The sequence below is a fragment of the Aphelocoma coerulescens genome, chromosome 10 (genome assembly GCF_041296385.1).
Source record: "Aphelocoma coerulescens isolate FSJ_1873_10779 chromosome 10, UR_Acoe_1.0, whole genome shotgun sequence".
Taxonomy (NCBI): domain Eukaryota; kingdom Metazoa; phylum Chordata; class Aves; order Passeriformes; family Corvidae; genus Aphelocoma; species Aphelocoma coerulescens.
In genome coordinates, this window is record NC_091024.1 from 18672170 (window position 1) to 18901771 (window position 229602).

Sequence of the window (229602 nt, forward strand, 5' to 3'; positions counted from 1 at the left end):
TGTGGAAGATGCATATTATCCCATCTGTTTTCCACAGACCCTCCATCAGGTTGGATGCTTCAAGGTAACAGATCAGACACAATGAATTCCACTGCAGACAACTGCCATGGAGGCATCCTCCTGCTTTGTCACTGCATGTAAAAATTTGACTTAAGAGTAATTTTATTCCTTCACAGCAGGTCATTTAAGCCCTGTCCACACTAGGGAAATTTCTAACTTTGGCTCAGCTCCTTACATGCCGAGGGTTGTCCCTAGCGTGGCGGTTGTCATTAATGTGCCAAGTCACTTCTCTCCAAGCAGGCCTTACAAGACACTGTTCAATCAACAGCAGCCACTGGTGGCCGATTTATTTTTGGGCTGCTGCTACCACTTGTCCAGATGGAGCTGAAATAGTACCAGCCATAGTGAGGCTTCTGGGGAAAATGCAGAGGTGGGAGGTGGGGCAGTGTCTGGAGCACTGGCAATTCCTGCGGCTGGGATGCCCGGCCACTGCGGTGGCAGCCTCCTTGACCAAGTGTGCACCTGCCACACCTGCACTGCTGCTGCAAACCCAGCTGTTCTTGGAATAAAATCTTTTGCTGCACTTGCCACATGCATTTGCCTCAGAAATACATGCTTTTGCCTAATTACCTAGGAAGGGAGAAAAATTAAGCAACTGCAAGTTTGATTTTGAGTGTAATAAAACTAGTTTTATTTACACAGTAACATGAATGCCACAGAGTACACAGCAAAGTACCACAGCAAACCAGAGTGTAACTGCCCCTGATCACAAAGGAAGGCTTGAAGTTTATATACTTATTTATATAAAAATTTGTAAATATCAATATGAAGCACCAGATAAAGCAATGCAACCAGGAATTCCAAATACAAATTACCCACAAGAATGGAACTGAAAAAAAAAAAAATTCCCTTATTCAAGGCATTTAAAGAAATCCCATTTATAAAAGTCCACTGATTTTGGAATCCCTAATTAAAAAATAAATTTCCCCCTTTTATTAAAAACAAGAACATACTCTTAAATGCTCAGCATAATTAAGTTTTAAAAGAAAAAAACCCAAGGATTTCAACTGCAAAACCTTCTAATACCAACAATCCAAAGGACAAGGAAACAGAAGTTTTGAGTCGTTTTTGAAGAGGTGTTATTTATGAAATGACTATATTAAAATTTACACACTCTTAAATATATATTATATATACAATATATAATATATATATTTTCAAGCAAAAAGGGGCAAAGAATACTTTTGGGATACAAAATTAATATACATACATATATATATTAAAACATGCCCATATGCACTCATATATATATGTATGTGTATATATATATATTTATGAACAAATATTTCTTCCATATTAAAAAAGCTCCAACCTCTTCTAAATCCCTGAAATCTTCCCCTTGGATTTATGGAAAAAAAAAATCTTTATAGTCTGAAGTACAAACCAAATTCTCAAATTCTGTAGAGTGGTAAAATGCTTATGTACAGGTAAGTTGAGTATTTCATTTCTCACTGGCAACTCTGCTTGATCTGAAAGCATTCTGTGGTTTCCAGGTAAATGCTGAGTGGAGCACCAATGCAAGGAGACTTACAGGAAATTATTTAAATTACATTCTACACCTACTCAAAATCACCATCCTTCTAATACTGCATCCAGGTGAATGAAAAAATCCATACAAATGTCTACTAGAAATTCTCTGTAACACAGCAGGGAAAAAGACTTGCTCCTTCTTTTGGAGTTGAGGGTGCCTTAAAGAAATTTCTCCTCAGTGTTTTGAAAAGTATTTTTTGTGTATTCTTCTCTTGAAGTCTTTGTAATCCACATGATTGTTTACAGAATATTTCCACAGGTGTATTTTTATAGAGGTACTTAAGATTCTATGCTGTACTTCTCTGATGTTATCTTACTGCATAACTAAATGATAATCACATCTCGCTCTGCGCTGGCTGAAGGGCTCTGATTGTGCTCTAGGTTTTACAGGAGTTTTAGGAGAATCAACACCACTTCCAAAAATCAGAATAAAGCTGATGGTCTAGCCATGCAGTCAAGTACAGTTTGTACTGAGAAACAGCCAATTTGGAGAAAGGGGGAAAAGAAAGTGCATTAAAAGGTCTGACTCAGTTTCTATTGTATCCCTCAGAAAACTTAAAATTGATTTAAATAAAAACAGGACTATTTAATTTATATTTACATATGGATTTGTTATTAAAAACAATGAAAATTAATTTAGATGGGGAATCTCAGCACAAGAATTAAGAAACAGATACATTTTATTTCAGCAGCAAATACATGTTAAAATTAAGGACCTACAGTGTGAAGCTGCTGAATAAATTCTGCAAGTAGCTGAACCCTAACACACATAATTTACTTAAATAATACATTTTTCTCTATAACACATGGGAATTCTCTTGTGTTAACATGTCAAGATGATCCATTCATACCTTGTGGGTGGGATGTGTGGACCATAAAAGATTTAAGGTGGAACATTTTGTAAATGCTACCTGCACTCTTGTTTGTGGGGCAGCAACATGGTATCCTGGCTGGAGTTACTGATTTTATCATGTCTGAATACTGAAATGAGACCAGGCTTCTATATTTGGACATTCCAGGGACTCCAGAAGAAAATTCTGGATTCTCTCATTCCTAAAAATTTGTAGGCAAGCTTTCACTAGTAGAGTCTCTTTATATTCACCTGGTTATGCATATTGACTGGATCAGATCTGAGGTTTGACAGATAATTAGTAAAAAGTAATTCCCATTTAAGAAATACAAAACTAACCCACTTTCCATACCATCTCAGGAGTAGTTCTTTTAGCACTCCTGTTTTACCAGAGGTTTGCATTTCTCACAACAGACCAAAGGTGGTGTGCAGCACCTCCACCACCTACAGCAGGAGCAGCACATTTTACCCTCCGTGCTTCTCCCAGACTAACGCGATCCCTCCCCTCCCCAGCGTGGAGTGTCTGCAGCAGATTGTCAGAGCAATAGGCTTCTCCTGATGCCTGGTCAGTCTGGAACAACTGACTTGTTATCCACTATTATTCTCCCAAATTTGAAAGCCCACAATTGTGTTACTTCAGGTTTATGCTGTACTACAAGCAACTTAAAGGAATCCATTCACACAATCTTATGGAATAGATCAACCCAGTATCATATAAAGTACAGCATTTAATTTTGTAAAGTCTTTTGCATCTTTATGTGGGCAGTATTATTTCTAGGGCTGTTATGAAAAGAGTAAGATTTCCACCAACTGACCAGCTACATTTCAGGTTTTTGACAAGGCACTAAACATTGTGAATCCAATCACTGTGCTCCCTCTGTGATATTAGAGAGGGTTTTAATGGCTCTAAAAGGATCAGAAACCACTCATCATAATTCTTCAAACAAGCATTTGATTTTTCCAGAAATGTTTCCACTGGAAAAATCTTTAGAGTTCATGTTAAAAATATCTGAATGACAGCTTTTATTAATAGAAAAATATATATTTACAGTCAATACTGTTATCTTAGATTTGCAGCTCTTCCTATTTCTTGAGCTCAACTGAAAGTGCGACACTGCTAAAAAAAAATTCAAGATCTGTGCACATATTCAAGTAAGTTCTAACATGCACAGCCAGGGGTTTTGTTCCTGCCATATACAGGATCCTGTTACAAACAGAGCGGGTTTTTTTCCTTTTGCTTAGCAATTATGCTGTAGCATTCTTAGGATTTGTTTACAATCAGTTTAATGCATACATTCTTGTGTATTTACGTGGCACAATCTGGTGCCAGGATGGAGAACCACCACAAACACAGTTGCAATTATCAGTTATGGGCAGATCTGCAAAGTCAGTCTCAAGCTCCTCAAGGAAGAGCTCAGGCCAGATCAGGTTCAACTACATTGACCATTCTTTCTTTTTTAAAGAAAAAAACCACACAACATTACAAATTGCTAAAGTTTACCCAGTGCTGCACAAGAAAGAGGTTGGTAGTGAACATCTATCCATGCTTGATTATACTGCAGAACTAAAATGAGTATTGGTTCATCACAAAAGATACAAACTGAAATTAGATAGCTAGAGATACAAAGGCGTCGGACCAGCTGCATTAATACGTACAGTTGTACAACATTCAAAATCCAACTTTGCATGTGCGTGTTGACATCGAAGCGACACTGGGAACACGCGTCTGTAAACACGGGAACACCCAGAGGCTTCAAGGGATCACCCCAATGCAATGACAAGTGGTCCAAGAGTTACTCCTATGCCTATATGAGTTAGCTGAGAAGTCAGGTGCACACACACTACAGAACGAACACAAAACCAGACCATAGAGAACAAGAAGCCCTACTCGCAGCTCAGCACACTGTCACTAATAGCTAGTAGGTAGTACATGAGTGACTTGCCATGCTTGGCGTATGTGATCTAAGGGAGCATTGCCCTCCTGTGTCCAGATAAAGCAGGGCTGCACTGAACAGGAGATTGTTTGTAAAGGATCTTCTACGAGCTGCTCAGCAATAGTGTAGAAACTTTCTCTCCTGATGTAGTGGAAGTACTTCAACTACATACATTGCACTTGGGCTTTTAATGCACTGTCCTGTTTTTCTGCATCAATGCACCATCCTAACCTTTTTGCCAGAAAGAAAAATATACATATCACATTGAAATATATTATCCTTATCCTTGCCTGATCCTTCACTGATACAGGTGAATCAAACAAAAGAATAATCATCAGAAGTTCAAAAAAAATCTTTAGAAAGGTCACAAAGACAGTCTATACTACGGCACAATCGATGTAGGCTTCCACATGCTATTCAGCTTAGCTCTTGAGAGGTGCCAGAGAAGAATAATGCAGACATGTCAACCCCTTGATGTAGGGCGTGGATCCAGAGCTACTTTCACTGACTTTAAGCCTGCAGGACTGTTTGTTCAGTTTCCATGCATCTGGTCCAAGAATGCATATGCTGTATAAAGTGGCTATTTGTTTCAAGGCTGAATTGATTCCTCACAGTTTTAACAATTAAAATGAAACATCAATCCATAAAAAGAACACATGGATATCTGTGCATTTATGTGCCAGGAAAGTAAAGGAAGGTACTGCAGATCTAGCATCGGGTAAAGGCTGGTGTGTAAAGTGAACACTGTAATGTACAGCTTTAAAAAATAATACAAGAATTGCACATAGATCCATAGGAGAGAAGCACAGGCTCATAACTAGGGCTGTCTGCTTTCCATCACCTGGGTTAGAATATTCGGAATCGCTTTTTCCCCTGCATCCAGATCCATTCTTCAGAGCAACTCAGGAAACAACTCCTAGCCTAGCAATACTGAGCAAAGATATTGTCTGTACAGAGGTTCCATGGGAAACGGCTGTTAGGGCATGGAAGGAAGTCAGCAGTGCCCTCTAAAAGTGAAAAAGCTCTTTCAAGTTGAGTTTTTAAGAATTCTGACTCTTCAATCCTCACTAATTCCTGCTCTAGTCCAAAACTCTGTCTTGTGATGCTCTTTGAGCTCTTCTGACAACACTCCATTTTTAGGGTGTTGTCTACAGCAACATTAGAAAACACTTTTTACAACAGACAAGAGATGGGCAGCCAAGCACTGCTTCAGGAAATGTGGATCATGATGCTGTTGGTCATGAATGCCAAACTTCACAGCTCCCTCAGTAATTAAATAAGTGTTTTTCCCCCCTTGTTTCTACCGTTCAGAGAACTGTGTCTGCAGTAAAAGTGTCTCCATGTTGCCTGTTAGTTAGACACAGACAAGCGCTAAACATTTCTATCTCCTGCCAACAAACCTGCAGAGCCAACTTCAGTCTCACTTTGCAGTATGGCACAAGTGACAATAGCAGACCAAAACAAAACAGAAGAGGTGGCTTTTATTTTCATCCCTGATTCATAGCAGTGATTGTCAGAGAGGGTTATGTACATCCTATCCATTTCAAGTCAGGCTTTAGTGCTTTTTGTGATGGAAGGGGAATGTCAATGGCCCACCATATGTTGTATTTTCTTGTATATATGTGGTTATGGCTACAGTACATCAACAGTTCAGACTGGTGAAAGTTGCCTAGGAAATAGGATAGACAAAGTGTGCATATTCTGCTTTTTAATGCACCAGTCTCAAGCTAAGGGTAATGGTCTGATTAAGGCAGCATTGATGAAATAATGGATCCATGGTTAGAAAGGATATGGGTAGGCAGTGAGGCAGAGGAGGAGGGAAGAGGACTGAACACAGGTGCTTACCATTCACTGACTTTTGCCATGCTCAGCAGGAAAACCACATCTTGGGAGGAAAGTACAGATGGTGTAAAGTGTAAGAGAAAGATCAGAATCTGTTTAGTTGAGACCAGAGGAAAGAGGAGCACAGCCTGCTTGTGGGGGACTGACTAAACTGAGAAGAAATGCATGGTATGTGGAGTGAAAGCAAATGAGTGTTTTGCGGCATGGTGGATCATTCATCTCATTTATCGCTAATCCGTCTCTGCTTATGGTCACTGCTATTCGCTAACCAATGCTACATAGGAAATGACAGAAGCTACCCAGAAGAGGAGGGCAATTTGTTTACTGCAGTGGTAGAAATAGTGGTATCAAAGTTTGCTCTCCTTTTCAGCCAGATATGAATCAAGTTACATACTGTCTGATCCAAATGCAGTAATGTGTATGAGATCAATCTCTAGCAGGCCTGGCAAAAAAGTAAAGTTTCTGTCATACTTGGTACAGGATGCAATTTTCCAATTAGAACCTATTTGCTCAGAGTTGCTGGCTTTGATATCTAGGCTGTTTTGTAACAATTGTACAAAGCGTGAGCCCTAGTGCAGGCTGGAGTGAGGGCTGGGGCAGAGGTGGGGATGCTTCATGAAAAGCAACAGGCTCTACAACTAGTGCTGCTTCATGAGTCTCACAATGCGATGAAGTGAGTCTGTAGTGGCAAAAGCCAGATATTGACAACAAAGCCAGTCTTCCAGAATAATTCCACAGTCCCTCTCCAAGGACTTCTCTGCAAACTTGATCATCAGCAGCGTCCTTTTTATATCAAGCCAGTTCTGAAGTATAGCATCTCTCCGTGAGGGGTTGGAAGATGTACTTAGAGCATGGAACAAATCCTCACGTGGACCCCAAAGCAAACACTGAAGGATTCCTTTGGCTTCTGATATCAAGATCCTCTCTGAAGGGTTGGGATTCAGCAGGCAGCTGGCAAGTTGTTGAAGCCCTTGAGAGTAGAGGGAACGGCAAGGAATCTTCGGGAGATCAGCACAAGTGTACTCCTTCTCTTTCAGCTCTGGATTCTCATCAAAGGGGTTGGGTAAGTGCAGCATTTCATAGATGAGGATGCCAGTCTGGAACTCATCACACTTCTTGTACTGCGTTGCAGTGATGATTTCTGGAGCCAGGCGGGACTGATCCCGTAGGACCTCAGGATCCACCATATGACTCTTCTGCTTGGCCTGGGAGAAGTTGCTCACTATTAATCTGGCTGGGCAGGCAGTGCTGGGGCTGGGTTCTGTGGCCTCGGGGCTCAGGGGGCTGCCTCCCGGTCTGGAGTGAACCAGCAGCAGGTTCTCTAAGCGCAGGTCACAGTGTGTGATGTGATAGGGCTTCAGGTGCTCGAGGCCCAGGCACAGCTGTAAGAGGAGCAGACACACCTGTCTCTCATACAGGTCGGGGCTCTTGGTGTGGCGGGGTGCGGACTCGCGCACAAAGTCGGCCACTGTCAGGTGCGGGACCTCCCGTGTGATCACCACCACACGGCTCCGGGGCTTGCTGATGGTGCCCTGGCTGCCGGAGCTGTCTTTATGGGAGGCCTCTGTGGTGGAAGCAGTGTCTCTGTTCTTCTGCTCAGGTTCTTTCTCCTCTTCTTCCCGCTCTTCTTCCACATCTGGTGTGTCGTCATCCTCCCATGGAAGGAGACGAACTGGCACTTCAGCAAGGAAATGGCCACAGTCTTGTTGGATATTGAAGTTGATAGCCAGGCTCTGCCGGATAGACAGACTGTGATAATACTGCTGGGATTCCTTAGCCTTGCTCTTGCAAATCTGGGGGAAAAAAATAAACAGAAGAGACATAATTCTTAAATTTCTAAATTCTAGATACTTTTTTTAATATGTACTTTGTTGATGGGATCTACAGTCTAGGCCTAAACACCTGAATGAACATTTTTTTAATGAACTTACCTTGGCAGACTATCTTAAGGCGCCCAAACAGTTTTCACTGGCTAGTAAGCAAATGCAGAGCAATACATGTGGGCACCTCTCCCTCTGCATAATGATCCAATGGAAAATACAATTCTGTTTTTTAATCAGAACAGCAGCTGATATATGGCAAATGCACAACAAAGCTTATTTACAGTTACTTGTTTATCCATATCATTTTATTCCAAGTTCTCTCAAGCTTTGTGTGAAGCTTGAACAAGATAAAAATAATCAATAGCAATAGGGGATACAAAGAAATATGCATGAAGTATTTCACCAAATGCTTGTACATGGCTGAATAAGCATGGCATAACAACCCCTGTCAGTTAGGTGGCTGATGTTTGCTCCTTGCCCACTGTAACTGGAAACTGAAATCCATGAGCTGCAGCAGTGTGTCTGCACCGAGGGGTGTATGTATGCATGGCACAGGCTGCTGCCAGGCAGACTTGGCTCAGGTGATGAATGGACAATCATTAGAACATGGTACCTTAATTACTTTCAACCATTTGTCAAGATTCAAAGCATATGGTTTGGTTTTTTGCCACATAAAGCTGTATTTATGTCCAGAAATATCTTATTGATATATACATTATCAACATAGTAATTATCCTTATTAATTGTTTGCACTGCCATAACAACTGGCAGCTCCAACCCCTGACAAAAGTCACTGGACAAGCCCTATTAGGGCCTCTTTTTCTAAGGCATTTACTGACTAAAATTAAAAAAGATACAGCTGTGTTGACCTTTGCGTATTAACCTTAGTTCTACTAAATTCAGAGGGATCATTCAAAGCATGTAAGGTTAAGTGTATGTTTTAATCATTTACATGGTTAGAGTCTAAATATTCACTTGCTGTAATGCACCAACAGGTCTTAAGTGCAAAGCTCAGAGAAGAAAAGAGAGGAAGACATCTCTCTCCAGATGAAGTTACAGCTTCCCTTAGCTCATCTCTGAAACCAAGGAAAGCCAGATAACTAAGGTTAGTACAAGTCAGCACTTGTTATACATAGTCACCACCACCAAGAAACCCAGATCTCATCCTAGCCCTAAGTGTAAGCAACAGGTGACTTTTCTTCCTGTTTCTCATTTTTCCCCTTCTCAGAACTTCTGCAGGTAAGCTATAAACCTACCTTTCACTAATGCACAACACACAAATTTTCATATTTTACATTTTATATGGTTAAGAAACATATAATTGAATGGGGGATTTAATCTTTCATGACAGTTCATCAGAAAAGTGCATTGTCAGATAACCACAGGAATTCAGACAAAAGTTGTACCAACATTTTAATTGTCCTTTTGTCTTTGAGACTGTGCATATTTCCATACTTCACAACCATTTACATTTCCCTACCCATTATGTACACTAAAACAGCCTGTTTATAACTGCCATGAACATGCAAAACAGATTTGAAAAATGCATTTTCTAGTCAATTTTATTTACGAGAGGAATGTTGATCCTTACCCGATATATACAGCGGCTCTTGCTTATGTAAATTTTCAAATGTATTTTACCCTGTTAGAGGTGAAGTGAGTTCTCAATGGAACATGTTGCCCCCTGTTCCCTTCTCTCAAGTGTTATAGAAATCTAAACAAAGACAGCAAAAATATGGCAATAACCTTTGAATTATATAGGAAAAGAAAATGCCAGCTGATTGTCTTTGAGACTAAAGTCCCCAGATTGATTAAATACTTAGTACTGCACAGAAGACAGAACTAGAAAAGCCATACAGACAAAGCCATATATATGTGTTGAATGTACACACATGGTGTGTGTATCAAATCTGACTGGGTGAAGAGCTATTAAGGAAAACAAAATTGTTCCATCTTCTACGCCCTTCGAGTCCATGGCCTTTTTCTTGCACAGCCAGCCATGGGAATATTCAATTCCAACTGTAGAAAAGGTTCAGCATGTTGTAATTCAGCCTTTAGTTTTTAAAAATACTTAAGTGACCTAATAAAAAAACCCCCAAGCCTTATTCTGAAAGAGTTTAAAATTAAAGTCAAGTTTACTTGTTGATAAAAAATGTTGAGAACCACACTTGGCCTTAGCTACCGCACTCTATTTCTTCATCCACAGAGGATTTCTAGTGCCACCAGTCAGCTAAAACTGATATTCTATTAGGAATATATAATCCACAAAGTATGTGCTCTGAAAACAATATACACTTCTCAGTTCGGTAAATATAAGGCTTTTTTTAAAGTTTATGAAAAGGATTTCTCCTTGCCAACAGAAAAAGAAAAGCAAAGGAATGAAGACTTTTTCCTTGTTTCTAATTTTAGCCCTAGGCAGCCTCTTTTTCCTACTTACTTCAGACAATGTTCTCAAACTGACTACTGACATTTCAGTTAAAATTGGAGATAGGATCTGTACCTCTCAAAATGAGCTTTGGTTCCCTCATTTTAGAAAGTATGGCCAATCCCAGAATTGTGAGAGTACAGAAACACGCTTTCATCCATGCTCTGTGGATGTGGTAATGCTTCCTTCTAATTTAGAAATGACTGGCCATCCACATCTGCACCCAGAGGCATCCAGCTGTTGGTGCAGAGGATGTTTTTCCTGAGCCAGTGGCACTGGCCTGCAAGGCCAATCTCATCTGTTTGGCCATCCCTCAGAACCGCCCCTCCAGCCTACTAAACCCATCCCAAAATAGTTACGCTGCTCTGTCTTCTTTGTCTTTCTTCCCACTATTCAATCCTAAGTAAATTTTACTTAAAATTAAAGTGACTTCTCCTTGCTGATTGGCTAAAAATTGATTCCTGATTCTCATCCTTGAACATTATACCTTTACAACTGGGGAAAACTTTAACTTTTCCCATCTTCTTTGTTTTAATTTTGAAAATACCCAGCCCTTACTTCTCCTGTCTTTATTCCTAATCCTCTGATTTGTGTTGCTCTTTTTTGGATTCCGCCTATGTATTACATCTTTCTGAAGAGTGGTACTCTATAATGAACACAGTATTCCAGCGGAGACCTCTCCAGCATTCAGCAGAACAGAGCTTTGTATATAAAGATCCTTGGAACACTTCACAGGAAGAACAAGTTACATTATTAAGTCCATGTGTTCTTGAAAACATTCAGAGCAGTGTCCATTCTAAAGTATGAAGCCATACCAGGGCCAAACTTTACCCATATCAGTTTTTTTGTTTCAGATTCTTCTCTTTATATCAATAAAACAGAATTTAAATTATCAACAAACCAGACATTAAATACTAAATAGTATCATGATTAAAACCAATACCAAAAATGACTGCATTCATTAAAAGAGATTTTCCCTCCTTATTGTGCTGTTAAGGAATCTAACCAATATAGGGAAAAGATCTCTAATCCCACAAATGGCCAATAGTGATGGCTTTTGGACACTTCCAGTTCTCTTAATACAGAGCAGTAGATGGGTACATGAACCTGCATTCAATATCTACAAAGACAAGAGAGTTGAGATCTCATTAGAGATGTAATTTCTGCTTCTTGCTTTTTGTTTACAAACACCATGAAGTGAGAAGTGGAAGAGGCAGCTGGGTTATTTCAGGCTGATTAAATTGCTAGTACACAAACACTAAAATTCGTACACTGGACACTCTGCAATTGTCAAGAGGAAGGGAAAGCTGTGCTGTCTGGAGACAGCACCCAAACTCAGAGTGTGATAACAAATCAGACACCTGCCTGAATTCATAAAACAATTTCTAGAAGACAGATCTTCAGTAATCTGATGTCCCTCTAAGTGTCTGGCTACTCTTCAGGTAAGTCCTGGGGTTTTACATCTCAGTGTTCAGATTCTTTTACATTGCAGCTTCTGCTCAGGACTCTATTTCACACTACCATTTTGCAATAGAGTAGTGAATACTGGTGTTCAATACCACCAATGGGTAATAATTCTCAACCAAGCATTTTGTCCTGGAATAATTCCACTACCACCTAAAACTATCATCTGAATGACCAAGATTTAAAACTTTCAAAATGGTTTGAGTTAGAGTCTAAGTTATGTGACTAAAGTCAGTATTTAGATTTGAAAAAATTTTAGAGAACAAATGGTGAAATTTGTTGGCCTTCCTAGCAAGTACTTTCAACTGCTGGTGATGAATTGCTAAAGGAGTGCACACAGAACTGCTATTCTGCTTGTGGTGGTTAATTCTGTGTCAAAGCTGGGAGAAAATATACAGCCTAGTTTCCTTCGCATTTTAAAGCTTTTGTCTGTTCCAGTCATCTACTCAAAAATATGGAAATCCTGTTGCCTTTTACATATAGAGTATGTTGAATGCCTATTTTTTGGCACAGGAAGAAAAGGTGAAAATACTTTGACTAAAACACTAACACAGAAAGTAGGATCAATCAGTCATTTACCATTTGCTTTAATGAAATACATCCAGCTGAGCTATGAAGATATGGTATGTGAGGACAGCTGAAAGGAAGGTGTTGATAAGGCCAGCCTTATTTCATGAGCTGATAAAGAGCTGGTTATTCAAAAGATGAAGCAATGTTGGTGAAAAGCCCTTCCATATGATGCAAGAAAGCAATGAGAAAAAAGGAGAGTACAAGCAGGAAGGAATGCAGTGTATCCATCTTTCTTTTCACTGGAACACACTGTCATCATGTATCTTTTCTTTAATGCAGGAACTAAACGTCTGTCACGTTTACAGGGACAGAACAGGTTTCTTTATATCCTGCCATTTCAATTTTCCTCAGTGCTCCCAGCGCAAGAAGCAAGATTTGAACATTTCAGAGCTTCTACAAAATGTTCTGCCTTAGCTTTTCTTTTTCCTTTATGAGTCCCATAGCTTACTGTGCCATCAGCTGACTCTCACTTTCCCAGCAGGGAATCTCATTTCCACTCTGTCCTATGCATTTTACAGGGCGTCAGTGAACTTAAAGCACGATGAATATTGTGGGAAATGAATTTACAAGTGCTGAAAATGAGAAACACAGAAGATCACAAAGACGTACCATCTGTGCCACTTTGTTGTATTGCACAGAGGGACAACTGCAAATGAAATTCTGTGTAGAATGAAAGCTTGCTAATCCCAAATTGATAGCTTGTTCTTGGCACAACCTTGTTTTCCAAGGAGGCCAGTTTGATCTCTGATTGACCTCATTTTCTTGATATGACCTTGGAATAGAGCTTTGACTTTTTAACGAGGTGCCAAAACACAGAATTCTATTCTGCTGTGACTGAACTGGGAGTGGGCTGGAAGTTGTATGTACATTGCTTTGTTTTGATCTGAAGCATGAAGTTTTGGGACAACCTTTAATAATGCTTCTGACAGGAAGCTCCACTAGGAAACCAAATTACCAAATAAAACCACCTTAGCACACTAAACATGACTAGAAAATAATTGTCAGCTGCAGTACGAAACTGCCAGCCAAGTTCAGCCCAGTGCTGCCTACTTCTGCATTGCTCTGCTTTATACCTGGGACATGAACCTTACCAGGAATCCCAAGGTTTTACTGCTAGGAGAACTTCTGCTGCCCTGCAGCAATCAAAGCAATAAATTTGAACTGCTCCTCTTGAGCTGTTTGCACCTTTGCAATTCCTGTTACCCCACCTGCCCAGAATTGCAACATGTGCCTGTGGCCAGAGCCAGCTGGGTTTTATGCCTATTGTTCTGTGTGGACTCTGACTCATGGCTTCTATGATTCAGCCTGTGATACTGGACAGTGTTTGCTTTGAGAGTTTAATACTGAAAGTGGAAGTAGTTTATGTCACTGACACAGTTATATTCCCTGTTATTTATTCTGAGTAATCTAATTTATTTATTTATTTTTTAATAAAAGAAGTCCCTGCCATATCAGTGCCTTATTCAGTCTGTGTCAGGACACTGAGAACAGAACTCATCCAATCTGCTGTGTACAAAGAGCTGGTGCTCTGTGCTGCTGTTAATTTGGTGTAACCTTTTTACCACATATTTGGAATTACTGGTAAGACTGTGGTTTCAGGGGAATGTTTATCCATATTATCACAGATCTACCAACTACTTAGAAGGTGGTACTGCACTTAGGTGAAAGAAAAACACCTCGGGGTCTGGAATTTTATGGAAACTTTTTTGAAAGGGAACTTATATTTTTCCATTTGAAAAAGTACTTTTCTGATCACTACTTGTGTACTGGTTTTATTTCTAATGTTTCAGCCAAAATAATTTCCACATGGCTTCCTGCAGCTATTTTTGCACTGGGTGTTTACTAGCAGATTAGGTGAGAGTTGAATCAAAAAGCATAACACAGTGCTGTGAAACAACACACCCCTATGAATGTTTCCTCTTATATCCACCCCAATAGAACAAGTTGTGCTCGTTCTCCACCAAATTTATCAGAGCATCTTTTACTGGTGAAGCCACCAGAATGTAAAAGTGCACTGGTACATTCACCTGCACAAATCATTCATTGTTCTAAATTAAATTCAGCAGTAGTCAAATGGTCAAAGCTGAATTTTTAGCAGTGCTTTTGTAATTCTATTTTTGGAGATAGAATATTAAAATGCCAATTTTATGCATCAAGACTATTAACACTGTTTGGGGGTGAATCTCTAATTTTCTATGAAAAGAATAATAATTAAAAAATCTCATTATGACATTGTTTCTCAGATCTAATATTAAAATCATAAAACCTTAGAACTGTCTGAATTGTTAGACAGTGTTGCTTAGGTAGTTCTACAAAACTCAAAAGAGCTACATTAATTTACACCATCCAAACATGTGGCTCCATATACACTTTCAAAGTGTATTTCTAAGACTTGATCCAAAATAACAGGAAGACTGTATTTTGGATTCAGTAGGCACAGCAGTAATTTTCATCTCACTACATTTTCTATCCTGTTTTGGGGACGACGGATTTAAAGTGGCAGGAAGACATAGATTATTTGTTGAAGGTAGATTACTTTGTAATTTGGCTGACATGAAAAACACCCATGGTAGTAAAACCCAGCATGTTTGTTAAAGCGAAATTCCCCAAATCTCTGTGTAATGTAACAGCAATCTGTGCTTATGAGCTTGTGGACAAATCTGATCCTGGGCCAATGGCTTGTAAGTCAAAGATCAACTTGGTTGGCCAACACCTTTCTCTATCACATTAAGTGCCAGAGGGTTATTTTCAAGAGGAACTTTTCCTCTTATCGTAACAGCACAACAGCTCCTGGTGACCTCCAGCTCAAGGATATTTTGTGGATACTTCACTCACATCTATTACAATGCAATAAACCTTGTTAGTCTGAGAACTATTTTTAAGACACCTGAATTACAAAAAACGAAAATTTAGCACATATTTGACCATGTTACACTGCTGTTCTTTCTTCTCTCTGCCTTTCTACAAGGGAAATACATTTTGGAGAACAAGAGATAACAAAACAATGACATAGGTCTTTCCTGCCAGGGAATACTTTAAAGGCACATCTGTGATGTGCAAAGAGGTATCACATTAGTGATAACTCAAACCTGTCATTATAGAAAAATAGCACTTTGGGGCCTAGAAGCAACCATTTTGCATCATTGTATTAAAGCAAAACCCTCCAAGCCAGCAATGAGCAATGCCAGATGCCGATTCTGAACCGGAGCTGATTGCCAAATACATTCATGGTCTAGTTCTTCCTTGGCTGCTTTGTACCACCGGACATAGCAGCTCCAAGACATCCATATTTCATTTCACATCTTTTCCAATATGAAGTCCTTAATAATTAATGAAATAGAAATGGTTAGGCCCAGAAATCTGCATTAAAATGATACCTTTTCAGGTCTCAGAAAAACATATTAGCTGCACCAATCTTATCTTTCAGTTTTTTATATCTTAATTGTAAACAGTCATGCAGGAGTGGTAACAACATTTTGTTCCCGTGAAGCACCACCCTTGTGAGAATGTCAACTATAAGGAATAACAGCTCAGGCCTCACACATCTGTGTCAGGCAATAATGTTTATCTCAGTTTCAACAAGGAGGAGTCAGAAGTTCAGTGATTTACTCAAGGTCACACAGGAAGCCTGACAGTGCTATGAGTCTCAGCTGTCCTTCTCACTATCTTCCTACCAGATAAGCATCGAGAAATGCAGAGATACGGCACTCAGAAAGAACTAGCTATATAAAAGTCCATGAAATAACAATATCTGGTGAGATAGCTGCCAGCTAGGCATTAATATATTAGCAGTAAATCTAGTAAATCTTATTTCTTTAATGTGTTAGCTGAAGAATTTATAAGGCAAACACTGATGGCTAGGCAGAGATTTTGAAAGGTTGGTAATGAGCACTGGTGAAAATCTAAGACCTTGTATGGGAACAAAAAGAACTTACCCTAGAATTTACATTTGAAATTACATGGCTTTGAAAATGGAGCACTTTTCCATTTTTTAGGAAAACTTTCCTAACTAGGAGTGATGATTTAATTTCCTCTGCATGCTGGTGAATCAAAGGATTTTGTTATTGTGAGTTTCCAAAAAACTGCTGACACACGTTAAATAATACAGCTTTTCCTGTACGTCATTAAGCAATGACCATAGTACAGACTAAGATGTGTTGATTTTCTTTCAATTATTTTGGAGCTGCAATAAAAACATATGCAATTAAACAGCAGATACCAATGCCACACATGGATCTTGACAGAAGGAAGAGCTTGTATCTTGGGAATCCTACTTCTCACACATCTGCCAGCAGTAGGCCCTATCACTACTGGATGTGGTGCAGAGTATGGCTGTTGTCACATTTTGTCACAGATTCCTCAGATCACCATTTCTCAAGCCCCTCTTACCTTGACTGCATAATTGTTGAGAGGATCTTTTGCATAAGACGCGGGGTAGTAAACGGCATCGCCTGCCTCGCAGCATGGCTTGTCACTGGTGAGCCTGAAATCTGACCAGCTGTCCACCCCGAAGCGCAGCTGGTCCTTCTGCCCAGCCATGAACAAGTCTTCACATTTAAGTGCCAGCTTCTTCAGTGAATCAGTGTGAAGGCTCCGGATTTTCCCCACCACCTCCTCTCTGTTCTCGATGCCTCGATAAAGTGCTTGTCTCTGTGGTTTCTGGATGCCTTGGCCCTGCTTGGCCTGCGAGAGGCGCCTCCCCGTCAGGGACTCCATGCTGTTGGAACACCGGTCCTTAATACTGATAGTGGTTAGGCTAGAAACACTGTTAGTTGCTGAGGTGGCTGCCCTTAGTTTCTCTGTTGGCCTGTCCAAGGAATCTCCTGACTCGTTGTCCAGGACCTTGAGCTCCAGGCTGACTGAAGAGCAGGCACTGCTTGCTTCCCAGTTGGTGTCAATGTCATAGGTGGGATTGGCCATGATGCACAGGTTGTTCTCCAGAGCCTGCTTCTGGAGATCTCGGGGAGTTGGCTCTGTGTTAGCTCTCAAAATTGTTTTCTTTGGCAGTGGAGGTGGTGTTGGCTGCAAGTTGTTCACTGTCTCCTGGTCTGCCAGTCCTCCAAAGGCAATGGCATCATCCAAAGCTCCCTTGGGTTGCCTTGGCTGTTTAGGAGGGATCATGGCTGCTCTGGACTGTCCTGTAGATAAAGATAATAGTAAGAGAAGGTTAAAGTACTTTTATGTGCCACTCCTGTTTGCACTCTGCAAAGAAGTTTAAGGCAAAAAAACCCCAAAACCCTGACTAGGAGCCCCCCAACATTTCAAAAAACCCTAGATACGTTTATGAAAAGATGAACTTATTAGAAAGTAAATTACCAAATCAGCATCACATATATTTAATTACATCCAGCCAGTCTTGATCTGACCTTGGCATATATATCGAAATCAGTTTCGGTGCTAGCAAGGCTGCCATTTTACATCCTATCAGATCAATGACAAGAACTACAAGCAAAAACCAAACTTCAGTTTGACACTTTGGCCAAGTCCAGTTTCAGCAATTACACCCAGCATCCTGTAATTTCTTCTGCAGTCAACTGACTGTAATATTATTCCTTGCTTTCTATTCAAATGTGATAAAACTAAGGGTGGATAATAGTCCATAAAACAAATGGGAAATGCACTAGACAGGCTGAAAATCTTATTTCAGAATGGAACCCCGAAACTGCCAGACACAAATAACACAGATGAGATGGTGGTCACATCAGGGAGTCAGGATTGCCCCAGGAGATTCACACAGTGAAATCAAGGAAGTTAAGCCAACTTTCACTCAAGTTGACAGGTGTGTTGCCATCAAGAGTAGGATCATATTTTGACAGCAATAGTTTCTACCTATTAAAACTCACATGCCCTCCCCCGACTGTAACTTCTCTAATGCATTTCCCTTCCTTACTTGCCATGGGTACCTTTGTTGGCAGTATTACATTCAGAGATAACCAGACCTAGTTATTACATTCAGAAATAACCAGAACTTGAGACATTCCAAATGGCAGGTTACACACACACAAGCATGGAATTTCTAGTTTCAGACATCTGTGTGAATCCAGGGAAGATAAACTTCCTGTCATGTGTTTTGGATGGCTTTTATAGAGAGCAATTATGTTTTATAAGTGCCAGAGTCCTTGGAAATGCAGAATAAATAAATGACAATAATATAATGGAGAATAAAAACTAATAAACACACAATACAAATGACCAACTTGCTGCTCTGGGACAATTCAACTGTTGTTACTCATATCAAAATGGGATCTTTCCACTCTTAATAATCAACTGCTATTTTCAGAGAAATTATTTTATAAGCTTTCTACTACTCCTGGGAGGTTCACTGACTATCATAGTAAGGTAGGAAGCCAACTCTGACAGTTGAAAACAGCAGACCTGAAACGGATGCTCTGAATAATTGCAGCTGAGCATCTTTTCTAGTAAGGGAACAGACACTGTAACTATTTGACTGTTTATAATGTGCTGAATCATAAAATCATTTAGGCTGAAAAGACCTTTAAGATCAGAGTCCAACTGTTAACACTGCCAAGCCCACCAAATCCTTGTAAAGAGAGGACTAAATAGGAATGCTGAACCAGACTAGTGGGATCTAAGATTCAGATCTGGATTACATCACTTCATAATTAATAATTAATGACTTTACAGTTTGCAAAAAGAGAAAAATATTAGCTTCCTTTGCATTTTAAGATATGTTGTTACAGTTTTTATGAATACTACAGAACCCAAAATCCACGTGGCCAGGATGTACCAAACCCTGGAATGCAGGGTTAGAATGCTGAAATACACTTTCTAATTTCAGAAGATCAGAGAGGATAGTATTTTTATATGTATCCACAAACAGAACAGCCTTGCACCCTGCTGTCTTAACAATCATTCTCTTTTCAATCGTTCCAAGGAGACAACATCACAAATGAAAGTTCAATCCCTATCTTTTGTTTAAGCTCCAGAAACTCTCAGAAGAGCCTTATGGATTTAATGATAAGCCTGGCTATTCCAGTGTTTAAAAAAACAAGTTTTGAGCAGGAAATTCTATCAGTTTTGTACATACCTGATATTCAGGGAAGACACTGAATTGTTGTAAAGGTTGCTAAAAAAAATTTAACTCTTGGGGGACTCAGGGGGCCCTACTGCTCCTTTGTATTGCAGCAAGTGTTTGCTGTGCTGCAGCATTGAATTTTGGTGCAGCGGGGCATTACAGGAACTCTGTCACGGGGGTTCCTTTTGCAGAGGTAGAGTGTGGTATGATTCCAAGTCAAAAGCAGAATTGATGTCTGCATGCCAGACACACATCCAGATGCCTTTTGCTTAATCCCGAGACAAGTTCACTTCTCCTTTGTATGCAATTGTCTTACTCATCCAAACGTGTCCTCTTCCGCAATTGCTCACTCTTACAAAATCTGTGACCTATGAACTTCTCCCCAGCAACATACTGTGCTAAAGATCACTTGCCTATTTTCTCCTCCTCACCCTCTTCCCCACTCTTCTAAGACAGCCTGACTGCTGGGGTTTGACAGAGATGCTATTCAGGAGGCAGTTTGCTAACGTGCCTTGCTTGTGGGACTTGCTAACCCAGGGATGCACAGGTACTAGAGGGAAACAAGGAAACAAATTAGAGCAAGATGAATATCCCGAGCACCAGCAGAAGCTCTCTCCAAGAAAGGTAAGATTTAAAACAGTGTAACTGCTCAATTCTCTTATTTTCTGTCTGCTTTAATGGCTCTGTCCTTCAAAAGCCATTCACACAGAGGAGGGTGTTGAGACTGCAACCAGTGTTGCTTTTGCATAGCTACTGGCACTGTGACACCCAAGCAGAATTGGAGAAGGTTTTCATAACAAGAAGTTGTTTTTTCAGATGTCTGTAGGGGTGGCAGGATCCAGAGAACTGAATGTACAAGTCATTCTGTAGTTACTGTTTCAAAAATGAGTTTGTATAACCTGCTATGTTACAGTATAGTTTCTTCCCACAAGAACAAGTTTTCCATATTGAAATCTAACCATCTGTATTACACAGTTGAAAAGTTTCATGTCTGCACTGTTTCTATGCCGAGTTCTTAACACTGTACATTTCTTTCATAGCTATTGGTCCTGTCTTTGCAGCTCAGCTTTCTCCAAGCATAGCAGGAAATTACACGGCCCAATTTTTACAAATTCATTGCCTAGCAAGGAAAAGGTTGTCTTAAATGTTGTCCGTGTCAAAGGCACAAGAATGTCCTTTTGCACAGAAATACTGGCATAGCATTTATTTCTTTTTCTTACCTATCCTTTCCTTCTCCCCTTGCATGCTTAAAACCATCGTCTCCTTACCTACTGCACAGACTCTCCAACATTGCAAGTTCAGCCTGAGCCACACTCTTGGGAGGCAAAATGAAAAGGCAGAACAGGGACAATATTAGGCTACCACTTAGAGAGATCTTTGAAGTGGATTCCAGACTGCTCCGTGACAGAAAAGAATTTAACTCTTTACAGAGAGCAGATTTCTAGAGAGCTTTAAATAATTCTACAGTTCAATAAAATCTTCCATTATAGAATCTCACGACACTATTTAAATATTAATGCTTATGTCCCCAGGCACCATGCAGAGTTCTGAAACTCTGAAAGACCTTTGAGAAAGGCATTTAAATTTAATTTTTCTGGGTAACTGATTTATCATCAGACTTTGCATTGCAGCCTATTTATGTTAGATGCTGAAACTATCAAATCTGACATCACTACTTAATAAACACTTATCCTGGCTGATAAAAATAACTGAACCATGAAAAAAACCCACAAATGCATTAAGTACCTTCCAACCACTGCAAAAGCTACCAGCATGCTTCATAGCCCCAATTCCATGTACACCACTGTTCTATAAAATTGTCCTGTACACAGATTTGCATTAAATCCTGCATTGTTTACACATTTGTTGTTAATTTGATATATAAAAATCTTACCAGAATGATGATATATGTTACAGAAAGGAAAGCTAACATTCGTTAAGTAATATTGGCGATGCACCTCCAGTGTCTCAGCAGTAATTTGAGACTGGGCACAAGTCTCTTGTAAGATGCAGGAAAGAGAAGCTTCACCTTGTTTGCTTGGTGACTTGTCAGGTCTTGCTGCCCACCCTGTATTATACCATGTTAAAGACATTACCTGTGTAATTATGTATTATACAAAATGCACCAGACTGATGCTGTAATCACTGTCTGTCACTGAACTGTCAGTTTTACTCAACAATGATCTCATTACCTTATTTACAGCCTGGCTAAAGCACTGTTTACTGCCCTGGTCTAACTGACTGAGGCAATGCCCCATGGCAGATGCTGTGATTAGGATTTTTTTCCAGTGTCAGCAATCACAAAGCCTGGAAACTTAGTCTCCTTTTTTTCACATTTCTTTAGGTGTAAAGAGGAAAACAGCTGATAATGAAATAACCTATTCTTTTTTCAATTGCAAAAATACTATCCTGAGTATATTGAGAATATCTTAATCTACTTACAGCCATGCAAATTCAATCAAGTCAATTTCCCCAACAAATTCAGACAAAGACAGAACAATTTGAGGATTTGTAAGAGAAAGGCTTTTCATTATCTGGTCAATTGTCTTCCTTATCACCAGCTACAGGGCTTACCTGAATTAACTTCTGTAACAATAAAGGAACTCCTTACAAAAGAAACATCCAGGCCCTACCTTACACATTTGAACATTTGCTTCTTCATCTTGATTCAAGTGGCAGCCTCTGGAGTTTGTTAAATAGTTGATACCAGAGGTATCTCTCATCACAATTCTGCTCACCACATGAGCACCCACACTATGATAATGCCAGACTCGGATAAGCTAAACTGATTCAGATTCTGAATTAGTCCCTATGAAGTGCTTGCCACAATACCAGGCATTTGCAAAGCTGTTCTTTAGAGCCTGTACAATTTTGAAAACATTCTTCTTAAACTGTGGGCACCAGGGCTTGACTGTGACTATGGCAGTCAAGAACCTCCCTCCTCCTATTGAAGTTTCCTCCTATTTCTACAGCCAGGAACATACCTTATCCTATCATCATGGTGGGATCTCATAAGAGACCCAACACTTTTATGTTGTAACTGATTCCCGGAGGAGAACCCTCTGTTTTGTAGGGCTTGTCTCTTGGAAGGCCAAACCAAATATATTTGAGGGCAGTACCTGATATAAACTATTACCTGACTGCAGATGAAAAATTACCAAGGCTTGCAGTTATTTCTGTTCATGACATTTCACGTGACACATCAGAACTGAAGATTAGATATTTATCAAAGTAGAGACATATGATCTGCTTTTTAATAAAAAACATAAGAGTATGTATCAGATTAGTTTAAAAAGTGAACATTATGCATTATGCTGCAAATTGAGATGTTCACATGATGTATTTTACAAACTACAAACTGTAGGATGTAGCTCTAATTGCAGCTGAGGCAAGAGTCAAACGTGATGTAACTTCTCATATTATCATTTCTTCCAGTTTCACATACCAGTATTTGTTAATTCTACAAAAGATAAGATTTTGCTGCCTAGGTGATGCAAGATGTGAAAACAAGTAGGAATCATTCTCTGTCCCTACCTAGAAATCTCTCCGTTGCCATCTGAATTGGAAAGTGAGGTTGCTTGAATAAAACAGAACGCCTTTGAAGGGCAGCCAGGGAGCTCAGTGCCATTTAGGGAAGCATTGCTCCTACCAACAGGCAGCTCTCCCAGCCAGAGCCAGGCAAGCCCTAGAGCTAACTTAACTCCTTCATACCAAAAGGTTACTTTGGAGACAGCAAAGCTCAAAGTGAACCAAGGATGAGGGGAAGATTTTAAATAAAGTGCTAAGGGGTTGACTTCTATGGTTTTAAAAAGGAACATTCAAACTTAGGAACAGCACTAACACAGGCTAGGACTGATGGAAGGGATCTCTTGAGATGGTCAGGCAGTGTCAGCTGAAGCAGGTTGTCCAGATCATCTCCACTCCAGGGAGTATCTCCACAGTCAGAGATTCCATAGCTTCTCTGGGCAACCTGCTCCAGTGTTTATAATGGTATTTTGCTGCATGGGATAAATATGGTACAAGTAGTTCTGATGTATCTAGACCTTAACTGCCTGGATTCTGTCTGCAATGTTGCTATCTTCTAAATACACCAAATATAGACATATACCTCACTAAATTGAAAATAATTCATTAGATCTATGAGTAATTCACCATACAGATTTTAGTTTTCCTCCTTAGAGGAAGAGTTTCTTGGTAGATATTAGCATCACGCTTGGATGGGATATTTTTCTCCCTTATGCTTTATAAACAATACCTAATTAATGTTTTAATAGCAGAATGCACTAATAAGCTTGCCACTGATTCACATTTAAGCAAAAAAATGCAACACTCTCACTGAATGTCTAAGGAATGTATGCACCTGAGGGTTTCAAATTTAGTCCTTGATCCCTGAAACCTGTGTGGACATGCTAAACCCCTTGTACTCATGTGCCATCTCAACACAACCAGTTTACTCTTGGCCAAATGCTTAATACGTTGGTGTGTTTACAGGATTGGGATGTTACCAAAAAACGTGTATTCGGATATCCTGGAATATAAATAAATGAGAGATTTTGTTCTCAAAGACCTGGCTGTAGGTATCCCTGAATTCACAGTACTTCAAATTGAAATGCTTCAGAAAATTAGGCTGATAATATTGATACTGTGGAGATGCTGCTTTGTCTTGCTCCCTCATCTTCCAGAGAAGCCCTGCATCCATGTATCTCTTTAATGAGGCAGGAATTCAGTAATCATTGAATAGTACCTTCAGGACATTCATATCTCATTGGGAAGGAGCAAAAGTAAACTCTCAGACTAGGATAAGAACAGTTTCAGCCAACAAAAGATGGGTACAAATGTTTTAGCAGTTATTGATACTCTAAAATAATAAGTTCTATCTTTTGTTGAAGTTTAGAAAAATACTGAATTCTACTTATTCCTTCTAAAGAAATTAGGTAGCTTGCTCTGCATTTTAAACCTCTTTGACAAAAATTCCTCCAAAAAGATAAAACAATGTTTCTTTTAAAAATCATTTGAGATATTTATCACTAAGGACAATTAAAAGACGGTTTTAAATTACAGGAAAACAAACCTTTGAGTTTGTTGAATCTTCATTTTCTTGGTTGTCATCTCTGAATGAGACAATATATCTTTATTTTCTATAAATCAATATTAAACAGGCATTAAAAGCTACCCTTATGAAGATGTATTACGCCGTTCAGAAGAAAAGCCTCTTCACACCCTGGAAAGGTATCCAAGATCTCATCCAGTTCCTGTGTTTTCCTGTGAGAGTTCACTCACCCAAATTGCTGTATGTAGCACTGCAGGTATTCAAGTCAGGAGAATTTGGAGCTGCTTCTTTTTCTTCCTCCCCCGGTGGCCCACGGCTGGAGGACACCGGGATGACTGAGGCGCTGCCCCCATTGTCCTGCTTCACAAACACGGCTCTGGGGACACGAGGGGACAACTCGTCCAGGGTCGGGTCATCAGGCACTTGACTGAAACAAACAAAACAACATCACCTGGAGACCCAAGCTGGGTACTGGATCCTGCTGGCAGAAATGCCAGGTTAGGCACTAAGTATCTTCAGGAAAGGGAATGAACTGGTAAAGACATAAGTTCTTTCACCCTCCTTTTCCAAGAACAATTATCTACAGTTTTTATTTTCCTTAATGAGAAGAAACAACTTGTGACTGAAATAGTAACGTTAGTTACTATTATCATGAGTATAATAATATATAATAGTTCATGCCTTTGATATAGAAGGTGCAATAAAATGCTTTACAGCTCGACTATCATCAACATCTGTACTCATAAATATGTAGGCATAATTCTGAGTAAAGTGTGTGGGACTCAGGACAGCAGCAGAGTTTAAGGTGCTTTTTCCCAGTCCGAACAATTGTGTTTCAAATAAAGATAAGGAGGTATAGCAAGGGGGATTAAGTCCCAATAAATGCATAAAACTTTAGTGATACATTTTCATATACTGGTAGGATTTTGGGAACTGACACTCTGGGAAACAGACCTCATTTAGGCCAGTAATCTCTTTCCCATATAAAATTCTCCTCCATTAAAATCCATCTGCATTAGGCCAACTGCAAAAGGCACTGAAGGCATTCCTCTGTGCCTGCTCTTAGCTATGAAGTTTTAATCAAACTGTGATGACTTATAGCACAAAACTCTGAAAAATCGTGCATTCAGTTGGTTTCCATGGATATATTTATTGCAGTATAATTTAAAAATTATGCATTATATGCATGAAAAAATGCCGAGATTTAATAAACCCCCCCAATCATACTGAAAATATAGCAGCAATTATCAATAATACGCCACAAAAACATGTCAGAGCAAAAATATTTCCATGCCTTTATGTTCTCTCACTTGCAGAAACAAATACTCATTACAGGCCAAATCTCAAGAGCATATGTGCTGTTTGCTAGTTCTCATTACTACAGCCTGATCAAATACAACAGCAAGAATTTTAACTACTTGTGATTTCCATTAGGGACAGAAGTAACACACTTCCATCAAAAAATGGTCAGCACATCATGTATCTGTAGAGATACTTATTTTTTGTAATAAGGATTTAAAACTTCCACAAAGAGTTAACATAAATGATAGGTATATGTCTATGGCAAAGCCAAAATCCTAAAAATCCCGGGACACAATCTTGTAGCAATCCCCGAGTACAAAGATTAAAACATGCCAATGCTCTGCATGACAAGACCCAGGACAGTGCAGTGTGCACATGCTGTTTCTGCTCAGACTCATGAATTTTAACTGCAGGCTGACACAAACCAAACTCATTAGAACTTGTTAGTAAAAGAGAAAAAATGGCGTAAGTTTAAAAAGATGTAATCTTTAATCAGCGTAACATTTTTTGTTCAATTTTAGTACCATGCATAGGAATGGTGTGAAGAACATTCCATGTGCAGTAAATATATCCACATTAAAGAGTTAACCTCTGTAATTTCAGAGTAAAGCAGACATAAAATTAAAGCAGTAACAAGGCTCTCAAGATAATTTAACTAAAGACTTGTAGTTGCTGTAAATAATATACATACCTGCATTCCTCAACAGGAATGTTTTCTTTAAGAAGAAATAGATTCTAATAGCTTCACAGTTCTGTCATTGCCACAAACCAGGAATTATCACATCTCAAGTAACTTTTTAGTATCACTTGGCGAGGTAAGAACATACTCATTCTCCAAACCAGACACATGCAAGCACATACACTAAACCTAAGCTCAGAAGCATTTTGCCAAAGTAAACCAACAGCTAGAAAGGAAGAAAGAAAAAAATACCAACTCACCCACTGTACTCACTCACACAATTCCCCATTAAAGGAAATTCTTTCAGGGCCTTCTTGAGTCTTTTAATCATGTCTTGAAACTCTGGCGAGCCATTGATTCCACAGTGTTCTGGTGTGCTACAAGTTGTGCAAGCTGTGAGCAAGAGGGCTGAACTCTGCACAGAGTGATACACCTACTGCACCTTAGTGTTTACCTTCGGGGGCTGGGCCCTGCCAAGGCCCCAGGAAGCCAGGCAGATCCAGCCCTGCCTTCTTAACTCTTGCACTGCCTCCCTGCAGGGAACACAGGGCACGGGCTGCTGCATCACTGCTCTGGAATGACGGCTATGGCCTTAGTCATGGCTATTGCTCCAGGAAAAGCACGTTCAAGTCTCAAGAGGAGTTTTGGGAAGTAACACTAACCTATTGTTAAGAGTAAGACAGTATCTCAAATCTGTATTCAGTGCCTCAAAAGAATACATTTTAAACCACAGCAATTAAGAGGTCAGGTCATGAAATCGTGGGGAAATGCTTCCCAGTATCTTAACACTGAGGACAAAGAGATCAAGCTTATGTACACAGTGCAAATGTCAACCCCTTCGTTGGCGCTGGCAGGACACAGGAGGAACAAAAGGGGGAACCATTCTCACTCAGGGAGCTGCAAGAACCAAATCCCCAGTTGCTTCATGAACTAAACTAAAAATGACTTCCCTTTTCAAGGGAAGAAGAGCAGCTGATAGACAGGCAGTTCCCTCAAATTAGAACCATTAAAGCCTGATTTTGCATAACTTTCTATCTGCTTGTTGGTAGCAAGTCATACTTAAAGCTATCTCCTTATTTGGGATATTTATAGATATTTTGCCAGGATGGATTCTTTGATGCCTTGCATAAGAGCACATATTTAGCATCTACCATAGTGGGCGCAGCCTCCTCTGTCCAAGTCTTTTTCTCTTCCCTTTTTTATTTCAGAAACAAACTTCATAGAAATTAATTATCTTAGAGAACTCTGCTCCTTGGGCACAAGTGGCTGAAACTAAACAACTATTCAGTTAGTGGAGAAAGCAGCCCTCTGCATGCAGAGAACGTTTGTTTTCCTAAGAAGCTGAGATTATGTGAAGCAAAAAAACCTGCCATAAAAATGACTGTCCTTCAGACAACACCCCACTGAATTCAAGACCTGTCATTCACGTGTGTACAGGCTCAAAACAGTTTAAAAAGTGTTATTTTTTCTGCAGGGACAAATGCCTCTAACTCTTTCCTTCAGGCTCTCCTCCTCCACAGTTTCTGGAGGATAGCCAGAAGATGATGCGGTCTAACTCGCCTGGGTCTTTTGGGAACAGTAGGAATCAGAAAGCTGCCTGCGTAGCGTGTTAATTTTGGTGAGGACACTGGAATCACAGCTCTTGTGTGACCTGTGTTCTCCTCTATTCAGAGCACGCCTGCTCAATTAGAGTGATTAATAAACAGCAATGAATACGAGGGAGATAAAGTGGAATGCTTATAAGAAGTGATTGTGAGAGTGTATTCCTGAATTAGGGTCAGATCCAGAGGTCAAGGTAAGGGAACAGAGTTCTGTGCAAGACAGCACATAATCCCAGTGGCAGGAATCAGTGACAGAAACAGAGAAAAGCTGATGTGGCCTTAGAGCCAGCAGAGACTGTGATCTCCTCCCTGAGTGGACATCAGCAGCAATCAATGGCAGCTGTATAGTTGGAGATGACAAGGAAGATGACTTCGTACACACACAAACCGACTGTGTCATTTGTAGCTATATTCATTTCAAAGACAGCGCTTTGAGATGCCCTCAGACCCTGTACTTTTAAGCTAATAAAGCCAATATAAAGCCTAAACTGACTGAATAATGCTTGAGGAAAAATGCAGAGGTTAATGGCAGGAGGGAGGTCAGAGGCCATCTTACCCAGGAACTTCTCCTCAGAACACAGACCACTTTATTCCTGCAAAACACTGAGCAGAGACAGCCAGTGCCCAGGTTTCAGTCAGAGGGCACTATGGATACAGAAAACATTCCAATGGCTCCTGCAGTTCAGTCCCTCCTCACCACCACAAATAGTCACTGAAGAGGAAAGTGAAACAAACTTCTCAAATGACAACCTGAAACAACTAAGCCATGACGTTCATTCCTAATTCTCATTATTGAGAAGCTGGCTTAGTCCTGAAGCATGAGAATTCGATTTTTTTTTTTAGATCTTGTATAATGCGATGTTTGCACGGATAACGGGAGTACACTTGATAATCCAGTAAAGACATCCTGCTAAGCTCTTTAGTGTCACTGAAACTTAATGACAATGAGTTTCACAGATTAACTGTGCATTATAAAGAATGCATTTTTCTTTATCCATTTTAAGTTCTCAGTCTTTCCATTTTACAGACTGTATTAGAGGAGTTAAGAACAATAATACATGATTTACCATTTCTCAATCTAAATTTATAAAATAATAAACGGTAAAGTCCCTTCTACTTGGATCTTTTACAGTGCTTGGTGTTTACAAGTTCTCACATAAAACGTTACCAAACTTATTGCTTAATGCACATGCAGAATTTCCAAATCTGTTAGAATTGGAAAATGGTCTAGAGAAAAATCTCAGAAGTTTTTAATTGATGAAATGGTAGAAGATAGCTTGTTAATACTTTTAAAAGCACTGCTAAGCACTGCTGAGTAAGGTAGATAAAGCTTGCTGATACCTAGATTAAAAAAACCCTAACATGGATTTGACAAGAAGGGAGAGTTGATCTACTTTAACTTCTCCAGGAGAATTTCTCCTATTTCAGTAGACTTGCTCAAGCAAGACATTTCTTTTCATCTATAACATCCTTGAATTCTCATCAATTTACTTGGGCTGTCCCTAAAAGGTTTTGGATTCACGTGAGAACCGCACCCCAAGAGTTCTATCAGAAGCCCTACAAACTCGGAAGGACTTTGTTTTAAACAGAGCCCTACTGTGATTTGACAGATTTTGTTATCTTCCCAAGCAGTTTCTGAAGCAGCTGTGGAATCTGCAGGACTGGATCAGTCACAATGTGAAAGTGGAATGTGGCAGTGGTGGTTATTCCTGCCTGTCTCTGGATTAAATCCTGATCTTAATGTATGGCTACATTTTTGAAGAACAGTGATTCCCATTGTTTCTACTGAGTGATCTGTCACAACATTCATATTCCTCTATACAGAGCTCAGATCTATCAATTATGAGCTCAAATGCTTTTTGCAAAAATTAACACGATCTTAGGAATTAGATTGGTAAACACAAATTTAGCTATGAAGAAAGGCTTCCTTATCTGAACCAGAACAAAATAAATATACAGACCTCACTACCTGAAGGAAGTATTTCAGGAAAAACAGAGTTTTATCTTCACTTCGTCCAAGACTGGCCCAGAGATCCCATAAAGGAAAGTTATGGCTGACTTGCAGCTGTGAAAGGAAACTCTTGAGTTTAACCTGTAACTGAAATGGAGATGGCTGTGCCCAGATCAGATTAGTTCAGCTCTGATGTGCTTTATGAAGACAGCCAAGGAAGCAGCAGGACACTGTACTGCACTTTGCTTTTAGGAAATGTCTCAATCTAACAAGCTGCTGCTGGGTATGAGCAGTGATGTCTCAATGAAGGAGAGGAGAAGCCTTTATCTTGTGAAACTCCAGCAGCAATGCTCTGATCTCTAACATAACAAAGCCTCTGAAGGATCTTTTTATTCAACTTATGATGAGTGGATTGGATTGCACACTGTGCTGTACCACGTTCATCAGTTACAGTGACTCAGGCCAGAAATATCATGTTATCTTTTGGTCACTTTTAGGTTTTGCCTCAGAACAACTGCTGCTTCATGAACTACAGGTGTTCTCATTCTAATTAATGATAAAGCTGACATGACTGCTGATTTTTAGCAAAATTTAATCTATCTACAAATTTTTGGTAAATTTATCATTATTTGCTAGCTCCTTTTGAACCAGCATATGTGCATCTTGCCATCAAACAGAAACAATCACACTGAGAAATCAAAACCAAGTTCCTTTGTATAACAGAGAGATAATTTTCAGCTTTCCGAAAAACTGGCTATTTTGCATGTGCTGTTTAAAGGGAAAACTGACCTTTCTAGTGATAACTTGAAATACCTTCAGCTGTTTTGTGGTTGTGTATCAATCTTTAGCAGCTTTGTAATCCACTGCAAAGTAAGGAAACACTGTATGTTCATTTAATTTGCTTTCAAGACCCCCCAGTAATCTGACATTTTTAAAGCTTATCTTATTTTCCAGGTCATCAGTTTGTTTTTTCAGAGAGCTTGCTGTTCTTGGCATTCTGAGCTAGGGAAGTGTCCCATTCACTGATTCTATCTTCAGGTCTTCCATTGTCCTCTAAGCCTCTGCAGGCTTAGAACATTCTAAACATCTTTTTCATGCACATATTTTAGCCTGAATTACAGCTAACCTTGTACTAATACCTGAAGGGTTAACACAAAACAAGCATAGCTTCTCATGGGTCATGCCTCCTGCTTGTGCAAAAATGGAATTTGGAAATCCTGATTCTCACCCACCAGGATATTAAAAACAAAAGCCAAACCCCTTAAACAAGAATAAAAACCCCTTCAATTCTGTGGTACTATAAGGTTTCACTTGGTCTCTTTAACAACATTAAAAAGTATTTAAAAACCCCAAATAACTCAAGGCACCAGGAATATAAGAACTGAAACATAAAGCTACCCACTGCCCAGTGCTCCCACAACTCAGCACCTCCGTGTACTTTCCTTGAAATTTGTAGAAACCAGGGAACAATATTGTCAGAAAGAAGAAATTCTAATTCTAACATTTGGAAAATCCCAATTTTCACTGGGGAAAATTCTGAGATACGGTTTTAACCAATATCATTGTGACTTGAAGAAAACGAAAGAGTAAACATGCTTTTTGGAATAAGTGAATGAGAGAACAGTGACCCATTGCCTTCAAAAGGAAGGGCAGAAGGTATCCCAGTCCCAGTGCAAGAACAGGACACGTTCCAACAGCACCATCTCCAGGGCAGTGCAAGAATCCCTGACAGGCTGTTCCTGCCCTCTCACCACCCGGAGAAGCAGCTGCTCCTTCCTGCCCCAGCCCGTCACATCAGCCAGCTGATGTGGCTGAACAATGACTGCGAAGTTCTTTCTCACTTGGATCTCTGCCCTGGTCTGGTTCACCAGAGCACAGGAACTGTCTTGCCAGCACAAGAGCGGGGCACTAGAACAAGAGAATCTCCTGATGGCACTGTAACCAACCTCACCTTCTTCAGCTTCCCCTGGAGACAGGGAAAAAACCAGGTTCCTGTAAAGGGGATTGAGAGCACAAACTCCTGCAATCCTTTAACCTGCCCTCTAAAGTTAGCTACTTCTCACCAATTAATTTAGGGTAAATCTGGAGAGACTGCACTCCTATCAAGGGTTATTCTAGCACTTTCCTTGTATAGACAATGGAGAAAGAAAACCAAGTTATTTTACTTTAGGACATGTGGCAGTCTGTTTATGGTGAGGTCTAACTATGCTCACGCAGAGATTTCTATTAGCTTAAAACTGTTTTAGCTAAAAAACACTGCAGTTTTCTTGTATAGAATATAGAGAAAGAAAACCAAAAAACACTGCCATGATGCATTTTCTGGGGCTCATACTTTACAAAATTTTCAATTTCCTACCATTAGGTTGTTGTTATAATTAATTAAATAATTCAAGTTTGAGGCTACTTTGGAATTGGTATGTGTAATAGTATTGGAAGACAAATTCTAACCCATCCACAGCTGTGGTCAGCAGACAGGGAATTTAACTGTGCCCACGTTACTGACTTCAACTGATGCAACCAGCTCTGCTGGATCCAATACTGTCAGGGGACAAAGCACAGCCACTGCCAAAGGCCTTGCAAGACACAGATAAGACTATTGTATAGGTACTCTAATTCTATGATTACTTTTTTACAAGGTTTATTTTGGGAGTGCTGCAGTGATGTTGCAGTGTGGTTAATTAGCATCTGTCGTATTCTTGGGCATGTGAGGTAAAGTTAGCATAGCACCTTCCATGAGTCACAGATCTCTTAATTTCTATTGTACTTCTCAATAGTTGCCTTCTATTTCTGCTGAGAAATTCTGAAGTTTCCCATAACATAGAAACACTTTCTTAAAGTAGAAATTCAGGAGAATGGATCTGATTCAATGGAACATGGCTATTGTGACATATTCTGGAAGACAAACTCTAAACATCAGGTACTGCTTCTAGTAAATGTTTTACATCTATTCTGATACCTAACATAACAGAACGATTTAAAAATACCTAAAATAAATGTACTTTGAAAAAATTGCTTTAATGTAATAAAACTCCTTAGTCTCTCCCTTTTCAGCAGCATATACAGGACAGTTCACAACTGAATAAGTAACTAAAAAAGCTGAGTGGTACCTGGGGATTTTCTTGGGAGCCTGAGGTGGTGAGGAATGGCTCACTGTGTTCTGTTCCAAGCTCTCTGGAGGCTTTTCCTGCGTTTCTCCCTTGTCTTTCACCAGTGCCTCTGCAATAGCAGACTCCACCCCACCCTTGAGTGGGAGCTCAGCCTTTGACTCCGCTTGTGCTGGTTCACATCTGTACATGAAAACGATTGACGGCTTCTCGCTGGAGTCCGACTTGGCCTCGCTGAACCAGTGGTGCCGCTGGACTGGAGGAGGGGGGAGCATGTGTATAACAGTTCCATCCAGACCCACCAACTTCCCTTTCTCCCTGTCTTTCTCTCTTTCTTCCTCATCGTCAGCTTTCCTGCGTCGGAAGAAGCTCTTGAACGATATCCAGCGTTTGGGTTTTGCATCGGGACGCCGTCCCTCCGAGTGCAGGATGGACTCGGCCTCTGTCGACCTGGTGGGGCTGTTGGGTTTGGTCCAATTGCTGAAATGCCTTTGCAGCAAGTTGCTGGCATGGTAGGGAGAGGAGGTGGAGCGTGGAGGGGGGAATGGCGGTGCCTGCTCTGCCTGTGGACTCGTGGCACTCGGGGTGGCTCGTGCTGGCTTTGGAGAGGGAGTGGCAGCTGCCTGTGAAAGTGGATCTTTCTGCATTTTAATGGCTGTGTTTTCCGTCTTGGAGGACTCCACTTCAGGCTGTGACGTAAACAGAGATTTGGGTCGTACCAAGGTGCTTTTAGTAGCATCTGCCTCAGGGGGTAAGGAGTACAGTTCTTCTACACTACAGGACTTGGGAGCAGACTGAGGTGTTTCTGGAGGAGACTGTGGAGGCTGGATAGAAGCCACAATCTGTGAGAGCACCGTGCTTGCGTTCTCTCTGCCGCCGCTGCTGCCAACAGAACCCTCCGGGGTTACATCTGGTTTTGCTGCAGGCTCTTGCATTGCCTTTTGAACTCTGGATGGGGAGCTGTGGTCAGCACTGTGACTCCTCTGTGGGGATATCTGGCTTTTACCGAGGCAGCTGTTGAACTCTTGGACCTTTTGAGCCACAGAGCCCAGCCTGCACTCGGAGCTATTGGCCACCCCCTTTGCTTGGGACAACTCAGTGGGTTTGCCGCCTATGGCTTCAGTCGCTTTACTTTCAGTTTCTATTTCTTCATAGGTATGGCTTATCACACTTGTAGTTTTATCTTTGACGGACAGCTCCCCACTGGTCCCTAGAAAACTTTTATAGATTGCCAGGTTATCATACGCATTTGGATTGATTACAATAGGAACTTTAATAGCGTTTTTGGAACTCTTAGCATAAGTGGGCTCATCATGAATGATAATAGGAAAAGGTGGCATGCCAGCATTGTTGTAACTGTTGAATTTTATCTCAGATAAATTAGGAGACTTAACTGGGATCGTTTTCGAGGAAATGTTTGTAGCTGTAGGTGAAGTAGGAGCTGACTTGTGGCTTGTCTTCCTGGGAGGAACAGAAGGTCCTGAGCTGTTTCCAATCAGTTCCACCTTAGGTATCTTCTGTCTTGGGCTAGTACTAGAAGTCCACACTTCTTGGTATCTGATTGCACTGGATTTTTTCAGGTTAGCATGTACATGTACAGGTGATGCTGCAGAAGATGCAATAGGTGTGCCTGGGGTTACTGGTGAGCTTGGGTTAGACGATGTCTTTTTGGTTTCTGAGGTTTCAGTCTGATTCTCTTTACATTCACTGGTCATGGCAGCTGATACATCCACTACGGTGTATGGCTTGCACACTGGTTGTTCCATATTCACCACCCTGTAAGGTTTAGCTTGCTCCTCCACAGGCACCAAATTAATAGTTACGGCTTGACCAGCAACATCTGAAGAACTTTTATTCTCCGGCGTATCAGTCTGCACAGCAATTTTGCCATCCTTCTCCTCCAGGCGAAGCGCAAGGACTGCCTTGTGAGTTTCCAGACTTTTCAGAGCATTTCTGGGTGCTTTTGGCACATCCTTCACTTGTTGATTGTCACAAAGACTTTCATATTCTGGTTCAATCACTTTGAGGTCCTGAGGAGTGCTAGGAGATAACCCTCCATTACAGAGCTTCTGGGAAGAACTGCTGGTTGTCCCAGAACGAGACTCTTCTGTCAGAGAAGAATCAGGAGATGTAGAATCAGAGGATACCACGCTCTGCATGCTCTCTTGCCCATAAAGAATCACAGTCTCTTCCCCGTAACCATTTAAAATTTCATCATAACTGTCGTCATAATCCACTGCACAGATCCGCTGGAGAGACTTGTTCCGAAGTGGCACAGTATTCCATTTTTTGTCAACACAGAATGGAACAGGAGACAGGGTGTTAGCTCTGAAATTAGCAAAGCGAGGTTGGCCCCTCATGCGGATTTCCATTGCTAACAACTCTTCATCACTTTCATCCCAGCTCTCATGCTCTTCCTGCATGCTGCCAAAAAACGTGTCATCCTCACTCTCATCTCCACTAGAGAACTCTGGATAACAGAAACGTCCACCTTCATTACTTATGACTTCAGTGCTTCCACTCAGAATAACATGCTTACTCTGTGAATCCTTCATTCCACCCACCATGCAGCTCGGAGGGATCTTCCTTTCTAATGATCTTTTGTAACAATTATTTATCCTTCCCAAGAAGGTTTCTCTTGAGTTTGTTTCATTTCCAGTGAGCTGAGGTGTGGTATCCAAACCTGCAATCTCCTTCAAAACTTCTGTCAGTCCATTATTATTGTTATTTGGTATCTTACCCACGCCCTCGCTGTTGCCATAAGGCCTAGGAACATGGCTGTAACCTTCGATCTCCTCCTCATTATTATTGTTCAGTGGTTTTTTGTTCAAGACTGCCTTGTTACGGTTCCACCCCGCAGGCAGGGGTTTGTTCTCGCACTGATCCAGCACGGTGAGCTCGCCACACAGCCCCTGCCCATCTGCCACCATCATGGTGGGTTTCACAGCTATCGTGGGCTTCTTGGCCACAGGTGGGCGGAAGCTGCCGGTGTTTCTCCCACGCTGGCTGTTACTTTGGTTCGCATTGGGTTTCAGGTTCCCATGCGAGAGGGGCTTTTTTTCCGACACCGGGGGTAACTGGTGCAAGCTCTTGGGCTTGAAGCAGTTCTTACATTCACCGGGTTTCCAGACGTGCTCAGTGAAAGTGTTGCAAGCAGACATTTTCCCAGAGCTCTGCGCTCGATGCCGTGCTGCTCAGTGCATGGTAAGAGTCTCATCCATGCGGTTCCACTCTGTTCACATAGTATGGACGCTTCTTTGAGCAGTTATCATGCTGGAAGAACACAAAACAGAAAGAGGATGAGAATGGGGAAAAATCTGCTTGATCATTATATTTTCCGCACTAGGGACAACATAGAAGGAGCAAGTAGCCTTTTGCTGACATCTTCACTTTTTAACATAAATTTACAAAACTATGTAACTGAAATGCAAAACCAAATTGCCAGTATCATTCTTCTCATACATAAAGAATTAAAACTTTGGCAGCTAAGCCCTATGTTAGTGAAAGCAGAGAGAGGGGAAAATGGCAATGACTGAGAATTTAGAGTAATTCTCTTGACTAGTTCAGGACCATTGACCTTTAATTTTGTCCAATAAAACAAATGCAGGAAGAGGATATAAACTCGAAGATTACCACACATTATGCTTTCACCATAACTACTCAAACATGAGACAGAAAAGTAAGAGTATGTTTACTCTCCCAAATGCAATTGAGATAATTTGTTTTAGCTTTGAATGTGAACAAGCTGAGCTTAAGTGAGAAAATATGTTCAAGCAATTCCAAACTCTGCCATTTTAGCACTTTTTCCATCAGAGTCAAATGATAACTGGAGAGATATTTTGGCTGAACAGATAGGCTGTTCTGATGCCCTGGAAAAGCCAGATAAAAATATAGTGGAAATCTTTCTATAAAGTCATTGTTTTTTCTCCTTTTGCTTACCACAGTGGCAATAAACCATTCTGATATACTCAAAACAAAGCTAAGGATTTTTAGTCCCTGATTTGTTTCACATGTAGCCTTCCTACCTAACCCCTCCAGAAATAACAACTGAAGAAGAACTGAAAATCTCTTTTGAAGTGAATCTTTTTATTTCCTGAAACGATCAGCCTTAAGTAAAAATCAAACATGAATCTGCTGTGCTTTATAGTCACTGGAGTATCCAGGATTTGAGAGTTTCATGAATTAATGCCTGAAGATTTTAAACCTTCTGAGCCAAATCCCCAAGTCTGTTCTCTTCGTCACTGTTGCATAACTCAAATTATCGGAGACATTTTACTGAGGTGAAAGAATCTCTATGTCCACTGCTACTTCTGTAAACACAGGCACTGGAAATCAGTAATTTTCTATTCTTACAGGCCTTGGAGTGCAAATATCCTTGCTGCTCACCCAGGTACACGGAGAGGGCATTGATGACCCTGTGCAGGTACAGATGCAGCTCCCCACAGAGCCCGTGGTGGGAGCTCAGCAGCAGGGAGGCTGTGCTGGAATTCACCACGGGCACCACTGGCTTTCATCAGTGTGGCAAACAACAGGATCATTCGGAGAGCTGACACCAGGAGGGGTTTGTCAGTCTCCTCACGTCCCACTCTGTGTTTTGGCAAGGGCTGTCCTGTGCTGGCAAACCAACAGAGCAATCCCGATCCAACAGCAGATGGGGCTGAAGCCTAACTCTATTAGTGTCTTCAGACACAGCCGTGCTACCAGGGCTATCAGATTTCATATGCTGACTAAATATGTTTCCAGACAAAGCTTTTTGCCAAAAAGCCACTGCCAAAAGCTTTCTCTGTATGACCTAAGAGATAGAAAGTCTGCCAGACTGAGATCTGCCCAAACTTTTAGACTTTGTTTTACATATACAGAGTAAAATGCCCTTGTATGTTTCTTGATCTCCTCACGATTTGTTGCTTCAAGGCCATACACTGTAAGCAGAAAAATTACATTAAGAAATAGTTCTCCTAAAGCCAGAGAGAGAGCATGTACAAGAATTTTATACTCTGGTTAGCTCCCTCTTTTCATGTGTTTAACAAATAAAAGGAGTAAAGTTACATTAATGGGAATCTAAACTAAATGCTTTCTTAGAAAATGTGTTTCTCCATCACATAAAAGCTCTGAACAACCAATTTAAACAAAAGGGTTAGTGCTTGTGTGTGGGTTTTAAAATTTACCTGTGTGATCTTATTTCTCTGAAATTGCATAAGCTGCACTTGCTCTAGAATCCCATCACAAGGCAGGCAGCTTTATGGTGTTCCAGGCTAAGCATTTTCTGCTAGGAACAGGGGAGCACTGAGAAAGCTCTGCACTGCCCGCCTTCCTGTGCCTACATCCTGATGTATCACCACTGGCTGTGTCACAACACACTGTTCACTCTCCTTTGCTCTGACACTGATGCTGACACTTCCTCTAAGCCAAAGGAGGGGTTACACTCAACATGAGAATGGGAACTACAGGAAACTCAGCAGAACCACAGTTCTCCAGGGGGAGTCACAAATACAGCTCTGTACTTGATCCTAAAACACTCCCTGCCATGTAGCAGCAGTGCTGCCTGCAGCAATTTACCTTAACAATCACACACCTGGTGATTGTGGAAATGCAGATGTGGAACCTGTACACAGAATATATGTAAGCCATGTGTAAGTTATTTTAGCTCTTTTAGTCTCCAACAGTCAATAAAACTGGTTTGAACATAGCCTTGATCCCTAGGATGATTTGTGACAGTCTGGAACAGAAGAGTCACTGACTTCCTGGGTCTGTGAACCCCAGCTGGGTTTCCAACTGGCTCGGGCACAGCAGGATGAGCAGTTCCTGTCGCCTGCCCTGACACTGCCTGCAGCTGCACCACAGAGGAAACAGCCACCTTCCAACAAGAGGAAATGGATCTTAAGGAAACAACCCAAACAATTCCAACACTGCGCTACTTTTGTACTTTGAAATCAGAAGCACTCCTACGCTATTTCAAATCAAATCCACAGTGACCTTTGTATGTCGAAGCAAGCATTTGCGTTCTAAAAAAAAAGTCAGTTTCTTCCTTGCTGTACAACTAAAAGCAATCTTTCTGCTGCTTTCCTCTCCTTTAAAAAAGAAAATTTACTTTTTCCACTACAGATTCCCTATTATGAGTGGTAATTATGGTGAGAGTGATTAGGAGTGATAAGAGAAATGAAATCTTTCGGTAGGCTGTTGCTCCCATGGCTGTCATCAGCAGCTGCAGCTTGGCAGGGGGCAGCAGAGGCCATCGAAGGGACTGAAAATGCACACAGATACAAGAAGGAAATCACCCTGACATTGCTCGTTGCTGGATTCCTACACTATTTCCAAAACAAAGCAGGGCAACGAGAGACCCAGCAGGCACACCTCAGATCCCTTCAGCTGCAAGTGACCAAGTATCTTTTCTTCCCTAACTTCCCTGTTTCCACTGACGTTCCATGTACTTGCTAAGGAACAGGAATGTGCACCCTGAAGAACTCCTGGCTCTTCTGAAATGAGTAGTTCAGATGACAAAACTTATTTGAAGACACTCAATCTACGCAAAATCAAGGCAATGACAACCACAGATGTTACTTACAAAACAGCATTAGACTTGTAAGGAAAGTATTAATAGCAAATCTGTAACATCAACAGTCTGCGTTTCATCCCTGTATCTCAAAGCCTTTTATGTAAGTTGATAAACAGAACTATTGACAATTTATACAGGGAACCACTGCAGTGCTGTGACGTTAAGGAACTAAAATTCACCCAGTGAGTCAGTGTCAGGAGCAAGTACAGACAGACAACTTCTGCTCCCAACAGCAGATCGTGATACTTCATTCACTAAATAGTTGAATCAGCACAGATAATTTATCAGCCTTAAAGGCCAAATCATTCTTTGTGTATATGAGACTAATGCTCCTCATTCCAGCAGGTACACAACTGTGGAGGGCTCAGTCTGGCCCTGGTTGAGTTGGTATCAAGCAGGAAGGCAAAAGCATATTTTAGTTTTTGGATCAGAGGGAGAAGATGACAGATTTGTAGCTGCAGTGCAAAGACGAAGCAGAGATCAGCTGAGATAGCCTCATGTCAGGGAGCTTGCACAGCAATGCAGAAGTGTTTCTCTGGCTCTTTTAGTTGTTGACATCATCTTTGCTGAGTGCATGAAGATAGTAATAAACATGCATTTCAGGCATTTTGCCTTTATTCTAGGTAATTTCAGGCTGGCAGGTCTCCTTTGGATGCATGCTGGCTGAATCACAATGACAGCCTTCTCCAGTACTACTTTATACTAAAATAATCCAATTAAAAGGAACTTAATTGGTGTGCAACATTCCCTACAATTTCAACATTTTAAAAATGAATAGTCTCGGTAAGTACCAGATGGTGACATGCACTAATTAATCAGGCCTGCTCAATGAACGAGCATATGAAAATGAATGCACCTATTAGACATGTGTTTGCAATGCTGTGTGCTGTGGAAAACTCCCCCCACTGAAAGGCTGGGATTTTCCTGAGCTGGTAACCAGCACCCTCTGGTCTTTTCTGGGATCACCACGTACTGGTACAGGTTTCCTTTGGTTTGTCCTCCTCCAGGGAAAAGCCATTTACCTTTAGTGCTGCTGTCCCTGACAACAGGGCTGCAATTTTTATGCTGCAGGATAAACTGCATTGATCAGCCTTCTTCGGCACCCGTCCAATCAAGTGCTGCTGCACAACCACAAACCTCTTGCCACTGCCAGGCATGTCCTCAGACTGAAAAAATCAGCAGTGGGAATCCAACCTGGGTTTCCTACATGGGAGTGCCCAAAGGCCACAAAACCACCACGGCTTTGTGGTTTGTCTGAACCACTTACAGGCATCTGGACAGTCACTGATCATCATAAACGATAGTGCACATATCCCATAGCAGGGAGAAAGTGACGTTATTCTTTGCCAGTATTTGATTTCTGTTTCTTTTAAAGTAATCATAAACATTTTCACAGACTGTTTTAAAAACTGAGACTCATGCAGGTCCTGCTTGGGTGGCAACGGGCTGTGGAAATGCTCCCAGAGAGTGACAAGCACTCACTTCACTCATGGTATGCCAGGAAAACCCATGAAACTAAAGAATAGCAAGCAGCATTATGGATTGGAACAACTTTATTCCCAAAGTGAAGGATATTTGCTAAATATCAGCTCATTGCAGCACCAAGCCAGAGCTCTGACTCTGGCAGAGTGCACAGATGGACATTTCCATAAATGCTGGGCATTATCACTTTTGTTAAAAAAGAAAAGTTTTATCTTGCTGTAGATAGGGTTATTTTTCCTGTTTTAATGTCTCACACTGTATTTTTTCTCCTTTAAAAAGAGTTCAAATGACATAAATATTTCATAATACTAAGTAAGGGAAGGAAACCTTTAAATGTGGGTTTTTTTCTTCACTAAAACTTGCAAGGATAAAAAATAATAGAAATAACCAACAAACTGGAGCATAAATCTGCCCAGGGCTAGACAATCTGTGATGCTTTAGAAGAAAACAGGCATTTCTTTGCAATTTACCTAACCCAAAGAGATAATGCCACAGAGCAAGGAAAAGGCAAGGAGTATCCTCGGGATCTGCCCAGGTAATCTGAATAGATTCTGTATCATCACACAGGGAACACACGAAGCTGTAATGAGGTCAAGCTCTGCCCTTTGGTGCTGGGGCCCAACGGGCTAGCCAAGGCAGGTGTTTGAATATGAACTCTTTTGAGTCCCAGTAATAAGAATTCTTGACATTCTTAACTGGAGAATTTTTTTCCTTTTGAGGGAAAAAAAAAATCATCATTTAGCATTAATAACATTTTAAATTTATAAGGTCCATTTAGGCATATATAAATTCTTATAATAATGATCACTCAGACAAGGCTGTACAGTATCTCCTTTAGGAATACTTCTTTATTTACATGGAAAACTAATTTTTATTTTTTATTTTATAAAAAGTGAGGTAAGCCAGACTATAAATTGTTTGCTTTCTAAAAATGGCTGTACAAGATTCTAAGACCTAGCAGCAAATTAAGGGTAAGCGTATCAGCTGACAGGAAAAAGCACAATAATAATAATTTCAAAAAAATATCCTCAATTCCAGTGCATTTCAGTTTCTCCCAACTCTATTTCAGGAAAATGATGAGAATTAAGCCCTTCACAGCATCTTAAAAGTGCATCTGTATGACTATCTCTTGACCAATCTAATTATGTTTGATTTACCCTTCCTGGGCTCACTTGAAATTCTGCCCTTTGATCTTTTTTTCCTTTTCTTTAAGCACATGCAAACACTCATGTGGAGCAGAATGAACTTTACCAAACCTCTCCAGAATGTGCTCACAACACACAAAAAAGCAATACCTGAGAAACATTATAGTGCTTTTATAGTCAGAAATCTGGTAACAGTTGGGGTTATCCTTCTGCTGAGCACAGCTTGAGAAGGAAAAGAGTGTGGATCATCACTGGATTGTGGAGTCCAGCAATTCTGCAACTTCTGTTTGCTTAAACCTCTCTCCCTTGCACTACTGCAGCCCCTAGCTCCAAAGATCTTAGTGCTGAACATCTGATGCAGCAAAACCCACAAGTGCCAAACCTCATCCCTCCCCCCCAATCCATTTCAGTTTCGCAAATAACTTGTGGATAGCAAAATACAAAATGGCATTGGAAAGGATGGGAAAGAACTGACTAAAAAGTAGCCAAAGACACACTGGTGGTGTCAGGGCAGATAACTCAGGAGGGAGGGGCGGGCTCCCAGCCAGGGTAAGATCAGCTACAACACGGAGGGTACAGCACAGTGGGCACCCTGCAGTGGTCTCAATCCCCCCGGGAGCCTTAGGAGTCACTAAATAAAGACTTGGCAGAATTAAGTTTAAAAATAAACCACAATGATGCGTTATAAAAAAATGAGGTATTAAAAATAACTGATAAATTACAAGCAACAGCACAGCAAGGCTGGACTGTGTAGAGCCAAGAATTGTGGAGAAATTCAGGAATCAGGCAGCTGAGCTATGCAAAATTATCCAGTCCTTTATCAGAACTAGGCATCAGTACAGCACAGGGTGAAGGGATGTGCTTTTTATCATGACTTCTGGGAAGGAAACCTGCTCTTCCTACCAAACAATGAACCAAAGGGCAAAAGAGAAATGGCACAATTTTATTTTAAGCTTTGAAGAAGTTCTCTCCAATTCCTAATGGCAGGACATGCAAATGGTGTCACAGAAAACACCAGGCAACCAGAAGATTACATGCTTTCTGTGTGAGAAAATCAATGACATGACTTACTGAGTATTGTGCTCAGTTCTATTTATGACATCTCAGAAAGAAATGCTGCATAAAACAGCCACAAAAATATTTTAATATGGAAAGCTTTTCATCCCTTCAGTGAAACAAAAAGATTAGGATAGTTTAGTTCAGATTTGAGACAAATAAAATAATGTAATAGTATATTAAATGATCCGTCACATAAAGAAGACAGACTGGGTGTTCCCATTTAGTGTCTATCTCAAAAAAAGGCAATAAACTCAATGCAGCATATTTACATCTCCAAGAAGAAAATGATTCCACATAAAATGCTTCCTGAAACAAGCTGGCACTGAGATCAAGGGGTCAATGGATTCAGAGGAACAACCACACATTTATACATGGGATGAGCCACTGACAGTTGTCTGAGGTGGGGTAAACCCAAAGCTCCCAATTTCAGTGCTTAAAAACAGCATTAACCATTTCAGTGGAGTGGAGGATTTGCTCATTAACAGATTGTTTCTTGTCCTGTCCGTTGGCAAGTCTGGGCAAGGCTGGGCCTGACTGCTTCTCCTCTTATCAGATCCTGCTCTTTACTTCCAGTGGGTTTAGTTTGATACAGCAAAACAACCAAATGGCGCAAGAACACTGATATCCCATCATCTCCCAGTGGTAAGGTCAGGCCTTTCTCTCCTCCTCCCACACCTTGTCACTCTTGTCCCAGACTTATAACTCAGTCCTGGATCATTCCTTGTCGTCACTTCTACCTTTTGTGACTTCATGATCATGTTTGATACTGGGCAGCTGGGGCCTCAGGCTGTCAGGTACCTGGGCCAAGGGACTGTGTCACACCAACAGGTCCTGCAGGGATCTGGATAAATCCACAGCAATGCCCAAGGCAGGCAGTGGTAATTACCAAGGTAAGGAAGCCAGGTAGAAGTCTTACGAAAGATTAGTAGTTCGAAGCTCGTCACACCACAGGATAGAAAAATCAAGGTAAGGTTACAGAGGAATGATAGAGAAGGGATTTTTCTCTAAAACTAACCTCATCAATCTAACTTTTGAAGACACATACCTTACTAGTTTATGGTGGAAAATATAAATAAAAATAAGCCCTATACTGCTAACTCATTCACTATGTGGTAGAGCAATGCCTGGAAAGGGCCTGAATCTTTGTAAAATCTCCTCCAGTTTCCCATTCCACAGCAACCATCTCCTCCCACTGCCATCTGCTTGGTGCACTCATTTTGCCTTGTTCCTCACATCTATGATCAAAGACACATTCTAATTTGAGGGCCTCTTTGATAATCTTGAGAAACTAGCTACAGGTAATTTTTTGACCATCAAAGCTGGATCCAACAGCTTACTCTCACTCAGGCTACTCTTTTAATTAGGATGTCATTTATTCATCCCAATAAGCTACTTCATCAGGCAAGATGAATGTAAGAAATTTTAATCTGCAGTCATAAGCCAGAGCAATGAAATGAGTGATGAGCTCCAAGTCACAAGGTTAAAGATATTAATGTTTACTAGTGTTGAAGTTTACAGCAGATAATTTCTTTGCTTATTTTCCTTATGCTTTTCCTAAAATCCATCCCCATAAAATGGCAAGCCACCACTGATAAGAATGTTATTAGGGATAAAAAGCACCAGCATAGATGAAATTCAGAAAAAAGGAATTAGGAGGTACTGGCATTGGATGCTTTTAGCATACATAATGAGAATTGATTTTTTCCTTATTCTGATGATTAAGTGTTGTGCCTGCCAGTCCACAACACCCCAGTGTTCCAGGCACATCATGGGGGCTCTGTGTGCAGCCGTTTCCCCAGTGACAGAAAAGGACTAACAGCCAAACCCAGGACATCTAACAGTCACTAATCAGCTTCTAAGCCTACCAAAAGAGGCAAGATGTAGGGCAGGAAAAAAACCCCAACAAAACCCCAGTAATTTATTCTAGTTCCCAAAATCTGATTCCACACTTTAAAATAATCTACACACGGAAGAACTATGCAGTGAAGGCATCATTAAATATAATCAAGGACAGAATCAGAAAGGAAATGCAACAGAAATCCTGTGTTAGTTTTTATCTTTACAGTCAATGACTGGTTTTTGCAGCTGGGGAATTTGCTCAATTTACTCCATGAGAGAAGAAATACCCTGCATTTTCACAGACAGATGTTTAAACCTATCAAGTGTGTAAACCTCTATAATTTTTAGCCAGTGCTGTAAGAGGAGCAAAGGGGAAGCAGGAATTGCTTGCTGCTCCCAAGCAGGCTGATTCAGGCAGGAAGAACCTGCCCTGGGAGCCCATCTGCTCTGTGGGCAGCAGGAGCAGCCAGCTGCATCCGGCACCTAAAAACCAGAGGTGGCTTATCACACAGAGCCACAGCAGCAGAGCCCAGCCTGGCACGCCCCTGCAGCTGGTCCTGCCACCTCTGCCCAGACAGGCTGTCCCACAATGGGCACTAATTAAGAGGCTGCTCATCACACCTGGGAATGCCAAGCTTGCAGCCCAGCCAGCGCTCACTCCTGGATCAGGACACAGCAGGAAACAACAAAGCTGAAGCACAGCAAATGAGCTCTAGCAAAGCAAAGAGAAAGAGAATTGAATGTTGGTGATGATTTTCTTTCTTGAGTTCCTCTTTACAGATAGAAATGTTTTCCTAAAGGAGCTGATTGCCAAACATAAATTTTGCTTCTTGTGCTTGACAGAATCCTGAGAATGCAAATCTTTTTGTAGCCAGAAAAAACACAATGTGAATTTTCTACTCTTGTACTGCTGAGATGACTCAATACCAGTCCACAGGGGTCTGAAGGTAAAAGCAGAACCACACTCATCTGAATTCCTTGCCTTTCAAAACGAGGTTTTTATGACAGAATACTTTATTAGCAAACAGGGCAGCTACAAGCCCACACCAGGAACCACACCAAGCCCAGGGCAATTACGTTTTGTCACTGCCATTCTGAGTGAAATGGGAAAGGCTGCTATTACCTGCTCTCTTGGAGGGTCTTGAGGGAGGTTTATTCCTGCCATGTGCAACACTGTGGCATTTGGAAGTAAATTGTTTATAATAAGAAGCAGTCTGAGACAATAGCCACATCAGCAGCATCAAGTTGCACAGCACCTTGAAAAAAACTGCCCACTGCTCCTTGCTGAGGTCCTGGGTCTCTACAGACTGGTCAGGAGACAACACCATATTCCACTGCAAAAGGAAAACTGCTCAGGAATACAAATCAGGCTTCCCTGCTACTGCTTCACCACTGCTCTGCAAACAAAGGTGAATTTTATGCCAGGTCTCCCCAGGATGGTCATAGAAGAGACTCCACACTCTCTGTAGTGCTTAACCTTGCAATTTATACAGGAAAAAAAGGAGGTAATGGCAGATTTCAAGGTTATGGGCTCAACCTTGGCTTAATTAGTCGTGGTGGCATATGTTATGTGATGGTTACATAAACAGGGGATGGGATCCCAACCAGTGGCCAATGGGTTGCCATGGTGACTGTGACAGCCATCAACGCTGCCGTTACTCATCGCTTTTGCCCCCATACTTCAGAAGCACTACTGGTTCTACTTTGCTATTTTAAGATCAAAATATGAATAAACTGAGCTCTCTAGCCTTCTCTGGAAACAAAGCTGCCCAAACCTTTAACCACAAGTGACTTTTGTGAATTGTTGGCAGCATCCTTGGGCTGTTGCTCTCTCAAAGACAATGCAGGGTTTCTGAAGCTTCACACCGGGGACAAACACAACAGAACAAACCCTGCCACTCCTGAAATAGATCCCTCCACACATGGAGTCCAGGCACTGTCCTTTTAAGTCCAGACTGTTAGCCAGGACTCATGATAATGGTGTGCTCATGCCTTCCACAAGCTTTTGAGGATCTTCACTTCTCTCAGTGCAATCAGGCAAGCCTGGCCTGAACTCTTCTGTTCCCAGTTTACAGTCATACATAATAAATAATATGTATTTCCTCCATCTTTTTTTTCCAGTATAGCCAGTGCATTTTTCTGCTTTCAAATCTCCTACTCTCCCTATTTATATTTTCTTTCAGACTGCTCATAAAAAACTCTGACTAATTTTACGACAAAGATTAATACAGAGCATCTTGCTCAGTAACAGCCTCCTACCTACCACCAATTTCAGACCTGTCACCTATAGCCAGGCCTAACCCACAGAACATACACTGCATTTTCATCATTTTGGTTTCTCAGTAACAACAGAGAAAAATGAAATTAAAACATACTAGATTTAAAAGTTAATTTAGCCTTTTGTATACCTGTTAACCAAGTTACCTATTTATATCTCACTAAAAATCCAGCATCTGCAAAGATGACGTACAGACGCACAAGGAAGACAGGAAACATGGTTTTTCAAATACAATGAATTTGTCTTTTATTTTAAAGCTGTTTTAAAAAGCAAGCCTTTTGTTTGCAATAGTATCCAGCAGTTATTCGACAGAAAAACCAGTCTGAGTAATCTGAATAAAGATTAAATACTAAATTTTTTGGATTTCAGTGATTTGCAGAAATAATTTTTGGCATAACCAGAAAATGAGTCACTACTAACTTCACCTTCTATGACTGTTTCAAGTACAAATCATTTCTCATCTGACAATCACTCAGCTTTTAAAGTCAGCTGTTTTATAAAGCCTTTTGTTGAAACCTGGTATGTTAACAGGGATCCCAAAGCCTTAATTTTGAGAGAAATTGCAGTATGTCAAACTCAATAAAGGCAGAAGACTTGTGTTGGGATGCCAGAATGCAGTATGTAAAAAAAAAAATCAAAAATGGTGAAGGTTCAGTAATATGAGATTTATCAGCTGCCTGGATACAGGTATAGGACTGGCCTTTTTGGTTGCTTCCTACAGCAGTGCTGAGAAACTGAAGCAGATCTGCTCTGTGCTGTGCAGGTCTTCAAAATACATGTTAATAAAAAAACTTTTGCTACATAAAAATATTTGTTTCTCCTTTCTTTTTTTAAAGAGCAAAGGAATTTCCTTACTTCCATATGGTACTGCAGGAACAGGAAGAGTAAAGTGGAGAGACAGGGGTTATAAGGAGCAGTTCTGCACGACTTCCATTCACCTGTGGCTGTGCCAAAACAAGGTTTGGTTGGGTTCCAAGAGAAGCCCCTTACCCTTCCCTCCCCTCCCCTCCCCTGTCAGGGCGCAGGTGCCCAAGCAGCCACACTCCAGCCCAGCGCTGCTCCTGCTCTGCTGCCAGCCCCAGCCAGTGCCAAACACCAGGCAGCCCCAACACACTGCACTGCTGCTCCAGCCCAGAGCTCTTCCAAGGCTGAGATAATTCAACACACTTAACAAAAGGATGGGCCCATAATGCTAATTAGCGTTGTGTAGTCAGGAGATAGACTGGAGCCTATAGCTCTAATGTCCTATGTTAAATCTGTTCTCTCCACATAAAGACCGCTACATTAACCATGTCTTATTTTCCCATTTTTCTTTTCAGGGAGCCTGGATGAATTGTAATGCACATGGATAGACTGAAATGCTCAGCAGATGATTTTGCTTAAATCTCAAGTAAGACAAATGTGACGAGATCTTCAATCACTGCCCTGGGATGTGTGGGCGATGTATTACATTTTACAAGGAACAGCATTTGGAAAAATTCCGTTTTCACTCCTCAGCCACTGTGCTCTTTTAATTACTTGCTAAACTTGGAGAAAGAAGAACTGGAAAGGAAAAGGGCAGAGGAGACTTCACCAAGATAATGAGATGGCTGCCTGCTGAAGTGAGGCAGCAGCATCATTAATGCCTGAGCTAAAGGAGGCAAAGGCAGATCCCTCACCCTGCCCAGTGCCTCCGTGTCAGCAATGGGGTGTCTGCAGTCACTGGTTTTCAGTAAGATATGAAGCTCTAGCAGCAAGTTCCCTACTTGAGTGAGAGGCTTTGTTTCATAGGGTATGATGGAGGATTTCAGTTTGAGGCTCTGTAGAAGTAATAAAATAAATTCTGCCTCAAATCTCCATGAACCTTTAATATGCCAGGATCCAGAGACAAATGAAAGTCTCTAAAGGTCCCTGGAACTTTACCACTTGATATGCTTATGCATTCCCTGGTGCACACTTCATTTTTACTAAAAATTCAGTGCAAAGAAATAAATTAGGAAGAGCTGTAATACTAAGTTTTTTTTAAACCAAATTTTGATCTCCCTTATGAAAAATGTGATTTGAAAACTCTTGTACTTATTATTGTCCAAGGACTACAGTTTTTTAATCTGTTTGGGTGGATTTGTTGAGCTGCTCCACACCAACGTCGACAATACCTTTGTTTCCTTGTAGATGCAAACATGGGAGCGTTATCCCAAGATCCAGCATCATGCCTGCTGCTAAACACACTCCAAGAGTTCTCAGGTGAGTACATACTTTTCCTACAGAGGTAACCAAGTTCTGACTCTCACATGCTCAGAGGTCATGCATCAGGTTCAACAGTTTTGCACAATTAAAGCACAACTGAGAGCATTATTTTCTTTCAATATTATTATTGTAATATTGAATGATAAATGTAATACCACAAGTGTACAGCTTTAATTGAAATGTAAACTAAACTGTTTGATAGTCTCCTTCAGTTGTCCTTTGCTACTTATGAAAATAATTCTAACAATTACTGTGCCCAAAAAATCTGAGAAGGAGATAAAAATCACTATCTGAAAGTTAAGCACAGTAGTAATTCAGGGGTTAAAGTCACTTAAATGGTGCCTTCTTTAAAAATACACCTCTATAGTTTGCATACTGCTGTAGCAGAGAAGTATATATTAGACATATTTATAAACACACACCCAATGGGAAGAAATCACAAGTATTAGATCTGTTGGGATATTCTGAGATCTTCAGATTGAGAACTACAAAAGACATACACATCACAGGCAGAAAGCTAAAGTAAGCGTGACCAGATAAAAGGAGACTTAAAACTGAGAAAATATGATTACAAAAATTATACTATTGATGAATTCCAGGAAGAATAAACTTAGCCAGTTTTTTGAGTGAAAGCTGTTAAACTCCGGATTGTTTAAAGGCCATCCCATAGCAACCAGCCCATCAGAACCTACTGGGAAGGATGTGCTAACATCCAGCCAGACCCTTCTGGACACCTGCTCTAGCAGACTCCACAGGAGATCACGGGCCTTTTCTCACAGCATTGGCTTTGGGAATGATTCCCACTCTGCCCTTGAGTGGGTCTGGTGTACCAGCCCTAGCACTGGGGGCATTTCACCACCCTTTTTGAAATGGTCACCACATCACACAGACCCACATATCATGTACAAAATTCCAACAGGTAACTTCCAATCCAGATAATGCACTCCAGCTTTTAAAGAAACACTGTAAGTCTTCAATCCATACAGTAACCTTGTGGACATGAGAACATGCAATTTATGGCAATTATTTTATAAGGGAGAAGGAGAGAGGTTATAACAAGATTATGAGCAAGGAACTTCCAAACCCAGTTCTAAAATTATCTTCAGCTTTAACAAATCACAACTCTAACCCCCTCTCCCTTCTGTTTATTCCGAAAGCCTTTCTTCTTTCTCCTCTTGTGCTTAATCTGATCTAAATTCTTTCAGGATGTCAAGGGGATAAATCTGCTATTAAGAGCTACTAGTTTCCATTTGCTTTTTAGAAGTGGGTGTGTGACAACACTCTGAGGCATTACACAGGCAATTAGGTATGCACAGGATGCCCTGCTCCACAGAGACAATATGCAGAGAAGTGGAGGCTAAAACACTTCTGCATTAACAGGAGGACCCTTCAAGTGCTTTGCAGAGTGTGCTACAGGGCCACTCAATTGTCCCACAGTGTCAGTATTCCAAGCAGAAGCCATTTAACTCTGTTCCTTCTGAGACCAAAGTATCAACACAGGAATAGGGTATTTATGCAATGCCAGTAACAAGATTTCTACCTAGCAATTTTCTGCAACTTAAATGTAAATGATGCATGAAAAATGTGTTCTTATGAGGTATTAAACACAAGCCAAGTGCTTTAACAGAAAAGTAGGAAACACCCCAATGATCTCTGTGTTTTGTCATCATCAATGACTGTAGCCCCAAGGAGCCTCCAGCTCCTGCCAACCCAGTAGCAAATAAGGACTCAGTGCAGCTTCGAAGAAATTATGGTACTTTCTTATGTGCATTCAGAAAGAGACAATCATGAAGCATTGCCTCGCTAAATGTTATAAAAGTTCTTATAAATATTCATGTGCAGCATTTGTACTCTGAGTATTTAATCATTTCTTTACATGAAAGGAACAGGGAGAAGGGGAGAGGAAGAAACTACTGTTTCTTCAATTCCAAAGAGATCAAGGCAACAGAAAAGGCAAACTTGTGCACAGGTGATCTATAAATTAGTCAGCACCAAACCCAGAAACCTACAATAAAAGAGAATTTTTTCAGGTAGATTTTCTGTTTTCATTCCATCTAAAGTTACACGATAGTTTGCAGGTATTAAACTAATGATTTCTTTTGATCATCTGAATTACTTGAATTTTGATCCTTTGAATTTTCACATCATTGGCTTTTGAAAAAGAAGACTGATCTGTTGCTTCTGACATTTGCACAAAGACAGATTCAGCTGGCTGCACTCTGCACCTCAAAGCCCATTGTCCCAAGTAAACCTAACACCAGAGCAGCAGCCGAACATGGCTGCCTGGCTGGAGAGGCTTTGTGCCACTGGACACTTGATCCATCCCCTCACAGCTGCTGGGCACTAAAATAGCAAGACTGAAAGCCCTGTCAGCATCCTGTGCAAGCACTGCATGTTGAACTCCATCCATTGCACACAGCCCTTGATCAAGCCTCTCAGACCTAAAGTTTATCAATACTGCTGAGAATGAATATAGATTTCTGTAATACATGCTGACAATACAAAAGCCTGTTCACAAGTGGCTTGTGAACAAAAGAGAAAGATATCGCAGAACAGCTTTGACATCAAATTATACACCTAAGAGAAAAACAAAGAGATGTGAAGCAATAACACCTGAACTGCTCAGAAATCACCCAGCAGAGACAGCAGTGAGGGCTCTTGCCTTGTGATGTGGCCTCCAAGCCAGACCAAGAAAACCTCTGACATTCTTTTCCCTATCCTTCTGCACTGGGAACACCAATTCTTGCTGGAGACACGTGTTACACTCAGGCTTTGGGTATGAGTGCCTTTGCAGACACCACACTCTGGACATACCTCCCATCCAGGATGCTGTAGCTCGAGGAAAAAATAACAATGTAAGATGTTTATTACTGCAGGCCCAGCTCCTTCACACATACTTTGGCTGGCAAGCAGACCTAGTGCTGGCTGAACAGGCTGGGACAGCAGCAATTACAGTGGAAAAAGCTTATTGCTATGGTGCTTCTGGTTCCCTGTTGTATCAGTCAAGGCAGATTCCTGCCAGCTGTACCTGTCTCTGCTCTCAGGTGTATTGGACCAGTCTCAGTGGAGTCACTCCAGGCCCATACCATGTTTAGAATTACAAAGCAAAATGAAAAGTGGTGCTGCCTTTTGCTTCCCTCAGGAAAACTGCCTCTTGCAAATGGTTTTATCATTTTCATTATATCCTGTTTGATTTGCTTTACCATCTTGACGGGAACAATAGCTAAGACATAATAGAAAAAGATTTTTCCACAGGCTGGTTCTAATTACATTAAATCTCAAGTGAGATACGACATTTAAATAAGAAACAACAACTGCAGAGTCTGAGATAATGACATACCGAGATACCAGGCTTTTTGAGAGTGCCATTAAAATGATGCATGAAGCATTACAGCTACTCCAATTGGGTTTCAACATGAAAACCATTCCTTCTGTGGCACAGTGCTGCAGAGAGAGGTCAGCATTTACTGCACTCAATGTGCAACTCAACAATTAGGAACCATTATCCCTTATGCTGAAGTTGCAACACAGACGCAGGCTTAAACTTCTGTATGAGGTGAGGCAGTTGGGAAGGCAGGGTCCCTGGGATTAATCACCTCATGAACCACAAAATAGAGCAGAAGAGGTTCTGAAGAGCTCCTGGACTTTGCTGCAAGTTGTACCTTTAACATTTTGTCATCATAACTGAATTCTCTTAAATTTCCTGGAAAACATATCTTTAGATTGGCTGGAAACCACTGAAATATAGACATGCAAAATGGAGACTGTAGCTGTGTGTCCTACAAACACAGTAGAACCTGTCACAGTCCCATTGCTCGTTTGTTTAACCTTAGAGGCACCACACAGCTGTGCTGCCACCACTGGTGCTTATGGGGCCCTGCAGCAAAGTTCCCTGCTGGGAATCAAAACTGAGGGAAGGGAACTTCTGTGGGGAGAAAAGGACTTCAGTCTTCCCCTGTGCCTCCCTTTCCTTTGGCTACTAAGTGCTAACCCAGGCTAAAGGGAAGGAGAAGGGTTGGCCTAAGGGGATTGAGGGCACCCTCAGTCAGGTCACAGAAAACACTAAGTTGGGTGGGAGTGTTGATCTGCTGGAGGGCAGGACAGGCCAGATCCATGTGCCAAGGCCAGCTGTATGAGGTTAAACAGGGTGAAGTGCTGGGTCCTGTCCTCAGGTCACAACAACTCCCTGCAGTGCTACAAGGCTGGGGGCAGAGGGACTACAAAGCTGCCCAGCAGAAAAGGACCTGGGCTGCAGCTGAACACGAACCCAGGTGTGCCCAGGGGTGCAAGAAGGCCAATGGCACCTGGGCTGTCCCACCAATGGTGTGGCAGCAGGACCATGGCAGTGACCATCTGTCTGTGCTGGGCACTGCTGAGGCCACACCTCAGGTCCTAGGGTCAGATTTGGGCCCCTTACAACAAGGAAGACATGGAGGGGCTGGAGCGTGTCCAGAGGAGGGAATGGAGCTGGGGAAGGGGCTGGAGCACAAATGTGGTGAGGAGTGGCTGGGGGAGCTGGGGAAGCTCATCCTGGAGGAAAGGAGGCTCAGGGGCACAACTCCAAGACAGGAGGGTGCAGCCAGGTGGGGTTTGGACTCTGCTCCTGGGCAACAAGTGCTGGGACAAGAGGAAACCACAGTGATGAGCCACAAGCTGTGCCAAGGGAGGTTTAGGTTGGGTATTAGGGAAGATTTCTTCCCTGATACGGTTGTCCAGCCCTGGCAGAGGCTACCCCGGGCAGTGGTAGAGTCACCATCCCCAGGGGGATTTAAAAGCTGTGTGGATGTGGCACTTGGGGACATGGGTCAGTGGTGGACCTGGCAGTGCTAGGTCAGTGGTTGGACTCAAGGATCATAAGGGTCTTTTTCAACCCTAACAATTTTCTGATTCTATAATGGGGGAGAAGAATTTACCAATTGCCCTTGCTCATAGCTTGTCACTAGGCTGAATAACATCAAACCATGGCTAAGTGCTTCTCTGCTGTATGGCTACAGCTGAAGCCCGTCTGTACATACACAGTGGCTATCAGTTTCTTATCTGTCCAGCTGGTTTTGCATAGCTGTCATAGGAAAGTTTTAAGGAAATTAGTAAGATACTGAGGATTAAGACACTTTGTTTCAGTCAATAGACAGAATCTGTGATTCTAAATCCTGTACTCAGAGAATATAAACTTTCACAGAAGCCGGTCAGTAAGTAAAGCATTCTTGTTGAAGTAGCAAAATACTGATTCTCTATTAATAATCAAGTGCACAAAAGAAAATGTACCAAGTTTATTTCAGCACACAAAATAAAATTATTTTCTTGAGTGTATATCCCACACTTCAGCCTTGCCCCACTGAAGTGCTCTGACACACAGATTGTCTGTGCTCACCCAGTGCCAGGGCACTGCAGGATGATGGCTCAGACACAGCTCAGTACTTGCAGTTCTATGACCACATGGCAAAAGCATTTGCTAAATGCAGCTCAGGTATCTGCACAGCCACTGCTGGAGATGCCTGTCTGGATAGAGCCAACCTGAATGGAAAATACATATGCAACTATTACTACTTATGACAATATTTAATTTGCATTAAATAAAGAAGGAATTTAACGGGTACACCTTTTCCTATCAACTACTGTTTTGTTAACTTCCTTTAGGCACTTATGCTTATAAGACATTTGTAAGCTAAAATCAGATGGCCATGCTCACCTTCATGTACACTCACCACTTCTCCTGACACCTCTGAACAGCCCCAGCTTTCAAACTGCAGCAAATCCACCTGTGGGAGGGGAGGAAGGGTTGATTTCTGTCAGGTCAGGGAGCTGAGAGGGCTGATGAACATCAGCAGTGAGCACCAACACTCAGCCCAGAGGAACAAGGGAGGGAGGCCATTGGAGCTCTGTCTCCCTCTGCTCCCCAAGGACTGTCAGTGGAGGTTTCAGCACGTGAGGAGCAGCAGGTTTTGTGTAGCACCATGGCCTGAACAGATCCTGTTCTAAAGGTCTTGGGCTCACACTGACTGTCCTTTTTTTCCCCCCAGTTCTTGGCATAGACCTTCCACACAGGATCCCACTGAAATGCCGACATGCAGTTTTACATGGAAACTACACAAAAGGCTGTTTCTTCCCCAAATAGAGGAATAATTTGAAAACTTGCCAGTCTTGCTCATGAGTTGGAACAGAGGCTGGTAACAAGAGGCTACACAGGTCACGATGACCTGAGAACTGAAGGGAGCTGAGGAGTGTCTCCCAAAGCCAGAACATCCCTAGGAGCCAATGCCAGCACTGCAGTGCTGGTAACTCTGCAGCATAAGGGCAAAACCCAGAGCCTGAATTCAACAAATGGGCTGTGATCTGTGGCACTTGCAGTGCTGTATCCCATGGCTCCTCATCAACTGTTCTGTCACATACACACCTGATTTGCCATCCAACTTTCTTCCTGCACAGGCTGGTGGTCTCTCATTAAGACCAAAATTTACAGAGCCGATTTCAGCTTTTATAGGACCCACTGTGCTTTCTAAAGATCCACCTTTTCTTCCAGTCAACTGAAATAACACTTTCTGTCTATGGCTCCTGGGGGTTGTTTTCCCTTTTTATTTTTTTTTTAAATTTATTTAGAACTTGAAATGCCTATTTCTCAGCCAGACTGTCACGGATGTTAATGAGATTTATCTGCACAGTCTCTCTCACTATCTGCCCCCTTTCATTCCTTGATATACAAGTGCTTTTATGTTGCAGGAAATGAGGACAACAGAAAGCTGCAGATCCCATGAATGTAAAAATTGTCTTGAAGGCATGGAACAATCCAGCCCTAATTACAGCTAGCTGGAGCCTGCTCTCTTTGCACTGATACTTAGATAATTAACTGAATACCGACTGATGCAAGACTCAAGTATGTCACTACCACTCAGATATTCAAGGTTAATTTTTGTATCCATCACCAATATCAAGTGTAATGGATATTATCAGCTAAACTCTTGAAAATCAGTAACACAGAGTCATAGTCAGGCAAGGATTATTTTTCCTTCAATGAGCTTGGTGCCATCTTTCTTTAGCTGCATGTCTTTTTCATTAACAAGGCAACCTCATAAATTTTGATTTATTCAATACCTGTAAATTCATTCACTTAAAGCACTAAACATAAATACACTGGAACAACACTGATGTAATAAAATAAATCCCAAACTGTCCCAGTGGGCATTACTGGAGTAACACCTGTTTATTTCTCACAGTATGGCATCTTTAAATTGGTGGGTGTGTGTATCCTCCTCAGTAAGCTTTACATGGATGTTGAAAGCAAACAGTACTATGCCAAAAATCAAATACCCTTATTTGACTGTCAGTGCATATATCTGAAACTATTATAGGCGAGGACAGCAGAGACAGTGCTCAAAAAGTCTGAAATGTCTGTAAGTCAGAACTGTTGATGCACTTCTCCTCCTGCATGCAACAATGCATGTTTAAATTGTGAGGTACCTGAACTGTGCTTTCAGCAGAAAACCTGAAAGAGGACGTCAGTACCAACAAGAGAAAGTTGTCTGTCTTAGTTCCACTTTCAGCAGTGCTTTCCCTGAAAACAGGGATTTTTGGACAGATTCAATCCCTCTGACTGGTTTACAGCTGCACTGACAGGAGAAAACACGGTGTCACTGCTTGCTATCAAGTGGTACTTTTATTTTTAGTTGCTAATTCAAGAAATCACTGTGAAAAATTTGAAGTATTTTAACCTGGTAGAGATGTTCATAAGAACAGCAATACAGCACAGTAAAGGCACAGTAAAAGAGAAACATAACTAATCAGTAATTGTTGGATCTTGGGTAGGGCTATACAGCAGATAACCAACATGCATCTCAGCTGCCAGCAGTGCTCTCAAAATATCTGGGTGGGGAGGCAGGAATCTAAAGAATCCGGAATAGGGATTCTTTTTATTTTGTATTTTATTTGTCCTTGCACCTTCTTATCTAGTAATGGAAAAATAAACAATCCCAGTTATGTTTGCACATGGCCTACCACACTCCTTCAGTAGGAAAAGTCTGAATTTTGTGAAATATCTTTGGAATGCCACTGTAATATAAATCACAAAGCACTGCCACCACAGTGCAAGTTAAAGTGTAACCTGCAGTTTTCTCCAAGAGAATACACAGAATTTATATCACCAGAAATGGAAAGCAACAGAACAAAAATAAAAGCTTAGCAAAGAAAGTAGGTTAACTCATAGAAAGAATGATCCATAAGACAAGGCTGAAAAAGAAAGCAAGGCAGGTATTTTTGGAAATATTTTGAAGTCTCTTTAAAGCCCTGCCTATTTGCCTGTGAAGTATTTCTGCTTAAAATATAGATATGCTAATGTTCTTATTTAAGATAGAGATGATTGGGCTCAAAGAACTCCTGCTTTGGAAGAACAAAGGAAGAAAGACTATGCACCATCAGCAGTTGGTTCTGAGTGCATTTTCTGAGTTATCCTGGGGAGAGTTAAGGAATCACAGAATCGTTAGGGTTGAAGGGGTCTCTGGAGGTCATCTAGTCCAACTCCAGGGAAATGGATGTTTGAGAAGAAAAGTTGCATTCTGGATAAATTGAAGAAACCTTCTGAATCTGAGAAGCCTCCAAAACTCCAATTATTTTGTGTTAAAGGAGGCATAAGAAGTGTTGCTGCAGCAACTCGCTGTATGAGGTGGGTGCTGTAGTACCCAAGGAAATCCAACACTGCCCAGAACCTGGGGACAGTGGGACTACCTGCGTGGAAATTATTATTGCCTGCAGCAGGTTCAAGTGTTGATTATCTTTTTCACCTAGAAGTTCATAGTTTTCTTAATTAGCAGGATCTGAACTGCATGCAGGTTTTGGTTGGTTTTTTTTTTGGGGGGGGGTGGGTGGTTTGTTTGGAAGAATGGGAATGTGTTTCTTGCCAAGGCCACATCACGTAATAACAGACTAGAGAAAAATGAAAGGACCCAGTATGAAAAATACAATGTAATTATCACCAACTGAGCAGCTGATAAAAGAAATGACAGAGTAAAATACACAAGTTTCACATGATGGAAGAGAATGGAGAGTGAATTTGTTACAAATACTGAACAAATGAAAAGAGGAGACCTCACCATAAGCAAAACCTCTCACCTCCCAATCACTGAAAATTCCCTGCTCCCGCAGTAAGCAATTGCCATCCCATCACAAAAGGAGCTACAAGACATGCAGCAGCAGAGCTGCTTGGATGTCACTTACAGGAGCATGTCCAAAATGAAGAGCGGGAGCCTCACACACTTAGAAGACGATTTTTCCATTCTGTCCTGTTTAGTTGAAATTTCCAGCCATCACACCAGCATGAGTTCAGCAAACACAGCATCAGCTGCCTTCTATCAGCTAAACTGACAAGGACAGTATTTTTAACACACCTGTGATGGGCAGATTTGAGAGATAAGTCTAAGTGAAAACAGAGACTATCAAAAGCATGAAAAATCTGAACTGCCCTCTGGAAAGAAGTGCATATAGGGACATGGAATAAATATTATTAAGTTATTATTGCTTAGTCTGTCAATGTTTCCATTTTGAATCAGCCTTCAGCCATCAAAACCTCAGCTGGAGAAGTCTGGTTGAACCTGACAAATGAACAAGGCAGGTCTCAGGAAGAAAGAAGTCTTTTTTCCTTACCCTGCAACCCAAACACATCCTGACTTCAGTATCAGCTTTTTTTGAGATAAATATCCTCAATTTTGCATCTTTCTTTTGTACACATATAAGTGCAGCTAAAATGCTCCCCTATCTGTTCCCTGTTTTAGCACTCTAATTCCTTGATTCCTGAAACCCTGACAGGGAAGGCAGCTGGCCTGTTCCTCACAGGGAGCACACACAGCACAGTCCTCTGTGCCCAGTGCTTCTCCAAACTGCAAGTACACAGAAATTGATACAGCAGTTGGAGTCTGGAAAACTGTTCAGGAATGCACAAAGGAAATGCACTATAGAAATGTAAGATCATCAAAAGAATGTTATTATGGTTATTATCCTAAAGAACCATCTAAGCCAGTAGCCCCCTCCCTGCCCCTGCAGATACCTCGCTTTATCTACTGCTCCCATAGATCACAACAGGCTCCTCTTCAGTGCCAGTATTTTCTGCTCCTTCCTTGTTCTATGTGCCAAGCCAAAGAGAAGCAACAAAGGCTGGTGTTGTTCCTGGAAAAAAAGGGGTTCTGCAGGAGTCAGTGGGCAGTTTCCTTTCATGCACACACAGAGGCTCGTGTTCTGTACAGTGAGGCAACCTATGCAAACACGTTCCTGGTGCGATGTCTTTTCAATGGAAAGCATCCCACGGAATGTGTGTGGGTCTTGCACGTGGGACACAAGCTTGAGAAGGGTTTCAGAAGAATCCTCTGTGATGGCAACTTGCTGTGTGGCTGCAGAGCCAGGCAGGCTGAGGTGTGTTAGCTGCCCACAACCTCCCATTGTCACTGGGAAGGTGGTGACTTCCTCTTCATAGAATCTTTCCCCTTATTTTGCTCTTCCTTCCTGATGATAAATGCATTTTCTATTATTCCAACCAATTCAACATTACTTTTAGAAATTTTATCACTCATTCAGATTTCAGTCAGTGAGTCAAGTGGAAAAAATGTATTCTCAAGCTGAGAGAAAACCCTCCCATTCAAAATCCCCGAGCCAAGAGCACCTCCCAGGCAACATCCTCCAGCTGTTCTCAGAAACAGAAAGAATATCTGCACTCAGTCAGTTCCCATCTAGACCACTCCAGAGCATCTCCAGCAGGAAGGAGATCTATCTGCCCAAAGCAGAAACCCGTGGCTCTTCCCAGGCTACCCAGCTCACCCAGCACTTCCCTCAACTACAAAAACCCCTTCATGTTCAGCTGATTAAATCTTCCTGTGCCAGCAGGGGAATCTATCCCATAGCATTGTTCTCCCTGTTCCTGGGTCTCCGATTGTCACTTTTATCAGCTAAGTAATTTGAATGCAGAAACAATTATGGGAACCTGTTTCCTCAGCTGAAGCCCTTGTCCCCAGAAAATTTACAGTTGGTGCTGTTTTGTCAAAGGCTGGATCCATGAAGAAGTTGCTCTGTCAGGCAGGGATGTATAAGGAACAAACAAAACATCACTTTCCAGTTTTTTAGAAATGTTTCCTCTAAAACAACAGTGGTTACAACTTGTTTTTATCTTCTCCTGACCTGCTGCATACAGACAAGCCAAAGTGGTGCATTTTCCTTAGTAAGAATGGGCAAGAGTTTGTGACTAGGACTGCTTTTTAACTTGTGCTGCTCATACTTCTAGCTCTAAAGTGGCCTACAGAAACCCCAAATCCCACTGAAGTACACCAGCTCCAAAACTTTCGCAAAACAGACAGGAGAGCTGGAACTGTCTTTTGCTTGTTCTCATTAGACACGTGAGTGAATCAGATCTAAGGATCTGTGCACACCTTCAAAGAGAAAGGACTGCACGGCTGCAGGGAACAACAGAGAAAAGGCATTAACAAGAGCACAGTAAATCTGAAAACTTGAAAGAAGAAAAACATTTTTCTTTTAAGTTCTTTTTGAGCTTCATTTGTCACCACTGCAGACAGATGGAATCTGCAAGCCCTCCCTTCCTGCCAATGCAGCAGAAGACACTGACACAATATAGAAACAACTCTGGCAACAAACCAGACAACTCCTAAAGATGGGAACTCTGTGAGGGAAGAACCTGGCAGCCTTCTGAGCACCTGATGCACTGGCTGAGCTCTAAGTTCTTGGTAGTGCTGGCCTGAGTGTGCTCTCACAAGAAACACAGGAGCCTTACTTTGGATTACAGACAGAACTGCGCAATTATGCTGCCCATTTTCTGAAATCCCACCCTTAACCTCACAGAAATTAGGACAAAATCCTTCTGGGGCACTGACTGTTGTCCCATTGAAGTTCTAACACAGCCTACGATACAGGGGTGGAAAGAATACCTTATCTGGACTGGTAAATAAGAACAGGTATATTTGTAAGGTTCAGAAATGCAGGTCTAATTTTTCTACCATTGGTCATATAGAACTACTGTCAGATCTGTTCACTCTCCCTCTAAAACACAGAGGGTAGAATAAGAAAGAAGCATTTCTAACAAAACCACAACACGTAACAGATTTTCTTTGTTTTATTCATGGCAAATGAAAGAAACGTGGTGAGATGCTGTTTTTTATCGATGCAGTTACATTACAGTTTTCAAACTAAGGCAGGATCTATTCTGCTGGGGTTCTGTGAGGCTTTGAGGAGAGCACAAACACCTTTCACTCTCCTGTCTCAAAAGACATGGAAACATCATCTTGATGTGGTAATTCCCCTCTACCCTTCTTAAAGCTTCCGTTTTTAGTGGCCAGTTCTACATTGTTACAAAGGCACAGAGCCCAGAATGGGATAGCAAGAAAGAGCTGGGGGTCTTTCTGCTCCCAATTTAACTTTGAAAAGTAGCACAGTTTTGTATTCCTGACTAGTAAACTGACCCTAAGAAGACAGGCATAAAAGTATTTCAGATGTTTAATACCCAGTTATGAATGGCAGAGAAAAAGATAAGCAAATAAGAACAGCAAAGAAAAGAAGAAAATGGAAAAAGATTTTTGAGGAAATACTCCATGTCAGCAGAAACAAACAAACTTCCTAGTGTGCCATGTAAGTGTGTCTTCCCACATGTCTCAGGAGTCACATGAAGTACTTAAAATGTAACAAAAAACAGGGACAACAACAGCTTCTACAACCTGTTCCAAACTGCAGTTTGCTGGGCATTGGGTAGGAAGACAGTCAGTAGTGGAGAAACGGCAAAATCTCTTTTTGTCTTTCAAAGATGAAGAGATGGGATGAGCCCACTGGAAGAAATTTCAACTACTGAATAAAGCACCAGATACTAAAATTCCAACTTTTTACTAATGAATGAAGCTCACAAAATCGTATGTTTGGCTCTTGTAAGATTTCTCTGTTTAAACTCTGGTAGTAGTTAAACAATATCCTCTATAATCAATACAAATTATCCTATGGTATCGTATTGGAAATAAAAAGATGACAGAAAAATGAGTTACCGCTTAAGTCCGAGGCATTGAATTCATTCTCATGTCAATGGCTGGCTTGGCTTCACCTCCTGCTGAAAATTTCAAAACTTCCAACTTCTCCAGACAAATTCTCTTCACCCCCTTCTCTTCATGACTGCTGGTCAGGGCAGCAACATTTTCTGTGAAAGACAGACAAGAAGGTTATTTCAAACAAATTTCAAATCGAATTTATTGTAAATTTTCCTTCTTGAGTGACCTTCTGATCTCTCAAATGCTATGAGAGCTGTGCAAAAAGACATCTGAATTCTTTTCAGAATTCTGGCTGCATAGCTGGCACCCCAGACTTTTGTCCTCGTCCTCAACACTCCCATTTCTTTTCCATTCCCCAGGAGGACGCTGCTGCAGCCTTCCTTTTGTTTTATCTGCCCAGCAGCCAAGCTGCAGCTTTGCAATGATAATGGGTTGGAGGCACAGGCTGAGGAACAGCCTGTAGAACCAACTGGAAGAATTAAGGACTTTTCCTAGGAAAAGGAGCAGAGCTCTTTAGAGTTATTCAAGGAGACAGCACTGTCCAGTTCTTCTGGGGTTTTGCTTGTGGGGTTGGTTTTTTCCCTCCTCTGGTATTCTGCTTCTTGGGACTTCAAGTGTGAATACATTTGTGGGTGACAAAGTTGGCAGAAAGAAAGCAAACACAAATTATTTGTATAACGGAAGCCACAAATAACAAGGAGCAAAGCACTTAAACTGTGCAAAGCAAACACAGCCTGGTGAGGGCACAGAGTGAGCAGCACAACCAAAACGCCTTGACAATGATTATCACCACAAAAGGACTTTTTAGGACATTTCAAAGGAAGATACTGAAGTAGCCCTGCCGATGAGTAGCAACAAGTGAGGTGAATAAGAACCGTCCTAACAGAAAACACACATCATGTGCTTGGGAACAGACTGAATGAGAAGGGTGAATACCCTCGAAATGAAGGCAGGGAAGGGAATAGCCACTAAATTAGACTTCAACTTGTGGCTCATTGTCTAAATGGAGATATTAGAGATGAGTCAAAAGCTTACTCTGGACAGAGAAGATTCAATCTTCTCCTAACCCAGGTGTTACCAACCAATTTGCTTTTGCAGATGGGATTAGCCAGAAATAGGATGCAGAAGAAAAGGAATGAGAATGGAGCCCTGCAAAGCCTCCAGAAAGAATGTGGAACACCACAGTCCCTAGCAGTTTTAAAAACCTCACAGAGCAGCAGAATTTTTTTTTTGCATATTATCAAGTTCTTTGAAATAAGAGAAATAGCCCTGAAGAAAAGAGAAATCAACCAACACTTCATGGCATGGAATGGCTGCACTGAAAGATTATTTAAAGTCTCTACATAAGGAGATGTGTTTGCGTAAAATTTTAACCCCTTCCAAAATGTCTTTTTTTTTCTGGCTAGAAGAACAAGAGACTGGGAACTTTGTGGATTCAGGCAGGATGCTGCAGTTCAAGCAGCTGGCCAGGGGATGAGGGGGGATGAATTTCTCCTCCTTTAGTGTTTGAGGTGGCCCCGGCTCCAACAGCCTCAGTGCCTGTTTCCAAATTGTGGGCACCTCTGGGCACGTCTCTGTAGGGAATGACAAACCAGGAATACATTGCCAGTGTGTATGTATAGAATAAAATATCAACAGTCACACTCATTTTTTAATTTTAGCTGCATGCAGGCATTTACACTTTGTCCTAAAATTCTGCAGGCTTTGCCCAGCAAAGGGCTCTGCTTGCCATTTGCCTTTGCTTGTGGAGCTGCACTCCAACAGCTCTGGCACAGCTGGAGATAGCAGAGATTCACTGCCAGAGCTGTATATAAATCTGGTGTTCCTGTGGCTCGCAAGGACCACTGAGGTGTTTTATAGGTGCCACAGAAAGCATTTTATCTCCAATATCATATTGCACATTAAATGGTAGCTAAGGCAACAGGTGGTACAGAGATTATAGATACAGTTGTCATTTGGCTCACAAGCAGCACAGGGACTTAAAAAACACAATCTACCACTCTAAAAGAAAAGACTCAAACCACTCCATATTAACTTCTGTTCCAGTGCCCAGTACTACAGATGAATTTAAAACATTTTAAGTTAATTGATAGAGATGATGTGCAATCCTTTTTAGCTGCCGTTCTAAAGAGGCAATTAACATGGATGGAGTAAATGAAGCTGTAGATGAGTCCCTCTCCATTTTCCCCTTGGCTTTCCGCAGAGGCTCGGGCAGGAGAAGCTCCGGATGAAAAGAGCTGCCACGTGACTCGGTCCCCTCCGCGCTGTCCTCGCAGCACAAAGGGCGAGGAATGCTGAACCAATGAATCACAGGCCACTGCTGCAAACATCCCGACCCGCAGCAACTGCCAAGGCTGGGAGCAGCTCCCTGTCCTGTCAGTCTGAGCGACAGCCAGGGATAAAGGGGCACCTCTTCACAAGATTAGGAACAGGAAGACTGTTCCAAACCCCACTATATGAATTATGATTGCTGACTGTGTAAGGAGGCAAAACCGGAAGCAAATCCACAAGGAAACAAAGCATCATTTGGGAAAGGTTTCTCCTATTCATGTTGGTTGCAAGTGAATTCTCCCTGAGCTGTAAACAACTGGTGATGCTTTAGCATTCAGTACATGGCCTGATTTTATCATAAAAACCCCTCTTTGCCTTCAGCTGGCTGTCAGATTTGCCAAGCTGGTAGGATTCTGGCAACACTTGTGCTGTTTAATGTCTCAGCATGTTGTATCTTGGACACGAACCCCTGCAAAAATACTTAATTATAAATATTCATGTTCATTATCCTTTTTGCATGATACAGTAAAGAGAGGGGAAACAGATTTTTTCCAAATTGACTGAATCAGCAAAGCATGACAACATCACACGGTCAATATCCACAACCAAAGCATTCCATTAAACCACGGGATCCCCTTCAGTGGAATTCCACAGGCTCCCCACACACCGTGTGCATGACAGCTTTGCCGAAGAGGCTGCAGGGATCACCTGGCACAGAAAACACCGCACACAGGAATTCCCAGGCCCCGCGGGCAGCGTGAGGACGCTGCTCTGCGGTTGTTGCTGAGCTCTAGAGACGCCACTCAGGTGGTGGCATTTTGAGGTGGCATTACCCAGCCATTGGCCAGGCAGTGGAGAGATGTGCTCTGTTTTCAAAGTAGTAACTTCTTCGCTTCAAAATTGGGCAAAGAAATGCTGCACACAGAATATATCCACTCTTTTAGGAGATAGGGAAAGGGAATGCATCAGTACAGGGAATGTGCAGCCCTTGACAGATATGTTTTTAATACAAATTCCTAGAGGTACACAGGAGACTCCACGAAAGTTTAGAAGTAAAAACTTCTTATACTTTAAAAAATATTAAATACATGATAACTGTTTAAAATAGAACTGATTCATGGGGAGAAAGGAAGTACTTAATTACTTGCTCATGCTTAAGGACTCTTAAATAAAACAAGTAAGTATCTGTTACTCATGTGTTTGAAGGATTTGCTACTCCCGAACTACTGATTTGAAAAGCTTTTGACACAGCAAGATGAAGACACATCCCAAGGGCTGCTGTGTAAGCTGAAAGCCTGTGTGCTCTCAAACACTCTTCCTTTCATTGAAGGAGGGAAAGATTAACAGGAGGAAGAAAAAAAATAAAGATTTAATTGTTTTGGCTTTGGAAATGAGGTGTCAGTAAGATTTTCTGGCCTGAAGAACCACCAAAGAACCCCAAATTATCATGTCAAGAAGTAGTGATTGAATTTGAGACTATCAGAGACTATCCAGGCCCTCAGCCGCATCTCTCCTACTGCAATGGCCGGCCTAATATTACAGACCTAATACCATTCAGTAAGAGGAGAAAATTAGCAGAAAACACAGAAATTACTACTAGTCACCCTCCATCCTTATGAATGAATCATGTACTACAAACTTCAAACACAGGGTTTATCAAGGCTTGGACAAAATGGACTTTTGGCTATGAGATAGCAGGCAGGAACAATGAAGCAACACAAGCCTCTGCTCCATTTTTACTGCTTTGTGCTCTAACAAGCACAATTTCTTCTTTCAACATCTACTGAAAACCCAGACTTTTAATGGTATTTCCCATTCACAAAAATCCTATGAATATTTGAATGTGGCTTTCCAGAGGAGGGCTCTTGGCACAGCAACACAAGCTCAGGTAGCAGCATGGACACAGGGATACAGGGAGAAGGAAAAGCTGGCAGTGCAGTAGCAACCGGAAAAACTGAGAGCAACAATAAACTGTCCCCAATCCCAGACCCTCACATGACTGTTTATGTGGCTTTCTTTCACAGACTAATGCCAAAACTTGCACTGGGATTACAATTTGCATTTCAACCCACTCTCCCTCATCCCCGTTTGCTGTTTGCCCAGTTTTATTAGAACCATCTGCAAGATCCTCCCCTTCCAGTTTCTTGTGTCTGTTAATCTGGCAGCTGCACTTTCTCATCTATTCAAAAAATCTTTGTTTCAAAGTTGTTGAGACAGAGCGTCTTTGACAGGCTAAAAATTATCTTGAAAATCAACATAGAAACCACATCATATGCTGCTGTGCTTTACAGATTGAAGGGGAAGAATGGAAGCTGGAGAATATATATGTATTTTTAATGGGAAGATAAATGAGGGTTTTGGGGATCAAGAAGAATTTTACCAATTTGATTTATCTGACAAAAGCCACAATTTATTGAAGTACTGCAAGTTACCACTGCAGAAGAGTTTCAGGCTCACTGCATTCAGAAACGCAGAGAAGTATTTCCTTACAACAGCTCTTGGCAAAAGATAAGCAAGGGGAGTGCTAAGGAAAGGAGGAATGTTGGTAAAGTAGTAGAGTTTGTATCATGTTTAAAGAAAATCATTCAAATATTACAAATTTTTGAATATAACGTGCTTGCAATCCCCTTCGTTAGCCTGTGCATGGTGCTGCTTAAGCTTCCATCTTTCTCTGTAACCCTCCTGAGAAAGATCTTTGTTCCCTTCTGTGTACAGATATCCCGACTGTCACCAAGCTGTCCATCCCAATGGGACAGCTCCTGGTGCAGCACAGGGCAGGGCACATCAGCACTGCTGAAAAATGGCACAAATCCCGGGCCTTTAACTGGTTCTGATATTTTCCTTCTCCAAAGTGTTTTCTGCAGAAGCGTTCACCTCGTTGCACAAGAATGGACCAACCTTCACTTTTGGAGATTAACAGAGAATTCTCTTCCAGATTTCTCCAAATGATCTCTTAAAACATTTCTAATAAAGAAAATTCACCTAAAGTATGAACACAAAATACTCAAGGAACACTACTCCTACTCTCCAGTTTAGATTAGCACCAACAATTTCTTTCTTTCTTTCTTATGTTGCTGCTATTTAAAAGGTAACAAATAACTACAGACAACATTGAACTGCCACCAAATAATGTTTGTACATGTGCAAATTTGAAGAATCTGTGACATGAACTGAATGATTTAAAATCTCCCCCAGAGTTCCAGCAATGCTGGAAATAACTTTCTCCACATATGCACATGAACTGCCTTCAACTATCAATCACATCCAAACCCTGCTGTCATCTCCCATGATCTTTCTGATTCTGTTTTATACAACCTCCAGCCCACATCTTCCCTAAACAAATTCCTAATTCCTTGTTTAACTCAACAAGACCATTTAAAGTTTCTCAAGCACTCTGACAAGACTTCTACAGCTTCTACATTGGGATATGCCATTTTCTTCCCTTTCAATCCTTTCTTTCCTTTCAATCCTAATAGACCATTTTAAATAAAAGTATTAAGCAGGATTTCAAAATTGCCATGAACAAATTGGCTTATCTTCTCCCTTGAACTTTATCATGTAACAGAGACAAATTAAAGTGGTTTTAATTACACAGGTTGTAGAAAAAGAGATGCAAATGTAATAATTTGAGTTGACAGATCATGCCAGGCAGACTTTAAAAGTATTTTCAGAAGCACTGGAAACAGCATGATCATAATCTAACTTTATATGCAAATAAAAAATTAAAAACAATGCAGACCTGAAAATATTTAAAGAAAATCCGTATATTTCAATGAATTGTATAAAAAAAGTAGATCTGCTCTTGAAAAAGTGTCCTGGAATCTCACAGGAGAATTAATGGAATAACCACAGAGTTTGTGCATCAGTGATCAACTAGCAGGAGAGATTTTTACTGAAACTCCTAACAACACTTTTGCATATACTTCACTCCAGTGGCTAGAAATTTTGATAAAAATAAGACATCTTGTGAAAGTAAGAAAACTGAACAAAACCAAAGTCTGAGAGAACAAGCTTGAAATTTCTCTTCCCACCCTCCAATGTATTGCAAAAAAAAAAAAATTGATGAATAATCTCTTCCAAATCCTCTTTTCCAGTCACTTTTGATCTTTACAGAATATATACATTTATATAAGCCAGAAACAACCACAAAAGCAATTTCAAACCCCCATCTCCATGCATATCCCTATTTCAAGGTATCACGAATATATTAAGCTAAAATTGCAAACAAAGGAATGCTTGGGACCATAAAAAAAAAATTACACCCTGTTGTAAAGGCTATTTTTCTTGCTCTTGAATGCATGATGTCGATTCCCTGGTTTCCATTCAAAAATAAAGCTGTGAAATGGCAGTGGATTTCCTGCTCCAAGTCCAGGCCTACATCTAAACAAGCCTGACACTAGAACTGTGGCTGCCAGCCTCAAATATTCTCCCCCACAGGAACAAACATTAATGGATATACAACAGAGGTTATCAGAAAATCGTACTGATTTGGGATTAGAGGAAAAAGTGGCAGATTGAATGTGTGCATGGCATTCTCCTCATGAAATCTGTTCCTATAAAATGAAGTTCCTGAGAGCAGAGGCTGTTGTGAGCCGCTGAACAGCTTAATGCCATGGACAAAGGCAAATCAAGAGGCCCCAGCATCAGCGGGACTGCAAACTTCTGCACAGCTGCAATAAGAGCCCCAAGATAAGCTCAACACGAATGCCACCCCTCCTGCCTGGGCACACCACTTGCCAAAGGGCAGGGGGTCAATGCAGCCTCTGCAGCCCCTGTAACTTGGGGAGATGCCATGAGGCTGCACCCCTGTCCTGGGCATTCACCTACAGCTTGTTCTTTCCTGGGCTAAGGCAGAGGATCCATCTCTTGACCCTCAATTCTGTACTCTCAACTATGAGCAATGACCTCGATGGCTCTGTCAGAACAATCCTGCCATTTCCCTGGCTTGTCAAACACCACCCCTGCTAAAACACAAGTATTTAGCCCAGGAAGCCAACTCAGCTTGAACACAAACCATCGCTGGAGCCCAGAGCCAGCATGACCCGGGAGAGAGGGCTCACGGCTGCAGGCGGAGTGGGAACAGCTTCCCAGACAAAGCTGGAAAATTCCAGAGATGTGTGGTACTGAGCTCTTCCCACAGCTACAGCCAGACAAAGACAACTTACTTCAGCAGGAAGCTGCAGAGAAATGCTTCAGCTGAATTCTTCTCATCGCTCAAGTCAGAAATGCAATCTTTACTTAAATGTTAAGCCATATACACGGGCCATTAGTCAAAGTTCCTTTTTTTTTTTTTTTTAATAGTTTTACCAGGTTTGACATTTTGTAATGCTATTATTTTAAGTCTGGTCTGGACTAGAATTCATGTATTAGGAAAATGATTTTCAAAAGACTGTGCTAAAATATCTCCCACATATTGCTATCATTTGTCAAAGTTTTGCTTAAAAGCAGGTATTAAGATAAACGAAATGGATCAAAAATGGAATACTTCCAGGAACATAAATGATGGTTAAATTAAGCTTGTGACAAGAGCCAATCCACACATTTTGACTTCTCAATGAAGTACCATTTGACCTTGCAATGAAAAAGGCACTCACATACTATGTAAATCTAAAGGAAGAAACTACATCAGAAAGCAAACTGAACTGGTTGAAATAGCCAGAAGGCAAAAAAAGGCAACAAGTGGTGAAGGTGAGAGAGAACGTCAGAAACCAACCATGAGATCAGTGAAAGGGTCAGAACTGTAGGTCAGTCAACAGAATAAGCAGAGTTTGAAGACAGGTCACAATGTACAGTGCTCTGAATATAAAACCTGCCTGACCACTGGCAAATTTAACAAAACCAGGACTATTTGCTGAAAAGCCTCCTTAAGGCAAACAGCACTCAGGGTGACAGTAGTGCTCCCTTGCAAAAGCCTGAGGGCATGGGAAAGAGGCTCTGTGATTCCTTCCTAGGCTATTTCTCTCCCTCAAGTACTTAAAGCATTTTCCCTTGTTCTGACTGCAGTTTAAAAATACTGATGGAAAACAACTAGAGCTGTAACAGGGAACTTCAAGCAGCACTTAATATTTCTGAAGTATTAAGATACAGAGTATGCATTTAAATAGCACAAAATTCAGCAAGTGTTCAATGGTTCCAGATTTTTTTCCCCAGTTATCTGAAATTCTCCTGCCTGAGCTGCATACATAGCACTGCACTGCTCAACACCAGCCATTTACCCACACCACCATAGCATAAGATTGAATGCACCAGGCAAACTACATCATAACCCAGAGCATTTCCATCTTTCAAAACACTGAAGAAAAGGAAGATTATTTCTTTAAACTCTCTCTTACTAGAGACAGGTTGGGCATTAGTGGTTTTGGCAGCTGTATAAAACAGCTGCAACTGGAAACAATCGGTACTGAGCAATCGGAAAGAGGCAAGGACAGAGGACAATACACTGCAAGCAAGCATTGCTCCAGTTCTGGCTTGTCATTAGACACATAAGAGAGCTTGCTGCAGCCTCACTTCTACAAGGGCAGAGCATTTGCTTAAAAAAAAAACCAAACCAAAACATACAAAAAGAGACTGAATGAGACTGAAATTTAGCTTCAAGATCAATGTAAGAGTTACGCACTTGCATTGATAAAGTATTGGTATGGAAAGGGAGACTGAGAGGCTTTAATTCTAAACTCACTTGCCAGAGAAAAATGGTTATTTGAAACCTGCAGTTAAAGAAAAATGAGGCAAAATCAAAAGAGGGTAGTAAAGGACTATTAGAAGAGTAATGCAAATGGTGACACTTGGTAACATGCACAGCTGAAAACCCATGGCTGACAGTTCACTGGGAATACAGAGAAAGGAGAAATAGGTATCAGCAGTAAGGGGGGAATCTTGGCTCACAAGTAAGAACTGCTGGTGGACAGGAACAATTTGCCAGGTTGGTGCAAATCACAGGGCCAAAGGAACATGGTTAAGTGTGCTAAAGCAACTGCCCAGGGTGCAATGACCTCAGTGAGTGTTGTACTTCAGTAACAGTTACCAAAGCTACAGAGGAATCTTATGTGCTCCTCTGGAAAATGATTTTATATATTAGTTCAGAATAAAATTCCAAACTGAAAAGGCTGAAGCAGCAAGTTACTTTTTCAAATATTTTACTCCTGAACACAAATTTAAGGACAGAGGAGTCAACTGCCCTGGAAAAGCAGGAGTGCTCCACATATGTGCAGGATAAATTATAGACTTCATCTGAGAAGGGAGGATTCGATTCAGCTGCTGACATTTGAAACAACAGAGGTAACAAACTACAGATTAAGCAAAGTTGCCAAATATCAAAGATGTTGAGAAGATCAGAAGGATCATAAATACCCCAAAGAGAGCCCCAGAGAGGAACAAAAGTGGTTACAGGATGCCAGCAGCCTGGCAGATCAGCCCCAAATCCAGTGTGTCCATTAGGCTGCCCAGAGCATCGAGGCATGAACAGCACCACTTTCTCCAAACTCGCTCCCATCTCCAGCCATTTGCAGCTTAGAGACTTCCTGTAAAAGAACTGGGGTCTCTGTACTTCATAGTCTCACATGGAATTTTCCTTCATAAATTTATCCAATTACCTTTTGAACCCATTTACAATCCCATATCCACAACATCCTGTGGAAGGACATTCCACAGCTTCTCAGCTTTGTGCTTTTTTTTTGAGCTGCCAGGTTCTTGTCAGAAGAAAAAGAAAACAGATAAGAAACTTAGTTCCTTTATCACCTCTATTTACTTTTTCCTGTGCCATAACGACTTGTGATTTCTTTCACAGGCCCCCCTCAATCTGTTTTGCAGTGGGAAGTGTCCTGTTGTCTGTATTCCTGCCGAGTGGATGCTGCTCCATACCTCCAACTCCCCGCCCTGCATTCCTCTTCTGCATTCTTTTCAAGTGAGACTGTGTGTCATATTCAGAAGCTTTTGAGAAGAGGATGAAAGAATTCTAGAGCAGTGAGAACAAAGAGGCATGTTTGACGGTAGAGAAAATTTATTTAGGGAAAAACCACAGGAAATAAAAGAAGGTTCACTGTGATTCTACACATTTGTAAGCAGAACTGTTCACGCATTATTAAAAGATATGAAATAGGGAACAAACTTTAAGATTTGTAGTAGAAATAAGTTTATTTTTCTGTGCCTTCATGCTTTACAGAGCTGAAATAATTTCAGTGAGGTCTGTTTCCCCCTCAAATGACCATTTCACTGCCGTTTGTAACTTCCTACCTCATCTAAAAAGGGGCACCCATGCTAGAGACAGACACTAATGAGCTTCTGTATTCTAATTGTATGGATATATTGAAAGAATAGAAATAAAGGCAGTGAAACAGATTGCAATGAACTGGACAGTGGGTGGTGGTAAAGGAGGCTGAAGAATGATTACCGGTCATTTTACACTTTTAATGTTGTAGGAGTAATACCTGGAACTCAACTTTTATTTTTCAGTGTTAAAATCCAACTGGGATCTTCATCACTCACTTCCAAAAGTACAAAATATTCCTGAAACTCTGGAGCAGTATTTTGATCCAGTACCTGGGTCAGGCTCCCCTCAGGTCCCACTGAAGCACTTTGGAGCTGCTGTTACAGATAAAGTTGCTTTTCTCACCATATTACCACTACCTGGCTGGACACTGGATCAGGACACTGGGGGCACAGCAGGAAACAGATCCCAGCAACATTTCTTTACTAAAGGAATAGTCAGGGAACCCCAGCTGAGGTCAGGTAAGGTCACTGCAAGTACAGTCCCCCTTGGGGAAAACATCTTGTATTAAAATCTGCTTCAAACCACACCCAGTCAGAGCTCCTCTCTGGTACTGCTCCGAAGATTTGGTCAGTCCAGACATGGACACTGTTTATTTGCTGTCACAAAAAGTGTGCTATTAAAATTTTTGAGGAACACCCCACTTCTAATCTCTGGTAAGCATGTTGAATACCAAAAACTGTATTATTAAAAAAAAAAGGCAAAAAGAAAAATCCCACAGGAGTCACACATGAAAAATTCCATGTTATTGCATCCCTGGGCTGCAGAAGCCCACACAGAAATTTTAGAGTGTATTTTTCCAGATCACAAATGTGCTTGTAAATGCTGTAAGTGGCATTAAAAATGTTGGCTTCCATTATTTAACAAAAAATCCCTGCAGGTGTCATTCATGAGAATATTTAAATTTTTGTAGCCTGCCACAGCAATCTCAAGTTTTTTGTTGTTAAGTTACACCAAGCGTATTTTAGATTTTCCTAAGACAGAGAAAAGGAAAAAAAGATATTCCAGTGCTATTCTATATACGTATGTAAGAGCTTTCCTGCTTAGAAATTCACTTTTTAAATTGAATTTTGGTGGCTGTAAAATTTTTGCCTTCTTCATAAAATCCTTCTAATTTGGCAGAATTATGAAGGTTTGAAGAAAAAACCCAACTATGTTTATATTTTCAGTATATCATCTTAAGTGTTGATAAAATCTAATATTTACTAAATACATTTCAGGACACTGGAAACTAGGGAAGGGGTATTTGCCCTCGATTATAAGACTGGAAGAAACACAAGGTTTTCCACATAGGAGTGTACTTGCAAACAGGCACATAAACGGGAGAAAGCCCACTGATATTTGCACATCATGTAACACTTCTGATATTTTAAAACTCTTCAGCATATATGACTTCATAAACTTAATGCTGCTATGAACAGCTACAGGCAGTGGAAATAAAACGAGTGCTGTGCTGGTTTGCAGTGGGAATTCTTCCCATCTCCCCACTGCCCACTCTGCATAAACCCATCAAAGTCTGATGCTCTGCCATGATTTCCCCACTGTAATCTGCTGCCTATTATTCTCTCAAACCCCATCTGCAGGTCATTTTTCTATCAAATGAGCTGGTTAAAATTCCTTCTCCCTTTTTATTCAAACCTAGGGGAATTTCAAATAGTCCAGCACTAACCGACAGGAATTTATTTTAACCATTATTTAAAATCCCAGCAGCTTTGCATTGCTACAGCTTAACAGCTCTGATGGGTTTCATGCAGTCTCCCTTCACTTTATCTCCTCTGACACAGGCATTAGCATCCTGGGAGCCCAAGTACAGCTCAGAGAGACATTGCCTTTATTCCCTTTTAGGCTCAGACCTCTTTCCACACAATTTTGAGCATTACACAAACTTTCTATAGACAGAAAAGCATGTACTATGGTGGAAATAGCTCTCTAACAAGTAAAAATATTTAGAAATGTATACTAAGGTAAATCCTCTTTCCCTTTATAATTTAAGAGATTTTGAGGTGAATTTTCCTTACGTAACGGGAGCAAACTGATTATTCCCTGATCTTTGAGGAAGGTGATACTTAAGAGTTAAAATTCTGTGCATGCATTTTGAACTGAAGTTTTTTCCTCTAGGAGATACCACTCTGAATGAAAGCATCACACTTGTCAGCACTTTCCTCCATGCCAGAGGGCTGAGAGGGAGCGTGACCTGGATAGGATCACTTCCTAAAGCGATTCAAAGTGATCTAACAGGGCACTCAGTCCCGTGCAGACTGACTGGTTCCACACAGGCTGCCATGTACACTCAAACCTTGCAGTCAAAAAGAAGCTGTTTAGTATATTTTTGCTGACTACAGTTTGAGAACCTCTTGTAGGAAACAAACAGAACAGAAGACAATGGAAAACTGTTGGCTGTGATGGGGCTTACAAATAATAAGTTTAACATCGCTTATTTTTTCTTGTTTGTGCGATGGAAGAGAGGCAGATGAGAGCAGCATGATGGCTACTGCTATCACAACATGCTTTCCTAAAAACCACCTTTGGAGCACTGTGACAAAGCCACCTAGCCAAAGCATCAGGTGTCTGCACTTCACTGCTCATTGCATATACTTATTCGTGAGTTTCAGAAGTTACACTTAAACTACAGGTTCATGATTCAGCACAAAAATCAATCACCAAAAACACCCAGTACACGCATCAGGGTCCTCCTCCTTTAGCAAAATGCCCTTAAGCATTTTGTGGGTTTGTAAGCTAAAGGGAAAGTCATTTTTCCTTTTTGAATTCTGAGCTATGCACAAGCTTACGGCTGTGCTGCAGCTTGGTTGTGCAGCTTGTGCTTCTGAGGTAAAAGCCTCGAGCTGATACCCAACACAGAGCAGTAAAGGCGTGAGCAACGCGCAGGTACACAGCGCTAATGCCACAGGCAACGCTCCTTATCTGCATCACCTGTGCCACTAAGAGTGAAGTCACACGAGGCTGTCCTGACAAATGAAAGACAGGATTCACTCCTTTCCCTGCCTCTGCTGTCAGCCATGTCATTCTGCTTCCTCTTCGTGCCCACCCACTCCCTAACACAGCAGGGCATCCTCTGCCCTTGCCAGGTTCTGTTCATGAGTTACTGCATTGAATTGGCTGCAAAGATCTGAGGTGGCGGCACCACTGTGGGTGGGGAGGAAGGAGAAGGGCAGCATGCTCAGCAACTGCCCTAGCAGCAGCAAGTTCTACACTGGATTATGTCCTTACAGAGGCCTTGAGGATGCTCTCCCAATTGCTCTAACTGGATCACTGCTACAAGCCACACACTGGTACATACACACCAACAACTGCGCAGCTGCAAGTTTGTCTCTAGCGTTACAGAAAAATAAAGGGAAAACCAAGTGGAATACTCGATCCATGAGGAATCCTTGTCTTCCTCATTTGCCCTGACAGACCCAAAGCTGAGTCAGTGGAGCAATGTGCACATGGACATGGACACAGAAGCTGCTGGCATGGGTCAGGGGGCTGGTCCTGGTCCACAGGGACTGCACAAAGGGTACCAGTGACCAACACCTGTAGTTCAAGTACCACCTTTTACCATGCTCCTCAAAGAGGCTGCAATCTTCAAACCTGGCCCACAGAAATTGCGTCAGAAACCTCATTGCATGGAACTTCAGCAATCAAGTCATTTGCCTGAGCCTCATCAGCATCACTCGTAGTGGTATGCTTTGACTTAATTTATCTTAGTAAGGACCTGACCTGGGCTAAACCAACATAGAGATCTGAAAAAAGAGACCCTGATGGTGTTGTCTCTTTTGCTGTGTGCGTCCCATTTACGTATCACTTATTTTCAGGCAAAACCTTAATTGTGGAGGCTGTGGCTCCATTATAACTTTTTCAGCAGGAGAACAAACTTAAACAACTCTTACCTTTTTTCCCCCCAGCTGTTTGTTCCCACGCCAGCCCAACCACCCAAGACCACATGCATTTATGCTGGCAGTTGTTCTTTTTGGCAGATTTTCCTTCTCCAGCTGAATCACTTCCCTGGTTGGGTTCACCAGCATGTGCTGGCATGGCACAGGAGACAGCGCAGAGGGGAAAGGAATGACCAGGAAAGAACAGAAGTCAAGCTTTACTGGGCCGCAGTGCCACCACAGATGCAATCCCAGCTTTGATTTGCTTTCTGTTCTACACATGAGATAAGCTACAGAAACATTAAGAGATGGGAAAGAGTGATATTAAACTAAAGATGAGGGAGGGATACAGCAATGACGAGTAGGGAGCAGATTTAGAGTAGCAGTATTTAAATGGTTAAATCTTGAGATGATATCTTTTAATCATCCCCACAAGTCACACAAGTTCTGAGTTCCATAGGAAATTTAAACACACTTCAGTTTGCCAATGCAAATATACTATTTGGTAACAGTCTTCAGAACAGTGCCATACGAAGTTGCCCAAACTAATGATTTACTACTCAGTGCCCAAAAACATTTCTAGGCTTTGTTAAATTCCAAGTTTGGCCACATTATCCTCCCAAATGTACAGAAGGAAGTATCTCTTTTGTCAATAATGCCATTACTGAACGGTATAATTCCAAAAATCCATGAAAAGAAATATCAACTTGGGTAAACACCAGAGTTCACGAAAATGCCTTAATTTACAATAAAAAGTGGCTTTCGAAGAAGATGGGGATGGGTGTGGATTTAAGTATTTTGTATTTTTGGAGACAATATGCTTTGGTGTTTGCAGTAATGTTCTTAGGGATGCCAGAGTGCTGGCTGAGTTACAGCAGAGCTGAGCAATATCCTGGCAGTTGCTCCAGGAGCAGTGAAGGCCGTCTGAGGCCAGTACACACCAGCAGCCTGTGAAGGGAAGGGTTTCCCAAGTTTCCAGTGACTGTTGCCGTCCACCAGGAAGGGTGATGGGGACAGCTAGCTGCCTGGAAGCCAGGCTGTAAGAAAACCCTTCCCAGTCCTCAACTGTCCATTAGCTCAGAAGCCAAACATCTCCATAATTCCCTGCTTCTCAGAAGGGCTGTGTGGCCCACAGCTAACAGGTACGAGTTACTTTGGCTTAGGAAGTCATCTAGCAATAAGTCTAGGCAGAAATCCTTCACAGTCTCATCTAAAGTTCAACATTAAAGGGACTCCAATGAGACATTTGGACATCACGACAATCTTGCAGAAGCTTTGCAGAACATGTCTGACTGCTGAGCTGCACAATGATAAATATGGCTGACAAGGAAAACCAGAGACAGACCAACCCGAATGCCCCACATCTGTTAGACACAGCCATTTTGCCAGCATATCAAACCAATAAACATTGAATAAACATCAGCATTTAGCATACCATCTAAGGAGTGTTGTCCAAAAAAGTGGTGATAAACTACTGAGTTTTATGCTAACCCTAAATTTTGATGACTAATCTGGTTCTTTTATTTCAGCAAACTGAAAGTACAATGGACATAGTGGCTGATTGCATGCTGGAAACTACAGCTCGCCTGTGAACTAATCCTTGGGATCTCAGCAGTTCTGAGCAGACAGAGGGGGAAGGTCCCATGCTTATGACTCATGCTACCATTTTTCCCTCCTATTGTTTTGCAAATTCTCTGCTTAATCTAAAATCCATTTCAACTAGAAACTTCTAGGCTCAGCGGAAACTTGAAGATAATATATTCCAAACAAGTGATGCTTCAAAAGGGTGTGGATCTACAGCCCTTTAAATCAGTCTGAACCTGGGCTGGCACAGCCGTGCCCTTGTCACTGGCTTCTGAGCCTCTGCCCCTTCCTGTGCTCACATGATCCCACAAAGAGCAGATCTAGAAACTGACCGAGCTGGAAACCAAGCCAGTGCCACCACGAGGAACCAGAAGGAGTGGGAGTGATACAGGACATGTCTCAAGATAAAGTTGTGGCAATCCAGATTTAGACAGGCCTAAGTGGAGGTGTACCACTAAGAGTTACTAATCATCCTGAATGAACCATGTCTTAAAGGAAATGGGCATTCTGAGCTTTGGGTTTCATTTTAAGGTATTGATTTATGTCCCTAAAACATTTTAAATCTGTACATTAGCGGAAAAGTTATTCTACATATACTGGCAATATATTCTCTTAATGGAATACATAGTAATGAAATTTTGTCTCACTAGATCTTTAAGAGCAGATTCAAACTTTAAGGATTATGAGTTCAGGCAGGATAATGCCCGTTTTCTCTGCCTGATGGCTAGCAGTAACACTTTGAAGCTGGTTTTGATAATAGGTAGGATACCAAAGTAGCCACTCTCAACTTTAGAAATCTTTTCTACTTCATTGCTTTAGCTTTAACAGCCCATTTTTGAGTAGCAGAAATGGCAATATATTTATGAAGACACACTAAATAAAACTGTATTGCTTTTACAAGAATACACTCCAGATTATAACAAAGTTATAACAAAAATCTCATGGGTCTGTAAGAACAGTGAGAGGACTGCAAGACAGGATTCCATCAGCTTCCCAGTGACAACTCTTCATGCTGGGTACCCCACGGCATGAGGCCAAACACACCTTCAGAAATAAATGCACAAAGTGTCAAATCTTTTAACATCACCTTTCTATGCAAAGCATTTCTATCAGCCTACCACCCTTTTCCAGACAGGGAAATTCCCACCAAGTCATCAATAATACATACAGGCAGCCATCAGTCCACCTACTAATGAGCAGTTTCAGCACACAGCACCTATTCAGAGAAAGCAGGCCTGGAAGATGAGAGCATAGCCCTTAATAATTTACAAGGCTTACAAATTTACAGACCTTATCCCAAAAGACAAACAAAAAGAATGTGATAGCTACTCAGATTTCCAGAACAAACCAAGACACAGCATTTCAGAAGCCATTAGGATCTATCAGTCAATAATACTCTCCAAATGTTCTTCTGTGGAATAACCTGTCAGCCAAAGAACCATCCGTCTCTAAAAGCCTGTATTATTAGAGATACAACATCAGGAACCTTAAGAAACTTGCACTGTTGAAAATTAGCTTGAAAAGGTTTGAAAATTATTCAATATGGCAAATGCTAAAAATCTTTAGAATTTGCTGTTTGAAGTAGACAAAACTGGCCTAGTCTGGTTCTGCATAGAATAAATACCAGCCCTCTACAAATGTCAAGCGTGCCCAGGGACGGAACTCACATCCAACATCAAACACTCACTTTGGCAGCACAACACAGAGAACCAGGAGCAGGGGAAAAGACAGCCCATGGTCTTGTCCTGGGACTAAACACTCAGTTCTGTACCTGGCCAAGCAGGTGATCCATATTCCCACCAGCCATTAAGTTACACAGGCAACACAGGGATTGGTAGGAGTATCTGGGAAGGAATTATGATGATGCAGTTTGGTCTACTTCTGACAGCCAGATCTGCAGTTTATATCTGAGAACCAACAAAACAACCCTAACACCAATTCCTTGATTTTCTTGGTGTCTCCTACTACAAATAAACACCTTATTGCTGTAAAACTGCTCTTCTCTCTGCACCAGTAGCTATGAGGGTTTGCCTCCAGAAGGAAGCTCTCCAGTTACATGTCCTCTTGTACCAGATCCCACACTCAGTTATACCATATTCGTGAGCCTGCTTTGAAGTCTTCCTAAAGGAGATAAACTAAATGCCGGAGGAGCTGGCTGGAACACCCAGTCATGCTCTGTGAGAAAGGAGGAGGTCCTGTGTTCTTCCCTGGCTCTGCTAAGCAGGTATTGGAACATGAACTGAGAAGCTTTAGGTGCTCCACCTCGTTTCTCACTTCCTTTACACTGATCATGTGGGTCTTGGGAGGGATTTTTTCCAGACATTGTAAATGAGCTGCTATACCTTCCCGTCCCTATCCACATGACCAGTGAACTCTCCCTTCCACCTACAAAATCAACACGCAGAACTGCTACATGATATGGGATAAAAACACTTAAAAACCAGATGTGCTTCTTAAAACCCATGTCTATCACATTCCCTCATGAAGCAGGACACAAACCAACACTTTATTGTCGATCATTCCAAAATGACAACAATTAAGGAACATGCTATTTCCCTAATTACAGTTTCCTTTATTATAAAATGCCCCTTTACAAGCCGTGAAGCACAGCCCTGTGCTGCCTTGTCAAGGCTGAGTGTGTCTGACACTTGTTCTTCCCTAAAGCTCTCCCTTACCACATTAACACCTTCCCCTGAAGGCTTTCCACAGTGGGCCATATCACAGGGAGTGTTCAACTCTTTGATAACATTTTGGGACTACAAGGAGAAAAAACAGCATTTAAAATAAAACAGAACTATGAATTAATTCAAACAAGGAATGGGCAACTATACATTCCATAAATAGTCAGTGCTGACAGAAATTATCAAAAGAATAATCGTTACCTTCCTGTAAACAGAGTTTTTACTGAGGTTTCATACTGCATATTCCTTTGAAACAGGACACAAAGATGAAGGAATAGGTGGTATCTTTTCAAACTTCCTTTTGCAAGTAGAGTGTATCCTTAATGCTTAAACCTAATTAAACTCAGAACAACTAATTCCAGGCAGTAAAAAAGCCCCATCTTAAAAGAAAGGGGATCTGATAGGGCAAAACTATTATTTCAGTGCATGATCTGGAACATGCTGAAGATTAAATATTAGCAGCATATGTTCATGGAAGGAAAATAAAAAGATGGCATGTTAACAAATACAGTTTTTCCTTCTGGCTTTCATGAGGTTACATCAAGTTCATTATATATAAAAACTTAAATACTTCAAAATAAAAATTTGTATGTATTAACTTGTCAGACCAACACAACAATGTCTCAGCCTATAAATAGCACTCCCTGACCTACACAGTTCTGGCTAAATAAACATTATCCCTGTTTTCAAAGAAAAAGATGCAGCTCTGGATGATCTGCAGTGTGACTGGGGCCAGGCTCCTGACAGCATTCCTGACTGCTCAGCTGGGACACTCACCCTGTCACACCTCCTGAGATGAGCATACAGAGTTAGGGTGATCAGTGGATGAGGTATAAGTACTGTAAGAAAAGCAAGTGTTGCCAGAATAACACTGGTATTGTAAACAGTAAGACATATCTAGGGTTACTTTTAATCAAAATTAAAACCAGTAATTGGTGGAATTGATCTGGACACAAGTTCAGTAGTGCCATATTTCAGTCCCAACATACCTTTCTTCCACAGAAAAGTGCTTTTCTAATATCCAGAATTAAAAGAATTTTTGAAAGACCATTCTGTCTCCAAAGAGACCATTAGGATCAGTTTTCCATTCTAAACAGAAATTCCTGTCTTCTCAAACAGCTCCAGCTCCTCCAAAATAACCAAACCATCTTGAGCTTTCTTGCGTACTCACCTGCCAAAAGCAACAACCACTTCTAAAGGAGGAACAGCAGAAAACCAAGAACTATTCTTTAATGGCAGTGAAGTTTGAACGAGTGAAAATTATTGTTGCTTTTCCTGGAATGACAATTACCAAAGGTTTAGCCCAGAAACTCTCCTTTTTTGTTTTTTGGGTTTTTTTTTTAAATTAGGCTAGTAAGATGTACTGCCTTTCCCCATTTGTTTTTTGTCACAGATCTTTAAAGACCTGCTACCCGCAAGTTGGAGATTATCTATGTTAACACTTTAAAGATTCATATTTGTACATGTGAATGTTATCCAGAATTTTCTAAATCAGTATTTCCCAAAGTTTTGAGGTTTCTACTTCAAAGTTTCAGTCCTCAGTAAATATTATTTGCACATCCCATTATAAAGTTTTAAATTTAAAATCTTAAGGCGATGCAGTCGTATGAGGCATTTCCTAACACAGTGACAGGCCATAAACACCAGGTATTTTGTGGTACATGCAGTCAAGAAATGCACATACCATATCTGCTTATTGAGAACGGGGTGTAATTATGCACCAGGGTATCTCACACCTTGCCCCTTCCCAGCCTGCACACTGCTCAGCAGGGATTTGTGCCATTGGGAACCTTATTTTTCACACACGCTCCTCTCCTCAGGCACTAAAGTTTTAGAACAACTTTCTCATTCATAACAGGTCAGAACATTTTGCCTACAGACCACACACAAAATGCTCAACATGACAGCTCGGGTGTTTTGAAGGCTGCTAAGACGCTGCTGTATAAATTACAAAGGCCATGGCACTTTCAGCCCCCCTCCAGGACCTGCCCAGCCAAGAACGCCAGAATCCCCTCTTTGAGTCCAGCTGCAGTGGGAAAAAGGGTTCCCAATGCACATTCATTGTCCTGAAAGTTACAGCACAAACACATTAACTTACAAGGTGCACACAGAATACAGGACATAAGTTATGCCTGAGGAGCCCCAGGTCTTCTTACAGACAGGTGAGAAGGATTTCATGGACAAATTACTCTTTCAACTGGCCTTCAGGTCAGTAGTTTTCAATACTAACTTTTTATTAGATACTTCATTAAGTTATTGACAATCCTTATTTTCCTTTCTGAAACTGCAGAGATTTAATTTATTTTCTTAACAGGACAAGGTATGCATTCCCTGAGGATCTTAAGTTACTTCATTGCTATAAGATTAATTTTCTCTAATCTTACTCCTTTATAACTCATTCCTCTGTTCAAAGAGGTTTTCTCTCCCCATGAGAAACTAACACAACATCAAAGCTGCAATGCTGTGCTTTTCTCAGTAGTAAGAGAAAATGACATGAGATACCAAATTTTTTATACTAGAATTTTGAACAGTATCTTGTGATATAATTTATGGCATGAAACCTTATAGAATTTTGAAATTGTCTATGTTTTATGATTTGTAGTTACTGTATATAGCAACAAAATGAAATATATAAAATATATACCCACTTGATAAAAAAAATCCAATGTTAAATTCTCCATTTTAAACATAACACAATGTAAACTCCTCTGCAAATGCCAGTCTGTCTACTGTAGACACACACAAGCTCATCTCTGTACTGCTGCCTCTCTCCTCCGTTGAAGTAAACACTGAATTCAAATAGGAAACATTCTGAAGCACAATTGTTGAGCTGTTCCCAAGGGATAGTTACAGTTTCATGGCTTAATCACTCCAACTTTCCATTTTGTTAATAACATAGTTGAATAAAAATGATCTGATGCTACTTGTGCATTCATTTTAATGAGTCCCTGAAAGAAATGCCTACAGTGAAGCATGCCCAGATCTCCTGAATCAGTGGGAAAAGTTCTGCACAAAGATTAGAAACATCTTCAGCTTCTATACATCAGTAACATCTTTTTGATTCTGAGTCCCAATTCTGCTCTGAAGAAAAAGAAGTTTTAGATAAAGTTTTAGTTAAATATGAAAATCAGTGCCTGAGCTAACATAATCCTCCAACCCCAGCTTCCCCTTACAAATCTTAGCATATTAATCTCCTTTCCTTTTAGCTGCTCCAGTTCTTGCACAACAATGCCATTTCCTGAATTCAAATCTCCACAAATAAACCTCAAAGCTGAATAATACATTATTAAGCCCTATGAATACTCCCTTAAGCAGGGCATCCTTAAAAAACTGGGCTACACTGTCACAATTCAGCATCATTTTCTTCGTCCTTTAAGGGTAAAAACAAGAAGCACTGCAGCAGCCAACAACCTAAAAATCCTACTGAAACATAAAACTTCTACTCTCTGCAGAGGAGATTTTTAATAAATTACTAATGCTTTGTTTAAATCCTCATCCCTCCATACTGCAGTCATTTATTTCTCTGTGGATATGTGATTTGCACAGGCTCACAGGGAAATCCTGGACCGGTGTGTTCAGGGGAAGGAAAAGCATCCGCACCTTCCGGTACAGCCCCAAGCCACACACCTTTCCCAAGTGTTCAAACTGTCAGTGCTCAAAGATTAACCTAAATGATTGTTTCTGCAATATGAAAAATTTAGAAGTATTTTACCTAAGAAGGATGCTCAGTTTTGATTTGCCTGCTCTCTCAGTTTTGATCTGTTCCTTTCCTAGTGCAAATGCTCACTAGAGGCTAAAAATGTGTGTAATTACTATGTTCGGGGTCCAACCTGAGCACAGGCTGGAGACTCTCTGCATTAGATATTATCTCAAATGAGCTCTCTCAAGTGTGACTTGCTGGATGAGGAGGATGGCAGCTGATGGCAATGCAGATTGCACATGGACATGGTCCACAAGACACTTTTCACTAAAAATCTATCTCAAGCAAGGAAAAAATAAATCATCTTGAAGAGCAGCTACTACAGGGGAAAAATGGACTGGACTTCAGAGGGCAAAATTTATTTCACAATTAACTCCATTAAAGCAAACTATTCATTATCACTGCTGTATCATCCACTCAAGACCCATGAGATACTTTTCTCAAAAGACTTGGAGAATACAAACAGTATTACTAAGAGAAGATTAATTACCTGTTGTAGGCTAAACATTTTAAAAACGTCTTTGCAGTAATCCCCAGTGAAAAACACTGACTAACATTCAACAGGAGAAGACAGTGTTTCACACATTGAAATTAGACAAGTTCATTACACAGGGAACAAGAAATAAGGAATTGAGAAACAAAGGGACATAATCTCTCAACTTGAACCATTTTTCAATCATCCACACAGCAATATGCACACAGCCCTGCCCCTGCATGATGGAGCAAGTGCTCAGTACCTTTATCAGCTCAAATATTCAGTGCAGCAAGTGAATGCTGAGCCTGGAGCATGCCTTGGCAAGATGAAATGCCAAGCAGTGAAAAGAGCTGAGCCAAAACCACTCTGTGCCAGTCCAGCCTAAGCAGTGCTTTCCTAAGGAAAGAGGAACAGAAACCAAAGCAATTTTAAAAAACTGATCCTGAAAATTTACAAACCAGGAAACAGACTCACAGCTCTTGGAGTGGTGCCACTATCACCAGCATCTTGTCACCTCCCTCCCCATGCCCTCTAAGATACGTCCTCCAAAATTACTCTGAAAAATCAACTGAAATGGAAGTGAAGAATCTAGAATGACAGACTAGATCTTAAGGTACAGCTATTTTAAGGAAAAAAACAAAACCAAAAAGGGAAGCCTGAAAACAAAATCACAACTTAATCCACCACATTTCAGCTCACTGTGTCACACTGACACCTCTAATTCCAGTATCTTACAAGTCTAGACATCTGTCTCAAACTTTTAATCTGAAGCTAAAAACTGGGCAAAGTTGATGCAGTTTGAATACAGCAGTGTACCAGACTTTATGAAGAAGAGCCCTTTTTACATTGCTAAGGTACAAGACATGTTTACAGGGTATTCTGCTCCGAAACATCCAAATTTACTCAGTTAAGTTTACTTACAAAATGATTGATTACTCCCTACCCAACTGCATGTAAAGCAAAGCTTCTGGAGCTTTGTTTTTCTCTTTAAATAGTAGGGAAGCAGCTGAGCCATCCTGAGTCCATCTGCATGTTAACAAAACATTTCTTAAGGTGCAGATTTACAATCTGTGTAAGAAGATAAAAATCTGCACTTTTGGTCGAAGGGACTATCCCTGCACTTCTCTGGCAGCTGTAGCTGATGAAAGTGCTTATGGGTTGTGTAATCAGCCTGATAGATGTGCTTCCTAAGCTGGCTGGAAGCTAATCCCCCACACAAGAAAACTTCCAGCCAGACTGGGAACTTCAGCTTCATGCTTTTCATATTACTTCAGTTCAAGATTATATACAAGAGGCAACTCTAATTTCCTAGCATGTAATTGCATTTTTTTTTTTTTTTTGGTAAGTAATTTCTGATCATGGAAACACATTTAGAGAAAGGCTTTTCCAGAACTTTGGTAATTCTTAGGTAAAAAGTTGACTGGGGCATGATATAATAACATTCTCAATAAACTCTAACACTTATTTCACTAGACTAATTTCCTATAAATTGCATGTCCGTACTGGTGTGCTAAGAAAATGAAGTTTATTGCTATGTGCCCTCCCTTAACATCTGCCAACCAAATAAAAAGAGGGTTAGGACTACTGTGTCTTAAACTCTGCAGATTTTGGCAGGGGAAAGTACCACCTAGTAAACAAAGACTGCTGGGGAAGGCATGACAGTTTAAGTTCTGTCCTTGGCAGAAGTGACAAAAAGGCCACTGCAGGATGCACTTGGTGTGACAAGGGGATGGTGGTGGTAGAGCAGACTAGGACAGGAAAATGAGGAACCAAAGGGAAAGTGTATTGGAAACTAAGCTCTCTCCTCTACTCAGAAATGGTTAAAAAACACCCACAAACCCCAGTGTTCCAAGAACTTGTTTTCTGCCCCAAACTGAGAGGAGTAAAAACATTTTTTCAAGGAAATTAGATATTCCACAGCTTTTTTTCAGTGTTGTGCTTACACAAAGTGATACCACTACACAAAACAATCCAAAGTTAACAGGTTTAACAAAATATATTTCAACTCATTTGGAGAAAAAAAGGGAAAAAAAGTGTAAAGTAGCTCAGGACAATTAACGCACTTCTGTGAATTGTTCTGGTCATAAAACTGACACTTTCCACTTCAAAAACATCTATCCACCTTTTCCAAACACGAACAGACTTGTATTTCCACCATAAATCCTATCTTTCCACCCTAACACTGAAAATTTCCCACTGACCTCAAGGGCATCCATTTCCCTGTAAGTCCCAAAAGGATAATCAACAGCATAAAAGCTGCAGCTGAGCAGATACCAGATCCATTACTGTAGAATGTATTGGGTAACTGATCCATAACTATAAAATATTTATCTACATTTGGCATGTGGCTATCAAACACCATCAAGTTCATTAGGCAGTTTGGTCCAAGGACACATTTCTTGCAAGAATTATTCCCAGATTTCACAAGAAGTTGGAGTATGTTTTCAATCACCACATCTTACTTAGAATATAATCAATCTATAGAAGAATAATTAACTTGCAGATCACATAATCAAAAAGTTCTGACAGAATCACCTCATTAATTCCTCTCTCCTACGCACACAGAGTAAAACTCACTGGAAAAAATGCTCACACTGTTTTAACTTGGTCACTTCCGCTTTGGTTTGGTTTTTTTTCATCCTGAATAGAAAAATGGAAGTAATTTTCTTAGGCTGGCAAGAGCTTGTCTCTTGAATCCACATTAATAGTTGGCTTTCAGCTTTGAAGATCAGATTTGATTAGTTCCCTGAACGAAATCCAAAAATCAGCAGCTAGTCCCTAAAGAAATATTCTTCTTTTGGGAAGAGATTTTGTCCCTTTTTCCTCAAGCCTCTCCCAAAAAGGATGCAGTCATTACTAGACACAGGATTCCAGACTGACATTTTTTTATGTGGCTCTGAGTTTGGACTGATTTATTAGAGTAAGAGATTCAGTAAGTCCATCTCCCATATTAGCTAAGCTGAACTTGCTGGAAAATGACAATTTAGCACCTGGAAGCAGGTGGAAACTGAATTTCTCAATATATGGATAAAGGACAACCCATTTCTATTTATGTATATCTAAGAACCAAGGAAGGGAAGAAAAACAATAGCAAGTTACCAAAATACAACTGCTGTGCTACATTACATAAACAAATATTTACAATCCTAGCCAAATTTATTTGTTAATATGTGAATGTATTTGACACATCAGAATGAAATCACTAAATAATCCTGCCAAAATGTTTTGGAGACAGAACTCCTTCTATGAGAACGTGGTGGTAAAGCAGACAGGCTTTTTATGCTGCATCATTAATAATGCAAACCCAGCAAGACCAACAAGAGACTGCAACAAGTTACAGCCTCACTTGTTACAATGAACCATTCCCAAGACTACAGAGATAATCAAAATCATCTGATGGACAATGCAACCTGGGAGAAAGAGTGGTTTTGTAGGCAGGGATTACAGTTTGACAAGTTTTACTTTTGTTTGTTGACAGCACAGGAGAACAAGTTAAAGGTACCCCAAGAAGCAGTTTTCTAAGTTTCTAAAAATAAACAAATCTTTTCTGTTGTACTCCTAATTCCATGAAAATGAAACTTCTAAAATTTTGAATCGTTTTAAACTCCCAAAACCTGAACAAAAATGATTTTTCCAGCACTGCAGCACCACTTGCAATATACACAGAAGACAAATTCTGCTCATTTTCCAGCATTAAAAAGCAGATGTTCTTCCGTGCATTAACAACACTTGATTATAAAATAAATTTATCCTCTGTGCAAAGAGGAGTGAACATAATGGCTCCCTGAAGGCACAGCTTCGAGGTATGAGGGCTATTAGTTCAATTTCTTTTTCAAATGCTGCAGAGAAGGACGACAGAAAGAAAGCTTCCAGTTGTGATTCTCCTAATCCTTTTGGTCTGTGGATGCCTTCACTCCAGATTTCCCTAATAAACTCTGTTACAGCACAACCCTGCCCTGTCCTCACAACACACAAACTGCAGTCTGTGTGGTCTAGTTAGAATAGTTCAGGGAAAGCATTTTGGGTTTCCAATGATTATTTTTTTAAAACCTGGGATAGCAAGAGAAGGTCATTTCATTTAAAGAACCCACAGGAATCTCATAACATTTCAAATATTTTTATTTGTGTGTGAAGATAGACATTTGTGTGGGATGTGGAGGGGAAACTTTGGGTTTATATATTAGTTTATTTGGGCAGAGGATGATTGCTGGTTTCCTACCAGTGTTTTTGCTAAATTCCTTTGCTAAACTCTCTATAGTATTGATTACCTGTTAAAAATTTAACGTGTGCAGTAAATGAAGCAGAAATAACACAGCAATGTAATCAGTCAACAGCAAAAATTCTCAAAAGGGGAAGCAAATCTGTGGTGTTTGGGAGTGGCATAACAACAAGTACCACTGGTACATTTAAATAGCAGAGATACATTGAGGGAAATATATATGCAATCAAGCATATAAGAGGGAGGAGGAAAACCAGGAAGAAGCATAAAGGGCAGAGGAATGAACAGAATGAAGCGTGATTGAGTAACAACCCATGCAAAGAGGACCATCTTGGAGAGATCTGCTCTAACAGCTACAAATTCTTCTGCAGAGAACAGATAGCCTTTACAACAGTCCACAGACTTAAAATTCAAAGCATGCTGCATCACTAAGCCCAAGTTCTACAAATAACTTTATTTTAACCACATCCTATAGGCTATGTTTAGCCCATAAATGTTTCATTGCATTTTTGAACAACCAGTTACTGGCTATACCTCCAACTTTTTCAAATAAAAGCATCAGAAATGTACACAATGTGGGAGTATGGGTACTGAATATTTTCTTTTGTGACAAACTCGACTTGGAACACTGTCACCTCCCCACCCAGCTCTCCCAATCTTGCTGCTGCTGTTCTGCAGATCTGCTGATCCACAGGCACCTCCCCAGTCCAGGTGCTAAGCCCACAAGGCTTCCATGGCCTCCTTTCCAGTATAGCCCTATGAACCTGTTTTCTGCACAAATGAGAGAGCAACACATTTGTGATAAGCAGATGGAATGCAATATGGCCAAGGGGCTGTAAAAAAAAAAAGGTCTGATATAACTCATTCCTGCTGCTGCTGACATCCTTCTGTACGGCCATAGGTTGAACTCATCTGGGTAAACAGAAACTCAGCTAAATAACTTGCCTCATTTTTTCTGGGACCCATTTCTGGACAGAGGCACATGAGTACACGTGCTAATGTAGCATGAAACCAAGAGACAGGACAGGAGGTGCAAGCAGCTCTTTAAAATGGGTTGTGCAAGACATCTGCCAAAACACTACTCTGATCTGAGGGTTTGGGTAACAATTAAGGATTACATGGGGAGGGATCCTAGAGCCATTCCCTTCTCTTCTGGCCCCACAGCATGCTCTGTTACCTTCTCACATGCCTCAGGATAAGCTCTTTCAGGGACAAAAAGCAATACAAATCTTTAACAAAAGTTATGGTTAAGCAGAATGAAAAGTCTACTGTAATTTCCTTGTGTTAAGTATAGAGATACTGCACAGATCCCTCTCCCTTACCGTGTTCCTGGTGCCAGTGTGGCTCCCTCCTGTGTGCTGGTCCTGATGGTTACAAGCCTCATCACTGAGCCAATTTGAACTGCAAACCTAGTGTCAAAACTGTCTTCACTGAAGTAACTCTGTTGCTTTAACAAGTTAAGTTCAGTGGAGGGCCCACGGGTGCTGGTGACAGGGGAAGAAGCAGAAGCAGCTGGGGAGAGGAAGGAAGATAGGAGGAAGAACTAAGCCATTATTTTTGGATTAATTTAGGTGCTGTTTCATGCTACAGTTGAGAGAGGGAAAGGAAATAAGACCTATAAAGAGAAAAGTACTGCTGCTGGGTAATTAAGACCTAGGAGTAAACATGCCAAATGGTGTTTGCCACATGACAACAAACAAATGTGAATCAGAATGTGAATCAGTACTGAGCAGAGGAGGGAATGTTTTCTCTGCTATTCAGGAAGCACTTCAATTGTTTAGGAAAGGTGTGAGTCATTAACTCTGCATGTACAAGTGAGACATCCAAAGCTATAAATACTTGACATACTTCAAGGGCTCTTTGGAATGGAAGAACGGAAATCTATATGTACTTTTTCAAAATTACAGAAGCGTGAAGCCATGCATCATTTCACAGATTTTGATTTGTTGTGTTTAGGCTCTTCTGAATTGCATTACCCAAGCATGACGAGCTCTAACCTTGAAAGGCCCTGCTTTCTTGCTTCTGATGCTCTGGGTAGTTAAACAGTTCTTTGTGATAAAAGATGAGAGGTGCACAGGAACTGGCAGAATGCTATTTAAATGCAGCACTTTTGTATGTCTCAGTTGGTAGCTGATCACAGCCATTAAGCAAAATTATCTTTCTGATGGCAACCAAGAATCTCATGGCAACAGTCACATGCCATAAAAACAACCCTCCTCCTCTTTGATTTCGCATCTGCTTGTAGGAGCTCAGCATGAAGGCAGTAAGGAAGTTTTACTGCCATCTTGCAACATTGACTTTTATGGATTCTTCAGACTATAACACACTGAAGCTCTTCTTAATCTAACTCCTAACATAATTTATTACTTTTAGACACAGGTAAAAAGGCTGGTTGGGCTCCAGCAGGGTTTTCATTCCCAGCTGAAACCCACCACAGTAACATCAGTGCAGTGGGATTATCAAGTCGTGGCAAAGGGCAAAGCTCCTGAGCTAGATTTAGCCAGTCTGGCAGCCTAATGGCAAATATTACTGTAATAATCCAAGTATAGATCCCATTCCTTCAGATATGCAGCTTTCACATTTTTTCCCTATGAAAATCATCAAGTTGAGATGGTATTAAATGCCTACACAATCCTTCTAAAGAAAAATATGTTTTTTTCCCCATGTGTTCTTCAAAACGATTCTTGTACTGCCTTTTACCTTGGGATAAGGGATTCCAAGGAATACTGACAGACTGTACATGATCACACTACAGGCACCTTCCAGAAGGGAGTCATGAAATTCCCCAAGAGTCCTGGCTAACCCAAGTTCAGGGAGTAAATGCATTACTCCACTGTGACTGACAAACTCCTGGGAAAACTGCACAACAGGAAGAGGGTAAAACAGAGCTTAAGAGCTTGGACACACGTGAGTCATTCATTTACCCTGACCCCAAATCTCAGAACAGAAATACACAAGAGGAACATAAGAAGAATGCTTGGCTCTGTGTAAACACATGGAAAGTATGATTTTTCAGTATCATAAATATTTAATTATACTTCTAAGGATGTCACTAGTTACATTCTAAATTCAAATTCCTTTAAAAATTCCCGTGAACAAAACTCCTTAGAGCTATGCTACTATTTTCCTTAATTTGATAAAAAAATTATGAAAAAATATTTTTATGAAGAACTTATTTTCTCCCAAACACATCTAAGTTCTCTTGTCCTCAAGAGAGATTGATCAGGTATTCTTACAAGCCAACTGATCTGTAAAACCTTTGATGAAGAGTTTTTAGAATGTAGAAGTCTAACTGCCCAGCCTACGGCTGCCTTTAAAATGCTGCAGTCTGCATTAAACTGGTGCTACATCACACCCAACTTCCTTAAAGTTGGGAAACCAGCGTAGTATGAGGTGATATCCCTTCCTTTGCTAGCAAGTTCCAAGTTTTATTAAATTTGCTCACTCATTGCAGGCTTTCAGTTGTTGCACACTTGGTATTACAGTCTTTTCACAAAGTGAGCAATGCTCTATAGAAACCACCCATGTTTTAAAAACCTACATGTCTGAAACAAATATTCCCACTTACTGCTTCAGAGCAAGTAAATCAAGAAACAGGAGCTCATCATGAAAGGTTCTGCATGCCAGAGCTGCCCAGACTGCAGTGTGATAACACAGTGCCTCACAACTACAGCTGCATTATTCTGTTGATGTATTTGTGCAGTCACCAAGGCAATACTGATAATTTATGTAATAAAAGACACTAAAAAAAAAAAAATTAATTACCTTGTACTGTGCCATTGGTGCATCTTCTCTCCTCTGTCATCCCAGGAAGCAGAAGCAAACTGCTCCTGCCACAGTAACCTGTGTCTGAAGGACAGTGAGACTTAAAGAGCTGCTGCTGTGAAGTCACGAGCTACATTTGCAGCACAGTACATACAGTGGTTCTCTAACATGGCAGCAATAAGAAAAACATTAGTTTGTCTCACTTTCAAGAAGTCTAAAGTAGCAGTAGGGCTTTCCAGCCTGGAATCACAAATCACTTAGCACTGTGCAATTTAAGAAGGATCTAGGGGATGCAGGTTTTCCACAGCAGGGCCCCGTCAGGCTGCAGAGCCAGCCAGCAATCAGCCCTGATCTCCCTGAACATGCATCCTTGGACTAAAATGCACAGAATGGAAAAAGCTAAATATGCAAAGGAAGAGACACACATGTATAAACACATCTAAGTGTTTCAGAGAAATTGCTCCTGAAAGTGTCACTCAAATGAAGGCATCATATTAAAGTGATTCTTCCCAAAGACATGTAGCCCAGACGTCCCTTCTGGGGTCATTCAGCAGAGGTTCTGTCCCCCAGGGGGGCACAGCCAGCTGCTGCTCCCTCAGCCTAACAAATTCTGTCTTAAGGAGTGGGGCTGACATTTTACCACTGCATCCACATATTCTTTTCTCACATAAGCAGACATCTGAAGAATGGAAAAAAAACCCCACCTCATTTGTGAGTGGGCTGAAGGTACCAGTCAAGAAGTAAAAAGTTGCTCTTGTCAGAGAGTGATTTATCAAGCTGCTGTCTCTCAGCAAGAATATGAAGAATGCCTGTGCAAGCTCACTGCAGTGCAAAGGAAAACAACTTAGATTTAAGATGTTTAAATCCCTAAGAAAACAAATCAGCTTCACTCTGTACTGAAATCTAATAAGAGGTATTGCAGCTCTGTCCTGCACTGTGCAGGCAGGGACAGTACCCTATAGCTGAGGGATGACTGACACGTAAGGGACAACGTCCCTTTCATGGATTCGAACTTGATCTACAAAGGATTTATCAGTCTGCATCAACAGAGTGCTGAACAGAACTGAAGGAACGTGGCTGGCAGGTCTAAGGACTTCCTAAGCTTCTGAACCAAAAATAAAATTATCAATGTATGAAATATTCTAAAAAAATTTTTGTTAACCAATTTTTTTTTATTTTGGTAAGTACATAGCCTCATTTTTAGAAATAGTAGTGGCAATGAGACACTCACAATGGTCAGCAGAACTCACCCACAAGGAATTTTTGGGAACATATCAGTGTTCCAGGCTCTCAGCTCTGCCCCATTCCATTTTCTCTTTGATGTCAGTAAGTTATTCATCTTATTAGTTCAAGTTTTATCTTTTGATCAAACTTTTGTAATACATAATTTGGAAATTAGTTTCTTAGAGGGACAAGAGCTGTCAAATCAGATCAACCCCAACAAAGCGGTAACAGCTTAGGACAAGTCAGAGCCAAAGCTGGAATTTCAGAGCATACGTGCAAGTTATTATTTTCTAAAAACCACAGTGTTGACATTACAAGGGAAGAAAAGAGAGGAAAGATCCTATCTCCTGAGCCCTTGATCAAATTACTTCATAATTCACCCACTAACCCTATCCCCTGGTTCCCATAACAGACAGCAATCTGAGACAGAACAAGCCTGTGGATTTTAGAGCATTAAGGGAGAAAAGGGAACAAACTACAACATTGCAACTAAATCTCCAGAGGATGTAGAAACACTCGGGTATTTTAAACAGCAGAATAATTTTATGAAACCTTGCAGATATAAAATATGGGGACAACTTGAAATTAGTCACAGTCCATATGCAAGATACAAAAAGTAGGAGCCCTGAACTATACAATGTCTGCAGTTTCCTATGGTTTCTTTCAGCAAACTTTTTTCAAAGTAATTGTCAAAAGATATTAGATTCCAGTATTTCGAAGATGGTATCTACTAGTTCTTAATTTATCCTAGCCTCTTATCTTTGAAGCAATTCAGTTTCTGTCTCAGTGCCTAATTTCCATTTTACACATCCTATAATTGTGTTTGTCCTTTTGTCCTTTAAAGTTGACTTCTAAAGATTTCCATCATTAACACATCTACAAGGAACAAACAACCTGCTCTTTCTGTGTCCTTTGGTTGAGATCTAATTATTAAAGTTATAATTACTAAAATATGTAAGGAGAAATAAGTTGGAAATTGCTTTAAATTGCTCTTCTACTGAAAGCTGTGGGCTTGGACATTTCTTTCGTTAGGAAGGGGTATGTGTTTTGCAGAGGTTTCAGATCCTTAAACTAACTTGTTGCATGAGTTACTTGTTCACTTTGCCTTCTATCAAGTCCTGGTTATTTCTAATCATATTTAGTTTCCTTTTGCATATTTAGGAACTACTCCTCTCAGCCCAGAAATTTTATGCAGTGTTTCTAGAACTATTTACTAAGACTTTAAAACATTTCTCCTTCTCTCTCTTCAATATCTATCTTCTTAATGGGTAAAGCATGAACTTTATCTTCTTAGGATATGGACATGCTAACAGTTTTTAACATGTAAACCCAAGAGCTGGCAAGCCCTCTCCAAGATTAAAAAAACATGAAAAATAACTGACAACACTGAGCTATGCTTATTTCATGATGCAGACTCTGTTCTATACAGCAAAGTATAAATAGTGTCCACAGCTGTGCAATTTATCCTCAGCCATTAAATGTCTCCACAGTTTTACAATTTCTAAAAGTGTCTGCACTGCCTACAAATGAGCTGCATTAATATAAACAGCGTGTGAATGTCCAGAGAGCCTATAAAACAAAAGCCCTAGGAACAGACCTTAACTAAAAAGTGGCACTTTCAGATTTAAAAAAATAAGAACTTGTAAGTATTTCACTGTTGATCAATTTGCCAAGAACCCTTTCCAATGTTTTGATCCCTCAGTCTTGAATCCCTGGAGGGAAAACAAGAGCTTGTTTGAAAAGGATGCAGCCAGCCATCCCCTCTGCACCGTGCCTAAGTGCTGGGATACCAGGCATCCTGCTCCAAGTCCCAGAACTGCCTGGTTTCACCAAAACATCCAGCACCCGCCAGACAGAGATGATGAAATAACCTGCAAAGACTGACAGATTCAAACAAGGGATCACTAACAGGTATGCACAGGAAACACAACTAAACATGGGTTCATTGGCTCAAGTCCTAAATAAACAAGTTCATGATATAGATATATACTGTTAAAAATCCAGCACTGTTCACTTACGGCACTCTGCAGAGGAATACGTGAGACTAAAATAAGCTGTAAGCTGTATCTTATCTCCATTTTAAGAATGAGCAAGTTTCTTAACCTCTTTGTCTCAGTTTCCAAGGCTACAAGTGAGGCATGACAAAGGCAGGAAGAAAACCCAGATATTTTTTGGCTCTCAGTTTTTTTCTTTTTCTTTGCTATGCAGTCATCTTATCTTCTTAAACTTTAGGATTTAGTTATTTAAGTATAGATATTATTCTATGTTCAGCCTGTTTTTTTGGTGATTCTAATCAGTTTTTCTCTATGCAAATCTGGCCAATTGTTTGGTGATTAAATTTGATCACTTCTTGCTTATATGCACGTAGAAATAATCAAGGAAACAATACCCTGAAGAGCACTAGTGGAGGAAAGGACAGATTCCTATAAAATAAAGTCAAACCAAGCTGTTTTTAAAGATATGCAAATGACGTAAGAGAAGACAGGAAACCACATTTAAAGGGAAAATCAAACCCGTTGTTTTGTAAAATTTCTGGAAAAGCTTTGAAAAATGGCTTTTTCTACTTTTCTCTTGCAGAATTTCTTTGTTCACTACAAAAGAAAAAACAAAGCAACAGAAAATGAAGTGATGTTCCTCCTCTGGCAGAAAAGTAATGAAGTCTCCTCCCCCTTCCAAAGCAGATCACAGTTTGCCAGCTTTGGCAGCCACTGTAGTATTTAAAATAGAAATGAATCCCAAAATGTGATTTGGCAAAGACCCACTGAAATATTCAGTAAGTCTGTTTTCCCTCTTTTTCACTTCCTTTCTACCATTCTAATAATATCGAGAGATGCTTTCGGGCACCTCAGGGATGAAAGGCACCCGTGGCTGACACCCAGACAAAGAGCCCCATGAACTTTAACACACATGGAACACATGGATCAGACAGACCAGCTTTGTACGGAGAGGGCTCCTTGTATGGCCACGGCCCAGAGTGCTGGGACACTTCCAACAGCTGCTCTTATTCTTACACACAGCTTGAGTTTGATGGAGGCACCCTCTGTGCCTCCCCAGACCTGGAAGCATCAGTTCCTCTGGCACTGGCAAAAGCCAACACCCAATTTTGCCACAGGTTCCAGCAATTTTTCAGCACACACAGACAGAACTATGATTTTCATAACACTTTTGTTTTCACCTACACTGAGGTGAATCCTACAAGCCAGAACACACAGTATTTTATAGATACGCTGTGCTGAAAGAAAACAAAGAAAATACAAGTGCATAAGATGAGAGATGAATCAAAGATGTGAACCCTTCACAGGGATATCCGAATCCACTGCCAGACTGAAGCATGCTAGCTGGAGTCAGTATGCAACAAACTCCACTCAAAACAATTGCTTTGGAAAAAAACTTACTTAATATGAAAAACCACTTGGCACTGGGTGGGGACAATAAGCCAGTTGTCACAGATGCTTGAAGCAACAACAGAAAGCATGTTTTATTAACGGAGGTACTGAGCTCGATATGAGGGAACCATGACAGTTCAGCTTTAAAGAACTGTCTTCAGCAAGAGGAGCAGATCATGTGGCACCTATAACCACTGCTTCATTGGGCTTTAAAACTACTGACTTCTCTCTAACTAGGAAGTGCTGTATATAAATTAATCCATCTTATTCATTCACAGCATAAAAGCAATTAAGTATCTCTGAACCCACAAAATGTTAGCTTTAACATGCAAGCAGCCAGCCAGCTGACTCATTCATACAGTAGTTTCAATTTGAAAGGTGGGCAAAATGTCTTCAATATATTTATGCAATAGCACCACATTACCAAAGTAATCCTGTTCAGGATCTTGTGACATACCTCCAGAAAATGTCAAGACCAAAACTCTCTCATTCTAAGGGGAAAGAAACTTTCCAAGCATCAACATTTTGTCTTCTGTATGTTTTAAGCCTTAGAATTTTTACAATCACATTCCAAAGCCTGAGTCATTTCTACTTTGCCATCAGTAAAACTGTTCAAAGGCAGCAGCAGGAAGACTCAAAGATTGATTTCACACATCATTGGTCCAGGCAGTGTTTGTAAACTGCTGACCCCCACCCATGGAGAATTGCTAGGGCCTTGCAGATCGAAGGGAGACTTCCAGCCTGCTAGACAGTTTATAACTGATTTGAAACCTGAGGTTAGCCTGTCAGTTTTTCCTAAAAAAAACTTTTAAAGGAGTTAATTCTAAATGAGTCATATTAGCCCACGCAAGCAAATCAGCACATTGTTCTGATTTCCCCTCCCTAAAATGCATCGTGTCCTCAGTACAATGCTACTGCACAAGTAACTCAGGACTTGCCAAAAGCTACCACCAAGCTTTGATTACAGCAGTCCTATTTTGTATATTCTCAAATCAAACAAGAACTAAATCAGCCTACTAAAAACCAGCCAGTACTTCAAAATCTCCAGTGAAGATTAAGAAATAAATCTCTGCAGTAACGCATTAGCCAGGTCAGAAAGAGCCTCATTTTCTCGCTTCAAGATAAGACTGTGGTACACATGAAAACTGCTGTGCAAAAGAAATGACAAAAAGCACCAATTAATTGTACCAAATTATTTTAATGCAGATCATTGCTACTAAATGTTTCAGACAACAGTATTTCCACTTTGCCCCTTTGGCTGCCCTTTCCAATTGATTCAGCTCCACAAGTGAGAATGTTTGCATTGTCACCATCAGCATTTTGTTGAGAACACTATGCTCCATTTTAGATTTCAGTATATTTTACACAAGAGTTAAAAAAATTGTGAGTGCATATCATTTTGCCAATCATTCTCATCTTATTAAGCTTTTGTCATGGTCTGACAATACCAAAAGACTTGAATGCATTTTACTGTTTTGCAAGCAGACTACTTTATCTCTTGTCATAAATGATGGAAAATGTGATCCTGAGGTCAACGAAGAAAATTGTAAAAATGAGGCTTCTTTACTTACAAGTATTTATTCAGTCTCTGACTTGGAGTTTAAAGGCAGGATCTTCCATGCTCTAAAAATAGCAAAAATCTGTTTTAATCCAAAATTTCAATTTTTAGATGGGAGAAGAGCACCTGGATTAAATCATCTGAAAACTGAGCAACAAACAAAGCATCATCCCATTTTCCAAGTTTTTTCCCATTGCTGAACAATACAGAAATTAATTCCAAAGATGACTCCCAAATTATATGTTAAGTATTCAGCCGTAAGAAAAGCAAATACTCATCAACAGGTTGGGCTGCAAGCTTCTGATATGCAAGGCAGCTCTTTGAGCTCACAGAGAGAAATATTTAACTGGCAAAATGTACGCTTGCTCTGAACTGACTGTAACACATGACCTGGCATGTGCTTTGACAGCAAGTCGTTCAAGAAAGATGACAATACAACAGAGTTACAAAAACAAAATACAGCAGTGTCAGGATAAGCCTTTGGAAATACAATTTGTGATGTAAAGCCATAAATCTTTAACATTCAAACTAAAGACTTGAAGTTCTTAGAAGCAGCAGCCTAACTGCTGAGGTTAGAAGACATTCCCATACTGTATTATGGCAACTAAATAAATATTTACCATGGCTGTTTTCAAAAGGCTGGGTTAGCAAAGTGAGTAAGACCATGAGAGTGTTCTGGGTCCTCTTTTAAACACTAGAATAATTGACTTCAGGCAAGCCAAGCTTTTACTACTCTTATTTGTAAAATCAGTAACTTATGGAGTTCTGCATTTTGAGAGGAGTTGACTTAAAAAGCCATTTCACTTTGCTGCCTCTCTGCTTCCAATACACAGACAGCTGGGATGCTCGTTAAAAGTCTCCTCAACCAGCACTTTAAAGGAAAAAATACTTCAGCAAACCAAAGTCACAGCAAATTTCTGGAAAGATGAGCACTGCAGTCACACTCCCCAGACAGTGAAATGCTTCTAAATCACCACTACCTTCTAGTGTAATACTCTGAAGATAAAAATGGACTCTTCCCAAAACATGAATATAGCAGAAGATTCAACATTAATAGTTGCTTCAAACAAATATATCTATAAGATATACATATACACATCCAGATAAATCTGAGCAAAGACACACATTATTCTCAGGATGAAAACAGAAAATGCCTCCTCTTTGAATGAAAGTTCATACAACATTTTTCCCCAATAACACTAAAAAGTTGATTTTGAGATAGAAATAATTTTTAAGCAGTAGATTTCAGAGCAAAATAGTGTAGAGTGATCACATTTGTCCAAATCTTCATGGTCAAAGATATTTACAAAGAGTCCTCTTGAACTATTGACAGAAATTTTATAGCTTAACTTCCACAAATACTAAAATGGATCAGTCAGTAACTGTTTTCTATGAAACTATAAACTCATTTATACACATAAGATATGTAACAGTGGAAGTTGGTGCATGGGAATGCCAGAACTGACTTGTCTGCAAAGCCAAACAACAAAATAAACCACAGCACCTAGAACTGTTTCTTCAATTCAAGCACTTTTTTTTTTTCTCCACCCAAAAGACATACTCTTTTTTTCTAAGTGACTGCCTTTTTGTCAGATTACAAAGCAGGCCCTTCAGCCCCAAGTTTGCTTTGTCCACCAGCCTCTAATTATGAGGTGAAAGAAGAAATAAAGCAGAACACAAGTTCCAAAACCTAACAGCTTCCACAGTTTGTGCCAGTATTTCTTCAGAAAGTCATAATTTTATACAGAGGGAATTCGATAAGTACCAAAGAAAATATTTGCTATTCAAAACACTGCAGTTAAGCCTCCCAAACAAACTGTGGGGGACTAGAGGTGTTACAGAGCTAGAATATAGGGAAATGCTTTTACATGGCTACAAGCAGCAAATACTTTGTCAATGCAAAATGAAAACTTGAGGTCATGCTCAGAACTTAAAAAAATTAAATGTTATGTAATAAAAAGCACAAAGCTCAAGAGAGTTGCTCAGCTGAAAAATATGAAAAAAACCTTTCAAAACAACATATTTATTCCAACACATCTTAGAGAGGCAGAAGAGACAATGTTCCCTCTCTTTGCACATTGTGTACCGCTTTTCCAAAAGCAAATGTTTATCCCAGGTCCCGGCACATGCTGTGAAACAGTGCAGACGCATTAGGGTCACACCAATTAGCAAAGCAGCATTCAGAAAGACCGTTACCTTCATCACAAGCTGCCTTCACTTTCCTCTCTCATGGTAAAAAAAAGAAGGCAGACTTCTATTTCAGTATTTTTTCCTTATCTAAAGGCCAGATTTCTGATTTTTCAGGTGCAGCACAATTAACTTCAAGATTGACATCCCTTTTGTTCTCTGCATATTCTGTTCTTAAATGGCACTGTCACATGCACCCAAGGACATGGAAATGATGAGTTCACATGGTTTATAGACTGCATTCCTTATCAGCCTGAGGAAGGCACCTCAGAAAGATGCAATTGTCCATTCTCCTATTTTTTAAGATCTCAGAATACCAGTTAAGTCTAGTTCATCTCTGAAATTAATGAACAGAGTGTCTTTTTTGTGGTGTGACAGCTCTCCTTTCTAACCTTCATCATACACCCACTACCAAGAAAACAGCAAGAATGTTCAAGAAAAACTTACAGGTGCAGACTGATGACTGCAAGTGCACCTCTGAGACAGCAAATCCCCTCCCACTGGTCTCAGGAAGGATCCAGGAGCTGCCCAGGCTTTGAGCTGTCCTCTGGCTGTCATTTTCAGACCTTTGTAGCAGATGATGCAGCTGGGGCAGATATTTTACTTTGCATCATCCAATGAACGTTTTTATGTCTGATACACATTTACCTTGCCTGCAGAACAATTACTCCAAGAAGTCATGGAAAAATAGTGATGGAAAAGAAACCTTGACCTGTGTGGCAAAGTGAATTAAACTAAAAGTAGCTGAAATATATGAATTTTAAAATACCTTAGAGACATTTGTAAACTGGTACGTGAAAGCCAAATAAAAATTACAAAAAATTGCCTCACATTCACAGTAGGAAAGAAACAAAGTTTTTAAATTATAACTGTTCCCATATAGTTTGAAACACTTGAATGGACAAGCATCTCGCTCATTATCAGCAAGAGAAACTCAAGACGCCACATCCATCTGCTGTAGAGAGACAGCTGTGCTCCTCTACAGTGTCTACACTAATGACAATGCTATCGTTTTTGGAAAAGCAGAGTTTACCTTTGTTTAGAAACTGAGACTGATTTTCAATTATTTCACTTGTTCAGTAATTTTTATCCACAATGCAGGTATTTGCATCGAGCACAATCACTGCAACTATGAACTGGGTACCAGCTACTTATTTTTCCAATATATTTTCAAACTTCTATTGTGATTACTTAATTGAAAAAGTACACCAACTCTTTTAGTCAGCAGAACACAAAAAAATATTCAATGTGTTATCCATGCAACACAATTTAGTGACTATTGACTGAGCTTATAACCCCCTCAGTAAACACTGATTGCTGCTGAAGACAACAATATTCATTATATGGATTCATATTTCCTCTTGTGTTCTACAGATTTCATTCCATTTGGGTGTTCAAAAACTTTTCAATGAAAACACCCCAAGTTAGCTTACTATGTAGACACTCCAATATTTAATATGCAAGAACTGCAGAAACTGAACTCTAGGGGAAAAAAAACCAATTATGTAACATTTGATGTATTAAATCTAATTCCCACTTATTTAAATGCTGTTGCTTTGGTATGTCACCTGTTTACTGTTATTTCCCCTAAGAATTATTATTATGCATGAACCTTCCAGCTGTGAGGGCAGTTGTGTAGGAGTATTTTAGAAAACGCCATTATTCTACAGCATTTCCATCATTCCCTCTGGGGGGACTGAGCAGAACTCCCCGATAACCTGTGCCGGTTATCTTTTCCAACATGTTTCTATACAACACTGTTTCTCACTCTGCAAATTTGGCTACAGAAGGTCTGTCTGTTGCTATCTCCATTGTTCAGGAACAGCACTGTTGATTTACACTGATAAAGATAACGTACAACCATAAGCAATGAAGTCAATCTGCAAAGGACAGAGTTGAAAAAAATCCTGCAATGTTATCACTGTTGCGTACTACAGAGAAAAATTACAGCCTTGTGGAAAAAAGAAAGATGAGGGGTGAGAACTGGGCACCTTTTTTACGCACCACTTCTTGCTGTTTACAACATTATGCAATCCAGTATGATTTGCAATTGTGTGTGTACAGAATGTAGTTACTGAATCCCCTTCTGATGCTGATGGCAATGCCCATCAGAATGGAACCTGATTCAGCTTCTCTCTTTGAAAGCAACAAACAATCAAACACTTCCCACACTCCAACAAGCAGAACAATGGAGAATTATGCAGAACACAGGAGAACTCACCACGACTAAAGCTCCAGTGAGGTTGAGGAATCTCCATCTAAACCACTCTGCAACCTCACCTTAATACTGTCGAAGGAGGTTTTTCATGGCAACTGTTACTAACAGTGTCTCTCTATCACTTGCTAAAAAAAGGTACTTTATGTACCAGAGTGCAACACTCCGCCTGATGCTCCAGTTACTGAACAACTTGACTAAAAGAACCACCTTTGGAAGAGATTTGCTGCTGCTCTGAGAAGGTACGTGGGTTAACTTGTAAGGAACCATGACCCAGCACCCTGCCTGCCAACAGGTTCATGGAGCAAGATGCCAATTAGGATATGGCAGCTGGAACTGACACAGCTCACAGGGTAAATGAAATACAGGGGAAGCTCTGAGCTCTGCTCGTACTGACATTTTCTCTCACAGGGATGCTGCCTTTGCTGTACAAGAAATACTTACCAGGCAAAATTCAGAGGCACAGGAGCCTCAGCAAGCTTTGCCCTAACATGCCTTCGTTTTTTGCGCTTCCCAAACAATCTTCTCTAGCCAAAAATACTGTGCTTTAACTCTGAATCTGTCTCACTTCAAGGCCTGCAATAACACTTTCAAATTTTTGTTGTTAAAATTGAAAGGTATGTTATTGACAGCTTCATTAGCAGCAGAGCAGGTTTGAGACTTCCTTGCTAATAATATGATATTCCAAATTAAAAACAAAATTCACAGTATGAAAACACAATTTTACATATATAAAGTTCTAAAATAGTAAGCATTTATGAGTTGGATGTATGTTTAACACCAAGTTCATTGAATTCTTCCACTGACTACAACATACCACAAGCTGTTGCACAATCACAGCATGTGTAACTGATCACATTGGCAGCTTTTATGTGCCCCTCACTCTACATCTTTACTAGGAGCTGTCTCCCTGCTTCTAAAAACTGAAAATGTCTACAGTTTACAGAACAAAAGTCATTAAATAAACTATCTCCTCCAAAGATCATTCCAAATGGCAGGAGTCACTCCTTAACCGTATAGTTACAGACTTAAAATTAAAAGTCTGAGACTGGGGAATATTGTGCAACCTGTTTTTAAGGAAAACTACCCAATCTAGATGAGGAAGGCCCAGAAGGACAATTAGCAAAGTTTAAAGCAAATGGAAAAACAATTACACAACATGACTTACTCCCCCATGGAAAACTCCTGGACTAATATTTATTCTCTCTGAGCTTGTATATATTTGCATTAAACTTCAAAGTTTATTAAAGCAATATTGATGCAATTCTGAGCCTTTAAAGAAAGAATCAGTGATTTTAACAGGATTCCAAACAGGCTAAGAGGGCACTCTGCAAAAGACTATTTGGGGCTAAAACAAGGTAGAGAGAAAGGCAGAACTGAGGGGAAAAAAAAAAAGAAAGGTGCTAAAACAGTCACCCAAGGACAGCTTCAGCTCTAGAGCCACTGAAATTTTAAGTGTCTCTATTACCTTCAGCCACACATGCTTCTGAATTTCCCGGCCAATTTGGGGAAGATTACATACTTTTAAAACTGTTCTTCCTTCTTCTTGCTGCATCACAAAAGCCCCCAGAAAGGACACCAACAAGTATAAAACCAGAACAATGATACTCACTGAGAGGAAATTTGGCAGCTGAGACAACAATAAGAGCATCTGTGATATGTACAGAGACTTACACTAAGAGGGAATATACATGAAGTGTGGAAGGATGTCTATATTTGTTCATGTTTATAATGTAAGATTTAAATGTCTTTTAAATGTGTTTGAAGGCTTTTCTGACAGTAAGACCCTCGGAGCTGGAAGACTGGATATAAATATATACATGCAGAATTTACATCTCCTGTATTATAGACTGTCTTCCTCCCCTGGTGAGCTTTGTAGAGAGGCCTGTATAAATACAGGCATGCATCCAAGAGGGAACATTTTAGTATTGAGATCAGTTTTACAAAAACATGGAAGGTCAAACTGTGAACACTAAACAGCTTCCTACAGAACCTCTATCCAACAATACAATAACCCAAATCTGCTTGAACACCAATAACGTTGCATTTGGCAAACTCTGTGCTAGTAGCAGTATTTTCTGAAATAGCACTAACTTTATCAAGTCAGTGATCTTACTTTTTAGCGCCACACTGAACTGGCATCTCAGACAAGATGTTACTAAAACAAGTATTGCTAACTAAAACAAGTATTGCTAGAAGCCTACAATGTTTAGCCTGGCATGATTTTTATCCATTTGTTTACTGTGATTTCAAAAACTTTGCTAAAAATGTCTCCTGCAGTCAACAGTGACTGCATTAAGACAGTTGAGCATTTTTCAGCATTTATGTTTAAGCACATATAAGGCTTTTTAAATTGAAATATTACTCTTAAGGAAAATGTGGGATAAAGTCCAGATATTATTTATATTTTTTGTACTTTATATGGATAAAATACTTCTTTCCCCCATTTCCCCAGAATCAAAGATTTTAAAAAGGAAATCCATTACAGACTGATTACAAAACACTTCTCCAAGTGGTGCGATTTAAAACTGATTTTGTCCTTATCCTGCACAGCAATATGTGATTACTAAAAGGAGATAAATGATGAATGAGGCTCCCAGGGGTTTGAAAATTCTGTTGCTCTTGTTGTCATCTGAACAGACAAACCCCAAAACATTTGTGGTAAAACCATTTTGTAACTTGCTGAGTTAACATGGTAACTTTTGTAATAGCTGATGGGGTCCCAAAAGAAATTCAGTTTAAAGAAGGTGACCTCAGAGTTACACTCACTGTGTAGTTTTCCTCTATCCACATTTTGCACTATCAGGCAATCTCAAATCAACTCAGTTAACTTAAAGAGACATGGGGAAAGAAATTGCTTGAGTCACTCAGCTACTTATCTATATCAGGAAAAAGGAAGACTGAAAATTTCTTACATGGTTGATAACTTCTGCTTATGATTTCGAAAACACAGAGCCCACAGCACTAAACCACAATTTATGGAAATTGCAGCTCAAATATTGGACAACTAGTTAAAATTGTTACCAAGTAAAAACAAGTCATTTATCCTTGTCACTGATGTCGAAGAAATTCTAAAGCTGTCACATTCTCCTCAGTGTACACTGCTCCACTTTACCCTGCTTTAAAACAGTGAAAGTCAACTAGCAACTCTTATTCCAGTTTGCAGCCTGTATTTTTCCACTCTAGATTTAAAACTGTATGGTAATGGAAATTCTGCATTATTGTGCTGATCCACGTGAAACAATGGAAGCATTTCAGCCTTAGGCCAATGTAAACCCCAGTGCAACTCTCAGTCCTTACACAGCGGTTGTGTGTGGGAGCACAGGAAGGTGGGAAGACTGGTAATGCCAAGAAAGGCTCTGCAGACAAGGTCCCTGCACCAGCCTGTCACAAGTAATACACTCAGAACGTGGCACGACACTCCATCCATCCCTCCAGGTGTCAGCATGGAGAATCCAAAGCCTTTTCCTGTGGGTCTGGGGCTACACATCTCCTTCTCCAAAATCCATGTTACTTTACATACATAGAGAGTGGAACTTCCCTCACTGGCAATTTTTGGCTGCCACTAACAGCAAGTAAATGCTACACATGGCTGCAAATAACTTGACATTCTCTCTCTGAACTTTGCTTCAACTACTAAACCAAAACATGTTCTACAGATTATTATTTTTGTACTCAAAGTAGGTCAAAAACATCTGGAGGTGTTAATAGCAGAAAGATAAGATTATAAGTTACATTTTCAGTTTCCCTGTCAGGTGCTTTCTTTACAATCTCCCTTCACATCACCGATATTCCACAACCTTCTCAGTGCTTTTCACCAGCCCAGCACTATCTCCTCGTCATAGCCGAGGCATTTGCATTTCAATACCCTGCCCGTACCCGAATGTCAGCTCCAACACACCGACTACACGGGAGGGAGCAGCTCGGCAGGATTCCTCGGGAGCTGCAGCAGCACAGGAAGTGGGAACAGTGTGGAAGCTGGCAGGAGACAGACCTCATCTCGGAGCCGTACCTAGCAATCCCAGGGTGGACTGTGGGGGCTCTCTTTTCAGGAGCTGGGCAAGAGAGGGTCCAACAGCCTTACATACAAAAAAAGAAAGAGAAAGGACTATTAACACCGCCTGAGATCCAATCTCATCAGAAAGCAATCAGAACAAGAGAAGCAGTGACAAGGAGAAAAGCTGCAGATCCCTCCAGAGAAAAGGGCAAAGAAAACATGGGCAACTAGAAAGGATGGGAGAGTTCGATTCTAAACTGGGATGAGGAGCAGCTGGAGGGAAAAGGGAGCCTAAGAGCAAAGACTAAACCGGAAAAGGGAAAAGGAAAGGAGACACACAGGAGTGTAAATTCAAAACAAGGTAGAAAAAAACATGTTACAACTTGTTAACTTAGAGTAAGCTTTTCACACACGTTCTTTCTAGCATGGTACAGAAGGTCAACAGCAATTGTCAATGTCTGTGGACCCTAATCAATAGCTTTCAATAGTTATCCTAATATTTTACTATCCTGTTTGGGGGGGGGGGGGAATCAACATTTAAGAGTCATTTAGCCAAATAGCATCCCCTCGTTTTTTTTCCTTTAAATGACTGATTCCAACCAATTCCTTTACTTGAAAAGTAAACAGAAAAGAATACATATTTTGGTAAACATGCCTGGAAATAGATTTCCTAAAGAGCTGAAAAGTCAGAAACACAAATTACCCAAGAAATTGAAATGGTATTTTGCCTCTTTGATCTCTCTTTCACTAAAACAACCATAAAACTTGCAAAACATAGGCAATGCTGTTCCTTCAAACTCACTGTATGTTTCTTTACACGTATGTTCTAAAGTCAAAGAAATGCAAACATTGCATCCATTACGAACTGCGGCTGGGTGAAAGTGCCTACCTGCAGCCAGGCCAGGCAGCCAAGTCTGCTGGCTCCTTGCTCTGCAGCTGGTGCCTCCTGCCCAGGCTCAGGAATCACACCCCACCTGCCACTGCTGTTCAGGTGAGGAAGGAGTAGTTGAGCCAAACAGATCTGACCAAAAAGGTAATTTAGGAAGTCTGTGAATTAAGTTATCTACATGGGATATCCTAGCAATAAGGTAAAGCCATCAAGAAATGAATACATAAGATTAATCATGGAAAGTTACTCATGGAAAAACTGGTAATGCCTTCTTGCATAGTTCTGTATTTTAGAGAACAAAATGAGGTTTTCCTGAAAACACACTGAGCAGTAACTGCCAGGAAGATGCTTCATCTGGATAAAATATCTTAGCTACTTTACAGACACAACCTTTTAAGCAAGTGTGAAACTAGATTAAGAGCTCTAGCTAGTCCAAACGACCAAATCAAATCTCCACAAGTATTTGCTGCTCTCGCTACACATCTTGATTCAGACTGTCTAGGTGAGGTTGTAAGTCAAACAAAAGTCACACAGTAGGAAGTAAATCTAGTTTGTCACAAAGGTAGCTGTTCAGCTATCAATTTTAAATAAGTTAAAGTAAACTTTCTAACTATAGAACCTAATTATTGGAATTCCATAAAGTCTTGGTTCCTAAAACAACTACGTGTTCTTTCCTTCCTGACTATATATCTCCGTATATTATTTTTTCTGCAAATATCCGAGAATAAAGTGTTTTAGCAGACATTAGACAGCCTTTAAGCTACAGCAAGTAAGGGGAAAAACTTTGGAGGCACTTATGAAGCAATTAAAGAAGAAGGAAAGCCAAGCTCTACAAAAGTAAATGGCAAAGACCTAAAGTAAACAGAAATTACGTTCTCTGAAAAGGAACCCCTATTAAATTCGAGGCCAGAGATCCACCAGGCAATGCTCCCCCTCACCCCTGTGCTCACTTCGGAGCAGCCTGGCCGTTCTGCATCAGGTATCAGCTGCTCCACAAGTAACCGACCACTGCAAAGTATTCACATTGTTCCACTTGCTGTCCCAGCGCAAATCCCAGCCTTCCCAGCCCAGCCTAAACTGGCCGCAATAAAAACTGGCAAACAGACCAACCCACCTACAAGTCCAAAATAACCTTCGAGAGAAAAGGAAGGACCCAGAGGAGGATGGAATGCAGCTACACACGTACACACTAACACGTAAAGCCTTTCAAGTCAGTAATTCGTAATAACAACAGAGCAGGGACAGAGCCCCGGCAGGAACAGCATCCACCTGGCACCCACAGCGGCTTTATCCCGGGAAATTCCTCGAAGGTGTCAACTCGGCGGCGGCAGGCGCTCCCCAGCAGGGCGCGGGATCGCGCCACACGCTCCCAGCCGCGGTGCGGGCTCGGGAAGCGCCCGGGGCTGCCGGCGAACACCCTGGGGCCCAGCACCGCGACCGGGGGCGAGGGCGCCGCACGGCCCCGTGGGGGCCTCGGCGCGGCTGCCGGCGCCAGACGGGCTCTGCGGGCGCCGCTGCGACCGGGACCGCGGCGGGGCGAGGGGAGCCGGGGGGACCCCAAGGGAGGGAGGGACGAGCAGTCGACGGCTGCTCCCCCGCCACCCCCCCCCACGCCCCTCCGGGGCCCCCGCCCGCGGCCCCGCTGAGGAAAGCTGACCGCCGCCACCCCCCGGCCTCCCCTCACGGCGCGAGGGGCCGTCAGCCCCCTCCCGCCCCTCACCTGGCAGGGGCTCCCCAGCCCCCCTGCGCCTCCCGCGGCGGCACCCAGGAGGCCCCGTGCGGGCTCCAGGTCCGGCTCCCGCTCCCGCCGGGCCCCGGCGAGGACGCAGCTCCCGGGACGGGGCTGCGACCGCCGCGCCCGCGCGCAACAACCAACTCCGGACACCGCCCCCCGCGCGCGCACCGCGGCGGGAAGCCCCGCCCCTCACCCGCCCATTGGCTGTGGGTGGTGAGGGGGCGTGGCGCCACCGCGGGGCGGTGCGAAGCCCTCAGGGGGCCAGGGCAGCCGCCGTGAGAAGACTACAACTCCCGGTGTGCCCTGCGCGCGGTCTTTAAAAATGCGTCGCAGGGAGCGCGCGTGGTGAAAACGTGTGTGCTTCCGCCTGCGGCGGTGAAGTAGTCCCGGTGAGTGGTTTGAGCTCTGGGCCGCTGAGGGGAGCGGGACAGCGGACGCTGAGCTGTGAGTGCTCCCGGATCGGTTGGGCCTTCTCCCAAGGGGCTTCTCTGGGGTAGGCGAGAGGGCCGTGCTGAGGCGGGAGCGGAGGGATTCGAGCAGGCGGGGCTCTAAGGTGGCCGTGCGCTTGCGGGACGCGCGGCGGCTGCGCGGGCTGAGGGGACGCGGCTACCCCTGGCGACCCCGGCCCTGCGCGGGAGCCGCCGCCGGCAGGTCAGTAGGGATGGCCGCGGGCCCTCCGCCCCTCCTCGGCCGCGGCGGGCAAGGAGTCGGCGGGCGGCCGTGGGTGCTGTGGCCCTCCCGTGAGGGGGGCTGGGGGAGCCGCCGGAGCTCACGGGGGGTGAGGGGCAAGAACCGGGTGAGGGTCTAAGTGCTTGGCTTTCGGTGTTCTCCATTACGTATCTTTCCACGGTTCCTCCAAAACGATGTTTCGTGGTGTCTTAGTTCTATTTATTTGTTCTTTCTTTACGTGCACTTAATGTTCCCTTGTCAAGCAGGTGATTTTGCATAGCGTGGTTTTCTGATACCTCTGTCCATGTTTCCACATTCAGTTGCCTGTTCCTGGGGAACTAAAGTATCTTTTTTCCAGGTGGCAGAAAAAAGCCCCGACCCTGGGGTTGAAAACACCGGGGCCACGTGCCTTGTGAGGCGCCATTCATTCCAATCCTCTGGAAAACCAGCGCTAGAGTGGAAAGGAGGAAGGGCAGGGCAAATTTATAAATAAAAGAGCTTCTGCTCTCTAGGGGAGTGGTCTCCAGCTTTTTTGGCTGCCCATTCCTATCAATAAAAACCACTTTTTATGATGCACCTCTCATATATGTAAATTTACTGATTTGCCAGTTATATACAGGTACTGCTGTACCGATATATACATTATAAAACATACTCAGACATAGAAATTGAGAAAGGATAAGACAAAAACGAAATAGATAGTATTTTAAAACGTTTTTTCTTAAAGCTACAAAAAATGGTTTTTCTACCCTTCAGTGAATTGCCTTGCGTGTGACCCCCTTGAGAGACCACTTTTATAGCACATGTATGTTATTCTGAAGTGATCATTCTTAACTTCTTAAGAGCATAAATATAAACAGCTGATGAAAACGAAGAGTTTATTTTTTGGGGGGGCCTGTTTGTTTGTTTTTTTGATCCTGGCCATATTTGTAGGGGCACAACCTGTTTGAAGATAGTGAAATGCTGGCTGTTTTACCTTCTCTTGGTTTTTCTCACACCTAGGCATATGATATCTACGGTCAGGTATCATATACCTGTTAGAAGAGATACTCAGTATTTCTAGAACTATATCACTTGTTGGCAAATACTGTAACTTCAGAGTCTGGGAGATTGAGGGAAAGTGACAAATTTTTTTTCCTGTGCTGTCCTTACAAATCTGGCATGTCTTGAAATAGAAGCTGAGAAGTTTCGCTTAGAAATGGTGCCTAAAACAGAGTGTTTGGATTAGCCTTTTAAATCCTAAATTAGCTTTTGTATAGGATCCCAGCAGTTTTCAAAACAGAAAAATGGGAGATTGTGTGACCTGACCACACTGTCTTGGTTGTGAATGGAATGTTTCTTCCTTTGGTTGCCCATGATGTGGCACATAGAGGGTAAGGTAGTTGGTGCACCTTTTATGGCTCAGAAAAGGGAGAAGAGAATCGTGTTTCTTAGTGATGCTTCTTTAGTACCTGAGGATTGGGTCCAGCTCCTGTGCGTACCTGGCTGTTAGAAGGTGACTATAATAATTTCTGGTACTTTGTAATAAAGCGACCACGAGGAGAGAGATTCTGACTGTCTTCCACCTTCTGCTCTTGCAGGGTGTCTTCCCTGGCCAAGCTCACGCTTCCTGTGTCTGATGGCCAGGACTGCCCCGAGAACTAAGGAGAGGTGCTGATTTCCCCGGTGCTGCTGGACTGCTGAATGCAAGCACTGACTGTGAGCTGTGGTTTTGCTTGTATCACATTACAATGTTACTCTAAGTGTCAGAGCACAGAAATGAGAAAATTGTACACTAATGTGTTGGGGTTAACTTGTAGTCTTTGTTAGTGTGTCTGTTCACAACGTGTTTAAATAAAGGGTCACTCAGTATCCAGGTGTTCCCAATTAAGCAAGGTGCATCTCCTCACCTGCCAAGGCCAGCTCAGCCTTCCATACTAATTGCTTCTCCTTGATTAAATAAGAAGTGTTTTAGGGCTAGTTCTTGAATGACATTTTTCTCAAGCTTACAGGCTCATACAAGTTTCTGAATTCTTGCTGTACTTCCTGCCCTCTCCAGGCTGTGGTTGAAAAATTTAAGTATTCCTGCTCATCATTGCTGCAGTGCACACAGAGCTGTGCGCATTTTCTTAAGTGTTGTGGAATGTGCTGTGAGAAACTGTTAGAGCACAGGTGAAGAGGCTGCACTTAAAATAATGGAGACACTCTTGACAGTGATCTGTGGGAGAGATGAGTAACTCAAGGGAACATGCTTTTACAATTCTGAGGACAGTAGGTGAATACAGAAAGGTTCTTTTTTTTTTTTTTCCAGTTGTTCATATACCTTTAATAACATGCTGTTTCGGGTCTATAATCTGATTGGCTTGGGAGTCCCAAAATGAGGTTGCTATCTGCATTCCTTCTAGCTTTTTAATTTTTTTACTTCCATTATTTCCCTGAGAAAGAGAGGGGGAATGTTTCTTGTGTTCATGGGAGCTGTTAAACTTCTGCTATTTTAAGACAAGAAGAGTGATCGATAAAAACACTTCAACACTAAGTGTTCATGAGGTATGAATTACTAAGAGTAGTTTGTTTTCAGAAACCACTATTTTTTTCAGGGGATTAGTTTATGAAAGCAGCTAAGGCTAGCTGATGGCTGTTCGAAATACACAGTCAAGTGGTAGCTAAAGCTTCTATTAGTAATATATATTTGAAATACACAGTTAAGTGATAGTTAAAGCTTTATTGATGCAGGTCAGGTTCCATTGGCAGGATCTGCAGTGTTGCTGTCTGACTCCAGGAGTGGCTTCTTCCTGTCCAGTGGCATCAGCAGCACAGCTGTTGGCTCTTATGGCAGCTGTTAGTTTTTACTGGGAGTTGGACTCGATGGTCCTTGTGGGTCCCTACCAAATCAGCATATTCTGTGATTCTGTGGTGCAAACCTGTAGTCTGATACTGGATCTTGCATTCTGAGGGCAGAACAGCCAGGTCTGAGTTTGTCCATGCACTGCCAATGTTACTGCCAGTGGGACAAGTTGGGTGATAAGCATTTTATTGCCAGACTAGTCTGTTTTAATCTCTTGCATAATGGGATTGTTGGGATATATATGTTAAAGCTTTTTGTATGCGCATTAATCCCACAGAGGGTTAATTCTTATTAAAGGAATAACTTGCACTGTTCATAGCTGTTGGGGGCAAAGCTGAGACTGACATTTGCTTTCTGAAGGTCTACTTGATATCAGTTTGACGAAGACAGCTTTTGATGAATTGCAGCTACAGCTACTTTTGAGTGACTGTGTTTATTTGGAGAAATCTTCATTCTGTGTTACAGGGAAACAAAACCACTTAGTGTGGAATACCTGGATTTCTTCCAAGTTCTGAATTTATTAGGAAATCTTCCTTGTTCCTTGACCTTACTTTTTAAAGTTCTGATGTACTTAGAAAAAAACCTGCCTTTCGGAAACATTAGGCACATTACTGGTTAGAGTGTTTGAATAGTAAATATGTTAAAAGGAAGCTGTGCTGTGTTGTCTTCAAAGGCGGCTTATTAACAGTTTTAATCCTAGAAACAAATAATCCTGCACTGTTTTGCAGGAGACTGTGGCAAGAGCTGACTTTGGCTGATTGATTTCAGTCTTTTAGACAGTACATCTTACATACAGTGATTGAAAAATAAACCTTATATTTCACTGTTTCTGAAATTCTTATGACTTGGATTGTTTATACTGTTTCTTCATGTAAAAGGGAATGTAAATCTAAGACATTGGAATGTGCCTTTTGTGCATCATGGCTGGGATAAGTAGTGAGGTAAGCAGTGGACACCCTTAGCCTGCAGTTCAGGATACTGTGATAGCATGAAAATGGCAAAGCATGTTTCAGTCACAAGATTGAGTGGCATAAAGCTTTGTTCTGACAATAAAAATGTGTGAAGTGCGTAAGAGAATGAGGGTAGTCAAAGTGTTGGTTATTAGTTGACTTCTAGAGGCGTAAGACTGACAGGATTTATTTCTAGATCCTTTTTCCATTTTTTTTCTTCCACTAACAAGTGCAAAACACAGAGGATTTCTCGGCAATGTAGTGAATTACCAGGGGAAAAGTCTACTTTTGTTTTATTATTGTGTTCAAATATGGAAAGATGATAAATTCATAGCTTTAATTATATGGTGGTGTCTGAGGGATTGTTTGCAGCCAAAAGAAACTCAACAAACTGTCTTCAACTGCCCTTCAAAATGTCATCTACAGAACCTTGCTAGGCTTTATTTGGAGGGGTTCTCAGACAGTCTTTAAAAAATGGTGGTTAAAGCAGATCTGACTTAGCTGTGTCTGTTCTGTATTTCCTTTTGTTTCAGGTAAGTGGTATGGCATGAATTGGTGGCGGTTTTGTGAATTTTTGTGTTTGTTACTTAAGAAATAAACCATTTGTTCCTCTTGGAGTTCCCTTGGCTGTTTTGGAGCCTTGGACATAAGTTGGTGTGTTGTTTCTTAACTTTGGGGTATTGTTTGCTGAAATCTAGTAATTGACAAAACATTTAGTAATGGAAATGAAGGATATTTTGAGAGAATGGACTTCATCACTTGTATAAGAAGAGGCGAATAATCTTAGGCTTGTGTCTGGGCCATAATTATATGTTCATCAAAGGCTGAATTTCTGATGTAATGGAGTTTGTGTTCCATACCAGTTTTGAGGATATGCTGTGCCTAACAATATATGGAAAGTGTCAGTCTCCACGTCTGGAAAAGCAATGGAGAGAGAGCTGTGGCAAAACAAGTTCTGGTAATAGTATGAGACTGTACAGGAGAGAAAACAGATCAACACTGAGCAAAGTACTAGAAGCAGTAAACTGTGAATCTTCTTTCACACTTGGAAATCTGGAGTTTGCTAACATTGCGTTTCTGCCAGGAAAACTGGGGAGCAAGGGGGGTGTTCCCAGTGCAGGATAATGGCACACAGAGGTAAGAGAAGAAAGCTTGGAGTACAGTTTAGCTTTAAGGGTGGTGTTGTCTTACTTGCATTCTAAAGATTTTCTGTGGGTACGGTGCTGCTCTTATGTCCCAGTTTTCCCCTGCTTACTTTAAGAGTGGTCTGCCTTGTTTTCATTTTCACTTATCCAGAACATTGACAAAGATATCTTCTGATACCTAAAGGATAAAAAATGTAAGACTTCCTGAAGAAGGATGTTCTGTTTAAAGCTACTATCTCTTCAAAGATGCAAGCATCTTGTTGGAATATCTCAAGAATCACAAATTCTGTGGGATTTCTAGAACAGATGAGCAAATCATCAGAGCCTCCAAAAGACCTGAAATATAGGCATATTGGAATGCATTTTTTTCCAGCCCTGACATCTAGTCAGTAACTATCATAGGTAACCTACTAAAATCTTTTGGAGCAGAGTGCTGGCTGAGGGTGCATTTACTGCAATACGTTTTAGCTGCTATTGCACGTGACTCATGCTGCTGCTGAAATGAAATCGAGATAACCAGTATTTGACTGAATCCTCACTGTTTCAGTATGTGGGAAACAGGACAGAATAGACTCCAACTACTCTTTGCTGAGTTTGAGATAAGAAATTGCTGCAATTAATGTAAGATATGACAAGCCAGCGTAATAAATAATAAGACATGAATCAGAATTGTAGAATTGAAGTTCTTTTTCCAGACTTATGGGGATGAATCTCATCTTTCATCGGGAGAATAAATGTTTAGCTTTAGATTGGAAAGGGGGAAAAAGTCATATCAGCTTATGATATCCTAATTTTTTTCTGGTAATTGTGTTTTGTCCCACTTAAGACTATTTTGGGGCCCTCTGTTACTGGAATAGCTTCAAATGTTCTTCATTTCTGGCAGCAGTAAAATTTTAGGGGGAGTTGAATTGCAGCCTATGGAGTTATAGCAATGTACATCACTAACTCCTGGCTGTGTTACTCCTATCCCTTTTTCTTCTGCCAGCTGCTTCTTGGATCCTTTGCTGAGCCATTTCACCCTTTCATTTGGCATAAACTAATTTGATAAATGAACTAAATGCTCTTCTGTTTCTTCAGCATGCTGAAATACCATGTGATTTGTCCATGGAACAGGTGCCAGGCTGAAAGACGATGCTCTAGTAGTTGGTAGCTCAACAGGCTTAGGCTGCAATGAAACTGTAGCCTTAGGCAATGGACAGCTGTTGTCTGCACCTTCCAGCACCTGGCTTGTCTTTATGCAGGCAGAGGACCTTTCTGGATGCTTCTCTTGATATCTTGTGAAAACTACAGCCCACTGCTGGCAGAATGAATCCAAAAAGTTATCTTGGGTGATTGGAGGTGGCTCTTAAAGCTTAATATGACTTTACCACATGTCAGTGGGAGTTTCCATACACATTCTTTTTTAATAAGCTCTGGTATTTCTTTGAGCCCTTCCTTTCAGCTATGTCTAGCTGAAGATACCCAGCCTCCTCGCTTTCCCAGGATTCTCCCAAAGGGAAGAGTTAGGGAGTTAAGTACCTCTTATAAAATGTCCAGTAAGCTGTGGAGATTGCTGTAACCAGCTGAGAAAGGAGGAGAGAGCAAGACCTTCCCCTCTTAGCAGCAGCAAGTTACTCCTTTGTAAGCTATCCTTAAATCTAGGTTGTATCAAAATATGCAAAGCTTGAGCATTAGAGAAATACAATTTCAGGCCTCTTCTAACTTATGCAACCAGTATTTTGCCAGTTTCCCATTCTGTGTCAGTTGACAGCAGTGTATAAACCATTGTGTGACATCACCAGGATTCTGTAAATTGTTCGCTAACACCAAACATTTACTTGAAATGTAGAAGCAGAAATATTTTTTCTTAAAGCTCCGAGTATAGGAAAAAGAACATGCGAGAAAAGCTTCTGAATCATATTAGTTTGATCCCTGCTTCTTAAATGTCAATTTCAAGTAACAAATAGTGCATGATTCATACTGCTTGCTGAAATTTGATGGTTTTGAACAAAATGCCATCAATTTAAAACTTCTTGGTTATTTGTGGAGAGGTAATGTGACAAGTGCTTTTTCAGTAGTTGTGGTTGACTAACCTGGCTCAGCTTTTTGTTTTTAAAGAGTGTACTCAAGCAAACCAGACTTGATATTTGGTCACATTAAAACTAGTATAGCTCAGGATGGGTGTAGGCTGGGAAAGCCTCCTTGGGAGCATTGACATGAAGAGGTGTTGGAGGTGACTGGATAATCCAGCTTGGGAACATTAGCATTTAGTGAAGCTTGAGCAGCTAAGCCTTAGGTATAAATAAGAGTACAGAGGAATCTTAACAGGCAAGGTATAACACATGTCTTCTGCAGCTGGCACTGCTACAGCTGCTTTGGAATTCAGAAAGGGTTGCTAGCACACTGGAAAAAGGATCAGTTTGAACATGAGTTTAAGGCATATTTTTACTTCTAAAAATAAATGCAGGTGCAGCTTTGTTTAACTTCTTGAAATGATACATTTATCAAATAACAACTTAATCAGAGTTTTTTAATACAGGCTCTTATCTTACAGGGTTTAACCTGTGAAATCATAACAAAATCTACGTGACCACTGCAGTAAGAAGTTGTACAAATTTACTGTGTGCATAAAAGCTGTGTGGGACAGCTGCTGCAGTGATGCTTCTTACCGTCAGTCTTTAAAACAAGACTGGGTAATCATGATGTAGGTTTGAATTCCTCTGTGTTTCTGTTTTTTAGCAGAGAGTAGTGCTGGTGTTAAATGGGTCACAGTGATCACAGTTATCCCCTCTAGCCTGTGCCTGTACTGCAGCTTTTTTATAAGGAAATTAGCTTTTTTGGTTCTAGCCCAGGAAATTTTTGGAAAGTACAAAAACTTTGCGGGTATTTGTATTAGACTAACCCAAGTTGTCTTTGTCTTGACATGAGATTTGATTGCTCTTCTGTTTACATTTGGATATAAAAAGCTATAGAATTATTAACTGCATATTAGACTGTGAGACTTTATGTGAATTGTTTTGAATGCGCAGTGATGTGAAAATTGTCCAAATATCAAAGATACTTTTCTTACTTGAGAAATCTTTTCTGTTAATGTTGTTTTAACCTTAAAAAACTTAAAGTTCATTGCAAGTATGAAAAAATGTGAACTCTGTTACAGATGGCTTACTTGCATTTTCTCTATAGAAATATACTTTACATGTCTGGAATTTTTTAGGCAAGTTATTTATATAATTTTATTGCTACTTATAAAAACATACATTCTGTCCCAAAGTCATTTCCACAGAGTATTTCTCAAGGGAATTACAGAACAGACATTTATCAGGAGGAGTTTGCACATAAAAAATAACTGATCACAAGGTACTTTTCAGCACATTCCTTGAGTTTTTGTTCTCACGTTGCTGTTACATGGAAGAGTCTTGATATTCAAATAACCACACATGAAGGATTTGCATTTTTATAGTGAGGAACAGTGGGAAGACAGATCTCAAATGCATAGTAAAGGCTGGAAACTTTTTAAAAAATATTAACTTCAGCTCTTACCTTAGTGCCTTTATATTACAGACATCTGGGAATTACATTAGAAAAGTTTTTTTTTTTCTTTATTGATGCACAATTCCTTATTCTCTAGTCTGAGGTCACTAATGTTTGTCAGCTAAGTGTCTATAATTGACTTTTTATGGAGACATTTGAGTATTGCTATATAAATGTAGGGACCTACTGGTCTCCAGTTCTGATGCATGGTTGGGTTTTTTCTTTCCAGCATGTGTGAATGTAGATCAGTGACTGATCAGTAGAGGATTCTGGGCAAGTGATGCGTCAGGATTGTGGTAATGCAGCAATATATTCCCCCAAAGTTAACCTGGAAAAGGTCTGTCATGTAGATAAATTTTACTCAAATCAGTTGTCAGTGTGGAATAGGAAATGTATCTGTCATATTTCCAGTTTTGAGGCTTGAGTGTCTTGGTAGCATCTCAGTTCTGTGGATGTATTTGTATACCATTATAATTAAAAATACAGAAATTTGAGCAATTGGAGGTTTTGCAGATCAGATAAAGGAGTTTCCTGGCATTTGCTGTGACTTGCTACTGCTAAATAATTTAGTGTTTAAAAGGTAAATGAAATGCAAAGAAACACGACAGCATCAGCAAACCCAGACAAGTAATTAGAATGGCAGTTTATTGAAAGAATACAGAAGTATCAAATTAGTGAAATAGTTGACAAATCAGTTGCTTTTTGGATGTTGAACATAGATGGGGGGTTGCAAGTGTGTTAAGTACTGCAGTGGTTATTCAGGTAGGGCTTGAATATCCCTGTGAAGATGGTTTCATGCTGCTGGTGGCAGGAGTGTTAGTTGGTGATTCATAATCCAGCTTTGGCACAGAATGTCTCTTCAATTTTTCATATAGTGCTGACTATTTCTTTTAAGATTTAAAGCCCTTTTGTTATGCAAATAACAGTATATCCTCTGTCAGGCTAAAAATGAGAACTTCTGCTTATATGTGATGAAGGGCTTGATGTTACAATATCTTCTTGGTCCCTCAGTCATCTGTCCCTATAATCTTGTAAAAATGTGTGCAGTTCATTTTGGTGTGCCCTCCACTTGAAGGACAGAAGGTATTGAACAAGTGGACTAGTTAGTGGAGTGGCAAACACAGCAGCCCTGAGCTAAGGTCTCCATTTGAAGAAAAGAAAAAGAAGCTGCTTAAAGCTGCCACTGAATTAAACCTACTTGAAATTGCTGGAAGTTGCATTCTGTGAAGTGAGCCTAACACAGAACTCCTCTTGGAAATGGCAGCTTGTCATTGTTTTTTACAGTTTGTTGAAGTGGTTTGAGTTGGGGTAAACACTGCTTATTATACTCAGAGTTGAGAGTAAATCTGAGCTTAATTCGAAGGGTGAGGGAATCTTTGATTCGGGGCAGTATTGGAAGTCCAGCTCTAGCTTCACTAATGGGAAGAGAAGATCCTGGATTCCTTGCTAAGGTTGTTCTTGATGGATTTTCTGGTTAATAGATGAATAAAGTGAAAACTTCCTCTCTGTTCCAGTGTCCTTTTACTCTCCTGTCCCTCCAGCTTTGTCAGGACTGGGGGAGGTGTTGTCTGATACACCTCTGTTCCTGTGGCCATTTTAAGGGCTTGCTTCAACTGCTTTCGTCTTGTCTTCCATCCATCTTGCCTGTGTCCTGAGAATAAGCAGTGCTTATTTCTTTAGCTCTTGGTAACCTTCTTATCAAAAATCCAAAGCAGTTGAGGGCATTTGATGATTTAAATCAGTGTTCATCAGGATTTGAGCCAGACAGTGTAACATGGTGTCTGCCATAAAGATGATCTTCACCTTGGTTTTGAGTAGGTGTTGGGATCAAATGACTTCTAGAAGTCACTTCTAGTCTAAACTTGGAATCATTAAATGTGAACGATGCAAGAGATGTATTTCTTGATTTCTAGGAGTGTGTTTAATTCAGTATAGCAGAAAATGTGGACCTTTCTCACATTGTTTCCTTTTTTTCCCCTGCAGCCAACAAAGAAACTATGGTGACTAGACACATGCTTTGCTGGGTGGATCTTAATCAGCAAAACTGGTTGGCATCTTCAGATTTTTTTGTATGCTTAGGAAATATTTATATATAAAGTGTGTAACTATTGGGTGATGTCAGCAAGTGTTACTGAGAAAGGCATTTTAAATAGCAATACAAATTTAGATATTAATTATGCCGATTAAGATATGGATACTTGAGTAGAAGAAATTTTCATTGTGAAGTGAATGAATGCTTTTGCTTCTTGTTAATTGAACTGTTAGCTGTAAATGAAATACACTTCAATTGTCAAAAGCCACAGTTTTTACAAACTGAAATTTCACACAGGGTTTCCTATTCAGCTTGGCACAGTTTCAAGTAATAAGCTGCTTGGTTTGTACATGCTAAACTCCAAGACCTGGGCTTGTTGTGCTGTGGATGGGAGGTGTTAAGTCGAGATTGGTGCAATATCTTCTCTCCCAGGATTCTTTATTTACACAGTGCAACCTGCTCTGAGGTTTACTCATTGCTGTTACTGATCAAGCAGCAGTAGGACTGGTGATTGGAGTGTTTTGGGAATGTGTCCTCACTGCTGAGGGATGCGTGTGTTACTTAAAGCGGCCAGGTAAGGCTTTACTCAAGACTTACTTAACACTTTCTTCTGCCTGTCTGTTTTATCATGAAAAACAAAGCTCAGTTGAGATGTGAACTCAACCTGCTGAATTCTTTTTGGTGATCTTACCATGGAGCTTGGAATGCTATGGCCATATTTTGTCTAGAGTTATACATAGATGACCCTTTCTAGAGGTCAGGAAACAGTTCCAGGGTGGGAACGAGCTGTTTTGGGAGACTGTTGAAGACCAGGAAAAACAAGCTTCCATTACTGTAATAAATGTTTTATCTTGGGACATCTATAAGCTCAAATATGATTGAAGTTTTCATAAAATCTTAAGACTTTTTATTTTTAAAAATAAAATGTTAATAAAGCAATATTATGCTTTTTTTTTCCTTTGTTTTGGGATATGTAGAGAGGCGCAAAATATAAATGAGTGCTTTTTCAGAGGAGTCTTTTTAAATGAAAAGGGAGTGCTGGTGACTGAGAAGGCAGTTGTCTAACTCAAAGCCCTTGAGCTAACTTTGGGGATTAAATGTGGTATTTGATCCTCAACTAATCTGTGTGCTTACTTCTAACAGACTGCAAAAGGTAATCAAAGAAAGTAAGTTTTCCGTGCTTGCACTTCTGTTGTAAAATGTTTAGGCTTCACAAATCAAAAAAGACAGCGGTGCCTGAACTGTTGTTTTCCAGCAGTTGGCTTTGTCTGTTTCTGCTCAAGGCAATGAACTTCAGGTCATGATATTATACTGAGGTGAAATCTATGTGGTAGCCCTTTTGAAAATAGAAATGTTTTTCCACTTTCCCACTATTTAATGCTGTGTAAACCAGAGTGTTGCTGACCTTTTGCAAGGATCACAAAGACTTTAGTTCTTATTTCTCTTTGCAGTAAGAATTGCATGATGTGTGTTCAGGTCAGTCTCAGAGCGACTTCAAGATCTCTGAAACCAAGCAAAGACTAACAATTAGTTGAGATGTCCAAAATAAAGGTTAAGATTGGTAGTGCTTCAAAGTTTGTTTCTGAAGTTTGGTTTTATTCTTAGCTTTTAGAGATTTCCTTTATGACCTTTAAACCCACTATACAGCTGTACCCATATATAGGGGTGTTGGGATAATATTTCTGCTTTAGCTCAGAGGAACCATATTTACTTAACAAATATATATAGAAATGAAATCATGCAAAAGAAATGTAAAAGCAGTATAAATCTGCTGTTTGCTAAATATGGTAAATACTCAAACCTGAATGCCAGATACCTTTCAGAACACTTGTAACTAAACATAAATTAGTCATCTTTTCAAATGTAAGTGCATGAAGACATTGTGTTGTGTGAGACCTCCATCCTCATGTCTGTTCAATCATCAACCTCTTTGAAAAGATTTACATTCTCTTTTAGGGTTAAATTTATTTAGTGCATAGATCAACACTGTTTTTCAAAGCTTGTGTGTGTTTCCCACCTGCAGTTTCTTGTTTCCAGCATATGAGGAGCAGCTGTGGAAGAGGAAAGTTGGAAGAGCAGATTAAGTCCTGGAAGTGCTTTTCCCAGGTTTTTCTTTGCTCCTTGGCTGTAAGCTCTAGGCAGTGATACTCTACTCTTAGGGTTTTTCCCTCACTTCTTTTGCCTTCTTGCCTATGATATGATAGGAGATGCACAAAGAAGAGGTTGCAAAGTCAGTAAAGGAGACGGTGGGAAGAAGTTAACCTCTCCCCTCAGAGCAGTTTCTTTGGGCTACTGGAAACGGTTTGAGGATCGGATCCAATATTGCAAATGTTTAGTTGTTGTTCCAAGCACTCAGCCTAGGATACTTAAGCACACTGCTGGCATGGATGCTTTTTTCATGCTACTTCAGCTCCAAAATGAACTATTTTCATTACATATGCTATAGGTTTTCCAAAAATGCCCTCTGCCTGCATATTCCCATCCCTCACGTGCATCTCTGGATCTCTTATGTATTGCTTAACACTGGAGAGCAATCAGACCACTCCAGTGGGTTTATGCTTTTGTTGCTTTTTTCCCCTTGTTTTCCATTCATGATGCTAAATATTCTAATTTCATATTGCTTCTGGATGCAGAGGAGTATAGGGAAAGCTATATGCTAACTTGTCTACATTCTGCTGTTGATTTAAGTTAACTGTTTTATGGAACCATGGAAGTACGTGGGTTTTGAATGATTTTAAAATTTCTTTCCCTTTGGTGCTGAGAGGGGAATCCTGGTATGTGCCTAGTTTAGAGCATAAAGTTTGTCTTTTTAAATTTCCCTAAATTTTTTAATTGATGTAGTCTTTTACTCTAGTATCCATTTTAACACATTTTTTCTGTGGACTCAGACAGCTTTCAAATCTTGTTAACAGCTGTCAAAGGAGCTGTCTGCTGTTCCTGGAGAGAATGCTTTGGCCGGACTGGGCTGTCTTTTCTGTTTCTTTTCTTTTCAGGAATCCAGACAAGGTTTTGTAAGCAATATCCACTGATGTATTGATACTTACTTGAACCTCTTGTCTGTTCTTTTGTGCTCACTTTCCTTATTAGTTTTTCCATCAATGTGTTTCCAAGGTCTTTGCAATTTTTATCCTGTGATGCCAGTGGTACCATGTGGGACTGCAAGCCTTGGCTGAAAAGGGATTTTGGTGCCCTTTATGCAATGTACCTCTAAACTTCAATTTCTGATAGATATTAAACTATTACCAGAGAGTTTTAAGACCAGATTAGAAACAAACAGCTTAACCCAGTTCTTCACTATTCTTGCTATTAGAAAGGATTTGCTAATAGCAGTTCTTTTGTTCAGGTTTATATGCCTGTTATTTTGCGCATCTAAGGCTATCTAAAAATTGTGATTTCTTCTACATGACAGGTTTGAGTACTCAAACTCACTGGCTTTATGTTGGAATAATGCATGGCAACAGCAAGAATATAAGAACAAAAATGTATGGAAGCTGATGTGTCATATTTTTTTCTAAAGATGGATCTTCTCTGAAAACAGGCAGAATGAGTTGCTTGTTTTGTGTGAGAATCACTGACTCTTCCCACACTTCATTTCCTCTAACCTTTGTCCCTGTACCCGTATCAGTGCATTTAAAATACCCAGTTCCATGCTGACTTTGTGGCTTTTGAGGTCAGAGTAGATGCTTTTGTGTTGGGTCATGATGCCTGTGGTGAGTCATTCTCTTAAGTATATACTCAATCTCTTTCTCAGTATATTCTCACATCCAAAGTATTTGACCCCATATTCTGTAAAATGGCTGTAATGACTTGTTTTGGTGGCTATGTGCATGAAAAGTTCCAATCTGTATTCCTCTGTGGCAACAGCCAGAGTTTCCTCTTGCAGAATATAAGTAAGCTTGGAATATATGCTGCAGTCCTTTACAACTTCTGTGATGGATAAAGCTTTGAGGGAGAGCAAAAGTGCTAAAATAGCTTTAAAACAACTTTTCAATCTCAGCAGGTGTACACAGTCTTCAATTATTTTATTTTCAAATATGTAACTTTGCATTTCACTGGCCAGTCACAATCAGGATTCCTTGACATTCAGTTATCTCTGGTTCAGAATACTTGTTTGGTATTTTAAATCAAAGTACTCCTCAAGCATTAATTAATACTGTTTCTTGTTTCACTTGTGTGATGCTGGTAAATGTTTGAGCTGGGTAAACACCATGAAAAACTTCAGTCTGTTCATTTACATTTTTTAATAAACTGCTTTGCCTATGGCACTTTTATGTTTGCATTGCACAAACAGTGAGTGATTGAGTCTTACAGACATAAATGATCAGAGGAATGGAACTTCAGTTTTGGGAAGTAACCATCTGCTTACTGCTGGGGAAGTTACCAGGCTCTGGTGAGGTCTTGGGTGATTTACCAGCGCTGTGGTTTGAGAAATGTCTGTGCTTCAGGCGCCATTTGTGACGGTACATGGCTGCTGGTTTGTGGGGTTTTATGGGGTATCCCTTTTACTTTGTTTGTGTGGAAGGAGCTGATGGAAAACTTTGTCCTGTGAAATATGAGATCCTCAGATCCCAGAGAAATTTTCAAATGGCAGGTGAAGAAGTAGGCTAAATTGCCTATAGTGACTGGAAATTCAGAAGACATTTTTATGGGTAGATTACAAAACCCAGTCCCATCCCTGGTAGTCATCTGTTGGACTTTAGGTAGAGTGATAAATGAAAAATAAAAAATTCTCAAGATTTATTTTGAGAGTTACTTTTTGTGATCAGAATGGTTTCTGTTTTCTCAAGTGAGATCTGTAACACGAAAATTAAATTAATTTTGTAGAATTGTATGTGTTGATGGTATTATCTTAAATGGCAACTGATGCTATCATGAGCAAAGTTATTTCAGAATAAAATGAACTGTCCTAGTCCATAGGTATGTAATGCCTGCAGTGAAGGGCTAGATAGCAAAGCCTCCCTTCTGGGTACCAGAGGTAACCACAGTTACTGTTTTTAGGTACCCAGGGATTACATATACATATACGTCTTGTATGTGCCTCACCCTAAAGCTTTTATATGACTAAGGGTAGAATGCAGAATTGAACACTTGTGTTTTTAATATACATGTTTGCAGATGCTTGACAGGTGTTTCAAAGGTCAGAATATGAACAGCTTTGTTAGTGTTTGCTGCAAAGACCCAATTAAACAAAGCATAAACCTAAGCTTTACATCTTTCCCTTCTTTCCTTAAGTGGCTTGGAAATGCAATGGAACTCTGGAATTTTTTCCGGCAAGTCTCTATTTTGGTCTGTAGTGTTTCTTTGTTTTTACTGGCAATAAGTAAAAATAAAAGCAGTTGGCTGTTCTCTGGTATATATTTTCTGGTTTGACAGAAAAACCTTCATCCCATCGGGTTGAGCTTGTAATTTTCCTAGTCACAAAGACCTTTGTCTAACGAGTTGCCTGTAGGGAGAAAGTCAAATGTGATTTTTTGCAGCCAAGCATGTTGGATAACATGCTTCTGCTCAGCTTGATGGAAGAAAATGCTCTGCCAGAGGGAATCTGAACTTCCTCTGACAGCTCCAAAAGTATTGTGGTTTTAATAGAAGACGGACTTACTTCAGTTTTGTTTCTGATGTTCTGGCTGCATGTGGAAAGGCAGAGGAAGTGATGGTTCTTTGGGCTTTTCTCTCAGTAAATCATCTGAATTTAGATTGTTTGCATTCTGAAGTGCTTGGATTCTGATGCTGAGATAAGGAATACTGTGGCTCTTCTGTGACGTAGCAGAGTTTTTTTTTTTAATCTGTTATCCTCTGAATGGTAAAATTTGGACTTATTTACTCTGGCAAAGGGGGATGAGAGGCTTCAGAAGAAAAATTCTCCACTCAGCAGTAATGTTTCTAAAACTAGAGCTGGAGATGAGGTAATTGGAACTCCTGCAGTGTTTTATAATCAGCCTGCAAGTTGGATTTCTGATGCTGACTTCATATTTAAATATGCTTAACTGTAATAAATAATATGTATTTATAATCTTACCTTGTAATTGTATGGCTAAAGAGTTTAGTAATTTTTTTTTTTTTTTGTTCTTAAGATGATCTGTTGTAATGTAGTCATTGAAAAGGCAGCATTGTTAAGGGCTGTTCACCCTTTTCCCAGTGTTCAGGGGCATCTTAAGACTCGACCTGGCCTTGGAATGAGGAGGATGTCAGTCTGCATTTGACAGTGGCTTATGACATGACCAGACCTGTGCAGACACTGCAGAGCGCAGCCTCACATCACTCACTTGTGAATGAGTGTGCACAGGCAGAGCAGGTTACGTTTTGTGGAAGCAGTGAACATTTTGGACAGTGCAGTGGTTGCTTTGCTTAGGCTCTGGAAGAGACCTCACATGGGACGAGCCATGGGACAGGAATGCCTGGTGGGGGAGAAGAAGGGCTGCCTGTAGCTTGTGTTGGGACAGTGTGGCCATGAACTTGTGCTGCTCTGACTTGAGTTGGCTCCTGACAGATAAGTGCAGCTGTGCTATGCTGAGGTGGTCTGTTTCATCCTTCTGTGTGTATTGATGTGTGTAGTAGCATTTAGATCTTTATGCTGTAGAAGTTTTTCTTTCATTTCCTGAGTAATTCTGTCAGACCATGTTGGTTCACTCTGTACAATTTTGTACAGGTATGATCTCTGGCATGCAACCAAAATGTCCAGCTGGAAAACTTGAACTGAAAGTTACGAAATACTGTTGTCCGCTTTCTGTATCATGAAGTCGTGATGGATGAGGGAAGAGAGGGAAAGAAAATGATAAATTCAGCCACATTTTTGATAGCATAGGATCTTCTCTAGGCTCATAAAGAAGGTTAACTAATGCTAGTGTATGTGTTAGTTGAACCTTTGAAATCCTATCAGATACTGCTGTTAATGAATAAATCAGTCTCTCTATTTCTGCTTAGCTGATTGCTTTCTTGAGCCAACACAACCAGTAGTGTAGCAGTACAGTGAACTCAGAGCTGCTCTAGTTTCAATTAGTTTTATTTGGAGGAGATGCTTCCTTGCATTGAATTGTAGGGCTGGTAGGGTTTAGAGTTTTAACAGCAGTTTCAGTTTTCTTTTTGCATTTGGGTAGAAATAGAAAAAAAATAAAATAGGGGATATGTGCAAGCCATTAGAAAACTAAGTGTACATTATTTCTTTTGCCCTGAATTTAGTTAACTGTATTTCAATAAACATGTAGCTCTGCAGTGGGGTTGAAACTAAGTGGATAGTGATTTTGGAGCAAAGGTTTGGAGCAAAGCAGGGAGGGTTATCCCTGAGAAATGGGACTGAAAGACTTGTGTAGGTTCCCATCTGCTCTCAGTGAGCTTTAGGGCAACTGTTTTGTTTTCTTGCTCTCTGGAACTGATTAGAAGCCATTTTAAATTCACTGATGTTACTTTTTCTTTAGGATGTGGGTCAGTATCATCTGAAAGAGTTACTATCTAAAACATATGGGATAAATAAAAAAAGGGTATGGTCCTCCCAGCTTCCTGTGTTTGTGTTCTGTTTATGTGTTGTTAAGGTTGCTGTCCAGCTGCCTCCCTGCAGTTTGAAAGTGAGCTTGGGTTAGATGTAAGCTGACAGATCAGGACCTGGTGAGAAGGTCACAATGGGCATAATTGCTTAGGCTTCCTTTTTAAAAAATCATAATTAAGGATTTTCAACTGACGAATACTGTGTAACACGAAACAGAACTTAATTTCCCTGTTAGTTGATAACTGCATGAAGCGATTTATATTGTATATTTAGAAACTGCTTAAACAGCTTCCTGGATATCAGTGAAGAGCTTAATTTTCAAATCAGTTGAATTTTCAGATTTCTTGTGATACATAAAGTCCCAGCCTTGATCTAGTTTCTTTTCTATGTGTGTAGATTCTTTTCTATGTGTGAGTATTGTTTGCACTGCCTTCTTTAAGGATTAAAATCATACTTGTTTCACCAGAGTATCTCACTACTTTTCTTAACAGCATTATATTATTTGTCTTTCTTTTCCTGTCAGAGATGCTAGGATTTGAAAAAAAACCCATAATGTGGAGTTCTGATTCATGGAAGGGACATGCTTGGAAGGGACATCTGGAGGGAGGTCATCTTAGTCCAGCCTCCCTCTCAGGGCAGGACTATTACCAACACTAGTTTAGGTCAGTTACAGCTTTCAGCATTTAAAATCTACCAGGATAGACTCCACCTCTCTGGGAACGCTTCCTGGTGTCCAGTGTGAACCTCCAAAGCCAGTATAACTGGCGAGAATTTGGTTCTGCCATCTCTGCCACTGCCATCCAGTAGCTTTAAGCTCTATTAGATTGGCCCTTGGCCCCCTCTGCCAGACTGAGCAAGCCCAGTTTCCTCACCATTCCTTATCAGACCAGGTGCTTTAGATCCCTGAGCATCCTGGAAGCCCTTTGCTGGTCAGTCTCCAGCTGTGCCACAGCTCTAAGGCTGAACCTCCAAAACTGTATTCAGTTCCTGGTTTGTAATGGCAGCACAGGAATTCGATTTCTTCACTCCTGGTTGAGCCTTTTCTATATACAAGTAAAGGTGTTCCTCTGCTAGAGATCAGTGTCTGTACCACCATCTGCTTAGCTTTAATTATTTTCTAGATAAGGAGTCAGGATGATAGGATCCTTGAGGATGGTTTAAGGATCTCAGCAGCTGGAAAAGCAGAAGAGAAAAAGGGTGAATATCATCTATGTCGTACTTGTGATAGAGATCTGCAAAACCTATAGGATGTAAGAAGCAGTGACCTTTGTAGAAAACCTCTGTGTTTGGAACTGGGGTGGGAAGTGGGAAAACACATATAATAATAAAAACATGGAGCAGGATTTTATGTCTTGGATTTCACTTGGATTATGTCACTTGGATTTCAGTGCTGAGTGGAAAGCACATCAACCTAGGAGAAAGCAGTACAAGATGATAGCTTTCCTCAGTCCCTTGAGGCCCAAAGCCCAAGTGTACTGGCTGAAAGGGATAGCAGTAATCAAGTTGAATATCTGCTGCTCATCAAGGGTGACTCCTAAATTGAAGGAACAGGAATTTAAGTAGAGTGGCCCTTCAAAATGGCCTAAACTGGCAACTCATAATCGTACAGCGAATTTGTTAAGGGTTTTTGGTTTTGTTTGGGTTTTTACCACTAAAATACAACAGTTTTGTATTTTAGTAAGGAAGGGGATAAATAGATTAATTAAGCTTTGGGTTTCATCTCTCACATTAAATTCCTGTGGCAGGCCACAAGGTTACAAATGGAACTAATTCTAACTTGGGGGCAGTTTGTATTGCTTCAGCAGTTTGTAGTGCTTCAGTAACTGTTCTATGGGATTGAAGGTAAAATACTCTAAATAGCTGTGTTCTCTTACTCAACTGCACACATAGATTAATTGTGAAAATCTGGACAAGGAATTATTAGTACAATCTTAATTTGAAACTTCAGGGGGGCTTGGTTTCAGTTTTTTTCTGGGGTCAACATAAACCTGTGGTGAAGGGTGCACAGTGAAGAATAATTAGGCAGGTGGACTGGAAGAGCAGGATCTACCTACCTTTGTGCTGAGTATGGTGAGTGAAGATGTGTCTTGAGGGATAAAATAGAATTGCAGGAATTTCCAGCAACACTGTGGCATTGGCACAGGGCTCAGTTAAAATGGAAACCTGGAATTGAAGTGTCATTTGCAGTCTTTGTTGTCTGACCTTAAGCACATCTGCCTGCAGGATCTGTCCTGAAGCCAATCAGCTATGACTGGCCGACTGGTTTATGGGGTGAAAAATTTGTGGTATGTTATGATGTTTGAGTTGAAGTGCTGCCGAAGGGAAACAATGACATAGTTAACTTAACCTTTTTTACCTGTATTTTTTTCCCCCAGAGGTATGGAGAACTTGGTAGCTGGCTCCAATCTTCCTCCACTTTTTACAGATGAGGATGGATCTAAGGAAGGTAGTGAAATTAATGTAACTGGGTAAGCAACTCCTTTTTCACCTTTGACTGGTAGGTACTATCTCTGTACTTATCAGGGAAATGGTTTCAGTGGGAGGAGGGCATTCTCAGTAATTTCTAAAAAGAGAAATAAACCCGACAAAATTCAATCTTGCCACATTCCCTTGGCCTTGATAGAAGTTCACAGGATGCTGTTTAGGAGAAACCTGAACTCGTCTGAACTGATGGAAGTGGTCACAAACTGTTCTTTAGTATATCTTCAGTTTAAAAGGTAAATCTCTAGGATTTTGGTCTTAAGACAAGTGACTTTATGGGGAGAGAGTGGGAGGAAGCATCTGTTGGTCATAGTGGTCCCTGCTAAGTAAATTATTTCAATTGAAGACATACTGTTCATCACTTATCTCTGAAACTGATGTCTGAAACTGATCACTGAGACTGATGTCTCATTTTTGTCAGTCTGACTCTGCTTTTGCAAACTGCAACAGTGGCCTCTTAAAATCACAACGCCAAAAGAAGTTTTCTTTTAAGAATACATGAAATTCTTGCTGTGTTTTGATAATTGAAGCTTCCTTTCTGTTTTGCAAAGCACCAAGAAGTAAAATTCAGACTTGGCAGTCAGGTAAAGCCCTGTAAAAATGAATGTGGACACTTTCACTTCAAATGGGCCTGAATTTGGATTTACTTATCTGGGGCTTCAAACTTGTTGGTGCCAAATTAAGTCCATGTTCCAATTAGGCTTGTGTTTAAGAGGTATTAGTATTTTGGCTGAGCTTTCATCAGTGTTTGCTGCAAGTGGTTGCATCACATGAAGTTTTTCCTGTAGGTACAGTTTAGAGAGCTTCTCTGCTAAGGGGGAATGGAGAGGAAAACTGAAATACTCTTCAAACCCTAACAGTGTATCCAGAGCTGCGCTGTTCCTATTCTTTCTGACGAACACCAAATATAATTAACTTATGGGAGGGTGTCTGCTTTGTTCCCTTGCTCCCTCTCTAATTGTCAGTAATATGAACTCAATCTGGTGTCTCGAATTCAGGCGCAGATCTCGCCAGCCGTTGTGCCTTTACCAGTAATTGTCACAATTGCTGATTGTATTGAGTAATGAAATTATGCTGTTCTCTCTGAAGACAGATATTCCCATGGGAATTCAAATAACAATTCTGTTAATAAATATCAATTTTTTATAGCTGTATTCTACATCAATAGGAACAGTTATTTTGAATATTTAAAATTTGCCATAGACATGAGTAGCTTTAGACTGGTACAAATGAGCAAAGGAGACTTGAAGCATACCCTGCTGTTAAAGGAATTTTCATGACTGTAACTGGGCAAGGGCAAGTAATCTTTAGCCTCAAGAAGGGTTTAAAATCTGAGATTAGTCCAAAAATCTTATATTAATTTGCCCACTGAGCACAGTGCTCAAAATGTCCAGGGGGTTGTTGCCCCAAAATGTGTGTCCATCACTCAAGTGTACCTTCAGAAGTATTTCTACATGCTTGGTCTTCTTTTTTGCCTCCAGACATCTCGCCGTTTTTTGGAGTAAGGTAGATTGATACAGCTCTTGTAGCAAAATTAAATAATGGCCATTCTGGAGCCTGTTGGGAGCTAGTCATGTGTTTAAATACCCACGTGTATGAACAGCAGATTGTGTGGGCTGAAGTTCAATCCAAGATCGTACACAACCACACACCTCTAAATGTATTTGTGGAGAAATACATTAAACACATCCAGAAAGGTGTATCTTGGTTGATGATGAAACTTAATGTCAAATTTCTTATGGTATTTTTGAAGAAGGGCAGATTCATGCTGTCTGGATTCTGATCCAAACATACACTTGCCTGAAAGTTGTGTAATCAAATGCTTCACTAAAAATGAAACAAAATACCACTTTAAAAATCAAACGGGGTCTGAACGTCCATAGGCACTGTGGTAGTTATAGTGGTTGCTTGGATGGAACTGCCAGTTCTTCAAAAATCACTTTTAAATCCCCTTTTTTCTTACTAGTGTGAGAATGAATATATTTGCAACATTTTTGCATGTTTTAGAAGATTAGGGAGGAAGTGATATAGGAATGATGATTAAATTTTTTGTTCTCCTCTTCTGTGCTTTTTCAGATTAGCTAATTCGGAGAGTTCATTCAGTGGTGGAACTTTGCAGCCTGTGAATAACCCAGATTTGGTGGAGGACTTGTCACAGGCTCAGCAGCTGCAAAATGAGTCTTCTACTGCTGCTGAAACCACTGAGCAGAAGCCTGAGGAGGAGGTGAGATGAAATAATAGTAACTATTCAGTGAAGCAAAGGCATGGAATTTTGTCATTATATTTGTCTTATGTGCTCTTTTTTTTTTTTTGATAGAATCACAAATTTTTATCCGTTTGCCATTTTCTTCTTCTGATTCCCTAATTTTCTCCTGTGTTGCACAGCTGCACACAGATAGCTGGCAGTTGGAATGTGCAGAGCACAGCACATGGGTCTCAGCTTAGCCAGAGGGGCCCACAGGCTGGTGCTGCATTCAGGACTGAATGTTCAACTGCCACAACTTATTTTCTCTCTTGTGAGCCAGCAAAGTGAGACCATTGTACTGTTCTGGTAGTAACTGATGTCTTTAAAACCATTATGCTGCAGACTATGTGTACCATCCAACTCTGATTGTTGGTGACTAAATCATGAAGGACCTGAAGTTTGACTTGGAAGTGGTTTTGGGGTTTTTTGGGGTTTTTTTGATAGGTGCATTTGATATTCCTCCTTGTAGTTTGTTTTCAGCTCTGATGTCCTTTTTAAATTAAGTAATAAAATTCCAGGAAGACAACAAAAAGTAACACGATGGCAGGAACATGTTGATCTGGGGAAACATTAGAAGTACTGAAAATAGTTGTATGTACATAGCATTAGAAAGTAGTGTTGTCCAGAAATTGCTGTAGAAATAGTTTGAAGCCAAGACGATGAGTGATAATGATGTTATTCCTGTGAACTCAGTGTGCCCTAGGCACATCTTAAAATATTCCCTCCTTTGGAGTTTGTTTGTTGCTCCATTGGAGGTGATTAGTGGGAAAGACAATCTACTGAACAGATGAGAGTTGGACAGCCTGTATACTGTCCTTACACCTACATTTTGGGCACATTGTGCGTGAAGGACAAAGATCTGGAAGGTGCAAAATGACTAGTTATCAATTATTAACTAATGCACAAGATCTCTCCAAAAAGCCTGTTGAAGTAAATGACTTGGGTGGAGGGTATGTGAGGGTGAGAATAACCAAAACCAAGCAAACAAGTAATTTAAAAATATTTGCAGTTGCATTAGTTAAGATGATCATGTTGAGGATTATCAGTCCTTGTGATTTTACAATCAGAAGTTGATGCCAATGTTATTTTGTTGTCTCTGTGGACTAGGAGAAACTGTAAACTGCTGTTGACAATGAGACTTGTTTGGCTTTGTTTAGACAAAAGTCAGGATAGCTCTAAAGTACGGTTTGAAACCTGCATTCATGGAGAGGAGGTATTTGCAGCAATGTACTCCTGATGAAATTGTTTATTCCTTCCAGATGTGCTTATTTTCACTCAGTCTCAATTGTCTTCTGTTTTCATTTTGCAGCAGCAGAGAACCAAACGAGGAGGCTGGGCCAAAGGGAGAAAGAGGAAGAAACCCCTTAGGGACACCAATGCCCCCAAATCGCCTCTCACAGGGTACGTGCGGTTCATGAACGAGCGTAGGGAGCAGCTGCGAGCGAAGAGACCAGAAGTCCCTTTCCCAGAGATCACCAGGATGCTGGGCAATGAGTGGAGCAAACTGCCTCCTGAGGAGAAACGGGTACTGTTACACTCCCTTGTCCCTGCTGGGTATGGTTGCTGTTAAATGGGGATGTTGCTTAGTGAGGAAGGGAGCACAGGCTTTTGGTTGAAATCGTGTTTGGGAGGAAATTTCAAAGTAAGGGGCACAGGTTCAAATGATGAACCCTGGCAGGGCTGTCACATCTCCTCCAGGTGTGACTCAGGGAGAACTGTATCCTCTAGGTAATGTAAGAATGCATCCAGAATGGGGGGATTGCTCTAATGAGACATCCCTTAGTTTGTGTGATCCATCTGGATGTAACTCTGCTGTACCAACTCAGATAGAGCTGAGACTTGTAAGGCCAGAGTCTTGGGATGTGATGTCTCCTAACTGGGAGTCCTGTGGCCTTCTGCACTGTCTGATAAGTAAATGGAGCTCAAGGCCATGTTTGGGCTGGTTTTTTAGGGCCTTCTGGAGTGGACCTTGTTAATGGATTAATTGCTAATGGGTATCTTACTGTCCACACCTGATTGCCATCTGGAGATTACTGCAAAGCAGTTTCTAAATCACAGTGCAGCTGAATGCTCTCGTGAATTTAATCCTGATATTTGAACTTTGAAAAATACTTTTAAGGGTAAAATGAAAAATGGGATGATGCAAAAAAACCAAGATTTCCTTTGTTGCTTTTTACTAAGCTTGTAGAGTACAACTTAGAGATGATGTAAGATGGTGCATAGGCACTGTGGTTTAACCATAATGGAAAATGTGTGGCAAGGCAAAGCAGTTGATTTGGTGTCAGGGATAGTGAGAATGATGTTGCTTAGAGAAAAGTCAGGATTGCTCTTACGTAAGATTGGAAGTATACATCCATGGAGAGGATGTCTTGTGGGAACATACTCCTGATGAAAATGTCTACTGGGAGAGAACGGAAAAAGACATTCAGCCCCTCTGTCCCCTGCATTTTAACATATTCTTATCATGTCTGAGGCAGATTTTTAACCTAGGAAAAAGGAAATTGAGCTCAAATCTCTATTCTGTATGCTGCTTTTTCAATCCCCAGGGAATCTGTCCTTGTAAAACTGTAAGCTTCTAACTCAGAGCAGGTCAAGGGAAGACTGGTGAGCCCTTTCAGCAACACATTGCTGGAGATGGAAAAGAAGAATTAGTATCTTACAGACTAATATCTTACAGACTAATAACATCTCCAAAAGCAATGCCAACCCAGCATCACCAAATTTGCACCTCAGTCCAGAATGTTAACACTGGGTCAGTCAGTGTTCATCAGCAGACTTACTTAGGGAGCTGTACAAGTCTGTCTAATGTCATCAGCAGGGTCAAAACTGTGTTGCAAATGTAAGAAAATCATAACTTATATGTATTGTCATGATGACTTGATGAAAACACCAGGTGACTAAGGTTCACTTTGATTTAATTCTTACATTCACTGAATTTTAAACTCATTTGGAGAAAAAAATTGGGAAAGCAACTTTTTCCTTGAAGGGATCCCATTAAGTAAGCATTGTGACCATTCATTAAATGTTTTGCAGTTAATCAGTTCCCCTAAAGAATTTTCCAGCTAAGCTCATTCTGTCATGCAGATGTGTGAAATACCTCCAGGCTAATAAAAAATTATTTCTATTAACCAAAATGCAGATAGATTATATCAATTAAAACCAGGCTCTTTTATTTTTATGCTGCTCTTTGCAATAGCCATGATGTTTTGTTCACCTCTCAGATGTGCCAAGTGTGTGGTGGTACTTTTTTGTCTGTGGGGCATGAAAACAAGAGTGTATTTGGAACCCCACTCTTACAGGTCTGAACCATAAAGCATCATCTGTAAAGATGTTATTGTTTAGCAGCACTTAATCCTGGCCACAGAACAGGAATTCTGAAGTGTTTGGTCTGTAGTGTAGGTAACGTTCTGTTGAGTAGAGTAGCTTAGTAGCAAGTTACTCCTAGGCCTAACAAAAAAAAAGTTAACAGAATAGTTATTATAAAAAAGCGAGAGAAAAATGGGACACCAGAATACAGTAATTTTATCCAGAGATCTTATGTCTGTGCATCTCATTGTTTCTTCACTCCTTTCCTGTTTGCATAGGTGAAATGGATCAGCACTTCATCTGACAAGTTGTTTTTCTTCCCTTCCTCCAGAAGGGGAGGAAACTTCCTGAAACTCTTGGACTTTTTTGTTTCAGCGATACCTTGATGAAGCAGATAGAGATAAGGAGCGTTATATGCGGGAGCTGGAGCAGTATCAGAAGACTGAAGCCTACAAAGTCTTTAGCAGGAAAGCACAGGACAGACAAAAAGGCAAATCACACAGACAAGGTATTGAATGGGACAAAAATATGTGCCTAGCTAGAACAACAGAAGATTCCCAGCCAGTCATGTAGCCTGGCACTACTTTAAAGCCTTTCATTTAAAGGCTTGTTAAAAAGTGAATGTGTTCATTCTGTGGCATTTACATCAGCTGCGTGTAAAGGGGATTAGACTCATGTGAATTTAACTGTATCTAGATTGTGTTGGAGGATGTGCATTAAGAGTATTGAAGTTAGACACAACTTCTCTGTGACTTAGTAGGAGAGCTGCACAAGTCTGTCTAGAATTGTTGTGTAATTATGGTTGTGTAACTACTTTAATTCTTTGGTCATTTTCTCCAATTTTGTTTATTTTGAGAGACTTGTTGTTTGTTTTTCTTTCTCAGATGGAGCAAGACAGCCAGCTCATGACCATGAGGTAAACCTCTTCATTCTACGCTTACATCAGTGGGTAGACTTTCAGGTGGAAAAAAAACTTTTAGTGAAGACAAAACCCAGTTTATCAGAACTTGAGTGTGAATTCTTTCTCTTCCTAGTGCAGGTTTGGAAAAGTTAGAAACCACTGAGTATACTTACACTCATTAGTATGACAAAACTAAATTTGGTAAGTCTTGGGCAGGTACAAATGATCTGAGATGAAATGTAGCATAGGGTACACTTAAAACATAGGTCTGTTTTGTACTTCAATGTTAAGAACTTAAAAATAGTGTGAGACCTTAGTAAACCTGCCAAGTTAGCACCTTTAGGTGGCTGTTTCAAGTACTGATTTTTTGCAGTAACACAAATGCTTGTGGCTTCTTTGAGAAGAAAATGAGTAAAGCAACCAAATAATTGGAAGATCTCTGGCTTAAACCTCCTCCTGCCCTCCCTCTCCCTCTGCATATGTAAATATTGGAAAAGAGTGCTAATGTCTGGAGATAGAGCTCATCAACTACAGCACAGGCATCTTACCGTGAATCTTGTGTGTCTTGGCTGACTATGGTTTCTCTCCCCTTGAAATGCTGCAGCTTTCTCCAGTTGTATTACCTAAGGCCACAGAGCTATTTTCATGGTTACCAATAAATTGCAAACAAAGAGCAATGAAAAAATCTTGTTTATACACAGCCTCTTCACTTGTAAGCAATAGGGCTTTCTGAAAGATCTGTTTTTCTTTGTGAGGTTTTTTGCCTTGGGAAAGCAATCCACTTGGCTTCTAATGTGTTCATTACATCAGTGACAAGGCTGAGCACTGCTGAGAGGCAACTACTGGTCTTGTCTACTTGACAGAAAGTAAGTTTCACTTTCAGGAAAATGTTTTGTTAGCATGTTTTTATATGCCTTTTATTAACTCCTAAAGGAAGTGCTTGCAGTGAGATTATCCTTTAGAAGTACATGGTCCCCACATTTTCTGATTCTACAGTCGCTGAATCCAAGTTTGTCTTTAATTGTACAAAAACTGAAGTCTTCAAGTTCTAGGCTGACTGTGACTGTTACATAACATTTAAGTTACACAGATGACAAACTACAAGTTTGGAATCTTCCCTCTTACCCTTCTAATTCAAGTTATCATTGCTGATCTTTCACATCATAAATGCAGTTAAAAAAGAATTCTCCTCACCCTGTGGGACTTCTAAGCTTCATCAGATACAGCTGAACATCAACCTGTCAGTCAGACATCCTACTCTGAAACTGTGCCTTTGACTGCTTGATGTTTTTCACCTTTGTATTTATGAAGTCCCACATGCTTATCACCTGATGTGCTTTCACATCTTTTGTGTGGGGAAGTCAAGTATTATCATCCTGTATAGGTGGGGAATAAGCAGAAAAAACTTAGATTGCTTTTAGAAGTGTCTACTCAAGTTGTTACTGGAAGTGAGGCTAAAGCTTTTTGTCGTCTCGCTGCTTTCTCCTGTCTGCACTGACTACTGTTGTTGTGTTTGTGATTAGTAGGTACAAGCTGATGAAGTTATTTTTTGAGAGAGTATAAGAAGATAAGGTCAAAGAAACCTTTTTCTTTCCCTTGCTTCACTTAAGTGTTTATGATGTAGTTTCTGTGAGTTGGTGTTGAGGTAATTTTAAATATTGTACATAGAGTTGACCTCTAGAGAGTTTCGTGATGGGCAATTCAAATACTAATTATAATAAAATATAACTAAAGGATGAGAGAGAACTTTTAATAGATATTGCTTTGAAAAACATGCACACATTGTCCCATGAGCTCATCTATGGGCATGAAATAGAACATTTTTTTCCGTCAAATTCTAGCTTCATAAATATGGCATATAGCAATGTGCACTATTGTCATCAGCAGTGACTAAACCCTTGAATAATTGTTCTCTGTTGTTCTGTTATTGTTTATTTCCTCAAGCTGCTCGACTGCAAGTAGGTCTGGCATCGTGCACTCTGTTACAGTTGTTAGAGGAAAGCTTTCAAAGATTTTTGCACACAGGTTGAGGAGAGCAGGGGTTGCCTAGTGGCACCTACTCTGAGAACATTTAATGGCATTGTATATTTATTATATCTCTTCCTTCTATTGTCTGCAGCCTGAGCATAGCAGGAAGGGTGAGCTTAAACCCCTGCAAAATCTCAACTATCTCATTACCTTACTTCACCAAGTTTCTATGAACTTCAAGTCTGATTTGTTGCAGAATCTTCAAAGTTCAGCCTCAGTCTTAGTAACCAGATAAGATTGTTGACTCTTGAAGCAGTTCAATCTTATTTAAGGCAAATGATAGAAACAATTTTGACTCTCTTGATTTGAGGGATGACTAAATGATACATGAGCTGAACAGACTGGGTCCCTTTCAATAGGAGGTAATCAAAGCCTTATGATTTTAATCTTCAGTGAACCTCAGAGTGGCTTAAGTACTTGAGGGTTCTCAAGAGGATCTTTTATATGCTGGGTAATGTATTTTGTAATGGGAGAGTGCTGATGGTTTTAATGATCACTCTTCTGCTTAGTAGAATTTCTTGCCTTTTGGAAGCTGGACAGTTACATCTAAAGGCCTTAATATTTTTTGGTTTTCACCTGAAGAACCTGTATCCTAGGATTGCAAAGAGAATATCTTCTCTTTGCAGTACTCTCTCCTCCACCATCTATTCTGTAGGAGCCAGTGATGATCCAAGCCAGTGGCTCTTTGCACATAGGTAGTAGTAGTGAGCATGGATTAGACTGTTCAAGATGGATGTTCTGTAAGTGTTCTAACCAAGCTTCATAACTGCCAGCATTTCTTAGTGCATGTTAATGTTGAGATCCTAGATTTTGGGGTCACATTAATTCTTAGTCATCTAGATGGTGTTCAGACAAAATTAATGCATTATTCACACTTCTGTGTATGACTTCTCTTTCTAAATATACTCTTGAGACATTTGCCCTGTAGCAGCACGTACAAAAACTTCAGTGAAAAGCACGTGTTATCATGAACCCCAAATAAACCCTCTTGTGCCTCACAGAGCTGAGAAGGTTTGTTACCTTTCCCTCCAGTCTTGCCTGCTTCTAGTGTGTGTTCAGTTGATTCAGGCCAAGTGAGGTTTGAGTTCTCACTCAGTAAATACAGAGCTCCTCAGCTGTAATTGTGCCAGACAATAAAAGTCAGCTTATCCTTAAAAGCAATCAATGGACAGTCTGTCTCCCTAAGTAAAGACAGGGTAGCTGTAGTTCCATCTAGTCTTGTCTGTGTTGGTTGACTGTCAAATGGCATTCAGGTCACCCCACGTAGCCCCTCTGTGTGGCAGGCACCAACGTGATACTCTGAACTCAGGGACCAGAATTCCCTTATCAGCTGTCAAACATTTAGGTTGTCTGCTGAAGGACACCAGTCATGTGTAACACTGCGCTTCTGGATGATAAGTTTGTGGCACATTATCAACCATGGTGTCTGAGAGTTTTGAAAAGCTTTTGTTCTCCATGGACACTCTTTCCTGCTTAACTTTGTTTCTGTGTTAAGTTACAGGTTGATTGTAGTTGCTGCAGCTTATCACACCAAATTTGCATTGACTTTGTCCATAACGATTCAGGTGCTAAAACAAGCATTAATTCTTGTTAATTTAGAAGTGGTGACTGAAGTATGTTATAGTAGGGGGTTTCTGCCTTGAGTCAAAACACATTTTGTACAGTTTTTTGACTAAGTTGTAGAGCATTTCCTGATTTAAAAGTGTTCTTTGCTTTGGTGGTGAAAGACCAAGAACCATGAAACTGACTGTGCATTTTGCTCACTCTGTCTCCTGTTTGTTGATGTTCCTGTAAAGACTGTTTCAGAATGTGTCAGTTGGTTGATGGTGGAAAATATAAATGCATTCGAATAGTTTTTAAAACGGAATAATTCTCACATATGTTGTCATTAGGGTGAAAGAGTGTATTTTAGTATGTTATGTGTTATTTCTTAATGATGATGTTTTATTAAACCTATATCTTGAAAAGCTGACACATCCTTTGGCCTTTCTTGGTAGGAGCTGGAAGTGTCTTTGATCTGTACAGTTTTTTTGCTGCCTCAGGTCTCCTTGGCTTTTTATTCTCATGATCAAAACAGTTAAATGAATTCCTGAAAACAAACTGTTTAGCTATGTTATTACTCTTTCTTTTGTAGAAAGAAGCAGATACAAAGGAGAGATCTGTCTTTGATATTCCAATCTTCACAGAAGAGTTCCTGAATCATAGTAAAGGTAAGCTAAACTTTTGCAGGACCCTTTCCTCCTTGCTTTTCCAAAGTTCTTGGCAAATGCTGTCCAGCTGAAGAGTCTTTGCACTCTCCTGTCTCAGCTCAAGTAATGACTTGGGTATAATTTCTGCTATTACCTTACCTCTGTATATACACAATGGCTGAAAAGCAGTTTTTCCTGACACTGTCTTCCCAAATTAGCCTTTTTTGAGAATGTTTCTGATGCTTATTCCAGCCAGTCCTAGCTCTTATCTACTGTTCTATAGGACTAAGAAATAGCTAAGATGTAGCCTGATGATGATTCAGGCTGGTTAGCACTATTTTATTTCCCCCCAGTATGTGGAAGATTACACTGATATATTTTCTGTTACTCTGTTTGGTTTTCATATCTGTGTGTCTCAAGAGTTTAGGGGTTTTTTTTGCCATATTTCCTGAAGACTTTCTTGACTGAACAGAATTAAGATTCAGATACTTTTCATGGTCAATAGAAAATTATTTTTGTAACTGGTGTCTTGTTTGCAGGATTCTTAGCACTGCTGCTAAGCTTTTTCATTCTGATTGCATTTGAATTCAGTCTTGCTCCCTGACCAATTCCCCCATTCACTTCCATTCTCATGCTTTGAATGTTTTCTGATTTGTCTCACTCTCCAGGAGTTAACTCTATTTAAGTGCTACTGTAGGTGCTATTGTCACTCTGTGATGGGATGCTTTTTATCTCTAAACCACAACTGCACCATTTGTAATTATCAGCTGAGCACTCTAGAGCATTCTGCCTCATTGCCTACCAGTGCTAGATATGTTTTTAGCCGTTTTTTGACTCTGGGAATGGGTTGATGTTCACAGCACGTGAAGCGGAGCTGCGGCAGCTGCGTAAATCCAACATGGAGTTTGAAGAGAGGAACGCTGCCCTGCAGAAACACGTGGAGAGCATGCGCACGGCCGTGGAGAAGCTGGAGGTGGATGTGATCCAGGAGCGGAGCCGCAACACAGTGCTGCAGCAGCACCTCGAGACCCTGCGCCAGGCACTCACCAGCAGCTTTGCTGGAGTCCCACTGCCAGGTGAGCCTGTTAAATTTAACTGCTCGTGTTTATATGATGTTGTGAGCTGAGAACACATGGTCTGCTGTTGTAGTTCTGTGCTCTTGGCTGTTTCTGAGCTTTTGTTGCATTGGATAATGAAATATTAAAATGCATGCAGGGGAAAATGTAGAGTCGGTGCTTTATTTCAACATGACATTTATTTTCTTGTTGCTCTTACTCTTCCTGATAAAGTGAGACACATATTCAGTCCTGGCTCTCCTTCACTTGTTTTATAAAAATGTTACTAAATAGAATAGACAGGACCTGCAAGTTCCTTGATTAAAATAAAGGCTGTGTCTGTATTGTCAGCTGCCAGGGAATCCACTTAGATTCTATGAATGCCCAGCTGAAAGAGTTTGTTATAATCAACTATGAGACCCCAATCAAAGAGAACCATGCTTCATTAGTCCTGATATCCTTGGAACTACTCACTTCATGGAGTTAGGAAGACATGGTTTTGCAGAGTCTGTCACGAGAGGTGGCGCATAACAAAATCACTTCCTATAGCAGTTTGTGTGTTGGCATGAATTACCCTTAGCACAGTGTGAACTTTTTGGAATTGCTGTGGTCATCAAAATACCTTTTGGCTTATTTCACCATGTTCACTGTAGGTAGTGGGGAAACCCCCACAATGGAAACTATTGATTCCTACATGAACAGACTGCACAGTATTATCCTGGCCAACCCACAGGAGAACGAGAACCTCATCGCCACGGTGCGGGATGTGGTGAACAGGCTGGAGCGTTAGTGACAGGGTAAGTGTTCTCTCCCTGGCTGCTCTTGATGTCTGCTCTGTACTTCTAGCACCTGTTCTGGTGCTGATTCATGTGCTGATCACCATATTGTACAATCAAAAAGGTTTCTTCCTCAAAGCTGCAGGAGCAGGTTGTCTTTTTGAAAGTCAAATTGGGTTGAAAGTATTCCATGGCATTAAAGGGTTCTGAAATTCCCTTTAGCTCCAAGATCTTTTTGTGTTTGTGTAAGATGAGTAAGTTCTGACAGAATGGTAACAGGGTGACTAATTTAGAAGAAGGTTCCATTCTTGAGTGAAGTAAATCTGAAAATTTCAGCAGTAATTGTAGAAACTGATGGCCACAGGGAAATTCTATTTGTCTCAAGAGGTTACAGGTGAACTCAATCCTGTTATAAACTGAAAATACCCTACCTCTGCTCTATAACACCTGTAGTCAAGCTGTTCTGAGTATGAAGGTTTACATGTAAATGGAACACTGAGGTATGGTTTAAGCTATACATAGCATTTGCTGAGACTGATGTTTATGTGGCTTGTGCATAGATTATTATTGAGCTCATGATTCTGTATTTTTGCTGCTGTTTAACGGCTTAGAAAACTGTAATAGAGAACAGAGTGGAAAAACAAATTAACAAAGAAGTAAATATGAGTCTTTCTGCATTACTGTGCTGCTTTGCATGTCCCCCACCTCTCACTTCCCCATGATGCACAGCACTAGGCAGCCATGAGGACTTTGCCTATTTCTATTTTAACAAAGTACATACCTTCATTTGTTAGGCATTTATTATGTAGAGATCTACTGTACATGTCTTGAATAGTGTTTAGAAATGCAAATAAAGCTGCCTTGTGCCATCTGCAAATATGAAGACAGAGCTTTTCATCCTTTCTGATTCTGACCTTTTGTGATACTGTGTAGAACAGTTAATTACACATTTCCCATTATAGTGTGGCTTTAGCTGGGAGATCATTGTCCTTCCGGAGGGTAGCCAGATGGAACGGACTGTAGTTCTAAGAGATGACTGAGCTCCCAGCAGAATAAAGAAGTGCCTTTACTGCTGCTATTTGTGAAGGGAACAGCTTGTCGATCCAGGTCTGGGATTTTTCAGCAGCTCATCAACCTCCTCCTTTTCGTATACTGTTTTCAATTAGTTCTCAGGCTTAGAAAGAGAATTGGGGGAGGGGAGGTTTTACAGAATGGCTAAGAGGGAAAGCAGTTTCTTATCCATCAGTTATTAGAAGGGTGTGCCAGGCCCAAAAATGGGTATTTGTCCTTTAAGCATCTTGCCAGAAAAATCATACCTCAAAGCTACTAAAATCTAGACTTTCACTCTCTTGCCAGGTGGCTTCATCTTTCTCAAAGGATGGACAATTTCTGTGTTCCTAAACATGCAAATACAGTTTTCTTGGATAAACTGGATTTGGCTGTAATTGATTTAGAAAAAGTAATTTTTGCTTTAAAATTCTTCTTTCTGCCTTCTGTTTGAAAAATAATACTCCTTTCTCTTCTTTCCTTTTCCCAATGCCTTCCTTCTTTTCAGCAGCAAAACAGTGTGAAGCAATTAAAAATGTGCTTAATAATCACATAGTTTCACTGTATGCATGTAACGGAATATAATGATCAAGTAATTAATGGGACTGTTAATTACACTGACTTTCACTTGGTAATGATTATATTTTGAGGCAAAATTTTGGAAGGAAGAAGGTTGGGTTTTGTTGGATGCAAACCTAGAAAATGGTAGAGATTCCCTAGAAAACAAGGAAGCTTTGGATAAAAGGTTCAGCTGGCACATAATACACTGTAACAACAAGCTGTCATCATCGGTGTCCCTTTGTTAATGTGCATGTGAAGTATATTAATTCTGAATGTAATCTCTATCAACTGAGTGGTCTGTCCCAGGTTGAGACACATTACAATCAATTCCACAGAAAACTGTATCATGGTGTTTCTGAAAGCAACTCTTTCACAGATCTGAGGTGGGTTTTGGTGGCTTAGTACATTGTGTTGAGAGACTGTTTGACTATACTGGTGTATATTTTGGTTTGGCTGTACTGCATGGTAAAAACCTTCTTTGTGCAAACAGTATATGGGAAGAAGAGGAAGGGTTTTGTTATTTAGCACTGGATGGAAACAGCAACTCAGTTTAGTTCTGTCTCTAGAGGCTGCTTTACTATGCTTAACATTGTGTTTTCAGATCAAGCATCCAAAAAAATCATGTCACGGTGCCTGTTTAGTCCTGGCAGATTGTAGTCTTCTAACTCTTATTTCTCTGTTTCGTCTGCAGGTCTCGTGACCCGGGGAAGCTTTACAAAATATTTTTGGCCAGTGTGGAATAAGAAGCCATGAGGGAAAGATGAGGGTGGGAGGGCAGGATGGTGGGTTTGTCCTGGGCCCTGCCTATGTGTTTTGTCAGGAAGACAAACAGATCAATGCATTAAGAGACCTTAAGAAGCCACGGACACCGCCCACTAAACATTTGGAACTGTCCTCTGTGTGAACATTTAAGAGCATGCAACTTTCGTGCAATCTACATTTTTTTTATGGATTTTGCTGGGCGTGAGGGTGCCTGCATTCTGTGGACTGGCTGACTGTGGAGATGAAATCTCAGCTTGTGAAATGGTGTCAGCGTATATGTTGTAGTAATAACTTTGATGTGTTATATTGCCTAATGTCTTCTACTGTCTTTTATTTTGTTTTCATGTTTATCCTGTGGGGTTACCTTCCTTCAATTTAGTTTCCTTCTTTTGATCTTGTTCCCTGATTTTTACAGTACTGGATAGCAGCGCTTGTGTTCTCTGCTCTAACAGGGAGTTTTCCTTGGTGCACTGTCTTGTCTACGCCTCTTGCTATGTTTATAGGAGCTTTTCTTAAGCAGAATCCTGTTTTCTTTGTGTTAGCCTGCAATTCCTACAATGTGAGTTTGCTCCCTGCTAGAGACTGGCTGTGGTTGATGCTTTGTGACTTGATTCTACTGTGAGACAGACTTCCTCTCTCCCCCCCCTCTCTTCAAGCACCTCTCTTGCACATTGCATCCTGCTCTTCTGTGAAGGTCTCCTGTTATCTCTTCAAAATGTTTGCTGGAGCATTTTACTATCACAAAGATCAGTGGAAATCAAGATAGAAAGCAAAACATTAGTTCTTCTCAGCACAGAAAATGGGGTTCTTTGGTTTAGACTAAACCCACAAAGCTTGCCCTTCCTCTGATACGTTGTTCAGTCTAATTTGATGTTATTGCCTTGTTTTTTGAGAGAATGATTTCATGGGGAAAGCAGTTTTCTATAAAAAGAGAAATGGGCACGGGGATTGCATTTTTTCCCCTCCTCTGCCCTCCTGAAATCACTGTGCTGGGAAGCAATGTCTGGAAGCAGCACATATATTTTTGCATGAATTAATAGAGCGGAGAAGGTTATTAGTAACTAGGTCCACATAGTAGCCCACAGAACTCAGCATTACAGCTTGTTTGTGCTCTCACCTTTTGTACAGTTCAAGTACTGCCCATGGAGCCCATGGCATTCAGAATTTTTATGTTCCAGGTGACCAAAATGGCCTTTTACTTGCATTGGATAGAGCTCTGCAAGTTTGAGTCTGATCTTGCTGAGCTACACCACATCTCCTGGCAGAGCTGAAGGCACCCACTGTCTGCACTGGCTTATTCAAAACTTTCACTGCCCTTTGGTTACTGTCAAATTGTTGATTCTGACTTCGACTCATCACTTGTTTGACATCTCTGGGCTTTATGGGGGTGGTTGAAATGCTCTTGCTTCCACATGACAATCTCTTTGCTCCTGCTTAAGACATCTGTTGAGATTCCCTGTTAGGAATTGGAGGTTGCTTTCTTTGTTATGGGTTGCTGTCAGCATCACTTTAACGCACCTGTGACACAAATACGTTCCTGCGCTGTACACATGGACTTCATGCTGGCCTGGAGCCATCTTCAGGTCAGCTCCTTGTATGCCAGGTCTCAGCTTACTCCTGGGATTATTGCTGTAGCCCAGTAGCAAGGATTTTCATGTAAATCAAGTCTTCCTTCAGGGAGGAAACTCCTTTCTCTTGTTACCTGTTTTGCTTTCAAGACTTCACAAAAAGGAACCTCAGTTTGCTGCATTGACTTCCACTCTCCTTAGTATGGATGAGACCAGCTGATGCTGCCATGAACTTTTTTAATGGGTTCTGTAATGAATGTTGTAAATCCTAGAGGTTATTAATGTCTCCAGAAGAAGCACCTACACCTTCATCTCCTGTGTGTATCTTGGTTTTTAAGAACTGGTGATGTTTGACTCTCTGTTGAAGTGGCCAAAAACTGATTTACAAAATTCTGAAGTTCTGTGGCATCCTAATACCTGGAGTTGTATCCCATAAAGACTCCAGAAATTCCATGTAATGTAGGATGCTATTCCAGGCTGTAACATATCCAATCTGTCAGTAAAGTCAGGGGGCTTCAGGCTGCCCTGCTTACAGAAATCTGCTCATGGATGCTGCTCATCCATCTCTGCTGAGAAGCATGCAAGTGTTGTGGGATAGGGAAATTTAAGGTGGTATTATTAGCTGGGGGCTGACTAATCTCTTGCTTTTTCCCACACGGAAGGAGGTGGGGTGGATTATCCATCTTGAAGCATCTGGGGGAAGACTGAGATCTTGCTCACTGATGATGTGACAGATGATGTTTTGTCTCATTAAGAAGCTTCTTATTTATGTGGATTAACCCTATAAAAATGGATTTTGTTGTTCCAGTGTTTTCAGAGTGTCACTTCAGTTTACAGTTTTCAGTGTTGACTGATAAAAAAAAAATGAAGTGGGTGTCGAGGAGAAGAGCAGAATAAAATGCTTTTGTCACTTAAAGAAATGTTAAGAGAAATATATGAAAGCAGAATCCATTTGCTGGATTAACGTGTTTGGAATTGTTTAGATGCCAAGTTTTCTGTACAATGTTTTTGTAATTAAACTTTGGAGCTCCTTTGTTTTTAAGAAGTTGATGTGCTTGTTTGACACTTGCTTCATTAAAATTGTTCAACGTTGAATCCATTCTGATTCAATTTTAACTGCATTTTCATGAAAGAACTGTTGCTACATTGATCTCTTGTCAGAGATTTTGGCAACTCCACATTAACCTTTGAAAGCAAATAATGTGCCTCTTCCCCCTTTCCTTCCTAAGTGTCTTACTAAAGGAATTTAGTTTATTATTTATAGTGATGAAAACTTCAGAGTCTTTGGTTATAGCTAATGATTGTCAGGGCCCTTCCCCAACTTAACTAACTTAACAACGTCATATCTCTCACTCAGCTCTTTTTGACATCCTTGTCTTCCTTTCCTCCCTAATTTTCCACCATCATAGTGATTTTCTTTGAGAACCTTCTGTATCATAACTATTGCTCCACATTTGATTTTCTTTTTCCCTACTGTCTCTTCCCTCCTGCTGGCTTACAATGGAGCAAACTGTAGCCTCATGACATTTGTACTTGGTGTAGGTGCTCTGTGGAGGAGTTTGGATGACTTCTGCCCCTACTGGTGCTCTTTCTGAGGTGACAGTGCTGTGAGCAGCCATGTCTTTATGTTACTTTTGTGGTCACATCTCATTATTTTGGTTGCCAGATTAATGCCTGGTCTGTCTATACCAACAGGCTTGGTACTATCTTCTTCCTGGGATAGACTATATTTAGATTTAGAATGCTTTGGAGATTTTTTAAAAACACTAATTATGAAATGGTAAAGATACTAAAAGTAGAAGGAATGTAAGGGAAATCTGCACAGGAGAATTAGCTGCCATGTGACACTGGCTGGTTTGGAGTGGGAGACAGGAACAGCAAGACAGGTGCACACCCGGAGGAAAGAGTAAGAGCGAAACAGCAGTGAGTTCATAACAAGAGAAAAACCTAATTCTTTTTTAACCTGTGGTCCTGTTTGTGGCACCAGGAGCAGATGGTGGTAAATCATGCTCAATTTGAGACAATGTAGTGTAATACTTCTGCTGTTTGTTCCTGTTTGTTCCCCCCTGTTTACTCTGCAGCTGGTCAATTGGACTGGTGATTAATTGTCGTCTAAGGGAAGTTGGGGGATATGAGGGCTTCGGGCTCTTAAGAGGAAGAGATCACGTCCTCTTTGCTCAGGCAGGTTCCTGTTGGTAATGTGGAATGTGGATTCATTTGGGATGTGAAATTGGGTCTTTTTAACTTTCTGCTTCATTTCAGTTGAAGCCTTCAGAGTCAGGAGTACGTTGATGCCTCTCCTTTACTTCTACCATAGAATCTTTCTGCTTGTGAACCATGAAGAGTTTTGCTGCTTTTTTCTTCTTCATTGCTCATAGTATTGAGGTTTTTTAAACTTTACCTTTTTTTTTTTTTTAATGTATCCATGATTTGCTGTCTTAATTGCAAAATCTCTGGATTTTGTATGAACTGTATCATTTTGGTGTGTGGTGAAGTATCCACATCCATTATGTAATACAAGGCATAGCATTTATACAAACTGATTTATGGGTTTTATTAATAAACCTGTAATTCTTATGCTGTGGGAATTTGGTTTTTTGCCATTTACTGTGCAAATGCTAACAGTTTGTGTGTCTGAAGATAAAAAAACGCAAGTGATTTCAAGATGTAAAGTAGTTGTAAGGGTCTCTGCTGCCTCTTCCTATTGATGAAATGGTTCCTCTCCTAAAGCTGTTAAGTATTGTGTTTACTGAATGGACATGTATGCTCTGGAAGGCAGAATGCATTCTCACTTTTCCCTAGAAATATGTCTGTGCATTGAAGTTCATGTGATCTTTTTGTTTATAAATTTGGATTCTAAAAACTTAATGTATAAAGAGTTTTGCCTGTCCAAATCCTTGGCTGTTAGATACCATCTGGTTTCCTTTACTTGAGTAGAACAATGTTACATCCACTGAATACCTGACTGGCTGGAAATCAGGGAGAGAGTTCTAGTTTTTGTTTTGAAGTGATAGCCCTTTGGGATTTCTCTTTCTGTCTCATATCAGCAGTTCTAGTTTTATTAAATCTGTTCTAGTGTTAATCAAGAGAGAATTCCCTCATCTAATTTATTTGAAATACTGCTTAAGCCCAAGACACTTGCAAAGAAATCCCCAGCTGAAACCTGAGGCCTATAAAGGCAGTGCTTCAACCCCTCACCATTCAAAATGGATGTTAACAACTGCATCAGTATTTTGATTCTTCTCAGAGGAAGTTTCTTTTCCTCAATAACACTTCAAATTCCTGCCTGTGTTGGTTTTGTTTCTTTAATATTGGAGGAAGAGAGGTAAACTGTTTGGGCTGGGGGCAGAGATGCAGGAAGTTTATCAAAAGTGCAGGCCAGCAGGATGGCTGAGTCTGGGAGAGTGAAAAGCTCTGGAAAATTAATCTAACGCCTTTCCCGGAAAGGATTGTGGTGCTTTTAGCATGAATGTTGTACATGCAGCAGTACACAGGCTGTGTTCCTTGTGTTTAAGAACTGGTTATGGAGAGTGTTGACATTGTCCTCCAAAGATTTCAGTTCTCTTAAATCGTTTTTACCCAAGCAAAGCCTCTGCTCCTGTAAAAGGAGTAATTGCTGTATAGTGGCATGTGGCTTTCAGGCACATACATGAACTTGATGTGTAGGAGGAAAATCTGTGTCCTTTTGCTTACTGGCATTAATGATGAGTGGCTCTGGCAAATGTAAATGCAGAGTCAAATTCTGTTTACAATCCTCTTTTTTTTTTTTGATGAAGGTGTCAAGAATTGTCTTCTATCTTCACCCCATTAAATATCTGTGAAGGGACTTCGTATGATAAGGGTAGAAGAAGAGGATACAAGAATAGGATTTGCCTTTATTCTTGAGGTTAATGTTTACTTACTGCTAGTACAGAAATGGTTGGGTTTTCAGCCTCACAAAGTTTGAATTCAGACCTGCAAATTACATACGTTCTTGAAGTGCTTTTGAGGAGGAAAAGTAGCAAATGTGAATATGAAATTCCAGCTGCATCCTAGTTTCAGGACTTCACGGTTCTGCACATTTCCAGGTATCTGAAATCTCTATCCACTTAAGAACCCATTTCCTCCTGGGGGAAGCAGTGCCCTCTGATGATCCATCTTGGTATCTCAGAATGAGAGTGAAAAAGCCTGGCAGTGGAGGCCAGAGCCAGAGCTTCTGCATGTGAAAATTTAAGTCAGTTTCCTGGTTTTGTTCTTGGAAGATGGCAGTTTTATAGGATTTTGGTATCTGGGTTTTTAAAATAGATCTATATTTTTGTTTCATGCAGATACATTATTCTTTTCCTACTACGCTTTGGGAGCTGGTCAGGGTGGAAGTGGTTCAGCAAGAATTCCTGTGTTACAAGGAGAACAGCATAGAAAACATGACCTGAGTTTGCTTGTCTTTGAGGTCATCATTCTGACAGCAAGGAATGGCTGTGATAAAGATTTCTGGTTGGCTAAAGCTGTCTCTGTGTTGGCTGATCGGCAAAATCAGTACGGCTGACTTGGAGCTAGCAGGAGCTGTGAATACATAAATCCCTGGAATGGAAGCTTTGCAACTGTTGGTATTTACACAGTTCAGTGTCTTTGCAGAGCTGGTTCTCTTTCTGGAAGCCTGCAGCAGCTTCACACTTAATCAGCTCCATCAGCTCTCAGGTGTACAGGAAGGTGGGAGCTGCTTCTCTATGGCCTTACTCCAGCCAGAAACACCCCTACCCAACCCTGAGCTTCACTAGTGCATCAAAATACTAAAAAACTACCCAGCTTTTGGTTGCTGTTGGAAGTTTTCTGTATTTTATGAATTGGCTGAGCTCCTGTAAAAGTCTGGCAAGTACTGGGGTTTTTGTAAAGTGAGCAAGAGGATCAGAGAGGAGAGGAAGAGAAACAGGAACTCCTTTCTGAAGGTATCCTGCTTGCATTTTGGCTCTTAGTTTCATGAAACTGCACACTCAATTGATGTGGGAGCACAGACTGTAGGGAATTATCTCCTTTTCAACACCTAGGGCTGTCGGTAAATACCTGACAATCAAAATACAACTCTTGGCTTCATGCTGTTGCCCTTATCTGTATATTTTCCTGTCCTGCCTTCCTTTCTCTCTCTTGCCCTCTTCCCTTGTGCTGAGCTGTTTCAGCTAAAATTGACTTAAGTGGCTCTGCCAAGAAAGATTTTTCTTATAAAGTCTTTTATATGAATGTCACTGGAAGGATAGTGGATTTAGAAGGGGCTCACAACTACTGCAATTGAAGTATTTAGAAAAGGCAAAATTACGGAAATAAGTATTTTAAATTATCTTGTCTTTTGAGAAACAGGGGCAACAAATCAACCCAGCAACAGTGCTCTTCTATCTGGTACCAGTTTCTAAGCCAGATACTGACAAAACAAACTGAAGGGATAAAATCAAGGCTGCTTTATCTGGGGGAGGGGGATGAGGGGCAAGATCATGTTGCTGATAAAAGAAAATATGTAAGATAACAAATTCCAGGCTTTCTCCCTTGGGATGTGCGTTCAACTGTAGAAGGAATGTTTATGAAAGAATACATTGTACTATTTAAGCATGCTTCAAAGAACAAATCCTTTCTTACCTTGTAGAAATTCATCTCAGCTTTTTCTTTAATTTCTTTCTTTCAGACTATAAATCAGTAGAAGTGATGTATGTTACCCATGGGCCAGTTTGTACAGGGGTAGCTTAATCTGGGCACGTCCTTACCTTGGATTGGAAGTCTGTTGTATTTAATGGGGTGTTAACTCAGTTTATTCCCTGGGATTTCTGCAGTAATTTTATTGCCTGCAAAAGGAGCAATTTGAAGCCAGATGAAATGAAGGTATGCTCTGTAACATACCTGCTGAGCTTGGCAATGATGCCTGGACACCTTATTCTGGTGTTTCTGTTTTCTTCATCACATCTCTTGCATGTATTTTACTGGTAGTCCTGCTTTGAGTTTGAGGGTTATCTCCTTCTTTGAGGAAATAGATCCGTAGGCACTGCATCTGGTCTGTTCCCAAATCTGTGTCAAATGTTCTTGGCAGTGCAAGCAAGCATAAGAATAATGGACTCTGAAGTCAGATTTTACAAATGAGGCTGTTTGGTAGTTGAGTTCGGTGATACTGCAGCAGAACCTAAAGTGAATTACAGTCCAAGACATTTATAATGTTAAAGAAATGGTTTCCTCTAATGCTGAAGCACTAACAGAACAAAGAGGAAAAATCAAAGACAAAGATAAAAAATCATCCTAAAGTGGACAAACTATGCAGTATGACAGACTTTTATGAAGACTTCTCTCAGATGCAGCTGTTTTGTGAGGGAGGATGGTGTAGAGCAGCATCGATGCCTTAGGACACAAAGCTCAATTGTTCACTCCTCTAGCACAGGTGGTCTTACAACTTCTATGTGATAAAAGCACAGACAGCAGTTTCATGAACATTAAAAAGCATTTGGATGTTAAATTACTGGGCAGTATGTGTTTAGTGTGAATGAGAGACACAATGTCACTTGTGCGTGGTGTTTAGGAAGACAGACTGCAGTAACTTCATCAGATTCTTCTGAAGCACAACTTTGGCCTCAACTAATATGAAGTATCAGGTTTGTCTCAGTTCAGTTTGTTGTCATGTGGTTTTGACATATTTATCTAGTAGGAAATACTTCACAATTAGATCAACTGGTTTCTAAAGCCAAAGCTTCAGTGGAAAGGTTTTGGCCCCCATGAAATTAATGAAAATTTAATTACTGACTTTGCTGGAGCCAGGATTTCTTCTGCAGTTATATATGTGGTTATGGATTATCAGTCCATATGGAAGCTGAAACTGTGTCTCCAACTTTTCCTAGACTCATCCAGTGTCTCTAATCCTGCAGCTTCACAGAGAAATCTGCGTGGGGGTTCTTCCTAAGGAAAATCCAAGAGGAACTCCTGCAATGTATTACCAGGCTGACAAAACATATGTTTCTTCAGCTAAAATAGCAGTGCTCTTTCACATATAATGGGGTCACTGTTTCTCTGCTGAGTTTCTCATGTTATTGATACTTACTAGCTGGGTTCCAATTTGATGATAAAATATCAGCACTTCAAAATCCTAGCTGTGAGAGGGCTTCACATCACCAAAATGTCAGTCCTGTCACTTAAAGAAACACTTCTGTTACTTTCTGTCACTGCTGCTACTTTTTCTTAATGATAGGAAATTTCAGTTGGATTCCCAAGTTCTCTACTAGCAATTTCTCTGAATCCAGTATTTCACTACCATGGCAAATGCAATGAAGTCGTTCTCAGGGTGGGGTGGGAGGACTGAGCCTGGATCCAGAGGAGCTACGTTTGCTTTCCAGGCTCCCAGATAGGCTCTCTCTGTGTGACAGATACTGTTTCTGCTTTGTGGCCCAGTCAACGTATTAGTGAAAGATGCTCAGCTCAGTGATGAGGATGTTAAAAGAACGGATGTAGACAGAGTTCTTGGACAGTGGGCTGTTTTTGCTCTGCTTCAGTTCTTCATTGTGCAAATGAAAAGAATAAACATCATCCATTTAGACGGAGCTGCCTGAAACAGGGGTTGTGTCTTAGCATATGTGTCCAGAAACTACCACTGTGATCTGAATAGGAATCTATAGGCTTTGTTCTGTTAATTCATCTACCTCCAATTGGATATGATTAAGAGGATTTGGGGTTGGAAATGGTAGTTTCTTGTTGGCTTTTTAATTATTATTTAAAGTAGACTTGTGATACCTTTTTTCTGTTTGAGCTGTACTGCCTGAAATAGTGCAAATATTGCAGTTGAATCTTATTTTCATTTTTCTTTCTCAAGCTTTGACCTTTAAGAACACAAGTGGAACTGCTATCTATACAAGGAGGTGGCAAAGGTCTTGTGTAGCCTTCTGAAAACAGTCCTGTTTTGTTTGCATGACACAGTAGTCAGAAAATGTATCAGGAAAGAATAGTGGATAAGAGAAAATGAATGGCATGACTGAGTGCAGTAGCCAGAAATAACCTCCTGCCTGGGATTGTTCACCTCACCAAAAATTATCAATATAATGAAAGTGCGATTTTACGCCATCTTTAACCAAAAGGGTGTAGTCTGCCTAGACATACATTTATGTCAAAATTCTTAATTTTGGTCTGGATACATTAATAAAATGATCCGATATAAAAATCAGTGTCCATGTAGTCTTACATAATTTAACCATATCAGTTTAAAAGCTGTTTATTTAGCATACTAATGAGCCCTGTCTGGGTTTGTTGTCTACAGACAAGACTGCATAGTAAATAATAACCACTGCAAAAAATTTGTTTCTCAGGGTCCTAAATTCACCAGTCTCCACAATCTATATTTTCTCTTCATGGGCTACTTAATTTCTCCTGAATTTCAGTCTTGTTCCTCACTTGAGTCAGTGTGAAATGTGTTTCTACTGGGTTTTTTGAAGATTTAGAACAAATGACAGGCTGACCCAAGGGGTTTAGCCTGGGGGGGGGATGAACACTGGGTGCTGCTTTCAGCTAAAGAAATCTTGTTTTATTAGCCTAGTCTGATGTTTGAAGAAGAGAACAGATCAGATTTGGGCTTCAGTGGTAGATCTAGAGCTGGCTAGGTCCTGCCCTAGAGGGAAAGGTTCCTGTCAGCTCCAGATCTCCCAAGAGACATTATTTTCTGAGCTGGTGTGATGAGAGGGTTCAGAGGTACTGTCAGTCTGGATGGTTCATTAGTTTAAATGTCTGGTGTTGGGAGGTATGTTCTCAAGCAAAGGCTTCTAAATATAAAATAGTCTTGTGAAGTTTTCATCTTATGAATATTCACTTGTTGAATTTACATTTTGTTTTTCATCTCTGAGCTCCTAGAACAGGGCCTTTCACAGAGGACAGCCTTCCCATCTGTCTGAATAAACTGATATGAAGTTTTTGCAAAAACAGTGCCTTGTTTAACATGTCCGTGCCCTCCAGCTAGTTTCTTTCAGAACACTTTGAAGACGCAGCCATTGTCACATGCAAGCCTGAATAATCTAAAACTTGAGCAAAAGTTTGATCTGTGCACCCTTGAATTCAATGACTGTAATTGGTGAGAGTGGAGGTGCAGGTGGAACCAATAATGCAGTTTTGCCTCGAGAGACTAAAGCAGTCTGGGCAGTGTACTCAGCACAGAAAGTTCTCGGTGAACTTGGGAGAGAGCAAACACATCTGTCACATGCCTGTAGGGCATTTGGAGTGTCTGCTTGGGAGCTGCAGGGATCAGCTGGGATGGAGGGTTATCACTTGTGCTTGCAGAGATACACGCTGTGGTTCATGACCTTCTGGCACCATTATCTATGGCTGTCACTCCTCTGCTTTCATGTGCATTGCAATCACGGGAAAAGGAGTGAAATACATAAATAGGGGTATGCATTCATCAACCCCTCAAATGCTCTGGGTGCTTGATTGCTTCTAGGCAGTGGGTTTTGTTGTTCTGTTCTCATTTACTTTCTTTTTTCAACTACATATCAAGTTATTTCCTGATCCAGCTTCATATGGTGGCTAATGGAACAAAATTGATGCAATTGCTCCAAAAAAAAGGCTTTTAGCTAGTAGATTCTAATTAAAGCAACCCTTTTTTATTTTTCAGAGGAGAAAAAAAATATCCTTCCAAGAGCCCACTTTCTTTGTATCAGATGAATATATATGCAATAATTCCCCAGCCTGATGGAGACAGAAGTTGAAATATGCTTGGAGCAGTTATATTCAACCATATGTAAGTGCTGGCACTACCTGGAGCTTATTTCTCCCACAAGGTGATATTTCTACCATGCTAATCTTGCTGCTTCCTGCTGTAGGCAGTATTAGGGAGAATGTGTCAGAAAATTTGTCGAAATGGCTTTTTCTCAGAAGATTCCATTTTAGTTATGCCCATGGGAAAAAAAATGCATAGATTTAGTTGAAAATTCATAGTTCTGTGGTTTGACCAGCATGAATTTTAGGGGCAAGTCCATATGCCTAACTGCAGCAGCTCCTGTATTTACGAATTCTACTTACAGGTTCTCCAGGGAGATGGTATCTTTGATCTTGCCTGCTTCTTCCATGTGCTTGGTTGCTTAAACAGATGGAGGTGAGATTTTCTCTGCTTCCATGAAAAAAAAAAAAGAACAAACCAACAAACTCCACACTTACAAACATGATTAAAACTAACCAGTTAAATTTCACATGTGTGGTAGGCTCTCAGTGACCAAAGCTAAGTGGAACTGTGAAAGGGTGTCGCTAAGGACCTGTGCTGCCTTGATATGACATGGACTGCTCTTTGTGCTGGCTGGATCTAATCTGGTGGTGGGGAAATTACCTTATCTCTAAACCTCATCTCCCTTCCAAATCCACCATAATGTCAGACTGCAAAATCAGTGCTTAGGAGAACATAGACACATCACAAATGCAGCTTCTACTCCCAAGTACCAGGAGCAGGTTTGTTTTTTTTTTTAATCTTCCTTCTGTATTAGTGAATCTTCTTAATAAGCCTTCCCAAGGTAAGTCATTGCCTGATCCACAGCCATCCCCAGGAGGAAAGAGTGATGGAAGGAATGAATTGTAGCTAATACATAGTAGCCTCAAGACCTGATGAAAAGACATGGTGGGTAAGTGGTGCAGGAGGCTCAGTACACAAGAATCTCTGATTTTCTTCCCTCTATAACTGTCCCTGTGCTTCAGAACAGCTTTTCATAATTCCCTTCCCTTACTGTCCTAAAGACCAAACAGCCTCGTACTCCCCATTTGGAGCATTTAGGCTCTCTATTCCTGGAGAACCATTCCCTATCACTCCCTACTGAACGTGAAAATCTTTCCTGTCCAACATTAAAAAAAAAAAAAATCCTTTCTCTGTCTGTCCCATTGCTGCTAGCCCCCTGCACCTGAGCTGGCTGTATCTGAGAGGCTGGAAGCCTGTAAGTGATGCTGTTTGCTTCTGAGTCAGAGAGGCTTTTAAATCTGAGTGTAAAATGAGCCTCCTCCAGCAGTGAACAGCCGATCATACACCTCCTTTGAAGTTCCCATTTAAATAACCTCCAGGGCTTTACTAATGCGGGAAGCCAGCAAGAGGAAGTAATTCCCTCCTTCTCCCCTCTCCAAAGCAGGGAAAATGAATTCCCCGGCAGAGGAGGGACACTGGTTTTCAGGGTACTGCAGAGATGAACAGCTCTCGTTTGCAGCTTAGTTAGTGAGTCAGCACATACTCATTCATGGGCACAATTTGTTAACCCATGAACACTACAGATGATGGTGTTATCACTGTCATAAAGTAACTTTAATTTGTTATATAATTTATAAGGTAGCTGCTGCATCAGAGGGAAGCCTATATCTGCTCATGTGTCCAGGTCCTAGGGTGGTGCTAGGAAGGGAAGAGAGGATCAGGGAAACAAAAAGGAGGGGTTCTGGCAGGACTATGGGAACTGACCTGGTTGCTGACCCTTTTTTTTGCTGATTCTCCACCCTGTGGGTTGTTCCTGGTGCTGCTAATTCATTTAAAGGTGGATGTGTGTTTTCAGGCCTCCAGCTCTACATGTGAATTGATGCTTGGGTTTTTCCTGAAGGTGGACAGACACATAGCAGGAGCGCAAGTGAGTTTGTGTGGCATCTGACAGCACTGGAGGGGTGTTCAGTGGTATGTTGGAAAGGAGGGTATCCTGTGCTTGATGGGATACTGTGGTGTTGGATGTCAGCATTTTATGTTCTTGAGATTATAATAGGGTCTTCTCTATGGACTGATGTCATGTGGCTACCAAATATGAGAATAGTAAAGTCTTCTGAGACCTTTGTAGTTACTGTGTGCTGCAATGATTTAATGGGACAGCTTTCTAGTGAGACAGCAGGTTTACCCATTACTGGAAGGACTGGGAACTGAGGAACCTGGTGAAGTAACATTCCTACTTGCCTGGATATTACTCGTTTGCCAGGTAGGTTAACCCGTCAATACCTAAACGAGTTCATTTCCTTTGTTAAGTGATTTATTAAATAGTAAAGTTTATTCAGATAATTAAATAGACTTCATTAGTGCAGCATGTTAACTAGAGAATGCCCTAAAGACATCTTAAGCAAGTCTGAAGCTAACCAAGCTGCCTGAGGTCAGTTCCTGCTGGGCTCAGAGGTGCAGTATTCAGGGATCCCTGTATTTTCTGACTGCTCTTAACAGGGCTTATCTTTCTCAAGGAGGAATATGTGCTTGCCTGAACATGCTGTTAGTCAGTCCTTGGCCTGACTGAAAGTGTGGGGAGTTTCAAGGCAATTATACCTGTGCTAATCATAATTTGCTCCTTAATCTAGGAGTATCTACCTCTATGTCCATGTTTATGCTAAGTTGCTGAACAATTTGATTAGGTGCTTTGAATAAACCTTGTAATTATGCCATAGATACTCCTGATGCATTATGTTATTTTTATTATCTAAGTTATCACTGCCCATTGTTGCAGCATGGTTAACACTTAGAGGCTGCTATTAGAGCTGAAGCTCAGTTGTGCTGAATACTGCACAGACATGCAGTAAGCTGCAGTCTCTGTCCTGGAGGACGTACAGCTTGGCTGTACTATTGTGCATCAGCCCATTAGAGCACCCTGAGAGGCATTAGTGCCCCAAATAGTTTCATGGGTTCTGTAATGGAAATGGCCTCTCAGACCTTTTAACCTGTGAAGGCAGCCGTGTTCCTGAATTCAGCTTTGTCCATGCTCTTCCATCATTATCAGTGCTTGTTAGACAGAATTTTGGGAAATGATAGCTTCAAGTGTGGTTGGAACTGGCCAATTCTGCTTTCTCAGTGAGTCTTCCTGAGGGTGGAAGAGTAGAGCCAGGCCATCCTCTTTCATGTCCCCAGCATGGGTTTCTGTTTTGTTGAAAGCATTACGCTGCAAGCTGAATTCTTTCCCAGCTGTTCTGTACATCGCCAGATTTCCTTGACCTTGCGCCAGTCAATGATGAATTGTACAAGTCCCCATCGAAAATGCTGCAGAAGCCAGAGGAATGCCAGCCTCACTGTGTAATACATTAAGTCAAAATATTTTAAGCCTGAGACTGATGGGTATGATTCTTCTATTTCAATCTGCTCCTTCAGATTAAAAAGCTGCTAAAAGCTTCAGCTTGTCTTGATGCATCTGCTGCTTCAAGACCAATGAATGGCATGTCCAGGACTGGAGGCTGTGGGTAGGAGGGTGATATTTTGTGATAAATGTACCTGATGGTGTTTTATGTTCACAGAACTTTTTAAAATCCTTCTACAGGAAATGATCAATCTGTTAGAGAATACTGAAAGAGCATCTAGCACTCCTTTAACTGTGAGGAATAAGTAATGTCTAAAAAGACCATAGACCTCTAACCTATGCAAATTTATGTCACTTTTTGCTTACGTTTCCTTCTTACCTTGCCCTCTGTGGTTATGTTACTGTTAGATTGGCAGGGTATTATTTTGTAATATTTTATGTTTCTGCTCTCTTACTAATTCTCTAACCCCTTTTTACAGTTTTGTGGCTAAAAGATTAAATCTGCAAAGCATTTATATGAAAAAATATAAAAGAACAGATTAATGTTATTTTCACTTGCTTTGCATTAAGTTTTCAGTGTCAAAGTTGCAGTGAGCCAGATTCTGTGGTGATGGGAATCAGTGGTGGTAGAGTTGATTGATTTGAATTTAATGGTACTCAGGAAGTCCTCATATTCTTATAAGCTGGAAGGTTGGAATCATGCTCAGAGACATAGCTGGTAGAGCCAGTCTGTAAAAACTTTGGAATAATGAAGAGGCAGAAATATCATGCTTCTTCCTGTTAGACTACTGTCATCTGTGACAGCACCAGTGGTAGAAGGAGAGGTGCAGACACTACAAAAGGCAACTCATATTTCTGGATGTGGCTGGTGGGATTTAGAACTGGTTTTAGCTCACATGAAATTTTGGGACTGAGGCCAAGCGCTATTTCCGTAATTTGAGGTTGACCCATGGCTAGGATTAAGGGTTTGAATTCGATTTGCTTTAAGTCTGAGGCTGAACTTGGTTGACACCTGCTGGTTGAGATTCTAGGAAATCAAAGGAAGCTTCATTGACTGACATGAAATTCTGTTTTCAAATACTGGTGAGAAATCAAATATTTTTCAGCCATTTTTCAACAACAAAATGAGAACCCAAACTGGTGATGCTTAGGTGTGACCTCAGCACCCTCATTTCTCCTGAAGGAGAAATGGAAGCTGGAGCTGGCAGAGAAGAGAAGGAAGACATCTGGCAAATAGACATTCAATTGGCTTAATATACAGACTATTTTGCTGCAGTGTAACTGGAGCCTCTTATTAAGAATCTGATGGCACTTCTAAACAAGGAGAGCTGCTCCCTTGGTGGGGGCAATCTCCAATCATATGCCAACATTGCTTTTGACATATTTATGACTCCAATAAAATCTCCCATCTGGTATATTTTAAAATAAAATTGAAAATTTATCACTTTGCTTTAGTTGGTTTGTCGTTCTCCCTGAGAGAGGATAGCCAGGCTGAGATTATTGCATTGGCAGCCTGTCAGCTGAGGTTAGGCTGAGGTGTGATTTAAATTTCAATACTTTCCACATTACAGCTGTCTGGGGTGGGGAAATTACAAGGAGAAAAGCAAAGAGTCTGTTATTTTTATTCATTAGTCTCTCCTGATTTGTTTTGTTTTTCTTTTGGTTAGCTCTGCTTACTGCATAGAGCACCTGGAGAAACAGATACTCCCCATTTTTTCTGAATTTCCACAACCTTTGTGGAGGCCTTTGTCAGAGGCCTTTGGGAGGGACATGGCAGACCCCAAGTTCAGTCTGTCTCCTCTGTGGCTGTGCCATCAGGCTGGGCTGTGATAGCAGGACGAGATTCTTCTCCATGTGGAGTACTGTGCAAGTTTATAGCATATAAAGAGACTGCAACTTTTGGCAGAGCTAAGGGACCAATGCTGATTCCCATTTCCCTGATAAAGGACTAAAGGAGAGATGTGGAAGGCATTTTGCTTCTCTTAACATGGACAGCTGTATCTAAGCAAGTCTAGATTTCATCACAGCAGAGAGAAATGTACATTTCTGGAAGCAGAAGCAAACATGCTGTGGATGTGCCTTGCTGTTTCTAAGCCTTTATGCTGGAGTTAGGTCAGGCACTTTTAAACAATGTGCAGTAGATGAAATAAATCACCCGCCACAGGATTTCCTTGTGTGTCCATAGCTGGAGTAGGTCTGGAATGCGGAGCAGCGGAAGCTGAATCTGGTGTTCAAGCTGCAAGCCAGAATCTGTCTCCCAGTGGGTCACTGGGATTTCCCATTTAGCCTGTAGTGGACAGAAACTGTGGAACAGGAGTGGTTTCTCTGTATGCAAACCTCTCTGAAGTGGAAGGCTGTCTGTAGGCCTTGGGCATGCAGCAGTGTGTTCTGCCTCCTGCTTTTGATTAATGCTGGAGTCACGCCTGGCTGGCTGCTCTGGCATTGCCCACTGATGCGTTTGATTAGGTGCATTTGTTTCTGTTTAGGTACTCGATAGTCTGACTGTAAAATTATCAGAGGTCTTATCTGGGCAATAAAAGAGAGTAAAATGCCTTTATCCTCTACCTCCAGCAGTTCCTTTGTTGCTCAGGTTGTGATTGGTGCTATAGTGGAACCAGTGGCTGCCCTTCACTGCAGCTGTATAGGTAGTAAGGTAAGAGGGCACAGGGCTAATTGAGATGCCCATGTGAAGTTTGCAGTAGTTTACCCTCTGTAAAATCAAATTGTTGGGTCCCCTAGACAGGGGGAAAAAAAAGGGAAAATTGCCAATGAATCTCCAAATGGATTTTGGCTGCAACAGGGCAGTCCAAACACAGTAGCTTATATAGTTCTAAGATGGCTCTAGGGAATTACAGCAGCAGTGCAGGTGCTTACTCTGGGAGAAGATTAAATTCTACACATGAACTGTAGGCATTGAACCTATGTGGGGCCAGCTGTGACCTCAGCCCCACTGCTCAGTGTGCTGTGCTCTGAACTACAGGGTAAAATGCAGCCCCCAGTGCATCAGGATTATTAACTGCAGCCTGCATTTTAGACTTAGAAATTATTTTCTGTGGAGCACATATATAACACATTTATGCATGAGTTAGATATTTGTGTAGGGTATTCCTCATTTCTAAAGTGTGCATTTTTGACTCCTTATTATGTGTAAGGGGCTTTTGTTCTTCTGATACATATTGCAGGTGAGTGTGTAGCTAAGAATCTGGCTGTGTGCATTTGAGCACAACATGAGTGCATGGATAAGTCTTTTGGGAATACTGTGTTTGTTTATGGTGGTCTGCTTTCTCCAGTGTACATTCTGTGCACATACAGTGCCTGTGTGTGTGGCATTTCATTTGATTGTTCTGTTTTCCTGTTTTCTGGGCTGAACAATTAAGGGGTTTTTTTTGAGTGCATCATATGTATTATTTCCTTTCACAGCAATTGTGCATTTGCTAATGTCAGATTTATTCTAAATGGATATACAGGTGCAATTCTTCATTTGGTAGACGTAAATCTTTGTTACATGGAGTGAATGGATGTTTTGTCTGCACGCTCAGTATATGTGTGCTCCCTTGGTACACATGCTCCTGTTCCCTCTAGAAAAAGGTGCTTTGCACTGAAAATAATCTGTGCCTGCCTTATGTGCTGTAAATGTGTTTTTGTGAGTGTGGGGGTTACAGCATGTGTGCATGGTGTGTACTGAATGTGTGGCTCTAAAAATCTATGTGCTCAGTTTAGTATTTGTGCCAGGTAAGCACATATTTCCCTGCATTTCCTGGCAGACTTACACAAGTGTTGAGTCTTCATTTTGTTAAAATAACAGAAGAATTGTCCACATATTTTCTAATTTTAAAAAAATGTCCCACAGCTTCCATGGTTTAAATTTCTAAATGTCTGTCCAAGTGATAGATGTCAAAACATCAGGAAGGATATTTAAGCAGTTATGTCAGTGGAATGAAACAAAGTCATGAGTTAATGCTTTTCTGATGCTATATAAAAGGGAAAATGGTGAAGAAAGGCCACAACTAACATACAGAATGAACAAGATCAACCAGAATAAAGTCAGGAGGTTTGCTCTTTAACTGGTGACATCTACAGCAATAGAACTCACATGACTGTTTTCCTATTTTTATGCCATCCTATGATCACACCATCCTGTCCCAGACCTCCCACCCTCTAGGGTCAGTCCCCAGGAACCAGGAAGGATGATGGAGGGCTCCTAGCCATGTTGCTTCCTTTTGTCTGTCCTGCCAGGTGCTTTGAAAGTGAGTCAAGGCATTCATTATCCCACCAATTCTTTTCAATGACAGTTTAAAAGACCTGATGCAGAAGGAATGATTGAAGTGACTGCTGCTTTTCTCTGTAATTATCCAGTTTCCTTGTTGGGACTGAAATTATTGCCCTGCAAGAGGGCAGTGTCCCTATTGCCACGTAAGAGCTACCCAAACACAAACCTGCTTGGCTGCCACTAGCCCCAGTCCACGTATTCAGACATAAAAATGGTTTTCCTTGGCTGCTGGGCTGTACTGTGGAGTGTGTGACCCAGACTTGACTGGTGAAGCTCCAAATGCAGTCAGGCAAGGTGGTGATGTGCTGGTAGATGGTTACAAAAAACTTACTCCTTTTTTTGTTTTGCTTTTCATGGTGAAGGTAGTGCACTGAAACAAGGGACAATGGTCCCTGAGCTGTAATTAGTCCTCAAACAGCCTTTGCTGTGGATTGCCCAACTGAAAGCCTTGCCTGTAGTGGCAGGAACAAAAGGACAAAACCCCTGTGATCATCAGCTCAGCTGGTTAGGGCATGGTGCTAAATAACACCAAGGTTGTGGGTTTGGACCCTGCATGGGCTATTCACTTAAAGGGTTTGACTTGAGGATTCTTGTGGGTCCTTTGCAGCTCTTAATATTCCGTGGAGGAACAAATTTAGGCAAAATGGAAGTCACAGGAATCGGATGATGGTTGAGAAAAAGTTTCACTCAATGATGGAGCATCTTCTGTGGCATTTGCTTTTTAGAAGGTGTTCAAGAAGTGCATGCAGCTATTGCCAAGGGAAGTTAGATCTGGAGCCACCAGGAACCAAAAAAGCTGGGAACAGTTGAAATTTCCTCAGCAAAAGGGAGGAGTGTGCCAAAGATGGTGTGACACACCTGCAGGAGCTGACAGGGATTCCTGTAGGTACTGGTTGGACAGCTGCTATTCAAAGCCTGAAGAGTCAACAAATAACTAGTCTTGATGCTCAAGGACTGCCCCTCTGCAGTCTGAGTTCTTGTCTTCACCTGGGCTGTAAATTCCTCTCCAGAATGGAGGCTGGAGTGTTAGTGGATGAGCAAGGTGAGAGAAGGGGTAAAAAAACTGGGAAGATTAGGTTGAAGGATCAATGAGGTAAATGATCCTTCAGCCTGTGCTAAGAGAGCTATTTGCAATAAGCAAGGAGGAGAAGGATCCTGTGTAGCCTCAGGTGTGTGTGCAAATCCTGTCTCAGCCCACGGAGCTCAGCTCACACCCCAGCTGCCTGGCCCTCACTTGCCCCTTCCCTCGGCAACACATGCTGCCTCTCCCCTGCCCCCTCTCCCTCCAGTTCCTCGTGACAGGCTTAGAAATCCTGGGACCCCTGATGCTGGAATGGCATTTTGGCCTAGCTGGAATTGTTTATAAGCACAGAGCTTTGATGCTGTCTCCAAAGCCTCTGGAGAGCAATTTTTCATAGGGCTATTTTTCATGTGATGCTTTTGGAGAATGCTATGGGAAAAGGTCAAGGGACAGAGTGGGAACGAGTAGGTCACATACTCATTGGTTTAGGGCACCACGACAACATCGGTTCTTTAAGATCTAAGAGCCTGCTTTGTAAAAATAAGCACCTCTCAGTGAGCTGCCTGGGAAAGAACAGGGACACGCCTCCCACAGCGGATGTTCCCGCGTTCCTCACAGTTCCTTCTCTTGCCTTGGCCTTCGCTGCATCTCAGCATCCCTGCAAACCAGGCAGATCCCACAGATGCTGTGCAGCATCCTAAAAAGCCTCTTTGCCTTCTGCTTTGACCTTTGTAATGCAAGGAGATGTTCTGTAAGCAGGGGCCTTCTGCACCTGGCACAGATGGGAACTGGGAGCAGTGCTGCAGGATTGCTTAGTCCATCCCTATGTCACCACCCTGGGTCTGTGGGCAAAAAGAGCTCAGGCCTGAACAGCTGATTGCCCTTTGATTTTGCATGTAATCTTTCTCATTTAAATTGGGGTGGGGGGAAGCAGTCTGACAAGTCCTGTTTCCTTTTTCCTCCCTGATTCACACATACTACAACTACCAGCCGGAATGTGGGGGCTATGTGAAGGAGCAGGAAGCAGAGGGGTGAGGTGGCAAGTCATTTACATTGGAAATATAAGCTGAATGTGCATTTCCCTACTGCTGCCATCAATCACTCAGATTTCCTGTACGCTACAGAACAGAGAAATGGAGTTTGCTTGCTTCCCATTTCCCCTGAGAATGGAAACGCTCATTTGTTTCACTGCCTAGAAATGCTGATCACTCCAAACATTTATTGTTTCAGAGCTACATGCAGTTCTGAAGCTGAATTTTTCAGCTTCCTCTGATCTGGTCTTCAGAAATGTCTTCAGATGTCCTGCAGACCTCTACTCTCCTCTGGTAGAGATGTAAAGGTGCTGCTGCTGCAGTAGCAGAGGAAAGCCCACAGGCAGCAGAGCAGATGCTTTACTGCAGAACCCTGGCAGATACCCTCTGGTCTCCATCAAAACAGTTGCTTTAGCTTGTTCATGTGGTCTGGCACCTGACCCAGTGAGATGAGTTTTTTCAAGTCCTACGTCCTGCTTGTCATTGGAAACCTTTCAGTGACTATTTTATGGGGCTAACAAATCTGTTGAGTGAAAGTTATAGTGGGGAATTACATGGAGCAGACAGATCAGCACATGTTCACTGTTCAGGTCTGTTGGAAGGGATGGGGACAATAGAAGAAATAGAATGCAGAATATGGAACTGAGAAAGGAATAGAAAAAGAAGAAAACCAGAAGGAAGCTGTAGGACAAACTGGAAAGTGAATGAAAAGTCTATAGCAAACAGCAGAAAATAACTAAGTGTAGAAGAATTCAGGTAGCCTTGCACACCAAGAAGGTAAAATAAAAATGCCTGTGTATTCATTGCCCTTGTGATAATGTGAAGGTCTGGCACATTTCTGTGGTCTTTGATGGGGTCTGGTCTCTGGCTAAGAAACATCTTCCTTTCACTTAATAATCTCTCAAAGCCAAATTCTTTTTCCTATAGAGGAAATGCTGTCTTAGTTCCTATATGGGGGCACTCAGTCTATGGACAGTTTGGGACTCATGGATAACCAAAGGGATGGGGCACTAAAACTCCTGTGTGACTCTTGCAGCTCTTGTTTGGTGTTGACAGGGCACCTCTGAAGCTTCTGTGGTTGCTGGGACTGGGATGTTGTTGGTATTCAGTTCAGTTGCTGTAATAAGGGAGGCTGGTGAGGCACCATGTTCTTGAAGCATGGTCATGGCCAGCAAACCCCTCCTGGCTGTAGGGGCCTGGAGCCCTGTTTCCTGGGGGTGTGAGCTCAGCAGTTTTTATGAGCTCAGCCACTGTGGGTCTGGGCAGTAACTCAGAGGGGACCTGTCGGGAAACCCAAGGGCTGGAAGGAAATGCTGCTGGATGATTCAATAGGCAGAGCTCTTCCCTCTGTTGATGTTGGAGCTGAGCCACACAGACACATCCCTCCATAATTACCCACCAGTTACTTACAGTCCGAGCTTTGTAACCACTGGCATTCTTGCATGTGGACTTGTAAGGCTCAAATCCATCCCACGAAATCTGATATCACACTGGTGCTTGCAGCCTCTGAGAAGCAAGGATGTGTTTGCCTCTAGCATGAGGTATGTTTGGCCCATGTGTCAGGCAGGTACAGATGTTGTGACCATGCAGACAAATCATGGATTCATTGCTGCAGCTCTGTCTGTTCTGCCTGCCTGGGAATGGTTGTGTGTGGGATTACATGCACATAACCCCAGAGAGATGTGTCATTAGCCACTGGGTTTCAGCCTGGTGAGGAGCTGTGAGGCGTCAGTGGCCGGGTGTCCGGGGAGCTGTGGGATGATTGGGTAGCACGAGAGGGGGAAGGGATGGATTGGGATGACAAACATCCTGCCAGGACAGAATTCTGGGATTGAGCGCGGGGGACGCCTGGCGGTCACGGGGGGAAGCAGCGGGCTGAGCCCCGAGCCGAGCGATCTTTTCCATGTGTCCTTTTCCATTCGCTCATTTCAGACATGAAGTCATGCGATGACTTCAGCTCTAGACATAAAACACAGTTTCATCTGCGTTAACTGCAGTGAATAGTTGCGCCTTTTTTTCGTTTCTTAACGATCCTCTTGGAAATAGGGAGGTGCTTTGTAAAGCTGACACATTTTCGATCCGCATCGACTGCCGTGTGATATTGGTGTATTTTGTTGCAACTGCTGCCTTATGCTGAGAAGTTCCTGCTTCAAACTCCTTATAAATGTATTTGACCTGCCCTTGTGCTTCCAGCAGCCACAGTGGCTGCTTCTTCTCCTTTGCTCCCCACCAGCCCAGTGTAGTTGAATTTGGTGAATGCCATTAATTGATTTGATTCTTCCCTGTGGGAGCGGTGAGACTCTGGCACTGGGGTCTTACAGATCCCGTGAAGCTGAGGATGCCCCATCCCTGGAAGTGTTCGAGGCCATGGGCTGTCTTGGTTTAGTCGAAGGTGTCCTTGCCAATGGCAGGGGCTTGGAGTGAGATGGAGTTTGAGGCCCCTTCCAACCAAAACCATTCTGTGATTCTGCAACACCCCTATCCAACTTGCTAGCAAATGCACAGATAATCTGCTTGCTCCTATCAGAGTTATTTCTGTGTAATTATTCTCTTTACTGTGGCTGCCAGAGGGATCAACCCAGCCATGTAATGGATACATCCTGGCTCTGCAGCAGCACTGCCTTCCTGTCCTGTTTGTGAGAACAGTGTTCTCTAGAATTTTCTCAGGTAACAACCAGCAGCAGGAAAATCATCTCAGCTCTCATGCTCTTTATGAGATTTAGTCACTGCCATTTCAGAGGTCAGGGACTGTAGTTTTCCAGGGATCTGTTGTTGTAGCTTGATGAGTGATAGGCTGGGAATTGGAAAAGATGGGCTGGACATCTTGAAGGGTAGCTCATTTTGGGTAAGTCACTTTGGGCTAATCACATAGAGATGTGCAAAACAAGGATAACGGTCTGACTCACCTTTGCAAAGAGCTTAGAGAACGCAGCTGACACTGCCTTTTTCTGCCACCTCCCAGCTCCAGCAGTGGTTCAAGACCTCCCTCAGGACTCTGACAACAGGAATTCTACTGGTCTACTAGGAATCACAGCAATATATTGCAGGGCTCTTCCTTCTCTCCCAGTGATGCTCAGTAGCTGTATACAAGTTACTACGACATAATCATCATTAGGTTGCTATGTGAAATCACCACTTAGCGTGTTCACTGAGTCAGCTCTTTCCTGGCTTCCACATTAGAGCTGACTGATCAAAACTAAAACTATCCTGCAAAAAAATCGAGAAAGCTGAGATTTCTTTTCTGCCCAAATTCCCTTCTGCATTTTTATTATTATCTGTTAGTGCTCTAAGTAGTAAATTTTCTGAGGTCATGAGCTGTTACTGCATAAAGACAAGCTGCTAATGATGCTGTATACAAAGAGCTGATGTAAAGATCGGCTTAGAAGAACCATGGGATCCCAGACAACTTCTGGATAAAGGATTCCAGTAGAGACTAGACCTTGAAGTTAATGTCTCAATCACTGTTGGACCTCTTCATGAAACTTCCATCTCTCATGTCTGTAGGAGACAATGTGTATAAAGCAAGGGGTAGTTGTTTCTTTAAGGCCCCCCTGCACTTCTCCTCTCTTGATTTTCCTACTGACACAGATTTTCCTCTCTTGCTCAATTTCAGTGCACCTGCTCATATAAACTAGGCTGTGCTGGGTTCTCTCAAGCTGAGTTTGTGTATGGTAACAGAAGCAGCACCCAAAATGATGTTCCTAGACTGAGAGGAGTCATTAGTATGCAAGGAGAAGCCTGGCTTCAGCAGCTCCACAAATGACCCACAGAAACTAGTCAGGTAGTAAAGATGTGCTTTTAGTTAAAGGTCAAGTCACCTGACATAGGAAAATGCAGGGATATTTTGGAGAGATAGCACAGAACAGGGGGCTTCCATATCAGATCTAGGTATTCGCTCTGCCTTTATATCATTATTATTGTTTTATATACTCAGTATATATACAAACCTGTCTACCTATGCATGCTAAAGGCTTTGCACTCAGATTCAATATCACACAGGACAAGTTGACTTGAAATGTGAATTCCCACATTATGTTCTACTTGAGCCTCCAGGCCAACCTGCCTTTTCTTAATCCTGCTTTCACCTGAATTACGTAATGTGGGTTAGTCAGCCTGTATTCAGAACACATTTTCTTGGGTTTTAAAACCCATTTTTGTGTAACCAGAAGGACTTAGAGATGGATAGGAAGGCCTTTGTGGTCAAATTTCAGGAAGCCAGAGTGTGCCAAGTGGGAACTGGTTAGAGCTGTGGAGGAAGCTGGCAAATCGCTGGAGAAGCCTTAGAGTTTGGGGGCTGCAATGTCCACTGAGGCTGTGCACATTTCCAGGTTTTTGTAGTTGTGATGAAAAAGTCTCATAAAGTGTTTCTGTGACAGCTTGTTTTGTCATTCTGCATACCTGGAGAAGGGAGTTCCTTGGTCAGAAGGATAGGTGCAGTCAAATTTATATCTAACTTCTGGAACACAGACTTGATCCCTGGCAGGATCTTGTTCCTCTCAGCTTTCTGTGTGGCAGACCTCCCAAAATGCACCTCCTGGCATGTTGCTGATAGCATTCTGTGTTGTTGGCTGTTCCCCTAATCTGCCCCAGTGCACATATGTGAGCAGGGCTCCAGAGCTTTGCATAAGGCCAGTGCAATCCAAGGACAAGTCAAAGTGCTCTCCAGGCCTTGGGAATGGACACAGCAACTGTGTTGAAGTTCCAAATTATATTGCAGGGAGGGAGAGTTCCTTGGAGTCTGGGTGGGGGCTAATCAATGCACATTCATCATTAATTTATGCATGTAAGGGGCTTTTGGAGTGGAGTTGTCGTGCTGGTTTTGATAATGCTAACTCTATCCACCCTGCCAGCTGCTGCAATGTCGTGGCAGTTTGTGTTGCTGCATGCAGAATTATGGTGCTTTTGTGGGAATATTATGTTCCCTGAATAGAGCCCCACAGAGCAATTTGCTTCATCCTTACAAACCCATCCAAATAACTGGCAGTGCCTTACAAATACAAAACAATTGAGAAAATAAATGTATTATACTGTACATCTGTGACAAAACAATGCTTTCATGTGCAAAGAGAGAAATGTGTTTGTTTAACTTACGATCTCCCATTTGGAAATAAATGCATTCATTTAAATCAAAATGGGACGTTCTTCACTATTACAGTATTTTGCATGCCAGATGTAAGAAATATGCTGCTCGAGGAGCAGACGAAAAAGTTGGAGTGGTTGATCTTACCAAAAGCATGTATGTAGTGCCTTATTCTAGACCCTGCCTCTCTTCCTGCAGTGTGTCCTCTACTGGAGTGGGAACCTTCTGGCTTTGTGCATGAAGGATCTGTGTGCAAGAGCTTTGGGAGCGTGGCAGTCTGGTGTCCTGTTTGCACACAGGAGAGCTTATTTTTCACCTGGGTTGTGCCCAGAAGAGAGTGCAATGAGCTGCCACACAGCAGAACTTTGCATTGCCATGATCATGAGGCAAATTCCCTGCAGGAGTTGTAGCAGTCCAAAAGATTTTTGATCCTTTACAGTTTTTGTGTTAAAGAAACAGTTTCATTTATATGCAGCAGTAGAAGTGTTAGATGGGGAATCATAATCAATAAAATACAGGTTGAATGTTCCAATATTTGTTTTAAAAATGTGCCCCAACTTGTAATTTTCACCTTTTTAAATGGTTGAGTTCTTGTAATGAAAGTCTACTGCATTTCAGTTTACACATAAGCTTAACATCATCAAGCAAAGTTTGTTCTGGGAGTTAACATTTGCATTTTTGAAAGCAGCAGCTTAATCCAGAGCAAAACCAGATGAGAATGTATTATAATATAGCACATTACCAGCTGTCTGTCGGTAGGTGTGAGAATTGTCAAAAAGGTGCTGAAATTTGATTTTGGTGGTTTACCAAGTCTGGAGTTTCTTCCAATTAAGTTTGAAGATCACTGCTACCAGGGGTAGGAGTTGTAAACAGGAGTTCCAGGAATGATTATTAGAAGGAAAAATAGCAAGAAAAAGAAAGTATACACCTGACCTTTTAGTAATAATAATGCTCAGACCACTTTCTATGCTTCTTGTTATTCCTTAGTTGAAATCACTTCTCATGTTATAGACGAGAAGGAAAGAGTTAGGAGTTTCAGCCGCCTGCCAGTGTTGGCTGACACACACTGCTCTGTAATGGTATTTTTCAGGTGTATCATCAGGTCTGGCCAAGCATTTGATTGTATTTGTGTTTTAGTAGCTGCAGGGCCACAAGTTGAGAATCTCAATTCAGCAAGTATAGCATTAATAAATACTCTTTAATTCAGCTGGAAAGCATCATGGTCTGCATCTTCCCCATCTGAAGTGTTATATCCATCTTACTGCTGTATCCAGCCAGCCAGAGGACTCGTTATACCCAGCAGGAAACGTGTCACCTTTCTGAAAGCCAGCACCTGTGTATTGACTGATTGACCAACAGGGCTGTGCAGCAAGGGTAGTTTGGCCTAGCTCTCTTTTTCCTCTGGATTGATTAATCAAATACTTCAAATAATTGCTGCAGTTGTGATTAATGTCAACTGCATAGCTAATCACCCAGGAGAATAAAATGACTCTGTTTGAAAAAAAAAAAGCAAAATCCTGTAAATGAGTTAATTATTTACTCTGCTCACCTCTCTAACCTTGTTGTGCTTGTAAATGAATAGAAATATTGATCTTGGAGCTGATTTTTGTGTTATCCATCTTTCCTCAGTTTAATTGGGGGGTTCAGTGTAACCTTGTGCACTCCTTTTGACGAAAGACACGCTCCTTCTGCTTTCATTTGATATGACCTGTGAGAGCGGGGCTGCAGGACCATTGGGGTTTAGTTGACTGCAGGATTTTTAGGGCATCCCTGTGTTAGTAGTTCCTGCTCTCCATGGACCACTGTGGCCCCTGGCAGCGGCACCTCCTTGGCCACCTCTCTCGGTAGCAGACTCTACCACCCAGTGGCTGCCGCTGTTAAAACAATCTTGTTTCCTCCCATTAGCTTCAGCTCACATCCGATTTTTCCATGTTCTCGGTCTGCGCGCACATTTCCCCCCACGGACAAACAACACTTTAATTGCAGCCCTGGCTGCTCGAACAGATTTCTGCCTCGTGGCAGCCGGCAGCGGGAGGCTGCAGGCTTGCTCACAGAGGTGCCTGCCCTGTTCCCTCCCGTGGGACAGAGACCCCAGTGCCTCCCCATGGAGCTTGTGTGCCCCAGCACTTTTCCCCAGCTCATGAGTTCCTGGCAAAATGTGGGACCTTCAAACTGACAAAAGAATGCCAGTTTTAAGAACATTATCAGGGGTGTGCTACCAACTGAAGGGACAGTAACACAGAAAGCTTCTCTGCTCTTGTATCTACACAAATATAAGTAAAAGAACCTTTAAAGCCAGCTACTGTTTGCAGTCATGTCAACTCCCTGTACTTTCATTTCCTTGAAATTTGGATTCCAGAAAAAGATTGGGTGTCTCAGCTTTGGAAAGGCTGTTTTAGACACTGTCCAAAGACCATCAGCTTGTGTAACACAGAGTTGAGACAAGTCCTGTGATGCACAGATACTGTTTGCTGGCCGCAATGTCACATTTTCCGTGCAAAAACTCAGTTTCAGGAAACAGGGAAAAGCAGGTGAACAATTACTGCAATATCCTTGTATCAGATAGAACCTGAGAGGAGGTTGTAGCCAGGTGGGGGTCGGTCTCTTCTCCCAGGTAACAAGCAATAAGACAAGAGGAAACAGTTTCAAGACGCACTAAGGGAAGTTTAGCTTGGCTATTAGGCAAATTTTTTTCATCTAAAGGGTTGTCAAGCCTGGCACAGGCTGCCCTGGGCAGTAGTGGAATCACCATCCCTGGAGGGATTTAAAAGCTGTGTGACTGTGGCACTCGGGGACATGGGTCAGTAGTGGCCTTGGCTGTGCTGGGCAAATGGATGGACTTGATGATTGTAGGGGTCTTTTCCAACCTATACAATTCTGTGATTGGGAAAAAATGAGACACCCCAGAATAAAGGGAACACGATGGTTTTCTCTTCTGCATCAAACTGTAGTGAACACAAAAGGGCAGCAGTTTCTAGCAGAGCTCCTGAGGAGAGGTTAATATTTCCCATCAAGGCGGACACAGCTCCACCAAAGCATCCTGAAGGCCAGACACAGGAACGAGTGTATCAGAGCCAGGCAAAGACTTTGTGCCAGGCTCCATCATCAGTCCCTGCCCAGACACAAATGGTCTGAGTTTGGCTGAGAGAGCCAAATTCTCTTTTTTTTTTTTTTTTTTTTGTCAGCAGGAGGCTGTTATATATGTAGCCTCAGGGCTAGATGGATGTGGTACAGGTGTGGCTCGTGCTACAAAGATAAAATAAGTAAAATAAACAAGAAGCATTTTTGCTGCTGGACTCAGTGGCTTGTAGTATTCAGTGCCATGACTTTGTTCTGATGTGGTCAGTGCCAGGTGCCATCATGGGAACTTGGCTGCAATTCACTTGGTGAAACTTGATATGGTTTTTTGTAGCTTTTGAATGTGGCTGTATTTTCTGGCAGCTGGGGAAAATGGTTTTGAAAAATAATGGTAGCTTTTAGGTCAAATTTTTGTCAGTATTCACTGCATGCTACTAGAAGCCAATCAGTTTAAGTTCCTACATGGCAAATGAAATTTTTGTCTTGCTGGCTGCTCTCTGTAGTCCAGTTCTCATAACTGCTGCTTGCTTTTCACTCCCTTTCTTTCCTTTTAGTGTCTGGTTTAAGAGATGTTTGGTTGCTGAGGTGTAGAATCTGGTGTGGTTTTTAAGGTACCTGTGCTTGGGCCTCTCTCCTTTTGTATAGGACCAGTCTTGCAGGAGCAAAAGAGAAAAAAAAAAGCAAAAGTTGGTGAAGCTTTAGCACCTGCCTTGGGCACAGTTCAGCTCATGAAAACCAGCAGTCCCTGCCCTCAGCAAGGCTCCTGATTCCAGCTGTCCTGCCTGGACTGAGGCAGGTGGGTAGTGAGGATCCGTGGGGGAGCCATTACAGGCTATTCCAGGTGAACAGAAAAAGGAAAGAAGCAAAGCTGCTTCTGAATAGAGGGAATCAGGAGAGCAAGAGGTAGATGGGCTGATGAAATAATGCTGCCTTTAACTGTGAATAAGTAACAGCATCACAGGAGGCATTCAGGGCAGCAATTTTAGAGGGTTAAAAGGAAGGTTAAAGATTACATTTAGGATTAGGATTAGGAAAATCGGGACCCCTAAGGCACACTCAATGCTGAAGATAAAGGCATAGGCAAAGCTGGCTCTGTCTGGAGTAACAGCTGGTAATTAGGTGTGTATGATACACATTATCATTTTTTGTATTAACACCTCTGTATTTAATATCTATTGCATGTGCACATATAATATACAATATCCATATTATTAGCAGATTAGATGTTATGCAGACTAATTCCTTGGATTTATGGAAGTGTTAGAAGTTGCTGTGCCCAGAAAAAGGTTTCCTCTGGCAGCTCTTTACATCAGCTCCTATGCAGGAGCAGCTTGCACATGAGGCTTCCCTGTTGTGCTGAGTGGCTGGCTGTGAACGCAGCCTTTGCTGAGGCCATGGGTTTGGCTGGAGCTCCTCCCGCCTTCCCTGAATGCTCAGGGATAGTGCAGGCTGTGTCAGCACGCAATGCAGATGCTGGGGAATGAATGAAGTGGGAAAGGAAGAAGGAGTGAGCCTGCCTCTGTCATCCTTTTCAGAGACAGAGTAAGGTATTAGCAGCCTCCAGAGGGAGTTTCACTGCTCAGCTGGTCCCTAGGCATGGGCAAGTGGTGCCTCAGGGAATCTTGTGATGGATGAGCCTGTTTTACTTAGTTCTGTCATGGTCCTTCAGAAGGCACTTGTTTCCTGTTTGGTTTGAAAAGATTGGGTTCACTCTTCTCTAATTTTGTGTGAGGCATCAAACCTTGCAGAGGATGCGATGCACCAGAACAAACCCCCTCCCATCTATGCCAGGAGCCTGTGTAGCACTGTGCATGCCAGCCCTGGGCTCTGCCATGTGGGGCTCAGGTAACCCCAGGTCTGGGACTGATCAGCTGCATCTCAAGAGCCATGTGTGTGGTGTGGGGATCAACTCACACAATAACTCCTTCCCACTTCCAGAGCAGGGACAGCTCTGCTGTGTAAGGGTTGACTGAGTTGTTTTGTAGATCTCAGCAATAAAAACGTGTCCACAATCACCCAAATAATGGAAGGAAAAGATGAGAGCAAAAAATGATTATGCTGGTGGAAGAAAGGAGGAACTAGTGGAGTCTGAAAGAGATACAGGCAGGTGACCAATGGGCCTTGTGAAGCAGAACGAAATGCATTATTATTTTTAATCGAAATTCAGAAAAGGCTCTGTAGATGCAGTGGGCAGAGGGCGAGTAAAGAAATCGCTAATTCTGTACTGTTGGAAGTGAACCTGGCTTTGTTCCACTGCTCAGGCAGCTGGAGAGGACTATCTGGCAAGGGATGGGAGGAACGTCATGTGGGGACTGCACTTCACACCTGCCAGGTTTTCTTCCCTTTTGTGCCACAGGAGTCCATTGTGCTGGTGTGAAGCTCTGGGTCCTCTGCAGAGGATATGTCTCAGAAATTTCAGAGTGACACAAATTCCAGGCTCCTTTCTGCCCCTCTGGCTTGCACATCAAACCTAGCCACACCACATGCTCCCTCTGGTTTACTTAGTCCCTAAGCAACCTTTCTGACCTAGGCCATCCTCCATCTAGTATCCTCCCAGTGTGCTCGAGCCTTGCTGCCCTCAGAAAACTTCCTGCATGTGGGATTTGCAATAAAAATATTAAGATCTCTGGTAAGCAGGTTAACTAGCTCTTCCAAATTACAGGTAGCTAAAGCTGTGCTTACCTTCAAGCTCGTAAATTAAGGGAAGGTTCTGATGCCACCGCCAAGGATCAGAACCAAGACTTTTACAGACACTGAGGTCTTCTCTATTCTCCTTTCTTCTGGGTGGGGTGCCTAAAGCTCAGTTTAAAAAATGACAATAATGTCACTAGGATATGTGATGGAGTGTCATACAGGACATTCCCATTGCATTTAGTGCTCCTTAGAAAATGGTGCTTATCACCTATTCCAGAGGCTAGAGAATGTGACACGTGTAAAAAATAAAATATAATTAAAAACTGAATCAATCTGTGTCCATGGAGAGAGCATTCCCAAAAATGACATTTGCTAAGAAAAAAAGAGCATTTACTCTGTTTCAGGCAGAACAGAAGTAATTAAGGCACAGCACCTACCCAAGGCAAACTCCCAAGGTTGATGGTTGGCCAGGTGGGTGATATAGAGGGATTTAGGTGGTGATAGTGGTCTGTGATGGTATTTATTAGAAAATAGTGGTGGGGTTATTACTTCTGGGGGATTTAACCATCCCAGATGCATGACTTGGCACAGCACAAGCTTTCCTGGCATGAAGTTATGCTACATGTCTTGGAGGTGCTGAGGACTCCTGAGCCACTGTGTAACTCTCCTGTGCACAGCTGCCTGCCAGCCAGGGGGTACACGTGAGGGTAGCACTACTTCCACCTGAGGGGAAGTAGGTAACAAATGGTGTATCTCAGGGTGCACCTGATTACTTGTGCCAAGTCCTCTGACTGAGAGATACATGTGCCAGGGTGGGCTGGACAGTCTGTTGAGCTGAATGTTCTCATTCTGGCTCAGACAAATTTTCCGTGCCTGTGTAGTCTAAATACTGGGCATTCAGCCTGCCCTTTGTCTGGCATTTCAAGGGTCAGTGTGATCAGTGCCAGGGTCTTCATGGAGAAACACTGTGCCCTGGTACAAAACCAGGAGGGTTTCCTTTTTATGCACAGCTCAAGCTGGATCTTTAGGTGACAGGACCAGGCTCACCTCCCTTAGAGCCCACCAACATTAAGCATTTGCTTTATAATAGCCAGTGCCCAAGACCTGATTTCTATGCCGGGTCTGTAGGGAAGGGAAGCAAGAACAAAAAGAGGGTGAGGTTTTAGTAGTTGCTTTCTCAGTGACAGTTCCTTCAGATCCTTTGTGCATGTGCTTGGGGAGTGCAGCAGTGAAGGGGATGCCACTGCTTCGTTCGGTGCTCCAGAAGCCTAATGGACCTTGACAACTGAAGCACAACATGGAAACTATTAGAAAGGGAGTACTGATTAAAGCCCCAACCATCCCAGCATTCCCCTGGGCTCTTAACCCCGTGTTAGAGCTGTGCAGCCCAGCAATGCCTCCTCCCAGTCTGCACAATTAACATCTCTTGTCACTAATTGATTCCTGTGGTGCTCACAGGACAATTAGAATTTAAATTGCCTTTTACAAAGGTCATGAAAACATGATAAAAGACGAATCTATTAGGGAGGATCACTCAGGAGTCTCTCTCCTTTTCCGCAGCACTGGCTGTTGGTTATCATACAGACATGAGTGAGGGGAGCTGGGAGAGAGGTTCATGCCTTGGGTTCATTTCTTGATTATAGTTCATGGCAGAGGCTCAGCTCCTTGACTTGTGAATATTCTTGCACTGACGATGGCATTTAATTTTTTACTGCCTCTTTTAGAAGGTTTTTGTGGCTGTATGTGCTATTCTTTTCTGATAAACTTGAAATGCTGGTTCTGTGCATCTTGAATTTACTATTTAGGGGAACCTACAGTGTTTGCAATGTGTGAGAAAAGTATTTGCCTTTACAGGGCAAAGGTGTCCTAGTACCAGCCTGTCTTGGTTCCCAGAGGGTGGAGTAACAGATTAAAACCTGGCATGACTCCCTGGAAAGCACAGGAAGTGAGGGAAAGGGCAGCTGAAGTGCTGTCTGCATAAGGGTGCACTGAGGATCTGAGTACTTGGTTCAGCAGTACTGTCACTCCAGCTTTCTGTAAAGTAGTCCCCAGCAAATAGGTCCTAAAAGAGAGTGCATAAATGCAAGTGTGTGAAGGCATCACTTCTAAGCCCATACTTGCAGCTTTCCCCATCTGCAGCTGGTACTTCTAGGAATTGCTTGATGACTTCAGGAACCTCTGGAGCTCATGCCATCACATGTGAGCTGGTGCAAACCCTGGGTACAGGTGTCTGTATCTTCGTGGCTCGGCAAGCTGTCCGCATTTTGCCTCCAAAGGAGATTATGGCAGTTTGGGGTGAGCTTAGAGGGGGTGCTGGTATGTTGCTGGCACAAGGAATATTCAGAGTTGTTACAGCAACTCCCCTCTGTCACCCTCAAACCTCAACAGAGGGAAGAGATATAAAGCCTTGTGTGTCAGGGTTAAGGCAATGTCATGTAACTGCAGCAAACTGGCCTGGCATGGATCTTGGCAGGTTACCTAATTCAGCTGTCTTCTCCAAGGCAGGATCAGCTCTACCTGTATCTGTAATCTGTTATCCAGGAAACCTCTCAAACAATGCCTTTGCTGCAGTGAGGATTGGGATGGGGGGGGGGGGCAGATTATCTCCTGCAGGATTTACCACATCTCATTCTGACACACCTGGTCCTGCTTCAGAGCCAGAATTTTGGACTAGCTGTGTTTCAGGCCTGGATACAGTGAAAAGCAGTCTTAAATCCTGCAGTTCAGTCATTTCTCTTCTGTCTTATATGCCCCAAATGTGGGGTTTGACAGGAAAAACAAAGTTTGAGAGCCACTACTGTGGTCCAGAACCCGCCTCATGTAACAACAGCAATATTTCATGCTGAGAGAGAAAATCTAGCCACAATGTCCAATTGCCCATCCCATCCCATCCCATCCCATCCCAGTGGCATTCCCATTATAAAGAAAGCTGGCTGGCTATTTGAGAAGCTCATGTCCTTTCCAAGTCCTGCCTTTGACTTCTTGCTATTCTGGTTATTGAAATTGATTTTGCAGTCCAGGCATGGGATTTTCCATTGCCAAGTTTAATGTCGGAGATAATAGAAATTATGTTTCCACTCGCACATAAATCTCAGGGCTGTTTGTGCTCAGATGACTGGACAGTAAGTACAGGTGAAATTGCTCCTGTGATTGTTTCAGTAAAAGTGTATTATTGTTGTAAGGTTTTATAAAGTGTGTTTAACTGGTTTACACATATTTCTAGCAGTCACCGAGTAGGTTTTTGTTGATTTTTTTTCTATTCCAATAAATATAAACCTCTAAGCAAGGCATCTAATTCCTCTTCTTGACAGGGTGGTAAATCAGCTGGCTTTGGCAGTAGTCCAGAGAGTGAGCAGCAAGCCCACCCAGCAGTTGTGCAGTGCCCCTCTGATGTGCTTGCCCTGCAATTTTGGGCTTGGAGAAGCCAACCTGTGCAAAAAATCACAAGGATCTCTCTGCTTTTGCACACCTCCTCACGTGGGACAAGCATCAGGCTTTGTTCTGACTGCAGCACAGCTTGGTCTGCACTAAACCTTGCCATCATTAGTCAGCCCACTTAGGACCTGGCTTTAAAAAGCTTGGGAAGGAATAAGCAAAGGTCAATCTCTTGAGCTTTAAGGGCAAAACAGACAGAGAAGGTTTCTTCAGCTCCCAGGAGCTAGTGAAGATAGTGGTGTTAGTGTGAGACCCACAGGGATCAGTCATGGAATTGTGGCCTGAAGGCACTCAAGCCTTTGGGGTCCCCCTGTCCTAACCAGCAGCTTTTTCTGCTCCCAGGAGGAAGGACTTTTCTTTTGCAGAGTGCATGAGATAATCTCACACTTTACAAGGATAAAGGAGTGGAAGGAAGGACTCCAAAGTGATGCAGGGACTGAAGCTTACATCCACTTCAGCTCCTGGCTCCTCTGGTTAGATGTGAATCTGCTCAGCTCTCCAGTCCTCACCTGGGTGACATTCCCGTGATCTGGAGGCCTTGGTCAGCTGCCCAAACAGCTCTGTGTAACCCAGCCAGCTGGCTGCCACCCAGCCCTGCTGCCATCTGCTACCCTGTGCCTCTGTTGTGTCTGGGCCCTGGATGCCAAAGATGCTGCCATAGCTCCTTCCTGAGGGAAGCCCAGACCCTGATAACTCAGGTGTTCAAACAATTTTCTTCCTGCAACAGAGTGCCAACTCCAAGCAGCCAGGCCATGCTGTGTGTTGATTAGAGCACTGCAATGCCCGCAAGACGTTTCTTAGGTGGTTTCCTACCTGTCTTGACCCCACATTCTTTTATGCTTTGCATGTCTTGTGCCCTTGGCTCAAGGAATATCATTAGTGTTGTCAGGTAGTGCCCAGCATGGTGAAGCCTCAGCTGGAGCTGGTGTTTTAGGTATTGCTGAACAGTTAAAAATATTGCACTTGCCTTATTTTTGTACTTGTATGCATCTGACAGTGCTGCTTTGGTGTATTACATTGCTTCCATCCCAGAGATCTTAACTTTGGCTGGGAGCAGAGAAACTCAGTTTTTCTATTCCTTGCCTTGCAGGGGTTTGGTGAAGCTCAGCTAGCAAAAACTTGTAATTTGCTTGGAGATCATTAGAGGAAAAGTGCTGTAAAAGAGCAAAGTATTATTTATTAATGTGCCTCTGTCTTACAGTGCCATAAATATCAAGGTTTTAATTGTGCAGACTTATAATCTGAGTAACTTCCTGGATTTTTTTTTCTTTGTTTTCTTCTTGGATTGCCTTGGTAAATAAATTCATGGAGCAATCACTGCACAAAGTGACACACAAGGGGTGGTGTTTTAAAGCCAGGTCTGTCACACAGAAGGCAACGGGATGCCACAGTATGACTTTCAGCTTTCCTCTGGCTGCTCTAATCTCTGCTGCCTCAGTCTTATCTTCTGCATCTAAACTTGCTTTTCCTCTGTCCTTGTTTAAAACCTGACCTCTGCTCAGGAGAGGAGTGTGTGACACAGTACTATGATGGTGAACAGAGACCTGCAAGGATCACTCCATCAGCCATATGCAGCCACTGATAAACTCTAGCCATGCCTGAAAATTTGCACTATTCCCACTTTTGGGCAGGAGATGAATGATGTGGCTGAAGGGCAGAGAAGGGGGAAAATCCTCCCCCTCATTCCACTTCAGCTGGCCCAGGGAGGTGGGAGCTGGCAGTGCTGTGGGCCTGCCTTGCTCTCCAGACCATGCCAACAGCTGTTGCAGCAAGTTTGAGGCGACAAGGATGGGTGTGAGCTGAATGTAGTTACTCCAGGAGGAGTTTGACCAGTCAAGATGCAGTTAAATATCTCTTGTGAAAGTGCTGAAGTCAGGGTTTTCCTCTGCATCTGAGAGCTGTCTCCAGACAAGTGTAATTAGGGGCATAATCAGCTGCCACCATGCCCATCCCACCAGGATTGGACGGGGATATTTCTCATACTTATCTCTGAGATTCTGGAAAGGCGGAAGCCTGGTATTGCAACAGGCTGCTCTACAGAGGCTGATGTCAGATGCTGTGGCTGGTGGGATGATATCGAGTGATCCACAAAGAATGATGGCAAACACTGTGGTGTGTGGGTTTAAAATGGAACCTTTGTGTAGTACTTCTAATGTGCAATGAGGAAATTCCTTCCCCCCCCCCCCAATATCTCTCTCCCTTTGCCTGTTTTGTTTTTAATTGCCTCAGAAACATAGCAAGACTCAGCCTGCTCCTGTTTCGCCAAGTGGATGGGCATCTAGATGCTTGCTCCTGCATTTCTAAGGTCTGGGATTGGCTCTTTGAATGCGTTGTTCATAGGCCTCTGAGATCACCCCATTTCATACCGAATTCACCAGAAGCAGCAGCAACCCTCTCTGTATGTGTTCTTACTCTTTTCCAGCTCTGGCTGATCAACACCAGGTTTAAAATGTTCATGTTGGCTGTCAGTGAAATGTAGAACTGGTCTGAAGACTCTGCTTTCTTCTGGGCTACAAAATATGAATAGCACAGTGTTCTGCCCTCCGTGTCTCCCACACTGCTCTCTGCTTCTTCCCAAGCTTACTATGGGATTCTGAAGGCTGCGAGACAACAATTTCATATCAAATTCAAGGGGATGAAATCCCATATACATCAAAGCTACAAAGAAACCTTCAGGTTGGGTGGTGAGCGTGTCTCCAGACAGTCCTAGGGGGTTATGCCTCAGGTGTGGTGATCAGATAGCTCCTCTCTGGTCATCACCTAGGCATGGAAAAGAGAGAATATCCACTGATATGACCTTCACACTGAGGCCATTGCTGAAATCCCCCAGTCTCCAAGGGATGGGCTTTCAGTTGGCAGCAGAATTTAGAACTGCATCTGACTTATCCCTCAGTTGTAGCCATCTGCCTTTTCTGCTGGCTCAGACAGTCACTTCCCATTCAATTAGCAACATTCCCCAAGGGACTCAAATATGCCACCTGAGAGAGAAGGGGAACAAATGGTCTGTGCTTCAAGCAAGAAAAGGGAATGTCAAGTCCTAATTCAAGTGCTGTGGCAGACTGTTCTTTCCTCATGAGATAACGCACTCTGTAGGAGAGGAAGTCACTAATACCTGCCAGTGATTTCCAGAGGGTCCATGACCAAAGGGGAACACATCTGCAAATGCTGAGGGCCATGAAATGTGCTCCAGGGGAATGTCTCCAGTAATAACTGCCCATTCTTTGGGCAATATCACTCAGGCCTAGACCCTTCAGCTATGCTAACAATCTTCAGTGCATGGATCCATACGCTCTCTATTTTGTTTCTAATATGTGGCTGATATTGAAAAGGTGCATTTTAAGCATAAGGGATCTTTGAAGAGCTGTGTTTATGCTTGAAAAAGGAGATCCATATTTCAAAGGTGTAGATGAAATGCCATCAAAGTGGAAAAGGAAGAAAACAGCACATTTCTTGACTCTACAAAGATTTCAGAAGTATTTTGAAACCTAGAGAAACTCTGCACTGTGAATCTGTTTTCCTCATGTATTCTGGCTGAGATTTCCAATTATTTTTGCAACATGAGCACAATCTGGAGTCTGAAGAGAGAATGTGGCAGAGTGTGCTGCTGCATTCACTGGGCAAGCCTTGGGTATTGCAGGAGGGACATGTAGGTGAGGGTTCCAGAGGAAGTTGGTATTCACAAGGATGCCCTCCCTGTACATCTAGGATGTGTCTAGATGTGATTTTGAGGATGCGTCTGGAATTCAAGAGTTGACTGAAACAGACCCTGATGAACACCTGAATTCTGTCTCAAGATCCTCAGCACAGAAGTGATCTCTGTGCCTTAAGCACAGGTGGGATGGCTCCTGGCCTGGTCTTTGAGCCTGTTGCTAAAGAGGTGGAGACTGGTGAGGGCCTTGCTGAAGTCTCAGTTACTGCCTGGCCCAAGAGCTTGTGCAGACTGGTCAGCAGTGATCCCACCCTGTCCTGCCCAGCCCAGCTCTGAGCAAGCCAGGGTCTCAAAAACATCTCTATATTCAAGTTATAGAAACTTAACATTCTTGCTTCCATGGCTTCTACTCCCTTCAGCTGGTGGCTGGTGACTGATCCCTTTAGTGAGGGGCCTTTGAAGTTATTAAGGTGATTAGGTGAACTGCATGGTTGAAGCCTACCAGGAGTGCTTGTGTGGCCACCTATGTACACATTGGTGCATAGAAAGCAAGAGGCAGCATTTTGTCTGGGTTCTTGGGAAAATACTGACACCTGTGAGCACACTGTTGTAGCTCTTGGTGATTGCTGTTGCTGGCGAAAGACCCGTGGGCAGGCTGAGGAGCCTGGTGGTAAAAGCCATCTGGACTAAGGAGTCTACCAGCATTCAGACTGTAGCTGAAATTAGTACCAGTCCTTTGAGTAAGGCTCAGCTTGGGACTTCCAGCACAATGAGTGCTGCAGGCATACTCATAGTTATGGCTGGAATTAATTGCCTTTATGTCAAAGAGCAGATGGAGTAAGTCAAGAGGGAGAAAGTGAAGGGGCTGCGGGACAGATCTTGTTCTCTCAGCCTAAAGATCCCTGGAAGCCTGTGTGGTTGCTGTGGCTGTGTTCAGCTGAATGGGGGCTGCAGAGGAAGACAGCAGAGAAAGGGTTACGGTGGTGCTTTAGAAATCCAGTGTGAGAATAACAGGGGCTCTTAAAATGGGACTAAATTGTTACGACAGGCTTATGTGGACAAAGCCAGTGGGGAGACTTCATTTCACCAGTGCTCAGGAACGGAAAAGAAATGAAAACTGGCACATGATTCTGTTTCCACTTATGAAGCACCCATCTGCCTTTTAAAAATTCAATTTATGGGAATGGTGAGTAAGGCTGGGCCAGTTCGTAGCTATTAGATCCATGCCATTAACATCCCAGCTGCTTCAGAGTATCAGTAGCATGCACAGGGTGAGGGACATCTCTCATGCAGGATTGGCAGAAATTGATATTAATAAATGGATCTAATATTCTTAAATTTGTATTCTTTCCCCAGCCTCACAGTGACCCCAAAGGGCAGAGAAATAATAAGTAAAGGCCTAATTCATTATTTATAACCAGGCAAACCGGGGAAGTAACTCTGGGAGATTACCTGGATAATCCAGCATTAGCATCTTGTTTCAGATATCTTTATTAGGACTCAGGAAAGGCTTCTGGGAGACTGAAGACAGCACAGTAAATTCATGTGCTAGCCTTTGGCCCTGCCTGGTGCCCTGGCCTTCTATTTTACTTTGGGACGTGTGTGAGTTTAAGAGAAAGATAAACACCTTTGGGTGAAGAGAGAGGAAAGGAGGCTGAGGAGGGGCAGTACCATTTTAGGCTGCTTGGAGTGGATTTCAGAGTGAAGTGAAGTGAAGAACTCCTCATCTTTTAGACTGTTTTACAGAATGGAAAGAATAATAGCACATCCTAGAGATCAGGTTGATGAGCTTAATGTTTATGTGATGCTTTGAGGTTAAAATACATTAGTTCTTCTAGTCCAATGTCTCTTATTCTTTCCCAGGGCAGGGCCAGCCTATAGGCCTTTTGAAAAATTATTGCCTTACTGTCCTATGCTTTGTTGCTGTCGTGTATGGTATGTGGATGATTTTACAGAAGGAAGGGACCAGTTGCTGTCTAAAGGTTGAGAAATATTGTCCTCACTGGGTTTTTGTTCTTTTTTTCCTGCAGAGGATTAGAATGGTCTTAGGTTGCAGGAATGAAATCAGCTAAAAGGTCACAAATAAATTTTTGTGAGAAGATGTAGATGAGAGTACCATGGGATAGAGGGTGAGATCCTTCTTCTGAGATTCCCAGATTCCCATCTGCTCAGCTTTGCAGATGTGAAATGTTTGAATAAGTTACAGGAGAAGAATTTAGTGTGTGTTTAGTCCTGATAATGCCTTCAGCTCTTTATGCTTTGCTGAGCAGCCCTTTATTGCATGAAGAGGTTTGCTTTTGTGTAACAATAGCAAGGAAGATGGGAGACACACTCCTTGGAAAAGTCATGGGGACTCCCCTCTGGATGGCTTTTTGATTGGGACTGTTCCCCCTCTTAATTCTTTGCATTCATTGTTGGTTCAGGTCTGTGGTCAGGTAGTTCAAAAGCAGCAGAGCAGGCTGTCAACAGTTAATAGAGTAGCAGTGCAACTGCTTTGCATTTATATTGTACCTTCCCTCAGAGGATCTCAAAGTGTTTCCAAATATTAGTTAATCCCCACTAGACACCTACCAGGTAGGCACAGTCAATAATAAGCCCATTTTAGATGAGGAAGTCTGAGGTGGAGCAGTTTAATGGTTCTGTAACAGATCAGTGGCAGTGCTGGGAATAAAGCCCAGGACTCTCAGATGCCGCTCCCTGGCTCTGATTCACTCTTCTTTGCTTCTTTTTCATCAGAATGGATTTACCCATCCCTAATATAAAGCAGATCAGATCACCTACCATGTCTGCTTACACGAATTTCCTTTAAACACTAGCTGTCAGTGGGCCTTTTTGTAAAATTACACACAGAGAAAAGAGGGAATATTACCATCTGGGATATCATATCAGCACTTCTGGAGATACTCAGTACAGGATGTATCCAATTATAAATGAGCTAGAAGCCTGCAGTCTGACAAAAGCACGTGGAATCTTATCAGCAGCAATGAACAGTTAAGGAAAGGAGAGTTAGCAGGATTATTAACCCTCATGAAATAGATTCTGTCTTCCAAAAGGGAAAATAATAATGTCCAATACTGAAATAATTAACAGAAAAACAATTTGCAACACTTAATTAAATGACTTAGAATATGCTAATGCAGAGTTAAGACTGCACAAAGGCTTCTACTACACTGCATGCTAAATATGCAATTTTCATACACTCAGCTTTGTTAAATCAAAGCCCACCTTTTTCCAATTTAGGAAAGCAGAGGCTCCTCATTGAGGTGCCATGTGTCAGGTCTCAAGCACCAGCAATGCTTTCTGGCTGGAAGGCTTTTGAGATTTGTTGGGGTTTTTTTTCCCCCAAAGTGTGCTTTTCATCATTCTGTAACTCACATGCAGCTGAAGAGGTTTTTCAGAGATGATTCAAAACTCTTCAGCTCTGGGAACACATGAAATTATGAAATAGTTGTTCAGGAGTGTGTTGAAATGGCCTGGGAATGAGAAATGTCTCCTGGCTGTACCTGCTGAGGGTGCTGCCAGCTCCACCTGTACGAAGCCTGTCATGATGGGGATTGCAGTGCTGCTACAAATTGTGCCTGGGAGCCATGGGCACTCTGCTCTGTCCGAGCTGTGCTGGGATCCCAGACATCCCTGCTACCAAATGGCACTGAAATGATTCAGTCTTTATTGTTATCGTGCCAGTTCTGTGCCACTATATGTGACCCAGCTGTCCCACTGGCTGATGGGGCCTGGTCATTTCAGCTAAGGGCTGGCAGGAAAGAAACACCCAGTCTTTTCCCTGAAAAGGGCTTATGCTTGTGCTGAGAGAGGGGGATAAGTCTAAGACTCTTTTGGGGGGCCTCGAAATGCTCTGTCTGTCAAGGAGTGCAAGCTGTGGCCTGGTTCTGTTCTGTTCTGCTGGGGTGTCCTGTGTGTCATGGAGCCAGCTCTGTCACAAGATAGTGGTAAATTAGGGATGTCCTGTAATGGGTCTGTGTGAGTCCTGATATGGTGACAAAACTGAGGTGGGACTGAATCTGAAAGGTTCTCTGTGAGCATAGCAGGAAAACGTGCTGCTTGTCTCTCAGGATGAGGTCCTTTCTGCTCCAATCACTGACAAAAAGGAACTAATAGGAGAACATTTAAAATCTGCTTTTGCTATCTTCTGTTCTCCCTTGCCAGCACAGGGGCTGGAGGTGCTGGTACTGGATTGCCTGTGTGCATTTTCTGGTGTCAACCTCCAAACACTACCTAGTGGCACATAAAATGTCCTAATAATCATCACTGGGCAGTGTGTGCTTTTTGGAACCTGTTTGCCCTGCGCCGAGAACTCTTTGGGGTTTAGATTTGCTTTCTCAGTGGTGAGGAGATGCCATTCAACACAAAAGCATTTCCAAAAAAATAGGACCTCGTTTCCAAGACAGCCCTGTTATGGGCTAATGGTATTTGAAGTCCAACACACCTCCTTACGTTTGCAGGGAGTGCAGAATGCTGGAGCTGATGAGCATACATGAGAGCAGTGATGTTATTCCGGAAAAAGCTATTAAAGACAGCCCAGGAAACCGTGTTCTGGGCGCATCAATATCTGCTTTGGGAGGAGATGCAGGCCTTTTAAACTGATTCCTGATATTGCAAATTGCTCTTCTGAGAGCCCCAGTGGCATTCCTTACATCTGCTCTTCTTTTATGCCCAGAGGTAGCTGCTAAACAACTGGTTGTAAGGTTGGAATGTGGGAATAGGGGGTTTTAGTTAGCAGGAGTGGATTGAACTGAGTAGCACATGAGTGGAGGGCTGGGGACTTTCCAGGATGAGCTTAAACCCCTGCTCATCCTCCACTGCTGTTCACAACACCCAGGCTGGCTTCAGCAGGTGGGGACTGTGGGAGAAACATGACAAGAGTGTGGGAAGAGGCATATATGGCTCTTGTGCTTTCTCTGCTGAGCTCTGTGCTTGCTTTTTATTTCTTATGAGAAAGTTGGGAGAGAAAATCCTGCTCAAGTCCCAGGCACAGGGATTTTTAAGAGAGGACTACAGTGACAAAAGGGAGAAGAACACATGAGAACGGATTTTAGCAGCTCATCTGAGTCCACGTGACCCAAACCAGAAGGCTCTGGCTCTAGCACAGAATGACTTATTCCCATGCTGCCAAAATGCACACTTTGGAGTACGCTATCTGCTGCTTCGTGGCTCTTTTAAGGCTGAAATGATAGAGACTTCCTCTCCCATGGTAAATGATTGCTGGGCTGGCAGGCTGTTTGGTGGGTCTAACACATCATAAGTGCAGGTGCTTAGGTAAATATTGCCACTTCCTTGCCTGAATCAATACCCGTGCTGATCACTTTGTAAACGGATGCCTTTTGATGAGAGAAGAGGGTGCAGTTTGCCATTTCACAGTCATTCTGGAATATATTTCTCTTCAAATTGTTTTGCTTTTATGGGACTCTGGCCTGTATTCTGCAAATAACCCTGGAATTTTAAATAGTTAAATGGAGTTGGCCAAATTCTTCCCTTGGAGATGCCCATGTGGTTCCCATGGCATTGCTGAGAATTCACAATGCATTTCTGAGGACAAGCTTAAGCCCAACAGAGCCATTTCACTCCAGGCATAACACTGTTCAAAGTCAATGGAAGCATGATTTGAGCACATCGTGTTTGTATTTTTACAAGTGTTTTTCTATATTTCTTTATTTCCAGGCTAGAATCCAACTATGCAAATGCCAGGCAGAAAATTGCTGTTTTCTTCTTAACCCTTGTTTTCTGTGAGCTGTGCATGTTTTTGGGGACGACTTGGACTTCTGGATATGTTAAGGTTATCTGGATTTGTTCCTACTGAAGCTGGCTTGTAATGTTGGCTTCCCAGGGGCTAAATAAAGCTGGAGTGGAATGCATTGGAAAAATCTCATTCCTGCCTGAAAAAGATCAGTTTCTGACCAGTTAAAATAATTTTCTTCCCAGATTAGCTGTCTGTGGTTGGCTCTAAGTACTGTTAGCCCTATTCTCTTGGCTTAAAGCACCCACTGCCTTAGTTTCACAAGGTTATGCACATGATTGCCAAAATTTAATTGACGTGTGTTAAAAGTTCTTTGAGGGGAAACCGTCTACTTGGCCTGGGAGGTACTTAGGCTGGGTCAAGCTGTCTGTGCTAAAAGTGTCCATCCTAGAAATTGCACCTGCAATCCCAAGTCTTTTGTGTTTGGTCTCTCTTGCTGTATTGTGTATTCAAGGTTTTTACATAGTTCTCTGTGCTGAGATGCTGTGGGAGCTTTGTGGCCAATTGTGGGACAATGTGTCTCTTGAAAGGAAACTATGGAAAGGCTTTGGAAGGCTACCAAGATGGGAGCGATTTGGACTGTGGTGAGGAAGCAATATATGGCATCTCATCTCTGCACACACCCACAACAAAAATGTGTCCAGACTGGGACTGAGAGCTGTCTGAGGTGAAAGGGGTGATTTTATGCTAAATCCTGGGTCAGAGGCAGTGCAGCGTGCACTGTGTCCATGCTTTAGTTGCACAGCTCTCCTGACTCCACTTAAATAAGTTTGGGCCTATCTTGGGAATTGATGTAACACCTGTGTGGTTCTGCTGGGAGAGCAGTTTAAGATGAGCAGAACCAAGGTAGTCAGTGCAGTGTGGCATTTACAGTGTGTCTGGGCTTGTGCAGCAAATCCTGTTCTTGGATATTAAAAAAACCCACTCTTGGCAAATTCATCTGTCTCCCCAGCAACTGGCAAGATGACAGGAAAATTGGCCAGGCAGATTTCCAACCAGCTTGTGGCAACCCTGATTTAAGATGAATATTCCCTGTCAGATTTATTTAGAAGCTCGAAGTAGCTCCTTCCTGGTCTCTCCTCATCCACTTCTCATTGTTTTGCTGTCTGCTTCTCAGCATCTTATTTTCTGTTAAGGCAACCATTGTTTAGGGTGAGTGTAACCTGCAGTTATACAACACACCTTGTGCCTTGCTTAGCGTTCTGTGCTCACACCATTTCCCAAAGGAAAGGCTCATGCCTTGGGAATATCCCTGCCTCCCTGTGCCATGGTACTTCTGGGGTGGGCTTGCGCTGGGTGGCTGAAGTGCACCCCCCTTTGGGGGGGCACCTTGCTCTCTGCAGGACCCTTGGGCTGGCAGTGCTGATGGCTGGCGGGGCAGTGAGGTTAGCTCAGAGTGCTGCTCTGCTGTGGGGAGATGCCCTGGGTGCAGAGACCCGGGGTCACTGTGCCCTGGCACTACTGTCTTGACAAGTCAATGGGGGCATTTAAATCCTGTGATAACTGTGTGTGGAGACACAGAAATGAAGCCAGTTCTGCTGTAGAGGAGTGGCTGGGCTCTTGGCCTGTGCTAATAATAGAGCTGCTGCAGCAGAAGCATGCACTGAGGCTGTCTTCCTCCACAGCCTTCAAGTTTTTGATTGGTACACCTTGTGAGGTTTCCTAAGTGAGATGTTGAATGCTGCAAAATGAGTTCCAGACTTCTGACAGTGGGCCTGCTAATATGATTCCGAAGTAATTCCTGGGCTCCCAGGGGTATGAGGAACATGGGCTGAACCCTCCTTGTGTAAGCTGATATGGAGGGGGCCTGTGTCCTTTTGAAACCACAATACAGCTGTGCTTGCCCCATGCAATTTCCTTATCGTTCAGCCTGAATTTAGGCCTTCAGGAAAATGCCAGAGATGCTCCAGTGACCTCCTTGCAGTATATCCCAGAGCTCCACAATCTGATATTAATTACAGGGAGACTATATTAAAGCAGAGATTTGCCAAGTTGCCATAAGGTTTTCAATATTTGATTCACATGAATTTAAAGTGGAATTTATAAATCCTCCCCCAGCAATTTTGGAAATCTCATAAAAGCAGAAATGAGGAATTTTGCTGGATGTGCCCTGTTTAGCCAGGGAGTTATCTAGTGGGCACCTGACTGAAGTAAAATGATTGTCCATGTTGCTTAGTGTTTGCTCTGACCCTGTTTTTTTCCTTGTGCCCCCCACCTGTGGGCTCAGCTCTATTGCCAGTAGCTCTGTTGCTTTGTAGAGACCCTAAAAAGTTGTGATGCCTCCATATGCAAAGCCTGATTCAGCTCTCACTCGTTTCAGTCCAGTGGTTCATGCTGCCCTCTTACACTCAGATCTCTGATATAACTTCTTGGCTTTTATAGCTTGGGAGGACCTGGCAGTGAGTCTCATGGGGCTGGGTAACTGTGTAACTAAGGAGTGATGTGGCTTTGTAGGGCTTCCACTGGGATAGAAACTGATCCTGGGCTGCTTCTGCAAGGTAAATCTTTTTTCCAGAGAGAACCCAAATTGCACTCTAAGCATGGAGATCAGCAGGTGAAGCAATGGTCATTGGGCACGTGGGGAATTTGGTTTTGTTTTGAATCCTCCAGGAAAACAAGGGCCAATTTATTTCTAGTTTAGTGAAGTAAGCTGTGTGAAACAAGAAAATCTCCTTCAAATTCCCCTGGAAGTTGCTAGGAATAAACTTCAGCTATCTGCAGGAAGAGCTGGTCACTGTAACAGAACATCTGCTCAGCATCCTTGTGGGATCTGGGTCACCTCTCCAAAGGCCTGCAGCAAAATTTCTTCCTGGGATTCAGCAGAGGAGATGTTGCCTCTGTGGTCCTAAGATAGATCCTCCCACTATGCTGCCTGCTGAAAGTTGTCCCTTCTCTTAATCCCAGCACTGAAGCAGGAAATGGGATCAGTGGGTCACAGAGGTGCTGTGTGTCACAGGTGCCTGCCTGTCCTGTCTGCACTGGAAAGTTGCTTTTGTGGCACAGCAGTGCTGGCTGAGGAGCTCAGTGGGGCTTGGAGGAAGGCACTGGTGCGAGTGACTGTGTTCTGTGTGAGCAACAAGGATTACTTTTGCCTGATGATTTATTAATAGACCTGTTTTTAACTGCTTGACTCACGTGCTGTGGGACTATATCCTATTGGGGAGGTTGTTGTCCACACCTCTGCTTCCAGGCTTGTCTGCATTTATGGAAGAGCAGGACCTTGCTGTTTCCTGACACTCCTCTGAGAGCTTAAACTTGGAGTAGTTCTGTCTCTCAAATTAGATGTGGACAAAAAAAAAGCTGTAAAGCTTAGTCTTGCTCATGGACCTGGGGCCTGGTTTTGCTCTTCTGTTGATGGCTTGATGACTGTGCTGTGTGTTCTGCCCCTGAGCAGGCAACTGTGAACTGGCAGGCAGTGGCCACTGCCTGCACTCCCTTACTGCAGTGCTGGGGGGTGATCCCAAGCAGGACTAAATTCCATTTTGCTTATATCCACAAAAGCTGATGCAGTCAAATAAACCTGTTCTGACAGCAGCATTTAATAGCCTTGCTGTCTGCAAAACCCTGGGTTCCTGTGCTTGCTGACAATGAATGTGTGTTTTCAGCAAGCTGAATTTATTGTCTTGGAGCTGGATTTACAGCTCAGCATCTACTGAGTACCTGTACACCCAGACTGCTATAAAAGACAGTGAAGGGGAGAAGGAAGGGGGAGGTGTTCCATGGTCAAACAGACCAACAGGACAGAAGGCAGCAGCTTTTGTGCACCTTGGCATCCTGAAGTCGACATACAGGTGACTCCTCCGTGCTGGGGGGAGGAGGGAGGCCAAGCCAAGCCAGGAGCAGCCAGACATCTCTCCTCCCACAGTGCTCATTTTCTGAGGCGTGGAAGGGATGCTACAAGTTGCAGTGTGTGGAGCAATGCCTCATGCCAAGTCCAACAGGCTCTTCATCTTCTGGTGCTTTGCTCAGTTCTTACAACATCTTCAACCCGTGCCACGCTTATGCCAGCGAGGAAGGTGCAAATGGTTAGTAATGCAGGTGTCTTCAAGATGGGGTGTGATCCTCTGAGGTGCCTTTAGCCCTCAGAGTCACTAAGGAAGGGTCACTGTGCATCAAGGCCAGAGGCAGGGTTAATTACAAGAGACCTGCTTTTGGTTTCTCTCCTCTAATTTTAGGAAAGTTGTGGCAGGGAGGAATTTTGGCACTCTGCCTTGTTTCACTTCTGTCTCCTGTTTTGGCTGGTACAGTCATGCTTGTTTGTGCCTTTATAGATTAGGTGCTGTCACTGCACACAGTTGCATCCCACCCTGGGGGTGGCTGCATTTTGGTGATTCATACTAGCCCAGAGGACTGTCTTCTTCTTATTCCATCAATTTGATGGAAAGAGGCAGTTGAACTTGTTGTTTACATGATTACTAGAATGCCTGCATGGCAGAAAGCTGTATTTGTAATTAATAACTGTACCAATGGCCTAACAGTTCGTCATCTTTCATTACTGTATGGGCATTCTCTCTTCTGCAGCTGGCAGGGCCTTTCCTTGATGTTGTGGCTAACAGCCAGTGAGGGCAGTCAGCTGTTCAGAGAGCTTTTGGGCTCAAGCAGAAGTGGTTTCAGTGTGCTGCATGACAAAGAAGGCATTGCAGTGTTCCTCTTCTTGCTTCATATCTAAATGGAACTTTGAATGAATGCCTCAGGAAGAATATTAGAGATTTGCTCTGGCTAGCCCAGCTAAGGCAGAGGGTTTGTTCTGGTGTTTTTCCTAGGAGTATCTCCTTTCCCTTTGGTGGGCAAGTTGGTCTGGTGAAGACACAAACACTTCTCCAGGCCACAATGTTCTCTCAGGACCAGGGTTTCCTGGCCCATTCTGGGAGCCAAAGTTAGTGGTAGGTAACTCATTCTCATTTTAATATCAAGGAAATGGGACTGATTTAGAGATCATTTCCCCAAAGATTTCATCAGCCTCTTGCTTCTTTCCTGCTGCATCCTTTGCCCTGCACTGAGGTGCACTGCTTGACTCCTGTGTTTCTCCTGCAAGTCCACATTGTCTCTTCCTCCTGCCTCTGCTCTTCCTTCTGTTTTACTTTCTTTTTTTTTTCCTCACAGCTGTTTGTATTCAGGGCTCTCCTGCTGTGCCAGGCTGCTGGGTTATCCCTGCACGAGTTTCCTACAGCTCTCCTAAGTGTTTGTGTGCCAGCACATCCACAAATCATATGGATGTGTGGGTGACAGCTAGGGATGGAGCAGCCACTGGCTCCCATGGCATCACAGGCTCTCAGAGCTAACAGAGGGAAGGCAGGGCCTTTCTCCAGGGACTTCACTGCCTAGGAAAGGGGAAAAGCTCCCTGGGTGCTGGAAGCAGCCTGTCAGCTTGTCAGGGAAAAGGGAGGGTGGAAGCAGGTTGGGAAGGAGAACAGCCAGTGTTGGGCAGGGTGGGACTGGGGACTGACTGGCAGTGTCAGGAGCAATGAGGGAAAGGGTATGAATGAGAAAATGCCTCCCTTTGAGGGTGGGAGTCTTGTCACACGGAGCCCTCGGCCATTTTTCAGCTCAGTCACGCTTCTCCTATGTCTGACTGACTGCTGCCCACAGCCTGGCAGGGGATATGTGCTCTTCTCTCAAGGAATCCTCTCCACAAGGTCAGAAGTCCACAAGCATGACACTCTCCTCACTTTCCTTCAGGCCTAGTGAGTTTTGTGTCACCCCTTTCCCCTTCAGCACTTGCTTCTGCCTTCTCAGCTGGCTCTTCCTTCGCATCCCTTTTCCCAATCACTCCTGTGGCTGCCACAGAAATCGTGTTCACCTCTTACCCCAGGCTATGGCTCAGGCTGAGGGAAGCACTTTCTGTGGGCCCCCAAAAGCATTTTGGTCCTGTGTTATTTGTTGGTCTGCTGGAATTTCAGAGGTGCTAAATGGAGGCAGATGTGTGAGTTAAGGAGCTAGAGGAGAGATGGGAAATACTTTACTTGGGAGAGCAGTGGAAGGGATGATGGCCTTGTATGGAGTTCTGGGGCCAGTCCATCATGGGAACAGCCTTGGGTAAAACAAAAATAACAAGCACAGCTGGGTAGGGCTGGGCAGCAGGCTTGTAACAGGTCTGCCAGAAGCTTTGCTTGCAGGCCTCAGACATGCTGCCATTCTCACCCGTTCCTTTGTGTGTGTTTTCCCATCTCTCCCTCTTCTCCATTCAGAGTGAGCGCTCTGGGACATGAGCCTCATCTGCCAGTGTGTTTTGCAAACACTTGATACATACTTGGTGCTGAGTAAATGACTGCTATTGTTGTTATTACTGCATCAACTAGCTCGAGGCCCCTTTGCACACACAAGACCAGTTCATCATAGCAATTTGTTTATAGTGCAACCATTGAAGGCTCTCCAGCAAAGCCCCGGGCCTGCTATGCTGGGGGCTGTGCCAGGCAGGAGGGGGCTGGGCTGAGGTGGGCTGGGTTGGTTGCAGCATGTCCTCCTGCCCCCTTGACTGCTGCGTGGCAGCTCCCACGCCAGCCAGTGACAGTCCTTTGGTACTTCTTTCTGCACTGTTCCTTGATTTCCCCCTCTTCCCCAGCTGGCTCACCAGACAAGGTCTGTTGAGTGAATGCACTAAGGGTCAGTGTGACTTGTCCAAGACAACACACTAGTCAGGAGTAAACCCAGGGACTTTTGCTGCCCAGTTGTGTATTTCAACTGTTCCATCTTGCTCCCCAGGACACTTGGATCCTGTTGGAAGCACAGCAGATGGAGCCAGGCAGCAGGTCCAGTTCCAGCCGCCTGGCAGGGAAAGGGCGAAGCAGCAGCACCAGTGACCTTGTTGATTTATTCATTAGACAGTGCTTAGAAGAAGGGGAGGATTGATTTGTCTGTCAAATACAACACCAAACCATGTGGCCTGCAAGGGGAGGACTAATTGTGCCGCTGACACACAGGCCAGAACTGACTCACACAGTCAAGCACCTTTTTATTATGTTTTCCTGCTAGTCAGCTCTTCTTTTCATCTATCCTATTATCTTGGGCAATTTATTGATGCAAAGTCAAATTTAAGTGGTTATTTTGCCTGTGAAAATGAGCAAAAAATGTCTAAACTGAATACAGTGAGGTGTTGAATCAATCTCTGTGTTATGGAACCAGTTTGAAGCCATCCAGCTGCAGGATCCACAGTAACAAAATGCCTTCAAGGGGCTGAGTCCCTTGTTCAAAAGCATTTTCTGGGCTCTTAATAAGTGTCCCAAAACATTCAGGTTCTTGATTCTTGAATCCAAGGGATTCTTGAAAGCACCACACTGCCTGCATGACTTTGAAATCAGTGCCAGAGCTGCTTTAAAAAAAATAATAAAAAAAAGGGAACATTTTTGTATGTACAGTGTGATCGCTCTGAGGCTGCTGTTCTTGAAAACAGGCAAGGGCCAAATTTAAATTGGCTGTTTCACATGCAAGTAGTGGCACTGCTGCAGGAACTCTCACAGGCAGCACTAGTGGGCTCTGCCTGTTCTGTGGGCAGCTCAGGCATTGTTGAGCCTACATTAGCACAGTGCTGGGATAACGTGTGCCTGGCTGGGTGGCAGCATGGGACAGACGTGAGCTGTGGCTCGTGTTATGCCATAACAGCCTCCACTGCTGCTCCCTGAACTGCCAAGCAAGTTGCTCTTCGTCTTTGCAAGAAAGATGTGGTATTGTCCTTCCTAAAGACAATGGCCAGTCATGCAGTCAGAGAGGTCAGCCTGCTTTTTTCAGTTTCCTGTCTTGATCAGCAGCTTTGCCTGCGCTCCAGCAGAAGGCTTTGGCCTGTTCCCCACAGAGCTGAAGAGATTCCTGTAGGGATCCTGTGGGATACCTTCAGAGACTCCAGGTTTGGTTGGGCCCTGGACAGCTGCTACTAGTGGTTCCTAGCCCATGCCTTGCTGGCAGGCTTTGAGGGTCAGTGCAGTCATTTGGAAGATTTCCAATAGCTGCAATGGGTGCTGAGTTGAGCCTGCACTGAGAACGCAGGGAAGAACTCATTGTCTTTACTAATTTGGTTTCCAGATTCTCCCCCACTGCTCTGCTAAATGGACCTCAACCCTGATCTTGAAGCAAGTACTTTGCCAAAATTTGCACCCCTACAGGAACTGAATAGCCTCTCCTTTCCTTGCAATTTCTGTTCCTCCTCCACCAATTTTTGAAGGCCATTTATCCTCTAGTTGCAAAATGTGCCTCTCTCCCCTGCTTTAGCTTCTTGCCATCAACAGGATGTTGAACATAATTCCATCCTGTGTCGCAAAAATAATCACTTTTTAATTATGTAGAGGACAGAAAGTTGTAAAAGCCTTTCAAAGCCCAGAGTCCTCCTGCAAAGCAGAGGCAATGTGAGCCTGGCAGTTGTTTATGTGTTGATAGTGAGCTGTTCCTTTAAGCCATGTATTGCACCTTCCACCAGTGTTCAGTCATGGACAAAAATTCCAACTGAGAGATTCTGGGCTCTTTTGAAAGCAAGGGGGGTTCATTTGAACAAGAACTGGATTCCTTTCTCTTGGCTCCTCTGATTCCCACGGAGATAAATTAGGGATACTCTCAGCATGAAGGTAGCACAGCTGGAAAGCCAACTGTTCTGCAGCAGAATTTCAGAAAATCTTGTGGATTTGGCAGGGAGGACATCAGTAAAAATGGCCAACTACCTCCCAAAGGGTAAAAATCCTCTGGATCAGGGAAAAGCTGCTTGCAGGTTGTTTTGGTGCTTTCTGTCTCGCTATGGGGCTTTTAGGACTTCAGAGGAAGTAATGAATCAAGAGACTCAACTTACTCTTAAGATTTCCTTTTTGCTGTGATGCTCTTGTGAGAAAGTAATAGCCAAGGCCTGTGAGAGATCCATTAACGTCTCTTATTCATACTGCCTGGTTTATGGGTAATCACTAAATTGGATGCTTGCTAATAGATGCCACCTTGTCTGACTTCTCTTATAGCTGTGCCCTGCTGCTTTGCCCCTCGTAGTTCCTGTCCAAATCATCTACAAGAGAGCAATATTCTGCATTCATGTAGCACCTGGCGGTCACAGATAGGCTTAGGGAGCAGCAGTGGAGTCTGCCATGGGACCCTGACCCTTTCCTGTATCCCAGATGAATGTTCCACTGGGCTGAATTATTGAGTCATTGCACAGTTTTTTCTCACCCTCCTAAAAAAAAAGGAGTTTATGGAGTAATTGCAAGCATTTATTACAGGAGAGAACACCTTTTTACCTGAGCCATTCAGGTAATTCAAGGGCAGATAGAGAAACAAGTCTGGGATCTCCAATTGCTGGGTTGTGTGTCATAGTAGATCACACTTTCTGAGATGAGGTTGAGAAGGAGCAGCTCCAGGCTTGGATACTTACCTGGATTTCTGTGAGTGGCTGCTCAAAGGGGAAATCCTGTGTGACCACAAGTTCTGCTTATTCTCTGCACCTGAGCTGTGACAAAGTTGAAAAAGGTACAGAAGTACAACTTTCCTGCCAGCATCCTGGGGAGGCTGGGGTGAGAAAGCCCAGGAATGGGTAAGCCTGAAGAACAGACAGGCCTGGCAAAAAACGACAAGCTGACTTGAGCTATTGGCATGAAGGTTTGGGGAGAAGGTGAAAGGGGAGCTAAGAGGGTGAGGGACAGGAAGGAGGAATCAAGATTTCTATCCCAGCTCTGTACCTGCCTAGAAAGACAAACTTGAATTGGTGTGTTCAACCTGCCTTGCCTCTGCTTCCTATTTGTGACACATGGTGAGTGATTCTCAGCTATCAGATGGATGCAGCTCTACCTGGGGGGACTGGTATCTGCTCAGTGTTGTGATCCTTGGTATGACAGAAGGGCAAAATCCCCTTTATTGACACTATATTGTACCACCAGTCAGCAAACAACAGTGTTCAACTTTGGAAGTCTTTCTGCCCCAAGAGAGGCCCATGATTAAATCCTCATCCACTATCCTGAGGACAGCAGGGCTCTGGAGTTGAGGCAGTATCTTTCCCTGGCCAGGCTGTGTGCTGTAAGCCTGTGTTAGCAGTTCATTTACATATTACCCACGGCTGCAGGCCTCACTGCAAGCCTGGGAGTCAGCCAGAGCAGTGATGCGTTCAGCTGCCATGCCGGGCTTCAAATCCTGTACAAGTCAGTTCATCTCTTGATCTCGAAAAGACAAAAGTAATGAACCTCTTGAAAGAAGGTTGCTGTTTTTCCTGTTGTACTACCACAATGTTTGGACACCGGTTAGAGGAGGCTGGAGTCAAAGCAAGAAACTGTTGAATGAATAAATCGGCTTAGAGGGCTTTGTAGCAATTTATTCCGCTCTTTGGTCCTTTGGGCTTGTGTGCAGCTCATAAACGAGCTTATTATTCTGTCATGATTCATAGCTCTGTGGCAGAAGCAGAGGGTGGAAGTGCCGCCAGGGAAGACAGAGGGGCAAGAGATGGAGCATTTGAAGTGGAGATCAGGCAGAGGTCACCTGGAATGTGGAGGGAGAGGCTGTGGCTGCAGCCAGCCCATGAGCAACAGGGCTGATGGATCACTGCGCGTGCAACGTGGGCGGTGTGGGAGACGACCCTCCCTGATCAAGGTTTAATTTTGTGGCTGCTCTTTGGCATTCATTTTAGAGATCTGAGATCTCCCAGTGACAGGAAAGTGCTTTGTACATCTACTGATAGGAAGCTTAGCGATGGGTTACATACAGGCTGTCTTTAGGGACAGTTCAACCCTCCTGTCTGTATTCTGGGACTTCTCTGTTCTACTTCACTGTTCACAACAGCCATTTCAGCCTTTCCTTGTATCAGTGGCAGAGTTTCTTACTGGGGTGTTCTGTGCTAGCATGCACCAAGGCACCTCAGAAGTCCCTCATGCTCCCCTTAGCATGTGTGACATGATGTCCTACTTACAGTGCTGCACAGCTGGTTTCTGCATGTTGGGGGGCCCTCTGTCACTGGAGATTAATGCTGCAAACAGGAATCATCTTGAGATGGGGCTTCAAGATGTCCCAGCCCATTATCTGTGTGTCTGATCTAATCTGTCAGTCAGTCTCCCTGGCAAGGGAGTGACAGCATACGCCAGGCTGCTTAGCCAGATGCTGTGGTATATTTGGTGTTTCAGAGCTGTCAAGGAAAAAAGGAGAAGTGCTGGCCTTTAGCACCTCCCTTTGTTTTTCCAGCATGAGGCTGAATTGCCTGAATCTGAAGGGATGGTGCACAGCTCTGTGTGCAGGGAATGAGCAGGTGGGCTTTATTCTCTGTGCCCAGGTTACAGGAGCCTGAAACATGCTGTCCATACCTAGTCCCTGTGCTCAGTGATGTCCTTTATTTCCCAGAGACCTCCTGAGCAAAGGCATCTTGGCAGAGCCTGAGAGCTGCTGCTGCAGCTGTGGATGTGCTTTCTCAGCCATGACCTTGGGAGGCCTTCTTTGCACATCCTTCTCCCTAGAATCACAGTGGGACTCTGGTGTTGTTTGCTTTTCCTTTGGTCAAAAGCAGGGGTGATTCTGATCAGGTAACTTGCCTGCAGTGGCCCAAGACACAGGAGTGTTTGAGAACAACCCTTCTCAGGCTGGTCATAGAGATGCTGTCTGTAATTCCTCAAAAACAATTTTGATGGAAGACTGAGCTTCCAGCATTACTTCATCATACAAGGCAGTGAGGTGCAGGTTCTGTTCTCTGTGTATATTGTTGAAGTTTGGATTCATCCCATCCAAGCTGAGGAATGCAGATAAACTGAGAGTGCAGCTGTGTGTGTTGGTGCTGGTATCACAGCCACTGCTCTCAGGGAGAGAAAGAAATCAGCTCATCTGAGGCCACTTGCCTTCTGGCCATGCTCTCCACTCTGGGTGGTTGTAAAATGAGCTTGGGATGACTATTCTCCTGTACTCCCTTGGGTGTTTAAGGTCATAGAGGTAAATGCAGGTCTCTAACCCCAGATAGGAGCTCTCTCTGAAGTGAATCAAGAGGCAAATCATTCATCATGAGACTGTGGCTCTTTGTTGTAGTCCTGGTGCAATGCGGTGATGGTGGACAGGCTTGTGAGGGTTTGTGTTTTGTGAGTTTAGGTGTACAGGTGTATTCAAGGGTGCTTTGCTTGCATTAGCCTAAATAAGAGCATCCATCTAGCCAAGTGTTCTTTCTCCTGCAGTGGCAAATAGTGGATGCCTGAGGACTAATGTAGGAATAGGATAAGCATGTAGTGACACCTCTTAATATACTCTCTCCATCTCCAGAAATTTACTACTATCTTAGCCAAATGTCATTTTCTACATTCAGTAGCTCTAGATGGGGTTTTCTCCCTTGAATTCATTAACTTGCTCTTTCAACTTACAAGAATTTATAGCATCCAGCCTCCTGAAACAAGGAGTTCCACTGCTCAAATCCTGTTGGTGTCCAAAACACAGGATTTTTGTGTTGGCTTCTCTAGTAAAGCAAACATAATAACTCATAGAGCTGAAGGTCCCTGGGTAGATATCATTGATGCTTCTGAAAACTGAATGGCTTTCGGTGGAAATGTGAGTCAGCAGAGTGTTGCTTGTAGCTTAGAAATACTTTCAAGGCTTCTGGCACAAATATATCTTCTAAAAACCAGGCTCTGGTTTGTATCCACGTGTGCTCCGGGACTCTGGGAGTTCCCAGAAGATGAATCTGCAGACAGGCGTTTCTTCCAGTCAGCTGGGAACCAGGCTAGAAAGGAGAATCAGTTGATTTCCCCTTCTCACTGGGTTACAGTTACTGCAACAGTGCAGTCACAGGTGCCTCCTGCCAGGTACAAGCTGTAGGTGCAAGGGACAGGCTGTGGCTGACTGTCTCCACTGTCTGTGTAGTGCTGTAGCAAGAGTGGTGCAGAAAAGTCAGATATTTGTTGTGTGGTTGACACCTTTGCCAGGAGCTGAAGGGAGCACTGCACCCTTTGGGCTGGGAAGGGACTCAAATGGGAGAACATCGTAACGGGACAACAAGGGAGAGCACAAAGACTGATTTGGTTGTGAGAAGTGTAAATGAAGGCTCTGCTGATACCACAGGAGCTCTCAACAGCCTCCTCAGTCCCTCTGACCCAACACCCAATCTGAAAAGAGTGCAGAAGAGGGAGAAGGCGTACAGAATGAGGCAGATTCTTCATTTGGTGATCCTTGGTTAAAGAGGCAAGAACTGCCTCCTCTCCTGTGCTTCAGTCACATGTGTAAACCACGCGACTGTGCTTTCAGAAATGCTTGGGATCAAGAGGTCTCCATCAGGAAGACAACTCCAATTCAGGGTGCACACAGATTGATGTCACTTTGTCAGAGCTGCACCTGCTTATGCCAGCTCTGAGGGTGGCTGAGGGCCAGGCAAACGCTTGGGTAATCAGATGGGAAATAAGGAAGTGACTTTGATTAAAGCTGAGAGACAACATGTGGGGGAACAGTGGGAGGACCCACTCTGAGCCACTGGAAGGGAAATCTACTGGAAAAAATGATGAGGAAGGGATTTCTGGTGTTTGAATGGGTGAAGTAATAAGAAAAGAAAGGCTCTGAGAAGGCTGCAAGTATTTTGGAGACATGATTGTTTGGGACAGTAGCAGGAAAACAGCCAAATTCTCCTGTCATCATGTTTCAGACCCACTGTGGGTGAGTGGCACAGCAGTTTCTGGAAGAAATGACAGAATACTAAACCCCAAAGACTTTTCTTAGTAGAGGGGCCCCCTGCTAAGGGGGGACAAGAGGAATAAATGATGGGTCTGATCCTGGGATGTGCCAACCACTGTTGTATGTTTAAGGTCCTCCTCAGCTCAGAGCTCAGGGTTTGGCCTTGTGCTGTGGAAAGCTTATGCTGGGTTATTGATTGAGCCTCTGCTCCTTCTGGGATCCTGTGGGGAGCTGGGGACTCACGGGGGACAGTGACATGGCTGGAGTGGTGGAGGCAGAACTACCTGGGAATGCTTCTGGTCGTTGGTAAGCACGTCAGGCTCTGGGGCCATGAAAGCTCCAAGCCTTTGAATTTGTTCCTCAGAACAGCTTCTTAGCTATAAATTTGGCTTCCCCAAAACAAGTTTGCTTGTTGTTTTAGTGAAGTATGTTCCTTTTAGTGAAGTATGTGAAGCCAAAATGTATATAAGATGGCAGATGTGCAGTGGGTAAAAGAGGGAACTCTGGCTGAACAGACAGAACAGTCACCCGACCTTCCTCTAAGCACACCTAACAAGGTGGGACTTGTTAGAGCCATTGGATTTAGATGGGAGGAGAGATGAGGGATGTGGAGCTCTGGAGGGGACACAACCTGTGTTAAAGCCTCAAGCAAACCATTTGAGACCCTGTATGATTGAGTCACTCTGAAGGGAGGTAGAGTCTGTCACACATACCCACTGTAATGAGTATGAACAAACCCAGAACAGCTGGCTGGAGCATATGGAGCATCCAGAAGGGAAAAAAGCTGAAATAATTCCCTTTTCTCTGCTCTTTGCTTATCCTGGCCCTGATTCAGGAGCACACTGGGGACTGTGCTCATCTTTAGTCTTGCACTTTAGATCCCAATGATTTCCTTTTCAGTTTTACTATCAACTTAATGAGTTCTCTGTGCACATAAGCACCTGCCTGAGTGCAGTTGGGGTACAGCATCTTTAATCACAGATTCCACAAGGAATTGGGCTCCCCCATAACCAGCTGGCTCCTCTGTGGAGTCAGGTGGGAGTCCAACCTACACCCTTGCTCCTGGATAGGAATTGGGTCTGTAGATGGGCCTTCGTGAAGAAGGCAAGGAAGAAACACAGGAATGAAGTCATCTTGTCACTCACAGTTAGCTAATGGTCCACTTTCTGGGCTCTGATGTTTTCACTTTTCCTTAGAATTTATCAGGTTTTTGATTTTGGAATCAAATAGCTTCCTTCATCTGTACACTACACATGTAGGAATAACTGCTTCAGGAGGCTCAGAGGTGGCAGGTTTGCTTCAGAGAGTTTGGTAAATATTTTTCACCCTTTTCCATGTTTTTTTCCATCTCCATCAGGAGGGACAGAAGGGCACAAGCAGATAATTGTTCCCCATTGCCAGTATTTCTGTAGCAGAGCAGTGACAGAAGGACTGAATTGTGCCATAAGCAACATATATGTGTGTATGAAAAATGGGCATAAGTGATCTCACTGATCATTTCTGGTTTTGATGCCCAATAGATGATAATTATCAGCTGCTCTTGCACAGGATGCACTGGTGAAATTGGGGAGAGCCTGTCAGAAACCAGTAAGAGGAGCAGAGGAATTCGCAGAAAGTTTCTTACTCCTTGTTAAAAATCCCTGTGTGTATGTGCACATAAGCACATGTGTATGGGCTTTGCACTTGCCTCAGTGTTTTTGGGTGGGCTGTGAAGCAAATTTCCTAAACAGTCTGCATGTCCTGCTAAGCAAAAGCTGGCCTGAACATTTGTTACATTAGTAAAATGCATCTTTGTGGTACCCTTAAAGCAACTGCCTCATTTTAGATAAAAATCTATTTGTGATTTTTGTAGGGCTCTTGCAATTTATTGGTTCCTCTGATATCCTAAGCCTATTAGTTCTCTACCCATCCACAAAATCTTCCAGAGAAACAGGATTGAAAAGACTTGAATGTCTAATAAAAAAACCCTGAGCAGGAATGAAAACAACCAAATAAAGTTAAAAAAAAATCAACAAAAACAAAAGCTGGCCTAAGGGTTTCGGGCTCTGCTTTATACAGCATAAGAAGGGGGTATAAAAGTAGAGCACCTCCCTTTTGTTTGGAGCATCCCTGAGCACTCGAGCTCCCAGTGGACGGACTGGGATGGTAACCTGGAAGCAGCTTGTGAGGGATTGGGGCAGCACTCACAGCCTCGAGTGAGTCAGAGCAGCTGCATCTCATGGTCATTCTTAGCCAGAAAGTGCTGCAGTTTGGGATCCTGTGGCCCCCAGCTCTCTGTTGGTTGCTGTTGAACAAAGGTGCAAGGAGACAAGACAACATAGAGAACCTGGAACAGGAAAGAATTTTTCAGCAGCCCCCAGCATTGACATTACAACAAATTTCTCAGCCCACAGGCAGAAGCAAAGCCTTGCTATTACCTGCTATTCTCAAAGGTGCATTTCATCTCTATTCAAATAGTCATTCGACACCAGGTTTTTTAAATACAGTCTCCAGAAGACTTTAATGTTAACATTAAAAAGATAATGAAAACAGGCAGACAGACAAATCATGATGCCCAGTGCTCTGCTTCCTCATTGATAAAACATGAGAGCAGCTCCCCCCTGCAAGATTTTGCCTTTCCAGACAGCTAGTCATTTATGGTTTTATTTATGAAAAGAAGAAAAAATTAGTTTCCCTCACAGCCCCCAAGCATAATAGAAAGGGAAAGCTTTCATGCATTCGGCATGGGGCTGTGCTGTCAGGCTGTGCAAGTCGGTAATAACATGATTTCTTTCGTTACAGCCCAAAACCTGCCTTCCAGTTTGATCACAGAGCTCAAAAATATGTTTGCATTCGATAATATCCCTGTTCTGCTCCCCCACAACCTCCTGCTTTGTACTTATTTCCCTTCGCAATGTTTTTGGGGTAGTGCATCCCTGTCCAAGTCACTGCTGCATGCATTGTTGCTGTTAACTGCTGTAAGGCAGATAATTACCATGAGAGGCCCCAACTGTTACAGGCTCAGTGCATGTAAGAGACAGTCTCTGTCTGAGGAGCTTAAGGTCTAAATAGGCAAGGCAGATAGGAGAAGTGTTATCAGTCTTATTTTTACTGAGAGCTTTAATGACCTGCCGAAGGTCACACAGGGAGCCTGTGGTGGAATCATGCCTGGAATACGGATTTCCCAGGTTTTATTTAAGCATTTAACCCAGGCTCCTCGTTAAGGAAGGCAGCTGTGAGAATGCTGCCTTTGTGTTTGTGAGCCTGGGTGCAGTTCTGGGCTGTGGACTGGGTTTGCATGTGACCTCCTGGTCCGAGCATGTCTGTGAGGAGTTTTGGGTGCTGGAATAAAGGCACTGTGAGCAAACAGCAGCTCCAATGTGCAGCTCACCTGGATTGCAGAGCTCTAAGCAGCTCAAGGACAGAGCCTTCAACAAGGTGGCAGAGGTTGGTAGTGCTTGTACTTCGACTCTCACTGGTTTTGGCTGTTACACAAACCTGCGGTACTTGCGAAATAGAAAGGACATCGATTGTTCTGATTTCAGGCTGATGAAGAGCACAGTCTTGTGGCTGGTGTGCTTAGTTGTGTGGGCCTTGATGTTCAGAACAGTTAAGAACCTCAAATTTTGCATCAAAGCAAATGTTTAAAGTGTTGTTGCAAAATGTTGAAATGTTATGATAAAATCCGTGTTTTAAAAACACTCTAGTGTGCACAGGTTCACCTGTGATGGGAACCACGAGTGATGAAAGTGAAGTCCACCAGAAAAATAACTGTCCTACAGAGCTTCCTTCTGCCTGAATGGTCTGAGGAGGCCTGGAGGAAAGGTGATCTTCCCACTAATTCCCTTTTGCCGGGTCAGGAAAGTTCCCTGGGCTGTGTCTCTGCTGCATTTGAGGGTGTGGAAATGGCTTCTCTGGAGCTGGAATCCTGTGCAATGTAAAGGTCCTCTGCTCTGTTTGGCTGAGGAAAAGCTGTACAATAGTTTTGTCTGTCATTGATTGGAAACTAGACACAGTTGGGGCCCTAATATCACAGAATTAGCACAACTACCTTGCTTAGCTAATTGTTTTAAATGACATTTTAAAGAACTATTTTCCTTAACAATTCTAGTCTGCTTTTCCATTGCCTGAAAGTACAAAATTCAATTTTCCTAAGTGTCAATTTTTATCTAAAATAAAATACTTATTAGCAGTCCCAATGCATTTCAGCGTAACTTTGTTTTTTGAAATTATTTCACAAAACTCTTTACATGTATAATTGAAATTTAATTTGAAATTCTGCCTTAACGGAGTCACTATTTCTGCAATCTACCCTAGCTCGTTTCTCAAGGATGATGTTATTTCTGTTGCTGCAAAGGGAAGGACATGAGGTGCACCACTAGAGTTGGAGACCCAGAGTTCAAAGAACTTTGGCCAGCTGTGACTGTAGGATTTCTGAAGCCTGTGCTCATGTTTTCAGCTCGCTCTCAGTATGTGCTGTGGTCAAGGTACCGCTCCACAGGGCTTTTTGTGAAATTTTGGCCTTGGAGTAGTAATGTTCATGTTTCCTGAGAAGTAAACAGTTTTTATCAGTGGGTGAATTGGATTAAAGCTCTAGAATTAATTGAAATGTGAAGGCAGACATTTGAGAGCTAATGCAGAATGCTGAATGCAATTCCTTTCCTTTTTTTTGGATACAGTGTGTTCTGAGATTAAAGTTGCCATTATGGTCAAATAATTTCTCTTCAACTCCCTTTTGTAACTTAGCTTTAATGTGTTTTGCCATTGTTTTAATTTTAAAAGCTCTATCATTAAAAAGCTTTTAGCATGCTGTGAAAGGACCCTTCATGTGGAGTACTGGAAGTGCCTTCTTGTGTTGGACAGCCTGAAAGAGCTTAAAAATTGCTGCTGAACAATCTGATTCTCTTCCCCTGCACCAAAGTCACTCCCAGCAGCTTAAGAACATTAAAAAAAACCCCTTTTCAAATGTAGCACGTGCAAGGGCCCTGTGGGAAGCTGAATCACTTTGGGAGGCGAGTTAAAAAAGATTTAAAACTTTGCAATGCAGCCTCCTTGATCAAAGGATGATATATCCATGGGATACTTGCTATATGATATATTCCTGTATTCCATTAGCCTTGGGAATTACAACTCCATGTACAAATGAACGTTACCAGTTACAAGTGGAGACACTTTGCCAATACTGAAATAATTGCATTACAGTAAATCTTTAACTTTTAAAAATATTCCAAATGAAGTTTCAGTGCTGCTTGCAAAGTCATCATGAAGACAATGGGTTGCTTCCAATCCAGCTTTGGAGTTATAAATGATTATTGAAAATACTTTTATATTTTCAAAGGTTGTAGCATCAGAGACAGCAAATAAAACTGTCCTTCTCTAGAATGTCTTTATTTCCTGTACTGTAAAAGTTAATATATTTTTGTCAATAGACAAAGATTTTGCCTTATGAAGATGCAGCATTTTAGCTACGAGTTAATCTTGTAGGAACAACGTTATTTAATTTGCTACTGATTCAAGAGATCTGTGCAAGCAACTAAATAGTGGTGATGTGTGCCTTTGTGGTTTCACAGAAGCCACTTTGTTACTCTGTATTTGCAGGCAATAATCCATTTCAGAGATGTTCTGTTCTAACCTTTACAAGGTTTTGTTTGTGTGCTGTCTCTCATCTGAGTCCATCACAAGGAACAGAGAAGCTTCTGCAAAACCTATCATGAGTCTTGTGACAATTATAGGTACCTTCAATGATTCATGCAAAATAATTTCTCCACTCAGTTTAGGAAACACCAAATCTTCAGGAGATCTGTCTTGAGTTATTGCTGTAGTGCTGCTGGCAGTGCCATTGAGGTTGTTGCCCGAGCAAGATAAAGGGAAGGAAATAATTCTCAGATTAATTTTTTATTATAGATCTCTGTTTTTTTTGTTCTGGGTTATTCTGGTTCATGGACCAGAAATCCTCCAGATTGTGAGACTTGGGATTCAGGCCATGGTAAATATAGGGGCAAAAATAATATTTAGAGATCAACAGGCTCAGAAAATATGATAATCTGGGTGAATTTATCTTTTAAAAGTTTTGCTGTGATAGTTGAGGTGATTTCTGTATGAAATCTGTGAAGACTTTTAGGGTCTATTGGTCTTAAGGATATTGTACAAATATGAACTACTGCTGTTTGAGATCACTTACCCAACCCTTGATCTCAAACAACAAGGAAATCTGGGGAAATGAAGCAGGCTTTGCAAGGCAGCCTGAGTCACTCCACACCGTCTCTGGGGGAGTGAGCATTTGAAGTACCTTTCTCAGTCAGTTCCAGTCCTTCAACTTGTACTCATTGATTTTCTTCATTCTCAGGCTCTATCCTCACTGCAGGATTGGAGGGAGGGCTTGTGCTGGCTTTTGAGGAAATCTTTCTCCCTTTGTCCCCAAAAACTCCTGTCCATTTCTCATCCTGAGCTATAAGAGAGCTCATTATTTCAGCTGTGCCGCTGGCAGCTCTCCAGCTGCACTGGGAACAGGCAGGAATTCCTGGCACAGGGATGGAGCTTCCCTCCATGCAGAGGCAGCTGAGACTGGGCAAATATTGTCACAGGGCTCTGGGGCAGCCTTCATTTAAAAAGTTTGAGAGCCCTCAAACCCATTTTGCATGACAGCATTAAATCCTTGCAATAAAATGAAATAATACTTGCTGTGGCAGTTGTTTGCTTTTCATATTGTCTTAGTAAACTCCTGCAGAATTTTTCTTTCTCGCCTTTAGGAGGGTTACAAAGCCAAGAGCAGAGCTCTGGGGTAGCATTGAGCAAAACTACCTTCATGGTTCTCATTTCTGGTCTCTAGTGCAGGCTTCACAAAACGATTAAAAAGCTTTGTTTTTCTCTCAATGGAAATGTGTAGATTAACTTTGCTAAAATTTTAGATATGTTCAGGTTGAACTCTTGACTGAGACAAGATTTAATCAGCAGTTACACTGCTTAGTAGTGTTTTTTGCAGTTTTTCTCTTTGTTTCAATCTTCTCCTTTCTCTAGTGATAAATGAATAAAAAAAGGATATTTTCTAAAAGAAGTGATGCTGGGCTACTCTTTGCATTGAGATTAGCTGGAGGGAGTGAAAATGTACCCCGTGGTTTCTGTCCATTTCTACTGTATTGGGAAAATGGATCAAATGTGCACCAGATTTCAAAGTGTTCTGTAATCCAGGCAAAATATCTATATATCCAAATGTACCATTATTAAAAAAATCCAAATCAAAACCCCCAAACAAAAAAAAGAACCACAAAGTAAAGGGAAATGTAGGCAGAGAGCTCAGACTTTGGATTTCTCCTAAGGAAAATAGTTTAACTGCCCTGGATTTGGGAGATCTAGAGTGAGCAAGGTATACTGGTAAAATTCAGAATTTGTTATCATTGAATCACTTAAAGCTAAAACAATATTCTGAGAAAGAATCACTCACTCAAACATGCCTGAGTAAGAAATATTGTCTCTGTGTGCACCAATCCTTCAGCTGTCCATGTCATAAGCTGGACTCCTTGAGGGGTTTTGTTCATTTGTTTTGTGAAGGTGCTGGAAACCTGCAGCTTCTACTGAATTTGGCAGGTTTCCAGTGAGGTCCCTGGTGAGCTGACAAAAGAGGACAAGGATAGTTGAAACATTTTTCCATCTCAGGCTTGCCTAAGGCACTGGTTCTGGAGTGTGGGGGTGCCAATCGGATTTTGTTTTATTGGTGGTGTTAAAATGGGGACTCAGGCTTGGAGTAGCTGTTGAGAAAAGTCAGGAGTCAGAGAGATTCATTGCCAAAGCTGCCTTTTGCCTGGCTCTGGTCCTCACAAGTATTAAAAGTTAACCAAAATTTTTTGACAAGAGAAAGATGAAAACCAGCCGAGACCTTCCCTGAACGGGTGGTTGCAATGGAAAGCAGATGTGCAAACCCCTCCCAGAGCGAGGCACTGCCAGCAGTACCCACTGGAATGTTAAGAGGGAGAGAGAGAGGACAATTTTCTTGCTGATGAAATGCTGCTTTGCTCAAGGGACCACATTATTGCCATTATTTATGCACTGCCAAAGGTGTGCACAGTGCTTTATAGTGCAATAAAGCAATGACTGGTGTCCAGTCCCTTGGGGTGCTGCGCCACTGCTGAAGGATGGCAAAGGGGCAAGATGAAGGGTTGATTGTCCCTCTGCGATGATGCAGAGCTTTGTTATTGTCACAGCGTGTCCTCTTCAGCCGCCTGGCTGGGGACATTAGAGTGGCTCTGTCACTGTTTTGCACAGTTGCCTGTGATGACGATTCCAACAAGGGCACGTACCCTGTTTGATATGCACTCGGAGTCTGGCGGCACTGGGAATAAGTGAACAATACCTGGGGCTGTGACAGTGGCACTTTAAAATTTTTTTTAACTTTTACAGATTCCCAGCCATCTGCTGCCTCACCAGCTGCTTGCAGTGCAGTGCAAAACTTATCTCCATTCAGGAACTCAGCCCCTTGAGGAGGGCAAGGGCAGTGGGTGCAGAGCTGACCTCCTGTGCACTGTGTGTGACTGCAGGACAGATCCAGACCCAGTGCCAAACTCCAAAGAGAGGGGGAATAAATGCAAGGAAAAGGTGGAAGAACAAACACATGGGCACATGAACTCTTGTTCACCCCTTCCCAGATCCTGGCTGTAGAGATGCGCTGGCCTGGAGAACTGTGGGAGTGAGTCTGGGGACTGAGAAGACCACAGGAGGGTAGCCCAGTCCCAGATTTGACACTACTTTAGCCATTATTAGGTTGCCAGGAAGGAGGAAAAAACATTCCTTGAGGGCATGGAGAGGTTCTGGCTCTGGCTGTTGTGCAGCAGTTGCTGTGAGGTTGCTTTTGCTTGGGAAGGGAGCCGAGGCCTGTGCCAGCATAACTGGAGGCACTGGGGAGAAAGCAGCAAGTTCTGCCTCAGGGAAGTTCAGCAGCCACCAGCATGTGTAGGGGAAGAGAGAAAGACACAGCTACTGGAGATTTGTGAGGCCAGAGGGCCCAAGGAATCCTCCTGCCAAGCAAGTGGTATGTGTTATTACTTGCTGTCTTTGAGGCACCTGGGTGAGAATTTCCTAATTTCATTAAATCTTATTTTTATAATCCCCTTGGGATCAAGATGACTGACCTGGATGCTCTCTAATCCTGTACCTCAATCTCTCCTCTGCCTGCTCCCCAGAAATGGGGGTGATGCTAGAGAAGAAAAGGCAGGTTGGCCACACGAGCCGGGAGGGAGTGACCAGGTTTCTTCCTCCATTTCCAGAGAGCTCCTATGCCTTGTGTGTGCCACTTCAGACCACTCAGAGCACCCTCCTCCCTCCTCATGCTTTTATGCATTTTCCAATTAAATTTCCTCCATGAGAAGGAGAGAGGCACTCTGAATCCATTAGCATTAGTAATTATGCAAATGCTTCAGGGAGTTGACTGCCCATCATTACATATAATTAATGTTTCTGGTTATGAATGAAGGGTTTGTTACACTTCTTCACCCCCCTCCCTTTTTGTGCTGGAGTGGGGCGGGGTAGAAGCGCGAGGGGGGGGAAGGTGTGTGTGGTGTGTATTGGCGGTGATGATGTTACTGTATTTAATTTCCATAATCAGGAGGCCTGATTGGGTATGCATGAGGGTAGGGGCGGGGGGACCTTCTCCAACGTGCACTCTATTAAGCTGGTGGCAAATCTCAGGAGGGAGGCGCAGCATGCGAAACGCGGGCGAGCGCAGCACAGTGACTGCAGCCAGCAGGCACGGATTTAGGGAGCAGCACCAAGCAGGAACAGAGGTGCCCTTGGACTGGCAGGGCTCTCTGCACAGGTGTTCTGTGCCTGGAAATGCTCCTCCCATCCTTTTGCTTTGCTTGCCTGCTAGAAATGACACAGAGATTCTGCAGAGAGATGCTATTCCTGGCTCTTTTCTTGGGCAGCACATGTACACTCTGTATGGCAGAGCTGCATCATTGATATCTGAGACAGCACCGGGGGAACGGGCTTGGCACTGGCAGCAAAACTCGGCACAGCCTCATCTTGTGCCCCATTTCCCAAAGCCGTGCACAGAGATCTGCAGAGTGTCTCAGTAGGCGTGCTGGCTCTCAGAGGAGCTGCGGATGCTCCGTACCTCCGGAAGGCAGGGGCTTAGAGGGGGAGTGTATTGGGATGGACTTAGCTGTCCATACAATAGTGGTCAGGACAGACAGGGAAGTGGTAAAGTTTTATCTCAGAGCTGTACCTCTGTCAGACTTTACCTCGCACATCAAACACTGCAAAAGCTGGGGGTGGAAGTTTCCCGTGTGTGTTCTAGCTACAATGGATGCCTGGGAAGCCTTCCTGGAGATCTCCCTGCTTCCCGGTCCATGTGAAACAAATGCTTCCTGTCCACTGTAAAACATCTTCCTCATGATCTTCCTGTTCGCTGTCACTATCTTTTCGCTTTTTGTCTCTTCCTTCTCTGTCTCCTTCCCCAAGAAGTCTGTCCTTGGTCTCCATCTCAAGCCTATGTTGTGTCCTTTACCACAATCCCTGGATGTAGGCAGCCCATCACTGGCCTCTCCAGATTCCCTTGGTTTTTGTCACCTGCTGTGTTCCCTCACTCCTCCATGGAAGGGATATAACCCTTGGTTTTGGCTGATGAAAGATGTACAGGAGTAGATATTCAGTGAAGGGGATCTGGAGTGGGGGAACAAAAGATTCTGGAAGCAATATATGCTCAATGGGATAATGCCCTTGGGAGGGCACTGAAAGGATCCAAGCCAAGGAGAACACAGAGATTCTCAAAATAGAGGGAGATGAACCTAAGAGTACCATGGAGATGAGAAAAGCATGCCTGCACAGAGATCAGATTAGCCAGAGAGTCTCTGTCAAAAACCAAAAAGGGGCAGCAACTGCTTAGATGGAGTCTGGGGAATTGCGTCCTCCTATTCTGTAATTATAATTATTTTCTGTCTTCATTATCATCCATTGTTTGCAATGCAGACACTGGAAATTGGATAGATCTCTTCTGGCATCTCCCTCTTTGGTCACCATGGGCAAGGTGTGAGCTCTTCCCAGCAGTGCAGGAATTTGCAGTAGCTTAGCAAAGGTTCCCAGAACAGGCAAGTAGGGAGAAAATCAGTTTTATTTCCTGCCATGCTATCCCCACAGCTTCTAGAAATGTGCAATAGAATTCCACTATTACTGAGAAGAGGTGAGGAATGGGACACACATAAAAGAAAGAAAATATCCAGAAAAAATGAATGTGTTCCTGTGTATATGTCTTTGTGTGTATTTGTTCTTAAAGCAGAAGAAAGTTCTATGTGTGTTGTGTATAAGCTTTTAAAGGAGGAGAAAAGTGGGGAAAACCTGGAAACATTAAACTTCCAAAAATCCCTCAGACTCTTGATAGATGGCATTATGGGCAGATACCAGTTTTGCTCTAAGGATTGTCTTTTGGTACAAGAAACTTGAGGCGGTGCTGGGTTCTGTTATTGCCAAGGTTTTGTTTTCTCTGACTTGAAGCTGCTTTGGAGATTTGTAGTTCTGAGGTTCGTGTTGTTCAGTATTTTGTAAAGCATTTGTGCACTTGGCCTGCTGCTACAGAAAACCACTGGGGATGAAAGGTAGAAGCACCTGTAAAATCTTCAGCGTACACAAAACCAAGAGCTCTGATTCACTCAGGCGAAGAACTTCTCTTAAGGATGACAAGGGTACCAACACTGATGGGAAAGGTGATCCCTGAAGGATTGGGTGAAATCCCAGAAGGCACCTGCCAGGAGTAGAGTGGAGGTCTTGGGGAATTATGTGATGAATAAGTGCTGTAAAATCATAGCAGCAGGTGGTGCTTCCTTATGTGATAGGCAGTTTCTCTCCTGTGAAATGGGAAGATGTCAGTAGTTCTGCTCTGGTTTTGCTTTCTGTGACATTCATCCCACAACAGAATATGTGACCAAGGCACCAGGACAGTAGTGACCCATGGAAACAAGGTGGGCACAGGCTCTTGAGGTGGTCCATTGGCCCAAGCCTGGGCTTGTGTTTCCTGAGGTCAAATCTGCTGATTGTGCTGTGTCCTCAAAGAAGAGACAAGGTGGAAACCTCGCTGTCCCCCAGAGCCACTACTGAGGTCAGCAGGGCCTAGAGAAAGGATGAGGGAAACAATTGTCAAAGCAGAAGAGAGACTGTGATTAGAAGAGGGACAGTCAGGAGTCCAACCAAGGGAAGGAAGGGAAAGGACAGCAAGTGTTGGGGTCACCCCCCCCCGCCATGGGGCCCTGGGGGGAGGGGCCCTGGGGGGGAGGCACGGGGTTTCCCTGCCCCTGGTCAGCCTCATTCCCCATTGGTTGGTTTGTGTTCCCCTGTGTGGGCAAAAGGTCCCTGGGGTCCCGTGACTGCGGCAGTTCCTGAGCAGGGCCCCAGCCATGCGGCTGGAGAAATAAACATCTCTCTGAAACATCTACCATGAATCTGTCCAGATATATTTCCTTTCCACGGGACTCCTGGTTTGATACATACTTGTTACAGTATTCCCCGCTGTAATAAGCAAGCAGCATGATAGCACCACAACCCCAGACTGTGTCCCATCACCCAGAAGGGTGTAGCCATGGTCCAGGGACTATGATCTGCAGGAATGGGGCTCCCAGTACACACCTGACCTTGTGCAGGGTGTCAGCCTCCTGTCGCAGGCTGTTCTGTATGCACTGATGTTAACAGATGAAGTGCTTGATGATGTCACTGTGGGGGAAGGCAAAGAACAAGGTACCCTCTGAGCTGTGCTCAGCAGTAACTCCATGAGGATCACATCACTCTTCTGCGTGGTCATGGCATTTGCTATGTTTCCCCTTCCCATTTTATTAATTTTGTTGCCCACATGGGTGGGTCAGGCTGTGTCCAGGCACAAGGACACACAGAAACATACCATGGCACCATGGACACACGCTGGCACAGTGCATGATGCACAGACACTGGAGATTGCTAAAGGCAGAAGTTAAATCCCACATCAAAGCACAGAGCTCTTGGAGCAGCACTGTTCAAAGGCGCCAGCTTCCTTCCCGGGAAAGACAGATTGTCACTTTGATTAAGAGATTTTAACAAGAAGGAAAAAAGGAATGAAAGAATGGAGGAGAGAAAAGAGGGAGTTTTCATTTATACCTTTTTTCCCCTTTGGCTATCCAAAAAAGGTTTTAGTTTGATCAAAAAGGGACCCCAATTTAAAATAAGTTTATTGTAACAATGAATTATTTAAAGGAGAAGAAAATACAAGCTGCTGCTAAAAAAAAAATAGGAAAAGCTATTACTGAAATGTCAGAACAAATACCCAGCTTGATCTGCATTAATATGATAAATACTAATATATTCATTTCCCCTGGTGCTTCTGGGCTTGCAGAGGTACATCTGCAGTGCGTTGCTTATGGTAATCAGGTCACAACTTCAAAAGGAGACACGCAAGGTATTCTGGGGGATGTTGTGCAAGCAGCAGCAGTTAGAGACCTCGTGGACCATTGTGTAGACTTGAGGTGTTCTCATCAAGGGTCTTCTGGAAGTTCTCTGATTGTGGAAGGAAATCGAAAATCTTGGCATGTTCTTCGGTGGCCCACCAGTTGTGGGACAGCACTGGTGTCTGGCTGTCAACTTCAAAGTTGCCATTTTCCTGTAGGCAACTTATCAAGAAAGAAAAAAAGACTGAGATGAAGATAGCAAATGAGCTTCCCACCTTCTATCTCCACAGCTTAATTCCCAGCCCCTCTGTAACTGGGGAAGCTGTAGAATATAGCTGTAAATCAGCTGTGTCAGTCTTTGCTTCCAGAGCTGTACAGTGAAGTTCTCAGGAACAATTCAGGGGAGCTGATAGCTTGAACCTTGAAGAAGCTTTGTATAAGTATCTTTTTGTTTGTAGAATCTAACAACCTGGGAAGGATGTTTTTGGTAGGGACATGTACTATTTTCTACTAGGCACTGTCTCTGCCTACCCCACCCTTCTCATCTGCTGGACAAGAAGTTCTGTTGTAATGTGCATCAGGCTCACTGGTATCAGCACCACCTATGCCCTTGAAAGAGTGACCTGGAGATCAGACCCCTTTATGGGGGTCTTTTCTATGGCCAAGGACTAAATTTAGACCAGAGTGATGCAACCAGGTACCAACAGAAGCCAGTAGTTCAGACTTAAGAGAGCTTATTTAGGAGTGATGTGGTGTGAAAGGTGTTGAAGTGTTGTTTCCTAACATTACAGCTGACAGTTGAGTGACAGATTGAGAGTGTGGTTAAACTAGGATGCAAATGAGTTAAATTGGTCTTCTGATTGGTAGAATAATAGCAAAATGTTGGAGAGAAAAAAGGAAGGGCCAATTTTACATGAGAAGTTTGAAATAGAGAGCTCAAAGGCAAGGAGTGGAAGAGTGTTTAGAAAATAATATAATATAATGTTACCTCATGTGAACCTATCATAGAATGGTTTGGATAGGAGGGACTTTAAAGATCATCTGTTCAAACCCTCTTCCTCTAGACTAGGTTGCTCCAAGCCCTGTTCAGCCTGGCCTTGGACACTTCCAGGGATGGGGCAGCCACAGCTTCTCTGGGCAGCTTCAACACGGCAAGGTGAGTTAAGGTAAAACCATGAGATATTCAGTTAGATTTTGACCTTCTTCATCAGAACGACTTGTTAAGCATCATTTCATTTGAGATAGCGCAAACATAATTAATATATTGCTAATCTACTGCCACACTGAAGCTGTTATCTTGTGAGACATTGAGCCCTTCCTCACGGCAGACATCTAGGCCCAAGGCTGCAGCATGGTGCTGTGAGTTGGCCATGTGCCCACCTCAAGGAAGGAGTGATTGCATCCAGGGTAATTTAGCTGGTGCTGGAGCCTGGAGTTCCCAGGTAGATAGAAGTGTGCCCAAAGCCCAGACAGGGCTAGTCAGAGATCTGCAGGAACCATGCCTGAGAGTCTGTTGTGGTAATCTGGGCTCACTTGAGAAGCCCCTCTTCTGCATGCGTGTGTTTCTCCATGAAATGCTCTAGTTTCCAAGGAGCTCTAATGTGCTTTTCTGGTAGATTTTACTCACAAATGCAGAGAGTCTTAGTCCATCTGCTTCTGTCCCTCTTTCCCTACATTACCTGCATTTGAATGTATAATATTGGCTTTTGGGCATGAGTGTGCCGTGCCCAGTCTACAGACCAGTTCCTCAATTAAAAGCTGCATAAGCTTTATTATTTATGCCATTATTTTTCTAATTATTTTCTTTTCCTGGAGATGCCCCACAGGGTCTATAGTTTGCTGGAAACCCCAGCAAGAGCTCCTGGCTTTCGACTTCAGAAGGTTAACTCTCCCAGTGGCCATTTTTGATCCATTCAGTGGGAAAATGTGATTACTTCTTATTTACTGACGTTAAGTATTCCTGCTTGTAGCCACTGTGGTATTAAAGTAAAACGTTCAGCATTTAACACAATGAATGCAGAGACATGAGGCTAAATGCACTGCATAAAATCTTTATGGGGCTGTAAACAGACGCCCAGAATATTTCCAACTGTTCTGTTGTGAGTCAGGCTGGGGTCCCCTCTCTGCCAGGCAGCTTGCCCCACGTCTCTTGGGAATCAGCCAAGATGTGTCAACACAGCCTTGGCCTCCAGAGGGGAAGGGGCTTGGGGGCCAGAAAATGAACAGGACTGCTTCTGGCAGGTGTTGCACTTGCCAAGACTGGCCTTGGCCACACTTGGTGGCTGTTGCTGCATCAGTGCAGATCTGGGGGGTAAATATAGGCTGTGATTGCTTCAGAGCTACTTTCTTCAGTCTCGGTCTCGGATAAACAGAGCTCAAGAGAAAATCAGTTCAGAGTGAGTTTTGTCAGCTTCAAAAGAGATTCATTCCTGGCGTTGTCAGTCATGGGAGACTGATGGCTGAGATTACTGAGGAAATTAAGGCCTGTGGGCATCAAAACAGATACTGTTACCGGAACTTGGGGCTTAAAGATGAGATTTAATCTGGAATGTGGATTTGTACAACATGCCTTCCTCCTTCCAGCTTCTCACTCAGAAGGTCTGGTTCCCATGAACACACAGCCTCCAGTGCTCCATTTGCACTCATCAGCTGTCTGATCAATGCCAAAATCTACTTCTGACCTCCTGTGTGCACTGAACACCAAGGGCATGGGTAAACTGAGAGCTGGGCTCTTGCTTGACCTTGTTCTCCGTTGGGGTGTGGTGTTTGGGCTGTGTCCTCACCCAGGGATAGAAACTGGGAAATTGTCAGCAAAATAGGCACCTCATGTTCCTAGGGAGCCTGTGCCAGGCTTCCCACAGCTCAGTAGCTCTTCTATGCTGAAACCCAACCAATACCTTGTGGTATTGGGGCATGATGAAAACCAGTTGTGCCACCCAAAACACTGCTTGCCAAATTTTACTTGGGGTAATCTGTGCCACCATTGGGCATCTTGGCAAGTTCTAGGTATGGTTCGTGGTAAGTGAGGAGGCAGAGCTGAGTCACAAGCTCTGAGTATCTTTATTGCTTTAATAAAAGGCTGTGGAAGGTATTTAAATAGCCTCCTGAGAAGCATTGAAAGAGCAAAGTCAAAGGCCGCAATTCCATATTTCATGATATGGAATAAAATTGGTTGTGTTTGTGCTGCAGGGAGGTTCACACAGCACTGACCTTCCAGAGTCCCTTTCTGCCATATGTGAGCCTTAATGACAAACCTGAGAGAGTTTCTCCCAGGGGCTGATTTATTTTTGATTGTTCCAAAATTGTGTCCTGAAATTTGGAGTGGCATATCCCTAGAAAGTTAACATTTTGCAAGCTTTACTCTTGGTTAAGTCTAATGTGCCTATTGGGAACGGCCCTGCCTATCTGCAGCGTGGTGATTAGGACAGTTTTACATCTTTGCCCTCCCTGATTGCTTTGGATGCTTCACATTGGGACTCCCAGCACAGGAAGGACATTGACTTGTTGGAGTGACTCCAGAGGAGGCCTCCACATGATCAGAGGGATGGAGCACCTCTGCTATGTGAAAAAGTTGAGAGAATTGAGATTGTTGGAGAGAAGGCTCAGGGGTGACCTAATTGTGGCCTTCCAGTACCTGAAGGAGCTACAAAAAAGTCGGAGAGGGACTTTTTTACAAGAGCACGGCATGACAGGACAAGGGGAAATGGAATAAAACTAAAAGAGAGTAGGTTTAAATTAGATATTAGGAAAAAATTCTTCCCTGTGAGGGTGATGAGGCACCAGAACAGGCTCCCCAGAGAAGCTGTGGCTGCCCCATCCCATGAAGTGTTCAAGGCTAGGCTGGATGGAGCTCTGAGCAACCTGATCTAGTGAAAAGTGTCCTTGACCATGGCAGGGAGCTGGAATTGGATGGTCTTTAAGGTCCCTTCCAACCCAAACCATTCTGTGATTCTACAGTTCCTTGCTACGAAGGTTTCTGTCCCACATCCATCCTGCCTCCCTCTTCCCCACTGCCTCGCCCTCCATATAACATACGGTCAGAGCATATTCTCAGCCATGCTGACACTTCTGCTTCTTTACTCCAGCAGCCACAGTAACGGTGGGGCAGGAAATCTGTCATTTAACTCCACTGTTTGCAGTCAGTCACGGAAGAGAAGTAATTACAGTGGCTCTAATTGGCCAACTGCAGAGCCCCTGCCTGAGCAGACCTAAATACTCCATGCTTAGGGAAGGGATCACTGCCAGGGTCTCTCCTCCTCTTCTTCCCGTTCCCTTAGAAAGCTAATAAGGATGTCAGGCTGCTGCCTCGAGGATCTGACCCTTCTACAAAAGAGATGCTGGTCAGCTGAAGTCTGGGAGGTCTCTCCTGAAACTCTTTCAAGGGATTCTGGCAGAGCAGGCTCTTGGCAGCTCTAGTGCCGCCTGCTTCTGCCAGGGTTCCCTGCCTTCCCCTTATCCCACTGCTGCCAGACTTGAGCATGTTTTTTTTCATTAGCAGTGATGCAGGCAGAGCGGGGCCAATTACTCACTGCTTTATGCTTGCTGGAAAACCCACCCAGGACTGGTAATAGCCATTAAGTGAGGGTGCAGCTTTAACTATGTGCCATTACATTAAGTTTCAAGTTGATATATGGCCAGAGCAAATTGAATTCCTGCTGCTATCCCGACTGACATTTGTTACATTACAATGCCTGCTCTTTTGTTTTTGAGTCAATGGCTGCTGCTTTCGAGAAATATGGATTATTAGAATTTATAGCCCGTCCTACGCGTCTTTCCAAACACTCATATCCTTTTATCATTTCGTTTTGTTGTTATTCTGCCCAGCACAGTTTGTATTTCTTCAGGTTTTAGCACCTGGGACTCTTGATACTTGTGCTAAATCAATACCCTTTGTCCTCATTGCTTTAATATACACAACCATTTGTGTGATGCATGAATTGCAGTGGGTTTTCTGCCTGCGATAGTCATTTACTCCTCCTGCTCAAGCATTCCTTCCCCTGTCTGTGTACAGGTCGTGCTTTGCAGTAAATATCACACATCTACATTTAAATTCCTTTATATGATGATTTCTAAGTACCTGGCTGCACATGGAAAAGTGAATTTGCTGGCTCCTTATCCGGAGGGGAACACAGGTTTGACAGTATTCCAGGGCCTCCTGGAAAGTGCTGGTGTGCTGAGTTTTTAAAAATCCACCTTTTTCTCTTATAGTGGGTTCACACCTTCCAAATCGTTGATTTAATGCAGTTACACCTTTTCATAAAGCAGATGTAAATAATCTCAAGATCAATAAGAAGGTAAAAAAGGCTTTTGGATTTTTGTTCAGATGTCCTCAGGTCAGCAGCAACTGAAGTTGTCACTCATCAGCTGGCAGTTCTGGAGACTTGTGGATGAGGAATTGCTCTTATTACTGTCCCACAGCCAGTTGTACTGGCGTGGAGAACCCCAGTCTTGTGACTTGGATCCACCCCTGTAGCTCAAAGTGGATTTACAGCAAGAGCAGAGCACAGCCAGTGCTGTCACTGCATCTGCTCTGCCCTTCTGTGCTGAAGGAGACACTCCTGAGGCTGTTCATCTCACACTTTTTATGTGTGCTGGACACTGGAGCAGGCCACCAAGGTACATAGTAGACTTGGGTCTTTGGGTATCACTCATCTGTTGATCCTTCTGGTCTGTTGCACTTTTCCTCTGCTGGCTGTGGGAGTCCAGGATGTACAAGAGCAGCAAAGCTGCATGTTCCCTCTGAATTTTATCATCTTTTTGTCTATCAGGAAGTGCAGGAAAGAGACAGAAAAGATGAAAGCATACAAGATGAGAGCAGAGAGAGAAGTCTTAGCTTGACCAGTCTGCATTTCCCACACAAGAAGGAAAACCTTGCCCTTTGGCCATTTCCCCTTTCCAGATGTTTTTCTTTTCCTCTGCTCCATGTACTGCCAGCCACACACCTACCCCTTTATCCCCCAGCTCCCTGCCAGCCCCATGGACATCCCATGAGCTGCCTGTACTTCAAGTCCTTGGCTCAAGCTGCTCAACTTTGTGTTTCAAGGCCCTGTGCTGCTGCTTCCAACTGCTGCCAGCCCAGCCCTGCCATGGCCCTGCAGCCCCATTCTCTTCCTGAGCTGAGCAGCCATGCTTTACTGCTTGAGAGGTGACAATTTAACTGAGTGCAATTTCTGAGAGTGATGAGTGTGATTTTGAATGTCTCATTGAAACACAGGGCAAATCCTTCATCCCCAAAGGAAGATGTGTTAAACACTGCTTCAGAATTAATTTGCGGAGCGTGAATCTCCCTCGCAGCAGTGGGGAAGAGGCACCACAGTGTCCTCCTTTGTCTCCGTGTTCATGGCAGTCTCCTGGTTTATCTCTGCCACTGCTGCTCTTCGGGGCTCTCCCTCCCTCTCCTGCCCATGAAAAATGGGATGCCAGCTCCCTTCAGGGAATGGGTATTCCTGATAATATATTTTCCATGTAAATAAATGGCAGTGATTTGCCTATCACTTACATTAATTGCAGTAGAAACTGGGAGAAGCAGAAGGGGTGACCAGATCCTCTGCTGGACTGACCCCCCACTGCTGCATCCTGCTCCCAGGGGGCTGCAGTTTGGGCATAGCTGTGGTCTTCTGCATGGAGCATCAGAGCTGCTGTCCTGCAGATTTGTAGAAACATCACTAGAAGTGGAATCTAACTCCCCTGGCTCAGGGACGAGGCGAACCAGCCCAGCATCTGACCTTGATGGAAAGGTTTTCCATGATTTTCAAGTCATCCCCTCAATCCTTTTATATTCCCGGAGCAGCCCTTTCCTTCATATGTGGTTTCAGACCTTCAGATGAAGCACCCATGTCACAGACCCAGGAGGCAGAGCCCAGCAGGGATGTCAGAAGGTCCTTCAAAAATCTCTCGGCACAGGTGGCACGTGCCTGCATATTCCATGAAACATAAATGCTCCTGACTATAAAGATTATTTACATTCCCAAACAAAGCTGCCAAACACTTTTAAAATGCACTAACGGTGCCTCTCTCTTTCCACTGCACTTGCTGATAAAGGGCCATAAACAAGCTTGACACATTTATAATAACCTTTCTCCCCTCCCTCTACCTCGTTCTCCCCTCTTCCTCTTTTGCCTCACTCGCAGGCTGCATTGGGTAAGTTTTTATTCTACTGCCATTAGCTGGGATATATTGTTTGATAGGGGGAAATAAAATGTCGAATCTCATTTTATTTTTATTTTTATTTTCTTGTTCTAGTAGCAGCTGCTTCAAATGCCAGCAGCGGATGTTTGGTTTTAAAATTTTGTTTCCCCCAGCATTTTTTCCTTTTCTCTGTTCATTTTCTACCCCTTTTCCTGTGTCTCCCTTCTCAAAGGTCATCTTAAATGATGCAAGGATACATGCTTTTGCAGGTTGTTTTTATCACTTATCAGCCTGTTCCAAAGGCCATTTAGTCTTCTAGGCAAAGGTTGCAGCTTTCAGCCTCCACTTCCCATTTACAAAGGAAAAATGGATGTTCCATTTCTAGGTATATAAATTAGGTATAGATATAGATATAAACCAAAATGCTAACCCATCGAAAAGAAAAGATCCTTGTAATTTCTTTGTCTCCAGTCTGAAGAGGTATCAGGTTCACCTTTTTTCATGTCACCTGTTCCTCTCAGAGATATTGATGGAAGTGCCACATCTAACGATTCCTCCTCCATCCTGTATTGATGGTGCTGTAGAAAGGCCTGTGTGCTGGAGATGAAAGGCAGGGTACAAACTGTTCCTTTGGGGCTGCTCTGGAGACTTTTTTGCTCAGTAACTTGTGGCTGTGAGGGAGGGTTTGTGGGCAGGGGGGCACAGGGGACTGAACCAGAGTTGAAAGTCTGTGTTTCTGGATCCATCCTGGCTTTGCAATTTTGTACCCTTAATGATAAAGCACTTATTTGTTTCATCTTCCTTTGAAGCCCTGGCCAAAGAGAGAGAAATGGATGTGGTAGACCTGGCCTGGAATTGCTCATCCTCTGGCAGCAAATGAAGCCTTGGTGAGCTGTGCTCAGCTGCTGACATTGGGTTAGCTGGGCTTGGGGGGGTGTTGACTCCAGGAAACCTGGCAAAGATGCAGCAACTAAGCTATTGTGTAAGAAAACATTACCTAAGATATGGTTAGATAAGGTGAAAATGTCCCTCAACTCTCCCCACTTTGTCTTACTTACATAATATGTGTATAGTATGTATGTATATGGTACTGGCAGGGCAATTAATCATGGTGTGCAGACCTCAGCTGGAGCCACTTTAAGGGCTTGAGTCGTTCAGATGAGAATTGAGGAAAGAATTTTTTATGATTGATAAATTAAAACTGCTGCTTTTCCTCTTCACTTGGTATATTTTGTTGTATGTGGTCAATAAATTTGCAGAGATATGCCTGTGGTTATGGAAATCACACAATGGAATAATTAAATGGCCTTATTGTAAAGTTTATTATCTTCAGCATTGCACTCATCAGCTATTCTACCACACCTCATAGAGGAGGGCAGTAATTATGAAAATCTGACACAGACTTGCACTCAGCAGGTGAATCCAGCCAAATCCAAATTTGATGAACTGATCCCACCACCCGTGGGGATGGATCCTACTCCTCCCTCATGGTGGTTTTTGACACGGTCAGTGACTGAAGACATTGAGGGAGCAGATGATAATATACAAGGGATAAATCATGAAGCATCTGCAGCACAGAGAAGGCTGGGACCATTTTAATTTTGGTACCACCTTGGCCTTCTAAATCTGTTCTGTGGAACTCAGGTTTGCGTTGCGTCCAAGCATTTCATCCTCTGTGGTCCTGGCTGGAGTTCTGTGAAAATATGCCTGTGGTAGATATCCTGGGGCTCCTGTCAGCACTAAGGGCTGATGCTGTCTAAAAAATGAGGAAGGAATGAAGTGTCCTCTCTAATATGACACAAAACCCTCATCACCCAAGCCATTTTCTAGCGTATTAATATTAATTTTGCACTAATGCAGGATGAATACATTTCAGTGTTTGGCCAGAGCACATTTGTCATTTTTATGTCATACTCACAGAATGCATCAGTGTGATATATTGTGTATTTTACCATAATAGTAGACAATATACCTCAGTATTTCATTTGGACAAGTAGCAAGTATGAGGCAAGGAGACAGTCACTGCTGGACCAGGGCTGAGCTCAGGAAAACAGAAATAAATTAAAAAATATTAATCTGGAATGAGAAGTCATTTCTCCAGTAAATTAAAAGCAGAAGCCTTCACCTCTTGTTGAGTTGTCCTATTAGGCTGCCTTAGCAAGGCTTGGCCAGGAGCTTCTTCTGGATGTGACTTTAGGCATTGTGAGTTTGGAGACAGGTGGCAAAAGGCAGAACCTGAGTGACAGTGCCTGGGGAAAGTGCAGAGCTGGCGAATCTGAGATGGAGCCAGGTGGGCTCAGCATCTACTGCTACGGGAGGCACCTTCCTGCCTGTTCCCAGAGCACAGCTGTGGCAGGGTGAGGTGCCTCTGGGTGCTGGGAGGGAGGGAAGGAGGATCCCTAGGGTGCCCGCAGAGAGGAGGCTGAGGGGCAGCAAGGAGGAAGAAGGGGCCCCACAAGCACCAATGAAGTCACAGTTACTGAATGGACTTTCCCCAACTGCTTTATTTGTTCCCATGTTTTGCCCTGGGCACTGATGCTTAGTAATTTAGACCAAAGGGATCTAAAGTGTTGCCGTAAAGGGTAGTTCAAAAATCAATGGATGTTTGAAAGGGTCAAATGATGGCCATAAAGAGCTTAACAGCATCATGGAGAGATAATATTCCCCCGACTGCAGAGCTGGCCCTGAGAGCTTCATGACAGGGAAAGAGCAGAGGCAGCCCAGCACCTCTTTGCCTGCTTGACTTCTCCCCCTCCTCACAGCTCAGGGCTGTCTGGGGAGAAAGAGGGCAGGACTGCTGGGAGCAGTGAGCAGGGAATGGCTGTGGAGATGGGAATGAGAGGAGACAGGCAGGTGGGCCATGCTGCTGCCTGATGAATTCTTCTAATCCAGACAAACTGCAGCTCTGTGGACAGTCCCTGCTAAATCAGCCAGGAGGAAATGACTTACTCAGCAATCAGTCACAGGTTTATAGCATGAAGGTCAGATTTTATGAGGGTCCCCTGGAAATGCATGGGGGAAACACAACATGGCTCTGTGTCACTCCCCTGGCATGGGACCTAAAGCCAAGGCAGGCAGTGTGCTAGGCAGGGGACAGAGCCAGCCAGAGCAGCCTTTCCCTGTCACTTCCTTCCCAAACCCATCTGTACGGCTTCCTCACGAAGCTAGAGAATAAAATCAGGAGCCCAAGGGACCTGAGAGTTGAGGCAGAGGTGACGTTTGGTTATCAACTGAATGTCCTTGTCAGGAGCAGGAAAGCTGCTCTCTGGGGATTTGTTTTTTGCTTTGTTTTCAGCTGTTCTTTGGTTCCATGGAATGTTCTCAGCACTGACAATGCTCCCATGTAGGAGCACGTTGGAATAAGCAGCTCCGTTTTCCCTGTCACTCTCCTGAGGCACTGCCTCTCTCTATGGGGACAGGCACAAAGAACCACTGGCATTTTTTGCTTAGAAAACACTCTTGATGCACAAAGATCTGTTCAGGACATGTGGAAGGGCTGCTGCCCCTCAGGCTTGCAGTTGACTGGGCTCATGGAAGGCCCCTGAAGGAAGTGAAGAGGCTGAAATCCATGCATTCAGCAAGAATTGCCTGGGAAATCTCAGCCTGACCCTCCCAGGAAGGTTTTCCCCTTGGAGAGAAGCCAGAGGCAGTTTCCCCACAGCCCAGCTAATGCTTGGGAACCCTGGGTAGGAGCCAGTGATCTGCATACAGGGATCTTCCTTCAGAGCATGTGCAGTCCTTGTACTCACAGCTCCCTAAGCCTTCCCATGGTGACAGTTTATGGCAGGATAAAGCCAAGGCAGATAATAACTTGCTTTCCTGGTGTTGCACTGTGGATCGTAGTATTGCAGGAAATTAAAAATCACACCCAGAGGTACCTGGTGTTTCCTGGATGGAGGGTCCTTTCTCCTGGGTGCTGCAGGTCGCAGGCCTGGCTGGCACCCAGAGGGTGGGGGCTCTTCATAAGGGACAGGCTCCTTTGGGGTCTTCTAGGGAACTCCCCAAGGTGGGAAGAACACATGAAGAATGGGGTAGCATTTGGTGCTGCACTTAAGCAAATCAATGTGTGAATCGATGTGACTGGAAGAGATGTGTTGAAGAGCCAGCAGACTGATGTACCATATTAGCAAATCTGAAGGGAAAGGAAAGAGATGGCTAAACCTTGGTAAAAAATGCCCTTGATCCACTGCCCTTTAAAGCCACGAAGGCATCTGTTTACTGGAA

The 229602-nt window shown here is 42.2% G+C and overlaps 2 protein-coding genes across 15 annotated transcripts; one reads left to right on the forward strand and one right to left on the reverse strand.

Moving 5' to 3' along the window:
- Window positions 1–780: 780 nt before the first annotated feature.
- PEAK1 (pseudopodium enriched atypical kinase 1) lies at window positions 781–110966 on the reverse strand. Of its 5 annotated transcripts, XM_069026268.1 has the most exons (12): window positions 110826–110966; window positions 93650–93733; window positions 91207–91396; window positions 62817–62965; window positions 59834–59952; window positions 59008–59177; window positions 55493–55562; window positions 33225–36494; window positions 26826–26942; window positions 24815–25011; window positions 16888–17636; window positions 781–8009 (listed from the first exon to the last, which is right to left on the reverse strand). In XM_069026268.1, the coding sequence occupies exons 8-12, from the start codon at window positions 36380–36382 to the stop codon at window positions 6855–6857; spliced, it is 5376 nt and encodes a 1791-aa protein (XP_068882369.1). In that variant the 5' UTR covers window positions 36383–36494; window positions 55493–55562; window positions 59008–59177; window positions 59834–59952; window positions 62817–62965; window positions 91207–91396; window positions 93650–93733; window positions 110826–110966; the 3' UTR covers window positions 781–6854. The 5 variants fall into 5 exon arrangements, with proteins under 5 accessions (XP_068882369.1, XP_068882372.1, XP_068882370.1 ...); XM_069026271.1 differs by lacking the exons at window positions 26826–26942; window positions 91207–91396; window positions 93650–93733; XM_069026269.1 differs by lacking the exons at window positions 59008–59177; window positions 59834–59952; window positions 91207–91396; window positions 93650–93733.
- Window positions 110967–111143: 177 nt separating this feature from the next.
- HMG20A (high mobility group 20A) lies at window positions 111144–149464 on the forward strand. 10 transcript variants are annotated; one of them, XM_069025466.1, is made up of 11 exons: window positions 111144–111229; window positions 113090–113207; window positions 131826–131918; window positions 134008–134155; window positions 135486–135701; window positions 137858–137990; window positions 138367–138398; window positions 142546–142621; window positions 143461–143676; window positions 144309–144452; window positions 146731–149464. In XM_069025466.1, the coding sequence occupies exons 3-10, from the start codon at window positions 131830–131832 to the stop codon at window positions 144443–144445; spliced, it is 1047 nt and encodes a 348-aa protein (XP_068881567.1). In that variant the 5' UTR covers window positions 111144–111229; window positions 113090–113207; window positions 131826–131829; the 3' UTR covers window positions 144446–144452; window positions 146731–149464. The 10 variants fall into 10 exon arrangements, with proteins under 10 accessions (XP_068881567.1, XP_068881573.1, XP_068881566.1 ...); XM_069025465.1 differs by having other exon boundaries at window positions 111196–111284; XM_069025469.1 differs by lacking the exon at window positions 111144–111229 and adding an exon at window positions 111277–111333.
- The last annotated feature ends 80138 nt before the right edge of the window (window positions 149465–229602 follow it).

What these genes read in the sequence shown, in the direction of transcription:
- PEAK1 (XM_069026270.1), bottom strand. Translation starts at nt 36,382, where the DNA reads ATGTCTGCTTGCAACACTTTCACTGAGCACGTCTGGAAACCCGGTGAA. An exon ending in TGTGTGAGTGAGTACAGTGG is followed by an intron (nt 25,012 to 26,825) that starts GTGAGTTGGTAT and finishes TGTTTGTTTCAG; the next exon opens with TCAAGTGCCTGATGACCCGA. An exon ending in TGCTACATACAGCAATTTGG is followed by an intron (nt 17,637 to 24,814) that starts GTGAGTGAACTC and finishes CTTTATCTACAG; the next exon opens with GACAGTCCAGAGCAGCCATG.
- HMG20A (XM_069025466.1), top strand. Translation starts at nt 131,830, where the DNA reads ATGGAGAACTTGGTAGCTGGCTCCAATCTTCCTCCACTTTTTACAGAT. An exon ending in AGCCAGCTCATGACCATGAG is followed by an intron (nt 138,399 to 142,545) that starts GTAAACCTCTTC and finishes TTTCTTTTGTAG; the next exon opens with AAAGAAGCAGATACAAAGGA. An exon ending in GTTCCTGAATCATAGTAAAG is followed by an intron (nt 142,622 to 143,460) that starts GTAAGCTAAACT and finishes TGATGTTCACAG; the next exon opens with CACGTGAAGCGGAGCTGCGG.